General features: G+C 42.7%; 3 protein-coding genes across 5 annotated transcripts; 2 read left to right on the forward strand and 1 right to left on the reverse strand.

Moving 5' to 3' along the window:
• Positions 1–11,016: 11,016 nt before the first annotated feature.
• CCDC88C (coiled-coil domain containing 88C) lies at positions 11,017–169,220 on the forward strand. 3 transcript variants are annotated; one of them, XM_060263332.1, is made up of 30 exons: positions 11,017–11,349; positions 13,124–13,224; positions 29,786–29,894; positions 80,808–80,877; positions 97,712–97,770; positions 103,181–103,264; positions 105,841–105,981; positions 106,649–106,833; positions 107,402–107,483; positions 110,331–110,489; positions 115,265–115,411; positions 118,450–118,594; positions 121,054–121,235; positions 130,605–130,742; positions 132,455–133,525; positions 136,523–136,650; positions 138,154–138,295; positions 139,316–139,501; positions 141,651–141,812; positions 143,248–143,525; positions 144,640–144,783; positions 146,468–146,654; positions 152,821–152,966; positions 153,690–153,779; positions 154,567–154,805; positions 159,947–160,111; positions 160,909–160,974; positions 164,734–164,802; positions 165,141–165,415; positions 166,833–169,220. In XM_060263332.1, exons 1-30 carry the CDS (start codon positions 11,290–11,292, stop codon positions 167,856–167,858), a joined length of 6,036 nt encoding a protein of 2,011 aa, XP_060119315.1. In that variant the 5' UTR covers positions 11,017–11,289; the 3' UTR covers positions 167,859–169,220. The 3 variants fall into 3 exon arrangements, 2 of the variants coding, with proteins under 2 accessions (XP_060119315.1, XP_060119316.1); XM_060263333.1 differs by lacking the exon at positions 164,734–164,802; XR_009556660.1 differs by lacking the exons at positions 160,909–160,974; positions 164,734–164,802; positions 165,141–165,415; positions 166,833–169,220 and adding an exon at positions 157,495–157,956 and having other exon boundaries at positions 159,947–160,059.
• Positions 169,221–191,327: 22,107 nt separating this feature from the next.
• On the forward strand, positions 191,328–212,436 carry GPR68 (G protein-coupled receptor 68). Its single transcript, XM_060262005.1, has 2 exons — positions 191,328–191,588; positions 211,138–212,436. The coding sequence occupies exon 2, from the start codon at positions 211,242–211,244 to the stop codon at positions 212,331–212,333; it is 1,092 nt and encodes a 363-aa protein (XP_060117988.1). The 5' UTR covers positions 191,328–191,588; positions 211,138–211,241; the 3' UTR covers positions 212,334–212,436.
• A 1,822-nt stretch (positions 212,437–214,258) lies between these two features.
• On the reverse strand, positions 214,259–248,041 carry LOC132588802 (D-glutamate cyclase, mitochondrial-like). The gene is made up of 13 exons (XM_060261243.1): positions 247,968–248,041; positions 247,397–247,505; positions 237,861–238,014; positions 236,371–236,569; positions 234,132–234,282; positions 232,459–232,581; positions 229,019–229,216; positions 226,779–227,039; positions 226,541–226,640; positions 225,850–225,998; positions 224,757–224,876; positions 223,094–223,245; positions 214,259–214,957 (listed from the first exon to the last, which is right to left on the reverse strand). The coding sequence occupies exons 1-13, from the start codon at positions 247,998–248,000 to the stop codon at positions 214,814–214,816; spliced, it is 1,893 nt and encodes a 630-aa protein (XP_060117226.1). The 5' UTR covers positions 248,001–248,041; the 3' UTR covers positions 214,259–214,813.
• Between the last annotated feature and the right edge of the window lie 21,914 nt (positions 248,042–269,955).

Below are 269,955 nucleotides of genomic sequence, written 5' to 3' on the forward strand. Positions count from 1 at the left end.
GGTGTGCCCACATTATTTTCCTCCTTTTTTCAAATCCCAAAAGAGAAGAATTTTGAGAGTCACAAATGTCAGTGAGTGTATTCCATTACTTCCTGATGACTGTTGCTTCAGTGACCATTTCAGATGTGAGACTGAGCAGCTGGAATCCCAGGATGAAATGTCCTTCATGTGAAAGGTAATAGTTCTGAAATATGAAACCGTTACTAAAGTATTCTTTCAAGTAACTTAATCATGATCCGTATGAAGTTTGGTGATATAAGTACCAGAGCACATATAAGTACAAGAGAACATACATATCACCATATTGGTTTTTGTTTGATGAGCAAAGTAAGTAATAAGTAAGGCTTGGATTCTATGAATGAATTCCATGTGTTCCAGATCACTGTTTTTACTGGGCCCTTGCACAAACAAGTTTAAGCAAGAGGAAACATTACATAGCAGACTATTTAGCCTGTATAGCCATTTTTTGTGAAGATTTTGTCCCCTGACTCAGGTCTACCATTTTTATTTTTAAAATTTATATCCAACTTTTCCACCAAATTGGGACCAAAGCAGCCTATCATATCATTCTCCCCTCCTTTATTTTTATCACAACAACCCTGTGAGGTAGGTCACACAGATTTTAACAGGCCTAAAGCCACCTGACAAATCTCCATGGGATAGGAGACGAGGATTTAAATCTGGTTGTCCCACGTCTTCATCTGATGTTCTAAAAAACACTATGCCATGCCACCCCACATTCCACAACAAATCAGTGGAATCTCATCCAGGTATTAAGGAATAATTTGTTCCACCTGTGATATTTTTGCTATATTCTTTGTTCATCTCAGATCCCGGGCAACTTAGATGCTAGTTTAGATATAATTTGCAGAATGTCAGAAAAACCCATTTGTCAGTCTTCTGCAAAGAGCTTTAGAATGAGCACTGATTCCTAGGTTTGTTTATTTTGCTTCATTGATAATTCACCATTCTCCCCAGTTGAGATCCAAAATGGCTTATATTGTTCTCCTGTCCATTTTATTCTCACAACAGTGCTGTGAAGCAGGTTAGGCTGAGACTGAATGATTGGTCTGAAGTTACCTAATCAGCTTCCAGTGCAGCATGGGAATTTGAACTTGGGCCTTCTAGATCTGGCTCTTGTGAAAACCACTGCCTGCACATTTATCATTGTAAGATTTTACTAGGTTTTAAGTAGCTGTTAATGTAGCCAGATTTATGCATTAATCACTAATATTTTTTTATTTGTTTTTTGTGTGTGCGCACCTGGAAGTCATGGTGACTTCTGGTGACTGATCCCTACTGGAGGCATGGAGGATATTCAGAGAGTGACTGAAAAAAGCCTGCCCCTTCCTCCAGCTCCGGCATTCCAAGGAGATCTCCCATCCAAGTACTTGCCAGAGTAGGTCCTGCTTAGCTTCCAAGAGCTGATAAGATTGGACTTGCCTGGGCTATCCAGGTCAAGGTGACAGAAGGGATTTTCTGAGGAACACTGAAAGAAACTGTGATGAGTCCTTTATTAAATATTTTGGCTTTCACAAAGGATGATTTCTTCATCAGTTACAGACCTGTTTCCAATCTCCCATTTTTAGGCAAAACAATTGGATGCATGCAGTGTAACTTCAGAGCTTGATAAATAATTTGCCGCTGGACCTTCTAAATCTGGTTTGTGGGCTGGTTTTGAAACCAAACCAGCTTTAGTTGCTCTGGAAGGGTGGCCAAACTGCGGCTTGGGAGCCACATATGGCTCTTTCACATATATTGTGTGGCTCTTGAAGCCTCCACTATCCCATTGGCTGACTTGGAAAAGGAATTTCTCTTTAAATAACTTCTCCAAGCCAAGCCATCTGGTGGCTTGGAGAATGCATTTAAAGTTGCCTTCTCACTATCTCTTCTTCCTTCCTTCCTTCCTTCCTTCCTTCCTTCCTTCCTTCCTTCCTTCCTTCCTTCCTTCCTTCCTTCCTTCCTTCCTTCCTTCCAGCTCTCAAACATCTGATGTTTATTCTGTGCGGCTCCTACGTTAAGAAAGTTTGGCCACCCCTGCTCTAGAAGATTATGTGCTTGCAAATATATATATAAGGTAATGCTTCTCTGTTAATCTTTTTAGATCTATCTCCAACATTTTATACTATTGACCATTGTATTGTTGAACCATCTGACGAATGGAGATTACAGGGACAGCCCTCCAATGATTTGTTGCTTTTTAAAGAACACTTTGCATTTTTTTTTAAAGTTTGCTTCAGAGAAATGGTTCATTGTTTTGGGATTTGAATTATGGGGTTCATAATGGGGTTCTTCAGTCCTTCCTGCAGTCAGAGGTGATACAATCTATTCTTCCACCTCATTCAGCTGCACATCTACACCAGGGCATCTGTATGGATACACCTGCTGGTGCTTCAGAGTATAATGTTCCAGAAAGCCAGAAAATCTCCATCTCTACTGTTTGAACTGATATATTTTATTTACCCATGTAGCATTTGTTTGTGGCTTTTGTTTGCTGTTTTTCCTCTCTAAATAGACCCAAAGTAACAAAAACCCACAAAAAAGTTCCCAAATAACACAAACTACCTGCCTGGCTAGCCTAATATCAGATCTCAGAAGTGAAGGGTCAGCCCTAGCTAGTATTTGGATGGGAGACCTCCAAGAACAGCGCCTATGATATGGAAGCAGGCAACAAACTTCTGAACATCTCTTGCCTTGAAAACGCTGTGAAGTCACCATAAGTCAGCTGTGACTTGATGGCACTTTCCACCACCACACAAAAACAAAAGAAACGGATGCGGGCTGGTCCTGATCAATTAAGCAGCTTAATGCAGGTCCCAGGCTATGAACAAAAAGGCCAAGAATTCTTTGGCTCCTACCTTTTGGTCAGGGCCAAAGCTAGGAGGGAGCAGAGGGGGCACCAAATTGGGTATGGAGTCCATTCTATTCTATGGGCCCATAAGGAGGTGTCATTTTTTAATTTTGCCCCCCCCCTCAAAAAAATGTAGATCCAGTCTTGCTTTTGGTGTACCCAAGGACTTGTTCCTCAGCCCTGCCCAGGCATTAAGTACCTGCAAAGAGAGGAAGACAAACTCAGCTCAGCTGGAAACAAGCTACTGCTAGCTTGCTGCCAGCAAAATCTACCCACCCCCAATATTTTGCTAGATTTATGTCCATGCACAATAAGCCATATAAGCCTCCCACTGGTGTCTAAATAAGTGTCAGTGAAGTTAGAACAGCAAATATCTCTGATTGTAGGACACAACTTTTCTGTCTTTAGTGCCCCGCCCCGCACAGCTGCTCCTGAGGGCTGGGGGGGAACAAGAGGTAGCTTGAGTGGGAAATCCATAAAAATTGTGGGGGACTCCCACCCCCCCCAGCAATATGAACAGAATTGCTTTCTAGTTACGCTAAAGCTACTTTGGATCCCACACATAATCTGGTGTGTATAGATAGAATTACATTTTGTTTAGTGTTGTGAATAAACAGCTCCAGCTGGCATGTAAACAGCTGAGTAACAAAACTAAAAGTTTTCTTGTGACTGAATATTGAGAAATTGGGGAGGGGATGTTGAATTTGATCTAGTATTCTACTTTCTGTTGTATCATATAACCTTGTAAAGTCTGTCCTTCAGGAACTGAGGTTTTCAGACAACTCATGAATGAGAGAGCTTTGTTGATGCTTTGGGCTGTTGCTAGGAGACAGCTGGAGACGGGCAAAGCATGCCCTTTACAGATGGTGTAAAGTATATTTGAAGCTGCCTTCACTTAGGAAATCTCAACTCCCACTTATATTTCAGATTGCGGAGGGGACATGCCTGAGAAAACTGGAAGATCAGTGCTTGTATCTATTATACTTTCAAATTGTCCTTTGAGCTGAAACAACTGCTGAATGTTAAACAGAGGTTCTCTTAATTGTTTTTTTGAACAAAGTGAATTCATTAGGTTGATTGCAGTTCCAGAAATGTGCAGGAGGAGTCTATGGTATTGATTTTGTCCAAAGAGAAACATGTATGTGGCTTGGGGCTGCAATCTGCAACCTTTGGTATGCTTACTCCCAAGTAAATATGGTGGGACTTGCTTCTCAGTAAACATACTATTATTGGGCTTTCCGCAAACCAAAAATAAATACAATCCAACCACCACAACGGTATTCAAAGGTAAGAACCTGCTATATTTACAGTGTAGTTCTTGCTAAGCATCGAACATTGGAACATCCCACTGGAATTCTGTGACTGGAACTCCAGACGTAATTTAGCTACAAAAAGAGCTGGGAATTCTGATGCCAAGAAAGGGAAAGCCCATGTCACTTTCCCTGTTGAAAATATGGCTCCCCTCCTCTGTTGCTTTTTAAACTCTGGTAGGGAAGAAAGATGAGTAGCCAGAGATGGGGCTGCAGCTCAGTGAAAGAGGCTCTGCTTTGCATGTGGAAGGTCCCAGGTTCAATCCTGGCATCTCCACTTTAAAAAGACCAGGCAGTAGGTGAAGTGACAGACCTGAGCCCGACTCTGAGCACGCTCGCTGCCACGCCCCCCCGACTTCGCCGAGGCTTCCTGAGCCTTGGTGAAGGCAGTGGGCATGAGGAGAGAGGGTGCCTCATGACACCCCTAGGCCAGGCGGTGCCCTAGGCAGCTGCCTACTTGCCCTACTCCCATGCGCCAGCCCTGCCTCCTACGTAAAAAGCTTTATAGTCTCCCAACATGGCTCTGCACAGGAGACTGAAGATTAAAACAGTGTTGCACTTACCTGTCACTGTTGTTCATTGAGGTATCTTCTGTGCAGGCACAATCCCTCCCTCCTACCCCACTGTGAGTTTCATAGGATACAATGATATTCATGACACTTGCAATGACTCAGGAGAACTGAGGGAAAGGAGGGAGGTACACCTTGAAGCATGTGACCAGCCTCTAAAGAGCTCTGCAGGGGAGGGGCTCCTCCAATGGAAAATTCTAAAGTAGCTGTAAGAGAGCCTCTGGAGGCTGGCCTGCACAAGCTCAGACCCAACATGTGCCTGCACAGAAGATCCCTCGATGAACAACAGTTACAGTTTAAGTGCAACACTGTTATCATCATTAAGGCTGCAAACAGTTGTGTGGTTCTGAATACAAGATAGGGAGATAGTATATAATCTCACACCTCTGAGATTTCAGTATGAATAGGCTTAAATAATGTGTTGTTTCAAGAGAATCTATCCCATATACCTTCTGAGAAGGAATGGGTTTCCTTGTAGGATTATTTATTTACCAAGCAATGTACCCTATGTAAAAAAACCCAAGCCTATCTATTTTCCCTCTGTAATGTGTGAGAAGTTAAGCCTATAAAATGCATGTGTCTACTGCTGAAAACAGCAGGTGGAGAAAATTATCGAAACTTGGCCACAGTATGTCCTAGACTTTTTTGTAGCAACTTTAATAGTTGCCAGTCTCCCTCAATCCATCAATTAACATGTCTTTGGAAGCAGGGAAGGGGAGAAGACATTAGATGCTTAACACTTCAAAGTCAATGTTCTAGAATAAAAGCCTTCTTTGTGTATGGGTCACTGTTTCAGCAAGAGGTGTTTTTCAGTGCTTCCACTGCAGTGATTTGTGCTGCTTGTGAGATCTTCACAGGCATTTGTTCTGTTTTAGAGCTCCAGTTCGCCATGGTCACTAGACTGTGTTTTCTACTATATGTGAATTGCCTTTGGAAAGCCACTAGATGGCGTGCACATCCATAATCTGAATTGTAGCATCACTAGAGTGAGGGTGACTTTTTTCAGACTTTCACCTGACTTGAGGTACAAATAACTGTATTCAGAGCCCAGCAGGCCTGTATGAGTGCCACACATTGAACAGTACTTAAAATAATGCTCAACAACAGTTGCTCATAGCTGTCCAAATCCTTCCAATCATAAGGAGAATCTGTACCTGAACATAGATCTGGATTTCTGTCCTGATTCAAAAGAACTTCTAATTGAAGACTTTATTGCTCCTTCAAGGGCACCAAAACTCTGGAGAAAATTGCAAACCAAAGTGCAAAATAAAGCTGTTACAGACATTCAGTACTTAAAATGGGGCTGCAGTGATTTGAAGATGATTTATGCACTTCTTATAATCCTCATGTATCAACTCTTCTCAAAACATACAGATATGCAGGCCCAAATTGCATATGACAGAGTTTATTGTGATGTTTAACCCTGAAAAGCAACTACAAGGGGGGGGGGGGTTGACCAGGACTCTTCTTACAGGGCCTACTGTAAGCTCCAGGAGGATTGGCTACATCAGGGGTGTGAGGCCTAATATGCAAAGGAGTTCCTGCTACAAAAAAAAAGTTCTGAGGGTGACCAAGACTGGGACTATGATTCTGGACAAAAGAGGAAGGATTAATCCTTTTCCTCAATTGGAAATGGAAAAACAGTTCATGTGAATTTTGTGGTTGTTTTGTTCCTTTTTCCTTGGGCTAAAAGCCACTTGGGGGGTTACAGGGGGAAGCACAGGTGACAGAGGCCTCCTCCAGAGCCCCATTTCAAATGTTGCTCCCCCTTCCCATGCAGTGCTTTTTAGAACCAAAGTGAATATCTGGAGTTTCAGTCATGTTAACTCCAGCATTTCATGTAGGTCAGGGTGGGAGATAGTGAGCTGACTTCATTCTAGATTGTAAGAAAACACTCAACAATAGAGACCAGTGAAGAATCATAGCAGTGTTTACACGATGAGGTGTGTACCAAGCTAGAGCTATATAAACAGGAAGTGTTTTCCTGCTTGGTTGACCTAGTCTTTTAAGATTCTGTTGGAAAAGGGTTTTTTTTTTTTGTCTCAGTAACAAATCTTCTACACCAGGCCTAACTTCTTGAAAGAAGATAATATATTTGGTATTGATCAACCTATCCATTCAAGATCAGCTGGTGTTTAAGAACTACAGGAATGTTAGCAGTGCCCTAAAAAGTTTTAACCATTATGGATCAAGTTGGCCTCCCTTATTTCCTGAAGTATTTCATTATTTATAGGATGAAAGGGGGTGGGAGGTTTGGGTGGGAAGGTTGAGAAAGAAGTACTTTTCTCCATTTCTTACAATACGAGAACTCGTGGGCATTCAATGAAATTGCTGAGCAGTCAGGTTAAAATGGATAAAAGGAAGTACTTCTTCACCCAAAGGGTGGTTAACATGTGGAATTCACTGCCACAGGAGGTGGCGACTACAAACATGGACAGTTTCAAGAGGAGAACGGATAAGCATATGGAGCAGAGGTCCATCAGTGGCTATTAGCCACAGTTTATCGTTGGAACTCTGTCTGGGGCAGTGATGCTCTGTATTCTGGTGCTTGTGGGGGGGGGGAGCACAGTGAAAGGGCTTCTAGCCCCACTGGTGGACCTCTTGACGGCACTTGGTTTTTTTGGCCACTGTGTGACACAGAGTGTTGGACTGGATGGGCCATTGGTCTGATTCAACATGGCTTCTATTATGTTCTTACGGAATGCTGTAAACTACTCTGAGCATCTGAGATTGAGAGGGATATAAATTTAATAAACAATACAATAACAAAACCTGTATCTACTGTCTGCTAATAAATTTGTAGCGACCAAAACAACCAATTTCAGATCCATTTGAAGTAATTTGCTCATAAGAATGGAAACAATGAAATAGTTGCAAATTTAGAGACCATGCAAATCCATAAGAGAAAAACAGTAGGGGCAGAAAGATAACAGGGATTCTACAAGTAATAGTTTATGAAAAGTACCAACATGGCCAAACTAGGATCCTAATCCTAAAGCCCCTTATTTTGGATCAGCCTTGCTTGAACTTTGCGGGGAAAAGACTGAGAATAGCAGGTTATCTCCCCTGAAGGATCAGTCCTGCTTTGTAAAATCAGGCAAGCAATAGGTTGTTGTTGGTGGAAAGTGCCTTCAAGTTGCAGCTGGGTTTTCAAGGCAAGAGATGGTTTGCTACTTCCTGCCTCTGTGTTGTGACCCTGGAGTTCCGAGGTGGTCTCTCTAAATACTAACCAGGGTCAACCTTGTTTAGACTTTGAGACCTGAAATTTGAGACGATCAAGCTAGCCTGGGTCATCTAGGTCAGGCAATAGATTAGACATACGTTAATTTAGAAGAGACTAATCACCCCAGGCTTATTATCTGCCCCCCTCCACTTGGTCACCTGTATCATTTTCTCAGCTATCAAGGAGAATAAAATCCAGTGAAAGGACATGATGGTAAAGTTATCTGAAACTACCCCAAGTTAAAAATCGTATTTACTTTATTGGGATTATATCCCCAGTAAATTCAGTGGAGATTTAAATAGGCACATTTAGAATTTGGCTAAAAGTCACAATGACTAGTGAGGCTTTTGCTATGTAGAGCTGCAGTTTTCTAGATAAGACCCCACCTGAAGTTGTCTGTCACCTTATCTGGGTGGGAAAGGGATGTCTGTGAATTAGTTCAAGATAGAGCTGGAAGTCATACCAAGATGGTCTTTGCTGGAGGACAGAGTGGCAATTATGGACCTCAAAGGAGAGATAACAAAATAAATCAGGAATACGATGCTTAGCAGAACTGTTTTCCAAATTAAGACAAAGAAGAAGAGATTGGATTTATACCCTGTCCTCCATTCAGAATCTTAGAGCAGTTTAGTCTCATTTCCCTTCCCCTTCCCACAACAGACACCCTGTGAGGTAGGGGGGGGGCTGAGAGAGTTCTCTGAGAACTGCTTTTGAGCAGAACAGCTCTGAGAGAGTTATGACTGACCCAAGGTAATTCCAGCAGGTGCATGTGGAGATGTGGGGAATCAAATCCAGTTTTCTCACTACACCAAAATCGTGAGATTACCTTGGTAAGTCTGTACAGGCTGAACATTTCTTTAACTGGGCATGAAGTACTTCCCACCTGTTCTGGTACCTGGAGAAGTAGTAGGGATGCAGCTGCTCTGCTTCTCAGCTAGGAAATCTGCCTCTCAGACTAGTTAGGAGCTATGAGATAGAATTCTCTTAGGTTACATCTCAGCTTTATCAACAGTGGTTGCAATAGGAATGCAGTTGTTCGTCCAAGTGCTTTCCCTGGCTTGATCTGATATTCACAAGTCAATGCATATATGATCCATATACAGTGTACACTTGCATGCATTTTATACGTGCATGGAATAATTCTCATGTTATATTCAACGTACGTACAGATGAACATAGGTTTGAAACCCCTCAATTAGCCAGGTATGATTCCCTGGTTTCATTTGCAAGCAAACACTTATTGTCTCTTTTTTGCAAACAGAAGTCACCATGTACATGCAGGTTGTATGAGCGTAGCGTAATAGTGTAAGCCAGGGGTGGCCAACGGTAGCTCTTTAGATGCTTTTTTTGCCTACAACTCCCATCAGCCCCAGCCATTGGCCATGTTGGCTGGGGCTGATGGGAGTTGTAGGCAAAAAACATCTGGAGAGCTACCGTTGGCCACCCCTGGTGTAAGCTTGTAGCACTGGTTTAATCAATTAATTAATTATTTGGGGCCGCCTCCACCTAATACTAACTCTTCTCAGGAACAAAGGTGGGATGTGGATCTTGATAGCCTGCTGCATGGAGAATTCACTCCTTGAGCCTGATACCCTTGCACTAAAGCAGGGATGGCCAAACTGCGGCTTGGGAGCCACATGTGGCTCTTGAAGCCCTCATCACCCCACTGGCCAGCTTGAAGAAGACATCTGACTCTTTAAATCACTTCTCCAAGCCAAGCCAGCCAGTAGCTTGGAGAATGCATTTAAAGTTGCTTACTTACTACCTCTCCCTTCCTCCCCCATCTATTTGCTTGCCTGCCTGCCTGCTCTCAAATATATATCTGACATTTATTCTATGTGGCTGTTATGTTAAGCAAGTTTGGCCACCCCTGCACTAAAGCATGACAGAGATATTTCTGTATTGCTTTTTAGTATTTACATTTGTCTTTTATCCTGAGGAAAAGAAAGATCTTGATTGCAGAAGAGCGCATCCTCCATGGTAAGAACAAAGCTTTTGAAAACTGGACAAAAATACAAAAAAAACTGCAAACAGGAGTTGCCATGCGGTGTGTTGTTGGTCTTCATCCTCAAGCCTCTCCTTGCTAAATTATGTCCAGGACTCTGGAGTTAAATCGTGTATGGGGTCGTTTGCCCAGTCCTCTTTGTGCTTTTGGAAGTTTTTTTGGCATGAGTTCATGTTTAAACACAATGGGAAGCCTAACGTTCGAGTCATGTTAGCAAAGGCTATTAGCACACAAGAAAAACATCCTGTGGCTCAAAAGAGGGGGAATCGAGCGCCCTCCCCCCCCCCTTGAGGGGGCCCTTCATTGGCCACCATTGTTTTCTGCTGAAGGCGAGAATCCGCGGTTTCCCACCAAGCTGCCATATTAAGCACCCTGCCAGCCATAAGCCTCTGCTGTGTCCCTGACATCAGTCAGCTGGGGAGCGAGCCCCCGTCTTTCCTGGAACTAGGCCTCTAGGGGCTGAGGCAGCCCAGTGGCTAAAGCCACTAGCAGGCCGCACCCCAGGCACAGTCAGCGACCCTTCGCGACTAATCTTTCCGGGGTAACGAGGCCCACTGATTTTATGGGCACCGCTGCGGTGTCTTCGGGAGAAGGGCAAGAGCTTCCCTGCCAAGCTTACAAGCAACTTCTATTGGCCAGTTTCGATCAATCTGCCCCCCCCTTCATTTGCCTTCCCCAACCTCGTTCATGTAAAAACAAAACTCCCCCCCCCCACGCGATGTCCGCGCTGCTTGGGTTCCTTTCGCCTCGCGCGTAAAAATAGCCCTCGTTTTTGCCCCAGGTACTAATTACCCCGCTGAGGACCTAACAGCCTCGGGGGGGGGGGGGGGGGCGTCGGTCCGTTCTTCTTCAGGGCCTGGAGCGCCCCAAGCGGAGCTCCCTTTTGGCCCGCTTGCGTTGCCTTTCTAAACCACAGCAAACTTTTCCTCCTCACGTTGGTGCAGGAGGCGGCCCTGGCTGCCAGCGAGCTGAGAGTGGCGGCGGCGGCGACTCTTCCGTCCGCGTCCTGCTTTGGCCAGCAGCAGGTTGCTGGCGAGCCGCGTGAACCTCGAGGAGGGGCCTGGCGCTGGCTTTGCCAGTCGAGGCGCGGCGGGCGGGAGAGAGCGAGAGCGAGAGAGAGGCAGGCAGGCAGGCGAGCGCGACCCGTGTCCCTTCCCACCCCGGCCTAGGGGGAGGGGACGGAGAGGAGATGAGCCTCGCATTGTTCCCGTCCTAGGCGACTCCTCCCGGGCCATGGGCTCCGCGCCTTTGTTCCCCGCCTGAGCCGGCTAGCCCTTTCGTGAGTCCCCTTTTGTGAGCCAAGACAAACGCTGGCCCTTCTTGGGAAAGCCATGGATGTGACCATTTCCGAACTCCTGGAGCTCTTTCTGCAGAGCCCCTTGGTGACCTGGGTGAGTTTGCAACGCCGCTGCGCGTGGCTGGGACTGCTTGCAGAGAAGCCGGGGCGGGGGGGGGGGAGAGAGGTGGCCCGCTCTCTCTCTCGCCCCTCTTTCCCTCGCTGGGGGGCACCTGGGTGGCCATCCACCCAGGAAAAGATTTTTTTTGGGGGGGGGAGAGGAAGAGAGGGGGTCGGTAGGGAATCCAGGGGCTCGACGCTTGAAAAGTCTCTTGCGCACCTGGCTGGCGCTGGCTTCCGAAGGAGATTTAGTTAATGGAGCGTAATGGTGTGTTTGGAGTTCAGAGAGGGGGGAATTTCGGAGGAAGGACTTTTTCTTTCTGTTTTCTCGACGTTATCTTGTAGCGAGGCTGGCTGTCCCGCCGGGTTGCTTGCTAGAGCCACCGGTAGAAAGAACCGAACTGTGTGTGCTGTTGGAAACGGGACTTCGATTGTGCTCTTGTGGAGACATCCATGACGATCAGGCTCGCTCGCCTGCTGCAGTAAGGGCTGCCTTAGGAATTTAGAGAGGATGCCTCGTGCATCAGTCGGCTGTTCTGCCTTAAAACTCACACAAGCACACAGGAAACTTGTTTTAAAAAAACAACAACAAGCAAGCGCCAGAACTTTTTTCAGATATGACAACTGCACCGTAGGTGACGCTTTTTGTAAAGAGGAAGTATGCACCCTGAATACATTTGAAAGCCTGGCTAAAGCTTTGCACCTCTTATGTAGTATATGTGCAGGTGGTGATGTGGTTGGAATTGCTGCACGTGTGCAGTTGTTTTGCATGCTAGTTTTCACATGTGTCTTGCTTGGAAAGGAAATCCATTGTATTTATTCTCTTGCTCTGCAGGAGTATAATTTGACTGTGGAACTTCTTAACCCAAAGGCTACATCTGGTTAGTTACCATATGGCATTGTGTGTAGAATAGTCAGGAGATCTGAAGATTGTCTGGCAGCTGCAAGTTCTAGCTCTTATGCTAGTGGCGAACTTGATTTGTTTGAAGGGGCTGAGGGAGCTCTGAAAGAATTATGACAGGCCCAAGCTTACCCAGCTGGCTTCATATAGAAGAGGAGTCAGGAATCAAACCTGGTTCTCCAGTTTACAGTCTGCTGCTCTTAACCACTACAACAAACTTGGAAAGCAAACAGCATCACAGTGCCCTGATATTTCAATTAATCAATGATGTGGTGAACCACAGGGGCAGTGCCTTTTCTGCTGTGGCACTGAGATTCAGGAATTCCCTCCCCTCAGAGTTTATCTGGTGCCAAATGTGTTGTTTTTCAGGTGCCAAGCAAGAACATTTTTATTTTTGAATAAATTGTCTCCCCATGCCTTGAAATATTCTGCTGTTTCAGATTTTAAGTGTTCTGTGAGTTTTTAGATTCTATATTATTGTCTACAGCTTAGCTACTTCTGAACAGTTTCATTTTTGGTCCATTATACTTAGATTTTTGGTTTTCTGTTATTGTGTGTGTTCTATTGGACAAATATAATATTCTGAGAATATTTTTGACATATTTTTAAAAATGTTTTTGTTAATGGAAGGAGATCTGACAGTTTTATAGTGCTGTAAGCCTTTTTCAAACAAGGTTTATTAACAAGCCTGCAAGCAGAAATTATGTAGTTTGGGAGACTCTGAGACTTGGCTCACTGCTATGATGTTAGAAATGATGGATATTCCTTCTTTGAAAGTCAGTGGCCACCTTCCAGGTTTTCATCCAGTTTTGCTCTTGTAGCATTTTTGATGAATATATCTGTCTAAACTAAATTTTCTTTCTGACAGGTGAAAACGTTTGGACCATTAGGAAATGAAAATGGAGAGAAACTCGCAATGTACATGGATCTTGTAGATGGCGTCTTCCTGAACAAAATAATGTTGCAAGTGTGAGTTACAATGAAAAGGGAGCAAAGAAACTGTTCATTTTATTGGGGCTATTTATTTGCTTTGTTTATAATCTTCCTTTCTCACTGAGATTCAAGGTGGATTACAAAATATAAAAATCAGTTCAAACAGCCATGATCTCCAATAAGCAGTGCAATAGGACTAAGAATACAGAACTGGGAAACAGTGTAAACAAACAAAACCTCTTAAGCCTAAGGCACGACATACCATAATGCAGAAAGTGAATTACAAAGGTAGAAGACAACACAGTAAAAGCAGGGTAATATATACAGTAAGCATTGCCAATAGGCTGTGTTGTATTCTCTTATTAAAAGCATCCTCTTGAGGTGTTCCATTATATAGCAGTTTTTGAGTTATGTTATGGTTTAATGGAAACACTTCATGGAAGAAAAACTTTCTCCAGTAGAACACGGCACTTGAGCCCGAAAGATTCTACAAACCCTAATGATGTTACCAGCTATGAAAACACTTCTTTTGGAAATCAATGCAGTTGACCAGATCCTTTTTTGTTTTGTTTTGTTTTCTTCTTGGAAAATTGTGTTTTGCCTTTAATTTGTGGCTGACAATTAAGGGTACATTTGTCTGTGCTTTCAGTGAATGATGTTCCCAGCATATTGTATATGTATTTTGGGGGGAAAAAATACAACATTGACTTGCTAAGATACTGCATTTTTAAGGGTCTAAAGGGGCTGCACCAAAAAAAAGAACCTTGCAGACAGGGCTTTTTTGTAGCAAAAGCTCAGCAGGAATTTATTTGCATATTAAGCCATACACCCTGATGCCAAGCCAGCTGGAACTCCTTTCCTGTCCCTGCTTGCAGATAAGAGTCTTGTGAAAAAGGGGTGAAATATCCCTGCCTAAGGCCTTGGAGTGCTGTTGCTGATAGCATGCTAAGTACTAGGCTAGATGGGACAGTATAAGACAGCATCGAAGAGATGCTTAGGTTCTGCAGTGTGTATGTGTGGTAGGATTTCTCTCTGCATGGCACTTTTTTTTACAGGCTTTTTAGGGGGAATAAAAAATGAAATCTGTGTCTGTAGGCCTATTAGAAAAAAGGGGAACAGAGCAACTTAAATTTGGCAACCTTATTGGTGAATAGTCACATATAAGGTTGCAATGTGATTACAGGCACAGATCTCCCTACAAGTTAACCCCAAATAGCCATGGAGAGGGGAGGGAGGAAAGGTGGAGACTAGGGAAATGCTAGTTTATGTTGAGCTGTCTTCCACCTCCCCTTGGTTGAATCTAACCTGACCACATCCTTTCCTGTTGCTGAGAGTTTGACATGATGAAAGGACCTGTTTTATATGATTGGTTGAAATGAAAATGCCTTCTGAAGAGGACACTTGTGGAATCTGTGGTGGTCTTCTGTTGTTTAAAACCTGGGCTTGGTTGGTGGGTTGATTTTTAAAAAAGGCTTATTGTCATCTTACATCCGATGTACATTTTCACAGCTTTCTTGGAGGCGCGGAGTTAGCCAAATGTGAAACTTGCCTGAAGCTGCTGGGGCACCTTGATAGAGTTGGTTTTCTTTTTCCTTTTAGGGACTGTCTTCTTCCTTTATAGGCAGTGTTGGCAGTGTGCCTAGCTGTGCCTCCGGATCAATGAAATTAAAACCTCCTCTCCAGAAGGGCTGAGTCTGTTTAGCAAGGAATCCAAACTGTGGCATTTGTGTCTGTTCAGCCTAGCCTTGCTGCAAAGGTGGCCTGTGACCTTCCCTCTTTTTGGACTGATTCTTTTAGGCGGCTACTGCCTGTAAATTGGAGAAGGATTATTCTTTTCCTCCTCCCCTACCCCGTTTGGTTTTTTTCCTGTCTTGTGGAACTTTCAAAAGACAAGAATGAAATGCAGCCTTTTTGGCTCTCAGGCCTGGGGAAAGAACTGTCCTTTTAAAGTATTTGGTTCAGTGACTTCTTGTGCTGAACCTTTGCCAAATTTGATAGCCTATTTTGTGGTTTGTTGAGGTTCAGGGTGGTGTACGACTGCACCCTTTTCTTTCTCTTTTTTATTTAGTTACTGTTTATTTAGTTACTGTTGTTTAAGTATCAGCATATCATCTCTTCAGAACACGTGCCTGAGGAGATTCACAGAATAATTTTTTTAAAATGAAAATTATAAAACCAGCTCAGACTCAATTAAGCAGCAATTAAGTAGCAATTAAGTATAAAACCATATAAAGACTACATGTATCAGCATAAGTAACTACAAACAACAGCAGGATCTTAGAATGAACAGCAGTCATAAAGTGACAGGGAAGACAACAGATTGGGGGCACCAGAAGGACTCCAGTCACTGAAAATTTAAAAGTCTTGACTCTTAGTGATTGTGAAATCTGCAGAACAGACTTTGAATCCAGTGGAACCTTTAAGACCAATGAAGTTTTATTCTGGATATATATATAAGCTTTCATGTGTGTGCATTTAGAAATCTGAGCATTCAGCTGTAGATCCACCCCTGAACTTGTTTCTTCAGAGGGAGTCACCATCCTCAGTAGCCTATACCCTGGTCCTATAGTCAGCACCTCTACCAGATCCAGAGTACTTCAGTCTTATCTGAATTGAGCTTCAGTTTAGTGGCCTTCATCCAGCCCTTACTTTGTCTAATTGAATACATCCATAGCCTCACATTATTTAGATGGAAAGGAAAGAGGCAGTTACATGCCGTCTGCATATTTATTACCTCAGTCTCTAGATGACCAGTGGATATGTTTTCATGGAGATGCTAAACAGAATGGGGGAGGGGGGTATTGGGACTGCTCATTCACTGCAAGTGTGAACCACCTTAATAAAACTAGTTAAGGAAAGGTCCCCTGTGCAAGCATCAGTCGTTTCCGACTCTGGGGTGATGCTGCTTTCACGTTTTCACGGCAGACCTTTTTACAGGTGGTTTGCCATTGCCTTCCCCGGTCATTGCACTTTCCCCCCAGCAAGCTGGGTACTCATTTTACCGACCTGAGAAGGATGGAAGGCTGAGTCAGCCTGAAGCCGGCTACCTGAACCAGCTTCTGCTGGAATCGAACTCAGGTCGTGAGCAGAGGGCAGCTTTACCACTCTGCACCCCGGGGCTCTTAGCAAAACTAGAGGGATTGTCAATTATGGCCATTGTCTCTGTACTTCCCTGCATTTTACATCCCACATTTCATAGCCCTCTGACCATGACCCTTCTATTTTTTCTCCTGTATAAATATCTGCCTAGTGACCACGCAGCACTCAGGCTGAAAGATCTGAACAAGGCTGATAACTGTAGGATTTTTTTTGGGGGGGGGGGGGCGGGGGAGGTCATTCATAGAGTTGCAGTAAGTTGGAAGCAATCTGGCAACACTTTACACCAGTACTCGGTGACTCCACACATCTGATGAAGTCAGCTGTGGTCCTTGAAAGCTCATGATGGAGTACAATTTTGTTATTCTCTAGAGTGTCACTTGATTCTGATTTATTTTTGTGGAAATGGGTCATCAACATGGAAAAGAGCAGAAAGCATATGTGTTATATTCTCCAAATACCTTTATAGGTTTTTCAAAAACCAATCTTAAATTGGTCTTTGTCCTGTTCAATAGCCCCTGGTGGAATGCAGTTTCATGGTCACATGGTTTCACACCTCACTGATGACTTTGAGGGATGGGCTTAGATTTTTATGGTTCCCTGGAATGCTGCTGATATTAAGATGTGGCTTAACTGTGTGCTCAGCTGTTATATGGGGAAAGCAATATTATTTTTATTGATTTTCTGATATAATTTCAAGCAGGATGCAAATCTTCCCCATTCATCCTTCCTCAACTTCCTTTCCCTGTCTGTAAAGTGGAAATAACCTAATACACCCCACAGGACTGTTTTGAGGGTATTTATTTTTATTTTATTAGGTTATTTGTAGTTTGCCTTTCTCACTTGGACTCAAGGAGGATTGCACAGAGTGAGTCAATACAATTAACAAGATGGGACATTCAGTAATCAATAAAATAGGAATTGTGGAACCATCCAGAAGTCTAAAAACAGAACAGAAGTAAAACATAAGTGTCAACATGACACATTAAATGATGAAGAATTATACAATAGGATCTAACCCACATCAAACTACACACAGTAGTACAGACCATAGTCCCCAGTAATTTATCAGGATAACTTTGTGATGCTTTTTGTACAGTGCTACCCTACTGTTTCCATAGAAGAGTCCTCTTGAATGTTTCAGTTTTGCATAGTTTGTGGAAAGCCAGGAGTGCAGGAGCCTTCCTGACCTCAGACAGGTTGGGTGCCACAGTAGAGAAGGCAGTGTTGTGTTCAGTAATATGCTATGGAAACTGTTAGTAATCTTAGGAGTAGGCCAAAAAAAGGCTACAATCTGCAGTGTTTTCTTTAACTTTTACTTTTGTTCATCCATATAACAGCACTGTGAGCAGCTGTTCGTTCTCATTTTACAGATGTGGGTGGGTAGAAAGGCCCTGATGGTCAGAGTATGACTACCTTTGGTAAGGTCTGCAATTGTCTAGGGCTGTGGTGCTGAGTATGATTAAAGTTTGTACTTTCTCACCTTGAAAGATAGTTGAATTTTAAAGCATGCATTAATCTTTTAAGTTTACAATCATTGCTCAATAAATTGCCTGTGATATAGTTTTTATTTGCCATGGCTGTGGCCTAACTGTTACACCTCAACTAACTTTTTATTGGGGAATATTAATATTTCGTAGCTCAAAATGGTGAGTCTACGAGAGGTGAGATGAGCGAGGATCTCTGTCAATGTTTACGGAGATAGACCACTGAAAATCCTTTAGTTAATAGTGGATTTTATTATAGGTATAGGTTTTCAAATAGTTACATCCCAATCAAACAATTCCAAGCATACAAGAGGAATACAGGGGTTAGCTTAATAAGTATGGATGGGGTAGGTGATACAATACCTAAATCTTGCAGAGTAGGCTCAGTCAGAGGAAACACAAGGCCTCTGGAGGGAGATTTCTCTTGAGAAGAAGGGGGGTGAGGGTAGGAAGGGATGGAGGGAGGAGAGGATGGAGGAATCCCCTCTCTTTCCTTCTTTTTTTCCCCCCTAATCCTGACAGGTGGGATTGCCTGTTTTCTAGGGTAAATTACGTCACATCAAGCAATTCAACTACCCAATGAGGAAGCAGAGTGTCACACCAATGGAAAATCAGAGTGTCATATGTGGAATATCCAATCAGAGATCATTGTGTCATAAATCCATACCACCAATAGAGGAATTTTAATTACACTGGCCAAATGACGTTTTATGTCCCTGTTTTTCCAAACTGATTCCTTTGACGCTTCCCAAAAGTGATAGATTTCTCCCTTAGTGTCAAACATGGATAGGCATCCATCAAGTGTTCAGGAGATTGGTTGACTTTGATAGCCTTAGCAATAATTAAAGAAAAATAGAAACTTTGTTCCCTGGCAGAAAAGTGAGACCAATTTACAGGTATACCACACATTCACAACAAGATGGCCACTTAAACTTTAACCTTTGTGTTTCTCCTGTCTTGCCCTGAAGAATAACAGAACATATATATATACAAGCCATTTATTTGTGTTGCAGGAATCCTGGTAACCCTTATTTTTTATGTTTTGATAACAGGACTTAAAGGTTGGCAAAAGAAGTGAAGGAACTTTTACAGCTCTGCCCACCATGTGTCCCTCTCTGGGCCTGGAATTCTTCATTTCCAGGAGCAGAAAGATGGATGCTCCTTAGCCGTTCAGTATTGGCCACCATGTCTGTCCAGTCTGTGAACCAGACTTGACATCATTCCAGCCTGCCTGGGGCCTAGAAGGAATTGGATTTTTCTCCCTTATGCTCAAGAAAGACCATTCCAATTCAAATGGGCATTGCTGTGTCATATTAATATTCTAGGGTTACATTGCAGTATCACATTCCAGGGGTGCATGGCTTGGGAATCAGTACAAGGCTGTCTTTCTGGATATCATAAAGGTAAAAAAAAATTGCTTTCTCAAATTTTTGTGAGTTGCCTTGAGATGGTTCATTAACTGCATAGTTATTTACAGTTCTTGTGTCTGTAAAAAGCTAAAGGTAAAATCCAACATGGTGTAGTGGTTAGAGCAGGGGTGTCAAACTCATTTGTTATCAGGGCCAGATCTGACATAAATGAGACCTTGTCACGCTGGGCTATGTGTGTTATAAAATGTAATGCCAGGTAGTGGAGATAAAAACTTTATAAAGATTGCAGACAAACACAATTAAAGATGTTAAAAAAATATAAAATAAAACATGCTTAAAACATTAGCACTTGTTGGTCTTAACAGTGCTTTCTTTGTATCTCTCCCGTGCAATCCAGGGAACTAGTCAAAGGAATGTCTGGCTCTTTCCCTTCCTTGCTGGAGGACGAGGAAGGGAAGGAGCCATAGCCAATAGAAGGAAGAGAGGCTTGGCAGTAGCTCTGCTGTGTGATTGAAAGAGCCTGGCAAAGCAAGCTATCCTTCCCCCCTTTCTCTCCAAGGGAGGAGCCTCAGCCAATGGAGAAAATAGAGGCTTTGCTCTCTAGCATGCCTGGCAAAGCAAGCTGTGATGCAGATGACAGCCAGTTGCTTGGGAGCCTAACAAGAGCCCTCTGGGGGCCTGATTTGGCCCCCGAGTCACATGTTTGACACCCCTGGGTTAGAGTATCTGACAGGAGAATTGGGTTTAAATTCCCACTCAGCCAGGAAGCTGGCTGGGTGACCTTGAGGCCAGTCATACTCTCTTAGCGTGGCCTACCTCACAGGGTTATTGAGAGGATAAAATGGAGGAGAGGAGAACAATGTGTACTGCCCTGTTCACCTTGGATTAAAGCTGGATAAAATGTATTAAATAGTAAAGTAACTAATCTATTTGAAAGGGAATTCTAGAGCAGGTAGACAGAGGACTGTCTTGTCTAGGCTCATGATACTATATCAGCTGAAGTCCAGAAGTTCTGTTGGCATTGGGCAGACTTCCCCCCTCCCCCCAACATAATAACAAATTTTGCATTAGTATGATGTAACGGATGAGGATTGAATAAGTTTATTATTTGTTAAGCCTTGATGACTGGGAAGGAGTCATAAGTTTGGCAGGATCCCTCATGGTGGAAGAGATACAGCTCAGTTGTGATAATTGCTGGTAGCTGCAAGGTTCTTTTATCTGAAGGGAGTTAGCACCTCCTACCAACCTTGCAGGATGGATGACAATCAAGCAATGCTCCCTCTAAGCTGTGGAGTCTTGTGAGCAAAAAATGCTACTTCATGAGCTACTGGTGTTAAAGTTGAGAATGAGCGATTTGGCTATTGCATAAATTAGTTTGCTCTGGGGCCACCCTTCCTGAGTTAAGACAAAAATGTGTGAGCTGGAGGCTAAAAAGCTTTGAGCTAGCTCATGCTAACTCAGCTTAGAGGTAACACTGGTGGCAAGCCACCCAGGAAGATGGAAGTGACTCCTGCTTTATTGCGACTTTGCCACGGGCTTATTCCAAGGACTTTTCTGTAAGGAGCTGCAGCTTCACTTTTGAGATTTGTAGCCTGTTTCAGTATTTAAACGTTTGTTGCCGTTGCTTGATACTGGATGTTTTCTGCTATGCATGCATCCTGTATGGTTGCAAGTTTTTGTTTAATTACGGTAAATGTGAAAACTTTTTTAAAATTTGTGCTGTGTGCTGAAAGTTTTTTCCTGCTAATAAGTGTGAATTGACCTGTTGAAGCAAATCCCAAGGTCAGTTGGACTTGATATATGGTTTTTAAAATGTTGGGCAGCATTTCTTTCCCCTCCTGAGTTAAGAAACATGTTTGATTATCTTTATCATCTCCTACAGTCCATTTGGAGAACTATTTTCATTTGGATGATCTAACCTGCTAAAATCACGTTTCCTGTTCAAGAGCTATTTTTGCCCAGTTCACTTTTGATAGCTGGGTGAGGGCAGAACAGATAGTCTTGTGGGCTGTTTGGGCAGTGTTGCAGATTGCAATTAGGCATGACTATGAAGAGCCTAGTGGTAGCTTTGTACACAAGACAAGACATTCTTGTAGGTTGCCCAGCTGTGGTGATAGTTATGAGCTTGCTCATCTGGTGATAGAAAGTGCTGTGATCTATAGCGACTCTGTGGGGTTTTCACGGCAAGGGATGTTCAGAGGTGGTTTGCCATTGCCAGCCTCTGTTTAGCAACCCTGGGGCTTCATTGGTGGCCTCCTATTCAAATACTAGGTGACCCTGCTTAGCTTCTGAGATCTGACAAGATCCGGTTAGCCTAGGCCATCCAGGTCAGGACAAGCTTATCCGTTAACCCTATGTTTTTCGTTGTTAATGGTTATGTTCTGCGCTTTAACAGACTAGGTGGATATCCCACAGGGGGGTTGATTGTCATGGCTTGCCACATATGTTTGAGCTTAAGGGAGGGAAGTAATCAACAAATTTTATAAATAAATGCTTAAGTGTAATTTATCTAGTAAATAAGACTTCTGAGCTTATAGTGAATTCAGAGCTGGAAGTATACCTTTCATTTCTGGTATACCATCAAGTATACCATCAATTTCTGAAATGGTAAAAGGCTTACAGCCCATGCAGCAGCCCTGTCTCAGTAAAGTGTACCTGTTTCTTTCCATGTATGGCCCTGCTAACTGATTCATGAGACCAAAGTTTGCTGTTTAATCTTTTGTCAGTACTTTCTTCACCCTCAGTTGACAATTCACACCAATGCTATAAAGACTAAAACTCTCCTCTTCCCACTCCCACATGTAATTTGATAAACAAGGTTCTCAATTTACTGGTGACCAACCTCTTTGCTTTTAAGCCTTGGAATTTCAAAAGAACAGCGGGAGATCCTGGAAAAAAATGCACCAAGACAGATAGGAATAGTGTCTATTTTCTTAAACAATTTATTATCATATGTTAAGATGAAGCAATGTCGCAGCAGTTATTGTGGGTGGTGTAATGCTTTTAAAAAAAGATTTAAATTTTATTTTAATAAAATAAATACATTCTCCAAAACAAATAGACATGATAAAGGTACTAATAACAATACCAAATACAGAATTGTAAGATAAGTGATTTAAGATAATAATCTGATTACAATTGCAGCAGATCTATGGGATATACATGACTTGAAACTTTATCCATTAAAACCATATAATTTAACAAGGGTAACCAGATCACTGGAAAATCAGAATTACACTGGTATAATGCTTAAAGTAAAAAAGAGCCCCATGGCGCAGAGTGGTAAAGCCGCAGTATTGCAGTCTAAGCTCTCTGCTCACGACCTGAGTTCGATCCCAGTGGAAGCTGGGTTCAGGTAGCTGGCTCAAGGTTGACACAGCCTTCCATCTTTCCAAGGTTGGTAAAATGAGTACCCAGCTTGCTGTGGGGTGGGAAGCGTAGATGGGGAGGGACGGTGGCTCAGTGGTAGAGCATCTGCTTGGGAAGCAGAAGGTCCCAGGTTCAATCCCTGGCATCTCCAAAAAAGGGTCCAGGCAAATAGGTGTGAAAAACCTCAGCTTGAGACCTTGGAGAGCCGCTGCCAGTCTGAGAAGACAATACTGACTTTGATGGACCAAGGGTCTGATTCAGTATAAGGCAGCTTCATATGTTCATATGACTGTGGAAGGCAATGGCCAACCACCCCATAAAAAAGTCTGCCATGAAAATATCGTGATGCAACACCACCCCAGAGTCGGAAATCTGGTGCTTGCACAGGGAACTATCTTTACCTTAAAAAAATGCTTAAAGTATTGGATTAGGACTGGGGAAGGCATGGGATCAAATCCATATTTGAATGATATCGAGTGGAAAATGAGGGAAATAAAACATACAGCCAACACAGCCTCAGTCACCCCCCAACCAAAGTTGACAGGATATGTATCAATACAAACCGTCTGTTTTAAAATAAATCCACTGTTTCAATTCCACAGGTTATAGTTGTTTTAGGCAGTCGGTTTTTCTCAGCCTAAGGTACATCACAGAGTTGTTGTGATCATAAATGCTACCTTAAGCTCTTTGAAGAGCAGAATAAAAATGTAGTCCATGGTAATGTGGAGTGCATGAGTATGGAGAAGCCATTCCCCTGGTCATCCCCAGACTGTTTACCGGCTGAGTCAAGACAGCAATGCTGTGTAATTCATCTTCAATTGATGGTCATAATGAGAATGGCCCACTGGCTTAGTTGACTTGAAGAAGCCATTTAAATCTTTGGAATTCCTTTCCATGTAGTTGTATGCCTGACTGCTCTCTTTTGTTTCAGATACTAGGCTAAGACCTTTCTGAAACTCTCAGTGAATTCTCATATATGCCTCTCTGTGCACTCCGGTTTTAACAGTGTTTCTGGCTTAGTGTTTATTTGATGACATGCCGCTTTAATGAGTGGTTTTAAGTTTTTATTATTAAGTATTTTTTATTAGATGTGACCTTGGAGGCCTACAGCTGAGGCTGGGTGAGAAATTTTTTAAATAAAGGATTATCTGGATTCATGGAAGATTGGGCATATCATTAAAAAAATATGTCCAGGGACAGAATGTCTTTCCTACAAGGGGATGGCTGTCACTATTAGAGATGTTGGGGGGGGGGGGGAGCGGTCAGTGTCGTCGAAGGATCTTTGATCTGAGCCAGTAAGGCTATCCTTATATAGTGCTTTTCAAAGAGTACTTGGGCACACATTCACCCAATTAAGACTGAGCAGAGGAACAGCTGGCAAACTGGTGCCTGTAAGACAATCTACTATTCTTCCCATGTGTCTGTCAGTATCTGTATTTAATATTTTATAAGCAGCCTCTCAGATGTCAAGCTTGAAAAGCTGCATTTTTTTTTAACGATTCCCTCCTCCTCCTCCTCCTCCATACGCTGGTCCTATTGAACAACAATAACAACGAAAGGACATGATTGGTTAAATTGTTTACATTTAGTTTCAGATGTTTAGAAGTATTATCTACTTTAAATTTGTTTTAGCTTCTGGTGTGGTGGAATGAGATTTGGAGCTGTCCCTTGGGGACTGCTGGTTCTTTGGACCTGAGCGGAAACCTTCCTTTATCTGAATCATGGTCACTGAAACAGTCTTGCTCTCTTCCATTGTGCAGACACAGAAGCGAATTGGGTTTGTTCCAGGTCAAACTATCTGTTCATCTGATCTGGGCGGACAGGATGGCCAGGGATCCTGCTGGGTTGTGCCTCTTAAATATGCCCCAGAATATGCTGCATTCCATGGCAGACCTGCAGGGGATTCCTTAGCATCTGAGTGTCAAGTTGTTACTCTTAGGTTGCATCTTTCTTCCATCATGGGGCTCAAGTGCCTTTGAACTCTGCCCTGGGTAGTTGTCGAAAGGGTTCCCTGCAGTACACGGTTTGAAAATTATTCTAATAAAAGAGTGTACACACCTGTTTGAAAGTTTATCTGAGCCTGTGTAGAGGCTGCTGCAAATAAAAACTATTATCTTACCTGTTTGGTATTTCAGTTAATCCTGACATTTTTAGCACAAAGGTTAGACATGAGGCTGTTTTTCCATCACGTCCCTCCCAGAGCATTACAATGATGTGATTATGTGCCATAGAAAATCAGCGATCGGAAGTCACTTATCTTTCATTGCTGTAGTACAACAGCAGGTGCCAGATATCCTAAACCTTTTTGTTTCTTTTTTTTCCTGACTTGAAATTCTAAGCTAACAGGCACTGGTTCTGCTTAATAACCAGTGTAGTTCCTTGGTGCAGAAGCAATTATATTTCCAAATTGTTCCTCAGAAAACATGTTCTCTGCCTGTTTGCGTATTTCATCAAGTTTAGGCTCTAAATTTTAGCTTAATTGTGTACCATGAAGTTGCAAGTGACTTGTTACAGTCCTAGGACCCATGAGGTTTTCAAGGCAAGAAACATTCAGTGATGGTTTCCATGGCCTGCCTCTGTGTAGTGACCCTGGACTTCCTTGGTGGTCTCCCATCCAAGCACTAACCAGGGTCAACCCTGCTTAGCTTCCAAGTCCTGATGAGATCAGGCTAGGCTGAGCTATCAAGGTGCCCATCTTAACATACATAACCTCAAAAGTTCAACTTGATATGCTTCGAAATAGAAAGGTGTTTGACTGGGGTCATATACTTTTTCTTGAGTGGTTTACTTCTCCATTGAGGAATGCATTCTTCCAGTGCTATGTGCTTTCTGCCCATGCAGACCACTGTGTTCTGCTTGAGTAGATTCCTCATGCCAGAAGAATGCACACTAAAGCCGAGGACTATACTTCACAAGTGGAAAGAAAATCTAAGTCCAGGATTTGAAGTGAGTTCCAATTATTTCCTTTCACAAAGCAAGGGGTCTCCTCTGTTGGAGGAAGGCTGCTCTCTTAGGCAAAGGGACATTATGAATCCAGTCCTGGAAAAGGAGGTCCAAATGTTTCAGCTACTTGAAAATTGGCATAGAATAAATTTGCAGAGCATGTAGCTGGATGTTCAATCTTCTAGAGGCTATGTTCCTATGTGCTTTTGAGTTCAATTTCTATTTTGTACTTCAGGGTGTTGGGTAACAGGCAACTGAAAGGCAAGAAGGTTTTGTGTTGCCCAGGACATGCTTTTTGTCCATAGAGCTTCTGAAGAAGGCATAACTTTCCTAGACACAGTTTATCCCACCAAGATGTTGCTGAGACTGATATTTATTTAAGACATTTTAGTTAAAAACAGGCAATTAAAAAATGAAAACAGACAATATTTTCTTTTTGGTTGGGTCAAGTAACAGGAATACAGGAAGTTGCCTTTTAGTGAATCAGAGCATGGTCCATCAAGCACTGTCTAACCTGACTGGCAGCTGGTCTGTAAGTTCTCAGTCTAGGGACTCTGGAGTTTTACCATAGAGTTTTAGAGGATGACCAGAGTGTTGTCCAATGCAGTTTTGTTAAATCTGGGTTTGGTCCATATGTTTTGTCATGTGTCACGCAATGTCATTTCTGCCCCTGGATCTTTTCCCCACCAGTCCAGGGAGCAAAGGCGGGAGGGGGGCCACCAGCAGGAGCCCTCTCACCATAAGCAAGCAAATGATGAGTCTGTCTTTCACATCAACTGTTATTTGATCCTTTTGACTGGAGTTGCTGAGGATTAGACCTGGGGCCTTCTGCATGTCAAGTACATTCTCTACTGCTGAGCCATAGCCACTCTCCTAAGTAATAGGTTTATTTATTTGAAATATTTTTATGCCAGATTTCCTCTGGTCAGGATCCCCAAGTCAACAAACAAGAACATTTTAAACATTTGAACATTAAATTGGGGGTGGGGGGGTGTATGCCAAATGAAACAAAAAAGACACGAGTCTTGAAAGAAAGACAGATCTTGAAGTTCTGGTGCCATGACCAAGAAAGAAGCAAGGCCTCCAAAGATGAGGGAAGTGAGTTGGTAGGTTCTTAGGAAATGAGGCAGTCCTTGAGGTATGTCGGCCTCAAACTATGTAGAGCTTTAAAGATCAATTGAATTGAGCATAGAAAGTAATTGGAAACCAGTGTAGATGGAACAGGACTGGAATGATATGTGGCATTGGGTATATGTAGCTCACACTTTGTTGAATAGTTGCCTGAAAAGGTCAGAAAGGCTCCCACACTTCTGTCATTCCATCAAATATGTGAAACAGATTGTTCAGGATTGCTTTTTTTTTTTTTTAATGAAATTGTTCAGGCGGGTGCTCTTGCAAAGGCTCTTGATGTTAAAACAATTCTTGGTTTGCCTGCTCTCAGGCTTAGTGTTAATAGGACACCTTTTCTGGATCCTACAATCTACCTTGGTATTCCTTTCTCATGCTACTGATGTCTGCGCTTTTAAGCATGGCCTGGTGGTGATTGTTACAGGGTAACTTCACTTTCTAACACTGTTTTCATGCCACCCAAGAAGGAAGTTAGCAGGAGCATATCCCATGGCTGGCTTGATGATAGAACTCATATGTCATTCAGTCTGAAGCAAGGCTTCTTTCTCTTCACTGTGCAAGGGTTGATGAACAGTAAATGGGTACCACTGTAATGACCTGAGGGTTGGACTCAGAGCTGGGAGACCAAGGTTCAGATCCCTACTGTACCATGAAATTTGCTGAGTGGCCTTGGGCCAGCCACACACTCACAGCCTAACCTACTTCACAGGGTTGTTGTGAGACTAAGATGGGAGGGAGAAGGACTGTGGCTTATATTCGGAGCTTGTTGATGGAAGGGCAGGATAAAAATGTTCTATATAGATAATGTAGATCTGATATTGTCTCCATCACCTTGATAGGATAAACAGCACTTACAAAACTTAGTTGTCCCCAAAGTTAGTCTGTCTGCAGATTTGGGGGAGGAGCTGGGCAAGAGGTCCTTCATTGCCCCCCTTCACTACCATGACTTATCTGTCTTCTTCCCCTCATGAATGTGCATCCATCCACTACCTACATATCTCTCTGGGATTGCTGAGGCAAGGCCGGTCCATGGCCCGGGGGTTGGGAACCCCTGCTTTGTTGGATCAAAGACAGTCATGCTCCCCTGGTGCCCCCCATGAACTTTTAGACATTTTTTGAGAATTTTGTTTCCATGAAGAGGTTCCAGAACTCTGTTCCAGTGTGTTCCCCCAGGGGGGAAAAAAGCCCTGCTCCTACTACAAGTGATGCTGGCATGAGTTTCTGGGGTGATTCCCATTCTGTAGTGGGATAAGTGATTGAAAGACAGCAGTATGTGGATCTTTTGTGTAAACACTCTAGTTGCTTCCCACTTCAACATTTCCTGTTTCCTGGGTTTGGATGCACCTGGAAGGAAGTAGAACCCACCTCCTGCCTGAGAGAGCCATGTTGTATTATCTCCCCAGGTGCTCTTTGCATCAGGAACAGGGTAACTCACCCCAGAAGCCTTTGAGACATGAAAGGGCCACTCAGATCATCTCTCATTCCTTGAGGGAACAGATGGCCAGCAGCTCTGGTGGTAAGGCCTCTGTTGAACCATGATTTCAGCTGAGGCCCCACCAAGCTGACCCTTGACATTGCCCAGAGTCTCTGAAAGGAATATAGCCATGTTTCTAATGGAATATGGCAATTCTAGCATTCCTGGAAGCTCTGCAGAGCTTGTACTTGGGCAAATGTTTTGTTCTGGCCTGTGCTGTAAACTAGCTCTGTCTTTGTTCATTGTTCGTTTGCTTTCTGCAGCCTCTGCGCATCTAGATTTTAACTGTGCAATGCAAGTTTGCTAGACTAAAGATTCTACAAGAGCAGACAGTAGGGGGGTATTTTTTGGGGTGTGTGTGTCTAAATTCCCTCTATATTTGACAACCCGCAAAATATGTAACTCTTGCTGTGGATAGAAACACATGCATTTTCTAAGGAACAAAGGAAGCATCACAACCACCTATGAAAAAATCTGTCATTCAACCTCCACTAGTGAGAAAGCTGGAGGTAAACAATGCCTCTCTTGCATTCTGTCCCATAGGTTGTGCTTGATTTGGGAGAAACGGGATCACATTTGTGAAATATGTCTGGCCCTTACCCCCTCTTCTGTCCCTGACGAATAGCTTTTCTGTCTCTCCCCCCTTTTCCTCCCCAGTCCAATTTGACTTCTCTTTGACTGCTCTTTTATGCTATGTTTAATAAAGCGGAAGGCCTATAGACAGACCTGAATGAAAAGGGGAGTACAGACTTAGTAGTATATGTCTTCATATACTTTGAGTCTGAACCCTGTTGCTTCAAAGCTAGTTCTTTCCTTATGTTGATGCTTTAATAGTCTTGACTCCGTAGTCCTTGTGGGTGGTAATCTTTTCCCCAGGTATCCTTGAAAGAGCGTCAGAAGCTGTTTGCTTCTGTTTGTTTGTTTACAACTGCATCTCTTGCTCGGTGTTTGCACACTGAACAATTAACGTCAAGGAAAGTGGGCTTAAACCAAGGAGTGGGCAAGTCCTACCAGTTGGAAGATCTGAACTGGTGCTCCATGCCACCTCTGATGGGGAATGCAAATGGGGCCATATTCAAGAAGTTTTGCTCTAAAAGGTGGAATCTTAAAAAAAAAGTCCTCTACTTGCTGTCTGACACAGTGCAAACCAGTTCAGAATTCTATAACTGCGTTCTATTGCTCTTTATGGGCAGTGCATGTAGAACAAGCCAACAGGCTTGGAGAAGAGCAGAAGCAAAGCTGCCAGCTCCACCCATGACAGAGTGAACTGTCCTACCTGCATCTTCCCTAAACATGGGCATGTTGATCAGCCCTATGTTCAGGAGCATTAGATTGGGAAAGTCCTTGGGATGGAGCCTTTGCATATATGGTGTGTGCATGCACAGGTGCTATGTCCATGTCTGGCATAAGCAACAAGGAAGAGGGGACTGGGCCAATAAGCTTGCTTCTATTCCTCTGCAATACATATATCTTGGGGTGGATCCAACCATCCCCCAAAGAGGCTTCCTTCAACTTGTGGGTCTTCCTCCCAGTTGGAGGAAACCTCCTTAAACTGGAAGAAAACTTGTTTGGTGGAGAGATGGATTAGGATACACTCCACTGTGAGTACAGCGCTCCTGGTAGTGGGGATTTACAGGGGGGAGTAGATGGCAGTGATGGTAAGAGTCATGTGGTTCTGGAAAATTCTTTTGATTCCTGCTCTTTCTAAATCCTTGGTCTTCCTTTCATAGAGATCCACGGCCAACAAACCAACGTGTCAACAAGCATGTCAACAATGACGTCAACCTCAGGATTCAAAACCTTACCATCTTGGTCCGAAACATCAAGACCTATTATCAGGTTTGTCTTCTCTGCTTTTGTAGCACAGATACTGAAGGTCTAGCAGCCCACAGCTGCTGTGAGAGAATTACCACAGGAAATAAAGAGGAAACTGTGTTTGAGGCATAAACATTTTCAGTTAGCATTCGGGTCCTTATAGCCTATCAGCTGCATGTGTATTTAAGGTGAGGATGTCTTTATAGGATTGAGTGGATTGTGTAAATAGTCTTGGTTGTAGACAACAATGGCAATAAGTACAGTGAAGTGGCTGAAGTTGGCTAACTTCATGTTGTGGGTCGCTATGTACAAAGCTGTTGCTAGTAACGATGTCTTCCAGAAGAATTTATATTCCCATTACACCTTCTTTGAGTTGGTCAATAAATAATTATTTCCTGTGACAGTTTTCTTAATTGGTTTAGAAGACAAATGTGCCATCGTGTTGCAACTGGCTCATGGTGACCCCATCAGTAGGTTTTTCCAGGAAAGAGACAAGCGGAGGCAGTTTGCCTTTGCTTTCCTCTGCAAAGTAACACCATCTTTTTTTGGTCTCCCATCCAACTGCTGGCCATGGTCAACCCTGCTTAATTCCCAAGCCCTGATTAATTCAGGGTTTACTAAACTCCTGTAATTTGTGTTCAGCTTCAAATGTGTGCAAAACTCTAGGAGGACATGGGGAAAAAATAACTCCCAGTGGGATAATCTGTGTGCAAAGATCCTTTGAAGCCTTTTGTTCTGTACAGTTGGATTACTAGTCAGCTTCTAACATTTTTTTCTTGGGAGAGGGCGTTGCCCAATTCCCTTGTCTTGCTGCAGCCTGTGTCTATGCTATATGACATGTCTTCAAGAGTCCCTGACCCTCAGGAACAGCTATGCAGGTTGTACTCTGCTGCCACAAACCCCTTCTGTTTGTCAGAGCTTGGCTCTAACCCTTTACTTTTCTCAGAATTGATTTGTATTCAACTCAGGAATGTTGATTGATAAGAGAATTGGAGATGGAACTTGTCAGAATGGTGAATATTTTCAAAACCTGTCCTTTGACACATGACAACTTGTTAATGTTTATAATAAATTATTACCAAGAGAGAATGATATTGTAGGTGACCAGTTGCATGTGGTACTTAAAGGGTGATTGGTTTCTTCATTGTTACAATGGTTCAGTAAGCATCTAAAATGTGCAATTATTGAACAATCAGATTTTTAATGATCTATAACAAAAGGCTTGTTGAAGGGTTAATTTCTGACCATTGTCGGTAGCAATGCTTAAAAGTTCTATCAATGCAGTAATTAGAACAGCTTCCCTTATGAACCACTCCCATTGTATACCATCTGGGAACTAGCCTTCATTGTTCATCTTCAGTTTGGCTCTATTGTAGATGCAGGGGCATAGCTAGGACTTTGGGGGCCTGGGGCCCAAGATTTATGTGGGCCCCCCAGACCCCCCACAGGACACTTTGGGGCTTTCGGCCCCCCACAGCTACCTGGAAGAACCAGCGTGGGCTTCGCTTCCGAGCCAGGCGCCCCCTCGGGTCAGCCCTTCCCGCGGCGCGCACCTGCCTTCGCCGTCCCTCACCTGTTCCGAGGAGGTGCCGCCTGCGCCAGCGGAGGGCTCTTCGAGTGCTGCGCACCCGGGCCGCCTACAGCTGCTGCGCCGAAGGCGCCATGGGGCACTCCCAAGTCAGCGGCCGCCTTCGCTCCGGCGCCCGAGACGCCTCGGCTTTGGTCGAACGCGAGGAGAGGGGAAGGCGAGGCGCTTCGAGCGGGACGAGGGGCAAAAAGCACCAGCCGCTGCCTCCCGCCGCCTCAGAGACCCGCTCCTCCGCTGCCAGTCAGCGCTTGCTCAGCCGGGCCAATGGGGAGTGGAGGGGCCGGCTGCAGCCAACTTCAGAGTTCGCGAGCAGAAAGGCGGGCCCGCCGAGGAGCAAGGAATGCCGCCTGGGGCTCCCGCTTGCTTGGGAAACAGGTGCCCACCGCCCAAGGTCACGGAGCCAAGGGGAAATTTCCTGCTCCGCACCAGACACGCTCAGCTTGTCACACGCGCTCGCGCACACCCAGGAAGGGGGGCCTTGGGGACTCCCCGCTGCAACACGCCCTCAGCCTGCGCACGAAGAAACTCTGTGAGAGTTAGCAGCTTTCTGCAGGGAGAGAAGGGGAGGCAGGCGCTGGTTTTGTACATCCCAGGCAGCCGGCTTCTGAGGGGCCCCTTGGCATTGCCAAGGGGCCCTCCATACCCCCCAGACCTGGGGCGACCCGCCCCCCCGCCCCCCCTCCCTACGCCACTGTGTAGATGTTCTTGTAGAACTCTAGAGGTTGGCCAGTAGAGAGTGGGCTTTGCATTCTATTGCCTATAAATTCTGAGTATTCATTCTGGAACAGGGGTGTCATATGTACAGCCCACAGGCCTAATACATCCCCCAGACCTGCCAGCAACTTGCCATCATCCGCTTCCTTTTTCTTCACCTGCTTCCTTCAGTCACCATTTTTAATTTCTCCCCTGTGATGAGGCAGCTGAGCCAAACAGCCTCTCACTCTTTCCCTCTTCCCCTTCCTTCTTCCCAACAGAGGAGGAGCCAGTGGAGGAGCTTGGCTCTATAGCTCTGCTGTGTGATTGCGAGAGCCTGGGTTGCCAAGCCTCTCCTCCTTCTGTTGCCTAAGGCTCCTCCCCCTCCTCGTACCTTTGGGAGGGAGAGAAAGAGGGAGAGTTTGCAAAGAGGGACATGTTTTGACAGTCTCTGAATTATTGTATCAAAATAAAACTGGAGACAATGCCTGTGCTATAGCAATCTTGAGTATGCTGTTCAGGTGTTGTTCAGGTATGCATCTGTAAGTTGCAAACCTACTTTGATTTATTAAAATTCATTACAGGGATCACACAAAAGCTTATATCTAGTGCTTTTTTGTAGCAGAACCTCCTTTGCATATTAGACCAGACATGACCTTCAGCTTGCAAGGCTGTCAATGATTAGACATTTTGGAGAATATAAATTCATAGGGATCCCACAAGCAGGGAGTGACTTTACAGCAGTTAACACATGCACACTGTGCTACATGAAGATGGCCTAAGATGTCAATCCATGAATCACAAAAAAATCCCAATATTGCCTCTACTTTTGAGAATAATGAGCTCTCTTAAATTGCAGAAGAGCTTAAAGTCAATGCAGGGAGGAGAAATAACTCTGAACCAGGCAGCTAACCTGTTCCAGCATTTTACCTGTTCCAGGCTGCTGAATTTACTTTTAAAGCATAAATCTAGTCACTATAGTAATATGAACAATACAAATCTGTATTTTATAATGCCAAGTGGTGCTGGTAGGAGCTGTAATAGTAACCAAGCATGTCTCTTTATGCTCCATGCTTTGAAATGGCTAACTGTGCCATTGGTGTGTCTAGCAAGTATATTTTCTTATTGGAGGTATAGGACATAAGACTCTGCTAATATTCAGATACATGTCTATGAAGAACTCAGGCCTCATTTACTCTTGGTTTTCCCCGCTTCCCCTTTATTTCTAGTCTCCCCTACCTCCAGGATTAAAGCATCACGGGCTTTGGGAAATCTGGGGTTGGTATAAGAGAGAGCTGATAAATACCAAGTTGGTATAAGAGAGAGCTGATAAATATTCCAAATCTTGCATCCTGTTTGTTACATACAATTTTACACTATATGTGTAAAAAAGTTTTGGCATCTGGTAATTCTCAGTGTAATTATTTTGAAACCTCCTGTTTGGCGCCTTGCATTTCCAGCAAAAAGCTTGGGGGGTGGTTTATATACATTTAAGCAATATCTCTTAATAGCAGGAGGCAAACTGGGATAGCAAGAGAAAACGTGATTGATTTAAACAGGAGGCTGGAAGTGGGAGGGGAGGTTCCTTGAGAAACAATAGAAATGGAGACCTGCTGCTTCCTTGAGGGAAGTGTGAACTTCTGGATGCCCAGAGCTAATGATGATGGTGATCCTTTGTTCAGCTTATTGCTCAGTGATTGTTTCTTGTAGGATTGAGCTCTGTGGGAGTGAAATGTGGTATATTAACATTATTCTTTAGCATATGAAGTTGCAGAGTAATCATTCTTTTTCCATTCCCATTCCTTCCTGCTGGAAGTATGTTACAGTAAAGCTTGTATTTCCAAAAGGAATAGTAGCTGTAATTATAATAACTGTGATTCTCCTCCCTGTCAGCCCAAAAATCAAGTATTGAATAAATTCCCTGTGTACTTAAAATGTTCCTAGTTGTTTCATTAAAAAGCTGAGTCTTTAATCAACACCTTTTGGTTAAAGACACTGACAACTGACCTTCAGGACCTGAAGGATGAAAAAATGGAAGCATTCTGAAATTCTAGAGGTTAGGAACTGGATCAGCAAAGTCTGACATCGTTACAATTTTAAGTCTTAAATAGTAGACAACATAAACTGTTATTTTTGTTATCTTGGAAATCTCTTCTTGATTTTTGGCAATAAAGATGGTATCTAAGCTGGAATGTATTGTTATACCTTGCCCTGTTTTGAGTTGCTTATGTATGCTATTTTTTCAGGGAGGTATTTGTATCTGTAAATTTATAAAAAAAATATTATAAACGTTTATATTTATAAAAATAAATTTATAAAAATATAAATTTAAAAAAGAATTTGTGGATGTAGTACTTCTATACAGAATCCTCAATTTGGAAATCACATTTATGGGATCCGGCTCCTTCAGCAGTAAAGCCTGTGTTTGTTACGATTATTTCACTAGGACTGAATGGCTGGTAACATTCACTCTGTCCACTGATTGATAGCTATATAAACAGGGAATGGATTCTTTATGATTAGGGACTATGTTGAAGGCCACAAGGGAAGCCTGAGAAGTGAACTCAGAAAAACAGGCATACTCCATGCTGGGGATTATTAGGAAAGTAATTGAGAATAAAATATCCAATATTGTAATGCCCTTGTTTCAAAGCCATGGTGTGGGCTCATTTGTAGAGTTACCAACCTCCAGGTGGTAGCTGAAGATCTCCTAAAATTACAGTTGGTATCCAGGCAACAGAGATCAGTTCCCCTCTAAAAAATGGCTGCCTTGGAAGATGGCATTATAACCGTCTGAGGTCCCTCCGCAAACGTTCCTCTCCAAGGTTTCATACCCAAGATCTCAAGGAATTCCCCAACCAAGAGCTGGTAACCCTAGTCATTTGGAATACTATGTACAGTTCTGGTTGGGATAATCTCAGGGAAAATATTACAGAGTTGGAAAAAGTACAGAAGGGTTATTAATTGATTAAGATTCTGGAGCATCTCTCCCATGAGGAAAGTTGTCTGAGGCATTTTAGTTTAGAAAAAAGAAATGCCTAGAAAGGGGACATGATAGAGCATCGGAGGCCAAACTGCAGCTCAGAGGCCACACGTGGCTCTTTCACATTGTGTGGCTCTTGAAGCCCCCACAACCCTGTTGGCCAGCTTGGAGGAGGCATTTGTCTTTTTAAAATTACTTCTCCAAGCCAAGCCAGCCAGCAGCCTAGAGAATGTATTTAAAGTTGCTTTCTTTTCACCTCTCCCACCCTATCTATTTTCCTTCCTTCCCTCCCTCCCTCCCGACATTTGTTCTATGTGGCTTTTATGTTAAGCAATTTTGGCCATCCCTGTGATAGAGGTTTATAAAATTGTGCATGGGATGGAGAAAGTGCAGAGGAGCTTTTTCTTTCTCCCCTATTTTACTAGAACTTGGAGGCACTCAATGAAGTTGATGGGCAATAGGTTCAGCACAGCCAAAAGTTAAGATTTTTTTACTACATGGGTAATTAAATGTCAGAACTGGCTGATAGGAATGTAATGATGGCCATCACCATGAGTGGCTTTAACAGGTGTGTTAAACAGATGCATGGATACATTAGTGGCTACTAGCCATGGTCACTAAAGAGAGCTTCCTTATTCAGGAAAACCAAACCTCTGAGAACCAGTGCTAATAATAATAATAATTAGTAATTATCACATGGTGTTGTGTGTGGTGTAGCCAGGAGATCCTAAGATTTTCTGGCTGCCTGAAGTACTCTTTTTAGCATTATGCATCTCTAGGTGGTGAGCTAGACTTATTTTGGGGGGCTGAGAGAGAGCTGTGACTGAACCAAGGTCACCTAGCTGGCTTCATATGGAGAAGTGCAGAACTGAACCTGGTTCTCCAGATTACAGTCTGCCACTCTTAACCACTACACCATGCTGGCTTTCAATACCAGTGCTAGGAGGCAACATCAGGGAAAGGCCTTAGCCTTCCACTGCAACTAGCTGGCTATTGTATGGGATGGGATGCTGGACTGGTTGCATTTCTAGTTTGGTCCATCAGGGTTCTTCTTATGTTCAGTTACCAATCTCTGACATGCAGGATGTTTTACCTTTGTACCTCTTGCTTCCATGAAAAGGGCAGGCACCAGTCTGAGGCGGCTTGTGTCTTAGATTTCAGCAGTGGTTGAGATAACTTGGGAAAGAGAAAGTAAGGTGGAGGAGGAAACGAAGGGTAACCAGGTTTTCCACTTTCTGACATAGCAAGTTAATTAGAACGAAAGCCTTCTGTGCCAAAGCAAACTGTGTTTCCACAAGATAGTTTATTGAGCCCGTTTATCAACTTTGGTTGAAGTTCAACTTCTATCAACCATGATAAAGCTGCAGATTCAGTGAAGTCATTTCAGCTCATTCTCCTATGCAAAGACCATGATGACCATTATTGCAAAAGGAAATACAAATGTGTCATTGTTGCATAATATAAGTACAATCACAAGGAAATAGAAATGGAGCACTGGTGTAAAGTAGTGGAAAAAACACATTTTACTTTTGTGTTTCTTTGTCAGTCATGCCTTTTTCTAAGCTCCTGAAAAGGAAGTGACATAATAGAGGTTTACAAGATTATGTATGGGATGGAGAGGGTAGAGAGAGAAGTACTTTTCTCCCTTTCTCACAATACAAGAACTCGTGGGCATTCAATGAAATTGCTGAGCAGTCAGGTAAATGGAATTCACTGCCACAGGAGGTGGTGGCAGCTACAAGCATAGCCAGCTTCAAGAGGGGATTGGATAAAAATATGGAGCAGAGGTCCATCAGTAGCTATTAGCCACAGTGTGTGTGTGTGTGTGTGTGTGTGTGTTGGCCACTGTGTGACACAGAGTGTTGGACTGGATGGGCCGTTGACCTGATCCAACATGGCTTCTCTTATGTTCTTATGAAGTCGATGAAGAGCCTTCGTGTCTTTTGCATAGGCTGTACCCACATGTCCCATTGAGCTATGTAACTTGTTGATTGGCTTGTGTGTACGCCTGGCTTCTCTTCCTTCCCTTCTTGCCTGGCAATAGATGAAGGAATGTTGGTTTAAAAGCAGCTGTGGTTACTTGTAACATATAAATGTCAGGTTATCCTGTGCTGTCTTCTGCCCCTCAAAGTTAAGATTCTAAGCTATCCAGGAGGAGGAAGAAAGCCCTTGTTAATCCACGTGCTTGCATTTTTGCAAGCAATCTTATGTAGCTGGACTTCAACCAGTTCAGGAGTTCTCGAGTGTGGTGACGGTGGAATAATATGTTATCTATTGAGGCCCAAGTTGGTTACAGCAATTTTAGAAAATGTATTACTGAAAATGAAATACACGGCACAGATAAATTGTGTCATGAGCTCAAACAGGAAAGAGGCATAGAGTGCATCAAATGAATGGCTTAGGCATTGTGGTCTCCTGGTAACTATTATCTCATTAAAAACTGCTGATCCAGTAACACTCAAGTGTGTGGTTTACAAGCAGTGCTGCTGCAAAGAATTGGGGAGGGGGATGGAGATGTTCCCTAGATTTCTTAAATTTAAAACATAGCTTAGAGCTAGGAGAAAATTGCAGTAAGCGCTTATTCTCTTAAGGTACATTTTTGGTTTTTGCTGTAAATGATTTTGACAGCCACTATATGACAAAGCAGTATATACATTTAAATAGAACACTTGTATTAACACCAAGCAGTATAATCTGGATAACACTTGTGTTAACATCAAGCAGTATTATCTGGATAACACAAGGGCTGTAGGCCAGGGACATTAAGTTATTAGATTCCTAGCTCAAGTTAATCTATGTGCCTGCAGGCTCTGATTTACTCTGGCCCTGTAAGAAAGGGCAGCTGAGGAAGTATCACTACCACCGCCTCTCATCTGAATGAAGCCGCATATTAGCCTAGCATTCACCATGGTGGCAAATCTGGGTCTGAAGTATACCATTTCAGACTACAGATGGGACTGCACATGACTGAATACACATCTCTTCAAAAGTATCCGTTGCATTATATGAAAATAGTATGTTAGGAGAAAGATTAGAACCTTTCTCTCTAAAACTTGTTAATTATGATTCTCAGTACATGTGTGGAGTTTTGGAAGTTAAAGGAGTTACCTTAATAGAGATGTCCAGTTTCACTGGTGTGCCCTGGCTTGCTTTGCCAATTTAATTTAAAAGCACTTATCTCCTGCACTATTTATATATATTTAGTTGAGCCAGTATTAAAGGAACAAAATTAAAACTCTCCATAAAAGAACACAACAGAATGTTGAAATGGGTACATAAAAACTATTGTAGCATCAGTGGCTTAAAAAAATCGCAACAGTGATTCTTAGAGGTAAAATTGCCCTTAAAAATTGAAATAAAGTAGGACAAACTGTAGAATTCCTCACAGAGAGGACAAGTTACCAAAAAGCTTGGGAAACATATAAATATAATATATTTGATGCCAAGCAAGCTTTGGTAGAGGACATTTGGCACTCCTGGTGCCCCCACAGAAAAGGTCCTGTTTCTAGTGCACATGAATCCTGCCTCCGTCATGGTATAGCAGGGATTCGAACAATTTCCTTAACTGGCGGGGCATGTTCCTATGGCAGAAGGTGATCTTCAGTCTGGTTAGAGTTGAACAAACTGAATGCTTGTGTGGCTTCAGAAATCAAACTTTCCTTCAACAAATGATTCCGTTTACAGATATTAAATAATGAAGGTGGTTCACTGACACTCAATTTTTGTTTTAGAACAGGGGTGGGGAACCTTTTTTCTGCCAAGGGCCATATGGATATTTATGACATCATTCGCGGGCCATAAAAAATCATCAACTTAAAAAACAGTGTTCTGCCGAGGGAGAATGCTTCAGGCCAGCAAAATTAATGCAAATAATTGTTTTTCTATTTGAAGGCATGTAGGGAGAGCCTAATCTGGCACACACGCACATATACACACACGCACACACACAGCCCGCCACCCTAGGCAAATACATAGGTTCAGGGCTTTTTTGTAGAAAAAGCCCAGCAGGACTCAGTAGCATATTAGACCACATCCCCTAATATTAGCATATTAGGTCACACTCATTAGCATATTAGGCCACACCATCTGGGATAATCAAGTGCAAACTGAACTGTGACAGTAATTTTTCCAGGCCCTGCAGCAATTCTGGCCAGCCAGCCAGGCCCCAGGGAGGCTGCCGCACAGTACATCTGGGCCTTATGATCCCTGCCTGGCCCTGGGGAGGCTGTTGCACAGCGCAGCTGGGCTCCACGATCTTCGCTGGCCAGCCAGGCCCCAGGGAGGCTTCCACATGGCAATCTATGTATCTGTCCAACAATCCCTGAGGGCCACACCAATTGACCTCAATGGCTGTATACGGCCATCGGGACGGAAGTTCCCCACCCCTGTTTTAGAAGCTGTTGGAAAAGACACTGAGTAATGAGAGGCTTACTGATGGCAAATCCACTTACTTGTTAATCTAAATGTAATATGTTTCTAATATGAATCTGAATTGTATGAGACTCTTAAGTCTGCATTGGTAACAATTGATTTTCTTAAAACAGTAACTAATTCTAATACAGCTTTGTGGTTTGGGTAGGTAAAACAGGTCTGTCTTGCAAAGCTGTTGGTGAGTGAGGCATTTGAACCCTCTGCAATATGTGCTGTCTGTCGTGTATGAAAATGTATTTTCTTGAACCCAGCATGCAGCTTGATATTGGGGCTTTGGAAGTAAAGTTATTAACTCTCTTATGCTTTCATCTGGCCAAAAGGAATCCCTAGATATGACATTATTCAGCAAACTGATGTGGTCTCTGTGAAGCCATCATTGTCAGCTGATTTAATTAATATGAGGTATAACACCATTTTAATTACCATGAAACACAGAAGTAAGATGGAAAATAAACAGCCTTCAGGCTTCCATGGTTGAAACAAATAATGCAGACATGGTTGCTAGGGTGGCATCGGGGAGGGGCTTCGAGGAACAGCCTTTATTCTGTAGTTGCCAAGAGACCTGCTGTTCTGAGACCCTTTGGCAGTCATTGGGTTAAAGGAAGGAAAGGGTCAGGCTGGGATTAATGCTGGGTTTATTTGGAACAGCTGTCTTACCGTGAGGCTTAAAAGGCTGAGCTCTCCTGGGAACCCAAGAATTATAACTAGAAAATGGAAGCAGGTGAATCTCTCTAGTAGGAATCCATTGCATTTGAGAGGCAAAACATATTATGGAAAATTAAGTGATATTAACATGTCTGTGTATGTCAGACTTCTTAAATTTAATGCCTTTTAAAAGAGTGCCATGCCATTTTAGCACAGTTCAGTAGTTTAAAGTTATTTGATTAAGAAGCCAACAGTTCTGTAGCATTGAAATGTGGACTATCTGGTCAGATGTTGGTTTACACCTGGAACTCAACCTGGGATGAAGCTGGAGCACAAGTTTGGCCAGTTTGGTGTAGTGGTTAAGTGCGTTGACTCTTATCTGGGAGAACCGGGTTTGATTCCCCACTCCTCCACTTGCAGCTGCTGGAATGGCCTTGGGTCAGCCAGAGCTTTTGCAGGAGTTGACTTTGAAAGGGCAGCTGCTGTGAGAGTCCTCTCAGCCCCACCCACCTTACAGGGTGTCTGTTGTGGGGGAGGAAGATAAAGGAGATTGTGAACCACTCTGAGACTGAAATTTGGAGTGGAGGGTGGGATATAAATCCAATATCATCATCTTCTTCATACGTGTTTAGATCAAGGGTGGCTAAATTTGCTTAATTTAAGAGCCACACAGAATAAACATCAGATGTTTTGAGAACTACAAGACATGAATGAATATTTACACACACGTCTTTATTAAAACTCTTAATACGTTCTTTGCAGAAAGATAAGATACATATGTATGCACTTTACAACATGATTTTGCTAGAAGGAGGTTTTTTTTTAAAGCTGGGAATAATAGTCCCCATAAAACAGCATAGGGAAAGGTTAGGGAATTATTTTTTTGTACCATATAAATCATTGACCACTGTTTGCATCATTATGCATCTCTCTTTGCCCTGACCCCAAAGTTAGTAAATACAGCTCCTACAAGGGCTATGAATCTAAGGGGGAACCCTGTGCCACCCTCTTTAATTTTGTCCATCCTTCCAGTGGCTCCCTCAGCTCTTGTACTCTGTTTCTCCATGGTAGGTATCTGTGGTGGAGAAGAGCTTGCAAGCCCACCTATTTTCCCCTCCTTCCCCATTTCACACAAGGTGGAAATAGCCACCTACCTATAGGTCAGCGATCAGAGGCTGACTGAGGTCCCAATGCTAAGCATGCTTACTTGAGAGTAAGCCTGCATTGAGTTCCTCCTTGACCTCCGAGAGCCACACAATATGTGTGAAAGAGCCACAAGTGGCTCTCAAGCCGCAGTTTGGCCACCCCTGGTTTAGATTTATTTACTTCATTTATACCCCACTTTTCTGCCCAGTGGAGATCCCAAAGTGGCTCACAGCATTCTCTTATGCTCCATTTTATTCACACAACACTGTGAGATAGAATAGGCTGAGAGTGGGTGACTAGTCCTTAGTCACTAAGTGGGCTTCCATGACATGAGTGTGGATTCAGACCTGGGTCTCGCAGATCCTAGTTCGGCACTTTAACCACTGCACTATTCTAGTTTTCCTGTCCTGCCAGCCCTCAGTGCACTTGAAAGGTAATAGTTACTGTGGAAATCCTACATTCATATGGATGCCAAGATCTCCCTGTTTCTGAAGAAATGTGAATTACTAGAAGAGAATGTGAATTACCAGAGTCCAGCAGTGATGTACGTTATAAAGAGATGATCCTGAGATATACATACCTAGAATCTGAATGCAGTGTGGTGGATGTTTTCCATAATCTTCTAGGTAATACAAGAAAACTACTTTTTTCTAGCAAACACACTCTGCCTTCACATGTTATCTGTTTAATTAGAAAATGTTCATGCTTCCCGCTCAAGGAGGATCACAAGGTACAAGCACTGCAATAAAATCATATGAATGACAACATAAGAATTAACACAATTAAGCCATAGAGGTAACATTCAGGAGCTTAAAATAATATCCATAAAACCAATTCTCAGATCAGCAGCAATTATTTAAAACAGCCAAAAAAAAGTTGGAATCCCTCAGTGAGAAACCTTGTTAGAAATAAATGTTTTTGCCTGGCGACTAAAAGTAAAGCAGGCAATAGGCAAGCCCTGATGGGGGAGGGCATTCTAAAGTGAAGATGTCACTGAAAGAGCCGTGGCTCTGTTTGCCATTGTCCTCACTTCTGCGGGCTATGGCATGGAGAGCAGGACTTGGAAAGAGGATCTTAACAGGCAGCTATGAGAGTAGTTTGTTGCCTTGATCAAACCAATGCTGCTGAAGAAGAATGTGGAGGAAAATGCTGTTGTGTGTACAGACTGGTGGTATGCTCATGGCCTTGACATGCAGCCTAGGGTTTCCATCACTTTGTTATGCCATGCACCCATCCTGGATCTTGGAGATGGGGAAGAGCCTGGTTCTCATAAAGCACAGGACGCCCTGAATTTCAGCATTATTCTTTATAATAGGCAAAATTAGGCATAGGCAGGGTTTTTTATGTAGAAAAAGCACAGCAGGAACTCATTTGCATATCATGCCACATGCCTGACATCACTATTGTTTTGCACAGGACTTTTGTGTAGATAAAAAACCAGCAGGAACTCATTTGCATATTAGGACACACACCTTGACACCAAGCCAGCCAGAACTGTGTTCCTGTGCATTCCTGCTCGAAAAAAGCCCTGGGCATAGGCAATATTTGACGAGAAAATAGGGATGCTTCTGGTAGGTGGTACGATAGAGAAAAGAGCCACTCCTTTCCTGAGGCTTCCCAGCTCACTGCAGAGGGAGCTGACTTGAATGTCAATCTAAGGGTGTGATCACGCAAGAGATTTGGCCCAACCTAGCCATGCCTCCCATCTGAATTTAATCTGCACAATCACACATGCACATCTCCCCCCCCCCCCCCGAGTCCCACCTGTATTTGCCTCATCTTAGGATGGGCTGGGACCGGATTAGTTCCTGGTAGCAAACCGCTAAAACATATGTAGGCTGCTTTTCTCGGCTGTCTGAACGCCCAGCTGCGCAATGCACCTGTTCTAAATGAACAGTCTGAATGCTTCTCTTGCTTGTGTGCAGCCTGTGCCTCTCCTGGCAGCAGGGTGGGGACTGTGTGAATGCCGTGACACGGATCAAAGAGAACTCGCTTTTTCAAAGCCAGGATACTGCCGTGCCAAATCTCTTGTGTTATCCCACCCTAAGCAGGGAGGGGCAAGGGTATAGAATATGGTGGGCCTCAGAAGGATTCAGCATTGTCTCTACACTTGCAAAGAAATGTTTGCTTTCTCAAAGCACAGGATCCTAGCTCTCAGGCTTTTGTTTGAAATGTCATGATTTGTAGCTAAGATTTATCTGAATGGTGCATGCATGGGGCTCTGGATCTGTGAAACATAAGGCAAAGCTGATAGGAGTCTGCAACAAAGGGCTCTCCCTTCTTGATACATTGTTTTGTGTCAGATTGTTAATTTTTGCCTTGTTATTGTCATGACTGTGGGCAATGATATTCTAGAATGGTGGTGGCTTCCTGTTTCAACTGATGAGCTGGTGTGTGTTTTATAATGATCACTGTCAGGACTTTTTTGAGCAGGAATGCACAGGAATACAGTTCAGGCTGGCTTGGCATCAGGGTGTGTAACCTATATGCAAATGAGTTCCTGCTGGGCTTTTTTGGACAAAAAGCTCTGTGTGAAACAATGATGGCATTAGGGGGTGTGGCCTAGTATGCAAATGAGTCCCTACTGGGCTTTTTCTTTAAAAAGCCCTTTGTGGACCGATGGTGATGTAAGGGTGTGTGGTCTAATATGCAAATGAGTTCCTGCTGGACTTTTTCTACAAAAAAAGCCCTGTTATCAGCTGTAAGGAATCCATTGCCATTTAGAGGATGTAAAACTCTTTATGAATGCTGAAATTCTTGACATAAAGCTGCTGGAGAAACCACTTCCAGGCTCCAAGTCAACTTCTGCCCCCTGCTGAAATGTTGACATAAGTCAAAATGCAGCTAGAAAAAAACACATGAAGAAACTCCTATATTCATTTAATGATTTTTGATCCAAATGTAGAAATGTTTGAACTATATAGATAAGAAAAACGGTCCTTAAGCAAAAGAGCCACAATCAAGGACAGTGTTGGGGGCAGGGCAAGGTTGGAGGCCAGACCTTCTTCTCTATGTCAATCAGCTTCTATTTTTAAAGAATAAACCATTGTATTTTCACTTATAGAGAGGTGAGGCAAAATAATTTTGCATTCTATCCATTGGATTGTATTCCTCATTGGATGTACAGGAATGGAAGGGATTTCTGTGCTTGGAGTGTGACCTTCTCACCTCTCTCTCCCACTGCGGCCCCAAATGCCTTCCATATGCTGCTCGTGGGAGAAAGGCAACCCCTAGGAACAGCATCAGGGAGAACTGGGGATAGGCATCAGATGGAGAAGAATCCATGGAGAACTTCCTCCCACAGAAATCCAAGCTATTGAGAATGATATTTTCTCCAAATCTCTGAGCACTTATTTTTAATAAAGTTAAAAAAACGGATTTGTATTTGAATAATCTGAGTTGTCGTATGATGTCCCTCCTCCCTGTGCATCTTTAGAACCCATAATGGCAATGTCATTTCTGACCACAGCCCTTAAAGAAGTAGGAAACTTTTAAAAAAATGACTTAGAGCTTGATTTTGCATTCATAATAGACTAATTCCTAGTAGACTAATTTCATAATAGACTAATTCCTAGCCCAGTTTTGGCACTATAAATTCCTTTTTCTTAGGGATGCTTTTGTTTTGACCTGGATAGCCAAGGTTAGCCTGATCTCATCAGATCTCAGAAGCTACATAGGGCTGGCCCTGGTTTGTACTTGGATAGGAGATCACCAAGAAAGTCCAAGGTCTCTGCCTAGAGGCCAGTAATGGCAAATCACCTCTGAATGTCTCTTTCCTTCAAAATTCTCTGTGGGGTCTCCATGGAGAGCCAGTTTGGTGTGGCGGTTAAGTGTGTGGACTCTTATCTGGGAGAACCGGGTTTGATTCCCCACTCCTCCACTTGCACCTGCTGGAATGGCCTTGGGTCAGCCATAGCTATCACAGAGGTTGTCCTTGAAAGGGCAGCTGCTGTGAGAGCCCACTCACCTCACAGGGTGTCCGTTGTGGGGGAGGAAGGTAAAGGAGATTGTGAGCCGCTCTGAGACTCTTCGGAGTGGAGGGCGGGATATAAATCCAATATCTTCTTCTTCTTCTTCTTAAGTCGGCTGCATTGTGATGGTACTTTCCAGTACTAGGGTTACTTACATCATACTAAAAATAGCAGATGAATCATGTATATCCTGTGGTAATCAAATAACACCTGATAAACTTTCTTTAAAAAATTCTTGCAGTTGGCCACCAGGTTGGCATAAACATGATTGGGGGTAGGGGGGGAAAGAGAGGTTTTTCTGTGGTTTTTATGACTGTGCATGATAGACTGCTTATTTTACAACAGGTGGAACTTGTCCTAAGACACACAAACAGCATCTTGCATTCTGCCGTCCTGACTTTATCTTGGTTACCTGATGGCCTGGTCATGTGAGGTGCTGGTCAAACTTGGCACCTTCTGTTGCTTCACTGCCAAGAGGAGCCAAAGCTCTAAGCATTGTTTCTGAGGCCTTTACATAATTGAGACGTTGTGTACTGTGTGTCTTCAGTGAGTAATTTTGGCTTTCCCCTTTACCGTTTGCTTTGGCTCTTTCCCTTGACAACCTCTTTGAAGATTTCAACATCATCAAAGTAACCATTGTGAATGATCAGAACGTTTGTTTTTAGCAACCAGTTTGAAACTGTCCTTGCAGACGTATCCCACTATAGTGGTCAAGTGCGTTCCTTTCGTTCAGTTATTATACTTGGTAATTCACTCTGTCACTGAGGAAAAGAAGAAAAATATTTGGCAATTCTAAAAAAAGTTACCTGTTCCCTGCAAAATTTAGTGATCGTTCCAAAGTCCCTTCTAGGCAGAACTGCCGTCTGGTTTTTATACTGAGGTTAAGCCAGGCATGTTTCAGATGTAGCAAGAAATCCCAGTTTGTTGTTATGAGAATGAGTTTAGGAATACTTGGGTTTGTGTATTCCCTCCCTTCATGTGCAGCTAGAAAATTAACTGCTTTTGTGACAAACCATAGTAGGTTGTTTCAAATGAATCACAAACTGTAGATTATTCCCTACCTTCCAAAGCAGTGTTAAACTGTAGTTTGATCTTAAGCTACAATTTATTTTCTGTTCTTCAAATTGTAAACTGTACTTTGCTGCAGAAACACTTGTTACCTACTTGTGCAGGAGAGGAGGAAGCCTGTAAACCAGATGATTATCTACACTTATCCTGCAGCTACAAACCATTATTTGTAATTACATGCAAATCTAGCCTTCCTGACTGTTCTAGATCCACTCATTCTCCCCCCCCCCCCCCCAGTTCTTCACCTGGTCTGGAGGTAAGAGGCCATATAAAGCTTTTCACAGCCTAGAGATGTTTCTGTGCTTTCCTAGGATTCTTTTAAGTGAGCAAGCTGGTCTTCATCTTGGTGTCAAATAGATGGCAACAATAACCTACAGTGGGGCATTTGGCACTCTTCTGCCCAGTAAACTCTGTCATCTGTGCAGATTTTTTTTTAAACATTGCTTTGGCAGCAGCTGCCACCAATGCACAAGAATCTTCACTATGTGGCTGAAGATTAACTGAACTTTTCGTAGCTGGTTCCCTCTCCTTTAGCAGCCATTTTGTGGCTGTGCCCATCTTGCTACATCAGAATTCCAAAAATGCCCGTAGGCTCCAAAAGGTTGGGGACCTTGGCTCTAGCCACTACAGCACACTGGCTTTTGTGTGTGTGTGTGGGGGGGGGTATTTTTGTACTTATATATGTTTAAGTTTAATATGCATATGTGTGTCTGCACCTGGAAGTCATGGTGACCTCTAGTGACTGGCCCCTACTGGGGACCTGGAGGATATTCAGGGAGGTGGCTGAATGAAGCCTGCCCTTGCTTCCCGACACTTGGTATTCCAAGGAGGTCTCCCATCCAAGCACTTGCCAAAGTATTTGCCAAAGTTTGCCCTGCTTAGCTTCTGAAATCTGATGAGATTGAGTTTGCCTGAGCACAATGGACTTTTCATTCTTAATCTGTTTTGGATTTTCTGAGGGTGGATCAGTGGGTTTTGCTTCAGACGAGAACTGGGAAGTTCTGCACTTCCCCTTCTTCTATAAGCCAGCCTTATAGACCAATTTTCAAAGGACACTTAAAAGCACACTGCTTGTATAAAAGATGACAGAACAAACGAATGCTGTTCATCACATGGCTGTCATCCTCCACCTTGCATTTCAGCATAAATTGGCCAATTCAAAAGAACAGCTGTAGTGATGATAGACACATAATAGCCACATAAAATATTCAGTAGTGGTAGAGTAGCCAAACTACTACTCATTCATTTGGTTTTTGCAACACCTCATTTAAGCAGAAAATTGTTATTTCCCACTTTATAATAGCCTCTCAGAAGGCTTCTATAAGACTATAACAGCAGGTTTTCATCTCTGTGTTCCTGTTTCAAGGGCTAATCTTTTTCAGAGGCTCATTCAAGGCAGGTCTGTTTACGTTGTCATCACAAAATGTTTGGCTCTTGCACCAAAGACAAATAGCTGGAAGTATGGGAGGCATTGTATCTACCTTGAATAAACAACCTGCTGTTTGCATGATGCCACTCATTGAGAAGAACTTTTCTTTGTGCATTGCATGAATGTGGGAGACATCTAGCTTGTGGTTAAAAAGAGGATCCCCCCTTGCCAAACAGACATCTCTCCTGTTCCCTGTCATTGCCTTTCATGCACTGATATTTGGCCCTTGACAACTCTTCAGTTGAGAGAGCCAGTTTGGTATAGTGGTTAAGTGTGTGGACTCTTATCTGGGAGAACTGGGTTTGATTCCCCACTCCTCCACTTGCACCTGCTGGAATGGCCTTGGATCAGCCATAGTTCTGGCAGAGGTTGTCCTTGAAAGGGCAGCTGCTATGAGAGTCCTCTCAGCCCCACCCACCTCACAGGGTGTCTGTTGTGGGGGAGGAAGGTAAAGGAGATTGTGAGCTGCTCTGAGACTCTGAGATTCAGAGTGGAGGGTGGGTTATAAATCCAATATCATCATCATCTTATTCTTCTTCAGACACAAGCTTCTGCTGAGTCAAAATGTCTAGGCATAGTTTGCTTGTAGTAAATTCATAGGCTTCATCTGTGGTTCAAAAGTCCTGCTTCCTAGGTGGGTGGTTGCATTGTGGCACATTTTGTTTGGTGTACACTGTTGCATCAGGGTTGGATCCAGAGTTTGGTTTGGATCAGCCACTTCCGGCAGCAGAACAGAACTTTCCTGCCAGTCTTCTCCTACTGCAGCCTACTGATCTCCCAAATGCTGCTCCTAGGGTTGAGGTATGTGTCTTCAGGACTACACTGGCTCTCTAGCAACAAATGTTGTTCTCTCTCTTAGTGACAGAACAAATATTAGACAGGCAGACCAAACCTTGGCAAGAGATAACTGAATACAAAGCAGTCTAAAGTTTCTGGTCATAGTAAGGCCTGTCCATTTCAAAAGTCATACGGAGTGTTCTGTAGCTCAATCACCATGACAACCACATTGATGGATTTTAAGAAGTTAATTAAAGCAAGCTTCCTGATCATTGTATGTGCGTATAAAGTGCCGTCAAGTCACAGCTGTCTTATGGCGACCCCATACAGTTTTCAAGGCAAGAGATATTCAGAGTTGATTGCTGTTGTCTTCCTCTGCACAACAGCCCTGAAATTCCTTGGTGGTCTCCCATTCCAATATTAACCAGGGCCAACCCTGCTTAGCTTCTGAGATCTGACACTTGGCTAGTGTGCACCATCTAGGTCATTACAAGCACTGGATTCTGACTCCTTTCCCTTGCTGCCTATACAAACTCTGTGATGTCTCTTATGTTTTAAGAAGTTGTTTCTATACTTGGTCCATCTCTGATTCACTTAGGTGTAGGGAGAGCGGAACTGAATGCTTGACCTGTTGAGTTCTGGCGTCGTCATCCTCTGTGGTCTGGTTGGAAACCTGAGATGCCTGTTTCCTTGCAGAAGCTGGTTCTGCAATGGACTGAGCTAATTCCTGTAGTTCTCCAATTTCCCATCAGCCATTCATTGGCACCAACTAGTTCATGGCCTTCTCCATGAAGGAACAGGTTTGACAAGGTAAACTGACACCTTGGCATGAATATGCTTAAACAATGATGCAGACAAGCTTTTATTAAAGTGGCAAGGACAATCTGGTCAAATGCTCTTTTAAAATCAGAGTAGCAGCTTAATTTTGTATGGTTCTTGGATATGTTTTCTTTTTTAGCTTACAAGATGTAGTAGTGGCAGTTTCCGAACCTCTCCTCTTGGCATGTTTACCTCAGGTACTCCAAATGAACATTTTTAATGCAAAAAAGGGCTTGGGATACTCAAATGTTAATGCCTGTTGAACATTGTTTGTCCCTTTTCACTACCATCACCATAAGGCTGCTGTACCCTCACATCATGATATAGCCAGTCAGGGATCCTATGTGTGTGGCTTGGCTCTGAAAAGCGACAACTCTTAAGAGCACATCAGAAGCATTCATACCTTTCCAGTAATGTCAGCATTAGGGTTCCTTTCCTTCAGTGTTTCGCTGGTCTACCCTAAATACTTTGCACTCATTATTCAGGATCCGAGGAAGGTAATTCAGATGCAGCTTAGATATAAGCATGAGATAGTATAGGGGAGAAGCATTGATGAGTCACAGGTACTTTTCCTCCTTTGCTCCAGTTTATCTTTTGCTTCCCTGTATAATCCCACTGGTTTATATGTGAAGTAGGCACAGTCAAGGGAGGAACCATGGCTAAATAGCAGAGCACAGGATTTACTTGAAGAAAGCCCTGGGTTCAGTCCTTGGCACCTAAAGGAAAAGCTTGATCTCCAGGAAAGCTGCTGCCAGCCAGCATAGACCATACTAATTGAAATCAACCAGTGGCCTGACATTGTGTATTGCTTTAAGCAAGGCATTTGCTTTAAGTATAATTTCTTACAATTTGATGGTATTTTTAAAATTCAGTTCCATGTCAGAGTCAGCTGGTTATTATTAATATATAATCTTTGGTTTTTGTTTCTTTATAGACTGTATGATGGAATCTAGTAAGATTTACTTCATTTACACCACATTTTCCTGTGGGAATCCATATTGGTTCATGACATGCTCTTCTTCATAATTTTATCCTCACAACAACCCTGTGAAATAGGCTAAGCTGGATGTGTTTGACTGGCCCAAGGTCACCCAGCATTCTTCCGCGGTTGAGTGGACATTCAAATATGGGGGTCTCAGATATTAGTCTGACATTCTATTTAGTCTGTTTGTGGTCTGCCTTTCTTGCAGAGACTCAAGGCAGATTGCAAAAGTAGTAAACAGTGCAATAAAAATGTGTTTGATTCACCATAAACAATGCAAAAACCAGATTATAAAAATTAGAAGACAGTTTAGTAGGAAAAAAATATGTGCAGTAAACACAACCCTTCCCTTTATAAAACATTTTATGCATTCTGTGGAATGCAAGGAAGTAACCTTTGGGTGTATTTGCTAGAGTTCTTTCTTTACCTCTTTTATAAGGATTTTCAGTATGAACAGGTACTACTAAATAGTTGTGTTTTATATGCTCTCTTTAAGTATGTTAAATGGATTCTAAATTCATTTTTTATCTGTTGGCTTGAAGAAGAAGACTTCAGATTTATACTCCGCCCTTCTCTCTGAATCAGAGACTCAGAGCGGTTTACAATCTCCTATATCTTCTCCCCCCGCAACAGACACCCTGTGAGGTAGTTGGGGCTGAGAGAGCTCTCCCAGAAGCTGCCCTTTCAAAGACAAACCCTGTGAGAGCTATGACTAACCCAAGGCCATTCCAGCAGCTGTAAGTGGAGGAGTGGGGAATCAAACCCGGTTCTCCCAGATAAGAATCCGTGCACTTAACCTCTACAGCAGACTGGCTCTCAAAGCTTGAAAGTATAATTGGCTACTGAAAATACTTGGCTGTATCTTTGGGAAGTCAGATCTTAGATTCTTGGGTCAGCTGCCTGCATGAGTTCCTTAGGTGAACACTGAAAATAACAACTTTGTAAAGTGGCCAAGTTTGCAGATGACACTAAATTGTTCAGGGTGGTGAAAACCAGAGAGGATTGTGTGTGAGAGAGAGATCTTGGGGTCGTGGTAGATAACTCACTGAAAATGTTGAGACAGTGTGCAGTTGCAATAAAAAAGGCCAACACCATGCTGGGAATTATTAGGAAGGGAATTGAAAATAAATCAGCCAGTATCATAATGCCCCTGTATAAATCGATAGTGCGGTCTCATTTGGAATACTGTGTACAATTCTGGTCACCGCGCCTCAAAAAGAATATTATAGTATTGGAAAAAGTGCAGAAAAGGGCAAGTAGGATGATTAAAGGTTTGGAACACTTTTCCTATGAAGAAAGGTTAAAACGCTTGTGGCTCTTTAGCTTGGAGAAACGTCGACTGCGGGGTGACATGATAGAAGTTTACAAGATTATGCATGGGATGGAGAAATTAGAGAAAGAAGCATTTTTCTCCCTTTCTCACAATACAAGAACTCATGGGCATTCAATGAAATTGCTGAGCAGTCAGGTTAAAACGGATAAAAGGAAGTACTTCTTCATCCAAAGGGTGATTAACATGTGAAATTCACTGCCACAGGAGGTGGTGGCGGCTACAAGCATAGCCAGCTCCAAGGGGGGATTGGATAAACATATGGAGCAGAGGTCCATCAGTGGCTATTAGCCACAGTGTGTGTATATATATGTGTGTGTGTGTGTTTGTGTAATTGTATGTATGGGTGTGTTTGTGTGTATATATACATATGCACACATATATTGGCCACTGTGTGACACAGAGTGTTGGACTGGATGGGCCATTGGCCTAATCCAACATGGCTTCTCTTATGTTCTTAAATGTTTTTGAGAGAGTGCCTTTTGAAATGAGATAATGACATGTATCCAGCAACCTGCAGTGGGGCATTTCTGCTTCAGCCTGCTGAGTTCCTGAAGCCAGGGAGGAGGTGAATGGGAGGCCCTCAGGAACCCCATTGAGGCAAAAATGGGGTTCTGCAATGGATAGGGAGGGGAGACTGATGGAAATCACTGTCCTGCCATAAGCCTTAAGTGTCCGTATGTCTTTGGAACTGAGTGGTTGGATATAGGAAAGGAAAGGTCCTCTGTGCAAGTACCAGTCATTTCCAACTCTGGGGTGACATTGCTTTTACAATGTTTTCATGGCAGACTTTTTACGGGGTGGTTTGCCATTGCCTTCTCCAGTCATCTACGCTTTCCACCCAGCAAGCTGGGTACTCATTTTACCGACCTCAGAAGGTCGAGTCGGCTACCTGAAAATGCAGCATCCACCGGGGATCGAACTCAGGTCGTGAGCAGAGTTTAGGACTGCAGTACTGCAGCTTTAACACTCTGCGCCACGGGGCTCTAAGGTTGGATATAGGCCTTTCATCAAATATCTTTTGAGTATCCATGACTGTTGTTTGTTCCTTGAATATGTTGTATTTATAGTATTCTTACAAGGGTCTGGTTAGTAAAAATAACATCTAGTCTTTGCTGATGTTTTTCTGGCCTGTGTGATATTTAACTATATTTTATTGCTAGTAATTGTGCTAGTCATTGCAGATGTTTTACATATTTTATTGCTGGTAACTCTATCAAAGATTTCAGGTTTTCACGGCTGGCAACATCATTAGGGTTTGTAGAATCTTTCGGGCTCAAGTGCCATGTTCTACTGGAGAAAGTTTTTCTTTCAGACGTTTCATTCTCAGCTGCGGAGAACATCCTCAATGGCGTTGCAGCCAGAGCAGGTGCTCTGACCTTTTTGGCTGCTGTGCATTGAGTGAGGCCAGGGCTGCTGGAGAGCTGCTATTTCTAGGCTGGAGGGGGGGGTGTTGAGAGGGCAATTGGTTTGTGGATGTGCCCATTGTTTGGTGGGGCTTCCTGGAAGGGAAGTGATAAGGAAACTGGCTGTTGAATGTAACCATTGTTCTGTGTTAATTGCTGGGAGGGTTGGAAGGGGTGTGAAGATAAGGAAGATGGTTGTTGACTGTGCTGATTGTTCTGTGGAATGTGCTGGTTGTTCTGTGACTTTCTGCAATTTATAGTCTGTAGGGCGTTTTGCAGAGCTGGAAACCAAGATTGGTGGATGGAAATGCCTTCTTCCTTTCTGTTAAAGTTGTGTTGGTATTTATAAATCTCAATAGCTTCTCTGTTCAGGCGGGTATGATAATGTGAGACCGTAGAAAGGACTTCAGTTCTTTCAAAGTGGAAGACGTGGTCTTCTTCTTGAAGTGCATGTTCAGCTACATCTGAACAATGGGCACAAACAATGGGCACATCCACAAACCAATTGCCCTCTCAACACACCCCCTCCAGCCTAGAAATAGCAGCTCTCCAGCAGCCCTGGCCTCACTCAATGCACAGCAGCCAAGAAGGTCAGAGCGCCTGCTCCAGCTGCAACGCCACTGAGGATGTTCGCAGCTGAGAACGAAACGTCTGGAAGAAAAACTTTCTCCAGTAGAACACAGCACTTGAGCCCGAAAGATTCTACAAACCCTAATGCTGGTAACTCTGCCAGTAGTTTCAGATGTTTCCACATGTTTCTTGCTGATGCCATGGAAGGCAGCTTAATTCTCCTATACATCCCAAGCTAACCATTTAAAAAATAATAATAAATCCACCTTTTTGTGTGTTTATTACATCTGTACGATTCTTCATCATTTGATTTGCTTATAATGACATACATTTTGAAGTGTCACGTGAAAGACCTAGAAACACTTAAATTACATTTTTGTTGTTGTTGTTAGCAAACCCCAAGCAAGTTGCTAACATTACAAACATAATACTTTGAAACCTCAGAAGCTGGCTTAACCAGGCGTATTGTGTAGTTAATCTTTTGTGAATGTTAATGATTATATAGAGCAGGTCTCCCTCTGCATCTCTGACAGGCAGTGGGATAAAAGGATCTTGCCGGTCTGAACTGCACCTGCTGTTTTTTTGCCTTGCATCTTTCATGGACACTCCCAGGAGAGCTATTATATATTTTATGTCTTCTAAAGTCTGTGAATGAGAGGGAGATCCAAAGAAGGAAGAGCAATGAGGTCCTCCCCAATACCATTGCCACCTCAATTCATAATGGCTTTCCTTGGTGCCAGAAATGTTTGGCAGGTAGCCCACTGGGTCATTTGGCCCTGAGAAACTCTTTACATCAACACATGTTTCAGTCTTGAACCACAGGGGAGGAAAGTCTGAAGTGCAGCAACTTAGTTAATGTTAATAGTTTTAATCACATGTTAGATGCAGTTTAGATTATACAGATTACTTTAAATGGGGACGATGGGTTGTGCTTTCTGATCTCAAATGCTGACTTCATCCTGGCTAGTAATGGCAAACATGAAACATTCTAGTCCTTTCACAGTGTATGCATGTATACATGCTGACTTTTGCTTTGTTAGGCATGTGTGTGTTAGCAGAATGAGCAAATCTAAATTTTTTTGGAAGTAAATCTTTTAACTTTATGGTCTTAGTGCAATAAAAGATGTACAGTATGCGTTTTTGTATTTGGAGATGTGACCTGGTGGTTAGATTATTTTATTTATCTACTTCACTTGTATCCTATCTTTCTCCACAATGGGTACCCAAAATGGCTTACAACAGGTATGTCCAACAGGTAGATCGCGGAGGGGTCAGAGGTAGATCACCAGCCCCACTTGGTCTCATGGTTTGCTGGACAGGTGTTTGGGGGTTTTTGATGATTGTTTGGTGTGGTGGTATTTGATTATTGATGCCAGTATGATGAATTCTTATTTTTACTTTTAGAACTGCATGTGTGGTTTTGGCGTCACCCAGAGGTCTTCAGTTCCTCTTGATCTTTAATACTTTGGGATAGTGACAGCTTTGGACCAGATTCAGCCAGTGTTAACTTAGCACCACAGCCACCCCAGTATAACAAAGATGAGTGTTCCAAGGAAGAGCAAAACCTACCACTTTCATGATGAATGGGAAATGGACTACTTCATCATGGTGAAAGACAAGTGTTGTTGTCTACTTTGTAACACTGCTGTATCCTTGCCCAAAAAGGGTAATCTGGAGCATCATTATAAGGCTCTGCATAGCAATGTTTGATGCTGATTTTCCACCCAAAAGTGAAATTCGTAAACTGAAGCTCAAAGAACTTGGCTGCAAAGCAACAGTTGATCTAAATTGGCTGCAAAGCAACAGTTGATGGCGAAGCCAAGGTCACATTCGGTCAATGCAAGCATGGCATTCTTCAAGGTCGCAAAGAAATGCAAACCTTTCAATGAAGGAGAATTTGTAAAAGATTGTTTTCTTGAAGCAGCAGACAATCTTTTTGAAGGCTTTAAGAATAAGAAAGAGATCATAGCCGCTGTTCAAGATGTACAATTGTCAAGAAACACCGTTGTGCAGCGAATAGAAAAGATGTGTGAACAGTTGTTGGAGGATGTTTCAGTTTGTGTTGCTTTCTCACTCCAACTGGATGAATCTACAGACATAAAGACTAGTAACTGGGCTATGTCTCTTATCAGGATGGTTTTTGAAGACTTCAGTGTTAAGGAAGAACTACTTGGAATGATTTCTTTATAAGGGAGAACTACCGGTCAGGAAATATTCAGCTCTTTCCATTCTTTTGTGACAAAGTGTAATTTTCCATTGCATAAACTTGTTTCCATCACTACTGATGGAGCAGGAGCAATGACAGGTGAGGTTAACAGTTTCATAGGCCTCTGTAGACAGCATGACGACTTTCCAGATTTCCTTTCTTTCCACTGCATCATTCACCAGCAAGTTTTGGCAAGCAAGAGACTCAATACAAAGACTGTCATGGACATCACTTTAAAAATTGTAAATTCAGTTTGTGGAAGATCAACGGCTTTTCAATCTTACTCTTGATGAAGGGGCAGCAGAAATCATTTTGTACACAGATGTAAGGTGGCTAAGTAGGCACAAATTTCTGCAAAGATTTCGTGATTTGCTGAATGAAATAAGAAGGTTTTTGAAGGAGAGGGGAGATGACAAAGCAGAGTTGGAAGATGAGGAGTGGTTATGTGATCTGGCATTTCTCACTGACTTTACAGGCGAACTAAGTGATATGAACATTGAACTCCAAGGTAAAAAACAAATTCATTGGCAAGATGATGAATACAGTTTCATCCTACAAGAGCAAATTTGAGCTAGTGATGACTGACCTCACAAACAACACTTTTGATCATTTGTCTAATATGCAGGACCATCTGTGACAATATCCAAATTTTGTTTTTCAGAACGAGAAGTATGTGACAGAAATCTGCTCTGTTATCCAGGTATTTGAAAAAAGATTCTGTGACTTCCAAAGAATTGAAAAAGTGTGGAGAACTTGTCATGCCCATTCAAAGCAGATATGGACAATAAGGAAACTGCAGCTGCTATCAGTAAAAATTACTCATTGAACAAGGCATCTCTTGAAAACGAAATAGTAACCCTTAAAAATGACATTTTTCTCAAGACTCGTGCTGAGCAAGAATCGTTTTGGAAGCTAGTGCCTAGAGACAAATTTCCCAATTTGAGAAGATGCAGTGAAGCTGTACACTCCTGTTTTGGTTCAACTTTTTTGTGTGAATCTGCATTTTCCCATCTGAAAATGACAAAGAGTACTAGGGGTCCCAACCTTCCCGCCCTGGCGGGGGACCCCAGGATTTCCACCCTCTTCCCCCGCTCCCCCCCAAAACGGAAGCGGGGGGAGGGGGGGAAATGGCGAGCCGCTGCCGCCCTCTCCCCGCCCAGTGAAGCCGTAGGCGGGCGGGCCCGCCGGCACCCAGCAGCAGGAGGAGGCGGTGGTGGAGGAGCTGTCGGCCGAGGGCCTCGCTGGCGGCGTTGGCGCAGCAGAGGGGCAGCAGGAGCCCGGCGAGGAGATCGGGCGCGCCGGAGCAGCGGAGGCGGCGGAGCCAGGCGCGGCCCAGGGCGGTGAGGGAGCTCTTGGAGGGGTGCAGCCCAGACCCCGCCAGCACCAGCGCGGCAGTGCCGGAGGCCGAGGAGGAGGGCCCGAGCCCCCGGCCCTGCTCTCCATGCCCGCGCCACCGCCCTGCTTCACCCAGGCCTCCAGCCTCAGGCGGCCGCGGAGGGGCGGGGAGGACGAGCGGGAGGAGGAGGGAGGGACAGCTGCTAGTGCAGCTGCGGCGCGGGAACCTGTGGCTGCGGCGCTTGTCACAGCCTTGATATTGGCTCCACCCCTAACATCTCCTGGCTCCACCCCCAAAGTCTCCTGGCTCCACCCCCAAAGTCCCCAGCTATTTCTTCAATTGGACTTGGCAACCCTAAAGAGTACACAGCGTTCCAACATGACAGATGAACATCTCCAGGATTCCCTGAGATTGACCCTCACAAAATATTCACCCAACTTCAATCAATCAATCAATCAACCTTTAATGGCATATAAAAACAGGTTAAGAAACAGTAAATAGGTTAAGATACTGTACATCAGAATTAAAACACAATGATGTAATTGTGTTTTAATTCTGATTCACCCAACTTCAAAAAGCTGGTGGATGAAATGCAGGCTCAGATGTCTCGCTAATTAGCAAGAGCGAAGTTTTAAAAATTGTGCAAGATCAGCCTGGATCAATACTTGACCTACATTTAACACAAATTACTCAATAAAAGTTAAAGTTATAACAATAAAAATTTAAGAAAAACTGTTTGCAGTTCTTTCTGGATCTTTGTCTGTTTTGTTTTTGCTTATTGTGCTTACCAGTAAATGACAGAAGGTGCATTGTTAATGGGGGGGGCGGTGAAACTCAGCTTTGGTGGGTTAAAATCTAATTCGAAACTAATTTGAAACTTAATTTTCATGGTGGTAGATCACCAGCACTTTTTTTCGGAAAAAATAGATCATGACGTGTTCGAAGTTGGACATGCCTGGCTTACAACATTCTCTTCCCCTCCAGTTTATCATCACAACAACCCTGTCAGGTAGGTTAGGCTGAGTGTGTGTAATAGCCTTCAGTCACCTAGTAAGCTTCCATGGCAGAGTGGAGACTTGAATCTTCCATCTCCAAGATCCTAGTCCAACACACTAATAGTCTTTCAATTTGCCTGTTTTTTTGAAAATTAAGTGGGTTGGACTGAGATGCATCATTAACCGAATAGTTGTCTGATGAGAAATTTTCATTAAAAGGTGTCCTGGGGTGGGTAGGGAAATTAGTGCCTAGTTCTGTAATAAATATTACAGATTTTGATGTAGTCCTACGTATTTTTTTGTTTGATTTTTGTGTGTTTGTGTGAATATGAGACCAATAAGAGGGAGATCTTACATTTCAGCTATATCCAGTTCCCACTGCAATATAATAGTTTAATATCATGTATGCTTCTCACCCAGAGAACAATTGTGGATAAGGGTTAGAACGCTCTCTGGTTTGGAAGAGCAGAACCTTTGCTTTGTGTCTACTATTATGCTCAAAAAGAAGGCACTTTATGTCAGTAGTAATTTGGAACATCTTATCTGGACTTTCAAAGAAAGTCAGGAAAGTCAGGAAAGCTTTCACAGGAGTTTAATATCATTTTTTATTTTATTACCTATGTCGCTACCTGGGATTTTTTCCTGGGTGTTCACTCAATGAAAGACACTTTGGAACTTTTATGGAGGGAAAAGATGGATGAAAACATTAAAGTAAAAATACTGTTTGTATGTTGTATTTCATAATGAGCCAGACCTATAAGGGTTCCTGTATTCAAGCTCACAACATGAATTATTTATTGCTTTACATGTTTCATCTATTACGTAATGTTTTTTTATCAGCATGGTTAAAAATGTTAATTCTTTCTTCGTTTTAACACCTTTTATGCATGGAGATCTTAAATGTGTGAGTGCACAGTAGGGGATTAGTAAAGCAAAAATGGGAGAATGAGATCACACTGTGGTTGTGCTGTTTTGAAGACCCAGCAGAATTAGCTCTGAACATCTGCTACTCTCAGGGCTGGCCCTGCCACTAGGCAAACTAGGCAATTGCCTAGGGCGCTGGCCTTCTGGGGCTGATGAATTGGGTGCCCCCAATGTTACTTTGTGGCATTATCAGTTATGATGGGGGGTGGGGGCGGCACCAGAAGTTAGCCTTACCTAGGGTGCCAGTCTTGGCTGGCCTTGGCTACTGCTTCTGCAGTATCTTGCAATAGTGTAGAGCACAGCAGGGAAATGGAGACTCCCACTGGTCCAATTCTGCTTTCTTCAGAAGAGGGCACCAAAAGATGTAAAGACCTTTGTTCAGAGGTTTCTAGTTTGTTGTTGAGACAGCAGTTTTGCAGATTTCCATAAACAAAAAATAGGCCAATCTCTACATAAAAATATTTCCACTCTGTGTTGAGCAGAGTTTTTATAAAACGTGGAACATTTGTTTTTGCCAGTGGTAATAATGTGATTTTGCTGGCTTGTTTGGGTCCCCCCCCCCCTTATTTCTGTGCTTTCCCCTCCTAAGATTTAAAATATTAATATTGGTTTATATTTTATGTGGGCTGTATTCTGTTTTGTGGATAGCAGAGTTTTCCTCTGGCAAAAGATTTCTGTCAGCGGAAGAGACTTAAGCCCATGGAGAGCTTCTGTACATCAGCAGATGGAAGCTATATATGTATGTATATAAACAGCCTCCTTGCTGGATATAAAAAAATCCTTATTTCTTATTGTATGAAAAAATAAATTGTACAACAATGGACACTCTGTGTGTGTGTGTGTGTATAAGTGCTGTCAAATCACTTCCAACTTATGGTGACCTTATAAATTAATGACCTCCAAAACAGATCCCCCACGTGCTGGTTGAGTGCTATCTGACCTGGGGGTTCCGTCTTCCATCACTATCACTTTTTTTCATTTTGGATTGTGTCATCATAGGGTTTTCAAGGCAAGAAATGATCAGAAGTGGTTTACCTTCTTCTGCACAGCACTAACCAGGTTTAACTAAAGTGGCGTTGCTATGGTCTATGAGGGAACCTCTCCCAGTGTCATCTGCCACTACTGCTGCTGCCACCCAGTAGCAACACTTCCAAGGATTCTGTTGCCCCTCTCACCATTGGAGTTGTCCGTTCTCTTCTGCTGACGTGGCTGTTCATTCCTGAAGGAGGTGGATACATCTTAGTCTGGAGTCTTAGCTGTGACTATTTTGCATTGAGTGAATCTGCTAGGAGTTTAGCCTATTGAGAGAGTTTAAACTCCTTACGGTGTTGTTCTCACCTTTGCTGACACACACAAACCCCCTTACCACATTACGGTGTGCATTTAGGAGGGGGAATGTATGGTACTTAACAAAAGATTGACATGGTAGGTATCAGTCCTAAAACATGTTAGCTTGGATTGTATGAACGAGTTCCATGTCTTTGCCAAGGAGCAAGATTCTCATCAGCTAAAACTTGTTTGCTGAAGAGTCCATCAAAAACCACTGATCCTATACAAATGAAAGTTTTATTTATTTATAATTTATTTATAATTTGTTTACCATCCTTCTCTGAGTTCACAGAGCTCAGAGCAGTTAACATCAGAAGACTATACAAAATAAAAGCTCAGAGCGGTTAACAGCAGAAGACAATACAAATTAAAAGCCAAAAAAGTTAAAATAGCTACACCAGATGATGCCAAACCAAATTTACAATTTCTATTATTGTCTCATAGTAAGTGAGAAAAAGCCGGGTGGGTGAGGGGAAAGAAGTGCTAGATAAGGTGGAACCCATTGCTTTCCTCAACCAAAAGCCTAGCAGAACATCTCTGGCTTACATACCCTGCAGAACTGCACAAGGTCTCACAGGGTGCAGATGTTATTTGGCAGAGAGTTCCACCAGGTGGGAGCCAGGGATGGAAGAAGCACGCTGTTGCAGAGACTTTCTAGCATATCTGGAACTTATTCATAGGATCCCAGCTGTTATTATCAGAGGAAACAACAGCGTCATGGTCATTACTATGAATCATTCTAAAGCAGGGGTCCTCATCCTTTTTGAACCTGCAAGCACCTTTGGAATCTGACACAGGGTGGTGGGTGCAACCATAAAATGGCTGCCACCAGAGGTGGAACCGACCACTAAAAGTTAGGGAGTGAGGTGCTCTAAGGCCAACAACAGCCAGCCAGCTAGGGGTGGAATCAAGCCACCCTGGAAGTAAGCAGGCCAGAAAAGGATGTTGGCGGGCACCGCATTGGGTGACTCCTGCTCTGAACATTGGGCAAGTTTTGTGTGGCTGGATACAGGCAGATGTTTCTCCATGAGTGTATTTTCTTTCCAGAGGGGGAGCGCTGCTTCTTCCCTCATACTGTAGGTGCAGAGTTCCAGCATCAGCACCCTGCCCTGATTCCACCCTTAGCTGCTGTTCATTTGTATTAAATGCCTTTTTGTTTCTTACATTTCTTTAAAACTGTGGATGAAATTGGGGGGGGGGGAGAGGTCAAGGCTTGAATATATAGGTCTAAAAAGTCATGACTGCAGCTATCCAGCAGACAAAACTACTCAAGGAGAGTACATCTTCCCACAGTAGCCATACAAATATCCCTAGGCTTTTGTTGAAAAGCTAAAATAATTCAGTCACAAACTTTAACGTACAATTGCAGTATACTTTACATTGAAGAACAGTGGTATTTGCAAGAGCAATTATTGTATAAGCAGTCTACAGTTTCTAAATGGGAATGAACTTTGTTGAAACAAGGAGACATGTAATGCTAGCTTTTAATGAATTTAGTGGTGCTTTGCTTCAGTGTTTGAGACATTCCCCTCCTTCCCTTCTGTGCAATGATTCGGTCTGTGTGGATCTTTGCGAGTGCTGCAGAAGATCTCAATGTGTGTTGAACAGATGGACTGAATTTTTAGTTGTCTGTAATTTTAACTGACAGCTCTTTAAAACACCACATTTTATTATCCTCAGCTTCTGCAGAGAAACCCCACCGGACAATTTGGAAGTGGAATCAAATAAAAATCTAGGGTAATTTGTCTGGAGAGTAATATAAAAATGTAGAGATACTTGTACATGCTTTAAAGGGAGAGACTGAGAATAAATCAATTTGCTTTTCCTTTCCAGCTGGGGACTACATTAGTAAACTCTGCTGCTGGCAATAAAAAGCTGGGCAGTTTATGCTTCTATATTTAGATTGAGTACAAGTCAATAATCCCCACCACCCAGTTTGCATGGAACATGCCAATAAGATCTGGGGAGTTATTAAAGAGAAATTCTGGATTTGTAGAAGCTTTTAACTCATAAGTGTGCAAGGGGAAAATGTGCATGTTAAATTTTAATAGGGGATATCTTAATAGGGGATACCTTAAAGACATTAATATTTTCACTGCAAAGAAACATTACATGGTTGACCTCTTAACATCTGGATGCCGATAAATGTAGTAGAGCTTTGTACCTTGCAAAATAAATACTGCGATATTTCTTTAGTTTTTTGCCTTGAGTTGAGTCTCCTGAGCTGTTTGCCTTCAGAGTTCACTTTTGTTTCCGTGATCTCTACTTGATGTTTTGGCCACAACTAGAATAGATAAAGGATTCCATCAGAAATCCATACATCTTGTTGATTTTCTCAAGTTTTTAAAGTGTGTAATGACTGTTGTTGATAGTTTTAGTTGATACGCCATTCTTATACATGCCATTTTAGAGTAATATAAGCAGAAAATATTGTTCCCGGTTCTGAGGAGTTTACAATTAGCAATGGGGGAGAAAATGAATGGAAGGGCAAATGGGAGAAGCAAGAGTTATCTTAAGAACATGAGAGGCACCATGTTGAATCAGATCAGTGGCCCATCTAGTCCAGCATCCTGTTTCACACAGGTTCCAACAAAATGTCCTGGAATGCCAACGAACAAGCCACAGGGTCAAGGCGTTCCCTGATGCTTCATCCTAGGAGCTCTGTTGCAGTTATGTTTTTATTACTAAACCTATTTATTCATGTTATGCCCTCCCTGATTGATCATCAAGTAAAACATGAGAGCTGTTTCATTTGATTTTGGGTTCTAAAAACATTTCATTTGATTTTGGGTTCTAAAAACATAGGCGCTCACAGTTATCCACATGCTTGGCTGTGTGATTACTGCCATTTGACACCATCTTCAGTTTTAATAGTTTGCACCCCCAGAAATATTTATTGTATTCCTTTCTGCCCCCATATAGTTAGTATTGATATATACGCATGCTCAGTGGTTTAGTGTCTCCTAACTTCCTGTCCTGTATCATTGCAATGATGAAATGGGATTATATCTTTGGAATGGTATAGATAATTGAACATGGCTTTACTATGTTAAAAAAACACACCTTTTTTGTATTTACCACTATTCTTTCTTTACACACACACACACACACACACACCTTATACATGGTCTACTCCTGCCATTTTATTCTGTCTGGTATATAACATAATGCTCCTACTCAGCAAGATGTTGAGGGTGTTGGGAACACTTGGATAGTGATGCAAGAAAATCACTTAAATGTTTTGAGGGTGGGGCTCATGCCTTGTTTTTGATGAGCCATAGCTAAGTGCTAATTAAAGACAGAATTGTTAGGGACATAGAGAGTTGGTTTGCTGAGGGAAAATCAGCATGGCTTCTTCAAAGGGAAGTCCTGCCTTACCAACCTTTGGGAATTCTTTGACAGAGTGAGCAAGCATGTAGACAGCTGTGACCCAGTAGGCATTATATTATCTGGACTTTCAAAAGGTTTTTAACAGGGTGCCTTAGCAAAGACTTTTGAGTAAACTTAGCAGTCATGGGATAAGAGGATGGGTTCTCTTATGGATTAAAAACTGGTTAAATAACAGAAAGGAAAGAGTAGGAATCAACAGACAGCTCACAATGGAGGGAAGTAAGCAGTAGGGTCTCACAAGAATGTGTATTGGGGGCTGGTGCTATTTAATAAATCGATGATCTTGGACTGGGAATGAGTAGTGTAGTGGCCAGGTTTGCGACTGACACCAAATTATTCAGGATGGTGAAACCGTGGCTGACTGGAGAGCTCCAAGAGGACCTCCACAAACTGGGTGACTGGGTGCCAATGTGGCAAATGAAATTCAGTATTGGTAAGTGTAAAGTGATGGATGTTGGGACAAACAATTACAACTTCAAATATAGGCTAATGGGGTCAGAACTTGTGAGACTGAAGGGGGAAAAGATCTTGGGATCATAGTGGATAGCTCTGTGAAAGTGTCAACCCAGTGTGCTACAGCAGTGTGAAAAAGGCAAACCCTGTTAGGAATTATTAGGAAAGAGACTAAAAATAAAACAGCCAATATTGTAACGCCCCTGTATATGCTGCTGCCTCATTTTAGTACCTATTGTTTTCTGTAATTTTAGATTTTATATATTTTAAATTGGTTTTTTACTGTTGATTGTTTTTATGATGTAACCCGCCCTGAACCTGTTCTATGGGAAGAGTGGGCTAAAAGTCGAAATAAATAAATTTGAAATACTGTGTACAGTTCTGGTCCTTGTATCTGAAAAAGGACATCGCAGAGCTGGAAAAAGTACTGAGCAGGGCAACCATGATGATTAGAGCACCTTTCCTTTGAGGATAGACTGAAGAGTCTAGGAATTTTCAGTTTAGAAAAGAGATGACAAGAACATAAGAGAAGCTATGTTGGATCAGGCCAATGGCCCATTCAGTCCAACACTCTGTCACACAGTGGTCACAAAAAAAACCCCAAGTGCCATCAGGAGGGCCACCAGTGGGACTAGAAGCCCTTCCGCTGTGCCCCCCCACCACAAGCACCAAGAATACAGAACATCACTGTCCCAGACAGAGAGTTCCAACAATACGCTGTGGCTAATAGCCACTGGTGGACCGCTGCTCCATATATTTATCCAGTCCCCTTTTAAAGCTGGCTATGCTTGTAGCTGCCACCACCTCCTGTGGCAGAATTCCACATGTTAATCACCCTTTGGGTGAAGAAGTACTTCCTTTTATCCGTTCTAACCCGACTGCTCAGCAATTTCATTGAATGCCCACAAGTTCTTGTATTGTGAGAAAGGGAGAAAAGGACACCTTTCTCCACCTTCTCCATCCCATGCATAATCTCTATCATGTCACCCCGCAGTTGACGTTTTTCCAAGCTAAAGAGCCCCAAGCATTTTAACCTTTCTTTGTAGGGAAAGTGTTCCAACCTTTTAGTCATTCTAGTTGCCCTTTTCTGTACTTTTTCCTATGCTATAATATCTTTTTTGAGGTGCAGTGATCAGAATTGTACGCAGTATTCCAAATGAGATCGCACCATCGATTTATACAAGGGCATTGTGATACTGGCTGATTTATTTTCCTTCCTAATTGTTCCCTTCCTAATAATTCCCAGCATGGCATTGGTTTTTTTATTGCAATCGTACACTGTCTTGACATTTTCGGTGAGTTACCCACCACAACCCCAAGATCTTTCTCTTGGTCAGTCTCTGCCAGTTCACACCCCATCAACTTGCATTTATAGCTAGAATTTTTGGCCCAATGTGCATTGCTTTGCACTTGACCACATTGAACCTCCTCTGCCACATTGACACCCACTCACCCAGCCTCAGCAGATCCCTTTGGAGTGCCTCACAATCCTCTCTGATTCTCACCACCCTGAACAATTTAGTGTCATCTGCAAACTTGGCCACTTCACTGCTTACTCCCAACTCCAAATCATTTATGAACAAGTTAAAGAGCATGGGACCCAGTACTGAGCCCTGCGGCACCCCACTGCTTACCATCTTCCACTGTGAAAAGTGCCCATTTATATTCACTCTCTGTTTCCTATTAACTAGCCAGTTTTTGATCCACAAGAGGACTTGTCCTTTTACTCCATGACTCTCAAGCTTACTAATGAGCCTATGATGAGGAACTTTATCAAAGCCTTTTTGGAAGTCAAAGTAAACAATATCTATTGGGTCCCCTTTGTCCACATGTTTGTTCACCCCCTCAAAAAACTGTAACAGGTTATTGAGACAAGATCTTCCCTTACAGAACCCTTGTGTTCATCAATGTGCCTACTCATTCTGTCTTTGATAATAGTTTCTACCAACTTTCCCGGTATCGAAGTCAGACTCAGTGTCCTGTAGTTTTCCAGATCTCCTCTGGAACCCTTTTTAAAGATGGGGGTGACATTTGCTACCTTCCAGTCCTCAGGAACGGAGGCAGATTTCAATGAAAGATTACATATTTTTGTCAGGAGATCCACAAGTTCACCTTTGAGTTCTTTCAGAACTCTTGAATGTATACCATCCGGGCCTGGTGACATTAGTTTTTAATTTGTCTTATCAGTTGTAGGACCTCCTATCTTGTCACCTCAATCTGACTCAGGTCCTTCAACACCCCTTCCAAAATTATCGGTTCTGGAGTGGGTAAATACTTCTCATCTTCCACAGTGAAGACACAGGCAAAAAATGCATCCAGCTTCTCATTCATTTCCTTATCCTCCTTCAGTAATCCTTTTACCCCTTGGTCATCCAAGGGCCCCACTGCCTCCCTGGCTGGTTTCCTGCTTCTAATATATTTGAAGAAATTTTATGTTTTTTGCAATATGCTCCTCATAGTCCCTCTTTGCCTGCCTGATCACAGTCTTGCATTTGATTTGCCACAGCCTGTGTTCCCTTTTATTAACCTCACTTGGACTAGCTTTCCACCGCTTAAAGGAATCCTTCTTATCATTACTTTGTTAACCATGCAGGCTTTTTCTTATACCTATTTGTGCCTTTCCTAACTTGTGGTACATATTTTATCTGAGCTTCTGTAGTTTTAAATAGCCTCCAAGCTTCCCCAAGGGTTTTGACTCTATTTACCTTTCTTTTCAGTTTCCTCATCACATGCCTCCTCATCTCAGAGAATATACCCCTTTTAAAGTTAAAAGTGGTTGTGCTGGTCTTTTGGGGCAACTCCTTATTTTATACAAATGGTGAAATCAATAACGTTATGGTCACTGCTCCCAAGCGGTGCGATCACTTTTACATCTCTCACCAGGTTTTGGGCATTACTTAGGACCAAATACAGGATCTCCCCACCCCTGGTAATTCTTAGTGCTTAATTCTCATTGCCCTTTCTTGCATGTCCAGGGAAATGCTGATTGCCACTCTGAGGTCAGGCAGCAATTTTTCTCCAAGCCATTTTGGCCAGAGATCCTGGAGGTTTCTTGCCACCTTCTAGGCATGGAGCAGGGGTCAGTGAAGCTGTCGGGGCGGGGGAAGGTATTTGTAAATTTCCTGTGGGAGGTTGGATTAGATTACCCTGGTCCCTTCCAATTCTGATTCTGTGACTAAGGATGGACATGACAGAGGTCTATAAACTTATGCATGGAATGGAGAGAGTTAATAAAGATAAATTTTTCTCCCTCTCCCAAACTGCTAGAACTTGAGGGCATCCAATGAAACTGATGAGCAGTAGAAGAACAAAATAGGAGTCAAATTGCATGTTTAAGACCAACTTAGTTTTATTCAGAATGTATGCTTTCGTGTGCTCTCTTAGCACACTTCATCAGACAAGGAATCTGGTACAGTGAGCAAAGCCACACATAGCTGGTAGTCAGTGGCCCAGAATGCAAACAGGTACAAATTTAAGATCCAATCGCAGTATAGTAAAATTATCTGAGCAATAGAGTACATTCAGGACTGACAAAAGAAAATACTACTTTACACAAAGAGTGATTAAAATGTAGAATTCACTGCCAGAGGATGGCTACTAACCATTGTGACTGAGGGGAACCTCCACTTAAGAGGCACTAATCCTCTGAATCACAGAACCAGGCAGCAACATCAGGAGAAGACCTCAGACTCAATGTGCTGTTGTTGGCCATCCAGAGGAACAAGCTGGCCACTGTGTGAGACAGGATGCTGGACTTGATGGACCATTGGTCTGATCTAGCTGAGCTCATCTTATGTTCTTAGTAATTCATGTGCTTTCTGTTTAGAAATTTATATTTGTTCCTTAGTGTGTTGAAAGTTCTCAGGTAGCGTGGGTAGGAAAGGCCTCTCTACCTGAGATAGTAGATAGCTGCCACTACGTAAGAATGGACAGTACTAAGATAGTTGGACCAATAGTCCAACTGTATATAAACTAGCTCCCTTGAACCTGGCACATGCAATTTAACTTAAGTGGATTTATTTTTTCTTTGTTCATTGTACATGACATATGAACATATAGGAACATATGAAGCTGCCTTATACTGAATCAGACCCTCAGTCCATCAAAGTCAATATTATCTACTCAGACTGGCAGCGGCTCTCCAGGTTATCAAGCGGAAGTTTTTCACGCCTACTTGCCTGCATCCTTTTTAGTTGGAGATGCCGGGGATTGAACCTGGGACCTTCTGCTTACCAAGCAGATGCTCTACCACTGAGCCACCATCCCTCCTCAAAAGATTGCCATGTCATCTGGATAATTTAACAAATGGAATTACGGTAACTTGCCATGGTAGTATTGGTTTACATTAGTCTGTGGTAAATTCTGTCTGTATTATTTATTTATTATCTGTCAACTGACATAACGTTGCAGTTTTTTTAGTTGTGTTTTACATTTTTCAAAAAGATAGCTTTTTAAATCCAGCACAAGATATTTGAATCTGGTGTAGTGCAGGATGAGACTGAATATCTGAATTAAGCAAGGTTTAATCTATCAGATCCTGAAGTTGTGGTTAAAGCCTGGAGCTAAATTACGAAAGCATACTTTTGGGTCTAAGTCACTGTTGCTTTTCCAAGCCTGACTTGCACCGACTCAGCTGCTTGTGAACCCCTAAAACAGGCCTGAAAATTTAGAGGGAGCTTTTCTGCAAGAGGTGTCCATTTCATACATGCTTGAGGTTTGGCTGGATATTCTTAGACTGGTTTCTAGTGTGCTCTGAAGCTACCATCTCTATGGCTATTTTCTTTTTTGATGTGCAGGCAAATTCTACTGCATGCCCAACAACTTGCGATCTGGACCCCTCCTGGCTAATTAAAGCTTGCCAGGAGGAGCTGAGGTGCCCTATACGGGGCATCATAAATAGATCTCTTTCGGAGGGTTCTTTTCCAACCCCTCTGAAAGAGGCAGTGGTCCGCCCCCTCCTGAAAAAAGCTACATCAGACCCGGCCGAATTGGCTCATTACTGGCCGGTCTCAAACTTGCCCTTTCTGGGCAAAGTTATAGAGAGGGCTGTGGCATTGCAGCTACAGAGTTTCCTGGATGACGCTTCCGCTTTAGATCCATTCCAGTCCGGCTTCCGCCCGGGCCATGGGACAGAGACAGTATTGGTCGCCCTCTTGGATGATCTCCGGCGACATCTGGACCGAGGTGGTGCGGTGGTATTGCTGTTGTTAGACCTTTCGGCTGTGTTCGATATGGTCGACCACCGACTGCTGACCCGCCGCCTCGCCGATGCTGGGATTCAGGGACTAGCCTTTCCTCTTTCCTGGAGGGTCGGGGACAAAGGGTGGCAATTGGGGAAGAGCTGTCCCAGAGACACCTACTTAACGGTGGGGTGCCTCAGGGGACAGTTCTCTCCCCGATGTTATTTAACATCTACATGCTCCCCCTTGCCCAGATTGCCCAGAGGTACGGGCTGGGTTGTCACCAGTATGCGGATGACACCCAGCTCTATCTACTGATGGGCAGCCGGGCTGCCGATGTCCCTATAAACTTGGACTGGGCATTGCAAGCTGTGGCAGATTGGATTAGGTCGAGTGGGCTGAAATTGAATCCAGCGAAGAAAGAGGTCCTTTGCCTAGGGCGCAGTGGTCCGAAGGGAGGGATCTCCCTTCCAGCTTTTGACGGTGCGTCACTGGTACCAGTGCGCAGGGTCAGGAGCTTGGGAGTGCTACTGGAGTCTTCCTTGACAATGGAGGCCCAGATAGCAGCCACTGCCAAATCCGCCTTCTTTCATCTTAGGCGGGCGAGGCAGTTGGCTCCCTTCCTGGAACGCAATGACCTGGCAACAGTGATCCATGCAACGGTCACCTCGAGGCTAGATTACTGTAATGCCCTCCACGTGGGGCTGCCCCTGTGCCGAACTCGGAAACTGCAGCTAGTGCAGAATGCAGCAGCCAGACTGCTATTGGGCCTACCTTCGGTGGGAACATGTGCAGCCTAGGCTGCAGGAGCTGCATTGGCTGCCAATTGTTTACCGAGTTCGTTACAATGTGCTGGTTATTACTTTTAAAGCCCTATATGGCCGAGGACCTGCCTACCTTAGGGACCGCCTCTCTCCATATGTTCCCCAGAGAGCACTACGATCCAGTTCACAAAACCTTCTGGAAGTACCTGGGCCAAAAGAGGCCAGACTAAAAACAACTAGAGAACAGGCCTTCTCTATAAAAGCACCCCAATGGTGGAACCAGCTGCCGGAAGAGGTGCGGGCCCTGCGGGATCTTGGCCAATTCCGCCCTCTTCCGGCAAGCCTTCTAAGATGGAGCTTGGAATAAACATCACGCCATCATTAACACTAACATAACTGAGATAGTAGCACTATTAGATTATATTTTTAGACTGTTTTTAGATTATTTAAATATTTAATTGTTAACTTATTGAACTGTATAATCTTGTTTTATTGTTTTAATATGGCTTTTGCCATGTTCTGTAAGCCGCCCTGAGCCTGCCTCGGCGGGGAGGGCGGGGTATAAATAAAATTTTTTATTATTATTATTATTATTATTACAGGAAAAGGTAGATGTTGGCCTGTAGAGGTAAAGGGAAAAAAGGATGCCGGAGTTTTCAGAAGGAATTGGTTGCTTTGGTGTGAGCTTTTTTTAGGCACCAGCTGTGGAGTGGGCTGAGAAGGGGTGTATGTGTGAAAAATACAGACATATGAGTTGAGGAGCATCGACATCAGTGTAATGTTCATTCAGATGGGACACCATTTACTCTTTGAATCCATCTAACAGTCCCTCAGGCCTTGAGAAATACAATTGAACTTGCTAATTAATTCCAATTCTGTACCCATATGCTGTATTTGTTTTTAGAAGCTCCTTTTGCATGTCAAGATCCCTTGAGGCAGAGATGATGTTATGTTTTTAATCCCACACAACTTTTGCTGACAGGTTCCTTAAATGTGAGCGGGTTGAGTAATCGTCCCATCTAAAACTGTGCAAAGAGAGGCAACACAGGAATAGAACGGGTTAAAATGAGATTATACGTAGGTTATTTTTCTGGTATTTTAGGGGGAAATAGAAGAAGAAGAAGAATTGCAAATTTATACCCCGCCCTTCTCCCTGAATCAGAGACTCAGAGTGGCTTACAATCTCCTATTTCTTCTCCCCCCACAACAGACACCTTGTGAGGTGGGTGGGGCTGAGAGGGTTCTCACAGCTGCTGCCCTTTCAAGGACAAGTCTGTGATAGCTATGGCTAACCCAAGGCCACCCCAGTAGGTGCAAGTGGAGGAGTGGGGAATCAAACCTGGTTCTCCCAGATAAGAGTCCGCACACTTAACTACTAGACCAAATATGGAGGAATTGTAATTTTCTTTTTGTGCTGTCGTGAGATTATGCTTGTACTTGCCCTTGTTTGTGGTCTGTAGTTGTTGATTCATTTTAAGATAAATAATTTAAGATGTTGATATTAACAACTTCTTTAATGAAATTGTAAAGTTAGTGTTAACATGATTATTTGAATAGCTTAAGGATAATTATGCCATGTGTAGCTTCTCCCACACATACTGTTGTAATCCATCTCCCCCCCCCCCCCCGTTGATTTTTATTGCATCTGTTCTGTGAATGGATATGTGGTAAGAAAATGTTTTATGTAAATCCTTAGTTACTATATTAGTGTCATGAACAGCATTACTAGATTTTCCCCATGTTCCGTCTTCTCAGAGCCAATGTAAACTGCCTTGCACAGTTTGGTAGATGTGGAGAAAGCCAACTGTTTCTTTTTCTGAAACCTCTTATCATTGTTACATGCAGGCAAGGTTTTAAAGTAAAAACTGACATTTTGATGTTGCATTCTGGAGTGCCTTAGATTCTCAGTACTGGAAAGCTAAATTTTCTACATGGTCTGTCCTGTACAAAATTGGCTGTACCCCATATAAATTAGTAAATTTTCTCATTGACAGCACACAAATAATTTTTGGTAGTTTGATGATTTATTTGCCAATTATATGATACTCCTTCATTTCTATGTATATTTCTGTCAGGAACAATATTGCTAGCAAATGTCAGGATTCTAATATAGCACAACACCTGTGGCACAAATTCCTTGGAGCTTTCAAACAGAGAAAGCAGCCTAAAATATTTTAAATAAATAAAATAGTAAACCTTCAGTATTTCAACAACTGAACTTGCATTCTGTATTTTTCCTTATATTAATGTAGTGAGTCATCTCTGCTTTGGATTTCTTGGCCCTGGCTACATTTTTTGGTTGTTGTTTACTCATAAAATATAAAATTGACCTTGACCTTTTGAATTCTGCTGATTTTCTGTTAAGCTTTATATATCTATTTTCCCTCTTCTGTTTTACCATTTAAGGTCTCTCTGCTTGTGTATTCTTTACCTTTTGACTTAAGTTATCAAAGTAGCTTACACTACCATGTGTATGTATGTGTGAATTTTTTCATGAAGACAGTAAGACCAGAAAAAAAATAGTGGCAGTTATTATGATCTCTATCATATACTACAGAGGTTCCCAAACTTATTTGGCCTAATGCCCCCTTTTCAGAAAAAAAGTTACGCAGCAGCCCCCTGGAAATCTACCTTTAAGAAGTGGACTAAAAGATGCAGTGACATATTTGCAGAGTAAACAAAGATGTAAAGAAGACACTTTGAAGCTTGAAATTCTAAAATTATTTTATAAAATCAAGCATAGTAACATTCCCATACACGGAATTTTTGAAATTTCTTTATAATTATTATCCACCCTTCCCTTGTCAACTCCAACTAATGCGATCGAAAGGTGCCCTGCCCAGCCACTTTCAACTTGAAAGCAGCAGGCAGTGGTAAAATGAAGCGCTCTTTGGAGGCTTCCTTGGAGCCTCCGACAAGTGCAGGCAATGTTTGCCCTGTGAAGAAAAATGCCTGGAGCTCTTGGCTTGCCTGCTGGCTGGCACAATCGTGCCACAAGGGAAGGGGGAGTAAAGGGGTGCCCAGCAGTGCCCCCTGGCAGGGTGGCACCCTAGGCGGTTGCCTACCCACCTACTCCCATGTGCTGGCCCTGCAGAAGACACTCTGACCGATTTTGCACTCGTCTTACACCGCTCTCAAGCTCCTCTTCTCATCAGGGCTTCCCTCCGATTTCACACTATCTGCCCTAGGGCTGCAACTAGCTTTGGCTTTTTTGCGCTGCAAACAGAAATCTCTAAAACCCAGTTTCTGTTTGTGGTGCAGAAAAGTAGACACTAGCTGCAACCCCAGGGCAGATAGTGTGGAATCAGAGGGAAGCCTCGATGAGAAGAGGAGCTTGAGAGTGGTGTAAGGCGAGTGGGAAATTGGTCTCTGTGTCTGGGGCATTGTGGTTGGCTGAAATCCGATACAACCACCTGGTAACCAGAGAACTGTAAGAAGACTCTCTGCATAAAACCTTGTGAGGAGCAAGCTACAGGTTGAAACTCTTCAGAGAAGTTTGTGTAATTGCCTCAGTGCTTCCACTGTCCTGACTTGAACTGTATTGCTGAGAGAGAAACTACAAGCAACCTTGAGATGCTACTAGCTATGGCAAGTATTGGTTAGGATAGACTAGTAAGGTTTTTTCATTTCTGTCTGTCTTGTTTGTCTATTTTTTTATTCTGTCTTGTAAATAAACTGTATCCTTCTTATATTTTAATTGGAAGGAATTCTGGTCCTCATTACTAGTCTAATTGGGTGAATTTGCACTAAGTAGCAGATAAAAAGGAACCCTCTATTTTTGTTAATTGAAATTTTTCTCTAAATTAGAAAATCTGGACCCCTCCCAGAAACATGATGTTTTGACACCTCCCACCCACCCTCTCCTCTCCTCCTTTTATGCTTCCATTGCCTCCTTATTTTTATTCACCTCCCCCAAATTGCACCCAAGGCTATTACCACCCCGCTGGATCATTCCAGTGCCCCCCAGGGGCAATATCGCCCGCTTTGGGAAACACTGATATACCATTTAAAACCTGGCCAAATAAAGCTGTTTGATGCCTAAAAGTCATTAAAACACATCAGGTAGACAGAGGAGGGAGCTTCACAGATGGGGAACAGATTCGATGATGAGGGAAACTATCTCTGGTGGCCCTCTGACTTCAGCAGAGCAGGGCCCCTGCTGAATACCCTGGTCACTGGACAGATTTGCATGGGAACAGGCAGTTTTACTTAGGTCTTTATTGGTCAAAGCCAGTACTTTGAATTGTGTGTGGGAAACAAATAACATGCGATGTTATTTAATAACCTGGTGAGTGAGGTTCACTCCTTTTCAAACCGGTTAGCAACCCTGTAAATTGCCTTTTCCCCCATTTCTGCTTATATGTGGAATTCATTGTTAGTTGATATTTAGTTAACAGATGCTCTTCACTTTAAAAAAAAGTTGAGAAATTATTCTGTTCATACCAGCCTGTGATTGAGCCTCTGCTTTCTTTATTTCAGCATTCACATTCCTCTTTCTAATTATATTGTATTTTGACTTCATTTTTATTAGCCTGCTGTAGCCAAGCTTGCTTGTTATATGCATTTTGTCCAATATTAGGGGGGGGGGAGGGGAAGCGGTTTGTCTGTGTTGTTATTATTTATAATACCCCAATGAGCTAATCTTTTGAGTGGATTCAGGTTGCCTGTTAACAAGCCGGTCATGCAGTGATAATCATGCAGCGATAATCCCATTGCGTGAAATTTTTTTTCTATTGACAGAAGTTGCTCCCAAGAAGTCCCTTGGGCTGGCTGGCCATGAGAGGAAAGCTTTTTTTTCTTGGAAGTATCACCCCTCCCTCTTCAAATTGTTAAACTATAAATCTCTCTTAAAAAGCAGGCTTATTGTCCACCCTTAGTTAGAGGTTTTTTTCCATTGTATTGCATGGGTTGCACAGTTTAAGTAATGGCAAGTCAGCCATTTCTCAGAGAGAGAGAGAGAGAATTATCACTTCAAACCCTTAAAATCTCACCACTCATTGTAGTGTTTTTGTGTTTATTTTTGCAACACTGTTGAGAATACCATTTTTGAAGGTTGGACTAGTTGACCCTGGAAATTACTTCCAACTCTATGATTCTGAGATGCTGTTTTTAAAATGTCATTTCATGCACTAGTTTATTTCCTTTGAATTAATTGTTGACAGAATTTTAGTTCATACTGCATGTAAATGTTTTCATTTTGCTGTCCGGTGGTGGTGAAATAGTTACCACCTGGTATCTTGCATGTTATACTGAATATGATACAAGTACCAGAGTGTTCGGAGTGGGCAACATCCTCCCTGCACTTACCTGCAGTTCTGGGGGCTGGCCAAGAGGCTGTGGCAATGTCTGGGCTAGAGGAGCCCCTCCACCATGCCCACTGTTAATGCCAGGACTAGGTCAGGTGGCTGCAGCAATGTTAGCAGGACAAGAAAAATCATCCCCACTTCCATATGACCCAGCAGAACAGTGCTGGAGGCTGCAGCGGCAGCAAAGCAGTGGAAGCAGCTAGAGCAGGGGTGGCCAAACTGCGGCTCAGGAGCCACATGTGGCTCTTTCACACATATTGTGTGGCTCCTAAAGCCCCCAGCACCCTGTCAGTCAGCTTGGAGAAGGCATTTCTCTTTTTAAATCACTTCTCTATGCCAAGCCAGCCAAGCTTGAAAAATGCAATGCTTTCTTCCCACCTCTCTCTCACACATCTATTAGCCTGTCTTCCTGCTCTCAAACATCTGACGTTCATGTCTTGTGGCTCTCAAGCATCTGACTTTATTCTATGTGTCTCTCACGTTAAGCAAGATTGGCCACCCCCAAGCTAAAGAATGTGGTCAGGGTGAGACCAGGCAAACTCACCTGCCATGAACAGCCTGGTGGGGACGTAGGGAGAAAGCCTTGCCAGCAGATCCAGGAACAGCTGGTTTGACACAGCCATCAAAGGCCTTGGAAGATGGAGTAGACCAGAGGCAAAAGCCACAGGAGGGGCCTGAAGACAGGCAGGGGCAGGGTGTGGTGAATTCCTGGGAGTGGCACCAGCTGGCAGGAGGTTATGTCGGAGCTTCAGGTCAGGCAGGGCTGATGAGGGAGGAGAACACAGAGGGAAGCCCATTGGCTCAGAAACTGGGAATGAGCCATTGCATCCCTCATTGGAGGGCTTTGGGGTGACCCTGCCTCCTGGCAGGCCTTTATTAGGCAGAACTCCAAGGCAGTTTTGGGGGACAGTCCCACCCATACCTAAGCAGCCAGGGGGGTGGTAGGCTGAGAGCTGGGGAGAGAGGGCTAAGGGACACATTTTTGTCTTTCCATTTCTTTCCAGAAATAAGTATCCGTTTTAAGAGATAAGTAAGAGGCAAGAGATGAATGACAGGCAGCTGATCCATTGGTGGAGGGGGAGTGTAAAAGGTTATTTTTAAAAGTGTCAATCTAATAAAGCAATGATTAACACAATGTCTGCTCAGACTTCTTGTAGTAAAATCTAATGTGTTGCACCTGCTGGAAATTAAACACAGTTGTCTTTGCGTAGCAGACATCTGGAAAACATTTGTTCCCACACTGAGTGACTCAGCACAGTGTGGGCCATTGTTTTTTTAAACTCAGTATAAATATGGCTTGCACCAACACAGAAGGAAATTTTTACAGTAAAGAAAACAGCTGAATGTTATCATTTGTAATATTGCATAAATGAAAACTAATTCTCCATCTCCCTAAATGGAAATATAGCTTATTTAGAAATGCAATGAAAAACATAAAATTAATGGTTTAGGTGTTGTTTTCTGCCCTAGTTCTTTTCTATTGAGTAAAAAAACTGGAAGTGGCTGGGGACATTGTTTACTCATGTTCAGCTGATAATATCCTAAATTTAAAAGAGCAGCATAAAAGGACCACTGCTTTCAGCATTCTGGTAAAAACAGGGCAGTCTGGATGGTAATTTTTCCCTTTTTCAAAAAAAGTTTTGTATATCGCCTTCCTATTTGGGGATGGGTGGAACAATCCCCATCATTACTGGGACCTAAAATCTTTGTGCAACAAGACAGGGTGAAACAGGGTCTACAGGCCAGAGCAGAACTTTTCCGCCTCAGTTCCAAGGTAGGACCAGTCGTTACTGTTGCAGGTCTAAGAGCTGGAAACTAAATTGCTGCAGGTGAGAAAAGAATAGAGAGACCCTGTTATTGCATATGCAACACAGTCCCACTCAAATGAGGATCAGCCTTGACATGGGAAGCAGCACTCTGGAATGGGAGAGACCTGTGGGCCTGACTATGTTACAGTCTGGTCTGTACTCTTGCCTGACACTCTGTGCTGCAGTCCTGCCTGGTCCCTGTAATATAGTGGATTCTATGGATCAATGAGGCTAGGTGGTAGTGAAACATCAGCTCTTTATTGATTTCAGCATAGCAAATGCTAAGCATACCACTGGAGACTGGGCCAACTGGCCAACTATATATACATGTCAGGGTTCCCACGCAAGCACTCTATTGGTCGATTCAAACCAGCAGGGGGCCCGTGATTGGAACAGGGCAGCAGCAGGGATTAGGATCCTGCAGCCCATTGTTCCCAAGTCGTCTGGCTCCAGTGAGCCAGGCAGGAACACCCAATTCAGTTCTCCCTTGAGTCCACATACATAACAGTCCCAAAGGAGGCAAAACCATCCCAAGGCAGTGGGAGGTGTAGGGGCACTGTAAGTAATGCACAGGATTGGGGGCTGGTGGTATTTCTGATGGCTGTAGGCTCCTCAAGAACAACCTTCAGTAAATTATCCAACATCCTTTTTACTTGCCCCCATGATATTCATGGGCTGCTCTTGGCATATTTGTAGTACACATTCTCAGTGAATAACATAGGGATAAGTGAGGGATAAGTGTTCCAAGCAACTGGGAAATGTCCTTACATGTTTCATTGTTTTAAAATGAGGTATTTTTGATTTAATGCTGTCTTTTTCTTTTTAATGTTCTGCTGTTATATTGTTATGCTGATTAATTTAATTGTTTAAAAAGAAAGCAATGGTGTCATGTTACTGATCAGTGTCAGAAACAATATGTCAGAAGTTAACTTGGATGGTGGAGCATTTGACTGATCTTACAGTTTACCATTAACTAAGCATACTTTCACCATTTAGTACTTCCCTCCTAAAATCTTTAGTAGGACCAGCATGTGCCAGCTTTAATGGCAGGTCTGACATTTGCTATAAAAAGTGAATTAACACCAGGAACCTTTGCTATGAGGACCGAAGTATTCATTTTACACCCGTGCGAGGGTTGTTAATGTCACACTTGTTATACTGAAATCCATGGATATGTTTCTGCAACTGAAACTTGGACTGTTGCCTGTTTTCCTCCCAGTTATGTTATGTTTTCTTGGCTTGCTAAACAACCTGCCCTCAGGTCATTTGATCCATTTTCCCAGCACTTATTCAAGGCTGACTTGAAGCCGGTCTGCTAAACAAATACTGCTTCCTTAACCCCCTGACCCTAACTGACCTTGACAAGTCACTTTTAAAGTGGGGGGAGTTCTCTGCTGGCTCACTTCATTTCCGCAGTGTCAGGTTTGAGTTTATCAGTTGGAATAAGTTATGTCCTTACTCCTTGATATATGTACTACATACTTATGGAGCCCCATTTAAAGGCTTGTAGTTATTAGCCCGAGTCATAGACTTAAAAAAATCACATCATCATTTTTGTGTGGGACAGCCGTAGACGTTCCAGAGTTGGCAGGGCTCATATGTTACTTCCTTCTATCAGCTGCAGCCTTGTCCCCCCATGAAAGGTTCAGATGTTCAATATTTAATCAAATAAGACTCCTTTTTTTGTCAGTCTCTTGCTCTGAATTTTGGCACAATGTGGCTCTCTAATTATAAAAAGGTTGCTGACCTCTTATCTCGATGGAAAGTATAATTCATGGAGATGTACAGCACTAGAGTCCATTTGTCACATTCACTTGTACAACCACCATGTACATTCTGTGCGCAGTTTAATGCCTTACATCCCAAAATTTACACCAAGGTAGGGAATAGTTGGGTGGGTCTGCACTGTGCATGGGCTCAGAGGCTACCAAGTACCTCTTTTAAAAAGGTAAAGGTAGTCCCCTGTGCAAGCACCAGTCGTTTCCGACTCTGGGGTGATGTCGCATCACGACATTTTCATGGCAGACTTTTTATGGGGTGGTTTGCCATTGCATTCTCCAGTCATCTTATGACTAATCTCTCAGCACAAGCCATCCATCTTCATAGGTATGCAGGTGGTGCTAGCCTGAGAAGGACAAAAAAAATAAATAGTTAAACCTTGGATATGTGGTTACCACTCTTAGCTATCTTGCTTCTTATGGGGAACTATCTCACACCAGAACTCAATCACAACAGCAGCCATGATTACATGTTGCTGGACCAAGGATAGAATCTCTACACTATGAAACAAAGAAAAGGGGTGTTTTATTTATTTATTTATTTATTTAGTGGACTTATATCCCGCCCTTCTCACCGAAGTGTCTCAGGGCGGTTTTCTGAAATGTGGAGTTTTAAGAATATATAACCTGTTGTTATTCTAACCATCTTTAGGGGTAGGTCTAGAATCAGAGGCCTGCAGTTATAGTCTCTTTTGATCTTTGCTCATTTCATTGTGATTTCAAAATTTTGAATCTCAGTGGACTATGGGGAGAGGCCATGGCTCAGTGGTAGAGCATTTGATGTTCAATACCACAGTTTCTCTAGGTAAAAAGATCAGGTAGTAGATAATGTAAAAGACCTCCATCATAGACCTTGGAGAGCTGCCGCCTGTCTGAGTAGACTGACTTTGATGGATTGATGGTCTGATTCAGTATAAGGTACTTTCGTATGTGACAAATTTCGTTGTCCATAATGAACTCATTTGGTCCTGCTTATCAAGGAGAAGAACAAAGGAGTGAGCAGCAGTGGTTCCCTTTGTCCCCATAGTGCACAAGTGTATTTGTTCATCCCCATATTAATTGGTATGTACAAAACAGAAGACATAAAACTGAGGGAGCCAATAAGCAGCAATGTAACTAGTCCATCAGGAGATATATACTCTTAATGATTAGCTGGTAGCAGCCCATGGGAAGTATGTTACAGCAGAAGTATGAAGCGAAGGGCCTACCTGGGTGGGGACCTGGAACAGCCTTGAAACATCCAAGCCTCCCACAGAAGCAGGGTTTGAGAGATCATTTCCCCACAGTGTTTAATCCTATCTTCCACTTCAGGCTTGGTTCTGTAGTGCACTCCCAGAAGTACAGGAAGAGCCCCAGTACAGGCAGGCACCTTTACTCTCATCTTCATGTTAGTGCCCCCCCACACCTATAGATTATGGGCCTCCAGTTGCCAAAGTTAAAAATGTGCAGATGGTCTCTTAAGAGCTAATTGATGAGACTCATGTCCGAGTCTTAAGGCTGACTTCCCATGTATGGATTTTTCTTCTCCGAGACTGTGGCTTGTTCACCTAGGCAGGCCGACAATCTGTTGGCCAGTAGAACGGAGCATTTTCAAAGGCTGATCATAGTCTGTCTGTTTCTCTTTTTTTAGGAGGTCCTCCAGCAGCTGATCATTATGAATTTGCCGAACGTTTTAACAATTGGCAAAGATCCTCTGTCTGGTGAGTTACCCTGTGATGTTTTTCTCCTCACCCTTTCCAAGTTTAACATAGAAAGTTTATAATATGGAATGGCATTTGCAGCTCCTAGTGGAAATGAGTTGGTACTGAGGAAAAGAAGCAGCAGCAGAAGATAGATGACATCTGACAACTTTGCTGGTTAACCAAACCATGAAGGGCACAGACAAAGGAAAGACATTTCCGATGTATATAAGTGCACTGCTTCCATTGAAATACAGCTCCAAAAATCTTTGGCACAGAGCCATGTGGTTGGGGGTAGAGGGAGAGGTTTCCAGCAAATCAGCATTGTGTCATTGCAGTCATCTGAAAGGTGAAAGAGGCAACAGAGAGTTGTGATTCCAGCTTGAGCGCCTCTTCCCTCTGCAGCATGGAGCGCTAAACCATGTCCTGAAAAGCTGAAATTCTTGGCTACTTTGCCAGCTGAAAGCAAGTGCCCGTGACAAGTTTTTGGACCACCTTTTTATTTCACAAATGGTAAATTAGACTTACCAGAAACATGCAGAAAGGTGGGAGCACTTCCCCCCACCTTACTGTGCTTTGAAAACAGGAACTTGGTTTTACAGGGTTGCACAAGTGCTAACATCTGGCTGATGCCCCTGTGAACAGAACGTAGACCTGAACAGAGACAGTATCATCTCCATGGGTGTGCACTACATAGCTACTGAAAAGCATTTCCATAGTTCATAGAGGTCTTAGCTCCGGGTATGCACCACAGTCATAATTATTTATTTCAAGCATTTTAATTTCTGCGTTCACAGCTGGGAAACTCGTGAGGTAGTGAACAGTTTGGTACATTAAAAACACACAGCACAGTGAGATAAAGCAATAAAACTTGCACTATAAAACTGAAGGATCTAACAGCAATATCGATTGAAACTAAAGCAGAATGGTAAAGCGCTAAAATGACAGCAGTAATAAATAAAATGATACAAGCAGCAAAATGAAGACACAGTAGAGGAGAGAATGTAGCCATTCAGTATTAATATACCAAGATGAAAAATGAAGAACTCACAGTGAGAGGGAAAATGGCCATCTGCAGAATTTTGGTTAAATGCCTGGGCAATAATGGTAATAATAAGTTTGCAGCTGGCATGAAAAGCTCAAATGATCTGATTCAAGTCAAATGGATGTTGTGAGTGTGTCACTGGTAATCCATGAATCAGGGTTTAATTTGAGCTGGAAGATGATAGTTTCAGTGCTGTACCAGCCAAAATAGTGTGGAGTTGAGTGGATTTGGAGGAGCATTTAAGTTCTGTGTTCACAGCTGGCAAACTTGAGGTAGTGAACAGTTTGGTACATTAAAAACACATAGCACAGCGAGATAAAGCAATAAAACTTGCACTATAAAACTGAAGGATCTAACAGCTGTATCAGTTGAAACTAAAGCAGGTTGAAACTAAAGCAAAAGCTATTTGCTAGGTGAGGGTTTTCCAGCAGGGATTGAGGAGGATATTTTATATGGTGAAGTGGAATTGATGATGTTAAATTGATGGTAGGTACCAGGGCCTACACTACCCCTTTTTCTCAGGCCTTTGTGCTTCTCTCTCCCAGCTGCTTCTGGCATCTGTATTTCCTGTTCTTTCAAGGCATTCGTGTTGTAGGACTGCACACCTGGTCATAAACTACACAGAGTTCTTTTTTCACTGACAGTTGCTTTGAGGATTCTGCTCCTCAGGGCTTCCCTTTGGCTTTTCTTTTAATTGGATTCTGGCCAGGAGCCAACTGAACTTTTAAACTTTCAACTTAATTTCTTTTATCCCTTTCCTTACTTTTGAACTTCTCAAGTTTTCTTTGGGCGTAGTACATATTTTGCATTGAGAATAAGCTCTTGTTCCTTTTAAAAGGACTGCGTAGTTAAGGAAAAATTAACCAGACTTTCCTCCCCTAAGTCATATAGATTGTGGTTTCTTTTTAGGTCCAATCTTCTCTTTGCCAAAGCAGTATGACCTTTACCTTACATTGTTTATCTGGAAAATGTATATACCGCATCTTTTGGAGATTTGTACATCTGTATACAACCTGACAAATTTAAGAAGCAATTAATACAGACTAGGATACTAAAACATGTGCAGAGTGCTTTTCCATCACTAAATCCAATACCTATATATATGGAATGTGTGACTTTCAGGCAAGAATTTACTAGCATGTCATCTGAGGTAGAAACAGCTCTTGTTTTTTTTGCCTTTGCAGCTTTTCTTCCATCAGCTAGGCCCTGTTCACACGTTATCATGATTCCATGTACAGCCTGTATGTTATGTGCATACACCTGTTTGTAAGAAAGACCAAATGTGCATTCACTTTACAAATGAACCAATACCTGGATTCGTGTGGGGTTTCAATCACACACACATGCATTGAACGTAACATGAGAATTTTCAGTTCATGTCTAAAGAAATATCAAAAGTACATGGATTGTACATGCATCCATTGTAATTTATGAAAAAAGCTCTAGTACCTCAAAGCTCATTTGCTGCTAGTTAGGCAGCATGTTAAAGAGCATCTGCCACAAGTTGGGAATGGAGAGGAAGGGAAAAAGAAAGCTAAATGCCTGTATAGGGAAGAAAGGAAGAAGACTGGAGTGAGGAGAATAAGGAAGAGGGAGACAATAAATTAGTCACTATGCGTGGATCTTTTACTAAGACAACATGTAATTCAGAACTGGGTCTGTGTATCTATTAAGGTTGCAGGCCCATTGTGCGATATTCATTGAGTTAATGCCTGAGCTCCAAGATCATTGTTGGACTACTGCCAAGGCAATGTAACCCATCTCTCCCAGCATTCATGTCTCTAAAAAGTCTAAAGGGGTTTTTATAATTATTTTGTTGCTTGTTTGCATATTTTGTACAAATTGTTCGTATTCCCTCCCCCTTCTCCTTGCAAAATTGTAGACAGTTGCATCCATTTTTACTTTGGGCAAACAATGTTAAAAATTGATAATGTTTAACATGCTGCTGAAAGAGGAATAAACAGCTGGCCAGGAATGAAACAAATACCAGGGCCTCCAAACTGAGGTTTATGTGTAGTGGCAGAACTTGGTTATCTTATACAGGTCAGGAAATCTGATGACTAACCTGCTGGAACTCAGCTGGATCCTCTGGCTTTTATGTGACAAAATCTATTCATGCTTTTAAAAAAAAGAAAAACAAAACCCTTGCACTTGCTGAAGAAAGGTATGGGGAGATGCAGTAAACTGAACTCTTTTCTTCAGAGAGCCAGTTTGGTGTAGTGGTTAAGTAGTGGTTTATCTGGGAGAACCGGGTTTGATTCCCCACTCCTCCACTTGCAGCTGCTGGAATGGCCTTGGGTCAGCCATAGCTCTGGCAGAGGTTGTCCTTGAAAAGGCAGCTGCTGTGAGAGCCCTCTCAGCCCCACTCACCTCACAGAGCATCTGTTGTGGGGGAGGAAGATAAAGGAGATTGTGAGCCACTCTGAGATTTGGAGTAGAGGGTGGGATATAAATTCAATGTTGTCATCTTCTTCTTCAGTGAAATGGCAAAGAGGATGGTGCAGATCTGGTGACAAGTGCTGCTGGTGACATGTTATTACAGGGGTTACTGCTCTAAGCTAGATAGCCCATACTAACCTAGGCTCATCAGACCTTGGAAGCTAAGCAAAGTCAGTCTTGCATGGGAGACCACCAAGGAAGCCAAAGGTTGTCATGCAGAGGTGGGCAGTGGCAAACCAGCTCTGTACAGCTCTTGCCTTGAAGCCTTCATGAGGGGTCACCACAAGCTGGTTGGGACTTGACTGCACTTTCTACCACCTCATAAGTTATTGCATTTTTCTTGTGAGGAAATTGCACAGCATGTGGCATCTTCAGTGCTATTCCAGATCAACTTTTTAATATGTTTATCACACATTCGCCCTGTCTTTAAATAGTAGAGCTCATGAATTCTTCTGGCTTCGATTTTTTGCGGTAGGATAAAATATTCTAGTGTGGACATTCCATATATGAAAAAAACCCTTCTGTAGCCACATCTGATATTTGCCTTGACTAGTCATGGTGGCAAGGAAATAGGGCAATGTATGCTTGGATTAGGTTTAGGAGTGTAACTAAAAGAGGCTCCATAGAATCTTTGGCTTGGCCTCTTGCCAGTATTCCGGCATTGTCTTCTTCCCAACCTATTTTAATTTTATTTTTTTACATTTATTTAAAACATTTGAATCCCATTTTCCACAGATATAGGGTCCCCAAGGCTGGGACCATGAATTGACTTTTTTAAGAAAAAAAAGTTTTCAAACTTAGTTCAAGTTTATTGTTACAGTCAATGACCAGCTCATGCAATCAATTTGCATAAAGCATTTGAAAACATAAAGTTAGTCCAATAGTACCATTCAGAAAGGGTATCTGAGACTATAACAAAAAAGGATAAAGCAGCACTAAAATTCATATAAAATTTAGTTAAAATAAAGCTTTAAAACTTAGTCTATTTGCCACATATATTATGTTCCTTGAGAGCCTGGGCACAATATCTAGCCACCTGCCTTGTTAACTGATGGTTCCTGTTAAAAAGGAAAATTTTAAAAAAGTTTTGTGTTTATGTCCTTTATAAAGTTTATATCTCCGCTACCTGGTATTACATTTTATGACACACATGGCCCAGCCTGACAAGGTCTCATTTATGTCTAATCTGGCTCTCATAACAAATTAGTTTGACGCCACTGCTCTAATCACTACACTATATGTGTACACATACACACAAGATTGCTGTCTGTTCCCCAAGCGTAAATATGTTCAGACACTTCTCATTCTTGGGGGCCCATGCACTAACACAATGGAAATGGCACCCTGTTGTCAGCTGTACTGGTCATATTGTTCAGGGGGAGAGAGGAGGCAAAGGCATGCAGATTTAAATTTCTCTGCACTTAGCCCTTAAGTGTACAATCTGTAGTTGCCACCACTGAATTATCAGTAAATAACCAGAGTTATAATTTCCAGGTTATCTGTCCAAATTTCATCCGGGTGTAGTAAAAATATTCGGACAGATCTCTGCAGAATTGTGACTCACTGAACTATGTTTCTCCTTGATAATACCTCCATCTCCCTAAATTTGTATTGTCCTGGTCAAGCAGCAGTGACCAAAGGTTTTATTTAGCCTCTTGTAGGGCAGCAGGATCCATGGCTGGTCGTTCTGCTTGATGGGTCACAAGTTATGCTATCTGTTTAGGATTTTAGTGGTGAAACTTGTTTGGACATGGTGTGCATGTTACTGATCACTTAGAGAGTTTTGAAAGCCCATTTAATACCCCTGTTAGAAGAAAAATCAGTTTCTTCCTCTTGAAAACAGTCCAAGAAAATAAAAAGTCCTTGACACAGATGAGGAAATCAAGAAGCATTCTTCTCACAATCACTAATAAATGCCTGGAGAAGTTTTTTTTTCCCTTATTATGAATGTTCAGAATTAAACTTCCACTTGTGTATTTACTTTTCAGGGCCTGTTTCCTTCCTCGTTTTGTTTCATAACTCTGTGGGGTGACAAAATGTAGTATAGTGCAGAGTATGATCTTCCTCCTTTGAATTGAAAAGTCAGGGTGGGCTAAATCGATTGCTGCTCATTTTGGAAATTTATTGCCAACACAGTTGCAAAAGGATCCAGCCTTGAACTCCACTTTTCCTGACTGTATACAGTTTGTAGCCTCTCTTCCACCTATGATATTTCTGTGAATTCCAAGTCAGTTTGGGCTAATCTCCTAGGGGCTATTACCAAGCCTGGAGAAAGATGAGTTAAGATTAAAAACATGAAATATGGAAAATTACACACACATACACACACAAAATCAGAAGTCTTCCTAGTTTGCCCGCAGATTGAAAAAATAATTGGTTTTCTTTTGGGGAGGGGAGGGGGGCGGTCCAGACTGAATACAGATTGTAGACTTTGAAGCTTCTACTTCTTTTGGTTTTATGACTTCTGTATGCTGAATTCCCCGCTCTGCCATGAAGCCAGCTTGACGACCGTGGGCCTAGCATCCTCTCTCCACCTAGAGTTGGTTGCAATGATAAAATGTGAAGGAAAGAACCACGTATACTGCCTTGAGCTTCTCAAAGGAAGGGCGGGGATTGAAATGAAACCTTGGAGGCACTAAACTCAGCTGCTGTGGGGCTATGGAATGTTTATGAGCGCTCCAACTGTTCAGACATTACTGATAACACAGAAGGTCTTGGGGACTGCTTTAGATTTATTGGGAAGCAGCATTCAGAATAATAGAATCAATCCTATCACAGTGTTAGACAACTGATAAAAGTATATGCAGTGATGGGAGAACGAGGAGGCATTTAGAAGGTTAATTGTGGTTGTGTGTGAGTGAATGGGAATGGTGCCAGAATATTGCAAACAAGCAAAAATTTCTAGAAATTTATTCATAGGCATTAGCAATTGCCTTGTGAAGAAATGACAGCAATATGGATAAATTAAATGGCTTGTCTTTGAACCTTTATAGTTTTCATTTCCCACCAGGCTCGTCTTTTCCCCACCTCCTTATTTTATTTCTTCGCAGGGAGGGTGCTATAATCTCTTTCTCTGCCTCCTTCAGCAATCCCACCATCTGCTTCTCACCATCCCTTTCCTGTGTGAGTGTGGGGGGTCTGCAGCCCAGTACTGTAGAGAGGCTTCCAGAATCCAGGTTTTATTCACTTGAGGCATAAAGGCTCTGTAGGGAGCAGATGGCTTCTGTGCAAATCCTGGGTTTAATGGCTCAGTGACCTGGTGGGACAGTGGCTGCCTTGGAATTCTCAGGAAAGAAGGAAAATGCTGTTGTGTTAACTTTTACAGATTGACCATCCCCTTTAAGAACCTTGTGGTGCTTTAAGGACTAAGTTTTGTAGGCAAGTGAGGTTCATCAGAGTCATGAGGAAGATGGAGAACTGGAGGGGGAGGTACGTGCTTGAGTTACCATGAAGGGGGGGGGGGGGGAAGCCCTGACAGATGATGCAAGTGCCTAAAATGCTGCATCATGAAACATTCATGCACTACCTGATCTAAACATGGTTTACCTATTCTGAAGCTTCAAAGTACGAATACTGATTGATCATTCTAATTCTAATGAAAGGGCTATTGTTTCCTCTAGCAGTGCTGCTGGATAAAATTCTTAAGGATCCTAGAAAAGAATTTCAGGGAGATTCTGTTTATTTGCAATTTTCCATTTTTATCTAAAATGAGACGTGACATATAGAAATACACAGAATAAGTGGATATGTAATTCTTGCATTTTGTGTTCCATATAAATAATTATTTAAGGGTTCTTGCTCATCCCACTTCACGTCACTATTTAAAGTGTGGCTATTTTTTTTTTCTGCAGTAGGTTTATGGTATCAGTTTTTCCTCAGTTATGTGCATCACATTCAGTTCTCACTAGAAAAGAACAAAGCTTCCCCTCAGAATTGATATATTTTGGTGGGAGGTGGCAAATGTATGTTTTCCCCATCTGAAGGGAAAAGTGTGACTCTTTAGGAAACATGCTCCACCACCTGCTTGTTCTGCTGATTTTCCTCTGAGGATGGTTCTTTTGTCTCCAGGGGGTCTTCTTGTCTGATGGATCTTGCTCTTAATATGAGCAATTACCATTTAATTACCAGAACGATGTCACCATCCCAGACCGCAGGGCAAGCATCTCAACAGTGGAAATCACAACAATGGGCACTATTCATTGCACTAGTGCTGGTCTCAAAAAGTAAAAGATGAAGTAGTATACACAAGATATTAACCAAATGATGTGCGTTTCAAAGTATGCAGCCAAGTTCTAGACAAGCATACAAAGTCGTAAACTGGATTTGATTTATTATGATTAAAAGGATGCATTTGTAATCCATTTAATCTGGATATTTGCTTTTGAGGGGTAATAAATCAAGCACTGCAGCATTCTCCTGTTATAAACATATACAAAACCTTTAAGAGACTTTAATTAAGTAGACTATATGGGTATGTTAATATGGGGACTGATTATTGCTGCTAGTGCAAAATAGATATGCCTAATGTGGATACTACCATGGTATTCTAATATAACTTTATACTGAAATATAGCCTGATTATTTTATTTTGCATGTATATCAAGGAACTGAACTAGTGCCTGATAATGCAATAACCATCTGTTGGGATTGTGGCCCTTCAGGTTAGCTCCCTTCAGTCTTTGGGCCACATTTAGTTTGGAATCTTGCTTAACACAGCTGCTGACAGAAGAAGTGTTGGTTTTGCGTATCCCCTCCCTCACACTTTTTCTGAGGGTCCTCCCTCCCTCAGGAACATCATTTCAGTGGACATTTTGTGCTGCAACATGAGGGGATGGTGAGAAAGTCATACAGACATATGGAAGTCCTTCAGATAGTAGTAATTTTCAAGGGACACCAAGCCTTGGGCTACTACACAATTGTGACCTATCAAGCCAAAACCACAAAACTGTATAATTAGCCTGCCAGTACCTCCCTGGGATTGATTCATAAAACAAGAAGCTGTGAAGCACCTGATAAATCACAATGCAGGTATGGCAGACTGCATTTGGCTTCATGGGTTACAAGTTTTGCATTCCCTATAAGGTGCTTAGGCTTGGTTAAAAGGTTTAGAATGATGGACCGAGATACATCAGACTGCAGATAAAGTCACTGGAGTATCATCTATTGAAACGTTCCTGTATTCAAAACTCCCTGCATGTAGAAAACCAGCACCTTCTTTCCTCTTGTACTAGTTTTTTTTTAAAAAAATTGATGGATTTTACCCCAGAAAACAAGCATTCAGGAGGCAGAATATCTACCACCTATTCTGTCTATTCTGTCTAGTCTATTCTGCATCTCTGGAGTAACAGCTACAGAGAGTGGTACCTCAATATCACCCCATTCTCCTGCATGTGTGAACTGGCACTCAGTCTTACCAAAGCAGAACAGTTGGTAGATGAAATACATAGTCACACAAAGAATATATCAAAGGAGACTGCAAGGAGTCAGCCGTACTTGCTGAGTAAGTTCCACAGTGTTCTATGTAGACTATGAACACACAGTGCTCAATGTATTCATTACAGGTAAAGTTTGGTCTACCTCCCACCCCTACCATCAGGGGAGGGCGGGATACAAATATAATAAAATAAATAATAAACAAGTGAATGAATAAATAAATAAAATTCTTAATTTTTGCATATATGTGTGCCTCTTAAATCTTGTGTTTGCTACAGAACCAGGGCTGGCCCTAGACTTTTTACAAGGTGGTTTGCCATTGCCTTCCCCAGTCATCTGCGCTTTCCCCCCAGCAAGCTGGGTACTCATTTTACAGACCTCGGAAGGATGGAAGGCTGAGTCAACCTCAAGCCAGCTACCTGAAACCCAACTGCAGTACTGCAGCTTTAACACTCTGCGCCACGGGACTCTTCTTGAAAACGTTGTGAAAGCAACGTCACCCCAGAGTCGGAAATGACTGGTGCTTGCACAGGGGACCTTTCCTTTCCTAAAATCTTGTGCTTGCTACAGAACCAGGGCTGGCCTTAGACTGACACCCTAGGCAAGGATAACCTCTGGCACACACACCCCTGCACTGATACTGTCACCAAGTCACATGGGGGGGCACCCAATTTGACGGCCCCAGAAGACCAGCACCCAAGGCAGTTGCTGAGTTTGCCTAGTGGCAGGGCTGGCCCTGTAAAGAACCATGCATCAGAAAAGGGGATCTAGTTTCCTGATCTGATTCTGCAGTGTGAATTTAAAGTACTATGCTGCTATGCTTTAGATTACATGAGTATAATGTCTGTGTAGTCCTCTTAATGTAGAAAAACACCTAGCTCAGCTTTGGGATAAAGTAATGGAGAACCACACTTAATATACCTTCCAGCTTCCACACCATTTGGCAGGAGCAGAAGATGTCTTTTAAAGAGCTGCCAACAACTTAATCACACATTTGCTGAATTTGTTTTTGCTTGTCTCCTATTATCCCTGACAGTGTCTAATAATAATTCCATTGTGCAGTCTCACTTGTGCATCTGTCATTCAGATGGAAGTGAGGAAGAGCATAGGATTTTTGTGAAAATTAAAGCCATGATCATACAGTAATCAAAGCTTGATGTGGTTCTCTGCTGTGAGATCACTCAGTGCTTGTTTTTGTATACAAGAGAACTTGATTTGAAGTTATTTGTAATACAGGTCATCAATTAAATTATGGTTTGCCTTTTTGTGTGTTACAAGGAGCACAAGTGTACCTTTTTGGATAACTTCTTTAAAAGTAAACATTAAGAAATACAGGGAGGAAGATAATGCCACTGTATGGAGGGTTATAATGTCTTGTTTTCTTAAAATGAAAATGGGGTGAGGAGGTAACAGAACTAATTCATAGTGCAATTCTATGCAAATTTACTCAAGTTGAAGATTGGAGTAATTCTGCACAAAAGTGTGCTGGAAATTGAATTATTGGAGCCTTAGATATAAATAATTGTGCAAATTATTGCACCAAGGAAAGGAAAGGTCCCCTGTGCAAGCACCGTCGTTTCCGACTCTGGGGTGATGTTGCTTTCACAACGTTTTCAAAGCAGACTTTTTATGGGGTGGTTTGCCATTGCCTTCCCCAGTCACCTTCGCTTTCCCCCCAGCAAGCTGAGTTTTTACCAACCTCGGAAGAATGGAAGGCTGAGTCAACCTTGAGCCAGCTTCCACTGGGGATTGAACTCAGGTCATGAGCAGAGGGCTCTGACTGCAGTACTGCAGCTTTAACACTCTGCCACTAAAATGCCAGCATTCTTTGGGGTCCCTTCATTTTAGTTTGGATTTGGAAATTCTCTTTAAGGGGGACTTGTTTATGGAGACTTTCTCTTACTTTTATGCTTTAAAGGAGCATAGGATGAATGCTGAGAATAGAATGCAGGCTAATAAAGGTAATAAAAACAGCTCTTTCCCAGCTCCCTTACCAGCTTCTGCTACAGTGATTATTTTTTCAACGCTGAATTTCATCCTGAGTCAATTAGTAATTAGGCCACTTTGCCATTTGGAAATCTAAATGTCTGCACCAATCAATTTTCATTTGTGTTTCCTGAGGATAGCATTATAGCAGGGGTGGCCAACAGTAGCTCTCCAGATGTTTTTTTGCCTACAACTCCCATCAGCCCCAGCCAGCATGGCCAATGGCTGGGGCTGATGGGAGTTGTAGGCAAAAAACATCTGGAGATCTACCGTTGGCCACCCCTGCATTATAACCTTGCATTGCAAAACATAATGTATTTCGTGCAAAGGGTTCACTCAGGTATTGATTTACTCCTTTACCCTCTCCTCATGCATTTTAGGACAGAGGAGTGAGATCCTTGCCATCTCTGGGGTTTTGTGTGTAAAGTGCCATCAAGTTACAGCTGATTTATGATGACCCTATAGGGTTTTCAAGGCAAGAGACAAACAGCTAGTTTGGTATTGCCTTCCTCTGTATAGTGACCCTAGAATTCCTTGGTGGTCTCCCATCCAAATACTAACAAAGGTTGGTCTCTGGGTTTTAGAATATGTTCAAAAATATGTTCACACTCTGTAAGCTGCCCTGAGCCTGCCTCAGTGGGGAGGGCGGGGTATAAATAAAATATTATTATTATTATTATTATTATTATTATTATTATTATTATTATTATTATTATTATAATAAAAATGTTTCCAGTTTCCCCCAGATTTTCAGTGTGCTATATTTCATTTTTACAAAGAACATGCAAATACCCCTGATTTCTTTCCAAACATCTGTAACCATGTGGTTGGTTAATCTACATTCTGCTTGGACAGAATGAAGGTGGTGATTTCTCTCTTATTTAGCATAAAAGGAAGTCTGTCTGGGTGGTTGCTGTAGCAGGTATGCTCGCAGCCTGTATTATTAAGTGCGTATTATTTACGTGTCCACCACCCAGGCTCCAGTGGTTCCGGGGTATAAGGCAGCTTGTGTGTGGTCTTTGCTTTTCTTCCTCAACACGAATGGGGAATTGTTCAAATATTAACAAATAAAGCCAGGAATTTTGTTTTTGTTGAGGCTGCCAAAGCAGGAGGCTTTTACGCTGCAGGGGCATTATAAGCTTTTAATGCATAGCAGTAAAAATTAAATACAAGCAGTAAAGCAGGTAAAGTTCCAAGTGCCTGTCAATTATTTCCATTGCACATATTGACCCAGAAGGCAGGAAGAAGTTTTCTTACAAACACACCACGCTGCCTTATATTGGGTTAGGCCAGTGATCCATTTGGGTCAGAATTGTCTGCACATCATTTCCTATGCCAGTTTGGTGTAGTGGTTAAGTGCTTGGACTCTGAGAGAACCAGGTTTGATTCCCCACTCCTCCAGTTGCAGCTGCTGGAATGGCCTTGGGTCAGCCATAGCTATCACAGAGCTTGTCCTTGAAAGGGCAGCTTCTGTGAGAGCTCTCTCAGCCCCACCGACCTCACAGAGTGTTTGTTGTGGGGGAGGAAGATAAAGGAGATTGTGAGCGGCTCTGAGTGGAGCGTGGAATATGAATCCAATGTCGTCGTCATCTTCTTCAAGTAAATGGGCTAGAGTTCTGGTAGAATATCTGTTTCAGCCTAAGCAGAGTTTCTGGTGCATGTGTTGAAGATCAGCCTCATGTTAGCCGCAGTACCCGGGTGTAAGTTCTTTGAGCTTGTCTTTCATTTCATCTTCAGACATGTTGTTGGCAAACTTAGAAATGTTTTAATACAGACGCTAGGCAATCTTTTAAGGGACAGGAGTGGGGGGAATGACGATTGTGACAGGAATAAGGCCAGGGAACTGTTTCTGTGAAAGGCAGACTTGATGATGTTCTCAGTATTTTGGCCCTGATCCAGGAAAGCACTTAAGCAGATTAGCTGTCTTGTTCACAGTTAGATGACTACTTTTGTGCATGAATTAAGCAGTAGCTTAAAATTCATTGTGAGACCCAGAGAACTTCAGAAGTGGAAGTTGCTTTCATATGCTAAAATGTGAGATTTGGGGCATTTTGAAATGCTGACTGTGTTTAAATTTTGTGGTTTTTGGCTTAATCTTGAATATGCATCATTTACACAAATCATGTTCTGATGCTGCTGGTAGCTGAGTTGGTGCTGCAAAGTGCAGAACCCAAGGGTGGAATTGATAAAAATCATAGAACCATAAAGCTGGAAGGAGCTATACCAGTGTGCCCTCTAAGAATTAGTGTGAGTTAGCTCATAGCTTTTTAGCCTCCGGCTCATGCATTTTTCTCTTAGCTCAGGAAAAATGGCCTCAAAACAAATCAATTTATGCAGTAGCTCATGACTTTAATGCCAGTTGCTCACATGACTCCATAGCATAGAGGGAGTATTGCACTATACAGGCCATCTAGTCCAATGTAGGATCACCCTAAATAATCCTAGACAAGTGTTCGTCCAGCCACTTTTTGAAGATTGCCAGTGGGAGTGGGGTGGGGATAACTCATCACCTCCCTAGTCAGCTGATTCCACTGCTGACTAGTCAGCTGATTCCACTTACTAGTTTCTTATTTTCAGCTCCTCTTCTGTGTCTCGTCCTGCAGCTGTCCTCTTGTTTCAGAATGGATATAAACCAATGCTGGTAATGTACAAGAGCCTGGCAGCTGTGGCCAAGGAGCAGAAAGGAGGAATTGTAGGACAGGGATGAAGAAGACCAGGATTCAGTTCACTGCTCAGTCCTGAAGCTTACCGGGTGGAGATGGATCAGCCACTATTGCTTCAGTCAAACCCGCTCTTGACCTTTTCCCACTTTACTATACACAGAACATCTGAAGTTCAGATCCCCAGCATCTCTGTTTAAAGATTCTTTTGTAGCAGGTGCTGAGAAAGTTCTTTCTCTGCCCACGACCTTGAGAACTGGTGCCAGAGTGGACAGTGCAGAGTTCAGTGGGCCAATTCAGTTTGTGGCAGTTCATATATGGTGGTGAGAAGTGCTGTAAATTCATAGCTGACTTATTGCAACCCTGTAAGGTTTTCGAGGCAAGTTCATATATAAAGGTAAAGGTAGTCCCCTGTGCAAGCACCAGTCGTTTCCGACTCTGGGGTGATATTGCATCACGAAATTTACACGGCAGACTTTTTACAGGCTTAATCTATTGGGTTTGCCATTGCCTTCCCCAGTCATCTACACTTCCCCCCCCCCACCCCCAGCAAGCTGGGTACTCATTTTACTGACCTCGGAAGGATGGAAGGCTGAGTCAACCTTGAGTCAGCTACCTGAATCCAGCTTCCACCGGGATCGAACTCAGGTCGTGAGCAGAGAGTTCGAATTGCAGTTCTGCAGCTGTATCACTCTGAGCCACAGGTCTGTAGTTCATATATACACAGTCATATGATATTATAATGAACACTTGGAGCTCTGAGGTTGGAGTTGCATGCACAGACACAACGAAGGGATGACCTCCATGCCTTTGGTTCTCTCCAAAACCAGAAAGCCTGTCCTGATCACTTATATGTGCAGATTTTTAAAAGTATATAGCTCCCTGCTTGAGTTCAGCTGAACTTGGAGGCAGTGCACACAGTGTTGCTTTCCTCTCCCCCATGCGTTCATTGTAATGCCTGCACAGGGCTACTTTTGCAAGGTCCGGTCACTGAGTGAAGATCAGTAGTTCTTAACCTTTAATCCCCTACTGACCATGAAGTACACATTATCACCAGTGCTTCCTAAGTTAAGGAACATACTAGGATACAAAAAGCATGCCAAACAAGTTGCAGCCGAGTTATGGTGACCCCATAGAGTTTCAAGGCAAGAGATGTACAGAGGTGGCTTCCCATTGCCACCCTCTGTGTAGTGACCCTGGTATCCTTTTATGGCCTCCCATCGATATACTAACTAGGGCCAACCCTGTTTATCTTCCACAATCTGAAAAGATTGAGCTAGCTTGGGTTTATTCATGTCAGAGCAAGGCAACAGTACTAAGTAATATTTATATACAGATTTCAGGTGTACTTTCTATGTCCTGGAAGAGTGTCAGCTAACTCCTGAATGTTAGACTTGGTATCTCTTTTCTGTGGCTTTTAAGGCCAACAATGTTAACAGAAAGAGACTCTTGTTCTGAAAAGTATTACTAAAGGCCTCTGAGGGAGAACTCACAGGGGCCAGTCCTGACTAGGGCTGCCAGTTCCTGGTTGGTGGGAACTTCTTGGATACTCTGTGGTGGAGTTTGAGGAGGGCATAGGAGTTAGGGCTTCAGAGCAGGGTCTGCCTTTCTCACAATACAAGAACTCATGCGCATTCAATGAAATTGCTGAGCAGACAGGTTAAAACGGATAAAAGGAAGTACTTCACCCAAAGGGTGATTAACATGTGGAATTCACTGCCACAGGAGGTGGTGGCGGCCACAAGCAGAGCCACCTTCAAGAGGGGTTTAGATAAAAATATGGAGCAGAGGTCCATCAGTGGCTGTTAGCCACAGTGTGTGTGTGTGTGTATATATTTTTGGCCTCTGTGTGACACAGAATGTTGGACTGGATGGACCATTGGCCTGATCTAACATGGCTTCTCTTATGTTCTTATGCCTGACACAGGTTCTTGCAGTGGAAGCTGACTGGGTGATTTCAGATAGGTCACAGACTTCCACCCTAACTTACCTTGCAGGGTTCTGGTGTAGACTGAATAGGGGAAGAGGAGAATGATGTAAACTTATTTGGTCCCCCACCCAATGTGGAAAGGGACGGGGGAGGTGATGGAAAGGTGAAATCGGAGGGGCAGATGCAGGGAAGGAGATAGGGTTGCCAACTCTAGGTTAGGATCTGGGATTTTATCCTCATGGTGGAGTGAGCAGTATCAAACAAGTATCCTTGGCTGGCTGTCAAAAACCATTTCAAATGGGAAAAAGGAACTGCTTAATATCTGGAACACCATTTGCCTAAAAAGTCTGAATGTTTCCAAGATTTGTAGATTGATTCTTGAAGGGTATGCAGACCCTATTAAGAATTAGGCTGCATTTAAATCATTGGGTATTGCATCATCGTTGTAATCATTTGCACTGGAACTGGTTCGGCAACAGTGGAAAATCCAGTTATGAGTTATTGTTACTGTGTTGTATCCAGTGATGCATGAATGCAGCCTCTCAATTGAGATGTCTTTGTGGGTTTTTTACCCTTCAAGCAGACAAGCCTTGATTTTAATTGCTCCTGGAGAGGCTGTGTGGGAGCTAAAGCACTGTTGGAAAGCTGGAATAAACTGCAGTGTTTTAACAAGTAGATAAGAATGCATGATGATGCCCCATAGCAGCTATTCATTGGTACCAAGAAACTATGCTAATTTACCTCAACCATATAAAAATCATAAACTTCCCCTCCTTTCTCAAGTGCACGTTATGGCAAGTTATGAGATGTAACAGAAGAGGATGGATTGCTGTTATGTGAATGAGCCTAAGGCTCACATGTACCTTTCTCCCATCAAATGCAGCAAACCAGTTTATGTCCATATTGCCTCTGCATCCAAACCATGAAAACTCTGTTTTGCGCTAGTCCTGCAAATCTAGATTCAGCACTGTAGCTTAATCCTGGTTTGCAGGGGAAAAAATACAAACTGAAGTTTGCTATTTCACATATCACAGCAAATGATGACTTATCACCAAAGCAGAAGCACCTCCTCAGAATCATGGTGGTGTCTACAGATTTTTGCCATTTGGTTTGCTAGGTTTTTAAACACACTCAGTTTACTTTTAGGGGAGGTTTCTTAGCAAATATAAGAGCTGAAAAGTTTAACCATACAAGCAGAAAATTTCAAAAATGTAAGCTTCAAATTACACTGTAAGTCCTCTGAAAAACTTAAGGGATATGCCACTTCTTGAGAAGTGCTTTGCTTCTCAGTTCTAGTTCATAAATTGTTGCTCTTAAAATATCTTTATATCTTTTGTATTTGGACTCATTTTTGTCTCTTAGGTAAAAGTATGGATGAAATTAAAAAGCTGCTGTTGCTGGTGTTGGGTTGTGCTGTGCAGGTGAGTCTATTACCACTTTACTATTTTAAAAGCTACAATTAAGACAGATGTTCATAGAACTGATAAACTAAGATATACTAATTGCCTAAAGACCTTAATCTATCTTTGTCCCAGGCACTTTGCAGTAGTACACTTAGCTCTTACACATTTCCGGTAAGTAAAATGCACCCAACACAGCCAATGTTCAGACAAATTGGCTGATGGTAATTATTACTGATATAATCCCTTCAGTAACTGAGAATAAGGTTTTGTGCATCTAACTTCAGAAGGTAGCTATGTTGGTCTGCAGTAGAACAGCTAGACTTGTCCTGTAGCACCTCATATTTGATGAGGGGGGGCTTTAATTCTCGAAAGCATATACTCTGCACTCCATGGAACAAGATCCCCGACCCAAAGGACACCCACCTAGCCTCAACCAGAGCCAGGGCTTTTTCTGCCATGGCCCCAATCTGGTGGAACATGGTCCCACCAGAATCAGGGCCCTGCAGGATCTGTTGCCATTCCACAGGGCCTGTAAAACAGAACTGTTCTGCCAGGTCTTTGGCTGAGGCAGCCGGGCGTCCAGGAGGACCTTAGCCCACCCCACTTCCACTGCTGGCACTGTAGATATTGCTGAAGTACCATCTGCCAGTTTATGTAGTCCAGTTTATGAAGGTGGAAGCCAGCGCTTCCAGCTGGAAACCCTGTATTTTATAGAAATTGTATAGTTTTATTGATGTTAAACTGTTACACTGATTCGATAATAAATAAATAAATAAATAAAGGTATATTGTTGGCCTCTAAAGTGCTACTGGACTCAAATCTAGGTCTTTCGTTGTGCATCTGACATTCTAGCTCACAAAAGCTTATGGCAGAATACATTTGTCTTCAAGGTACCACTAAGCTCATTCTATCATTTTTGCTGTAATAGACTAACATGACTACTACTCTGAAATGAATAAATCAGAAAGCTAATTAACAGTGTAATGGTGATATGCTGTCAGTAGAACTAGCTGAACTCCCTGTCAAGAGAAAGTATGAGGTTTAAATGGTGCATATTTGTCCAGGCTTGGGATAACTACTGGTCTGCCACATCAATTCTTTGAATAGTTTGAATAGTCTATCCCTTGTCAGTCATGCTGATGTAAGAGTTATAATGGATCATTGGTCAGCCTCCTGTATCTATGGAGTAGGGAGCAATGTAGAGATTCTTCACCCTTTATCCTCAAATGTCCTCAACTCCAGACTCAGGAAACTGGAGAACATCCAAGGGTGCGGTAGATGTATCGAAATTCAGAGTCGGCTCTTGGCAGTGTCTGTGTAACAGTGTACATCTTCCTCTCCCTTGGCAGTGTCTGTGTAACAGTGTACATCTTCCTCTCCCAAACATTTACTCTCATGTGCTCAGGTTATCAAAAAAGGTGCCAAAGGGGAGAAAGTACCAGAGGTCTCTGTATACCATTGTATTGCAGAGGTCATGTGTGCAGAGGACTTCTCCACTCTCCCTTTGTTGCATAATCATCTGAACAAAGTGAGGTGTAGCTGATGAACATTTTTTGTGCCACATCAATTTACTAGAGCAGGGGTGGCCAAACTGTGGCTCTTTCATACATATTGTGTGGCTCTTGAAGACCCTACCACCCCATTGGCTGGCTTGAGGAAGGCATTTCTCTCTTTAAATCACTGTGCCAAGGCAACTTGGGGAATGCATTTAAAATAGCTTTCTTTACACCTCTCCCTCCCCTCATATATCTTCCTTCCCTCCTTCTTCCCTCCCTTGTGACTCTCAAACATCTGATGTGTATTCTATGTTAAGCAAGTTTGGCCACCTCTGTATTAGACTGTAAGAAGACTTGGTTATTGTTTTTTGAGAGACTTGTTGCTTCAATGTTTGAACTTTGTAAGAGGAACATCAAAGGGAGATAGTAGTTTGTACATTTATACAGCAACCATATGGCTAACGTCTTCAACAAAAATGTGTGTGTGAAGGGAAGGACCTTGCAGAAGATGATGGTCATGAAAAGCCTAACAAGGCTGGTATTTTTTTTCCTCTGTTGTTCCTTGTTGACATGTGGGAACCTGTGCACAAAGTATGTGGAACAAGATAGATTAAGAGAAGGAACGGATTTGTTCCATAAAGGATTGCCTTAACTTGTCCCCCTGCTTCAATACCATTTTGAACTAGTGAGCATGATGAATATATTCACAGTAAAGCGATCTGAAGAGCATATTGTAGTAATCTTCCAGGATTATTTTGCATTCTTAAAATGCTTAATGCTTAAAACATATTGTTCGGGGGTTTTTTAAAAGGGAGTTTTCTTTTGTGAAACTGATGATGGATAGAATTTGATGTAGAATCATCTGCTAGACTTCAATAAATATTTCATCAGTGGATTGCAGATTCACATAGTACAAACTCTCAAAATATGTGACAATTAACTAAAGAAAAGAACCAGTGTTCTGTGCACCAGAGCTTTGTGTCTGGAATGCCACTTAGGGGTGGCTTAGTAAACAACAAAAGCATCACCAGCCAGCCTGTGCTTATTATTTGACCTTCTTTCTATGATGCCTGACAAATGTTCTTGTCATGCTTTAGGACACTCAATCCTGCTTGGCTGTGTCAAGTCAATTATGTCAGGAACACTCTCCCTTTATATGGCTGTGCCAGTCTTGGTACTTTCTAATTGTTATGTTTCTAACAGAAGATTGGTCTTTGTGATATGCCTGTTATAGTTCCACTTCAACAACATTGAAGTCAGTGTCATACTTCTGGTTGTTTCAGAGAATAGCTGTGCTGGACTGCAGTAGAATAGCTAGATTTGAGTCAGATCCAATGAGGGGAGCTTTGATTCTCAAACGTTTATACCACAAATCTTGGTCTCCAAGATACTGTTAAGTTTGACTCTGATATTTCTGGTTGTAATGTGCAAACTAGTTAAGCTGGCAGTTCATTATAAACCTATTATCTTTAATGAAATTAAATAATTTAAAGTGCAAATGTATTTACTGAACTGCTTTGAATGTTTCACAACTTGAATTGGACATGGTGGACATTTTAGGAGGGAAAGCCCTTCAGTAGATTAAAGGTCTGGAACTGGTGTGTTTAAAGGGTCACTGGTATCTACTTCAACCTGCCTGCCAAATTAGGTCTCCCTTCAAAGCCCTTTTATGTGTGCCCATATCTTCACAGGCAAGGTGAGTGCTAACAAAGGTAACAAAGGTAAAGGTAATCCCCTCTGCAAGCACTAGTCATTTCCGACTCTGGGGTGATGTTGCTTTCATAGTGTTTTCATGGCAAACTTTTTACGAGGTGGTTTGCGATTGCCTTCTCCAGTCATTTACACTTTACCCCCAGCAAGCTGGGTACTCATTTTACTGACCTCGGAAGGATGGAAGGCTGAGTCAACCATGAGCCAGCTATTTGAATCCAGCTTCCGCCAGGATCGAACTCAGTCGTGAGCAGAGCTTGGACTGCAGCAGTAGTGCAACTTACCACTCTGCGCCACGGGTACTGTAGCACTCTCTCCACATGTCTGTTTTCCAGATGCTTACTTAACCAACTTACTTTTAGGTACCAGGTTAAGACCCAGGTTTGTTCACCCTGGTTTAGATTTATTCATCCATGTTTTGATAAAGTTCCTCATCAAAGGCTCCTTAGAAAGCTTGAGAATCATGGAGTAAAAGGACAGGTCCTCTTGTGGATCAAAAACTGGCTGAGTAATAGGAAGCAGAGAGTGAGTATAAATGGGCAGTCTTCGCAGTGGAGGACGGTAAGCAGTGGGGTGCCGCAGGGCTCGGTACTGGGTCCCATGCTTTTTAACTTGTTCATAAATGATTTAGAGTTCGGAGTGAGCAGTGAAGTGGCCAAGTTTGCGGATGACACTAAATTGTTCAGGGTGGTGAGAACCAGAGAGGATTGTGAGGAACTCCAAAGGGATCTGTTGAGGCTGGGTGAGTGGGCGTCAACGTGGCAGATGCGGTTCAATGTGGCCAAGTGCAAAGTAATGCACATTGGGGCTAAGAATCCCAGCTACAAATACAAGTTGATGGGGTGTGAACTGGCAGAGACTGATCAAGAGAGAGATCTTGGGGTCATGATAGATAACTCACTGAAAGTGTCAAGACAGTGTGCGTTTGCAATAAAAAAGGCCAATGCCATGCTGGGAATTATTAGGAAGGGAATTGAAAACAAATCAGCCAGTATCATAATGCCCCTGTATAAATCGATGGTGCGGTCTCATTTGGAGTACTGTGTGCAGTTCTGGTCGCCGCACCTCAAAAAGGATATTATAGCTTTAGAGAAGGTGCAGAGAAGGGCAACTAGAATGATTAAAGGGCTGGAGCACTTTCCCTATGAAGAAAGGTTGAAACGCTTGGGACTCTTTAGCTTGGAGAAACGTCGACTGCGGGGTGACATGATAGAGGTTTACAAGATAATGCATGGAATGGAGAAAGTAGAGAAAGAAGTACTTTTCTCCCTTTCTCACAATACAAGAACTCGTGGGCATTCGATGAAATTGCTGAGCAGACAGGTTAAGACGGATAAAAGGAAGTACTTCTTCACCCAAAGGGTGATTAACATGTGGAATTCACTGCCACAGGAGGTGGTGGCGGCCACAAGTATAGCCACCTTCAAGAGGGGTTTAGATAAAAATATGGAGCACAGGTCCATCAGTGGCTATTAGCCACAGTGTATGGAGCACAGGTCCACCAGTGGCTATTAGCCACAGTGTATGTGTGTATATAACATTTTTTGCCACTGTGTGACACAGAGTGTTGGACTTGATGGGCCGTTGGCCTGATCCAACATGGCTTCTCTTATGTTCTTATGTTTCTGGTTGATTTTGTTTACTGTATATGTGTTTGCAAGAGAGAGAGAGTGAATGGGAAGGCACTGCTGTGCAGGAGCATGTGGTCCCTGTGTGTGAACAAGCTTCTAGCTCTGGCTTGTGGCACCCCTGGAGGTTTCTAGCTGTAAAGACCTATTCAATGGCAGACCTGCTCATGCACAGTCTTCATATGTGCCTGCCTGCACAGAAGATACTCGATGAACAGTAGTTATAGGGAAGTGCAACTTTGTTTTCTGTGTGGACAGAAGCAAGGACAAAGTTTGTGTGATGAAACCCTTGCAATAAACTGCAGCTCCATTAAAAATCAGTAGTTTTTCATTCATAACATCTAGAATGAATGAATGAATGACTTGCAGAAGGCCATGCAGAAACATGGTGACTGAAAAGTTTTCAAACCCTGTGCCTGTCTTACCATACCAGTTCCTGCCACTTAAGGATGAGATGAGGGACTTCTAGGTCTCAGTATCAAACCAATGTTCAGGAGTTAACATTCATAAAGTACAGTTTTAGGGCAGGGTTCTTTAATTTGAGAAAATGTTTTAATTATAGTGATGGTGATAATTTTTTCTTCTTGCTTTTAGTGTGAAAGAAAAGAAGAATTCATTGAGAGGATAAAGCAGTTGGATATTGAAACTCAGGCTGCGATTGTTTCACATATTCAAGAGGTAGGGTAATTAACTCCTCAGACATTTTCTTTCATGCTCTTGTGGAATATTTAGTGGTGGGTTTATTAATTGCGTCTTGATGTGTTTATAATGGTAGGGATACTTGAAACAAATGTTTATTTGCTTCCTTTATAGCCCGCCTTTCTCACTGAGACTTCATGAGGATTACATGGTATAAAATAGTGCAATCTGGATTCAGAAATTGCTAGTTGCATCTATGTTAAAGAGAAAAAGTGTTCACGAACAAGAACAATTGTTTTATCGCTGCTTTTTTTTGTGTGAGATCAGGGCCCTGCAGGATTTGCTTCAGTTCTACAGGGCTTGTAAAATGGAGATGTTCCACTGGGCCTTTGGTTGAGATGGCAGGTTCTCATTTGTTCTGACCTCCTCTGCTCTACCCCAACCTGGTATGTTCAGTGACTATTAGTTGTGATAGCCCACTGCCCAGTTTAATCTTGGGCACTTCTATAGACTTATAGGAGCATGATCCTAGGTTTATGGGCCATTTTGGTGTATCTAATGCACAACAAATTTTTAGAACTGTAAAAATTTTTATTGTATTATCTGTGTTTTTAATTGTTGTGAGCTGCCCTGAGCTCTGCATTCAGGGAAGGGCAGGATAAAAATCTAACTAACGAACAAATAAATAAATAATGGCTCCATGTCTACTGTACTTCTAAATTCCAGTCTTTTGTGTAGTCTTTTTATTTTTTTATTTCCAGCCCTTTATCCGTTGTAGCAGCAGCAGCCACATAGACCTGGTCTCTGTTGTGTCATAGTACAGTAGGGTGACCAGGTCATGGCTGGCACTCAGTGGGATGAGGCAATCCCATTTTCACAACAGTGTGACATCACTTCCAGGAAAAATGTGGAAGTGATGCCTTACTGCTCTAGGAATTGCTGGAAAACTGTAGAGTTTCCAGATATTCCTAGGTAAGTATCCCATAACTTCTGGGTTTTCCTGTCATGCTGTCATGCCAACTACAAATTTTATTTATTGTTAAAACATTTGTTACACCCACACCCCCATTCCTTTTGGTTCAGGGCAGCTGTACAATACTAGTTAAAACATCCCCAGCTAAAACCAAAGATAAAATAGCAACACCCTCCCCCCCTCCCCCAAGATGTATGCTAGTCAAACTCCTTAAAAGCTCTGGGAAACAGGCAGGCCTTGTAGTGCCTCCTGAAAGTCTCCAAGAAGATCTGCGGTTTTTAAATTAATTTTTCTTCTGCTGGCCAATGGTAACAGTGGGAAATGTGGGTTGCTGTCAGGACATCTCTTACCATATCAGATCTGCCAACATTGTACTATACTTCCCAAGATTCTTGGGGCTTTGTTCCTCTTTGCCCATATTAGTATTATCCTGCACCTGTCCTGGAGGGGAGGATCCCTTGAAGAAGGCACATATCCCATGAAGGTCCAGTTCAGTAGAGGTTCTGGAAGATTTTTGACAAAAATGAGGGCTCACCTAGGCCCCGTGATCCTGGAAATCAGATTGAAGTAGGTAGAATAAGAGGCACCAGGCCTCAAGAACAGTAAGAAAAATTGCTGTTAACACAGTTTAAGTTTATTCCCTGTTTTTTATTTTGTACAGTGTTGTCAATATTATGTGAGGACATTATGACACCCAACAATGATGTACTTTTTGAGCAACGATTTTGTGAAGGGTCCCCATTAATAATGCAACAGTAAGCACAAACAGAGCCTTCAACAGAAAACTTTTTTGTCACTGATGGCAAATCCTAGTCACCAGAATTATGGGGGGGAAGACTGCTCAGTTATATTTTCTATGAAGAGAATCTCAGTATTCAAATGTAGTTTAAGGGGAAAAGATAATCTCATCTGCAAATAATTTCGGAGGAAGTGTTCCCCACTTCCCCATTCTTTTAAAGGTACTTCTATTTTTCTTGACTCATTTCCATCTTTTCATTATTTTCCCTGCCTTTTCAAAAGATGTGGGATAGAATCTCTCTTACTAGTTCATTGGAGTTTTGTGTTTCTGTAGTGTAATGGTTATAGAGTCAGACTGGGAACTGGGAGACAGGTTCAAATCCACAGGCTTTCTGTTAGACCTTGACCAGTTACACTGTCTCATCCTAACATACGGTACCTCACAGAGTAGTTAAGAGAATAGGAAGAAGACTCTTGGAGGAAGGGTGGGATATAATAAACATGGATGGTAGAAATTTTTTTTAAGTGTAAATAACAGGGCATCCACCAGAGTTAAAATTTTGCTTATATAAAAACAATTTTCAAGTACAGCTAAAACTGCCTGGTAAAGGAAGATAAACATGCAAAGCACTCAAAAGCATGAACCCTTATATTAGATAATATAATTTTCTTGTTATGTAGTTAATTTAGCCTACAGTATTAAGGATATTCGTCAGGATGTAACTCATGTTAAACTTGGTGAGGTATCTCTATCAGCTAATGGACTACAGGAATGGTGTAAGCACTGTTGCAGAACTCAGTTTCAAATAAACTCAATGCACAGGCCCCCCCAAAAAGCTTTTTTTTTTGTCATTTCCAAGTAACATCTGTTTACACTTCTAGGGTTTTTTGTTCTTAATTTCAGGTGACACATAATCAGGAGAATGTATTTGACTTGCAATGGCTGGAACTGCCAGATATGGCACCAGAAGAGCTAGAATCTCTCTCCAGAAATATGGTTTTCCATCTTAAGAGGCTGATTGATGAGAGGGATGAATGCACTGAGGTATGTATAAAACTGCAGTTTCTGTTGGAGCAGTGTGCAGGGGAGGATCTCTCTTTTGTGCATAAGTTGTCTGTTAAAAGAAACACATGTACCCTGCCAACTACAGTTGTTCCTTCTCAGTCTAAATGAGTGTTTGGCCAGTGGTCAAAAGTTACTTCCACCCAGATTTGTGCCACAGATCTTCTTTTAGAGATGAGTGACTGGCTCCAAATACTAGAACAGAAGGAAGGTTTGCAATGATTATGCCATTTACTTCCCATCAAAAAGCTTAGTGTATAAACCCTTGAAAGCATATTTCTCTATTAATCGTCCTTTTCCTGTAGCAAAATGTTAGATTTCAAGCTCCTTTGAGAGCAGGGACCTCTCTTCTTATTGTTACTCTATAAAAATTCATTCACATTAATGGGAGGGCATAAATATTTATGACAAAATCTGGTGAAAGTGTAAGCAATGAGATAATAAACTATAGGTTCTTCAAGGTGCAACTGAGCTTTTTGTTACTGTGCTACAGACTTGATTTACATGGTTGTGTCATTAAACTTTATGTCCCTAAGTCTTCTGTACATGTTTTTTGTTTGTAAAGCAACTCAGGATCTGTTTGCAAATAAGTGAGAAATATCCTTCACTTATGTCACTTGGGTGGGTGGTTTTCTTGGTGTGTTTCCAGCTAATTGTAGATCTCACTCAGGAGAGAGATTATCTGCAGTCCCAACAGCCTCCAAGTCCACTAAAAACATCCAGCCCAGCTTCTCCCCCGAACCCAGTCAGCCGCCTCTCCAACGAGGACAAACAACATCTGTCTGTGGAGCTTGCAGACACAAAAGCTAAACTAAGAAGGGTCAGGCAGGAGCTGTAAGTATGGATATCAATCCCATAGTACTACTAGAGAACTATTATTTCTTCATGTTCTTTGATGCTGTAGTTCATACATGAAATGTAGCTCTCTTTTTTTTTTCAGTACACCGATGCTAACAAATGACCCTATTCAGATATGTTTCAAAACTGGGTTACTTAAAAAAATGATAATCAAAATAGTGAGATTGACTTGCCAGGTACCTCACCCTGAGAAAAAGTAGAGTAAAAATGTTACAGGAGAGGTAAAAGGAAGATGCCTCTTTCCCCAACAGACTTGATACGTTTCTAACTTCATGGTGTTTACTGATCTTGATAAATGAGCAACAAGGAGATGAGTACCCTGCTGTGATTCTCATGTAGGTCTAGATCAAGACAGGTAACCGTGTTTGTCTGTAGTGGTAGAAAAGAGCAAGAGTCCAGTAGCACTTAATGACTAACAAAGTTTGTGGCAGGATGTGAGTTCATGAGGTCTAGATATGTATCTGCCTGTTATGCATGTGAAGCAATGGTGGCTTCAGGGTCTAGCAGTGTCATTTCTAACTAACTTTCTTTATGATGTCCTCAGGGAGGAGAAAACAGAGCAGCTTGTTGACACAAGACATGAAGTAGATCATCTAGTCCTGGAACTTCAGAAAATAAAGCAGGAGGTGAGATCTGGGTAGCTGTTTTTTTAATTTTTTAAATTTTATTCTTAATTCTATTGATATGTGAATGTGCAAGCATTTAGGTTAATCGAGGGGAACCCTGATAAAACCTGCTGAAGAATTTTGTGTGATTCAGAAGCTTGCATAGTATTATGCCAACAGCTACTGGTGATTTTAAAATGCCAAAATTATGACATGCCAGCTCACTGAAAACTTACAAACATTCTGAATAGCATAAAGATATGTCAGTATAGTTTTTTTTACCGTCGTCTAAAAGACCCTGTTCCCCCTGTCCTCCAAGGTTTTCTCAACACTTGGAGAGACTTTTCTCTCTCTCTCCAGAAAATTGCCATCACCACCTGACCTTTGAAGGAATTGCCTGCTGGGAGGGTCAGGACTCAGTTTCCCTTCCAAGTTCTGAGGCCTTGCCTCTGTGTCTCCCACTGTCCAGCAGTTTGTCACCGTTTGCTGCCTTGTGTGCCCCTGGAGAAATAGCCGCATGCCAACTGACTGCCTCCCCCCAGCACTCCTTTTAAAATAGTGTGTCTGAGATGGTGGAGGTCTCTGTGGTACAGAGAACCACTACTAGCATCCAAGTTATAAAGTATTTATTAAAGGAAAAATGCTCACAAGCATACTTTTAGCATAGCACCAAATGGAGCAAGGGATTCAGAAGAAATGGGTAAAATGAAATTCCTCTGTCCCTCTCTTTATACATGCCCTATCAAATGTTAAAATATAGGACAGGCTCCTTAACTTAGGAAGTTACAGATCTCTACACAGTTGTCATTACCTTGAAGCTACCTGCAGCTCTCCAGGCCAGCACATGGTTAATGGCTCCTCCTGCAGACATCATGTAAAAGTTCTGTCTGCTCTGGTGGACTCAGAACCAAAATAGCCCTTCCCCCCTACTTCCAGGAGTTTTATCGCCTCTTCTTTCCCCCACCCACTGACCAGGTCTAGCCAGATCGGAGAAGCTTTTCTGGACATCTCCAGAATTTCCTTCCTGAAGTTTCTTTAGTATTTAACACCTCCAAATCCATTTCCTGCTTGAGGCAGCCATGAGGAAGCTCAGGCATCCTATTGTCTAGATCTATTAGCATTTTTATGGTGAGCTGAGGTATGTCTGGAAAGCACCCTTCCTGCCTGTTCTCTGCCCAGAGAGTGGGGGAAAGCTTTTAAAATTCAAAGTGAAAGTTTTGCTCATTTCAAACCTCCAATTAAAAAATGCATTTTTTTCACACCCATATTATTCTAGTTACCAGGAAGGGAGGAGGAATTATTCCATTTTCCTCAAATCATTAATTGGTCAAATGTATAACCGCCTCAAGCCATATTTTGTCACTGTTTCTATTGTTCCCAGGGTTATAAAGGTGTTCTGACAGTGAAGAAATGGAATGGAAAATCTTGCTAAATTATTAATAAATTTTAAAAAGCACAGTACCTGTTAAGAATCAAACCAACTCCACCTACAAACTTCATGGATTTAGTTCCTTTATTTTCCTCTGTTGTGAATATAGGAAAGCCCTTTATATAGAATTTAGACTGTTGGTCCCTCTAACTCAATAATGTCTAATCTAAATAGAAGTGGCTCTCTAGTTTTCAGGCAGACAAAGATCTTTGCCGGCACCTACTACTTGAGTGAGGCGGTGTTAGATATAGCAGTGGCTATATACAGCAGAGACTGCTGGGAGATGTAGTATTGTAAGACAGGAAGAAGAAGGGTAGAATCCAGGTCTGGGCCCAGACTGCCTTACTGAATCATACAAAAGTTGTTGTGCTTGTTAAAGATTTACAATAAACCCTGTTTAGAATTTAGAATCTAAATTGTACTCAGTTGCTTGATACAACACTAAGATCCCTTTAAATGAAGATGTCCGGAATTAAACCTTGGACTTTATTAATGCAAAGCATTTGCCCTCCCAACTCCTCCCCTACACTAGTCAGTTATCAGTTGAGGGCCTTGAGTCTGTCAATCCTTGTTGACTGGAGCTCCAAAATTTGAACAGAGGTGTCTTGAGTTTATTACTTCTCTGTTGTTGTTAAGTAGCTGTTAGCAGCAAATTAACTTGGTGTGGCAGGGCTTGTCATACATTTAGCATGAACTGGGGAAAATGGTGGTTCATTTAATTTCGTGATTCATTTGATTTCTGACCTGGTTTGTGTTTCATTGGTTCATTTGGTTTGGGAAGTGTCAAACTTACGGAGCCGACAGTAGGCTCTCTTCCACCTGTCTTCCAAGTTTGGCAGAGATTGGATTTGGAATGTCCGAGTTATGCCCCCCCCCCCAAGCAGGTGCCCCCCCAAAAGCTCAGCTCTCATGACACCTCTTCATTCTGCAGAAGGGGAGCTCCATGATTGGCTCCTGGAGCTGCCAATCAAGCAACTCTCTATGTTTCTAGGGTTCCCAGAAGTCCACCTTCAGTGTTGCTTGGAAATGATTTACTCAGCTTTAGACTGTCTGCGAAAATGAACTGCAATACCAGGCCAAACAAAGCACCAACATCTGGACTGGTTCAGAATGATTCCCACAATTTTGGCAGTTACCCACTGACCAACAAGCAAAAACAAGGCAGTCAAACCAGGGGTGTGGAGTACTAGTTACCAATTCATACACGAATTGCAATTCATGGTTCAGTTTGTGCCCATGTCTATTTAGCACTGATTGCTGAATCATTCTCCAGAGCTGAATGATTGTTCAGCCCAACAATGACTTTTCCACCTCACTGGTGTGTGTCTCCACATTTTGTGACAGGATTGTTTGTCATACATGCCCTTGTTTCCATCTGTGAGTGTCCTTCATCAGTGGACCATGTTAAAATTTTTGCTGTGCTGCTTTATTTTACTCAGAACATTAACCTCATGGGAGATGCCCGTTCTGCTCGGGCTTACAGAGATGAACTGGATTCCTTAAGAGAAAAATCGAACAGAGTTGAGCGGCTTGAAATGGAACTGGTCCGGTGTAAAGAGAAACTGCATGATGTGGATTTCTACAAAGCACGGATGGAGGCAAGTTGAAGTTTTACGAGGGCTGCCCATTTGTCTCTCAATGGCATATTTGACCTAATATATTGTGAAGCAAGAATGACCTTGTGTGGATTGTGGATGTGGTTGCCCAGGAGATGGGAAGAGGAAGGTACTAGCTGCAGGGGACAATGATGTTTGTCGCTATGCAATCACATCACTTCCATCATGACTACATGGAAACCATATAGTTTTGGCTTCAGCACTTCCTTGTTGTGTCGGAAATGACATCATTGAACAGAGATAATTAGCACCCTCCACCCCTGGTTTGACTGCCTTGTTTTTGCTTGTTGATCAGTGGGTAGCAGCCAAATTTGTGGGAATTTGTCTGCTGTAAGCAAGGACCTGGCAAGCCTTAATAACAAACTATTTTTGTAATGACATTATTTTGCCATTTTGAAAGTAAAGGTACAGATGGGGTTTCTTATGTGTCCTAGAGGTGTCTGGATATATGCATAGGTATATAAACATGCACATTTCCTTTAAGACTCACATTTTTTGGTTATTTCAAGTTGAACATGAATCAGCAGCGTGATGCAAATGCAAAAAAGTCTAATGCAATTTTAAGTTGAATTATGTTTATTCATATATACACATGTCTGTGTGAGCCACCCTGAGCCCGCCTTGGTGGGGAGAATGGGATATAAATGGAACAAAATAAAATAAAATTAATAGTATAATTTGCAAGTCATGAGAATTTTTAGTAACATTCTGAAATATGTAGAAAATTGGGATTAGTCCTGTAAAACAAGCTTACATTTCCACCAAAAAACTGTATGATGTGCAAGTTCTACTTTTCCTCATTTATATATTTCCTCATTTATATATTTAACAATGTTGGGAATTGCAAGGAACTTCTCTTGTCCACATTGAGTGAGTGGTCCCCACTCCTCAGTGTAGGATACGTAGTACTGAGCAATTTGTCTTGAAATAGTAGCATGCCGTAAAAAATGAGTATTGTTTTTAATTTGGCCAGCTTTCATGGGACAATAAGTTGTGCGTGTGGATTGGCCTACTGTATAATCCCAGTGTGTTTAACACAGCCTTCTTATTGTATTTCCTCTTAAGAGGCGATATCAGCCAGTGTAAATCTTCTACAGCGTTCCTCTCCATTGAGCCTTGTGCTGCTCTTGGAGACCAGATTCTTTCAGAAACTTGGGAGCTTTTATCCGAGTCCCCTTTTCCAAACATGTCAACATTCCCAGAGGAGAATGAGGATGGGGTGAAATCAAAATGAACCCAGATGCACAGCTTTAAAGAAAAATAGTTCAACACTAAAGTACAGTGTTCTTTAGATGAAAAGTTTCATGACTCTATTACTTAACCCCAAGCTGTAAAAGGTGTATGTATGCACAAGCTTTTTTAGTTAGTTACAAAAGGAGTGATTGATTAATGGCTTTTTTGTTAATTAAGTGAGAGAATAAATCTTCCATGCTCACATTGTTTGTTATGTTGCTTATCTAACACAAAGATGATTTGCAGCCAAAATGTCCCTTGAGTTCAATGCTGTTGGGAATTCCCCCCTCCCCTTACAGCTTCAGAGTTACTGTGGAGTAATTATTTCAATTAAATTGTTGCTTTAAGTGGGGAAGAAAACCTTGAATGCTGTAAGACAGGTGACCACCTTCAGCAGAACATTTATTTGGTTGTGAGAGTTTAACAGATCAAGTCTCTCCATGGATTATGCCTGCTGAACAGAGTATGAATTAAACCCCACTGTGCAGGTGGAAAAGAGTTGCATTGGTGTATCAGTAAGACTCAATTCCAGGGACGGGAGGTTGGAAATATAGAAGAGATTGCAGAGCGGGGATCCTGGATCCCACTGACTGTGTCTGGGATAAAGGACTTCATTTCTTCCACCCCACACTCTGTTGGACAGCGACATTCTCTGGAAGTTTTACCACCACCAATTTCTGTCGATATGTGGGAACTCATGAAGTTGTCCACAGTTCATCTTGAGTGCACATGTGCGTACAGGCTTTTTCCTCATGGCAGCTCTTTCCTGTGGAAACTACAGTGTTTTTATAGGTAGCAAGATCCAGGTGGGCAGCCATGTTGGTCTGAAGCAATAGAACAGTTGGGGTTCAGTGGCACCTTTAAGACGAAATTTCATTTAGAATATAAGCTACATTTACAGGACATTCTAAATAAAACTTTGCTGGTCTTAAAGATGCCACTGGACTCCAGCTTTGCTTTAGGTAGCAGAACAACACAGCAACAACAGTGCTTCCAGATGGCATCTTTCTCCACATTTTCCTGCCTCAGTCCCTGCAGAAATCCCCCCCCAAGCTTACCACCAGGGGGCTTTTTCTATTTTTTGTTTTTTAACCAGCAATGGACATACCAATATGCTTTTATATCAGTATGCAAATTGCTGATGAAAACAAAGAAATCCGATAAACCCCCTGATGGCATGAGGAGAAAGTGAATGGCTGCCGCATGGACAGGAACAGGGGAAATGGCTGTTGTGTGGACATGTTTGGGAAAACTGATATTTTCCTATCCACTTGGCAGCTTGCCTGGCTTTGTTGTGGCCTGTCCTAAAACATCACAACAAAACAAGTTAGGGTAGGATATCAAATAGAAAAAAATGTGGTTGGTACAAAGAAGCACCATGATGCTTTGTGGGAAGGGGGGAAACCCCTTCCCAACAGCATTGAACTGATTGCAAATCACCCATGTGGAAATGGCCAGATGTTGGAGGAACTTCCATGTCTCCATGGGGCAAGGTTTTTCTTCTTCTTTTGGGACCGTGTATGTCAAGAAGAAGGAGAACAAGAGTTTGTTTTATACCCCGCTTTTCTCTACCCTAAGGAGTCCCAAAGCAGCTTACAATCACTTTGCCTTCCTTTCCCCAACAACAGTCACCTTGGAAGGTGAAGTTGAGAGAGCACTGAAAGAACTGTGACTGGCCCATGATCACCCAGGTGGCTTCATGTGGAAGAGTGGGAAATCAAACCCAACTCTCCAGATTTAGGGTCCACCACTTTTCACCACAACACTATGCTGGCTCTCGAATAGTAAGTTATGGGAGGAACACAACCTAGTTCAGTCTTTCAAAAATAAGGTTTTATAAGGTTTATTTATCTAAGTGTCCCCCAAAGAATAAGTGAGTAGGATCTTGTGTTTGCAGACAGCACTGACTGCTTGTGGAGTTCCGAATCAGGTTCAGAGTCCTGGTTTTAATCTTCAAGGCCCTGAACAGCCCGGGGCCAGCATTCCTGTGGGACCGCCTTCCCTCAAAGGGCCTTAAGATCAGCTTAATGTCAACTGGTAATCCCCATCCCTAAAGAGGTCTGCTTACCATCAGCCATGGTCAGGGCCTTTTCAGCTCTGGCTCCAACCTGATGAAATGAGCTCCCTTTGGAGATCAGGACCTATTGCAGTTCCACAGCGCCTGTAAGACAGAGTTCTTCCGCCAGGCTTTCCTATGAGGCTGCAAACATCTGATAGGATTTGTCCCTCCTGCTGTATATTGCCTCAGACCTGTTTTTTGGCTGTTTGTATGTGTCAAAAGCCCATGACTTGAAGCTGATTATTAGAATGCATTGTGCAGAGCCAAGAACTATTGCCATCTTGTGTTTTAATTAATTGTTGTTGTTTTAGTTATTGTATATTGCTAATTGCTAATGTTATGATTTTACTGTATATGTATTTATGTTGTGACCTGCCCTGAGCCTGCCTTGGTGGGATGGGCAGGGTAGAAATCCCAGAAATAAAGTAAATAAATAAAATACAAAACAGAAATTAAAAAGTCCACTTTCTTGCTAGCTAAGCACAACTTTTCCTCTAAGGGCTAGGAAAGACAATCCGGGCATATGTGCAGGCTCTGACAGCTGGTGCTGATAAGTAGACCTTGAGCTCATGGAGCAGATGAGAGAATGCTTGACAAAGGGTTCCTTCCCATTACATATTTCCAGCAGTCTCTAGGAAGGGCTTTTTGCTTGTCCGGTAGCACTTTGAGGTTCTAATTAAAAATTCCCACCCACAGGAGTTTGGCTAATGAACTGTTCCACAAGATCAGGTGCAGCTTTGCACCTGGGACTTACTTTTGGAAACTGGATGCAAAGCTTACAGGTTGTATGCAAGGAAGGATGCGATGTAATTGACAGGAGAATGTTCTCCCCTGGGTTGAAACTTACCAGGCCAGGTGTAACTATCCTGCCCTTACAGGCAAGGTATAATCACCTCTAGGGTAACCATCCCACACTGTCTACCTACCTCTCAGCAGAATGTAGTGGAGGGCTCAGGTAAGATCCATGCACAAAACTGGCTTTGTTGCATATGTATTGCCCCTCAGTCAGTGTGTGAGCACCCAGTTGACATTAAAAACATAAGTCTGGAACCGGGTAAGGGGAGCAGGGGATAACTGCTCTTTTTGCTGCAAAACATCTTTTCCCTCCTCAGTCTTGCTTTCCTGAGAGCAGTTGAAATGAAGAAGGGTCTTTTGGGCAAACACTACATATGTGATATGTAGTTTGCTGCTGTGTTATTGCAGCTGCTTTAATTTCAGTCAGCTCATAGGCACAAGCCAGGGATGAGAAGTTTTATTTCTATGGAACATGCAGAGAACATTAACTTTTCCTGTCTACTTTTTTTGCAAATCTGAATCAATTCCCTGCTATGTGTTGTTTCTATATACAATGTCTGTTTTGAAAAAGGCCATGTATTTCCGTTATTGTCATATTAAAATTCCTGATTTTGAAAAGGTTAAGGAAACTCAACTACACACATTTGTTAGATTTTTTTGTTATTTGCAGGAGCTTAGAGAAGACAACATCATATTAATTGAAACTAAGGCAATGCTAGAAGAGCAGTTGATGGTGGCAAGAGCTCGTGGTGACAAACTGCATGAAGTTGAAAAGGAAAACCTACAGCTGAAATCCAAACTTCATGACATTGAACTGGTACGGTGTGATGTCCTTAGTTATCAATGGGGATTTCTTAGTTTAAGCTGCTTTTGTTGTTTTGGCTGACTGGACTATATATGATTATTCCTGTAGAAGGTAAACTATTTTAGAAACAGACTGAGAAATATGAAAATACAAAGAGCCAATTTGACAACAGTGGTCAACCATAGGCATGAAAAAGGAAAAAAACTAGTGTTCAAATTCTGTATGTCTCATGGTGAAAGATGCTTACTTTAGCTAAGATTTCTTTAATTTTTTTTTAAACCCTCTGATGTTCCTGATTGTATATTGGCTTGCTGGAGAGCATTTCTTTTTCTTTAATTGCACAAAGTTTAAATTAAAGTGTCTTGTTTTCTAAACAGTCTAGTTCAGCATACAATGTATACTTTCGTTTTGAAGTTCTGGTATTGGGCAAAGCATATTCCTGTAGAGATGGTGCTGTCTCTGTCTCCTGCTCATGTTTTCTCTCTGCACAAAATTCAAACATTCCTTTAACTTTTTAATTTATTAAATATTTATACCCTGCCTTTCCCTTTTGCTTAAGGCAGCTCAAATACACAATTATAAAAAATTAATAAAAACTGAAATTCTGCTCCAAACCAAAGAAAACCTAGTAATGCCTAAATAACATGCAGTAAAATGCCTGAAAGCTACTATCCATCAAAAGCCTCCTAAAAGTTCTTCACCTTATTGAGGAGCCCATTTCATAAAGTGGGGACAACCACAGCAAAAGCACAACCCCTCATTGATACCAGACAGGTTAAGTTTAACAATGAAATAACCAGAAGGTGGCGATCTGAAGATGATAGCTGGCATATGAGGACACACAAGGAGAAATAGTCCTTTAATATGTGTGTTCTAGGCCTTGAAGGCCTTCAAAAGTCACTTGCAGGATGCGTTCTGATGGCCAGCCCCTCAGAATTGGTGTGCTGCCATATTCAAAACCACTTGTAAATTCTAGGTTGTCTTTATGTGTGTTACCGTAATACAACCAAGAGGTTACACAAACATGAATCTGCTTGGCCAGGTTGGCTGTACATTCTTTTAGTGTAACTTATTTTCCCAGTATATCAAAAATGTGGATTTGATGTCTCGTGGTTAAAGTATTGGACTAGGATTTGGGAGACCCAGAGTTGAATCTCCATTCATGCCATGGAAGCTTGCTGAGTGAACTTGGGCCAGTCACACACTCTCCTCACAGGGTTGTTGTAAGGATTGAACAGAGGAGAGGAGAATGATGTAAGCTACACTGAATCCCCATTGGGGAGGAAGGCAGGGTATAAATAAAGTAAATAAAGTTTAAAAATGAATTGATTTATTGGAAAAAAACCAGTGACAATCCACTTTCCTGCTGCAACAGAACAAGCAGTGATACCCTTCAGCGACTGTTATTCTTAAAAGTTCAAAGCAGTTTACAACTCCTGCATTGATTATGTTTTATTAAGACTTCAGAGAATTAAATGTGAATTATGAAGTTGAGCATGTTATGGCAGGTTTGCATATAAACATGCTGCATGAGGAGGGGATTGGAATTTGAGTAGTTTAATACTCACATGGCCAAGACAGAGATGTGGTGCAATACAAGCACAAGACCAATGGAAATTTAACCTCTTTGAAGGAAGAAGAAGATGACCACGACATTGGATTTATATTCCGCCCTCCACTCAGAGTCTCAGAATGGCTCACAATCTTCTTTATCTTCCTCCTAAAAGCCTCCTGGTAGTAGGTGGGGCTGGGAGAGTTTTCCCAGAAGCTGCCTTTTCAAGGACAACTTCTGTGAAAGCTATGGCTGAACCAAGGCCATTCCAGCAGCTGCAAGTGGAGGAGTGGGGAATCAAACCTGGTTCTCCCAGATAGGAGTCCACGTACTTAGCCACTGCACCAAACTGGCTCTTTAATTTTGAAGGTTTACTGCAACCCTTTGTATCCCTGTTTGAACTCTAGTTCAGACACAAGGGGCTGTGAAATTGGTGACAATAACAGCATTTCCCCCTTGTTGCTGCAGGGATTTAAAGGCACGGTAGTTGTTATTCTAAGAGCCCCGTGGTGCAGAGTGGTAAAGCTGCAGTACTGCAGTCGGAGCCCTCTGCTCACGACCTGAGTTTTATTCCAGCGGAAGCTGGTTCAGGTAGCCGGCTTGAGGTTGACTCAGCCTTCCATCCTTCCAAGGTCGGTAAAATGATTACCCACCTTGCTGAAGGGAAAGTGTAATGACCGGGGAAGGCAATGGCAAACCACCCCGTAAAAAGGTCTGCCGTAAAAACGTTGTGAAAACAGCCCCACCCCAGAGTCGGAAACGACTGGTGCTTGCACAGGGGACCTTTCCTTTCCCAGTTGTTATCCTGGCCTAAGCAAATGCAACTCTTTTTTTAAGTTTTCCACCTTTAGTTTCCTTCCACAATTTGTTGCACTAAACTGTGAGAGCTGTACACTGTGGCAGAACATTTTGCATTTGAAAATAAACAGTCACCCAGAGCCTCTGCATCCTTGTAGACCCTTTTTCCACAGGAGTAAAGGTGTTTGCCAGGCTGGTCAATTCTGAAGGGCCAGATGTTTCCCCACCAAGCTTCTGAAGGACTATGAGATCATGAACAAGGAGATGGTTAATACTGTGAACTGTTTGGCTGGAGAACCCACAGCTCCCTGCAAACATCTGGTTAAGGAACTGACCATCATTAACTTAGTACATAATGAAGGGATCTGAACCACCTCAAGCACAGGTCTGATCCTAGGATTTTTTACGGACTATCTGGTTGTAACAGCTGACAATGAAATCAGACACAGAATAAATACACATTTATTATTGCAAGACTGTTATAGCACTAGTAATGTTTTTAATGTACTATGTCTGTATCTGTTTTAATTGGTTTTATGTAACATTTTATAGATACGTAAGCCACCCTGATCCTGCTTCGGCGGGGAGGGTGGGATATAAGTCAAACAAATAAAATACTCTTAACTGTTAAACATGCAGGCTAGAATCATGAGGTAATAATAAACTAGGTATGTCTGTTTCTGTGTGTCATCTCCATTAGGACAGGGATACGGACAAAAAGAGAATTGAAGAGCTGCTAGAAGAGAATATGGTGTTGGAGATTGCACAGAAGCAGAGCATGAATGAGTCTGTCCATCTAGGCAGAGAACTGGAGCAGCTGTCAAAGAGCACAGATCTGTCAGACAGTAAGAGACATGGAATGGTTTACCTCTTGTTAAACATTGCTGCCTCTCTTTTGGAAGATTACTTTAAGGTTGATATTCCCAAATAAAAGTACACAGGGGAAGCATGAATATCATAATGGGCAGTACCCAAAAGTGAGAACTTCCATGCTTTCATAGGGACTTTGGGACTCCCCATTAAACCTCTTAAAAGGCTTTGTGAGACCCTCCAGTGCCAGCCCTGTTACAAGGTTTTGCTCATGTTTGCTTCCACACCTTGCTCAGAATCATGCATCCCCTTGCTCACTTTCTCTAACATGTTGTGAGATTCTGGAGTTTTATGCCAAGAGTGCTTTAAAGGTACTCGTGTGTCTCTTTTACCCACATGTATCTGTGTTGAGCAGCTGCTATCAATCACAGTGCATGTACACATGGTAAATAAATACACATGCATCTTCATGCATGGTGGTGTACATGGCTGTGCATGTTTTCTACACTTACGGAGGAAAAATTGCTTTGTGAACCACAGTGAGATCACATTCTGGGATTGCAGTGTTTTCGTATTCAATATATATGTATGGAATTTGCCATGGAAATCATATTTAATGCATAAAGAGGGAAGTTTCTCAAAAATGGAAGGATAGGTTCAAAGGAAGCTGAAAGAGAGAGTCACAAAGGACATATCTCTTCCAGATGTTTGGAGGTATCTTAAAATTGCTGTTATAGAAAATCCAATAAAATGTGTGCCACATGCTAGAAAAGGGGGAAACTGCCCAGGAGGATACCAGTGGCATTAACCAGTGGAGTCAGAGAAGTTCTAAAAGACAAGATGTCTTCCTTTAAAAAGAGGATGTCCTGCCCAAATGAGGAACACACTCTGGCAAGCACACTAGCACTTAATATTTATTTAAATACTTTCAAAAGCACAAAACCAGTCAAAGGTCAAAAATTATGTAAAGGGACTGTGGAAGAGGGCAGAAGGATATTTCAGAGAAACTGAAAGAATTCTCTGCATTAATCTTCTGTGTTTCTCTAATATGCCTGTGATGGATGCCTCCGACAATATCATGCTGCCAGCAAGGATATGCTCCCTCTTGACTGAAAGGGCCCATTGACTTCATAGTGCTGGTTTCGGAGCACAGACTGAAAGAGGTTCCTGTAATTAATATGAAATCTTTCACATTCACAGGCCCATTTGTGTGTAGAGTTTGTTCTCAGATGCATCTCTACTTCGTCCCGCTTTAAAACTGTAAAAATCAGGGCAACCCTATAATCAGGTGGGGCAAGGCAGCTCACAGGCAGCAGGTTTAGGTACTGTTAATTAAAGAGTAGCAAGGGTCAAGTTGTTTTAATTATTTGTTACTTTTACCATCCAGGGACTGGGGCATCATTTGGATCTCCAGCCTCCAGCACCCAAATGTATCCGTCTGTGCCTGCATAAATGAGCAACCAGCTATTAAAATTTATGGGAAGCTTATCTTGCAGTGACTTGCCAGATCTTCCAACAATCTGCAATGACACATCTCATCGCTGGCATAAACAGTGATTATTTAATTAACAGCCACACATTTTTGAATTACAGATCTCCATTGAATAATGGTTTAAAAACATACACACAACTCTGCTTCTGTAGATAATTGTCAAACTGCAATTCTAGTTCAAGCTTCCCCTTTAGAAGGATGTACCTCTGCTTAGATTTGTGCTGTACATGATGGAAGGATCCCACTTTGAGCCCCCAGATTCCTTAATGACTTTATGTGATGGTAGTTGCAGAGTGTAGCCATGTTGGTCTGCAGTAGAAGAGCTAGATTCGAGTCCAGTAACATCTTAGAGACCCACAAGATTTTGGAGCTAAAAGCTTTCAAGAGTCAAAGCTGCTTTTGTCAGATACCCCCTGTGATCCACTAGACTAGTGAAGATGTAACACTTTCTCCCTATGATAACTACAGCTGGCAAATCAGGAACTATTCTAGGGAACATATTTTTCCTACCCCCCTGAAAGATTTGTCAGCGCTGATGTTAAATCCCCTGACCTAGGCAGGCTCTGAAAACCATCTAAAGCTGTGGTGTCAGATCCAATTTTGAAGGAAATTCTGGTTGCCCTAAACTGGTCATCATTAACTGTGGTTTTTGTCAGAACTGGAGAACTGCCCTGATCTAAGGAGAAGAGTAGCTGTGAGGGGCAAGTCCTGTTCCCAGTTTGGTAATCAGGGTCACAGGTCACTAGCATGATGTATTTCCTACTTTCACTCTGATTTGACTTCATATGTAGATGCTTACACTTGTGGTGGAAGATTGGAGGGGGAAACAACAGTTGAGTATAAACAAGTAGCAGTGGCAGTATGAAGGAATGGTGTTCTCATCTTGTTCTAAAGGGGACTGTGTTCACCTGATATGCATAGGATGGAGAAATAAACTATAATCCTAGTATCAGATTTTGTGATATTCAATAGCCGGTTATTCTGAATGTTGTGTTTCAACAGCAAGGAAATCTTTTGTATATGAATTGAATGAATGTGCATCAAGTCGTATCTTGAAGCTTGAAAAAGACAATCAGAGCTTACAAAATATCATCCAAGAGCTCCGAGATGCATCTGTTAGCACAGAAGAGAGTAACCTTAAGTTTGTGGAGCTGCAAAAGGAGAACCAACAGCTTGGCCAAAAGGTAACACAAAGATAGCTGCATATATGCGGGCTGGTTGGCATCTTGAGGTTGATCTTTTCAAGAGTTTTCCCATTTTGTGTTTTACTTCTGGTTGGGACTGTCAGCTCAAATGATGTTTTTAAGCCCAGGCTACCCTCAAGTGTTCTGTCACTTTTTTAAAAAGCCACATCTACATATCTTCACTTTTCTGTTCCTTTCACTGCATCAGTAATTTTTAATGTTTTTGTGTAAATCAGGGGTGGCCAACGGTAGCTCTCCAGATGTTTTTTGCCTACAACTCCCATCAGCCCCAGCCAGCATGGCCAATGGTTGAGGCTGATGGGAGTTGTAGGCAAAAAAACATCTGGAGAGTTACCGTTGGCCACCCCTGGTGTGCATTGGTTTGGATCCAGGGCTCCCAGGGCTTTTTTTGTAGGAAAAAAACCCCAGCAGGAATGCATTTGCATATTAGGTCACACACCCCTGACATCACCATTGTTTCACACAGGGCTTTTTTGTAGAAAAAGTGCAGCAGGAACTCATTTGCATATTAGGCCTCACCCCCTGATGCCTAACCAGCTGGAACTGCATTCCTGCTAAAAAAAAAAAAAAGCCCTGCTCACTCCCTCAAAGACTCCATTTGCAGGAAAAACTCATGGATCCTAGCCATACTTCATATTGAAAATCTTGCCAATTGTATTTAGATTAATTTAATACAGCTTTGCATTGAATTTTTTAAAATGTGTTTTAAAATTTTAATATTTTTATGTGTTTGGCATATTTACAGGATATTTTGTTACATACATACATGCACACACAGAGACACTTTTTTTTACATGGTAGCCAGAGCCAGTGGCTTAAAAACAAAGATTGGTTGACATAATGAGATTAAACAGTGAACATTTTTGAGTTTATTTTAAAGCAAAAGCCTACTAGAAGAAAGAAATGAGCCTGATAACTACTGTCCAGAAGCCTTTCTTTGCTCTTTATCACTGTTTTTTTTCTATTGGCATTCCCTGTCTCATAATGCCAGATGTTTTTCCCCCCGTTTCTTTGTATGACTGCCAACATATCAAAGAGTTCAACAAAAGAATATTTTGGGTATTGTGTGCTGCCAAAGTCCTGTCTTATCAGGAAGGGTGGCCAATTTGTTTATTTTGGGCAACTCCACCTGTTTTTTTAAAGCAGGGTTTGCTTACCATGTTACATTCTGCCCTCAAACTGGCAGATAAGAATGAATTTGTCCTTGAGTAAGTATATTGGGATGTCTCACTTCTCTGCACTTGTTCTGGGTAAACTTTGGGCTGTTTGTATGATCTCTCTATTTCTATGTATGCACTTACGTGATTTATAGTCAGCCATTCTTGCAGAGAACCAGTAATAGCAGTCTGTTGTTCATAGTCAAGTCCTGCCACTGAACCACAGCTCTTCCCTGGGTCGTGGCTGGCCAAGCACTGCCAAGCCAGAGCCCAAAAATATGTAAAACATGAAAGAGGTGACCAGAAATGGCAACTGTGCTTTGTAAGTGCAAGAGCAGCTGAAAGGCAGATATTAATAAATGTTTGTGGTCAACTGTGTTTCTCCCTGTTAACCAAGAGTGAGTCAATATGAAAGCTGCTTCACTGTGGCAGCTGTTAATTCAGTATAGAAATTAGTCAGATTTCTTTTTGCTTAGATCCCTTCTTGCTCGTGCAGTTGCAGACAGACAGTGTGGATTGCTCATCATTTTCTTTTTCTTTTCTTTTTTAAAAACCCTGTTTCCTGGATAGAACAAGAAAGGTTTTTGATTGTTTGAAGGGAATCTTCTTATACATTATCTAGACAGCTATTGGTCAAAGAGTATCTTGCTGGATTTATATCCAGAAATAGCCATGCAACTTTCCAAGGATTCTGAATATTTCATCACAGGACAAAAGCAGAGGCAGATGTGTTGTTAGATGTAGATTCTATGAGTTAACATGTACAAATTGATCTAGTCCTGTTTGTGCTGCAAGGATTGTGCTTGTGTCCTGGTATAGCTGAATACAATCAGCCTTTAGGCATATTCATGTGGATTCTCACCATCAGGGCCCTAATTTTTGCAGAGTCCCAGGTCGTTTGGAGGAGCCATCTTGCATACCCTTGATGAAATGAGTGAGAGAGAAACTGATCCTGCCCTAATTTTTAGTTCTCTAAAATGGGAATGCCAGTAGGGTTGCCAGGTCTGTGTTGGGAAATTCCTGGCGATTTAGAGGGTGGAGCCTGGGGAGTGTGGGTGAGAAGGGGAGGGACCTAAGCAGGGCATGATGTCATTGAGTTTACCTTTCAGGGCAGCCATTTTTTTCCAGGGAAACTGATCTTTCTACATTGTAGATCAGTTGGAATTCTGGGAGATCTCAGGCCACCATCTGGAAGTTGGCAGTACTGAATATCAGTGACCTTGTAAGTCATACACAGTGTGAACTTGTAAATTAAGGTTTGGTTGAGGTCAAGAAGGCCATATTCTCCCTCCTGAACCCCAAGAACTGCCTCTCTCATATGGCCTAGTGGTACAACTTCATTCATCAGAACAAAGAGAAAAGTTTGACTGTTAGGCCAAAACTTGAAGGCCTAAAGAATGCACTTTTATACTTCTCACTTTTTAGCCATTAGCATTTTTTTTAATAATTGACTGTAACATATCCTGCATATGATAAATTATTTAGAGGACAAAAAAAATCCCAAACTAACTGCAGTTTACCAAACTGAGACTTTAATTTACAGTTTATACAGTTTTATTCTATTAACATTAAACTGTAATTTGCACCTTATTCAATTATTAGTGAGTTCTCAATTTTACAAAAGAATTGTCAGTCATTAGAGGTACATGTAAGGAAAAAGCTGCTTAATCCTCAAACAAGCATCAATATTAGTCCTTTTTTCTGTTGAAAACTGCCTGTAAGCAACAGTTTTGCCCCTCTAGCTAAAAAACCCCACTTGAACAATCAGATTCGTTCGAACCAACAAGTGTTCCCTTAATTTAATTAAGTGGTTGTTTGCCCTCTGTTCTGTCCCCACCCCCAGTTACTTCTTCACTGGTCTCAGTGTTTCTCTTCTACTCCCATTACTACTTGCTACTGTCTCTCCCGCACCTCCCTGACACTATGGTTCATCTTTCTAGAGAAGGAAACTCAGAGCTTGTGAGCTGGAGAATTCCCTGTCTGAGGCCTTAGGGAACTGCTGTGAATCACAGTAAGCAGCGCTGGGCAAAGATTGATCAGTAGCCTGTGGCAGTGCCATCTATTCAGATAGTGACACAGAACTCTGTTAGGTCATTATTAATTGTTCCAGAAATCAATGTTTTTAGGGTGCCTTCTGAAAATAATGATGTGTCCATGACAGATTCCAGCAAATAGCTCTTGATAATTTTAATTTCTGTTAATCTGCTCAAGAAAAGTTTGAACAAATCACATGTTTTGAGCTAAGTTGCTTTCATTTTCCATTCTGGATATCTTTGAGAGAAAATGAACACTTTCAAATAGGCATTTCCATTTGATGAAGTTCCCCTGGGATACCTTTGTGAATAGCAGTTATCACTGAGCTCAGCAAACATCCCCTAAGGGACTAATGAAGTGTATTGCTTTTACATTTGTAATTGCTAAATTTTCTTATCTACAGAATGGTCAGCACCTTCTTATCTAGACACTTCCTGTAACAGTGGCTAATAAATACTTGCAATCTGCTAATCTGCATCCATTTCTTCCTGTGAGTCAGCCATATGTGTCTCAGTAACAGTCTTGCCAACCGGGTGTTTTGTCTGTTCATTCAAGAGCAAGGACCAAACTGAACAACTAATTTTCTTAAATGTGTGCACAGATAATAATTTGAATGTGCTTATTCGGATACTAGGCAGTACTTGGAATCCTTCATGCAGTTTCAGGCATGACACCAAAAATGCTGTTTTTCTCTCTTGTTTTTCCCAACTCCATGACTTTTTTCCTGGTTATAATATACCAGCTGAAAACCTGCTGGTCATTTCCTCCACTCCCAGTTTTGGGACCATTGCAGGCTTGAGTCCTGATGCTTTATGCAGAGGTGTCAAACATGCAGTTTGGGGGCCGAATCAGGGACCTGGAGGGCTCCTATCAGGCCCCCAAGCAACTGACTGTCATCTGCTTCCTTCTCCCGATATTTATATCTCCCTATATCTTGCTTCCTCCTTTTACATAGTGGGGGAGGAAGAGCTTGCTTTGCCAGGCTCTCTCAATCGCACAGCAGAGCTACTGAGCCAAGCGTCTCTTTCTTCTATTGGCTGAGGCTCCCCCCAGTCCCCTGGGGAAGGAAGGAAAGAACCAGAGCTTCCTTTACCCAGTTCCCTGGATCTCATGGGAGAAATACAAAGAAAGCATCTTTAAGACCAATGAGTGCTTACATTTTAAGCATGTTTTCTTTTTTAAAAATATATATGTTTGTATTTGTCTGTGTTCTTTATAAAAATGTTATCTCTGCTACCCAATCTTAAATAGGTACACACATGGCCCAACCCAACATGACCCAGCCCAACAAGGTCTCATTTATGTCATAACAAATGAGTTCGCCCCTGCTTTATAGTAATCTTCGTTACATTAAAACAAGTACTGACAACACAGCATATCTGAAAGGCCACCTTTGACTTGTATGACCCTCTTCTGGGTGTCTTTCTGCATTTATTACTGTGATAGCACTGATTTTCCTGCTTCATTGTGGCTTTAATAATGTTTTCAGTTTTATTTTTTCCTAAATATTTTTCATCTTGCTCTAAAATTACTTATTTCTTTTTCAATATTTGTATTCTTCTCTCAGCTATTCAGTTTTGAGATGACTTTTAAAAGCTCCAGATATGTAACTTCCTCTCCCTGATATTTACATAAATAGTTATTAAAATATTATTCTTTACTAAACTATCAGAACAGCCTGGTAGCAGTTAAAATAGTCTAACAGCAATGAAGAGTAATCATATATATAAAAGCCCAAGTATATTGGCACTTTTTCACCCTCCCATTGTCTGTGCTACTCACGGCATCAGCCATTGGACCATCAGCCGCCACTCAAGTGTATTCACGCTCCATTGAATTGGGTCTGCTCCTCTCCCCCGCTGTCAGCCGAGCCATGTCTGAATACTACCAAAACAGATGTCTGACTTGAGTAAAACACTTCTACTGCTGCTCCTTTGCTTCTTTGCAGCTGGCTGCCTACTGAACCACCTGTTTCTGCTAAGGAAGAGCCCTCTATTGCTTGGCTCCTCCACATCTGTCTGCCTACTGAGGTGAGCCACTGGCCCTCAAACTGTTTATTTTCCCAGAAGATAGACAGTGCAAGGTCTGGCGGCCACCGCTTTGCCCTCCCTCACTATTTAAAAAAAACCAGTAATAACATAGGTAGGGCAGCAGAAAGCCTGGGCAAAAATAGAGGCCTTTACCTGGCACAGAAAATTCATTGGTCTTAGCACTACATATATAGCTGTGGGGTGAGGAAACCAGATTTCTAGAAGTGCAGCAAGGAAGTTTTGGTCTGTCCTTGCTGGTTGGCAACTTTATTGCTGCATCTGGCAAAACACAGAGCCGCTCTTCTGTTGTCAGGCCAACACATACAGGATTAGGTGGCCCTTTAAGTGCCATAGTTCCAGGTTGTTTAAAATTATTAAAAGTGCTTCAGATTGCTCCTCAAAGTGAATCAACAGCCCCTGAAATTCTGTCATGATCTGTGTTCACAGTAGCTAGCACCCTTCAGCAGTCTCGCTGTGTTTAACTGATGGTTTTTAATTGTATTTATCTTCTTCTTTTTAGTTGCCTTGGGGAAGCTAGTCTGAATTGCAGGGGTAGATATTACTAAGTAAAATATAAACAGTGGCATACACCTAGCCTTATTTTATTTGTAGACTGTCACAGTCTCAATAGAATCAGTTTCCCTGCTCGATAGGCTACCTAGGCACAAACAAAAAATATCCAGATTTCACAGCAAGCAGAAGTTTGTCTGTGACAGGCACAAGCAACACTTATAGTGTCACATGCGCTCCATGCCCTCTTCTTCTCTTAATCCGCCCTGTACCTCTGCTGAACTGAAAACTTCCAGGTTTGGGAAGCCTAGAATCCAGCATCAGCTCTATATCCTGGTTTGGTGGTAGAAACAATCTCTGTTTCAAAGATTTCAGGTTTTCACGGCTGGTAACATCATTAGGGTTTGTAGAATCCTTTGGGATCAAGTGCCGTGTTCTACTGGAGAAAGTTTTCCTTCCAGACGTTTCGTTCTCAGCTGCGGAGAACATCCTCAGTGGCGTTGCAGCCGGAGCAGGCGCTCAGACCTTCTTGGCTGCTGTGCATTGAGTGGGGCCAGAGCTGCTGGAGAGCTGCTATTTGTAGACTGGAGGGGGTGTGATGAAAGGGCAATTGGTTTGTGGATGTGCCCATTGTTTGGTGGGGCTTCCTGGAAGGGTAGTGATAAGGAAACTGGCTGTTGAGTGTGACCATTGCTCTGTGTTAATTGCTGGGAAGGTTGGAAGGGGTTTGAAGATAAGGAAGATGGTTGTTGACTGTGCTGATTGTTCTGTGGAATTTGCTAGTTGTTCTGAGGAAACCCACACACACTGATCGCTATCTAAATAAGAATTCCAATCATCATCCTCGCCAAAAACGTACAGTTGTAAAAACCCTCATTCACCGTGCATCACGCATCTGTGAACCAAGCCAACTCCAACAGGAACTACACCACCTCAAACAGTCACTGCAGGCCAATGGATACTCCCAACAAGAAATTAGAAGAGCCCTCCATCCCAGGAGACCATCCACACCAAATCCCGAGCCACACACAAATGTGGGTACAACCTTCCTGCCCTACATAAAATCTGTCACCGACCGCATTGGCAAAATTCTCAAACGCCATAATGTTGACACAGTCTTCAAGCCCACACAACAGATCCGCCACATGCTGCGCTCGGCCAAAGATATGAGAGATCCACTTTCAACCCCTGGAGTCTACAAAATACCCTGCTCCTGTAGTGCAGTCTACATTGGCACTACCCAATGCAGTATCAACACCCGTCTCACCGAACACAAGAGACACTGTCGCTTGTTTCAGCCAGAAAAATCAGCTGTAGCTGAACATGCACTTCAAGAAGGAGACCACGTCATCCACTTTGAAAGAACTGAAGTCCTTTCTACGGTCTCACATTATCATACCCGCCTGAACAGAGAAGCTATTGAGATTTACAAACACCAGCAGAATTTTAACAGAAAGGAAGAAGGCATTTTCATCCACCAATCTTGGTACCCAGCTCTGCAAAACACCCTACAGACTATAAATTGCAGAAAGTCTCAGAACAACCAGCAAATTCCACAGAACAATCAGCACAGTCAACAACCATCTTCCTTATCTTCAAACCCCTTCCAACCTTCCCAGCAATTAACACAGAACAATGGTCACATTCAACAGCCAGTTTCCTTATCACTACCCTTCCAGGAAGCCCCACCAAACAATGGGCACATCCACAAACCAATTGCCCTTTCATCACACCCCCTCCAGCCTGCAAATAGCAGCTCTCCAGCAGCCCTGGCCCCACTCAATGCACAGCAGCCAAGAAGGTCTGAGCACCTGCTCCGGCTGCAACGCCACTGAGGATGTTCTCCGCAGCTGAGAACGAAACATCTGGAAGGAAAACTTTCTCCAGTAGAACACGGCACTTGAGCCCGAAAGATTCTACAAACCCTAATCTGTGTTTCAACAAGCAGCCTGTGTTTGGACATTGTGGCAAATTAGAAGCCTTCAGTTTCTGTCTACTTTAGCAGTAATCATTGGGAGGAACAGAGAGAAGGGCTTGCTGCCCTTTGCATTTATAAAGATCACCGAAGTTATCCAGATAGTTGGCCATTTGGACCAGATGGCAGCAGCTGTTCCAGCTTTCTCATATAGCATTCTACAGCCGCAGGTAATTTCCATAAAGATTTCTGCCAAGCATTTTTAGATTCCCAAGGAAAAAAGAAATTACTTAATTACCAAATCTCAAGGGCTCCCATTCTGAAGTTGGCAAATATAATAATGTTCGAGTGAGTGACTCAACATTACTGGGCATTAGGGGGTGCTAGATCACTAAGTGTGCATAGGTGTTCTCTTCTTGAATGGGATGCCTTTCTTTGTCTTAACCTGGGATCTGCCTTCTGACTCCCCCCCTCCATCCACATGGCCTTTCCTGGAGAGGCGTGTCTCTGCGGGTCTTTCCTGTAGATACGGTGCACTCATACTCTCACACACATGATGCCAGACAAGCTGGCCATTTGTGATAGGGAAAGTACTCTTTAGATTAGGCTTCTTTCTTTTGTTTTGGCTGCAACCTGAAAGTGAACTACTTGGATAGATGTTAAGTTTACCTTTGTTGCAATATATTCTTGGGAGATTTCTTTACTGCCCCCAGTATCATGCTTCTGTGACTGGGCAAACGCTGCACTATTAAACATGTATCCCGATATATGAGACCCAATCAGGCTGTTGGGTTATATATAAACTATAGCTCTGTTGCATAGAGCTGTATTTTGAAATGGAAGTAGATTATAATATACTCCATGAGTAGGGACTGACTTGCTGTTTTGCCCAGTCAAACAGGGGGCAATATAGCATGCTAGAGTGGAGTGAGTTGGTAATTGTCAGCAAAGGACTTGGAGATTGACATCAAAGCTTTGTGACTCCGTCTCCGATATCTTTCTAGTGGTGGAAAGTGCTGTCAAGTCGCAGCCAACTTATGGCAACCACTGCAGGGTTTCCAAGGCAAGAGACATTCAGAGATGGTTTGGTACTGCCTGCCTCTGTGTAAAGACCTTGGGGTTTCTTGGTGGTCTCCCATCCAACCCTGATTAGCTTCTGAAATCTGTCAAGATCAAGCTAGCCTGGGCTATATAATATATATAAATGTGCTTATGTTGTCAAAATATTTAATTTTCTTCTCTTGCACTGAGGAGTAGGTATTCTAGTGCCCCATGTCTTGGTGCTGTACCATACTTCATAGGCTCTTTCTCCTCTCCATTCATCTGCATGGCAGAGGATGAGGAAGAGCTGCAGATGTGGCAAGAGTGTGTATGTGTGGTGGGGGCAGTGGATAGAGAACATGCTTCTGGGGGGCCCAAAATCTGGAGCCAGTTCTAGGGCAGTGATCTGCTGCAAACTGAGGTTCTGCTGTTATTTAAATATTTTGCAATCTTGTGCCAGGTTTTCAAATACTGCTTGCTGACTTCAGCAAAAAAAAAAAAAAAAAAAGCTTCTTGGTCCAAACTCATTGCTTTGGCATAAGGATCAATGAATGGGAAAGAAAAGTTCAAAGTGTTTTTCCTTATTCAAATGTCCTTATATGAGAACAGTGTTTGTTCAGGCTTGTATGCATGATGTATTATGATTATTTTCTCCATGCAGATTGAGAAATTACAAAACCAGATTGAAAGAGAAAAGCAAAGCAATCAAGACTTGGAGACATTGAGCGAAGAGCTCCTAAAAGAGAAGGAGGAGCTTCAGGGCATGATGGAGACCTTAAAGGCTGACAAAGAGAGACAGGTATAAAGAAAGGCGGGCCTCAGATTTTCCATCCAGAGGCTTACTCTCTTGGCTGTGTAGAAAACTTTGTTGGATTCCCAATGTAAAAGCCACCAAAGATTTTCCCCTATTGGCAGGTTTTGTTCAATTAAAAAAAGTTCATCCAGTTCACCTCTACCGCTTTAATAATCATTGGGCATTTCCTGACTTTGCGTTCGTTTGGAACTAGTGCCAGGAGGATATAGCTCAACTTCCATATTCGTAAAGGAAGAATCACAATTCCTTTGACACATGCTGTTTTTAATAGCTTCAGCTACACATATTTTAAGTTGACAAGTGAGTTTATTTCAAGCTTAGTATGGCATCATTCACTTATTTTAAATTTTAAGAATTAAACATGCATTTTGTCTTTAAAGTTAATCTACCAAATGTGATTTGTAGATAGCTTTGTATGACACACATACACAGAAAGCTGTTCTTTCCCAAGAACCTGAAAGTGTTAAGTTTTATTCTACGCAGTGCTAACAGAAGGAACATGTATCTTGCTATGTTTCCCTTTTCTCCTGTGTATGTATGCTATGTAGTCCCTTCCTTCCTCCCCCCCACCCCAGAAAATAGATTTATAGGATTGTGGTATCCACATGGATTAATAGCCACATTGGTAGAAGGTTGCACTTTAGGTGGAGAAAGGGACACAATCACATTTCCTGCCTCTTCTGTCAGTGGAGTAATCTAGCCTGGAAGGTACTGTGAGATCATGCCAAGGTCAGATGACTCCAAATATGGCCCAGTTTCCATGCTAGATAGAAATAGGAAAAAGCATGCTGTTATCCATTCCATCAGACAAGTATGGTCCAGCATATGCTCCTTGTGGAGAAAGATAGTTTTGCTCCATCAAGAACAGAAAGTACTACACCCTTTAGGGTCTCAGCCTTACCAGCCAGCATCATCTTTGGCTTGCCTAGATCATTATTATTTCCTGTGTTGTAGTGAGGTAAAGAAAGTGGAATAAGTGACACTAGCTCACCTTTTGTGCTTCTGTCCTAACTACACATACATGCACACTCACATACAGAGACACTACAAATCTAGAAAAGCATTTGTGAGGGGTTGTTTTGCAAGTCCTGGGTTTCTCAATTTAATTTAGTTAATTTGAGTGTGGTTTCTGTAGTGACTCAGCTGGATTGGGTTGGGGGTTATTTAAATCTGTGATATCAATTGCAAACCAATGGGTAAGTCAGAACTGGAAATAAAAAAAAAAAACAACCACAGGAAAATAAACATAACCCAAACCAGGGCTTTTTTTGTAGCAGGAACTCCTTTGCAAATTAGGCCACACACCCCTGATGTAGCCAATCCTCCTGAAGCTTACAGTAGGCCCTGTAAGAAGAGCCCTGTAAGCTCTTGGAGGATTGGCTACATCAGGGGTGTGTGGCCTAATAGGCAAAGGAGTTCCTGCTACAAAAAAGCCCTGACCCAAACCAAATTGAATGACATACCTAAATGTTAAGAATACTTCTAGCCTTCTTGTGTTGGCTATGGCCTTATCATGTCATAGTGCCATGGAGGTGGCACTATCCCTGACCAATACAAAATTTCATTTAATTGATATGAGAGCACGTAACAGCTTGCTAGAATGCAGTTTATGATAGACCACATCCATCCCATCCAATCTGGATCCTCATGTGAGCTTTCTGGTACTCAGTTTTCCACCTCATTTATTTTAAATATAGATAAAAGACCTAGAAAAAGAAACGCATCATCTCAATCAAGTGGTTTTATCATTAAGGCAGAGATCACAAGTCAGCAGTGAGGCCAGAGTGAGAGACATTGAAATGGAAAACAAAATACTCCATGAAACGGTGACTGAGACTAGTAGCAAGCTCAGCAAGCTGGAATTTGAGAAGAAGCAACTCCGGAAAGACTTTGAGCAGGTGAAAGAGAAAGTGGAAAGAGTAGAAGAAATGGACAAGGAGCTTCATCAGCTGGAAAGGGAGAATGAGCAGCTCACCAAGAAAGTTGCGGCCATGAAGATCACTACAGACAAAATGGAGGTTCTTGAGCGAGAGAACAGGGATCTGGAAATGGAGAACAGGAAGCTGAAGAAATCACTAGATACTTTGCACAATGTTACAGTTAGACTGGAGAGCTTGGAAAAAGACAACAAGGAATTAGATGAAGAGAACTTGGAACTCAGGAGGATGGTGGAGACGATGAGGTTCACCAGCACAAAAATGGCTGAGATAGAGGCAGAAAACAAAGAGCTAGAAAGGGAAAAAGAGGAACTTGGAAAAAATGTGGAAATGCTAAAGATGCTAGTCAAGAAATCTGAAAGGCTAGAAATGAGTTACCAGAGCATCAGTGCTGAGAACCAAAGACTCCAGCAGATCCTGGAGAACAGCAGCAAGAAAATCCAAGAGTTGGAGAAGGAACTTCAGGGCACCGAAGGTGAAAAACAGACTCTCAGTAGAAGATTAGAAGAGCTAAAGGTTTCAAATAAGCGTCTGGAGTGGTTGGAAAATGAAAAGAAACAGCTTGAGCAAGAAGTGTCCCAGTTGGACAAGGACAAGAAGATGCTGGAGAAGGAGACAAAAAGGCTTTGGCAGCAGGTAGAACTAAAAGATGCCAGTTTAGATGACAACACTGCAAGGTTGGCAGCTCTGGAGAAGGAAAACAGAACACTAGAAAAAGACCTTGCTAGGTTCAGAGACTCATCCAATAAGATGAAAGAATTTGAGAAAGACAATAAAGACCTCCTAAAGCAAGTTACCATTGATAAGAGAACACTGGCTACATTGAGAGAGGTAAGCAAAGTAGCCTTTGTCTGAAAAGAGCACGTGTGTCTAAATCGAAGAATGAGGGAGACATTGTGTGGCAGCTTGGAGCATTACATTTTGTCATGGCCATAAAGAGAGAAAATATATTCTCATGACACTGTCTGCAGGTGATAGGCACAGAGTACAGTAACACAAAAGATACTGACTTGCCTGTGTGAATCATAATTTGATGGAAACTGATGCTAATTAAACAAACAGCATTTAAAGAGGACAGTATATTTATTTATATATATATATATATATGTGTGTGTGTGTGTGTGTGTGTGTGTGTGTGTATCATGAAGATATATATATCATGAAGATAGAATGCCAGCAGGGGGTTGGGGGCTTTCCAGTGTTTTGCACTGAGTGTCACATGTATGACTATCTGCCCAAAGGACAGAAGTCTTGGGTGTGTGCTCGCTGCAAGGAGCTCCTGGTCCTCAGGGAACAAGTTCGTACCCTTGAGGCCGAGGTGACTGTCCTGGAGAAGCAGAGACGGTCAGTTAGGCAATTGGGGAAGACTCTCGGGGGCGTATTAGATGAGCCCCGCTCTGAACGTGGCAGCCCCGTTGCTGCCAGAGAGTGTGAGGGTCGAGAGGGAACAGGGCACCGTGCTGATGATAAGGGGAATGCGCCCTCAGAAGGGACCTCTTCTTCGGTTGGTGAGCGGGAATCCTTTCGCGCCAAGGAACCATCCCTGAGCAGGGGGGGGGGGGGTTGGTAGTTGGTGATTCGATCCTTAGGCAAGTAGACAGCTGGGTGGTGAAACCGCGTACTGACCATATGGTGACTTGCCTGCCTGGTGCGAAGGTAGCGGACATTACGCGTGTAGTAGATAGGCTGATAGACAGTGCTGGGGAGGAGCCTGTGGTCGTGGTGCATGTTGGCACCAACAATGTGGGGAAATGCAGTCGTGAGGTCCTGGAGGAAAAATTTAGGCTGCTAGGCGGGAGAATTAAGGCCAGGACCTCCAAGGTAGCCTTTTCGGAAGTGCTACCTGTTCCACGTGCAGGGCAAGAGAGACAGGCACAAATTAGAAGTCTCAATGTGTGGATGAGACGATGGTGTAAGGAGGAAGGGTTTAAGTTTGTTAGGCACTGGGATGCTTTCTGGAACAAGCGGGAGCTGTACAAAAGAGACGGTCTCCACTTGTCCCCGGATGGAACCAGGCTGCTGGCGCTTAAAATCAAAAAGGTGGCAGAGCAGTTTTTAAACTAAATCTTGGGGGAAAGCCGACAGGAGATGAAATGTCTCTGGTTCGGGAGGACTCGTCTCAAAGAGATGAAGGGTTGGCTGCTGTTGATCTACCAGGTAACGGACCAGAGTTGTCCACTGTGAAGGTGACAAACAGTATGGACTGTCTGCCAGAGTCTCGAGGCGGCAGGAGGAAGGTGGCGGGCCTAGCTTGCCTGGGAAATTATAGATGTTTGTATGCAAATGCAAGAAGTGTTCGAAGTAAAATTGGTGAATTGGAATGTTTAGTGTTGGGAGAAAACATAGACATTGTGGGAATTTCAGAAACTTGGTGGAATGAGGAGAATCAGTGGGACACGGTGATTCCTGGATATAAATTATATCGGAAGGATAGGGAGGGAAGGGTTGGAGGTGGGGTGGCTCTGTATGTCAGAGAGGATATACGGTCCAGTAAGACTGAGGTCAGAGAATTAGATTCACTTTTAGAAATGCTTTGGGTTGAAATAGAGGGCCCAAAAGGAAATTTAACTATGGGAGTTTGTTATCGCCCACCAAATCAAAAGAGAGAGGACGATTATAATATGATGGAAGGCTTAAAGATAGCGGCTAAACGTAAAAACTGTGTCGTAATAGGTGATTTTAACTATCCGCAGATTGATTGGGTCAATATGTGTTCTGGTAGAGAGAAAGAGATTGAGTTTCTAGATGCTCTCAATGACTGTGCTATGGAGCAGATGGTCTCAGAACCTACCAGGGGTGGGGCGATCCTGGATTTGGTCCTAAGTAATGCCCAAGACTTGGTGAGAGATGTAAAAGTGATTGCGCCACTTGGGAGCAGTGACCATAATGTTATTGATTTCACCGTTTGTATAAATAGGGAGTTGTCCAAAAAGACCGCCACAACCACGTTTAACTTTAAAAGGGGTAAATACAATGAGATGAGGAGGCATGTGAGGAGGAAACTGAAAGGAAAGGTACATACGGTCAAAACCCTTGGGGAAGCTTGGACACTATTTAAAACTATAATCCTAGAAGCTCAGATAAAATACATACCACAAGTTAGGAAAGGCACACCGTTTTAAAAAGTTATCTTCTAAAAATGATGAGTTAGCACCTGCCTAACTTCCTTGGTCAAAGCTGCAATTAATAGAGCTTGAGCAAAAATCTATATTGCTCTTTAATATTGTAACTGGAGAAAATATCCTGTAGCAAATGTTGAATGGGTTGTTTCCAAAACAACTTCATATTTGTCTACAGAAAATTCAGTGGGAATGCAGCCAGAGCTGCAGATTGATCCAGGGTCAAGTGACGATAAAAGTGGTCTTGGAAATTATTAGTTCAGCTCAGGCAGCTGAAGTGGACAAAATTTATGTAAAACTCTGGCAAAATAGGTCAGACAAAAACTGTGCACTCTTCATGTTATGGCCATCATAAACCAAGATTCCTAGAGCTTTTGCTTCATTTACCGTGTCATTTGGTCTATGAAACCAAGAGCTGTTCACGCATGAAATGTCCTGCACAAACATTGCTCTTGTGCTGGCAGGAAAAAATAACCACCACAGATATGTGCAACAACTGCACATACCTGTTTACAGAAAACAAGTGATTTGTCTCTTGTTAACAGCATGTATATGGTGGTCTGATGTTTTCTTCTGAGATAGCTGTATCTATGCAGAAACAGTCTTGGGTGAAGCAATTCAGAAGGCCACCTCCCAGATCTATGCTGTTGAAATGCACTTGTGTTTTTTTTTAGCTATGCCTGCTAATCAAGTTTGCTGCTGTTTTCAGGATTTGGTTCTTGAGAAATTAAAGAGCCAGAGATTGTCCAGTGAGCTGGACAAACTTGGCCAGGAACTAGAGAAGATTGGATTGAACAAGGAGTTGCTGCTACAGGATGACAATGGCAACAATGACAAGTGAGGCCTTTTTTTGGTGGTTCTGTGGAAGGTTTTTCTGCATGTGATTTTTTATCTCTTAGGTTCTAGATCAAGTCTCCAACAGGGTAGCTCTTGAGCTACCAGTAGCTTTGCAGAATAGATTGTGAATCCCCTAGAACACTCAGGAAAAATATCACCCCAAAAAAATCTGTTCTAGGCACTTTTAAAATAAAGCTTATAACTCTTACAATTTGTCTATGTGGAGTTTAACTGATAGCTTCATTTATATTCTTAATACTCCATGTTTTATTTCTAGGATAGATTAAAACTTCTTGACATGTCAGGGTGGGGAGAGTAGCTAGGAATATGTTTTGTTATTCAGAAGCAGCTGTCATTAAGGAATAGATTGGCAACCCCCATTCTGGATGTTTTTTCTCCTCCAAAGCAGTCTGTAGGCCTGATCTACCTTGCAGCACAGGAACCAGTATTTGGGTCTTCTTCATGAATTATCCCCTTAGGAGGTCCGTGTAGAGTAGAAGTAAGTCTTTTCCATCAGACCTAGAGGAGCATAGAGAGAAACTAAAAGATGCTTTTCCAGTGAAGTCTAGATCCTGTTACTGTTCAGTTGTAACAACATCCATCCCACATAATTGAATCTACTTTCATGTCAGTTTGGATGTACCAGTTGAGTAAAACTCACTATAGGATATTAGAAGACTATGCATACATGAGATTCTTCCCCTTCCCCACTGATCTGCTCTTAGCATTGAGCAACTAATCAGTGTCCCTCCAATCAATAGTGCCAATCATTATAGAGGGAAAGGTCACCCATAATTGATCATCACTCCGAGTAGATGCTACTACTTTCTTTAGAAGAAGAAGAAGACTGCAGATTTATACCCCGCCCTTCTCTCTGAATCAGAGACTCAGAGCGGCTGACTTACAATCGCCTATATCTTCTCCCACAACAGACACCCTGTGTGGTGGGTGGGGTTGAGAGGGCTCTCACAGCACCTGCCCTTTCAAGGACAATTCCTGCAATAGCTATGGCTGACCCAAGGCCATTCCAACAGCTGCAAATGGAGGAGTAGGGAATCAAACCCAGTTCTCCCAGATAAGAGTCCACACAACCACTACACCAAAGTGCTGTTATAACTACATATACCTGTGGTAGCTGGTTTTTCTTTTCTTTGTTTTAACTCCTAATTTTATTTATATATTACATTCCTCTCTTGCCCTTTTCCATTGTGGAAATGAAGGTGACATCCAGAGGATTCCCAGGAGGGCTACCACTCAGGCACACTGGCCAGATCCAAACAAGCTTAGGTTCAGCAAGGTTGCCATATCATACACCTTCCAACTATGCCTATCTGATTTTTTCTAACCAACTAAACTGATATTTGCTGATGGGAAATGTGCCACTGATAGAAAACAAACGTTGTTGCAGGTATATAGCTAATGTTTTGGAGGAATGGTCAAAGTCTCTCAAGTGGAGATGTCTGCATGCTGTCTAGTATTGAAATGTTTTTCTGTTACCCACAGGAAGTACAAGATCCTAGAAATAAAGACTGAATGTGCAATAAAGACAACACTAGCCAATAAAGAAGAGAAAATTGCTTTGTTGGAGGCCCAAGTGCAAGAGTTTCTTAACTTGAATCAGCACCTACAGAATGAACTAAATATGGTAAAAGGGAAAATCTTGTTTTATGTTGTGAGGTCTAGGGGTTTCATATTGTCTGTTAGGAATGTATGTTCTTCAGTAGATGTTTTAGTTATTCATCCACATGCATCACTAATAATGGAAACAGGCAGATTAGTTCTTCGAACATGGGCATTATTCAGCTTTTTGTTTCCAAGTGTGCCACACCAACTCTATGGGGGTGGAGTTATTTGTGAATTTCCTGCATTGTGCAAGGGGTTGGACTGGAGGGTCCTTCCAACTCTGTGATTCTATGAATTACCAAACTGCTAAGTCTAAAGCAAGAATTCCCCAAATTTTGCATAGGGTGCACAAGGTCCATTCAGAACAGGAACTCCAACCAACAGCATGTGAGGCTATATCTTATTGTACATTCCAAACTAAACTTTGGGGAATGCAGTATCCTTCCCATTTCAAGTCGTTAGAGGAGGAAACAGCCACTAATGCTGTTCTTCAAACACTTGAACATGAATTCATACAGTACTGCAACTAGGTTCTTTAGCTGCTCTGCTGCTCTTGTGACATGCTGTCACTCAAGTGGAAGAACAACTTTGGACTTGGTTTTCTTTTCTTGCCACAGTACTAAAGCAGGCAGTATAAAATGCCCCCTCTGCATGTAGGACAGGGGGTGCCAGTCAGTCAATCATGATGAGAAGTCTGACAGCAATGCTGCTCCTGTGAATTTCCTGCATTGTGTAGGGGGTTAGACTAGATGACCCTGGGGTGTCCCTTCCAACTTTGTAATTCTATGAGTGACTGGTAGCTCCCTGTCAGGTCACTATTGGTCATGGTGGAGTTTGCCCTTCTATGCGCTGTAGGTGCCCAGCATGGCAATAATCCAGTCATGGGTGAAGTAATAGTGAGTGGTACTCAGTGATGCTCACACCGCCCCCCTCAGGAGTAGGTTTTGGCCTCTGCATCCCCTTAAGCATCCCCTAAACGTTAATTTAGTTCTGCCTACCTTCAGTTGTAGGTTTGACAAGGCTTTGACTATGTGTTTTACAGGTAAGGAGGGACTTTGAAGATCTCAAACAGAATAAAAAGGATGAAATGCATGTGCTGAATTCATTGAAACCACCCTCAGAGAACGTTTCTAGCCATCAGGCAAAAGAAAAGTGGGAAATGCTTCACAAGGACGCGACTTTGGAACTTCTAAAAGTGAAGGACCGAGCGATAGAGCTGGAAAGAAGTGTAAGTTTTGCTCTTTCACAGGAGATCGCTGAATTACAATCTTTACACTCATTACAAAACTCAGGGCAATGGAACTCCTGCAGTCTCTTTTTGCAGTCTGTTTCTGAAATGATGTTGCAGTAAAACAGGTTGCTCAGCTTCGTGAATCTTGATTTCAGATTTGTGTCCATTCATCTTTTGGTATATCCAGGCCATAAGGGCACTGGGTTCAGCTGCTGTGCAGTAGTTGGTAGGGTTGTGCCATTGAGCTGGTCACTACTAGGTTGGCACAGGACTCTGCTGCTTAGCACCAGTGCCATCATTGCACTGTTTCTATGCTGTGGTCCTTGCAAAAAGCACCCCCCTAGATTTGTAATTCAGAAAACTTCTCAGATTTGAACTAAGGTCCTGTGTGTGGCACTGGCACTGCCGCAGTGGCACTTGTTATGCTAGGTACATGGCACTGTTATGCTCCTTGCAAACCATTCTCATCACAGTTGACTTTCCACTGCAGAGATTCTAGGAGAATCTGACTGCTGCCTGTGTTTTTCTCATCATAGGAAACAATGAGGAATGGGGGCAACCACTTTGGAGTCCCATAGAATGGGAACCCCTGGTCTAATCTTTTTCGAATTTGGGAGGGGGGTTCCTCTGGGGTTGAGGCTCCTGCAGCTACACTGCAAATTTGGTGCCTCTCCCTCAAACCCCCAGCCCCCATACATTTTACCCTATGTTTTGCCATTATCTTCAGTGACCCATAGGGAATGATGGTGGGATGGGGGCATCCTAGAATTGGACCCCCTGGTCCAATCTTTTTGAAACTTGGGGTTTCCCTGGGGGAGATGCTCCTGCAGATGCCCTGCAAATTTGATGCCTCTCCCTCAACCTCCCCCCACCCAACATAATACCCTATGTTTTGCCATTGACTTCAGTGGCCCATAGGGTATAATGGAGCTGTATATTCAGGAATAACCAAACATCTCCCAAATCATATTTGGCTACCAAATCTGATATTCAGGAACATTCAACCCTCTGAATATTTTTGCCCCTAAATACCCTGAATCTGAATTTTACCAATTTTTTTTTGTTTGCACATCTCTAATGGCAGCTTCCATGTGCGACTTGCCTGTCAAAGAACCCCCTAATCTTTGCAAAGAATTTTTGGCATGCTTCCTGGTGCTTCCTGGTTCACATTTGGGTAATTGGGTATAGTGTCTCACAGTTACTTAATTCGGATAGAGGGAGAATATAGTCTAGACCAGTGTGGTTCAGAAAATTCTTAAGTAAGTTGTGGAGTCCCCCGTGCTGCATCACAAGTCCCTAAAGGGCTGCCAGATGTTTGGGTTTTTGGCTGTTTTGCAGGAGGACTTGCTGTTGGTGCACATATATAGAAAGCAAAAAAGAAAGCCATATAGACACTGATAGAAGCAGCAAGAAGTTGAGGTGAGGTCATTCATTGGAGAAGATTCACTTTGCCGCTGACTAATTCAGACATACAAACACACACCCCATGCTAACCTTCTTTCACATACTATGGCCAGGCCACTGCCCACTCTGCCCACTTGGTCCCACAGTGTTGTGTGTATGCTTGCAGCACAGAATAGCATGTAACACCAGTGTGGTAATATATTTGGCTTCTCTCCTTCCTGTCTCGTGACTTTGTATTTGCAGCTCACATTACTGCCTGGAAGTGAAAGGTGGGTCATTCTGGAAAGATTGGAAGACCACTGCTCTGGAGTGTATGTGCCACTCCCCTAGACACCAGGAGGAAACTTTTGTAACTGTGGTCATGTTATCTTGCATGAACACGGTCTGCATTCTTTAGCTTCTCACCTGCAGAATTTCTGATAGGTTCCCAGGGGCCTCCAGAGTATAGCTTGAACACCAGTGATACTGGAGAAGGAACTGAAGTCTCACTTCTGTCCCTCTTGTGTTACTGATACAATAGATAGATGGGAAAGGGACCATTGTATCCATTAGTTCTGTCTTCCATCTGTGATATACCATTGCCCAGTTTGAAGCCATTAAATGGAAAGGTACTTACAGAGTAGCTGCATTTGAAATAATAGAGGCAGGTTGTGCTGTCCTCTTATGCATCACAACTGATCTCAGAATTCTTTGCTCACTGTTTCTTATGCTTGCTTTAGAAAAAAATCTCTCTTTTTTTCAGAATGCAGCCTTGCACACAGAGAAGCAGCTTCTCAAGGAACAATTGAGACATTTGGAAACCCAGAATACCTCTTTCAGCAATCAGATCCTAACACTACAGAAGCAAAATGTCTTTCTTCAAGAGCATAACACTGCAATGCAAACACAAACTGCCAAACTCCAGGTCAGCAAAGTCCCCAGGAGCTTCTGCTGGAAATGTTCCTAGCTAGCTTGTTTTAGAGAGCAGTAGAGGACGTGCCAGTTACCTAGTTTTGGTCTTTTCATTTCAGGTGTTAATTTGGTTGAAACTAAATATGATTCCTCAGGCAGTGAAACTATTACCTTAAAAAATAAGAATATTTGGTTGTTCTGTTCTGCGTTTGGTGCTATTAACAATTAAGAGGGACATTTCAGAAATGTACTAATATAAGTGCAATAGTACAACTTCTTATGTACAGTAGTACAACTTTGTAAACATTATTAATATACTTGCTTTGTGCATTACGAAGAATATCTGTCTGATATTTTTGAGCATAGTGGTTAGAGAGCTGGACTAGAACCGGTGAGTTTCACATTCTGCTCACTGAGTGACTTGGGCCCTCTCTGTCACTCTCCAGTCTACCTCAGAGGCTGATGATGAAAATAAAACGGAGGAGGGCAGAATTGCATTTATTTGCTTGAGCTCTTTGGAAAAGGAAGACTAGGATGAAAATGACCGATGTAGACAGTTAACATTGTTCATGAAAACCAATTTGAATTCTTAAGTATTGTGGCAATGCCAAATAATAGTTACTGCTCCACAGTGTTGTTACTTAAGCTGTTCTTCAACATGATTTCCTTTGAACCTCGACAGCTTTAGAGCTTTAATGGTTCTTAAAGTTTTCTACCTAGTGGCATTGGCATTGGGGCTTTTGGATAAGGAATTACTGAAATTCCTGTTTGATTAGTTACTCCGTTTGACTGCATTTTGTCAGAGAGAATGAAAGTGAGTCTGCAGTGTAACACTTTTTGGTTTTTGAATCAACTGGCACAGCCAAACCATGCCATAATGGAAGATTTTGCAGTAAAAGGGGTGTAAGATCAAGGGGAAATTATTTCCATTCAGTATAATCCTATATCTTATCCCTTAAATGTTCTAGGTGGTATTATTTTTCACACTCACAAAACCAGGCTAAGATGTTTTTGAAAAACTGAAAATTGCTTGCTGATTTGGAGTTTGTAGAAATAGGTACAAATAATCAATTTCAAAAAAATATATAATCCTTTTTTATTAGGACCAGCCAAAATAACAAAGCACATTTTGCCCATTTTCCAGGAATGTTTGCCAGGCTGGATGGAAAAAAAAACAAAAAGGGAGACTGGGAGAAGAACACGCATGTAAGACCAGTTGTCTTCATGCTGTGTTATCTGGTTAACTGACTTAATCTTCTTTGTGAATAATTCATATGAAGCTGAAATGTAGAGTAGTATCAACCTTTCACCAAAGGGACAGGGTGTCCCCTGTTGACTGTGAGATCTTTGGCAGCATTTTGCTATAACTTCCAGGAGATAATTGTGGCTTAACTGTTTAACCTCTCCTATGTGCTAATATGGTTTTGTACTGCCTTGATAAAATTTAGGTAGAGAACTCAACGCTAAATTCCCAGAGTGCCTCCTTGATGTCCCAGAACACTCTCCTCCAAAACCAGCAGCTGTCCAAAGAGAACGAATGTGACAGCCTGCTGAAGCAGAAAGAGCAGCTCAAAGCAGAGTATGAGTCTCTGCTTCAGGACCACGAGCACCTGGCCTCGCTTCACGAGCGGCAATCAACAGAATACGAAATGCTGATCAACCAGCACAGCTGCCTCAAAACTCTCCACAAAAATCTTGACCTGGAGCACAAAGACCTGGCTGAAAGGTAAGGGCCTCGTGTAGCCACTGGAGAGAAATGGGTTGCTCACCCTTAGGATTACAAACTTAATTAGTGGCCCTGTGCCTTTTAGTAGTGCCTTGCTTTGGTGATACCTCCGTGCTGTGAAAAGCTTCACCTTTTGATTTCTGCGACTTGATGCTGCAGCAGGGCTAGTCCTGGGTGTGAGGTTGGGGGTGGGGAGCTCTTAGCAAGATGCTGACCATTTCGTCTACTCCAAATCAGGGCTGTGACACAGAGAGGAAGTTGGTGCAAGCAACTGATGGTGATCGCTGTTTTGCTCCTTGCTCAGCTGCCTAAGCAAATGAGCAGCCATCTCCTCTAGTAGCTGCATTCACCACTCACAAGAACATAACAGAAGCCATGTTGGATCAGGCCAGTGGCCCATCCAGTCCAACATTCTGTCACACAGTGGCCAAAAAAACCAGGTGCATGATCTTGTAAACTTCTATCATATCACCCCTCAGTCGACGATCATGTAATTCATGCAACTACCCCCTCCTTCTGCTTGGAGAGTCCAGCTGCTGCTCCTAGTAGTCAATAAACAGAGGCTAGTGGAGATTGGAGAGCTTCTGCCACCTGCCTGTCACTATCTAGCACAGATGAAAGGAGAAGGGGCCCTGTTTCCACCTTTGGTGGCTGTTTGCATGCTAAATGAGAAAGTAGGATAGGCAGGCCCTACCCTTCCAGGGGCTCTTCTGCCACAGCCAAAGAAAGAGAGCAGGCTATGATTGCTGCTGCCACACAGTAGTTTACTCTTCCACAGGGCTTTTTTGTAGAAAAGGCCCAGCAGAACTCATTTGCATATTAGGCCACACCCCCTGACACCAATCCAGCCGGAACTGCATTCCTGTGCGTTCCTGCTCAAAAAAAGCCTTGCTCTTCCATGACTATAGGGTCCGGTGAGGTGTCCAGTGTTGCTGATCTCCAAGGTAGGCCCTAGAACTTCGGTCAAATTCTCCTCCACCCTCTATATATATCAGAATGTGTTAGCAATGCTTAGTCTTCACAAATGTAAATAAAGAAAATACCTCATAAACCAGGAAACGCAGATTTATTTTGTTTTTATGAAGCAGGAACTGTTTTTACTCGTTTCCACTAGGTACAATAGTTTAATGCAATACAAAGCTGAATTGGAGGAGCTGGAAGCTGTGTTAAAATCAGAAAAGGAGGCTCTACAGCAAGAAAAGAGTTCGAACACAGTAGCAGCTTCAGAGAACCAGAAGCTGAGAGAGGAGCTAGAGAGGTAACTGTACTTGGAAATAGCATAGAACCTTTTCTTGTACACATCTGAGTCAGTGCATTTGATCCTGTCTCATTTCCAATAGCATGTACAAAATTCTGCCCAAGTTGTTGGACATAGGGATAGGCACAAACTGGCTGATGAACCAAAGTTTGTAATGAATCTTGGGCAGTTCGGAGTTCAGGTTCATGAACTGAGGAACTACAACTGCTTTCTCCAAAATTGGGGGGGGGCAGTTTGTGGTGATTTATGACCCCTCATGAAGTGATCTGTCTCCCTGGCTGCTAAAAGATGGGTCTCTTCCAGGGTGATCCCCTCCCTGTTTCTCCCAGCTGTGGTGAGCCATATGAGGAGAAAGGGGGAAGGGAAGTCATTTCCAGGGCAATCTCCACCCACTTATGATCTGCAGTCATGAGTAACGGGGAACCAAACTTCCTGGACTGGTTTAGTTCAAGTGAGACCTATTTGGCTTGGTTCAGGGTTTGGTTTGTAGGCCAACCTGAAACAAACTGCCTTTTTAAAGGTTTATGTACATCCCTAGTTGAACATTCTAAGATGTTTATGTGGCACCAGCACATAGGGGCTAGCCTTGGGGTTCTTTGTATACAGAAGGACCCAAGTTCAGTCTCCATTTGAATCAGTTAGCAGGAGAGGTAATAGACCTCAGCCTGAGATCCTGGAGAGCCACTGACCTTGACAGACCAATGTTCTGACTCAGTGTAAAGCAGCTTAATATGTTCATAATGTACAAGCAAAGTCCCCCTCCTTCAGAAATTGGTCAACACAGGCTGCATCCTTATGGGTCCTTCAACTTTAGCTGTCTCAGTCTTTCATGACTGAATCACACTTTGTTACTTGGGTGAACACATGAAGCTGAAGCTGAATCAGACCCCTGGCGCATCAAAGTCAGTATTGTCTACTTAGACTCACTGTGGTTCTCCAATATCTCAGGCAGAAGTCTTTCACATATTACCAGCTGCTAGATCTTTTAACTGGGGATGCTGGGGGATTGAATGAGGGACCTTTGCATGCTAAGCAGATCTCTGCTCTTTTCCATGGCTCCTTCTGTCTAACCCTTTGATACTCTCTGTTCTTTCAACCTTGCAGTGTGTTTGGAATTTCTAAGTGTTTCTCTGTCCTTTTAATAGCATTGAATGTCCTGTGGAGAACAGAGATGACATACCAACTTAACATGAATTTAATGTTTTCCCCCTATAACTTCTGGTGGTTTGTTGTTTTTCTTAACCAAAGCAGAGGGGGACTGGGAGTCAGTCATAGTTAGAAACACAGAAATCTGCTGCAAAATATTAGACTCTAAAAGACAAGAGAATAACAGAAAATTATGACTGGTATAAAACACTCAAGAGAATTTAACAAAAACCAGAGCACAAGTTCTCTGCCAGAAATGGTTTTGTGAAGGGTAATCCCTCTCAAATATTTTAATATTAATAAATCTAAATCAGGACTATTTCAATGGAGAAAAGAATATCTTTGAATACCTTTGCTAATACCAGCTCAAAATCCTAGGTTGTTTTTTTTCAAAAATATAGCATTTCTTTTCTTCAGCAGGGCCAAAGTTCCATCTGTTGCTTTTGTTGCAAATCTAATCTCAAAAAAGGCATTGATTGCATTGCTCTTGGGGATTTGATTGGGGATGTAGTTAAACCGTTTGGCTTTCCTCATTTAGGGTGAATTTCTTACACAATCAACTCAAGACAGAGTATGAAGGGCTTCATCTCCACACTAAAGAGCTGAAAACTTCCTTGAATAATTCCCACCTAGAACTGAATCGCTGGCAAGCTCGCTATGATGAGTTGAAGGAACAACACCAGACCATGGACATCTCCTTGACCAAACTGGACAGCCATTGTGAGGTGAGATCCATGAGTGCATGTATTTAGGTATTTATATCTTGTTTTTCTCCCTGCTGGGGACTCAACTTGCAAAAATCAGAAAATTAAGACCAAGAAAAACTAATATGTTCAGCAACAACTGTAGCTCCTGGGCTGGTTCTAGATCTACTGGAGCTGTTGAGAGCCTGTGTGGTATAATGGTTAAGAGTGGCAGACTCTAATCAGGAGGACCAGGTTTGATTCCCCACTCCTCCACCTTGGGTCAATCACAGTTCTCTCAGAGCTCTCTCAGCCCCTAGGAAAAAAAATAAGTCTAGCTGACCACTAGCATTACAGTAAGAGCTAGACAGTCTGCCAGACAATCTTAGGACTGCTATTCCACACACAGTGCCATATGATGATTAATTAATTACTGAAACTGCTAACTCGGGACCACAACCTGCTAGCCGAGGACCATGAGACTTTTGGTTTGCCTGTTAGCGCCTTTGGTCACACTCAGGCTTGTATACTTGCAAGAAAGGAAAAACAGAAGCTCACCTCAGAATTCTTACCACTGGCACAAAAATGTACCCAGAATCTTCCTTCCCTGCCCATGAGTCATGCAAATAAATAAAGACTCTGCTGCTCCATAAACATAATTCAGTGAAAGGCATGATAAAGCACCAGTGACTTCAGGGCCAGAGCAGAATCGTGTGTCCAGATTGTGTTGCCATCAGATTCTAAAGGAGCTGAACCTCTTTTCCTGTCTGCACTTCCGTTTCTTACCCATGGTTTCTCCAATGTTGGCCCTGCACTGGCCCTATCCCTGAGTGACATCTCCTGTCCCTTTTCTCCTAGTGTAGGCTGCAGTATCTTTAAAATTGGGTTGGGGGAGGGATAAACACAGTAGACGACCAGAGAGGTGGAGTGGTTATAGTGCTGACCTAGGATCTCTGAGATCAAGGTTAGAAGGCCCACTGGTGTCATGGAAGTATGGTGGGTAACCTTGGACCAGTCACACATTATCAGCCTAGCCTACCTCACAGGGTTGTCGTGAGAATAAACCGGAGGAGAGAAGAACAATGTAAGCTTTTTTGAGTCCCCACCGGAGAGAAAGGCAGGGTATACATTAAGCAAATAAACAATTGAAAAACACAAAGGAAAAAGCTCATTATATATTCACGTCCTAGCACTTGGTGAAAGTGAGAATGGTTGATCTTCATCATGGTCTCTGTGCAGTCCCACACATGGGTCTTGCCTTTGGCAACGGATCCATACCTCGGAGACTCCAATAGCTCGCTAGAAGCGTCTTTCTTGGTGCAACTTCCGTTTCGTTCTGTGCATGCCTGGAGCAACCGGAAGACACACCTCTCACTCAGTTTCTTACTAACTGCCCCCCAGACACCTACCTCGCTGCGTTCCTCTCCTTGGCTCGTCTTTTGTCCTTTGTTTCGTGTGGTATCGTATTTTGTTGTTTTTTTCTCTGCATCTGTCTTTATTCCCTTTTCATCTTCCTTCGTCCATATAAAAAAAAGAGAGGCCCTGTTATTGCGCTTTCTGTCCCCTCTTAACACCCCCCCTTCCTCCCCTCCCTTGTCTGGAGCGTATGGAAGGGAAAACAACCTTCAAATGTGCTGGAGGTGCGGGACTAAAATCCCCACGACCAACGGACATTCCCACTGCTTGTTCTGCCTGGGAGAAGCCCATAGAGTTGAATCCTGCCCTCATTGTGCAAACTTCGAGAAACAGGCGTGAAAAAACTGAGCAACAAGACTGAAGAGCTTTTTCCTTGAAAAATCCCTCAGGGCGATGCCTACATCTGCCACCTCCCCCAGAAAGAGTGGGAGATTCGGCTGTGTCAGCCGCTGTTCAGTCACTGAGAAAGCATAAGCCCGACAAGGGAGCTTCCCGCCATCTGAGACCGGACATAAGTCCTCTAAAAAGTATCGACACCACTCCGAGTCATTGGCTCCGGCTCCCAAAAAAGCGTGGGAACCATCCGCCTCGGCATCCAAAACGACAACCATCTCGACTCCGCCTCCCAGATTGGCTCCAACAACCTCCACAACCAAGTCTACTCCGACGACTGCTGAATCAAAGTCGACTCTGATGGTGACTGTTACCTTATCTCTGACCTCGACCCAGCCCTCGAACCCATCCCAAATGTTGGCTTTGACTTTGTCAACATAGCTCTTCCGACCATCTGAGCTCTCGGCTCTGACTGACGTCATCACCGACATCCACTGTTCCACTGGATATAAGAACATAAGAGAAGCTGTGTTGGATCAGGCCAATGGCCCATCCAGTCCAACATTCTGTGTCACACAGTGGCCAAACACACACACACACATACATACATATACACACACACACACTGTGGCTAATAGCCACTGATGGACCTCTGCTCCATATTTTTATCTAACCCCCTCTTGAAGCTGTCTATGCTTGTAGCCGCCACCACCTCCTGTGGCAGTGAATTCCGCATGTAAATCACCCTTTGGGTGAAGAAGTAATTCCTTTTATCCATTTTATCCTGATACCTTCCAGATCGCCTTCGGTCCACAGCACTGTTTCTTTGGACATCCTCGAACCCGAACCTCAGGCCTGACCTTGCAGCCTGCTCCGCTCTGAGGCGTTCAAGGACATCGGGGTTTCTCCCTTGTACAGGGAGTCGTCGACACAGGTCTCCTCTCAGCACTACAGACGTGACCGGGACATGTCCCGCTCCCGCTCACTGTTTGACCAAGAGCGGTACCAAGACTATAGGGAGTACTATCACCACGGGCGACGAGGCGACTATTCCTCTGCATCCCGATCGCCATCCCATAGAACTTTCAGACTTTACTCATGATCGCCCCTCAGATGTCGGATATAGATGTCCTTGGTATTGTGCCTGTCCCACCTCAACATCAAGTGACAGGTTTCTACTCACAGTATTTCCTAGTCTCGAAACGGGACGGAGGCAAGCGCCCTATTCTAGATTTGAGAAGATTAAACAAACAGATAATCTATAAAAATTTCAGAATGATCTCCATTCAGTCGATCCTCCCCCTATTCCCCAAGGGCACTTGGATGGCATCCCTGAACCTTCAGGATGCCTACTTCCACCTAACTATCAGGCCTCAGCATCGACACTTCCTGTGCTTCGCCATAGGTCACCTGCATTTCCAATATCAGGCCCTCCCCTTTGGCCTATCAACAGCTCCACGAGTATTCTCGAAATGCATGGCAGTGGTGGCAGTGGCACATTGTCTCCGCAACATCTCTGTTTTTCCATACATAGACGATTGGCTCATAATCGCCACATCCCCCAACCAAATGGAGACCTCCGCACTACCCATGCCTTGCTGGACTCTCTAGGCCTATGTGTGAACCTCACCAAGTCCCACCTTACTTCTACACAGGACATTCAATTTATAGGCGCTCACATGTGCATGAGCTCCCACTTGGTCTACCTCCCTCAGGACTGCTCTCTGACAATTCAATCCCTGGCGATCTCACTCTTATGCAATCCAACACAACCTGCATTCATATTTCAGCACCTTCTCGGCCTCATGGCTGCAACCACCGCCGTGCTCCACTTTGCTAGGCTTCGAATGCAACCACTTCAACTCTGGTTCGTACGTGCCTTTCATCCTCACGTACAACCACAATCCACCATGTTGACTGCACCCCAAGGAGTTCTCCCATCCCTCCGGTGGTTGACGAACATGATCAATCTGCTGCAGGGGACACCCTTCATACTGCTGCCTCCCTCAGCGGTGGTGACGACGGATGCCTCGATGTGGGGTTGGGGAGCCTAGCTCGAGAACAAAACCATCAGGGGCCTGTGGACCCCAGCAGAGAAATGTTTCCACATCAGCTGCCTAGAACTCATTGCTGTGCACAGATCTCTCCAGTTCTTCCTTCCTGCGCTCACTGGCAGGCATGTACAGATCACCACGGACAACATGGCCACGATCTTCTACGTGAACAAACAGGGAGGGACCAGATCCGCCAGACTCTGCCATCTGGCCATGACCCTCTGGGAATGGTGCATCAAGCACAATATCCACGTGACGGCCATTCACCTCCCCAGGGTGGAGAACACCCTGGCAGACTCTCAGCAGACTGCACTTGGATGACCACGAATGGTCTTTCAATCCGCTCTACCTCCAGCGCATCTTCAATGTCTTCGGGACGCCTCAAGTAGATGTCTTTGTTTCCCAGACCAATGCGAAATGCGGCCGCTTTTACTCCAGGGGCACCAACGATGTGTTCCTTCACACATGGGCGGGACCCCTTCATTACATCTTCCCCCCAATCCCTCTAATATCTTGAACTATTCTCAAGCTCATTCGAGATGGGACAGACTGCATCCTGATAACGCCCTGATGGCCCCGTCAACCATGGTTCACGAGTCTCCTTCAGCTATCGCATCACACTTACTGACGCTTACCTCTAGCAGCCGACCTCCTAACGCAACATCAGGCTCAGGTGTGGCACCACAATCCTCAACTTCTACGGCTCACACCATGGAGGATTCACCCTTAAACCTGCCACCTGAAGTCGAGTACATTATCTTAAATGCAAGGAAACCCTCAGCTAGACGTTCTTACTCCCTTAAATGGAATTGTACTGTACTTATGCAAGGTCCCTCCACCTTGACCCTAAAACTGCACCACTGCTGATGGTCCTACAGAACCTGTTATCTTTACAGGCCTCGGGCCTCAGCTAGTCTTCCCTAAAGGTTCATATGTCGGCTATCTCTGCCTTCCATGTGCCTGTTGAGAGACAGACTGTTTTCTCACACGGCTATTGAAATCCTTCCTTAAGGGGATACTTCATCTACACCCCCCAGTAAAACCTCTCATACCAGCATGGAGTCTATCATTGGTTCGAGAATATCTACCCAGAGACTATCCAAGTGGGTAGCTAGCGCCATTCGCTTGTGTTACAAGACTGCCAAACAACCCTTACCTGCAGGTCTTAGAGCTCACTCAACCAGAGCTGTCTCAACTTTGTCAGTATTCCTTGAGGGCATCCCCCTGGAGGACATCTGCGCGACTGCATCCTGGTCCTCCCTGTCTACGTTTGTCTCCCACTGCACCTGGGACGTTCGTGCTGGGCAGGATGCCTCCTTTGGCCAAGCTGTCCTCAAATCCATCTTCCGCTGATACAGCCTCAGGTAAGTGTCTGCCGAAACTGTGAGTATGCAAATGTGCCAGCACCCACCGCCTTTCTTCTTCTTTTCTGCTTGCTAATCACCCATGTGTGGAACTGCACAGAGACCACAATGAAGATAAACAGGTTGCTTACCTGTAACTGATGATCTTCAAGTGGTCATCTGTGCAGTCACACACGCCCACCCAGCCTTCCCCTCTGCTTGCTGTTCCTGGTCACATACTTTTTGTTTTTGTCCAGTAGCAGCTGGAAGAAACTGAGTGGGAGGTGCAGCTTCCAGTCGCTACAGGCATGCGCAGTCAATGCCTGCTCCCCAGAGCGAAACAGAAGTCGCACCAAGAAAGATGCTCCTAGCGAGCTATTGGAGTCTCCGAGGTATGGATCCGTTGCCGAAGGCAAGACCCATGTTTGTGACTGCACAGATGACCACTCGAAGATCATCAGTTTATATTTGTGGTTAAATGTTCAGTGCACCAATGTAGCTGTCAGCTGAGCTGAACATTAAACAATGGTCCTGGACTACTTAATTATTACTTCCATGATAAAAGTCATAAACAGTGAGGGGTCCCTTTTAGTTTGGTACCTTTTAGCTTAGTATCTTCCATGGCTTAGGCCAGCTGAAGGGGAGAATTTGTGTGTGTTGTGGGGACCTGATGGTGGAAGTTCCTTGAAAGCCAGTTTGGTGCAATGGTTAGAAGCGTGGACTCTTATCTGGGAGAACCATGGTTGATTCCCTGCTCTTCAGCGTGCAACTGTTAGAGTGACCTTGAGTCAATCACAAGTTCTCACAGAGCTGTTCCTCTCAAGAGGAGTTTCTGTCAGAGCTCTCTCAGCTCCACCTACTTCACAGGAGGGTGTTTTTTGTGGGGAGGGGAAGGGAAAGGAGATTGTAAGCCACTCTGAGACTCCTTCTGGTAGTGAAGGGAAGGGTATAAATCCAATCTCCTTCTCTTCTTCCTTCTGCAAGCAGAAAACTTAACATTCCAGTGGTTGTTTTAGCAAGTGCAGAGGAAAGACACTAATCTGCAATTTGTCTGTTGTGTAGCTGCTTGCTCGACTGAAAGGAAACTTAGAAGAAGAGAATCATCATCTCTTGAGTCAGATCCAGATGCTGAGTCAGCAGAACCAAATGTTGTTGGAGCAGAACATAGAGAACAAGGAACAGTATCATGAGGAACAGAAGCAATATATGTAAGAGCCTCATTGCATTTTCTTATTTATCTTGTTGTCAAGAGTGGTGAATATTGAAACATGGTGAAAAGGAAGGAGAAAAATCATTTGCCCATTGAATCAGATTAGGGAGACCCAGCACTTATTTAGCAAAAATTCTGACCACTTATTGTCACTTAAGCACTAGACAATCTAGTCCACAGGACTAGGCAAGTTAAATAGATTGCTGATTCTCTTAAGTCTGCCTTGCCGATGCTGGCTAGATTCTAGCAGTGTGGATATTTTAGATTCAGATCTCTTCTTCTCCATTAAACACACCCCCTCCATATATTCTTAGGATATTATTTATTTTTATTTATTTAAAACATTTCTATGCCACCTTTCAATGCTAACAGGGTCCCATAGGTGGTAAACATTAAAACAGCATTTAAAATAAAACATTAAACAATTAAATAAAAACATGAACACACATTAGTGTTTTAGAATTCCTATTTACACCTTTTGTCTGCAGAGGAAACTCCTCTTGATAGTTTCCATCCCAGCTTAATCCATAATGTTAATTATTTCTGCTTTGTGACAGGAGAGGGCTTTTTAATCACTCCAGATCTGGCCACCAAGATGTTGCCCTTTGTCTCCCGGAAACTTGTGATGGGTCAGTTTTTATTATACCTGGTTCCCAGCAAATAGGACCCTTGAAGTGCTAATGTGTTTTCTCTACCCCATTCTCTTTTTGGTTTTCAACAGTGATAAACTAAATGCCTTAAGGAGAAACAAAGAAAAACTGGAAGAGAAAATCATGGATCAATATAAGTTTTATGACCCAGCTCCTAAAAAGTAAGTGCTTTAAGATTAAAATGGCACTGAAGCAAGCTGGGGTTATGAAGAAAGTTATCTCTTCGTTATTATCCATATTATTATCCATCTGCAAGTAGAAAGGTGGTGATTGGAAGTACACTGTTTTCCACATTGTAGAAATTGCATTAACAGTTGCCTAAGCTTCATATAAGATTTGGGGAATGTGTTGCAATGTCATCTGGTTATAATTTGTAACTGCACAATTAGTGTGAGGTTTAGATTCTAATCTATAACTTGATTATGTTCAGTGAACCCAGTCCCTTTCTCCAGTAGAATTTTTAAAGCAATGGCTGCATTCTGATTAAAATGCTTATCAGAAAGCCCAGATAAAGCATAACAAATGTTAAAATCGTGAGTTGTCTGTTTACTCAAAAGGAAGACTAGGGTTTTTCTCCAGGTGTGCCAGCAATAAAAAGAGGGAAAGGGGTGTCATCCTACATTCCCATACAAGTTACCAGTATGTATGGTAATAATATTTTTCCTGTATAACATTTTTAGAAGTGTCTTTCTTTTGACTAAATACAGTATACCATAGCCCCATTATATACTTCATTCTGCGCATTTGAACAATACCAGATGTGTAGTTTTAACTTTAGCTGCATCATGAAATCCCTGATCATCTTGCCTACTTCTTGACTGTAAAGCCAGTTTGCCCTTTTTTAAAATGGTAGGGATTAAGAAAAGTAAGCAAGGTGATGCACTTTGGTAAAAATATAAAGAGCATAGCTGACTCAAGCTCTTGTTCAATATCTTCTGCTACTAATAGGAAGAACCACTGGATAGGAGCTAAAGCCTTGGTTAAATTCATAAAGCCAAAGAAAGAAGTGACAAGAGAACGGTTGAAATCTTCAGAAGAGAACCCCCCATGGCATTTGGAAAGTGCAGAGACCGCAGGATCTCCACCACCTTCCCAGCGACCCAAGCAACAGGAGAGTCTGGATAACACGTCTGTAGGTTCAAACTCTGCAGAAGGCAGAGATCAGAATAATGGGTCTGCAGGCAAAGGTAGGTGTGATTTTACCTAACAGGTAGTTTAGTTATGATGACTTTGTGCTGGTGTGGATTGCTAACAGATAAAATAAAAAGATTAAATGGTGCAATCCATTTCAATATCAGCGCTTGAACCCTGACCTGGATAGCCCAGGCAAGCCCAGTATTGTCAGATCTCGGAAGCTAAGCTGGGCTGACCCTGATAAGTACTTGGATGGGAGACCTTCTTGGAATACCAGGAGGCAGAGGCAGGCAATAGAGCCACCTCTCTGACTGTCCTCTGTGCCCAATAGGGGTCACCAGAAGTTGCCATGACTTCCAGGCATGCATTCACACAATTACAAAAAAAAATACTGCTGCCACCCCAAAAAAACAGTACTTGAAAGACTCAATATTGATGGAAAAGGTAAGCACACAACTTCTTATGAGCAGGATAAAATTAATACTCATGTGCATTTCAGCAAAACGAGGTTAACAGCCTAGAGAATGACAGTAGCCTGCCTTGCAGAGGAAAAGGTGGAGGTTGAGATAATATTGGGGGGGAGGTTGTTTGGGTGTGCGTTGTTCCCACACCTTCTTTGCATGGTCTTCAGTGGGATCCCCTTAAGCAGAAAAAGAGGCAGAACTTACAAACTGAGGACTCTTGTGCATCTGATAAATTTGGTGCCTCCATACAAAGTTGAGTAGCTGTGTTGGAGTTTTTAATAAAAGCCCATCACATTCAGATAGTACTGAAAAATTAATGAATTCTTATTTACACTGATGTCAGAATCTAGCTTTTTTGCAGTGTTGGATCTTTGGGTAGGGCTCAGCTAAGCACAAAATATGCTGAGATCACATCCATTACTCATTAGTCTACTAAGAATGGGTTAGTATAGTGCTGGCAGCTATGTATTTATAAAATCCTTTTGCATTTCTGTTTTTGATCTACTTCTAAGACCGATTCCCCACTAGGCTTGTTTCGGTGTCGGAGCTCTTTTCCCCCCAATGTTTCCATCCAATTTTGCACAAGCTGCCTCGGGGCTGCAGCTTGCCTTGCCTCTTTCCTGTGGCAAGCAGAAACCAGTTTTCAGAGGATCTTGCTTGCTGCAGAAAAGAGGCGTAGCAAGTCATAGCCCTGGGGCAGCTTGTGCAAAGTCAGATGGAAGCACTGGGGAGGAAAGAACTCCAACACCGGAACAAACCTAGTGGGGAATTGGTCTGTATCTAAACCTAAGCAGAGTTACTCCAGTCTAAGCCATTCAAATAACTGAACTCAGACTAAAGGAACTCCTCATAAGGTCATACTATTTCTAAATGGAGGAGAATTATCCATTTTATGGGACTTTAGTACTACTCCCCCACCTGCTGCCCCATCTGAGGTTAAACTGTAAAACCAGACAACTGGACGCTTGTCACAATTGAAGGTGTGGCATGACTTGATTACAGCAGCGGGAGCAATCAGAAAATAACAAGTAGCATGTTATTGAGAGCATGATAAATGGGAGAAGTTGTGTTACTGATACTGGGACGGTATCTGTATGCTGGCTGGTGGTGTTGTCACTGTTATCAGCTGTTTCTTAGCACAAAATTGCAGTGAGGTGCTGTACTAAACTGCAACGAACAACTGGATTCTGAAGGTCAAGTTTGATGAAGAGGTGCAGAAGCACAGATATGAATAGTTTCTGTCGCGAGTCTTCTGTGCTACACAAACATTGCCAGAAGACATTGTTCGTGTAGCACCACAGTGTTTGTGGTGACATATCAGATATGGGAGAAGTAGAGCATGCTTTATCACCAAAGATGTCTGAAGACTCAACCAGGGCTTTTTTTGAGCAGGAATGCAGTTCCGGCTGGCTTGGTGTCAGGCAGTTTGGCCTAATATACAAATGAGTTCCTGCTGGGCTTTTTCTACCAAAAAGCCATGTGCAAAACAGTGGTGATATCACAGAGTATGGCCTATATACAAATGAGTTCCTGCTGGACTTTTTCTACACAAAAAAGCCCTAGACTCAACTAATTGGAGTTGCATTTGAAATTTATGGTGAACGGGTGCTTAACAGTGTACTGAACATTTCCATTGAGCTCAAGGATACTAAAGCACTTTTCAGTAGAAAAGAAATTCCCAGGTAGAAATTTATGTGATGCCTGCATATAAATTATCATGTATGGCTATATTACTCAGAAGTTTTGGGGACAGGTTGGTGCATGTATGCATATTGTATATATTTTACAGTGCCTTACGTAGTTGCAACTTTCTAGCATGTGACCGGGGTGGGGAACCATGCCTGGCTGATACCTGCTATGACTCTCCTCTGCTTAAGATTAATTCCTACTCAAAAGTATGCTCTTCAGACACTTAGTTTTAGATATACGACATAAAGTAAAACCATGTGCATCTGGGAATTTGTTCCAATGTTGCTTTCATCCCATGCGTATAATAAATAATATGTTGATGAAGAAATTCAGGTTTGGTTTGCAATTAATGTGGTACTGCTTTGTAAATGAGAGTAAAGAAAATAACAGAGGTGACTATTATGTGTATGAAGTTACAATGTATGTTTATTCCTAGAGATTGTGCACTGTTAGAAGTAGTTGCTATAGAAGTAATTCAGTCCTGTTTTTGATGTTTGACTGGTCTCTTAAGTTGTGTGAAGTGTATTTTAGTTATTCCTTATCTTTTTTTCCCTCCTCCTTTTTGGGATCTCTGGGTGATAACATTTAGCTGGTCCACGCAAAAAGATTCCCTTTTTGAGAAGCACAAGCAAGCCCAAAGAGAAGACTCCTAAGTCTCCATCAACTCATTCATCTCTTTCTAATCGCCTCTGGTTCTGGTCGTCTTCTGACAGTCCATCTTCTCCTAACGAGCCACTTTCTTTCTCGGACATGGGAGCTCTCTAACACCTTCTCTTATTGTTTATTTTCAATATATTTCTATTTTTTTTAAGTAAAACCTGTAACTTCTTTCAAACACACACCCCATCCTACCTATTCAGTAATCACTGGCACAAATTAAAGCCAAGATCAGATCAAGTTGACATGGACTGCATTTTTTGTTTCCCAAATAAGATGAAGAATATTTATTGCACAGTCCGGACCATTTCTTCAGTGCAGTACACTTTAAAGAGATCCATGACATACAGTGCCCATATGTTTACAGTGGCACTGACGATGGTGCACATCTTAAGTAAGTGAACTTGCTGTGTGCTTTGGTGATGTTTTGCTATCACAGATGTGCCTCATGTCCTGTCCAGATGTGGAAATGGCCTGCTGTTGTTGCTTTGTCGCAGACACTTGCATCCTCCTTTATAAAATCTGCATAGTCAACATTAAGGGCCCCTTATATTGTACGGAACTTCTGCAATACCCCCTCTCCCAGTGCCCAGTCCCATATATGCTGTTTGTCTATTCTCTGCTCCTGTGCAGTATACACATAGAGACGGAGTGATCTCTGCTATGACTTGCCAAGAGAGACTGACAATGAGTTAGATCAGTGAGTGTCCTTCTGCTATTGGAAGAAGTCATTCTATGAGTGCTAGGGCTCCCTAGGATTTGAAGCCATCCCCACTGTAAGCCTCCAGTTATCCTAACCTGACTGTACTTTTGTTTTTTTAAAAAAGAAAATGCTAGGGGACCTCTGTTGTCAAAATGTGCAGAACAGCTGTAATGAACAAACAAATACCACTGCAGTGGATCCCTGTCATGCGCCTTACTTGTGCAAAGTCTGTGGTTGATACTAAGCAGCGGCTCCTTATAATATACCAGAAATTGTCTCTGCTTGTTAATATAAGCAACTGATCTTTGCCAATCTGCCACACAGCATATGCATGTGACCTTCTTTCTGTAACTCATAAGACCTTAGCTAGGTACTTTTGGAAGCAATTCAAAGCTGGTTTACTCAGAACTAAGTTCCATGTTTATTCCGTGAGGCTTATTCTCAGGAAAGGGTCCTTAGGATTTCAACCTCCCTTTAGGATGCTGTGTCTGCTTGCTCCCTCCGAATCTTTATCTGTAACTAGAGCATTCATAGTTTGTTCCACTACCCTGGAAGTGGTGGTGGTTCTTCTTTTCCCTTTTGGATTAATAAAAAGTGTTACGCTCCAGTCTTTTGGCTTGGCCTCAGTTGGCCTTGGCTTGTTGCATCCCATAAATATTTGTAAGGATGATGCTGCAAGCTCTTGAAATGTGGGACCTGTTAGATAAGGCATTTGCTGGCCATTCCACCATACATAACACATTGCGAAACAACACAGCTTCAAAACACTTCTTACTAACTTTCTTTAATGCACTTTAACTAATCTGTGTCTTTGGTGCTTACTACTCTTTTCTGTCATCTGTGCCAGCGATTTGTTACTTGTCTTATTTATTGCCAGGAATCCAGTGCCTTTGTTGACATAGAGTTGCTGTGAAGGACAATTGGAAAACAGGCACTTGCTTCCCATCTGAGCTCTTTTTGAATGTGTTGGTTTTGTACGTTGCTCATTTTTTTAACCTAAAAGTTTTGCAAATTATTATTTTATTTGAATTCTACCTTGTTCCTGCTGTAAAAAAAAATGGCATTGGCACAAGAGACAATTTAAATCGTAGGTAAAACTCCTGGCCTCACTAATACCACCCTGAAAAAACTTTCCATTGGAAAACTATTCAGTGGGAAACACGATCTCTTGCAGGAACAACATGCTATATAAACCATTACAGATTCCAAGCCTGTTCTATTGTCATCAGGCATGCATCACTCCCACTGCTTAAATTCAAAGAAAGTAGCATTTGAACAACTTGATCCTATGTATATTTACTTGGCAGTAAGTCCTACTGAGTTTGTTTACATAAGTCTCTCTGAGTTCAAGAGTGCTTATTCCCAAGTAAGTGCATGAAGTTGCAGCCTTAGAGGATCTTCATCCCTTCTCCCCCCTACTCCCACATTTGTGTTTTGGCTCCCCTTTTTCCATAATATGTGTAAACATTCCTCCTTTCGCTCATCAGTCCTTCATTGAGCTGGCATCTGTTTGCAGGAGTGGATGCAAACGTATGAGCTCTTATTGATGGAGTTTACATAATCACTGTCTGTTTTGTGCCTCTTGTCTTGTTCCTGCTTGCTGCATTTATGAGATGGTTAGACACACATTTTGTGCTGGTGTGCATTACTTTGTGTCTCCTTTCCCCCTGCTCGACACCAGTGGATTCAAAGCAGAAGAGAGTTTCTCATTACGGAGGCTGCAACGACTACACTGAAAACACTTCCAAGCACTGCTATGTGGAGCCAAGTTCCAGGACTCACTCTGCATCAACCACCTTCTTGGTCACTTCTACTCCTACCTCTAGACAACAAAGCAGACCCAAAGGTATGTGTCACATCCTATCACTCTGCTCATCAGTACCTCTACTTCAGTAAACTCGAACCTCGCATTTTGAAAAGCTGTCCTTATTCAAAGGATAATGATATACAGGCATTGCTTCAGCTCTGATTTTCCTGATTTGGAGGAAGATGGCAGTGACTTGACTGTGCAGCTGAGTAGACTACACATGGAAGGAGAAGGAAACGATGTGACACATGGCTTGACTTGCAGATTGGCAGAGCCTTTCAAAGGACTTCTCAAATTGCAAATAGGTGTTATAGAAGAGGGTGCATTTAAGAGTATGTTGTAAGTACTTGGGTTGCTGTACTTTTGACCCCAGTGTTCCAAACAGGCATGCCATGGGATAGGAAACCCTAGTGTGGCCCAGCTTCTTTACTCTCCAGTGGATCACCTTCTGTGTTAGTACTGAGGAACAGAGACAAAATTGTTTGGGAGAATGTATAGGAAAATGCTTCTGGTTTAGTGTTAAGAGTTCTGCACAGTTTCTCTTGTGTTCCATGCTATTATCTTCTAATGGATATGTGTTGTCTTCTAATCAGTATGTGTTAGAGCTGATATCTGAGCTGGACCTTGGGCTGACCTCTGCGGTCCCATCTAGTCTCCACATAAACCTTCTTTAAACAGGTAGTTAGTTATGCAAAACAGCTTCAGTCCTGCCTGTATTGGCCCATGTCATTTCTGTGGTTGCCATCTTGGCTAGTCGGGTCTTCTGTTCTTACTCAATTATATTGAATATTGCCATCTGCCATTGTGCTTTTCCTTTTCTTTTGTTTTTTTGGCAGGCTACAATTCAGATGGTGATCTATGTAAAAACTTCCCAGAGGCAGAGTTTTCAAACAAGCAGCACAGTAAGTTTTGCACCCAGAGAAGTTTCTCCTATTTGTCTTTGGCTGTACCTCTCACTGCTGATGAGACAAGGGATGGAGCACTCAGTCACTCAGGGTGGGCATGGCCCCCAGGTTTGGCCATAGCCAGACTGTTTTAGATAATGACCCTGTGGAAGATTGACCCCCCCACACACACACACACACCTTTAAATTTGGCGGGGTGTGATTGCACACGTTCTGTACACTCTTTGCCAAATAACTATTGTTACAGGGAGAGGCCATAGATCAGCAGGAGAGAACATGCATGAGGGGAGTCCCAGTTTCAATCGATGGCACTTAAATTTTAAAGAATATCTGGTCAGCAAGGCTAAGAAAGAGTTCCTGAAACCGTGGAGAGCTGCTGCCTAGGGGTGTGCAAAGAAAAAAAAAACAATATTTTTCAGGTTCAGATTTATTGAACCTGGAAAACATTGGTATTTCCTTGGTATTCCTAAATCTCAATATTGTTATGGTATTGGGATTCAGGAACTAATCAGGAAACCCAAATTTATTCAGCTCCTTTATAGCCTATGAGGACAATTTCCCATAGGCTATAATGGAGAATCAATCCGAGGGGGCTGGTTTTTTAGATAGAGGCTCCAAAATTTCAGCATAGTTTCTGGTGCCTCTACGCAAAACACAACTACCCCCCAAGTTTCAAAAAGATTTGACCAGAGGGACCAATTCTGTAGGCCTCGGAAGAAGGTGCCCCCATCCTCCATTGTTTCCATTGGAGGGAGAAAGGGGTGTGTGGTCCCTTTAAATACCTTCTTCGAGTGAACTGGAAAGACTGAGTGCAAAATATTAGTGGCTGAGGAAACTGCTGAGAAATCGCTCCATTATAGTCTATGGAGACAATTCCCTATATGCTATAATGGAGAATCAATCCAAGGGTATCTGGGGCTCTGGGGAAGCTGCTTTCTCCTCAACCCCCCCCCCCCCAGTTTTAAAAGATTGAACTACAGGGTCCAATTCTGTGGGCCCCCAAAGAAGGTGCCCCCTTCCTCCATTGTTTCCAATGGAGGGGGAGGCATGTAAAGGGACACAGTCCCTTTAAATTACTGAGTTTGTGGCAGCAGCGCAGTCCAGCTTGGAGAAGCAATTTACAGAGATCTTTTGAAATCCCCTCTCCAGGCTGGCCCATTCTGCCCCATGATGACTCAGCTTCTCCAAGTTGAACCTGAATACAGACCAATATTATCAGCTTTTATTTGGACTCAGTTATAGTAGTAGCCAGATCAGATTAGAGAATCTGTATTTGGCTGAATAAATAGCCTGAAAATACTAGTAAGGTATTTTTCACGTATGTATTTGGTTTGGTTTATACTGAACACACACCCCTACTGCTGCCCATTAAATAAGAGGGAGGGATGATCTGATTAAATTCAAGGCAGCTTTTAGTTTGCTTGCACACTGAGTTCTCAGAATGCTTCACATGTGCTTCAAATGTATTACTTCAGCAGTCTTCAAAACAGCCCAATAAAATAGGTTACACCCATGTTACAGAGTGGATCTTGAGGGTAAGAAGATGAACACTTGCCTAAGAGCATCTACTTAGTTCTTGGATGAACTGGAATGTTGCCATATGGGAGGTATCTGTACCACAACAGCATTCCAGTAGGTGGCAGCATGCACCCAGAAATGTTGCTCCAGAACCAGTTCAGTAGATTTTGATTAGGGGTGTATGTGAAGTGTAAACCAAGCTGGAAAAAAATCTGATAAATACCTTATCAGCATATTACCAGCAATACCTTATCAGCAAATCTGATAAATACCTTATCAGCATATTTGGCTCAAATATAAATTGAGCCAAATACAGATCAAAGGATCTGATTCGGCTACCAATATAGCTGAGCCCAAATAAAAGTCAGTTGTTGCTGATTTGGCTTTTAATCAAGTTAGCTATACCAAGGAGAGGATCAACTGAGGTGATGGGAGCAGAGAATACCATGTCTCCTCGGCTGATCGGCAGCTCTTGCAGCTCAGTTCTCCATCATATCCTATGGGGGCCATTTCCTCCTCTTGTCTGGGAGAGCATTTCCTTGATGACAAGTCAGCAGCTCTGGAACTGGATAATCACATGAAAACATAGTTAAGACTGACTCCAGATCCTGGTTCAATAGATTCTAACTAACTCTTGATTGATGCAAATGCCCTCTCCTTAAGACAGTCACCCTAACCGTAGTTTGTTTACTTAAATTATGGTTTAGCACAGTGTCTGCATTTAGTGCACAGGTATGAGGTGCGTGTGTTTAAAGCAGTGGCGCCAGGGACCGGTTTTGTGGAAGACAATTTTTCCATGGACTGGTTTGGGGGGTAGCACTGGGGGTTTTGCCGCCCTAGAATGCTGCGCCTCCCCCCACCCCCCGTGCCCAGTTCCTGTCCCTCATGGGGGACTTTAATGGGGGGGAGACCGGGGCTGTTTCTGCTGTCTCCCCACTAGTTGGCCAGGCAGCAGAAGACCAATCTGCCTCCCCCTCCCATTTAAAGCTCTATAAATGTTGGATAGGCTAAGGTTGCCGACTCAGAAAGAGGCAATGTGGCTTTGCTTCAACTCTGCCTCCCTGAGGGGAGGCAGCTTCGGAGCAAGGCTGCACTGCCTCTTTCCTCTGCCTGGGTCCCAGATGGGCGGGGGTGATGTGGCACCTCTGCCTTGCTCTGCGACCCAGTTGCTAGCAGGCCACAGACCGGTCCCAGTCCATGGACCGGTGGTTGAGGACCCCTCGTTTAAAGGACTAACAGTCACCTTGAATCATTGGGATAGATCTATTTTGCTATTTAACAGGTGACTTATCAAGCCACAGAAAATTTGTTGTTTGTTCCCCACCACAATTCATGCAGGGAAAACACAGGAAGGCGTCTCATGCTACCTACTAACTGCTTTACAGGGTCATCCTTGTTTGGGACTAAGCACCACTGAATAGACATGATGAAGATTCCAAATAGACCTGCTTAGGTTCATTATACCATATTCTCCACTCCCCCTCCTCATGAAGCCTGCTGGGTGACCTTGGGCCAGTCACAGTTCTCTTAGCCCCACCTACCTCACAGGGTGTCTGTTGTGGGGAGAGGAAGGGAATGCGATTATAAAGTTCTCCAAGACTCCTTTGAGGGGTAAACCAACTCTTCTTGTGTGGGGACCATTGGTCCCCATAGGGTATAATGGAGAACTGAGATGCAGTTGGCTATGCCATTTTAGTATTTAATTACTATAGCAAAAAGGCATCATTTCAGGTTCACATCCTACCTATTTGTTTGGTGCCATAACCTTACACCCCAATATTCCTTGGAAAACCCTGGGTCTCATTTGGGGCTCTTCATGGGACCATGGTTCAATATTACAGCATCTGCTTTTCCTGCAGAGGGTTCCAGGTTCAATCTCTGGTACTTCTAGTTAAAAATCAGGTTAGCCAGTGATGTGGAAGACCTCTCACTGAGACCCTGGAGAAGTGCTGCCAGTCAGATTAAAAAATAAGGCTTGATATAGAGACACTTCATGTGTTCATCAAGGTTCTAATCTAGTCCACAGCTGTGTATGTGTCATCAGGGTTTCCAGCCTCAGGAGTTCCCAGTGACTATAACTAGAAAGAAATAAAGATTTTACAATTGGTAAAGATATTTCTTTGAGGATCATTTTAAAAACTATTCAGCTAACATTCACCTCACTCCCTTCTGATTTGATTTCAATATTATAGGCCTCACTTTCATTTTCTTATGTTCCTCTCCCCCCACCCTCCACAGCATCCAAGCCAAATAGCTTAGAGAACAGTGAGAATGCATCCACTAGCAGCTCCCCTCTAAACCTGAAAGGTGAGGTATTCTGATAAATTTGGTGTATTCGTTTTTATAGCACGTAACTGTTACCTATGAGTCATGGCTATTCATCAAGCCAGCCTCTTATGGTCATATGGTTTGCAGAAAGCTATTTAGCTATTTTTAAAACTTTAATCTCTCTGGGCAAAGCCCACATCACTTCCTGTTCTATATAGCATTTGCATGTGATTGAGCTTAAATAAACACATAAAGATTTCACCAGTGTTTTTTACCTGGTTCTCCAGACAAATTTGATCAAGCTGAAAGACAACTTTGCCATGTCTGTGTGGGGAGGCAAGGAGGTAACTTTGGTGTGTTGGAATCCCCTTGTGCAGGTTCTTTTGACCGTATTCGTGGAAGATCAGAGAGCCTCAGCAGCGAAGACATGGTGCGGAGTAAGGACATGACCAATTTGTGTAGAGATGGAGTTTTTAGTCCTAACTCTTCAGCTTTTGCTGCATCTAAGCACAGGGGTGGCTTGTTCTGCAGTGATGGACCTCAGAAAAATGTCCACACGCAGCCTGTTAGGCACCGATCTGCCTCTCCGGGGAGTGAGATGGTAACTCTGGAAGAATTCCTAGAAGAAAGCAACCAGCTGTCACCACTAAATGTAAGCAAACTGAAGCCTCTATACTGGGAGATCCAGGCTGACTTGATTACTAGTCAGTCTACTGAGTTGATCAAGAATTTTATAAAGAGAGGACCTACAATATGTCACAGAAGTGAGTACACTCCCTCACATTTTGTAAATATTTAAGTATATCTTTCAATGTGACAACACTGAAGAAATGACACTTGGCTACAATGTAAAGTAGTGAGTCTACAGCTTGTATAACAGTGTAAATATGCTGTCCCTTCAAAATTATGCAACACACAGCCATTAATGTCTAAACTGCTGGCAACAAAAGTTAGTACACCCCTGCCGGCACTGGGGAGGTACAGTTCATTGAGGGAACCATGAATGCCAACATGTACTGTGACATACTGAAGCAGAGCATGATCCCCTCCCTTCGAAGACTGGGCCACAGGGCAGTATTCCAACATGATAACGACCCAAACACACTTCTAAAATGACCACTGCCTTGCTAAAGAAGCTGAGGGTAAAGGTGATGGACTGGGCAAGCATGTCTCCAGACCTAACCCTATTGAGCATCTGTGGGGCATCCTGAAACGGAAGGTGGAGGTGCGCAAGGTCTCTAACATCCACCAGCTATGTGACGTTGTCATGGAGGAGTGGAAGAGGACTCCAGTGGCAACGTGTGAAGCTCTGGTGAACTCTATGCCCAAGAGGGTTAAGGCAGTGCTGGAAAATAATGGTGTCCACACAAAATATTGACACTTTGGGCCCCATTTGGACATTATCACTTAGGGGCGTACTAACTTTTGTTGCCAGCAGTTTAGACATTAATGGCTGTGTGTTGCGTAATTTTGAGGGGACAGCACATTTACACTGTTATACAAGCTGTAGACTCACTACTTTACATTGTAGCCAAGTGTCATTTCTTCACTGTTGTCACATGAAAAGATATACTTAAATATTTACAAAATGTGAGGGGGTGTACTCACTTCTGTGACATACTGTAAGTGGTCAGTGGTGCAGAAAAGTGAGGATTTCTGAGCCAGGCAATGAGATTGACCAGTGGAACTCTCTGCTGAGTAACATCCGTGCCTTGCAGGACTCAATGCAGTTCCACCAGGCCTGTAAGGCAGAAATGTTCCACCAAGCATTTGGTTGAGGACAAATATGGCATCCATCCAACTGGCACTCTGCCCCCCCACCCCCCCATAAGTCAGTGGCACAACTGGAATTTTCTGATCGTCATCTAATTAAGTTGACCATTGTAATTTTAATCTTATTTTGTTTTAATTTTATATTAGTGCAAATATGGTTGTTTATAGGTAAGGGCAGTATCAAAGTTGAAACTAATAAATAATAATAAATTGCTGGGTGACTATCTTGAAAAAGCTAAATTGGTGTATTCAGATGATGTTAGCATTTGCTTCACAGTCCTTGCATTTCTTCTTAGGAGGTGTCAAGCAGAGACGACTTGCTGAGCGACTATTTCAGAAAAGCAAATGAACCTCCTCCTATTGGCAATCAGCTCTCTCAGGCAAAGAGGAAGGAGACTACCAAAATGCCAACCAGCTACGTCACTCCCACTGTAAAGACGCCGGTCACTAATGAAGATGGGAGGCCCACTAAACCAGGGCATTACGTCAAACCAAGCCCTAGACCAGCTGAAACAGAGTATCTGGCCAACTCGACAGGTTCCCACAAAGTGGCTCATGCATCTCAAAATCAACCTGGCAAGGGGATAAGGCAGATGGCACAGCCACTGCAACCCAGTACCATGAGCAGCCAGAGCACATCACTGAACCGAGCTTTCAGCCTAGCCTCAGCAGACCTCCTCAAAGCCACTGGTCCAGAGACGTACAGACGCTACGAGAGCCTTCCAAAGCCTGTGACTGCGGATGCCCGAACAGGCAAGGATGTAAACAGCCAGACTCTGCCACTCCCTTCCCCTGCCAGCTCTCAGGTCCCGCTTAGAGAGAGACCACAGTCTGCAAAGCTGGGGGGCTCTTTGCAGGGTGTCGATGCACGCTGTCGACAGCTTGATGTTCGGCGCCTTTCACTAGCACCTCCAAAAGATGAAAGGCCGCTCTCATTGCCTCCATTTTCTGGCTCTCCTGCTACTTCTAATGACAATCTAAACTGTCAGCCACTTGAGCAAACCAACACAGCATTGGAGCAGCATCGTCTTTCCCCTCACGCGATTTCGAAAATCAAACCCAAATCGACTGCACGGTCTGGGGAAGTAGCAACCGTGACTCCTGTCAGAGTTGTCTCCAGTAGTGCTGAGGGGAACGTCTCCCCAGCACTAAGCTCAAGTGACACCTCCATTATCAAATGCCAGAGTCAGTCTCCAGAAAATAAAACTCTGTCAGGAAGTACTGAAGAAGCGAGCAGAGCAGCTGCCTCCAAGAACCCATCGGCATCACCAGATCCCCACAGTGACCAGCAGACTGTTTGGTATGAATACGGCTGTGTCTGAGGCCCCTCTCTTCTTCCCCTGACCCAGATGCAATGCCCTGAAAGGGGTATAATATTTGCATTACTACTGAAAACTGGGTGGCTGTTGTTGCCTTAGCTGCCTTGGATTTGCTAAAGTTTGTGTTCAAAAAATACATTGGCACGCCTGAGGTGAAAGACTGAATTGCCAAATATGGTTGCTCTTAAGCTCAGAAGGTCCCGTGAACAGCTAGAATACGCACACTTCTCCCACCTCGCCTTTGAAAGCCAGGCAGTTAAGCCAAATCCCCAAAACATTGTGAACTGCATGCCACATATCTTCCTTGTATCGCCTTCCCCATTGTCAATAAATCACACTTCTGCTGGTATGTCAGTCTACTGACCTCAGTCCTTACTGAAGATATTATTTAGTACAGATATAATCTCCCCACCCCAACCCCCAAGGTAAAGAACACAGTGTTCCTTTGCACACTTTAAAAGAATCTCTGAGTCACTTTTTGCTAGTGTTGCCGATTTAAACAGGATTCTGTTTCAGCCTTTTGCTCTGGTGGCCTTCGCAGTTATATTACAGAGACCTATTTGACCCCCTGGCTTTCACTGCATCTGCCTTGGAATGCTGGAGAGGTGCTGCCTTTTGGATCTCTGTTAAATGTTTTATGTAAAACACTGGAACTGATTTATTCCATGGGTGTGTGTGAGAGAGAGAGAGAGAGAGAGAGAATGTCTTCTTTAAATGGCACATGCAGCTCTCCCTGCACTAGGCCGACACATTCATCACTGTGTACATGAAACATTAAGTCCTTACGTGGCACTGCTTGCGTATCTATGGGGTGCGTGCCGTCAGTCTGTTTGCCTCCTATTAATGTGTCCAACTGCTTGTCTCTCCAGTGATGTGCGGCAGATTGTTTGAATGGATTTCACAGCTGCTGCAGTCTTCCAACAAGCTTGTGCCATTGGGCCCATCGCGTTCTGCAGTCATGGAATTTTTTTTTTTTAAGCCTAGCTTCTGTCTCAGTCAACTTGATCTGTGTAGAAACCAAAATGAATTTTATATGCACATTGAAAGAAATACTTTTTATTATATTTATGCCCAGATTAAGCTTTTTACATTTCAGGAGTTTCGTTGGCTGCTTGGGTATATGTTGTGCGTGTGTGTTTGCATTTACTGTTTTGCTTGTAAAGATGCTTCTTTTGCAGCAGGCAAAATTCTTGCAATTGTAAAACTTCTCTTTGCTTTTGATTTCACTGTGGCAGCGAGAGGGCATGCAGTCTGTAACAAATGACACACAACCAGTGACTAGTGTGTGTATTGTATTGTAGTCCGTAGCAATCTCTTGTGAAAAGAGCAAGATTGTTTATAATAAAGCCTTTAAAAACTTACAAAGTTCTGTCTGTGTGTTTATCAAGACTAATGCAAGAGGGCTTCTACAGCAGGGGTCCTCGGCGTGATGCTGTGGGCACCGTGGTGCTTGCCAGGGCTTTTTTTTGTAGCTGAAACTCCTTTGCATATTAGGCTACGCCCCCTGATGTAGCCAATCCTCCAGGAGCTTACAGTAGGCCCTGTAAGAAGAGCCTTGTAAGCTCTTGGAGAATTGGCTACATCAGGGTTATGTGTGGCCTAATATGCAAAGGAGTTCCTGCTACAGAAAAAGCCCTGGTGCTCACCAAAACCCTTTTATGGGCCCCACCAAGCATTTTTAGGAGGTGGATGGGGCCAGGTAGAGCTTTTGCCCAGCAAGGCTTCTGACCGACTATTAGAGATTTGTTTGGATGTGCGGATTTTTTTAAAATGCCACTTTTGCAGCTGTTGCCAGCACAGAACAAACATCTGCACCATGTTTCTAAAGTTAATGTGTGACAATCATTTTGGGGCTGCAATGCCTCCTGTGGCAGGCGTTTTGTGTCTGCATCCACCATGCCGTGTCAGAATTCCAAATGTGGCTGCAGGCTCAAAAAGAGTTGGGGACTCCTGCTCTATGGGAAATATAATCTTCCGGCCAGAAACAGGTCTTGAAACCATAGTGCTAAGGATTCCCCTTGGTTTTGCTTTTAGTTGACACTGGATCACTCTGAAAAGGCAAGATAAAAATGGTTAAAAAAAAAAAAGTCCACTAACACAGTGTTACATAGAGACAGCTAGTTCTAACTGCAGTATCTGGCGGGGGGGGGGTGTAGAAAAAGCCCAGCAGGAACTCATTTGCATATCAGGCCACACCCCTGATGCCAAGCCAGCTGGAACTGCGTTCCTCTGTTTTCCTGCTCAAAAAAAGGCCAGATATCTGGTATGATCAATAAGAATCCCATTACAAAATTCTTCAAAGCATATTATATCATCTCCTCTGGTAGGTCCCCAGGAGAGTGTAACACTCCTTGGATAACAATCTGCTGGTGATCCCTGGCCCTAAAGGCATCCATCTGTCCTCGATCAGCCTTTTTTGCCTTTTTCAGTCCTGGCCCCAACCTGGTGGAACTCTCTGAGAAACATCATCTCTGCAAAAACCCTGCAGGATCTTTTGTGATTCCATAGGGCCTGTAAGGCAGAGATGTACTGCCAGGCTTTTGGTAGAGGGGAGCAATGGTTTATATTCTGGCTGGCAGCCTCCCCTACTCTCCTTCCCCTCAGACCATCCTACTTCCTCTCCTGCACACCCGCAAGGTGATCACAATCTAGGAATGGGAGGAAACTGTAATTCGCCGCTTGATCCTTTTAGACTGATGTACTAATGCTATTATGTATTTCAGTTTTTAATGTTTTTATTGTGTTGTATATCACCCAGAGCCCTATAATAGTAGGGATTGGGCAATTCCCAAATTTAATATAATAAATAAAATAACAATGCTGCAACAATATTTATCATCCCACTGTTCATCCAGGAACTCAGTGTGGCATATTTGATCCTCCCCCTCTTCTATTTTATCTTCACAAGAACCCCATAAGTTGAAAGTCCAGGTCCATCACAGTGAGCGTTGGGGCTAAAGCCAGATGTGAACCAGAGTTCTAATGCCATGCTGCAGCTCTGTATCTTTCTTGTTTGTTTAGCTGAAACTAGATCTGGCCACTGGGAGGTTTTGCACTTTGTACATGGGCTGAAACCACTTAGCGAGTCTACCCTCAAGAGTAAAGTAAGAGTTAATTTTTGTCTATCATTTTTTTTTCTATTGCTAGTTTGGACCAATATTTAGCAGAGGCCTGAGGCTTGAGTGAAATTCAGTCCCTGTTCCCTGGGTTTTGAGAAGAAAATCTGGGTTTGGTAGAAGGTATAGAGGTCCTATTTCATCTTCTCTAGTTTTGGGATATCCAAGACTCTCTTCTTTCCCTCAGTTTGGTGGATGGAACCCCTTTTCTCCCATCCATAAGAACATAAGCCATGCTGGATCAGGCCAATGGCCCATCCAGTTCAATACTCTGTGTCACACAGTGGACAAAACCCAGGTGCTGTCAAGAGATCCACTAGAGGGCCAAAACTCCAGAAGCCCACCCCAGCACCAAGAACATAGAGCATCAGTGCCCCAGGCATAGTGTTTCATCTATACCTTGTGGCTAATAGCCACTGATAGATCTCTGCTCCATATGTTTATCCAATCCCCTCTTGAAGCTGTCTATGCCTGTAGCCGCTGCCACCTCCTGCAACACTAAATTCAACATGTCATGTACTTCTGTTTATCTTTGGGTGAAGAAGTACTTTCACTGAGTGCCCACACGTTTTTGTATTTTTTTTTTCATAATACAAAAACTTGTGGGCACTCAATGAAATGAATGAGCAGTAGAGTTAGAACAGATAAACAAAAAATTCTGGGCATTCCAAAATGCGTCCCATATGCAGTTATCTGCTTAGAAACTGGCATGTCTTAAATGGTTACTAGTGCATGGCTCATGACCTTCAAATTCTGGCTACACTTGCACTACAACTCTGAACCGGGGAGCTATATTTCTCAAATGCTCTCTGAATTTAATTTGTCAAATTGGTCAGCACATATTGAGAGAAAAATCAAAGTAATGGGTTTATCCCTAGAACTATTGTCCATGCTGTCCTTCACCACTGCAGTCCAACAAATTAAAGACAGGTTGCTAGACATTGAGTGCCAAGTCCTATACAGTCTGGCTAAGAAAACTTGTTCCCCGCTGAGTTTTGAGAACTCTCTTAGTACTGGGGAAATGGCCTCATATCTATCTGTCTTGCAGGTGCCACAGCAGCGTAGAGCTTTATCCCTTGCCAGATGTAACGCCATGCCCTCTGCCATTCTTTATGGCAGATTTAACAAGACAGCCTACTCAGTCAGATACTGTCTCTGTAAGCAAAAATGTGTGGAGTCAGTTATGCATACTCTTCTTTATTGTAATTTGTATACAGATCTTCCTCACAAGTATTTACATCCTCTTTTAGTTAGCATGGTTGATTGTTCTGATGCACTTAAGGTCTATAGTTTTTTGAACGATACTTCATGTAGTATCACTGAGAAAGTGGCTAAGTTTCTTTATTCTGTTTTAAAGGCACATCAGAAATATTCAAATCTTTATTTAGAATGGAGGCTGAAGAGAAACACTGTGGTGTTTAGCTATGCCTAGTAACAGCTACCAGATTTCAGAGAAATCTGCAGGACTGTCTTTTGCGTGAAGAGGTACTACAACATTAAGATTTTCTGCTTACGTAATTATTTTAAGATAACCATTTGGAGGGTTGAGAAGACTGCTTTATTGACAGATGTATCTGATAAGCCTTCAATTGTGTTTGACTATTGCAGCCCTTCTCATTTGATCTTTGAATTGTAGTATTTCAAGACAGCTTCTTTGTACCAACCTATCCATTATCCTTGTCATAGCAATATTTAGACGAATGAAAGAAAGTGGTCAGGATTTTAAAAAGTATAAGAATTCTGGTAACAAAGCTAGCTTTATATAGTGGCTATACATCTTAAGAGGACCAAATTGTAGGTTTCTCAGGGTTTTGAGCCTTCTTGAATTTGCTGGAACTAAAGGAGTATAATTTGCACACAAGATTATAGTGATTCCAAAGTACTTCAACTCTGTACCTGCCTAGGAAATAGGATTAAAAGTTGTGAATAATTGACAAATGTGTAGTTTTGTTTGTTTAATAACAGATGTATTCCACCCTTTGTCTAAGAAGCTTGGAGTAACATTTTAGCTTCACAGTAGCTGTGTGAAGAAGATTAGGTTGAGAATGTGATTTAGTGTAAAGCCATCCAGTGAACATGGTGACAAATGTCTATCCAAGCCTGTCCCTCTGGTCCCTTGGCCACACCAGGAAAAGTTGAATTTTTTTATAATATTTTTAATAATTTATGACGAGCCTAGTTTGTCTCTCTTAGTATGCACACCACTAGTAATTTGGAACCCTCCCAAGAGTACAGGTCTCTGCATTCAGCAGATCTACCGGTTAGGGGAAGAAAGGTCAGCATTAGAGGTCAGAAGGGGAAAATGTAGTAGCAGACCAAATTGTTCCCATAAGTGTGCAAGTTATAAAATGGATGTCAAGATGTACCAGCCCAGGATCCAAAGTGAGGGTGGGGCAGGGCTGTAGATCAATCAAGAGCATCTACTTGACATGAAGAAGGCCCCAGGTTCAATCCCAGGCATCTCTAGTTAAAGGGATTAGTGAGTAGGTGATGTTGAAAGATCTCTGTGACTCTGGAGAGCTGCAACTCCAAATACACAATACAAATCACAGTAAACCAGTGGTTTCACTTGGTATAAGGCAGCTTCAGGTGTCTTGATCATAATGTTGCAGGCAGTATCATCATAATATCATAATAAGATACTAAAGAATTGCTAGCAAGGGATCAGTTGCTTCCAATATTATGTTCCTCTGCTATTATTTCAGTAAAAAGGGGGTGGATTAATTTAATTTTTAGATTTATATCCCACCCTTTCCCGCAAGCAGGCTCAGGGCAGCTTGTAACAGGAATTTAGACCTCTATTACAGATTTTAAAACATCATAAAACATAACACTATAAAAACAAAGGCAATACAGCATCATAAACACAGATGGCAAGCCAACAAAAGCATATAGGCTGATATCTATCAACACAGTCACCATGATGGTAAGGTGATGGGGAGACCAGAATACCAAAGGCATGCCCACTGGATCAATTAAAAGCCTGGCAGAAAAACTTCACTTATAGGCCCTGCAAAACCTCTAAGTCCCTCAGGACCCAGATCTCCAGCGGGAGCTCATTCCCCCAGGTAGGGGCCCAGGCGTAAAAGGCTCTGGTCCTTGTTGAAGCCAGTCAGGCTTCCTTAGGACCAGGGACCACAAGAAGGCGTTGTGCAGCAGGTCTCAAAACCTTGGGGGGGAGGCTCATATGGGGAGAGGCGATCCTGAAGATATGCCAGCCCCTGGCTATATAGTGCCTTAAAGGTAAGGACCAACACCTTGAAACAGATCTGGAACTCAAGGGGTAGCCAGTGCAGCTCGTGCAGCACAGAGTGCACCTGCACAGGCCTCTATGTCAACAACCGTGCTACTGCATTCCTCACCCGCTGGATCAAGGGTAGCCCCACACAGAGAGAGTTACAATAGTCTAATTTGGAAGTGACCGTTGCACGAATCAGATCAGCATGAAGCAAGATAAGGGACCAGCTGCCAAGCTCACCTCAGATGGGAAAAGGCAGCTTTTATTTGAATATTTATACCCTGTATTTCCCTTGTGGCTCAGGGCAGTTTATAATTCCAGTTTAAAAACATGCAAAGCTCAATAAAATCCTTTTCCTCCTCTCCAAGGAAATGCCCATCACATTTTAAAACGCTATCAAATGAAACAGCATTGGAGTGTCCTCAAAACATACAGTGATTGTGCTCTCCTAACTATCTCAGGGAGCTCATTTTTTAGCTTTGGGAGAGAGACTACTATATAAAAAAGCACAAAAGCAGAGGAATGTCCTACTTTTGATTGATTAATTAGCTTAATTATAACTATTTTCATCTGTTCTATATTTTTATCCTGCTCTTCATCCTAGGAGCTTGGGGCAGCATACCTAGTTCTCCACAGAATTGTCATAACTACCCTGTGAGGTAAGTTTGAATAAGTATGTGTGACCTACCTACGGGTCGCCCAATCCTCCAAGAGCTTATAGTAGAGCTTACAGTTCATCACTGCTGAACTGAAATTTCAATTTGGGCCTCCTGAGTTCTAGTCGATCACTTGAATCACTACATGATGCTTGACTTTTTATAGGTAGAACTGAGGCATCATGGTTAGTCTTGATGGAAAGGAATCTGGAAATCAAGTGATGTGATTGCTGTGTCAAAGTAAAAGTGGAGTTTCCCCAAAATTAATATAAAATTGGAAAATGGTGTCAGTTCCATAGGCTTCTATTGGTCTGAAAACTGCTGGAATAGACCAGCTTAGCCTGAGCTTATCACAGCTGGGAAGCTAAGCAGGGTTGGCCCTGGTTAGTTATTGGATGAGAGACCACCCCCCAGTTCTGGGGTTGTTATGCTGAGGAAGGCAATAGCAAACCACCTCTGGTCATCTCTTGCCTTGAAAACCCCATGATCCTGGGGTCACCTCACTGTGAGTCAGTTGTTCCATGATGGCACACGGTTATTACTTATTGATAGGTAAGGGATGTATACTCATAGCTGAATTTTTCACTTTCTGTGACTGGAAGCATTTTGGACAAACTCTCAATTTTGTAAAGGAAACTTGCTTTTCCACTGCTTTCCACCCTTGTTTATATGAACTGATTTATTGGTGCTCACAGCAGCTGGTCAAGCATTTTCTTCTTAAAATGAGTTCAGATGTAGTCTTTGCAAATCAAGCCTAAAGCTGTCGTTGTAGTGCATATTTCCAATATTATAGGATGATTCTTACAAATTATAATAACCAGTGCTTGTGCTGCAAAGATCATCATAGTACATTATCCTGCCCCTGGAAGGCCAAATAGTTAGAACCTTCCTTCTAAAATCAGGAGGACTGTTCAAGCAAAACCACAGAGATGCATGCTTTTCTGCTTTCATAATAACTATATTTTTCTATGTGCTGTTTTTCCCAAGTCCTGCAGAAGGATGTGTGTATACAGGGCTTTTTTGTAACAGCAACTCTTTTGCATATTAGACCACACCCTTATGTAGCCAATCCTCCAAGAGCTTACAGGGCTCTTAGTACAGGGCCTACTGTAAACTCTTGGAGGATTGGCTACATTAGGGGTGTGTGGCCTAATATGCAAAGGAGTTCATGCTACAAAAAAAAAAAAGCCCTGTGTGTATGTAGTATGCAAAGCATGTAATACTTCTTGGAAAACTTTCAGTGCAATGAGACCACACTCTTCCCAGAATTTCCAGTCTTCTTTCTCTGGGCATACTGAACAGTTTTCTCTCTGGTTTCTTTCAGGTATCTGCCTTAACTATAGATTTATTTTATTCATAGTTCGCCTTTCTTCCTCAAGGCGGACTATGCAGAGTGAGTCAATACAATCAACAGGATGGGATGGGACGTCCAATACAATTGCACGAATATGAAAACATCTGAAAGCGGCTGAAACAAAGCATAAGCATTTTAAAATGACACGATTAAGTGATGCAGAAATTACACAGGAGAATGCACATTACCTGCCAATATATACTATAGTATAGGCCATAGCAGTATAGTATATACATAGTAGTATACCCCCCAACCTTTTAGTAGTAGTATACCCCCATAGTAGTATACCCCCCAACCTTTTAGTAGTAGTATACCCCCATAGTAGTATACCCCCCAACCTTTTTGGTCCCAGGGCTGGCTGGCCCACCGCAGCCCCAGGGCCTGCAGGGTGGGGGCAACAAATTTGGCCTACCCCGTGGTACTGCAAAGCCTTGCCCCCTCCCCCTTGCCTCCTCCTCTTCCCTCTATTTTTACAATATTAAGACTGGGGAAGGAGCCATGAAGTGCCTTTCAGGCTCTGTAAAGGTTGACCCCCCCTCACCAGTCAGTTGATTGGCGAGGAAACCGTGCAAAACCACGGCAGCAGCAGCTGCACTGCCCTTGCTTCCTTCCCACTTCCTTCCTCAGCAGGGGAAGGAAGCAAGGATAACATAGTTTTTTCAGTGGCCGCTGGCTGCTGCCACTACCATAGTTTCGCACAGTTTCCCCGCTGATCAGCTGGTTGGTGGGGGGGGGGGGGTGTCAGCATTTACAGAGCCTAGAAAGCACTTCACGGCCCCTTCCCCAGCCTTAATATTGTAAAAACAGAGAGTGGTGGAGGAGGAGGCGCCGTGGGGGGGGGGGGGGAGGCGCCACGGGCGGGGAGTGGCGAGGCTGCATGGGGCTGAGGGGGGGGGGGCACCGCCAAGGCTGGGCAGCCCAGTTAAGGATAGGCCACAGCCCAGTACTGGTCCATGGCCCAGGGGTTGAGGACCCCTGGGATGGATGGATGAAGACGAAGAAGATATTGGATTTATATCCTGCCCTCCACTCCAAAGAGTCTCAGAGTAGCTCACAATCTCCTTTACCTTCCTCCCCCACAACAGACACCCTGTGAGGTGGGTGGGGCTGGAGAGGGCTCTCACAGCAGCTGCCCTTTCAAGGACAACCTCTGCCAGAGCTATGGCTGACCCAAGGCCATGCTAGCAGGTGCAAGTGGAGGAGTGGGGAATCAAACCCGGTTCTCCCAGATAAGAGTCCACACACTTAACCACTACACCAAACTGGATGGATGGATGGATGGATGGATGGATGGATGGATGGATGGATGGATGGATAGATAGATAGATAGATAGATAGATAGATAGATAGATAGATAGATAGATAGATAGATAGATAGATAGATAGATAGACAGACAGATATCCCCTGCTGCTTGATATGTTTTTTAAGTGAAGTTTCTGATTTTTGGGTTCTCTCTGCCACTGACATAACCTCATTCCTAATGCAAGTTCAAAATCCCAGTTAATGAGAGCAAAGCTAACTGGAGTTAACAATCACACACATGTCTTTTAGGAGTAGTGATGAGTTCATGTTTAACTGCAGTTCTTAGTGCAAGGAAGAATGAGTCACTCAGCAAACAAGCTGGGTTTTTCCTTAACAGTAAAATATAAGATCTGAATACCACTCCCCCGCCCCATCTTTTCAGTCACACACACTCATTTAAAGTAGTCAGTAGTTTTTCATTTCCCCTTTAACCGTCTATAAATACTGCAGAATACTCTTTCATGCCGCTGGTTCATGCACCTGTGCAATGGTATGCTTTGTGTATCCCAAGAACTTCTGCAAAGAGAGCCACTTTAAAAGGTACATAGTAGACTGACATAGAATGATTCTTAATTGAGCATTGATTATCCCAGATCTTAGGCTTGTTTTATTTCAGCTTGCGTTGTTCTCCTCTCCTCACAGCAACCCTGCAAGGTAGGTGAGGCCGAGAGTGTCTGACTGCCCCAAGGTTGCCCAGCAATCTTCCGCGGAAGAGTGGGGAGATGAACCTGAGTCTCCCAGATCCTAATCCAAAATTCTCACCACTATGCCATGCTGCCACATTCAGGTGTCGGGTGATGGAACTGGAAATCTGAAGGAATGTTGAGGACACTGTCACTGTTTCCTAAGCTTAGTGATGAATGTGAGTGAAACAAATCCTGGAACTCCATTTCAAAATTTTATATTATAAAAGCAAAAAAAAAGAGTTCCTCTGCTTGTGTCCAATGTATTGTCATTACTGCTGAGTTTAGGGAGGGTACCTTGGAGTTCAAGGAGTACATCCCATATATTCCCCAGAGGGTACCCAGATCAGGGGCACAGAACCTGTTATCGATCCCTGGGCTGAGGGAGGCAAGATAGAAGACCACTCAGGAGAGAGCCTTCTCTATATTGGTGGAACCAACTTCCGGAAGAAGTAAGAGCCTTGTGGGACCTTGTCCAGTTCCACAAGGCTAGCAAGACAGCTTTATTTCAACTTGCTTTTAATTGATAGCTACATATGAGGATACTCAAGAAGACTGAAGTTATTGGAATCTACCATTAGCACCAAATTGTTTTAATATGTTTTAATTGTTATACTATTTTATAATAGGTTTTAATTAGTTAATGCTCAATATTTGTAAAAGTTTTTATTGTTGTAAGCCACCCTGAGCCTGCTTCGGCAGGGAGGGTGGGATATAAATCCCATAAAATAAAGTAAATAAATAAGTCTGGCTTTTAAAATGTGGCACCACTGACATGCTCCTTAATATTACTGATAACATGAACAGCAGCAAAGTAAGTGTAGCATTTTCTGCTCCTCCTCCTCTTTCTCCGTCTCACTGACAGCTTTGCTCAGAGCTGGGAGGAGGTTAGTCAGCCAAGAGGCTCAGTCGGGAGCAAGAGGGTCAGACACACTTGGTGGCTTTGCAGACAGTGAATGTCTCCCAGACTCCTCATGCGCACAAAAGGTGGTGCCTCCTACAGGTGAGCCTTTGCCTCCTTTTGCTGTAATAATTTGATATGAACTTTAATTGGCTGTAAATCTAGAAGGTCATGTATATTTGATGAAAGAGCTATATTGTGTTTCTGATTGCCTTCAGTTGTTGAAATCGTAAAAATCTTTTTCTGAGAAGTTTTCAAAGCAGGAGGTGGGTTATACGCAGCATCTGAGCTATTGATTTTGAAAGGCTAGAGTTCGATCACGCAGGGAGGGGGCAATTACTATGGTTTAGGAATTCTTTGGAAGAACTTGGTGGGCTTGCATTACAAGATACTGAACAGCTTTATGCCCTTCTGAATATCCCATCTTATGATTTCTTATTTCCAGATGGATCAAATGAGTAACAGGTAGAGATGGTGCTTGTAAATTATTTACTGTGGTTCTTTGATCAGGAAGTAAAAAACACCTCAAAACGCAGTAGCTGCCTGGCCACTTGTTTTACATTCTGAGGAAAACATAGAATGTATTAATTCCAAGTGGGACCAGTGAAGCAGTGCAGACCAGTGCCTGGGGTATTAGGATTCAAGAGGTACCAATCTATGCTGGGACAACCTAAAGGAAGAGGGAGCAGAAATGCTCCCCCCTCCACACCGCCGAACTATGAGATAACAGTGGAGGGCAGATAGGTTCATTCTATGCAACATTTCCAACTGCTGTCTGTTACCTAATTCCACTCATATAGGAAAGAAGTTGTAGCCGGCTGGGAGGCAAAAAACTTTTAAAAGGAGCACAGCTCTGGTGTAGAGCCAGTTTGGTGTAGTGGTTAAGTGTGTGGACTCTTATCTGGGAGAACCGGGTTTGATTCCCCACTCCTTCACTTGCAGCTGCTGGAATGGCCTTGGGTCAGCCATAGCTCTCGTAGGAGTTGTCCTTGAAAGGGCAGCTGCTGTGAGAGTCCTCTCAGCCCCACCCACCTCATAGGGTGTCTGTTGTGGGGGAGGAAGGTAAAGGAGATTGTGAGCCGCTCTGAGACTCTGCAATTCGGAGTGGAGGGCGGGATATAAATCCAACATCTTCTTCTTCTTCTTCTTCTCTCTCCTACCCACCTGCACACAACACAAGGAGATTTTTTTTCAAGGGCTACAAAGGGCACTTTTGTCCCAACCTTCAGGGGTTCTTTGACCAACAAAGTTGTGTTCATCTGCGTGACAGGCTGATCCTGAACATCACCCTTTCCCCTTTTATAAGACATATTTTTGTTATGGATGAGAATCTCAAGAAGTTTGAATCAGCTTTATTTAAAACACAAACAGTCATGGGATTTGTTTTTTGTGTATGAAATATTGGCAGCTGGTTTTTAAATCCTGAATGAGAGAACAGAGGGCAACAGCAATCTCTCCTTTAAGCTGGGCATCTCCAATCCAAGGTGTGCATGTCCAAACTTTGCCTGAACAATTGTTCTGGTGACCTTTTACCACAGTCTGTTCTCAGGAAACACCCTTCCCCAGCCAGTTTACCAGAAGTCTTTCCTCTCTTCCGTCAGACTCTTCCAGAAGTCCAATTTCCACCACAATGAGCGACTCAGAGGTTTATTTATCTGTAAATTGTTCCATTCAACCAGGAACAAACCTTTGCCAGTTGAATCCCTTAAATCCTGTTCTATTCTTGTATGAACACTTATTGTGTTCATCTCCCTTTGGGCCTGCCTTAAGCACTGGCCCAAATGAGGAAGGAAATCACAGAGGAAAAAGCACCTATGGGTAGCAAATACAGAAATACCACTTGTTTCTTTACATGCCATAACCACATGCCTGTTTTACAATTTTTGCTGTGCAGCAGACAAACAGCAACTTCGCAACAACTTGGGTACACATACATGTGATTGTCATATATAGGATCTATGCCAGGGGTGTCAAACTCATTTGTTATGAGGGCTGGATCTGACATAAATGAGACCTTGTGGGACTGGGCCATGTGTGTATCTATTTAAGATTAGACAGCAGAGATATAAACTTTATAAACGACACAGACAAACACAATTAAAGTTGTTTTTTTTTAAAATAGAAACTTAAAACATTAGCACTCACTGGACTTAAAGGTGCTTCCTTTGTATTTCTCCCATGGGATCCACAGAACTGGGCAAAGGAAGCTCTGGCTCCTTCCTTCCTTTCCCAGGGGACCAGGATGGGGAGGAGCCTCAGTCAGTAGAAGGAAGAGAGGCTTGGTTCAGTAGCTCTGCTGTGTGATTGAGAGAGCCTGGCAAAGAAACCTATTCCTCTCCTCCCTTTCTCCCCAATGAAGCAGCCTCAGCCAGTGGAGGAAATGAAGGCTTTGCTCTGTAGCCCCTGTGCGATTGAGCAAGCCTTGCAAAGCAAGCTGTTATGCAGAAGGAAGCAAGAGAGAGGGAGAAGGAAGCAGATGACAGCCAGTTGTTCAGGGGCCTGATAGGAGCCCTCCAGGGGCCTGATTCGGCGCCCAGGTCGCATGTTTGACACCCCTGACCTATGCATTGTTTGCAAACCATTTCCTACATTCTTCTGTGTAGGATGTAAATATTTAAAGCTCCTTATCAATTTTTGGCATACGGACAGCAGGATAAGCCAGGTTAGTACCTGTGGCATATATTTCGTGATTGCCTTTCTTTGTCCTCCTGAAGAGGCTTGTTTCACTGGAGAACTAAATCTTGGGGGCACTTAACAAAAGGTACAAATAAAGAAGATGCTAAACATCAGGGACCAAAGTGTTAAATAAATTCCATCTCAAGAGCTGAAGCTGGAGTCATAAAATCTCTTGCACAATGTTGGTTATACAGAAGAATACTCTGCATCTGGGAAGAGAGACTAGCCAAACTTGTGAATTACAGTACGTGGCACTAGAAGAGTGAATGATGTTAGGATTACTGAAATGGTGAGAGTGTGTGTGTGTGTAATAGCTATGTGCGGTTCCATTGCCCCACTGTGGGGATCCAAAAATACTGCACAACATGACTACAGAAAGCTAAGATATGGGCTTCTGAAAGCCAAGGTTTGCTGAAAAATGCATGGGAGGGTGTCCAAATCCAGAATGGAATGGTAAACACAGACATTGCATGGGAAGTAGGCAATATACAAAGTTGCCAGAGCAAATCAAGATGCTACATGAAAACACAGGTAATGGCTGCCAGTAGAAAGTGTGAAGGGGAAGGAAGAGATGGTTCTGATTTACTCCCCCTGCATGTCTGCTTCTCTTGACATCTCACCAGTGAATAGACAAACGGTAGGGGGTGATAAAGATGGACACGTAGGAAGATTCTGAGGGTGAGCTGAGCATGGCAAGCTGAGACAGATTAGTCAGGAGAACGGACTGAGGAAAAGTGTGGTGTGGTAGTTAAGCATGTTGGACTAATATCTAGAAGACCCAAGTTTGAATCCCCACTAATGCCACAGAAGCTCATGGGGTGCCCTTGGGCCAATCACATTCTTTCAGCCTAACCCAGGGGTGGCCAAACTTGCTTAATGTAAGAGCCACATAGAATAAATGTCAGATGTTTGAGAGCCACAAGATATGAATATCAGATGTTTGAGAAGGGAGGGAAGGAGGTAAATAGATGGGGAGAGATGTAAAGAAAGCAACTTTAACTTTAAATGCATTCTCTGAGCTTTCAGCTGGCTTGACTTGGAGATGTTATTTAAAGCCTTCTCCAAGCTGGCCAATGGGGTGATGAGGGCTTCGAGAGCCACACAATATGTGTGAAAGAGCCACATGTGGCTTCTGAGCCACAGTTTGGCCACCCCTGGCCTACCCTATCTCATAGGGTTGCTGTGAGAATAACATGGAGGAAAGGAGAATGATGTGAGCTACTTCAGATCCCCACTGAGGAGAGAGGCAGGGTATAAATGAATTAAAATAAATAAAAATAAAGTGGAGTAAGAGCAAGAGAAGGAATGCTGTAGGAGGAGAAATAGGATTTCCTCTCCCCCATGAGTCCTCACAATTCCTCTTATGGTGAACCATTTCTCATATTTATATCCCTCTATTCCTCCCAGGAGCTTAAGGCAGCTAACATGGGATATTTTATTCTCACAGTAGCCTGAGGCTGAGAGTGTGTGAGAGACAGACCCACCAATGATCTGGATGGCTGAACAGGGATTTAAGCCAAGCTCTGGGCTGTCCAGGACTCTAGCAACTACATTGTCTCGTGAGCATAATTCTACCACTTGTGGCTATCTGCGTAAGGAAGAAGGGGCCAGTTTCCTTTCAAGGTATTGCCTCTTTTTCTTAAGATTAATTTGAGTGTGCCTGGAAAGCTGAACACAAGATCTTGCTTACTTCCCTAACACAAAAACTGTGTCAAACAGCAAATGCTGCACAGACTGCTTGTTACTTCAGCACTGACAGCTGGTCTATACTTCCGTTCTTGGCTGTGTCTCAGTCCAGCTCAGCTCCCTGTCATCATCTCAGATGGACTCTTTCAGTTCTGCAGATATGTTTCCAATCAGTGATTCAAATGTTTTACCACAATGGGTACAAACTTGTACATTTGCAGCAGAGTAAATGGGCTAGAAGTACAAGTGGTATTCATCCACCAAACACTGAGTTAAGTTAACAACTGAATTTTAAACACTGGGAGAAGGAAAGGATTAGATCCCACTAACCTTTGCACTCCATTTCTCCCCCTTTTTACAGCCTCCATCCTTACATGCCTTTTGTCTATGGGGGTCCCCAGCATTGCGATTTTATTGGTCAATGGTGGCTCCCTCCTACCTTTTCACCAGTGGAGAGGCTGTTCAGATCTAATCCAATATCATAATGCCAGCATCATAATGCCCCTGTATAAATCGATGGTGTGGTCTCATTTGGAATACTGTGTACAATTCTGGTCACCGCACCACAAAAAGGATATTATAGCATTGGAAAAATTCCAGAAAAGGGCAACTGGAATGATTAAAGGATTGGAACACTTTCCCTATGAAGAAAGGTTGAAACGCTTTGGGCTCTTTAGCTTGCAGAAATGTCGACTGCGGGATGACATGATAGAGGTTTACAAGATTATGCATGGGATAGAGAAGGTAGAGAAAGAAGTACTTTTCTCCCTTTCTCACAATACAAGAATTCGTGGGCATTCGATTAAATTGCTGAGCAGTCGGGTTAAAATGGATAAAAGGAAGTACTTCTTCACCCAAAGGGTGATTAACATATGGAATTCACTGCCACAGGAGGTGGCGGCAGCTACAAGCATAGCCAGCTTCAAGAGGGGGTTAGATAAAAATATGGAGCAGAGGTCCATCAGTGGCTATTAGCCACAGTGTCTGTGTGTATATATATAATTTTTTTGGCCACTGTGTGACACAGAGTGTTGGACTGGATGGGCCATTGGCCTGATCCAACATGGCTTCTCTTATGTTCTTAATGTATTACCGCGTCTTAAAGTTTACTGCAAGTGTGAGCTTTTGTAGTCATGACAGAAGCAGAGAAGATGGCTGTGTATGGCAGAGAAGCAGAGAAGATGGCTATGTAGTGGGGACAAGGCAAGAGGAAAGGTTAAGAGAATGTTGTTATTCAGTCATGATGAACAAACAATGATTTGTTTGTGCCTCAAATCCTCCTCAGACATGTGACCCCCTTCTTCCTCTGATGCTAGCACCAAAACTGAAGACTCACTGATTTATGGGGTCTAGCCATTTGAGTTGTGGCATCCAAATGAAGGCACCTGAACAAACTGAGGTTTGTTTCTTGCATGCAGACTAAGATTAAACAATAGTATCAAAAACTGGCTTGTGGGCAGAAGTAAATCTCAATATATTAAAACACCTCAATTCTGGTGTGAATACATGAAACTGCCTCATACTGAGTCAGAACACTGGTCTATCAAGATTAGCATTGTCCACCCTGGCAGGCAGCAGCTCTCCAGGGTCTCAGAATCTGATTCTTTTAAGGTAGAGATAACAGGGATAGAACTAGTGACCTTCTTCATGAAAAAAAAAAGATGCTCAACCCTAAGCCATAGCCCCTCCACATTAATATGATTAAGTCTGAAGATTTCTTAAACCTATCTCGGCACAGTACAGGAGAGGAAATGGAAAAGAAGGCAGCCCACAAGCCTCATTCTTTCATATTCATTAATGATGATGAAGAAGAAAACTGTAGATTTATACCCCGCCCTTCTCCCTGAATCAGAGACTCAGAGCGGCTTACAATCTCCTGTATCTTCTCCCCCACAGCAGATACCCTGTGAGGTGGGTGGGGCTGAGAGGGGCTCTCATAGCAGCTGCCCTTTCAAAGACAACCTCTACCAGAGCTATGGCTATCCCAAGGCCATTCCATCAACTGCAAGTGGACGAGTGGGGAATCAAAATCGGTTCTTCCAGATAAGTAGGGTTGCCAAGTCCAATTAAAGAAAAATCTGGGGACTTTGGGGGCGGAGCCAGGAGACTTTGGGGGTAGAGCCAGGAGACATTGGGCGTGGAGCCAGGAACAAGAGTGTGACAAGCATAATTGAACTCCAAGGGAGTTCTGGCCATCACATTTAAATGGACAGCACACCTTTTTAAATGCCTTTCTTCCATAGGAAATAATTAAGGATAGGGGCACCATCTTTTGGGGCTCATAGAATTGGACCCTCTGGTCCAATCGTTTTGAAACTTGGGGGGTATTTTGGGGAGAGGCACTAGATGCTATACTAAAAATTTGGTGCCTCTACCTCAAAAGATAGCCCCCCGAAGCCCCCAATACCCACGGATCAATTCCCTATGGGAATCGTTCTCCATAGGGAATAATAGAGTGCCCAGTAGACATTTCCCTCCCCACCACGCTTTCTAAAGGGGGGGGAGGGCCTCCAAACCAGGGAATCCCCTTCCCCCTCCCCCTCTCACACACAAAATACTTACTAGATCTTCTTCCTGCAGAACTTTACTTGCTGTGAAAACGAAAGCAAAAGAAAGAGAGGGGCTGTTCTCCATGGAAACTATTACTGACCCTTTCCAATGAAGCCCTTTCTGTTTCCTGTTTCCTGTGCAGCCTTAAAGGCACACATTTTACAAACGGATCAGTTTGCAGGTTTCTAAAGCTGCAGGAGCTCTACAACGACATGATGACTGTGTGGGTGGGGCTTCCCCCACTGGCCAGCTGGCTGGGGGTGGGGAGAAGCCTGTAAAAACGGGGGATCCCCGGCTGGGACCTGGGGATTGGGAAGCCTACACGCATGTTCTTTTCTCTCACTGGCCCAGAGTGAGTGGCACCAAAATTTGTGCCGTTTCTCCCCCCACCCCCCGCTTCCAGATTTTTGGAGAGCAGGGGAGGAGGCTGCAAATCTGAGGGTCCCCCGCCAGGGGCGGGATTGGGAAGCCTACAGATAAGAGTCCATGCACTTAACCACTACACCAAAGTGGCTCTAAAAATTATGTTTCTTGTGACATCTTCATGTAGCCTTTGATAGCACAGGTACTACATGCAATTGATTAGCCATGCTCAATCACTTAACTGGCTTGGCTCACATCCTGCTCATCAGTTGTGAGCCGGGAGCCAATTGTTTGGCAAGCAGTTAGGATATGTCTGGTTGAACAATTATGCTGCTCACTGGCAACAGCAGACTCCCTGGCCACCACCACCACCTCCAGTTTTTAAAAAAGCACAAAGCCACTGATCCCAGCTTCTCTTGACATCATTTGTTGTGATTAGTTCTCAAACAGGTGCTGCTTGACTGCACAGGTCCAAACAGCAGCAAACGCAATTGGCACAAAGTCTGACATTTAAAAGATGGATCAACCTGGCCGTGTGCAATAATGAGGATGAACTGTAAGTGATTCTACATCTTAATGCAAGTCAATCAGTTTGACCTAAGCATGATCCTGGGGGATACTGCCTGTCTTTCTCCAGTATATAATATTATTTCATTCTCAGCAGTGACAAGTGGCTTTTGTGCAGGTGTGAAACTGTTCAGCATGGTGCTAGACTTTCTTGACAGTAACTTGGCCAGGGAACATTGAAGCAATCCTCTCAGGAGTTCACCTTGTATGCATTGGAGGGAATTCAAGTAAGGTATGTTCATGTCATGTTCCTGCCAAAGTTCCCTTTAAGCCTATATAATGATTCAGTTAAGGAATACAAAGTGGGATTAAAGCCCCAGTTAATATAACAAATAAGTGAAACATTTGGTCATCCTTTGACTACTCCCCTCCTTCTGGATTGTGATCATAGCTCAGTGATAGAGCATCTGTTTGGTATGCAGAAGGTCCCAAATTCAATCCCAACCATCTCCAGTTAAAGGAGCTGGTGGCAGTAGGTGATATGAAAGACCTCTACTTAAGACACATATGGGCCACTGCCAAGCTAAGTAGACAGTACTGACGAACTAATTATCTGATTCAGTATAAGGCAGCTTCATGTATGTACTAGGTATGGGCATATACTAGGTCTCCCTGAGCCCGCCTTGGTGGGGAGGGCGGGATATAAATTGAATAAATAAATAAATAATGGAATGTGAAAATGGCGGTTCATTTCATTTCATTGTTCATTGGGTGGTTCGGTTTGTGTGTTTTTCCAATTTCCCGAATTATTCATGGTTAATTGGTTTGTTCAGTTCGGGAAGGTATAGAATGGCTCCCCAGTGGGCTAGAAATGCCAAACTCTTCAATGGACTCTCCTCTACCTGCTCTCCAAGTTTGGTGTTAATTGGATTGGGGGGGGGGTGAGCTACAGCTCCCCAAAGGCAGGTGTCCCATCTAGTCAGTTTAACTGGAAACCAACCAAAAGCACAGGGGACTGGGGAGAGGGAGCTGCTACTTCTAGTCAGTTTCACTGGAAACTGACTGGAAGCACAGGGGGCTGGGGAATCATGCCAGGCTGTCTGGAAAAAATGAACCAAACACAAACCAAATGACATGCCAATAAAAAAAGTCTGGTTCGTTTTCATGTTCAGGTGCTGCAGGATCAGATGAACCAATTCAGAACAAGCAATGAATCATGATTAGCATGAATTATGATTTGTGGTTCGGTTCATGCCCACCCTTAGTACATACCTTTGAAATAACACCAATACTTTACAGAACGTCCAATATTCTGTGCTTTCCTTCATGAATGTTTACTGTTATTTAGTAGCAGATGTGGTTGCTATTAACAGAAGCCATGATCAAATCATTCTGGCAGGATTTTATAATTAGTTTTTGAGGCTGTATTTCCTGTCGTTCCATATTACACTGGTGGTCTCACGATGCACCTTAGATTTTTCCACTGGCCTTTACATGAACTTTGCTGAATGTCACGTCCTAGTGAATTTTTAAGACTGATTCAGCTACACTCGGGCTAAGTCATAAAATCTTTTAGTCATCCACTTTTGTATTATTAAGGAACAAAATGATGTAAGGCCCAGCATTCTGTTTGAAGATCATATCTGCACTTGAAGAGTAGACCTATCTTCTCAAAAATATCGAATAACATCATGAAATTGTGGGACTCCCTTTGCCATTTGATGCATCCTAGAACTGTGTTGTTTGTTTTCACAGAGAGATAAAATGAAAAGAACATTGAGAAAGGGATCATTGCTCACAAATTCCAGAAGTTTGATGTAGCACAGTCAGAGATCTTTGAGACACCCCATCTGGTTTCAGTGGAACTGCCAGCCCATCAGTTGGGTGACAGTGACTTGGAACCAATAATGCAGCTCTCCTTCTAGCTCTCTCTGACCACTGGAGGTTTTCCTTTACCCCTAGCACTTCTGCTTTGCATTAAGGCTCCTCAAAAAATATTGACCTTGTACATATGAAAGTCTTAGCAGCAGAGAAAGTGAGCACTGTAGCAGGAGAAGCATCTGCAGCAGTGAGGGAGAAGTACAGAGGGAACCATTTTATAGGATCCAAGTCATGGGAGGAAAGAGTAGCTTGAAATAAGAAATTTCATGAGCTACTCATGGTAGCCACAGCCAGCAACCTATAGGTATGAATGTTCTCCAGTTCTCACCATGGTGGATTGGTTTATGAGTCCAGTCTTCCTAATGCACTTTAGTGGGTCATCAGGGGGAGGGTCTAAAGGGAGCATCCTGGGAGCTTGAGAAATACTCAACAGCAGAATCAACCCCACTTCAACAAGAGTTCACAAAAGTCTGCATAATTTTGGTGAATTTCTGCCCACCATTGTTGTCCTGCAATTCCAATAAACCTTCCTTCTCTTGTATTGCCTCAACAGCTTAGTCCAAATGACCTAGTCTTTGGAGAACTGTTGTTGACCTCAGACTAAATCACCACAATCAATGCAGGTGAGAATGTGGCCCTTTATTTTGTGGGAATTCTTCACCCCTAATGTATAATGGTGATGGATGGGGGACTGCCTGTTACCTGCACCTACCAAAGCATATTTCTTTGTGTGAATCAACTTGGAAAACTGTTCCAGTTACCTGTGCTGCATGATGATGATGAAGAAGAAGAAACTGGATTTATGCCCCACCCTTCACTACTCAGAGACTCAGAGCAACTTACAATCTCCTTTCCTTTCCTCTCCCCACAACAGACACCCTGTGAGGTGGGTGGGGCTAAGACAGAAACTGCTTTTTCCAGAACAGATTTATGACTGACCCAAGGAGTGTGGAATAAAGCTCGGTTTTCCCATATAAGAGTCTGCACACTTAACCACTACACCAAACTGGCTCCCACTCAATGGGTTGGACCCAGTAGGCTTTTTTGGTGTAACCTTACCACATTACCATTTGCATTACAGCCTCACTCACATATGGCTTTTGATCATGCAGGTTCCATGATCCCCACCAAAGGAATGGGGAGTGCAAAGCTGGCTGGATCCAATCCAGTGGACACAGATCCACATTAACTTTGCCTTTGAGGCTGACACTAAGCACAGTGAGAACCAGGCTGGCACACTGGTTAGAATGCTGGAACATGGAGACCCAGGTACCATAGGGTTGTGAAGTTCACTGCCTGCAAACTACATCCTTGCCCTTCCTCACTGAGGAAATTTTGCTGGGATAAAGATCCCACTGGCTGGAATTGTTAGCATGTCTCTGATAGGACAGAACTTTCAAAGAATTCTGAAGGCAACTAAGGGGGGGGGAGCTGCTTCTTAAAATGGCTTCTCTGATAAATTAGGACATAAAAGATGAAATAGTTGTAAAAATTGTTAGTGAGTGGGCAGCACTGTTTGATTCTCCCCTTGGCTAATTTTAATCTTTCTGGTTTGGGACAATGTGATGGGGCAAATGGGGGCAAAACAATTCCAGGCATACCTGAACGGCACGTCTGCCCTTGACTCGGCCTGGTTTGGGGCCCAAAATAGCTTTGGTTGCTCTGGTGCTTGCACATGGCTCAAGATCATGATCCCTGATGTTCTTTCTTGATCTTTCTGTGAACTTTGACCCTGTTGATCATTCTATTTCACAGAAGCATTTGGATATAATATGGGCCATACAGATGGCTTCTTAGTCTTTTTTCTGTCTGATTAGGCTTTGAGAGTTTGCATTGGGGATGTTGCATCTCTCTCCTAGTGACTGGATTTTTAGAATTCCTTGTTTGTAATCTGGTTTATTGCAGTGTGAACTGGTTTTGCTGTACTGCTGCTGCTGTTGTAATTTTTAAAAATGTAGTATTTTTGTGCGATGGTGCATTGTACCTGTTGATGTTTAGTCTTTGTTGGTTTTAAATGATCCTTTTAGAAGGATTACCTTCCCTTAGCTTAATGAAAAGGCCAGATATAAAAATAAATAAGCCACCACTGAGCTATGACACTTCCTACAACAGAGCCACAACAGTTGCAAATTCTGCCTCCTTTCTATTTTCCTCCCTAAACTTTCCCCCTTTTGAGTTCTCTCCTATAAGCTCCGAGCCAGTGATGGTCAGCACTCTATTACACAAAGGCTAATACTCAGTTGCCTCTAGCAGGTTGCCACTAATACTTAATTCCCTGTAGTAGGTTTCCTACTCTATTGCTCTCCTTTCCAATGTCCTGTGCTGTGTCTTCACCCGTTACCCAGCTACTGGCTTGATGAACTGATTGCTACTTGGTTAAATTAGTGCAATAGTCACCCCTGGTTGCTTAACAGCTGGCTTGCTTGTTGTGTGTACACACCCCATGTTTGATTGGACCCTAGCAACATCTACTCCCTCTCCCATGACCTAAGCAATTGTTAGCACCTGCCATTTGTTCCCAGCCCAAGTCTATTTGATACCATCACCAGCAACAGTTGGATAGACTGCTAGGGAAACTAACCAGGTGAACCTCAGGAGGAGACACAAAGGTTGTTCACCAACCCCTCCACCACAAATAAGAGCACTCTAGTGATCAAGAGAAATGGCAAGTCTCCTTAGGTCCCATCCCAAAAAAGATATTCAAATATAGCTATTGTTTTTAAAAAGGACCAGAGTCTAGGAGAAGAATGTCGCAAGGTGTTTATGCTTGGGGAGAAGGAACAGACTGGAACCCAAGCCATGGGAATGTGAAGACAGAGGTAGGCATCAGCAGGGGCTTTTCTGTAGAAAAAGCCTAGCTGAAACTCATTTGCATATTAGGCCACACACCCCTGACACCAAGCCAACCAGAACTGCGTTACTGTGTGTTCCTGCTCATCCTGCCCTGGGCATTAGGCTGGTTCTCCTCCTATGAGCATAGTTTCACATGGGAACAGAACACAGTTCGAGTAGGTAGTACCTTAGAGACCAAAAACATTTTTCAAGGTATCAGCTTTCACGGATCAAAGCTCACCTGGGAAATTTGGTTGGTCTCTGAGAAGCTACTGGACTCAAATTTTGTCCTGTTTGTTTGAGAGTTGAGAGGAGGAATTGTACACTGGACCATCACCTGTTTAGACTTCTGTTTTGTATCCCAGCTGCAGTTCAAAGGGACAAAAACCAGCTACCTTGAAGCTTACTGGTTGGATGCACAGGCATCCTTAGCTGGCGGTGTATCTGGCAAACAGGCCTTAAGCCATGGGCACCGGCAATGCCACCCTGTCATTTTCACCTTTTCCCTCTCCACAAATTGTATTTTAGTATGCAAAGCCTCATGGTGCAGAATGGTAAAGCTGCAGTACTGCAGTCCGAGCTCTCTGCTCACAACCTGAGTTTTATCCCGGCGGAAGCTGGGTTCAGGTAGCCGGCTCGAGATTGACTCAGCCTTCCATCCTTCTGAGGTCGATAAAATGAGTACCCAGCTTGCTGGGGGGAAAGTGTAGATGACTGGGGATGGCAATGGCAAGCCACCCTGTTAAAAGACTGCTGTGAAAATGTCGTGGTGCGATGTCATCCTAGAGTCGGAAACGACTGGTGCTTGCACAGGGGATTACCTTTACCTTTCTTTAATGCAAAGGTGGCTTCCACTGCAAAGCAGGAACATAGTCTTGACACTGTAGATCAATTACTGTGTTCTTCTGTGGCATTTTCCTCCATGGTTATCACCACTTGTGGTGATATAGTTAAGCAGATGAAGTAAATGTCTGTCTTGCTGTCTCTCCCCTGCTCACCTATGACCATCCAAAATACCTTTCCATAGTCCAGTTAGTGTTAGTTTGATACACTTTGAATACTGTAAACTAATTTGCAATGCAGCATATGGTTTTTGTAGGTTACAGCTTACTTCTTCAAGACTATTAATTATGAAAATATGAGGCTTTTATCTGGAGGGAAAGGATGTTCCCAGTTGGATATTTGCTTATAAACACAGTCTCTTTGCTCTGGACAAGTTACATGCAGAGCACCAGCAGGCTAGCCGAGCCAACTTCTGATAACCGAGAAAGACACGCTGTCCCAGAGGAGGAAAGAGCAAATTGATGGCACTGTTGAAACTCCCTAATGATGTGCTGCTTGTGTTTTTATTTGATGAGAAGCACGTCTTCAACGCATTAATTCTAAAGCTTGCAGCAGATTGCATGTGTTTGTGTATTTTTGCTTTGCAAATACTATCCTAATAAGAGTTACGGCACTCTCTGGAAAAGTATACATCTGCTTTTGACTGCTTTCGGGTAGGTTAATAGAAGCAGCAACAACAATAATACTCTCTGCAAGTAATAAACATGATGTGGTTCAGTGCATAGGCAGATTATGGCATTTGTAACCCTTTCTCTTCCTAAATAAATAAATATAGTATGAACTCCATGGATTTGGGGGGAGGGGCAAATCCAAGAGCAATAATCTAGTTCCCTCATTTTGCCTCAAAATGTGTTTGGAATTTGTATTTTCTCCACATGAATTGCTCCATATAATTTTATCCACATGAATTTCTCCACAGAAGAAAAATGTAGTATCTGGAACAGCCCTATATGAAATAGTGGGGGTATTATGTGAACAGAGCCAGTTTGGTGTAGTGGCTAAGTGTGCGGACTCTTATCTGGGAGAACCAGGTTTGATTCCCCGCTCCTCCACTTGCAGCTGCTGGAATGGCCTCGGGTTAGCCATGGTTCTTGCAAGAGTTGTCCTTGAAAGGGCAGCTTCTGTGAGAGCTCTCTCAGCCCCACCCACCTCACAGGGTGTCTGTTGTGGTGGAGGAAGATAAAGGAGATTGTGAGCCACTCTGAGATTTGGAGTGGAGGGAGGGATATAAATCTAATATCATCTTCTTCTTCTGGTAACTCAAAATGAGTCCTTGAAATTTGGACTTGGGTTTGTAGGCTGCTGCTCCATTTATGCTGACTTAATCCCATACCACTCCAGAACTGCTGGAATGGGTGCAGCGGGTTGATTTCATGGGTATATCCCAGTCTAGAATTACAACCCCTTGTGTTGTAATGAGAAAGCAAAAGGGTGATGGTGGCTCTGGGAGTGGTTTTGAGCAGGGATCTCTGCCTGATGGTAGCACCAGTCAAAACCAGCACTCACTACAGTCAGCTGGAGGCTTCAGACCACACGGAAGCTCTTCTAAAGCTTCCTGTAGGCCTAAATGCCATTGATTCTAAAAGATTCCAAGTGTGCCTAAAACTGCTTTCAAAGTTATTTCAATGATGCAGTAGTGGGGCTTTTATTCCTGATCAGCCCTCAAATTAGAGGGCTCTGAAGTACATTGAGCAAAAGAATTTTCTGTGCAAAAGTTCCCAGTATACAAGCTTCAAGACTGCATATCTGACTTGATCTAAGATTTTGCACATGGTATACAATTTCTTTCACTCCTCCTTCCTAAAATTAATTAAGTTCAAAAGATTTCTATGGTGAAATAACATAAGAAGAGGCCTGCTGGATCTGCCCAATAGCCCATCTAACCCAACATCCTGTCTCACACAATGGCCAACCAGTTCCTCTGGACATCCACCAAAAGGGCATAGAGGCCTGATGTCGCCTCCTGGCTCTGGGATTCAGAGGTTTAGTGCCTCTGAACATGGAGGTTTCCCTCAGTCATCATGGCTATTAGCCAGTGATAGACCTATCCTCCATGAATCTATCTAATCCCCTTTTAAAGTTGTTTATTCCTGTGACCAGCACTACATCCTTTGGGAGCAAATTCCATTTTAATCACTCTCTGTGTATAATATTTCCTTTTGTCTGTCTTGAACATGCTGTAAAGATGTCACTACTGTACACTAGCCTCAACAACTGAGGCTGAAATTTTCGATGGGTTATTCAGAAAGTCCAAGAAGGCACTGGCCATTTTTACCGTTCTACTGACAAGAATGAGAATGCAACAGAAGCAGGCCCCTAATATGATCTCACCATATCACTCTGGTTTTAAACTATGAACAAGCTTCATCTCCTCTACTGCTGCCACACACTTCTCAGTACTGTTACTATTAAAGTTACTACCCATGTATGTTTGCCACAATACTGCCACCGTACTTTCCTTGTTGGTGACACAGGTATCAGCACAAGGTCTGATGTCACCACCAGAGTATTTCTGTGGGTCTGGATCACTCTGGAGACCTGGTAGACTGGATGGAAGTAGAATCCATCAGAGCCATTAGTGGTCTGGAGAAGTTCTGTCCCCTTTCCACTTCTTCTTCACTGGGTAACCCTCTGTCCTGTGTCTACCCCACCTTGGATGTTTTCTCTCCCCTTGAAAAATTTCTCACTACCACTTATATCTCTTTCCCACTCCCTTCACTTTGTTTTAACCATCCAAGACCCAAACTGTCTAAGGAGTTGTCCAGCATCGTTGCTGAAGACTGGCTTGTCCTTTCCTTTTCCAGGTACCTTATGAAGTGTGGCCAGGGGTGTGGACTGAAGGGCAGGACTTGCAGTTTGAGACTTCAGACAAGCCAGCCAGTGTCTGGGACCAGCCCAGGATGTAACCGTGGCTTTTTTGTGGCTTACTGCTCTGATATAGTCTTTTCCCTTGTTGTGTAAGCCCTTTTGATTTGATTTTATATATTCAATTTTCAGCCTGCCCTTCCCACAAACAGGCTCAGGAATGGCTCTCTTCAGGGGGAAAGGTAAAGATAGTCCCCTATACAAGCATCAGTCGTTGATTGCTGATTTATGTATTTACACCTTGCTTTTCAGGGGGGAAAGCAAGGTGTAAATATATAAATCAGCGATCAAGGGGGTGATGGGAACAGGTATGCTTTATCAGGAACCAAGTATCAGGAGTGCAGTTCAAACTGTAAGTTCATTTCTGCAATATGTTTATGTAATTGGTAAAGCCATATATATATTTTTAAATGTCTTGACTCATGAAATAATATGTATGGGAAGGAAGTGTGTGTGTGTGGGGGGGGGGGTGGTAGAGGCTTGTGCCAGACCAAAGAAATTGTGCTTAGGTCCTGGTATCACCCCTCTTTCATGAACTAGGATATACAATCTCTCCTTTTAATTGTTTTCCCTTGAGGTTCAGTGCTAGTTTCATATTATTAGAAGCTGTGCCATTTTCTCCAGCAGACCCCAGTATTTGGTCTTAGGGAAATTACTGGAACAGCTTTCATTTCTAATCTGTAAAATGGGTACAGCAGCAGCAGCATCCTTTAGAGTTGCTGAGAGGTCAAACACAGTTGAGACTTTCATAAGCTAAACTAACAAACTTCTCAGGCAGCTGCAATCCTGCCCTGTTTGTTTAGACAAAGTTGGCATGCAACATGCACTTTAAGAGCTAGCTATATTTGGACTTCATCCATTGTTCGTGTTACAAATGGCTGACATTGGTAGAACTGCAGGAGTAGAACTGAACTGAAAGTCAATTACGTTGGTTGAGCTCAATAGAAAGAGAGTAAGCATACTGAAGGAAACTATGTATTTCTTTTTCACCTAATAGCACTTAAATGACTGCCAACACTCATGAAGTGCAATACTATGTCCTTCTTTCCACTTATCTGAAAAGTGAGAATTCACAGAGCGTGTGCTTCACACAAACAACACACTATAGCACAAAGTTTCCTGTGCACAGAAGCTTATACCCAGAATTAAACTTGTTGGTCTTAAAGGTATCACTGGACTCAAACTTTGTTCTGAAGAAACAGAACAATGCAGCTACCCACCTGAACAACACAGCTACCCACCTGAACACACTATGCCACCAGCCTATTCCTCCGGTCTGCAGCCTCACCCTACCAGGAAGCAGGAATAACCTCAAAGTTAAACTGTTATATTGTGATTTATGAGATTTGAATGTTATTTTAAAACCCTTTTAAACCTTGTACATCTGTACATGCACCTTAGTTTAGAACTATCATAAATAGGTGAGTCCCTTGAGTGCAAGTCCAAACCAGCCATTAGTTGTTGGCTTTCTGAAGTCTGTGCATCTAAGAGATTTACTGGAGTCATGATTCTGTCATACTTCCCTCCACCACATCATATAGTTTGTATAGGATGGCTGTCCTTTACTTATAATTTTTATATTTCTTAGAAGTATAAATATCTCTCCCATTCTAAAGCAAGAAGTGCTTAAGGATCGATTACATCTTTTTTAAAAAAAAAAAAAAGCATTAAGCATTACCGTTAGGGATGCTCAAAACTTTGTGGTGAGCAGGGGTGGAATTCTAGCAGGAGCTCCTTTGCATATTAGGCCACACACCCCTGATACAGCCAATCCTCCAAGAGCTTACAAGGCTCATTTTTGTAAGCTCTTGGAGGATTGGCTACATCAGGTGTGGCCTAATATGCAAATGAGCGCCTGCTAGAATTTCACCCCTGGTGGTGAGTATGTTTGGCAGGTGAACATACCATCAACGTACATGATCACTTCTCTGTTGTCCAGCTTGAGCAGCAGGGTCTAGGATATGGTATTCCATCTCCAAGTGCAAAGACCCCAGGAAGGGCACTTACAAATGGCATTTGCTTGACAGTGAGCCCTACTGAGCCCTACGGGGAATGGGCGGAATAGAAATATACTAAAATAAAATAACAGCGAAATCTGGTTGGTGCCCAATAAATCCAGTGTTACTACTTTACTTCATATTTTGTGCCTATTCTTTGCTGAAAGAAAAAAAACTGTATGTGCATGATTATATTGTGCTGAAGCCTGTTGACTTCCTTGCATTTGCTGTACTTTGGAGATGGTGATGGTTCGAGTGGGGAAAAGCTCCAAGAGCTAACTGGCTGAGTGCTTATTACAAGAGCTGGTGGCTGGATGGCCATAAACAACAGGTTGTAAGTTGCAACATGTCCCAGGGAGACCTCATTTGGTGGGTACCAAAGTAAAGGTGTGTGTGATTCTTCAGAACAATCCATTTTAAGAAAGTGTTTCAAAGAAACTTTTCCAAGGACAGAAAGAACATAACTAGAAAAGAACTGCTGTGGTATAACGGGCTGAAGTTGGCTGATCCACTTTTCCTGGGTCTGTCCCCAGGCAGGGTTGAAAGAGACAATCTGGGAGTTCTGTGCTTCCTAGATCTGTGTGGGTGTAATTCAGACTGAGACCTTGCACACAAGGAGAGAGCTTAAGCCTCTCCCCTACCCTACCCTGCTTACATTTTCCCACCTGAAACAGCCCCATGCTTTCTGATAGGCTACATGTTAAGTGTTCCTGAAGAAGAGGGAAGCAGCAGCTCTCTGGGGCTGTTTCAAGTTAGGAAAATAGAGGGTTTACACCTCCTCTCCCTGCATGCTGTGTGATCCCATTTCAAAGCAGGTTTGTGCACACTTTCACCACTCAGAAACTGCAATTGGTATGGAATCCAAAAGGTTACTTCTGTTTGCAGACTCTCCATTGGTTAGTGATCACTTACTAGATTCAGTTCAAGATGCTACAAAACCCTTAATCCACAGTTCATATATACTTGCAGGACAGCCTCTCCTGCTATGTTCTGCTGGACAGTTCTGATCATCTGAGCAAAGCCTTCTGAAATGCCTGTTCACATACATTTTTCTGTAGTGGCTCCTGCATTTTGAAATGATCCCCCTGAGGGTATGAGGAAGGCTCCCATTCTTCTGTTGTTTGGCAAAATGTGCAAAACAGAATTCTTCAGGAGGGCTTTCTTATAGAAGCAGCAACGCTGGAATGTAAATGTTTGACTTAGGAAGTCACTTTTATTAGGGATAAAGTATTTATCACGCTGGTCTTATTTCTTTAAACTGATATGTTGGCAATTAGGCATAATTTGTTCAGGCTTTCTCCCTCTGCTCTACAATTTTATCATACTTATAACCCAGCTTGGGTCCCACTGAGAAAGGTGAATTTTAATGAAAATAATAAAAGATTCCCATTGTTTGTTGAGCAGATCCGGCGAAAGCATATCAGGTAGCTAAGCCCTATAGGCTTAAAAGTCCACTGAGGGCAAATGTTTCATGTAGATCTGTGATCATTTCAGACTTTTATTTTAAATGATAGATTGTGGCCACTGGAGCTGTAATTTCTATACAGAAACAAGTTTTTAAGTCCCTGTAAGTTGTTTCTCCCCTCTATAACCCCAAACTGTTGGAGAAAAAAATATGGGGTACTCTTAACTCCACCCCCCTTGTAATAACAGTAACTTGGAGTTAGTGGTTTTGGCATGGAAAGGAGTACAAGGGACAAGGTCCTGACAGCCAGTTTGGTGTAGTGGTAAGGAGTTCAGACTTTAATCTGGGAGAACCACATTTGATTCCCCAATCCTCCACATGCAGCTGCTGGGTGACCTTGGGTCAGTCACAGTTTTCTCAAAGCTCTTCTTTCAAGAACAGTTATTGAAAGAGCTCTCTCAGTGCCACCTACCTCACAGAGTGTCTGTTGTGGGGAGGGGAAGGGAAAGGAGATTGTATGCCACTCTGAGACTCCAAGTGAAGGGCAGGGTATAAATCCAATCTCTTCCTCCTCCCCCTTCATAAACTGCCATCCTCCAAAAGTGGTTCTGAAGTCAGCATCTATGGGTAAAGTTATAATTGTCTAACTCCTCCTCCAGCACTCCACCATTCCTGGTTAGTGTCCCCTTGGAAATGCAGCCCCAGCAGCTGCAGCCTATAAAAGAAAAAAGTTATTTTAAGGTGATCAAAGGATATAATGTGCTCCCCAAAATAGGGGTATTTCTAGAGAATGACCAGTCAGGTCTCATTTTTATATTACCCTCATGGTTAACAGGTCATTTAGTGGTAAAAATTGTAAAACAAGCTGCCTGTTCAGCAAAAACAACTATTCAGTAATACAGCTGTGTATCCTACAGCTCTGCTCTGCAAAGTTTCGAGTATTCCTTCAGCACAAGCAGCTGTCCTCCAAAATAAAGTGGTTCTGAAGCCACCATCTATGGATAAAGCCATAATTGTCTAACTCTGGCAACCCAGGTTAATCATTCTTTGTTTTTTTTTAAACCATTTTAAAAGCACTTTTAAAATTTGTGATTTGGGGATGTGATGATTGTGTGATTTCTACCATTCTACTCTAGGACTTAGGATGACCCATATACCATGTATTTGTATTGTTTGGCAATAATGTTTTTTTTTTCTTCTGCTGCCTTTAAATGCATAAAGACTCTTCTCCTTTTGCAAGAACCATTTACGAAAACTTGCAACTGTTTTACTATTCAAGTTGCTTCTACTAAAAGGAGTTTGCTGTGAGGTAACTTGTTGTCCATATTCTCCTCGCTGAGGTTGTTCAGCTGTTGCTGGCTTGTGCCCAGTTCTCTTTTTAGTAGGCTTCCTGTTTAACATTGGGTACTTAATTGCATGTTGTGAATGCTGGATTCAGCCTTTGAGCCTCTGCCTAGCTAGGTTTTGTTTTGTTTTGAAGGAAACTTGTTTTCCAAGGGTCTACATCCCTTTAGAAGATTCACTGTCGGTAGGAGGGAAATCAGCAACTGATCCACACAGGAAGAATGAATAATTTATTTTACAATGTATGCAATATAACATGATTTAATATCAGACACTAGGTTTTTACTAGGATTTATTGAATATATTCTGTCCTCTATTTTAAACATTCACTTTGAAAAGCAGCACATTTGGTGCAGCCAAAGATAGTCTCCTTTGGCTGTGGCTGCTTCCTTGGTGTTGTTTTTCTCCTCCCTCACAGCCCTTGGTTTCCTTTCTCCATGGAAAGACTTGATCCACTTACTAGTGAGTACATATTATTTGGTTTGTAAGAGGTTATAGCAGGGTTGTCAAACATGCAGCCAGGGGGCTGAATCAGGCCCTTAAAGGGCTCCTATCGGGCTCCCGAGCAACTGGCTGTCATCTGCTTCCTTCTACATAACACCTTGTTTTGCAGGGCTTGCTCAATTGCATAGGAGCCACAGAGCAAAGCCTTTGTTTTCTCCATTGGCTGAGGCTCCTCCCTTGGGGAGGAAGGGGGAAGGGAGAGCTTGCTTTGCTGGGCTCTCTCAATTGCACAGCAGAGCTACTGAGCCAAGCCTCTCTTCCTTAAATTGGCTGAGGCTGCTCCCTCTCCTGCCCCCCTGGGAAAGGATGGAAAGAGCCAGAGCTTCTTTTGCCCAGCTTCCTGGATCTCATGGGAGAGATACAAAGAAAGCACTTTAAGACCAAGGAGTGCTAATGTGTTAAGCATTTTTATTTTTAAAATGATGTTTTTATTTTAAAAATAAAATCTTTAATTGTGTTTGTCTGTGTCCTTAATAAAGTTTTTATCTCTGCTACCTAATCTTAAATAGGTACACACATGGCCTGGCCTGACATGGGTCAGCCCAACAAGGTCTAATTTATGTCAGATCCGGCTCTTGTAACAAATGAGTCTGACAACCCTGGGTTATAGCATCATTATCTAAGGCAGATTTCAAGATGCTGAAAAATTATTATCTATACAGTCTTGGGTTGTGCTCCTAACTAAATTAAAACCACTAAGAATGTTTCCAAAGAATCACAGAGTTGGAAGGGGCCATACAGGTAATCTAGTTCAACTCTGCTCAATGCGGGATCAGCCTAGAGCAGGGTTTCCCAACCCCACCCCCCTGGTGGCCCAGTTATTTTGGCACTTCTTCGTGGCCCACTAAAATTTGGGGGTGGAGCCAGGAGACTTTGGGGGTGGAGCCAGGATATAAGAAATGATGTACAAACATGCTTAAAACTCTTGCAATATTTTGTTTAGGAAAGGTAGGAGAATAAGGGGATTTTGCAATGCAATTTTAAAAATAAAAATCAAGAAAAAGCACAAGAGTCACAGGGGAAGAAAAACGGGGGGTGGGGGGAGAAGAATGACAGGGAGGGAGAGAGAGAGAAGGAAGGAAGACAGGGAAAAGACTGCCTGACAGAAAACGAGAGAAAGAGAGAGAGAAAGAAAGAGAGAGGAGGAAGGAAGATGGGGAAAAGACTGCCTGACAGACAGAGAGAGAGCAGGAGGAAAGAAAGGAATGAAGGAAGTCGGGGAAAAGACTGCCTGACAGAGAGAGAGAGAGAGAGAAGAAAGGAAGATGGGGAAAAGACTGCCTGACAGAGAGAGAGAAAGAGAGAGAAGGAAGGAAGGAAGGAAGGAAGGAAGGAAGGAAGGAAGGAAGGAAGGAAGGAAGGAAGGAAGGAAGGAAGGAAGGAAGGAAGACAGGGTAAAGACTGCCTGACAGAGAGAGAGAAAGAAAGAGAGAGAAGAAAGGAAGGAAGATGGGGAAAAGACTGCCTGACAGAGAAAGAGAGAGAAAGAAAGAGAGAGAAGGAAGGAAGGAAGACAGAGGAAAAGACTGTCTGACAGAGAGAGAAAGAAAGAAGGAAGGAAGACGGGAAAAGACTGCCTGACTGAAAGGGGGCGTAATAAAAAAATAGGGTTGTTTTCTGGCACCCTTCTGGACATTGAAATTGACCTGGGGTGGGGAAAGAAACTAGGTGTTTGGGAGGAAACTCCCATATTTGGGAGGAAATCCACGGTGTCCTGCCTAGCTTGCCCCCCTTCTCCTTCCTCCCTTCCCTACCCCAGGTCATTTTTAATGTCTGGAAGGGCTCCACTCTGAGCTGTGTAAAGGCAAACAACCCCCCCCCCCCCCCGTCGATCACCTGATCGGGGAGGAAAGCAGCGTTGAGTTCACTCAGCACCCAGGCAGGCCAGTGGCAGCAGGAACCAACCCCATCCCAAAACAGCACTGCTGCTGCAGAGGGTAGAGCCGAGCTCCAAAGCCAGTCTCTCCCCGCCACCAGGAACAGGCTGATTCTAGCACGCTGAAGGAGGCTTGTTAAATTTAAAGTTTATATGGTTAAATTTAAAGTTTTTATATTTATTATTGTATGTTTATGAAATGTTGTTAGCCGCCCTGAGCCTGCCTAGGCGGGGAGGGCAGGATACAAATAAAATTTTACTTACTTACTTACTTCTCCCCCTCCCCTTCCAGAAGGGAGAGAGGGGCGAAGCTCCTCCTCCTCCAGCCTGCTTTTCCAAGAACATTGAATCAGGCTGGTCCCTGATGAAGTGGGTAGGGCCTCCCAGCTTCCTCTGATTGCGTGGGTGGGGGGGGGGCGGAGCACGACTTGGGTGCTGGGGAAAGGAAGGGAGGGGACAGGCCCTGGCGATGGTGGCAAACCGAAGCTCGTCGTGCGGGGGAGGCAAAGGTGACTGAGTAGTGGCGCTGCTCAATAGGGTGGGGGGGTGGCACCAGCGAGGGGGGGGTGTTGGAGGGCAGGGAGTGGAGGCCCGGCTGCTTACAGGCCATGGACCGGTCCCGGTACGGGACCCGGGGTTTGGGAACCTCTGGCCTAGAAAATCCCTGACGTGTTTGTCCAGCTGCTGCTTAAGGACTGCCAGTGAGGGGGAGCTCCCCATCTCCATTGGTAGTTGATTCCACTGTTGAACAACTCTTTTTACTGTAAAAAAGTTTTCCCTAATATCCAGCCAGTACCTTCCCACCCATAATTTAAACCCATTATTCTGAGTCCTCTCCTCGGCTGCCAACAGAAAGAGCTCCCTGCCCTCCTCAAAGTGACAGCCCTTCAAATACTTAAAGAGAGCAATCATGTCCTCCCTCAGCCTTCTCTTCTCTAGATTGAACACTCCCAAGTTCCTCAGAACCTTCCTCATGGGACTTAGTCAATGATCCTCCTCCTTGCTCTCCTTTGCACCCTCTCCAATCTGTCCACATCCTTTTGGAAGGATATTTTTGAATATTTTCATTCACTTCTACTAGATATTAACAGAGACCTTAGATTAAATGTGGAGAATGTACATAAGATTTTTCCATTCAAAATAGTTTACATCAGATTGAAGAAAAGCAGAGGAGGAGGGAGGCAGGGGTGTAAATTCCCTACAAAGATGTGATCCAAATCTGTTGTGTAAGTTCTTTTACAAAGTTGATTTCTCCTGAGCTGGCAAAAAGACTGGTTTACAATTTATAGTCAGAACCGTTATTTGAAAAATAAAATATCTTACAAAGTTCTGGCTACAAGGCGAAAGGAAGCTGAAGAGACAGGAAATTCCAAGTTCAGAACAGTTCATTCCTTTAGGTGATGCAATGAGCAATAACCTGTCTTTATTTGTACAATGAAAAATGTACATTGATGACTAATTACACTATTGCTTGTGTTTCATTTAAATATTGTTAGTTATATTAGAAAAGCGTTTACATTAGAAATATCTGAAATTTCCAGAATACTTTAGTGGTTTCCTCCTACTAAAGGAGAGCTGTAAATTTTTGGTGGGCTGGATATACTCCTGGAAATGGACTTAATGGAAGTAGATCTTTCTCACCATCCTCTCCTTCCACCATGAGCCCCTAACTCCTCCGATAAAACTGCTGGAATAGTCAGGGGCAAAGTAGGCCGCAGCAAGAAGGGAGAATTGGATAACATTTTCCCCACTCTGTAATATTTATGGGTCTACAGGTAAAGACCACAAGAATGAGGAAAGGTATCAAATAAGTTTAATATGATTAGTAGCTAAAAAGCACAGCAATCTCAAAGTCTTCTAAAAGTAAGGTCATTTGACCTTAGTGCAAATATAGAAAGTACAATTTCGGTAACACTGTAAAATGTAAGGGAATGTAAGTTGTCACTACAACTACAGCTGGTGCAGAATGTGGCAGCTAGGCTGTTATTGGGGTTCTCCATAGGGTTGCCAAGTCCAATTCAAGAAATATCTGGGGGCTTTGGGGGTGGAGCCAGGAGACATTAGGGGTGGAGCCAAGATCAAGGTTGTGTCAAGCATAATAGAACTCCAAAGGGAGTTCTGGCCATCACATTTAAAGGGATGGCACACCTTTTCAATTCCTTCCTTACATAAGAGATAATGAAGGATAGGGGCACCTTCTTTTGGGGCTCATAGAATTGGACCCCCTGGTCCAATCTTTTTGAAACTTGGGGGGTATTTTGGGGAGAGGCACTAGATGCTATACTGAACATTTGGTGCCTCTATCCCAAAAAACAGCCCCCCCCCCAGAGCCTCAGATACTCTTGGATCAATTCTCCATGATTTTCTATGGGAATAAATCTCCATAGGAAATAATAGAGCTCCCAGCAGACATTTCCCTCCCCTCCCCCCGCTTTCTGACAACCCTGAAGCGGGGGGAGGGCCTCCAAACCGGGGGATCCCCTGCCCCCACCTAGGGATTGGCAACCCTAGTTCTCCATGTGGGAGCACATTCACTACAAGGTGCTGGTTATTACCTTTAAAGCCCTATATGGCCCTGTCTACCTTAGGGATCGTTTCTCCCCACATGTACTTAGATCTGGAATGCAAAATGTACTATGGATCCCCGGACCAAGGGAGGCAAGACTGAAAACAACTAGGGAAATATCCTTCTCAATCGCTGCTCCCCATTGGTGCAACCAACTGCCTGAGGAGGGTAGAGCCTTGCGGGACCTTGCCCAGTTCCACAAGGCCTGCAAGGCAATATTATTTCAGTTAGCTTTCAACTGAAATTGCTGATGTACTAGCTGTAAAGGATGCCTAAGAATACTGAACGCCATCTGTAACTAAATGGTAATTAGCACCAAATTGTTTATATTGTTTTAACTGTTTAATTGATGTTTGATTTAAATTGTTTTATTGTTACTCTACTGCATGTTGTGAGTTGCCCTGAGCCTGCTTCGGTGGGGATACAAATTGAATAAACTAAACTAAACTTTGAAGCAAATTCAGTTCATGCTCATGGATAGGATTGCCAGGTCTGTGTTGGAAAATAACTGTAGACTTTGGGGGTGGATCTGGGAGAGCGGGGGGTTTGGGGAGGGGCCTAGGCATGGTACAATGCCATAGAGTTCACCCTTCCAAGCAGCCATTTACTCCAGAGGAGCTGATCTCTGCCTGCTGGAGATCAGTTGTAAAAGTGGGAGATCTCCAGGCCCCAACCCTATGAACTTTCTCCAGTCCAGCAAGAGTGAGTAGGGTCAGATTTCCAGGATCTCTCAGAGTTATATCTGTTTTGGTCCTAAATCCCACAAAAAATTAGTCAGACAAGTTAAGGCTTTCTACCGGAACAAATCATAACTGTGATTTGCTGGACTGGGCCATTGTTTCTTTATCTTAGCTCTGGAGGGGCAGCCTTTGCAAGTCATTCTATAACCAACAATTTGATGAGAGAAGTTCTGTCTCTATATAATTACTCAGAATCAGTTTAGACTAGTCCTCAAAGATCTAGAGTAGCATCTGGGAAATTGGGGGGGGAGGGGGAGTTTCAAGTGTCATTTTTGCCATGGATTTATTCTGTGACTGAGAAGACAAAATTTCTTAGGCTAAGTTTCTACCTGAAAATTGGGCATAATTGCATTCCAATTTACAAAGCACTTGTCAAAACAGAATATAATAAAGTTTATAATTGATGCTTTAAGTTAAAAGTAGTATATGAATAGGAAAGTAGGAATAGGATAGTGGGAAACTATTATCTTATGCAGTAGTAGCCAGGTAGAATTTATGAAGGCATAGACAGAATACAGTACATTCTTATAGGATGTGGTAATGGCCAATAGTTTACTTGGCTTTAAAGGGGGGGGGGGAGTGATTGGACAGAGGTAGGTCAACCAATGGCTTTCTGCCATGATTCATGTTCAAATGGTGTAACTATTATTGTGAAATACAATTTTTATTGTAGCAGGTGGTTTGGATTTCATACAAATTTTAAGCTGCATGGTAAATTATCCTCCAACAAGAAATCACAACACGGAAGATCACTTGTTTGCTCCTAATTACTTTCATTTAATTGGGATTTTAAATAATTAGTTTATCTTCCTAAGATTCCTTGCCTTGAAGTTGTTTCTTCGTATCCTTTGATCGCTTAACAATAGAGGCAACTACCCTTGAAATAAAGGATTTGCTTTCAGCAGGGCTGCTGAAAGCCGCCATGGGCCTTTGGACAAAAATTCCATGTTAGCCCTCTCCCATGACCCTGATCCAAAACAAAGCAAATTACTTGGCTGTTACCATAAATAGAATAACAATTGTTACCTGGCTATAAGCCCCATTGAATTAAATGAGACACCAGTCTCTCTCAAGCAGTACTTAACTGCAAAAACACTTTCAAAACATTTCTACTAAATGAAATGGTGGGGGAGCAGACTCACAAGATGCTTAGTAGATCTAACTAAACAGATACCTTAGAAGTAAGCAGGGCTTTTTTTGAGCAGGAACTCATAGGAACACAGTTCCAGATGGCTTGGTATCAGGGTGTGTGGCCTAATATGCAAATGAGTTCCTGCTGGGCTTTTTCCGACCGAATTGGCACATTACCGGCCGGGCAAAATTATTGAGAGGGCAGTAGTGTTACAGTACCGTTACAGTTACAGGGTTTTCTGGATGATGCTTCCGTCCCACCAGTCCTGGGTCATGGGACGGAGACAGTGCTGGTCGCCTTGGTGGATGACCTCCAGCGGCATCTGGATCAAGGCGGCTCGGCGGTACTGATGTTGTTGGACCTATCGGCTGCGTTCAATACAGTAGACCATCAGCTGCTGTCCCGCCGCCTCGCCGACATAGGGATTCAGGGGTTGGCCTTGCAATGGCTTTCCTCTTTCCTTGATGGTCAGGGACAAAGAGTGGCGATCGGAGGTGAACTGTCCCAGAGGCACCCACTTAATTGTGTGGTGCCACAGGGGGCAGTGCTCTCCCCGATGCTATTTAACATCTATATGCGCCCACTTGCCCAGATTGCCTGGAGGTATGGGTTGGGCTGCCACCAGTATGCTGATGACACCCAACTTCATCTACTGATGAACAGATGACCTGACTCTGTCCCAGAAAATTTGGACCTGGCACTGCAAGCGGTGGCAGGGTGGCTCAGGCTGAGTAGGTTGAAGTTGAATCCAGCAAAGACAGAGGTCCTTCACCTGAGCCATGGTGGTCTGGGAAGGGAAATCCCCCTATAAGCCTTTGACAGTGCGCCATTGAAAATGGCGCGCAAGGTCAATAGCTTGGGGGTGCTACTGGAGCCTGCCTTGTCAATGGAGGCCCAGATAGCAGCCACTGCTAAATCCACCTTTTATCATCTTAGGTGGACGAGGCAGTTGGCTCCCTTCCTGGAGTGCGACAACCTGGCAACAGTGATCCATGCAACGGTCACATCAAGGTTGGAGTATTGTAATGCACTCTACATGGGGCTGCCCCTGTGCCGAACCCAGAAACTGCAGCTAGTGCAGAACGTGGCAGCCAAGCTGCTGTTGGGGCTCCCTAAGTGGGAGCACATCCAGCCGAGGCTGTGGGAACTGCACTGGCTGCCAATAGTGTACCGAATTAATTACAAAGTGCTGGTTATCACCTTTAAAGCCCTATATGGCTGAGAATCTGCCTACCTTAGGGACCGTCTCTTCCCATACATTCCCCAGAGGGTACTGCTATCTGGCTCTCAAAATCTTTTGGCAGTCCCCAAGCCAAGGGAGGCCAAATTGAAAGGGCCTTCTCGTTTACAGCTCCCCACTAGTGGAACCAGCTGCCGGAGGAGGTGTGAGCCTTGTGGAGCCTTGGGCGGGATACAAATTAAAGATTATTATTATTATTATTTCTACAAAAAAAGCCCTAGAAGTAAGTCCCATTTTATTCAATGGGGATTAGCACACTGAAAAATGCCAAGGAAACAGCAGGATCACTGAAAAAAAGTTTAACTCCTCTGTAAAAATGATAGGGTTACCATATTTTGAAAAGCAAACAAAGGACGTAGTTCTACTAAATAGGAATATTCCTGACCTTCCAACTGCAGAAGAGGGTATTTTCATCAGTTTTTTTAAAAAAAGCCCAAAAGAGGACGGACACCCAAAAAGAGTACATGTCCTCTAAAAAAAGGACATCTGGTAATCCTAGGACAGGATAACAACATGCTCTGGCTTTTTCATAAGAATAAATAAGAAGCTTCCTTGATCATACCAGAGTAGAGCTGCCAAGCTCCCGGTCCGGGCAGGAGGTTCTGAACCTGCCGGCCCAACTTCCCCCTGCGATGACGTCACCCGGAAGTGATGTCATCAAAATGACAGCGCCCATGTGGGACCACTCTAGGCGTTTCTGGGGAAACTCTAGCCATTTGAGAGGTTAAAACTCTATGGTACAAAAGCCATTGGGAGGTTAAAACTCTATGGTAAAACTCCCAAATGGCTAGTGTCTGGGGAAAATCATAGAGTTTTCCCAGAAATGCTTAGAGCGGCCCCGCACGGGCGGCAGGATTTTGATGATGTAATTTCTGGGTGACATCATTCGTCCCACATGTGCGCGTCGTGTGTGCGAATGTCCCCTGCCTGGGTATGAAGAGGACTTGGCAACCCTATACCAGAGGTTTATTTAGCATACTGTCCTATTTCTCCAACTAGCCAGAGAAATGCTTCTGGGAATCCCTTGCTCCTCCCCAAGGTTGTATTCAAGAGTATACTGTCCCTGAACGTGGAGGTTCTGTTTGGTAACCATAGGCACTCATGGACCTTTCCATGTCCATAAATTTATCTAATCCTCTTTAAAAGTTTTCTAAACCAGCAGATGTCACCTCATAGTAGTTTACCCAGTGAATTATGCAGCATGTATATAAACTGAAACTAAATTGGCTCTTATAACTTGGGGAACCCACTGATCAGACCGTACCTGTCAACATCAGAACAGACCCAGGGCAACATGATTTTACGATGACATCTTAATGTTGTTATTGTGATTTTGAGGCAAATTAGATTTTTAGGCATGAGTTGTATAACTTATGTTGTGACCCCCCACCCCCACCCCGAGCCCACTTTGGCAGAGGTGAGATAGAAATGGAATAAATAAATGAATAAATAAATAACATAAAGACATTCCTGTAAGGCATCCACTATTCTTGATTTATTACCTCTAATACAGTGGGAGGGAAACATCCTTTTTTTTTTTTTTTGCTTTAATTGATTCTTGGAAAGACTGACATAGACGTTTTCTGTTTTACTAGTTGAGTATGTTTTAACTCCCCAGACAGGGAAGGGATGAGAAGGAGGAGGCTGGAAAGGAGGCAGCAACACAGAAGAATTAGGTGTTGGATTGGGAGAGAAATTAAGTCACTCCAGGTTACTTAAGCTTGTGATCCTTCAGGTGAGGCCTAGAGATCTCCTGCTTTTATAACTGATATCCAGCTGGCAGAGATCTGCTCCCCTGGAGAAAATGGCTGCTTTGGAGGGTGGACTGTATGGTATTGTACCATGCTGAGGCCCCTCCCTCCCCAACCTCCCCTTCCAGATACACCCCCAAAGTTGCCAAGTATTTTTCAACACAGAACTGGCAACCCTAAGGTTACCTGATGGGCTTAGGAACATCTTGTAATTGCTCCGTAAATACTTGCTTCAGCCTCGTGGTTTAGAAAGTCTGCAGCCATGGAGAACTTTTTTACAAAATGGCTGCTAAAAAGGGTGGCAACTAGCAAACAGCTACAAAAAGGAAGAGGCTCTGTTTCATCTGTGCCCCAAGTGGCTGCAGTGAAGAACTGCACTAAGAGGAAAATAAATACATTAGTTAAATACAGGATGGTTCTAACTTCTCTGGGCCCTCAAACTGACTTTGAGCCCTGTGAATTTTGTACCCCCAGTTCCCTCCCCACTTGGTGGCCCTGGATTCCAGATAAGGTTTTTCTATAAAACTAAGTATGCTACAAACTGCATTCACTTGATCCTGGATGGATGTCCAAAGGTCATCAAGAGCTATAATCTGGGCTTCATCTTTGTAAGGATTTTTTTTTTTAATTTAAGAAGATAAAATCTGGGTTTGATGCTTGTGCAATTAATATTACGTCCATCTGCCTACCTTTTAACAGTCAAGTATCTGGCTAAAAATCAATGTTTACTGCTATTTCTTTATTTTGTACTAATCTGTTTTTACTAAGTGAATCAGTGTTTTAATGAGGAATTATTCTCATAGACTTCTAACACCATAATTAAGCATAATTTGCTAAAACTACTGGGTGAATTCTATTGGTGGTTGGAAGGAACTAAAAGAAACCCAAGTAATCTAGACACAGATCTTTAATCCATAGCAATTACTAGCAGTTGGTAATCACAATGTCCTGTTGCTCTGAATTGTAAGTGTAATATAGGAGGGCTGGTAATTACCAGCTGCCAATTAACTATAGTTTGTAGTGGGTTTAGTGACAGTGGTAAATAATTATTATAAACTCTAATTTTAATCATGTCAAAGAATTACAAACTGAAGACCACAGATCTACAATTATTATGTATATATTATTGTTGTTATAGATCACTAATTTAAAAATGTGTCCATGCTTGCAATAAATGTTTATCTTTTAAAAAAAAAAATCAGTGAGATAGAATTGCAGATGGCTATGAAAATATCATCAGATTTCATTTCCTTTGTGATTTTTCCCCTCTCAGGTGTCTACATGTAGCAACATTCCTATAAAGAAAAGACAAGACATAATGAAATGGTAGATAAATGCCTTCCCTGCTAAGTTTATTGTGGTCACTGATTACAGAAAATGGAGAATCTTCTAGAGGATGTGATACAAAATAATACTGTGAATTGCACCATCAATCACAGAATACATCAGACATTATCACCTGTGATATACATACTTGTCTTGGTGGTAGGCCTCCCAGCCAACTGTCTTTCACTGTACTATGCCTACTTGCAGGTTAAGGTCAAGAATGAACTGGGAATCTACCTTTGTAATTTGACTGTAGCAGATCTGTTCTACATATTTTCTCTGCCATTTTGGGTCCAGTATGTTCTACAGCATGACAACTGGACCTATGATGAACTTCTATGCAAAATTTGTGGAATCCTCTTGTATGAGAATATTTACATCAGTGTGGGTTTCCTCTGCTGCATTTCAATTGACCGTTACCTGGCTGTGGTGCACCCTTTCCGCTTCTACTGGTGTCGCACAATGAAGGCTGCTATCGTGGTAAGCGCTACCATCTGGACCAAGGAAATTCTGACATGCTGGTTTGTTTTTAAGCACGGCGAAGTGAGTAAGGACTTGGAAAGCCACATAGTGTGCTTTGAGCATTATCCCATCAAAAACTGGGAGCACAACATCAATTATTACCGTTTTGCTGCTGGCTTCATGTTCCCATTTTTTCTGCTACTTTTTTCTTATTGTGGCATTTTGAGAGTTGTACGCAAGAGTCATGGCACTCAGAAGAAGAAAAAGATCCAAATCAAACGTCTGGTTTCCAGCACAATTGTTATTTTCTTGGTTTGCTTTGGGCCATATCATGTTCTACTGTTGGTGCGTAGTCTCTTTGAGAAAAATTGTGACTTTGCTGCTGCAATTTTTAACAGCTACCATTTCTCTCTTTTGCTAACCACTTTCAACTGTGTTGCTGACCCAGTTTTGTACTGCTTTTCCAGTGAGAGCACCTACCAGGACTTTGTCAAAATAGGAGACACCTGTCTAAGGTACCTAAGATGTGTGCAGATAAAAACCGCGGAATCCTACCAGCTGAGCACTCCAGAAACCGTCAGAAAAATCAGAGAAGCTGAGCTGGGTTCAGAGTTGTTAGACGTTGTTCATGAAATGGAGGAAACATCAATCAACACTTTTCCAAAAGGAAAAGCTATCTAATACCTCCATGCATGTATTTGTTCACTTCACTTCTCCTCATTCATTATACCCATAAAGAGATCTACAGTTTAAAAATACAATAAACTATGCTAAGATCTTTCCACATGGGGAATTCCTTAGTTCCTTCAGAGTCATCTAGAGCTTTATCACAGGACTGGGTAATTATACAAATAAGTCATCCTTTGCAGTTCAGTTTAATCTAGGGTTGCCAGCCTCCAGGTGGGGCTGGAGATCTTCCACTTTTACAACTGATCTCCAGCCGGCAGAGATCAACTCCCCTGGAGAAAATGGCTGCTTTGAAAGGTGGATTCTATGGCATTGTACCATGTGGAGGCTCCTCCCCTCCTCAAACCCCACCCTATCCTACATCCACCCTCAAGGTCTCCAGGTATTTTCCAACACAGACCTGGCAACCCTAGTGTAATCCTATGCATATGGTTAACACAGTTCATCTCTTGTCATGGAAAGGATGCGAGGAACTAATAATAATAACTACTGTAGATTTAAGAATGCAAGTGTCCAGGTGAGTAAAGGTCTACCTAGTCTGACATCCTGTTTCCTGCAATGCTTAGGTATCCCCAGAAGGCCTAGAAGAGCTCAGAGCTGCCTCTTGTTATTGTCATCCAGCAACTGATATTCAGAGATGCACTGCCTTTGAACACATTTAGCAATCATGGCTAAAACCAAGAATTTGTGCAACACTGACCCTATGTCCTTTCAAACACATTTCAAAAACAAGTTAAAATTAGAATACTTAGTACTGTTCGATAATAGAGGCCTAATTGGGAGAATTCAGATCATTCATTCTTTGCCATAAAGCTTGCATCTATCTTCAGGTCTGTTTGTGAATAACTGAACATAAAATAACTGAATAACTGGACATAAGCTGTAGAATTGTTTATACACTTACATTAAATTTTAAATGCTGCAGCTCTGAATTATGTTTACATGATTATAAAAAGGGACTTGTAAAGAGCTGCAGGGAAAGGGGAAACTGCACCCCCTCACACACTGCCAGGTTAATTTCCACTTCCCCCACACTCACCTCTACTTCCTGCACCTACTGGCCACTGCTCCCAGATTCTGGGTTGCCAAGGCAACTCTTCAGAACACTGAGCCCTCAGCTCATGTTGTGCTTTGGGAAATCAGTGCCCACTGTGGGAATTAGTGACATTAGTGAGCACTTGTCAGGGGTGCTCTAATCCTGGTTGGACTAGATGGCCTGTTTGACCCCTTCCAGCTCTGTGATTCCATGGTTCTATCAAACATCTTCTAAATACTTGGTAACCTGTCTGGCATCTGAGGATTGGAAGAAAGCACTAAAACCTACAGCTGATTCACCAAAGCACAATTTGTTGACAAGGCCTTTGCAGTCTGAGGAAATACACTGCCAGCCCAAAATGGAACCAGAGTTGTTGTAAGGCCATTTCTGTTCCAAGGAAATAAAATACAGATTTTATATTAAATATATCCTAACCTTTGAGGATTTGTTTTAAGTTACCATTCAGTTTATTCAGCCGTTTTGTGCAACTATGTTCTACTCTGGGCCAGGCAGTGCATTTAGAGACATAGGTTTGCCTGGCTTGTTTTCTTTGTGCTCACTTCTGCAATCTGCTCTACTTTCACTGTGTGTCTCAACCAGCCAACACTGTCTGCATACAAAAGAATTGAATAGGGGTAAATACAACACAGTTTTATCATCAACTAGTGACATGGAAATGACCACAGCAAAGATGATATAACGCATATAACTTAAATAAAGAGGTCTGAAGTCATCTGTTGATCTGATCAGTAGTTTACAAAGATCTGCTGTTGAATGCATGAGGACACCACATGCTAAACTGCAAAAGATTGCTGTTAACAGCAGTAACCACGTTTTCATAAAAAGCACTATAACTACAAAAAGTACAAATCAGCAGCAGTGAAAACAATGCTTTATTTGTGATCTATGATCATTACAATGATTATTGGAATTTTTGCTATACTCATAATTTTTGTGCTGCTCATAAATTGGTTAAATCATGCCTACTGCCTATCAGAATGTGCTTTCAGACCTCAGTTAGTATGTAAAAGTTCCTTATTTCCTCCATCTTCAGGTTATTGCAGATTACAAGGCAGACCTTCTTTATCAACGCTGAAGCATCTCCCCATCCATTTATTTCTTTTGCTAAACATTAAGGCTGAAACTATGATGATTCTAGATCTTGCTTGCTACTTTGGAACATTTCAGTTGGTCCTAGTAAAAATGGTATGCTATCACTCTTTGAATTTTATCTAAAGTTACATTGTAGGATTGCACTGATTCAGTAGGTTCCATTGCAAATGAAATACATTTAAGATGCCATACAGTTAAATTGTTTTTAGTCCATTCTACTTCATTTAAGATCAAGATAACAAGGGACAGTAGCTGCTGCTTACATAGCAGTGTAATCACCACTTTACCAAAGCACACCAACAGATCACCACTTGTTAGAGGAAAGTTATTTCAAAGTTTCCTGCAGAAGCTTCTCAATTATAAGTGAATGAGTGTCATAGAATGGCAGACCATCCACTTCCATTGCCAGACTGGCAGTTTTTCCACTACGGACTTTGTGCTGCCGTAATATGTTCAGCAACTTTTCTTCCTAAAAAAAGAGAGAGAAAGAGACAGCATTGTCAATACATCTATCATTCAGGGACCACTGAGCACAACTGTCATATTTATGGGCACTTTCACACATACTAAACAAACTTTCAATCCACTTTACAATGGGATTTTACCATGTTAAATGGCAAAATCATCTTGATGGATTGAAACTGTGTTAGTATGTGTGAACATGCTGTATGACTCTAGTCATTCATTTTTGATTTTGTTAACAATGCTAAAATACTGCAATTAATTTGATCTCCCATTAAATAATCTTTCCTAATCTGTTTTTATTTGCTCCAGTGGGCATCTTGTGTATCTAGAATATATATACATATATATAGAAGAAGACGATATTGGACTTATATCCCACCCTATACTCTGAATCTCAGAGTCTCAGAGCGGTCACAATCTCCTTTACCTTCCCCCCATACACAGCAGACACCCTGTGAGGTAGGTGGGGCTGAGAGAGCTCTTACAGCAGCTGCCCTTTCAAGGACAACTCCTGCAAGAGCTATGGCTGGCCCAAGGCCATTCCAGCAGCTGCAAGTGGAGGAGTGGGGAATCAAACCCAGTTCTCCCAGATAAGAGTCCACGCACTTAACCACTACACCAAACTGGCTCTCTTTATATAGGAAAAAAGATATTTTCCTCTATTTTCTGTGATGAGACTTTTAGGGGGGGAAATAAATAAAATCTAAATAATTATAAGAATCTTTACAGGAGGAGCCTGCATATTCTACTTTAAAACAATCAGAACATTTTAAAAAATGGTATCCTATGACATGGGCTGGGGAGATTGACATGACATCAGTGATTGAAATATGGAGAAAAGATACCAAAGCCTTTAATTAAATCCCCATATGTAACCTCTCAAATTTTCTCAATTTATCCCCTTCCTATCAGTAATTAGACTAGCTATACCCCCAGCTGTGTTCCTTCAATGTTCAGTACAAATTATTCATAAAATGCATACATCAGAATTCACCAAGACTCTTGTAGTTGTCTGACTGAGCCATTTTAGTCCCATATTTACTACACCTTTAAAAAGTGCAGTTTCAACAGTAAAACAGAATAATCTCACAACATGACAAACTGAGGAACTATAAGAGCTGATGAAAGATGTCCTTTTGCCACAGTGGTGAAGAAAGGACTGAGGTAATCACCTGCTGGTCTGGGTGGGGACATTCTGACTCATGTCAGAGCAGGGGGGGAAGCAATCCACAGCCTGGAGTTTTAGAATTTTCTCTGTGGCTGGCTGGCCCATGCGTGGTTCTCTGTGAGACTGCACAGAAGCCACAAAGATGAACGGAGGGATGGTGGCTCAGTGGTAGAGCATCTGCTTGGGAAGCAGAAGGTCCCAGGTTCAATCCCTGGCATCTCCAAAAAAGGGTCCAGGCAAATAGGTGTGAAAAACCTCAGCTTGAGACCCTGGAGAGCTGCTGCCAGTCTGAGAAGACAATACTGACTTTGATGGACCAAAGGTCTGATTCAGTATAAGGCAGCTTTATATGTTCATATGTGTCCAATCCAAAAAAACCCCTCGTTCCTTTTGTTTGCATTGTGCTTTTGAGAGATAGGAGTCCAGAAAAGGAAATATGCCACAATTCAGAGATTGCTCCAAGGAAGAGGTATCAACTGAGATACAGTGTGGATGGCACAAGATGGTGATGATACACAGGTAGAGGTACTGGATCCTACTTGGGAAATATCTGGAGATTTTGGGGGTGGTTCTTAGCAAGGATATGATGTCACTTACTGATATGTCCTATGATGTTACTTCTAGGTCAAAGGTCAAGTGACAGCACATTGTGAGGTAACTTACAGATGACTTTCTTAAACCTGCTCCTTCCTCCAGGCCACTCTCCCCAAACCAACCTCTTCCTGTAAGGTCACTGCCTCTTTCGCAAGTCAATGGCAAAAGTTCTTTGCTTTGGATTTCAGCCTATTATGGAACTGATTGCCTTAGAGGAAGATCAGAAAAAAGTAAGACAAGCAGGTATTCAAGTCTGCCCACCGTTCCACAAGGCCAATACATATAGTTCATTGCAGCTTACGGAACTGGTGATAAATCTGCTATTTTTACTCTCTCTGTGTGTAACAATGTTGAAAATAAGCTTGAGCAATTTTAAGGATATAAGAAAGAGATATTTTGTAAATATTATCCAGACAAGTTGTCATAGGTTTAACAATATCTCTTTGGCCACAGGGCAGACGCTGAGTGATGCAGCAGGCCATGTTTGTTTGGGCAGCAGCTGTGGCTCAGTGGTAGGGCATCTGCTTGGCATACAGAAGGTCCTTGTCAAGCATCGATATTTCTCAATAATCAGTCTTTTGTTGTTAAATCAAAAGTTGCTTTATTGTAGAAGCTCTGAAGCTTTACCAAGGACAGAATCCTTGGAAGTTATGATGTATACTTGATTACACTGTTACTATACAGGATTAGTTCAAAGGATAACATACAGATGCATTTTGAGTCACGGGTTCAAAGGTTAGTACATAGTATCCAGTTTACTACTAAGGAATTTAAGTTATTAAAAACATCTCCATTTCTCACACTTCTTCCAGACCTGATAAGAACTGTCTGTGTGAATGTGGAGAAGAGGCACCTCACAGCCAGGCTGCAGCGTAAACATCCTTGGGCTACATGGATTTACTATTTGCCCAACCTTTGGGAAAAGGGAGGGAGGCGGTGGATACTAACAGCCTCCTTTCTGTCTAAGAATCCACCATTGTACTTAGAAATATGCATGCTTGACAGTCCTAAGATCAATTTCCAGTACCTCTCATCAGATATGTATTGTCAAAGACCTCTGCCTGAACCCTGGACAGTGTAGGAATATAAGAAAAGCCTGCTGGATCAGATGAGTAGTTTATCAAGTCCAGTATTCTGTTTCACACACCAGCCAAACAGTTATCCTGGAGGGCAAATAGGGCACCAAGGCACTTCTCTGCTGCTGCCTCCAAAACTGATATTCAGAGGTTTGCTGCCTGTGGCTTTGGAGACTTTGGATATAGAGCAACTGCTCCCAGCTAGTTATGCCAATGAGCAAGCACATGTTCTAAAGGTGGAGAGGACTTGAGAAGAATCAGTAAAGTACTCAGGATAGCTGATGGAGAAACAGGCAGTGTGCTGAGCCTCGGTGGCCCTGCTACTGAGAACACCACTTGGTGGTCCCTAGGAAGGGCTGACAGGGCAGAGTCAGAGCCATGGTGCTAAGCATTCAAGGCAGGCAATAGAGCCACTGTTGAAGGCTGCCTGGCTTGAGCATGCTTAGAGCTACTGCCCACAGAATAGTCCACTCTCTGGCTCTTGGGCACCAAGGGGGCATGCCCCAGTAAGCTTGCTATTAACTGAACAAAAAATTGCACTGGGATAATTTTTAAAAACTCTCATAATACTCAGCCAATTTTCACCAAGCACTACCTGGGGATTGATCTTGAATTATTATTCCTATTTAAACAACAAATAAAATGTTTCCATTATATTTTTCTCTGGGCAATCACAATTATTTTGCAAAACCTTCATTAGCCTTCTTAGAAGAGATTCGGCCAGAATGTATTTCCTCCATTATCTGAGTTGCCATCTTCTTCTCTTTCTCCAGCATTGCAATATCTTCCTCGAGAGACATTGACCAAAACTGTACACAGTATGCCAAATGAAGCTGTATGTAGATAATTAAGCTGTTGGAGAAACTTTCCTATGAGGAAAGACTAAAGAGTCTGCGGCTTCTCACTTTTGAAAAAAGACAACTAACATGGGCTTATAAAATTATTCATGGGGTAGAGAAAATGGATAGAGAGAACTTTTTTTCTTATTTGATAATGGTAGAGCACATATTAAGTTGATGGGCAGTAGATTTGAGATAGACTAAGGGAAGAACTACACAGTGAGTAATTATATTGTGGAATTTATAGCCAATGAACACAGTGCTGATCACGTAGCATAGATAGCTTTAAAACTGGATTAGAGAAATTCAAGGAAGAGAGATCCCTTAATGGCTACTACTTTCAGAGGCAACAAACCTCTGAATATTGAAGCTGAGAGAGAACATCAGGGGAAGGCCTTGGCCTCTATGCCCTGTTTGATGAATTGCTGTGGCAAGTGGTTGGCCACTGTGTGCAGCATGATGCTGAATTAGATGGACCGCTGGTCTGATTCTGCAGGGCTTCTCTTATGTTAACAGGATACATGGAACAGGGCTACTTTACCTTAAATGGCCACTTAGCTAGAGTAGGAAATACACCTGCATTTGTGCATAAGCTTTTTGTAAATTCTACAAACTTGAATGGAGTTTTTGTTCCTTTAAAAAACTGTCTTTAATGGATGGTGGTGTTGAATTTCAAGAAAAATTATTCAGCTTTTATTGCTGGCGTTTACAGTAAAAGCTATCCCATCATGGAAATTTTAATTTTCTTTTTCTCTAGAGAGTTGTGCTCATTAACTTTAAGATTTTTCGGCTGAAACTTTGAAGTGTCTTTCCATTATCTAATTACTAAGAAAGCTTGACAGACATATAAAAGGCAACTGAGGATTCCATCTGTAAGAAACCATTGTTCTTTGCAACCTCTCATTAAATAAATATTAAACAAGAATATCTTTCATACTAATTATTTCAATGTCAGGTGTTCCAATGCCACAACAACTGACTTTCTTCCACAAATGCTTCTAGTGTTTCCTAACAGTGTGGAAACAGTCATGGAGGTCTGCTGTATGTAAGGGAAATGGAAGGTTGAATAGGAGTGCAGAGATAACATCAAAAGTAAGGGAAGAAGTGATAGACCCTATGTTAAACACAGCAGAGTTTGAAATTAAGGGGGGGGGGATGGGAATGATGAAATAATAATGGAAACAGGAAGACAGACTCAAAACAAACTGGAGTGCAGAGAACTCAGATTGAGAAGGCAGAACAATATGGATTGCTTGACCCACAGTATAAAAGGGGGTTGTAGTGTCAAGAATAATTGGGAAGGAAACATTTTAGCTGTCCAAGCAATTTCTTCCAACTGATTTTCATGAAATATTGGTATTGTGATTCGGCAGTGTTACATGGTACAACTTCAGGACAATCGGATTGAATGTTGCTAGTTTTCTGCTCTCCTCTTTAGCCTTAGGAAATCCTCAATTTAATCACAATTTATCAAGATGCTAGAACTAGGTAGGTTCCCTAAATTAGCAAGTGTTCAGTCTTGAAGCAGTAGCTAAGAGGAGGGGGAAGGGAGGAGTGCACAAGTCAAGGGCTTCTGGCTTCTTCTCATCAGGAACAAGCTAAAGTTTGTGACAGCTGAGAGCAGCTATCGTGTGTGGTTCATGTGCACTTCACTTAAGACATCTCTCTACCATTTTACTAAATATATATTTTTAAATTATTCAGGTAAAACACCTCAGACTTCAGGATTTGTTATCCTTCCTTAAATTTGGAAACATCAGAAACAAAAGGAGCTTTGACTCAAAGTTTTAAACCCCAAAAATGTTGTAGGTCTATAAGGAGCTACTGGGCTAGTTTCAAGTTTATTTCAATTTATATCCCGCCCTTCCCACCGAAGTGGCTCAGGGCAGCTCACAGCACATAAAATCTAACATAAAATTATTGAATTTAAAACATCTTACACAGTTAAAACAGTAAAATAAAACATATAACAGCGGTCTATTAAAACTACACTCAGTTTCCAATGCCAGTTAGTTATAAGCCAGCCGGAAGAGGGCTGTCTTACAGGCCCTGCGGAATTGGCCAAGGTCCCGCAGGGCCCTCACCTCTTCCGGCAGCTGGTTCCACCAGAAAGGAGCCATTACAGAGAAAGCCCTGTCCCTGGTAGATTTCAGGCAGGCTTCCTTTGGCCCGGGGATAACGAGCAGATTTTGAGATCCCGATCTCAGTACTCTCTGGGGAACATGTGGGGAGAGACGGCTAGACTCCCAACTGTTCTACTGCAGACCAACTACCAGAATCCTTTTACCATACCTGACAAAATATATACTAGCAGTTTAACTATACACACACACACACACACACACACACACACACTAGCAGAGTCAGCGTCTACCAATATAGTGGAAAGGGGTGAGTAGATCTGTTCAAAGGAGGCCAGGTCCACCAATATAGTGCAAAGGGTAGAGTAGAACTGTTCTCCAGAGGCCAGGTCCACCAATATAGTGGAAAGAGGAGGCTAGACCTGTTCTCTGGAGGTCTGGTCTACCCCAATAGAGGACATTTTCTGCAATGAAATTTGACTTGATTCTGTTTTTTCTTATAACGTTTAAATTATTCTAAAATATAGTTTAAGTATGGTTTAAAAGAATTAATTCTGAGATTTTTACAAGGTTACAGAAACAATTTTCTAAAAAAAACTAATTTATGTGACAGCCAATGTAGACTCACTCACAACTTTAATGCTACTAGCTTTTTTCGCTCATGAGGTAAAATCTTTGCTGACAATGCTGTGGAGCTTAGAGGGAACACTGCTCAGTAATCTTTTTTCATAAAGTGGAACTCAAGTACTGCTGTAAAATGTGTTTTTTAAACAGTTGTGTGTTATTTTATTGGTTTTTTTAAAGAAGGATTTTTCTCAAGGTAGTGGTGAGCCACCTTCAAAAAAAGCATCCAGTTTTGATCACCACAGACAAAGGAAGATGAATTCCAACCCTGAGCAGAACTAGAGAGTAATGGAGAACGTATGGGCAGAGATTAAAAGAGCAAGGCCAGCTTTGCTAGGAGAAAGAAGAGAGAAAACAACAGACTCTTCCAATACAACAGAAATACAAAAACAACAAAAATAACGAGTCAAACTAAAGAATTTAGAAGCATCAATATATCAGATTTAGGCTGGAATGAGATTACATTTCTTAATTAGAAGTGTAAAAGTCTCTACAGAATCCTGGAACAGAGATGTAAAAGTCTGTCAGATGCAAGTTAGATGGACAAAGTTATATCATTATTTCCATTCTCTTGTAAGTAGCAATAAGGAATGGTTTGCTGCTCATATATAAATCTGAATTATCCCCTATCCCCAGTGTTCTTCTGGAATATCTCCAGAGAAAGGCTTGTTGGTGACATCTGGTGTAGACACCCAATTAGCTTCCTAAGATTGGCTTACTTGATGGCTGTCTTTACATTTGACGAAAGATTCTCTCTCAGTGTGCATTTAAAATGTTCATCTACATTGCATACCGCCATCACTTCTGTCTTGCTTTGCATTATCTTAAGTCGTTTTACACTCATTTTCTTGAATTGGCACCAAAAGCGGTTTTACTCCGGAATTGCTCCTCACTTTACAAGAGTACTTTTGAACAGGAGTTTTCTGCAGGCGGATTCAATGCTCAGAAAATCAGAATCAACCCTGAGTGTAGAAACAGCCGATTGAGAGCTTGCTCTTACCTTTAAAAAAGTAGATTCTTTCTCTTGGTGGCTCACTGACTGCAAATTGCACAGGCAGATTGCAAAGTGTTGTGCTCAGTTTGCTGAAAGTGTACCAATGATTTTTTGTTCATTTCAACTTTGTTTTGCTCCTATATCATCTACAGAGGTGTGCTGTGGCATAACAGACATCCCCTTAAAGCAAGGGGTGTCCTTTAAAATCAGAATATCTAAATGCAAGATCCAATTTGCTTCTATGTTGAATATAAGAACAAAACTAGAGATGTTTCTAATCTATCATAAACCTCTGACTCTTTGGAGAGAAAGAAATTACAGGTGGCCAGGCTACACTGTGATGGAGTTGTATTTGTATTACTGGTGGTTTTTATTGTATTTATTTACTATGGCTAAAACTGTATCTTTGCTCAAGTAGCCTTATGTACAACCTTTTTTTTTTAACCTACCACAGTTTAACCTAATCAAGTGCACATAACACTTTCTCCCCCCCCCCCTTTTTTTTTTTTACATCCAGCCTGAAGAAAAGTTCTGGTCCCTTTCAACACTTGCTCTCCCCCTTGTGATGTTTTATTTGGAGAGAATGTATAATATCACTCTCTACTTTCATTAGTTCTTGCTCTTGAAGCAGTTATCAAATGGTACTTCCCATGGCTATCCCACAATCACAAAAGCCTGAGGACTCTGAAAATGTCTAAAACTGCAATCTAGATGAGGAAAGTTTCAATATCCTATGACCCCATAATCCTCTTCAAAGGGAATACCTTAACCACAGATGGAAGTGCTGATGCCCAACTCCCTTTCTCAGACAATCTGGAGACTCCAATGGCTTTCCTCAAATAGCTGTCATGGACTTCACAGGTATTGAGGATATAAAGTGCACAAGCAACAGCATAGCCTCCCCAGTTGGAAACCCCTAAAAGAGAAAAATGTGATGAAATGAAATATTAAAGCTTTAAATTTCTCTATGGTTTGAACAATTCATCAATCAAACACTGCATGAAAAAGAGGATTGCCAATTCTTTCAACATTTTTCTAGCAGAGGTTCAATGTCTAATCATTGCAAAAGAAGAAGGAATTTAAAAGCCCTGACCTGGATAGCCCAGACAAGCCCAATATTGTCAGATCTCAGAAGCTAAGCAGGGTCAACTCTGGCAAGTACTTGGATGGGAGACCTCCTTGGAATATCAGAGCTGGGAGGGCAGGGGCAGGTTTTATTCAGTCACCTCCCTGAATATCCTCCATGCCCCCAGTAGGGGTCATACAACAGAGAGCACCATGACTTCCAGGTGCACATGCACACACCCACACACAAATACAAAAATACAAAAAAAGGAACTTTAAAAGATGCATCTTTCCCCATCTTTTTGTCACTATGCCCAAAGGTTTCTAGTCTTAACAAAGAAACAAGAAAAACCTTTGGCAAGTTATTTTTCAGAAAAGAAATCTGACATTAAACCATTGCATGTTATTGAAATTTCTGATCTAAAGTGATAATCTGAATATTCAGCTGAACTGAATTTACTTTGAGTCCAGAGATCTGTGCAGCTTTTCTGACCTGAGAGATTAGTTCCTAAGCAAAGACATAATCTTAACAAAAGATCAAAAATTAAGCAATCAGAAATTGTTTTCCCATGCTTGTGCTGTATTTTAAAAAGATAACCAAGTACTTGTAGCATAAGGCTTAATTTTGTCATAGCGCAAGAAAATCTGCCAAACTTCACTTGCTTTGCAAATGGTACTATACTCAGGAATGCTAGGTGGTACATTCTTTCCATTTTCCCATTCCCAGTAAAGTGAACTAAGTGGCAAATTATGGAGGAAGATAACACAGAAAACCTCTCAAAGCTGAAGATACAGTTTGAAAAAATTTACAAGGATTCCCTAGTAGTCATGCCACCCTTCCAAACAGCAGTTTGTACCCCCTTACAGCTGAAAGCTGATCAAGCAAACAATGGCCCCCTTCTTCATAATCTATATTTCAGGGATTCCATGGGTAAGAAAGAATTCATCTTTGATTAAACAAAAAAAGGGGGGGGGGCTATGCAAATAATTCTTCCAAAAAGTTCAAGATTAGTGAACTAATTCCCCAGAAACATGTGGGTTTTTGCACCCAGCACTTTTTGGGTTATACATAAAGCTAAGAGATTCTTAGACATGAGGAAACTCCACTGTCGTTTTGTCCTGCAATACCTGACAGGTTGGTGTTAAATTCTGGATGCCCATGTGACCTTCCCATCTTGAATGAATGAAGTTCCTGGTCCTGTAGCATAACCAACTGTGAGAATGAAAACATTCTCATCTGATGTGTATCTACCAATGTAATGTTTGGGATATGAAGTGACTGGAGGATTTTTAAGACGTGTCTCTCAACCATCATATTATGTCTGCTCCAAGTGTTCCATTTTGGTTTGTTCCATGACTTACCTGCTGTAACTGCAAAATCTGCTTCAACATCACAAGCAATAATGTCTCCATTCTGAATATACTTCTTCACAGCTTCTTTGACTTTTCCCATTCCTAATTCGTTCCCTCCATCCCCAATGCCTAAATTAAAATGGGGAAAGTATAGTGATTCTTATACAAGTTTACAAACATGTATACAAACAGCCTCATCTGTTTTTGTTAATAAACAGTAGTTTATTAGTAGTTCAATTAATGAACCAATTAAAATTGAAGCCACTTTGGTTTATTACTATTTGGAAGTGCTAGCAGAAAACTATTGTCTTTCCTATAAGAAAAAAAGGGAAATGAAGGGAAGGATCTCACTGTTTCATTTCTCTTTGAAGCAGAGAACAATTTTGTATGAAATGCCTCAAAGAAAGATTGTCTGCAATGCTTGGAGTAAGAAAGGAAAATGTGCCAGAAAGTTACAGGACTTTTAAAATAAATTATACAGGACATTTATACTTCAATTTTGTGTTTATATGGAACTATATTTTTCCATATGAATATAAATATGAATAAAATGAAAACTATAAATAAAATCTAATTAACTGTGGTAAAACATATATGTAGTACTAAGTGTGGCATAATGTTTGGGAATGTTTATAATTTGTTCATATTTTTATTTACATTATTTATACTCTGCCTTTCTCCTCTGGAATCAAGACGGATTATACAGAACCAGTACAATCAACAAAATGGGACATTCAATGACCAATGCAATAGGAATTAAGGTTGTAGAACCAACCAGAAGTCTAAAAACAGAACTGAAGCAAAGTATTAATGTGACATATTAAGTGATCCTAGTTTCAGCAAGCTATGCACAGAAATATAGATCACAGTCCCTCTGCCACGACTCAATAGAGTCATACTCCCTCTGTCCATCTGCTGGCAAAAGTAATTTGGACATCTTGGATATCTATGATCTGTTTTGGGAGGGGGGATGCAGGAAAGTTCCATCCTACCATTGGAAAATTTAGACCAGATTCAACTCATTGTGTAATAATAAAATAAGTACATTTCACAAATACTGGTAGTAGTCTGATAGGTACTGAACAAATTGCATCATGTTTACCTGTTGTAGTAATTCCTGGGATACTGCGCGCTGCTACAAAGAGCTCATCAATGGGATCCACTAAATGCTTAATATTAATTTTCCGTACATTATAATAATTGCCATCAGCAGCCATCCCAGCACGTTCTATTGCTATCAGGTGACTAAACCTAGTTTGAGGGAAAAGAATTTTTAATTATGAGAAGTGCCTCCAGTATTCATGTTTGATGTTGTTAATAGACCCAGTGGCACTTCATTGAACACTATTTTTGAGAACTACTAAGTGGATAAATTAGTGTACATTCATTTTTAAATCAGTTACATTTCAGGCTTCTCATCCATTGTGAGGGACTCTTCTGTTTGACAAATTAAAATGCAACTTGTCATAATACCGTAAGTTCTAACAAGTATGCACAGGGAGAGGTCAAAAAGTTTATTATTATTAAAATATTACTGTCTGCCATTAAAACTTTCAAAATATTCAGTAGCCATCATTCCCCTTCTTAGACTTCCTGCGTTCCCCATCCCTGACTTTCACTTCCTGTGCCTCACCAGCACTCTCCCCTCTTCTCAAACCTTCAGCAGTGCAGATTATGGGCAAAGTCATTTCCTAGCTCACCGCCTTCATTCTTTGTACTTTCCAGTCCTTCTTCCCCTCAACTGTCTCCTCTCTCTATCCATCCTGCCATTGCTTTGCTTTCTGATAACATACTTGGGCTTTTCTGGATTTCCATCTTCACACAAAAAGTGCAAAGCTGAGTCTGCAGCTTTGCCATGATAGCTAAGTACAGGAACTGCAGTCTTCAGAATCCCTGTATGTTAAGGAAATAGACTACCTTAAGTCAAGAAAAAATCCACAGTGATAACTTAAGCAGCATTTTAAACAAACAACACATAACCCAGTAATAAAAATTAAGTTACTTTTGTTATCGCAAAAGAGAATGTTTTACCTTCTTTTACAGCTTCTTTAATAATATTCTCAATCAAATTTATAGCTCTTTGATCAGTTACTATAGCAACGTGCTTTCCCAAGGCTTTCAAAATGGCTGCCATTGCAATGGCTCCTGGAGGCCCATCATTCTCTTCAGGGGGCTCGTAACTGAAGTGGGTAGGAAATCCAGTGGTAATCAACACTGAATGAGCATGTGAAATGGATAGACATCCTCTGAGAAGTTCATCCTGACAGCATAAGTGTTTCACACCTCTGTCTCCTAAACACAGACAGAACAATGGAATATAGGTTGAAAGCATTCATCAGAACATTGCCTTACCAAAAAAACAAAGTGGGTGCTTGCCTGCACTGCACCTCATAGAATCATAGAGTTGGAAGGTACCTGAATGGCAGCTTTTGGTAGGGGTACAAGAGCATACCTTCAATGTTGCTGTACTAATTCTTTCTTCCAGTCCAGCCAAGGATATAAGTAGGTAATTGCTACAACAGGATTAGTTTGGGCTTTCTTCAGCTTATTATATTGCACATTGTACATTCCTCTTTTACTCACTTCTGCATTAGATTAAGGGAAAACTGGGGCAGTGGAGAGCACAACCATGCATTAGACAAGAACAAATGGGGGTCTGTGAGACTCATGGAGGAATCTCATTTCCCCCACACTTTCTCATCAGACCTCCCATTTCCTCCCACACTTTCTCACAAGACCTCTACAGCCCCCTGACTCCCCTACAGCCACCGCTGAGCTCGTTGATTCCCTCCCCACCACCGCTGTTCTCTGTGGCTTTCATGGAGCAGTTCTGGGTGAGCCTGTCAAAGCTTCCTCCCCCTGTGGCTCACTCACAGCTGCTCCAAGTGGGCCTGCTGCCTTTTCTCCCCCACAGCGCTTTCTGCAGCTATCTGGGAGTAGCTCAGGGAAAGCCAGCCAAGGCTTGCTTTTCCTCTTCCCTGCTCTCAGCAGCCTGGAGGTGCTCTGAATGATCTTGCCAAGGCTTCCTTCTCCCCTTTCTGCTCCCAGTGGCTCTCCCAGAGCTCTTCCAAATGGGCCACCATCACCTTCCCTCCCCCCTCTCTGCAGCTTGCCCAGAGCAGCTCCAGGTAAGCCAGCCAAAGCTTCATCCCCCACATCCCCAATCTTGGTGGCTCACCTGGAGATGCTCCAAGCAGGCCTACTGAGGCTTCCTTCCCCCCTCTCTGTGGCTTGCCTAGAGTATCTCCAGGTAGGACACAAAGACTTACCTGCCCCTGCCTGCTAGTAGACCTAAGGCTCTGTTGCCACAACAATCAGCAGGCCCCTTTCCAGCTGCTCTCTATGGTAAGTGCATTGCCTGCACATGTGCAAACAATGCTTTTTTTTGCCATCAAGTCAGGCTGACTTCTGGCAACCCCTAATGGGGCTTGAAAGCAAGATATGTTCTAAGGTGGTTTGCTATCGCCTGTCTCTGTGTCATGACTCTGACATTCCTTGGAGGTCTCCCATCCAAATACTAGCCAGGGGCGGCCCTGCAAACAATGTTTTGAGTTTTTTTGTGGCAGGGGTGGATTTAAACCCCTTAGTGTATTTTTTTTTAAACTTTTCCAGACCTCCAAGTTTGCAGAAAAGCCTGTTTGGAGCAAGTGTGCCCCTATCTGTGGCTTTAGATATCTGCAGATAAGGAACACATGGAAATTAGATATATAAATTTTGGCTCCAGGTGACTGAACTAATTTATTCGTACTGCCTTCATATGAAAAACTCCCATAAATGCAAATTTGGTATCTTGGTATTTTTCAGCTCTTTAAGCAGTAGTTAGATTTTGTACAAATCTCCAGAACTTAAGTTATTTATAGTTCTAACTACATAATTTGTTACTACATAACTATATAATTTGTAAACCCAACATGGTGTAGTGGTTAAAATGTCAGACTAGGATCCAGGAGACTTTAGTTCAAAACTCTGTTCTGCCATGAAAGCGTACTTGGATGATCTTGGACCAGCCACATATGCTCAGCCTAACCTAAGTTGTTATGAAGATAAAACAAAGGAAAATTATGCAAGCTGCTTTGGGCCCTCACTGGAGAGAAAGGGATGCATACAGTGAATGAATAAATGTAGACTAGAAGGTTAATATAATAGTACTTTTAATGTTTTAATTTTTTCTTTGGTAGTATATTATTTTGCAGCAATTCTATAGTTAACATTTTAAATAAAAATTTCAGACATGAGAACAATATTTCTTTTTACTCTCTTTTTGCTATTACCTGGGTCCACTCCAATAATCTCTTCTAATCTTCTAATTTTTTGTACAGCTGTTGCAGAGGCGATGCTATAATGTAAAGGATTCTGACAAATACAATAAACTTCAGGGATTTCTTTGCCACAATCAACTGCAGCATCTACATCCTTCAAATCAGTGATAAACATACAGCCAGGGGAATGGGTAAAAGCCAGCGGAGACTCTGAAACAAAAAGTTTTTAGAGACCATACAGGGGAAAAAAATCTAGACTTTTTTCATAGGAAGGAGATACTCCCATCTATCCCAGATAAAATCAATTAAAAACAAAACCTTCATCCAAAACATGGAGACAGATTAAACACTGAGAGGATAAAGCAGGAAGAAGGAATGTTGTATAGAAATAACACTTATTTTCTGTGCATGCCCATTCATTCTCTCTGTTTGCCCAGGTACAACTACCTGCAGAAGGCCCTGAACTGGATAGCCCAGGCTAGGCCAATATTTGATGCTAAGAAGGGTTGCCCATGGTTAGTATTTGGATGGACGACCACCAAGATAAACCAGGATCCCAATACAGAGGCAAGCAATGGCAAACCACCTCTGAACATCTCTTGCCTTGAAAAATCTACAGGAATGCCATAAATTGGCTACGGCTTGATGGCACTTTCCATCACCACCTGCAGAAGATATCAGTTTGCTTTTCCTCTGTTCTCATACCTATTTGTACTAACCAGATCAAACAAATACGTGTAGGCCAATAGATCAGCCAAAAAGATCTTTAAATGTTGTTAGCTGCCCTGAGCCCATAAGGGGAGGGCAGGATACAAATCTAATGAAATAAATAAATAAATATTGGTCAGGGTCCATTTCTTTATGAAGAAAACAATTACCGTAATGTAGTGGCAATTTAAAATATGGCAACATTCCTTTACATAGAATTGCTCTTAGTGGTATTAAAAAGAACGGTAATTTGATAACAAACTCTTGACGTTTAAAAGAAGTTATCAGAAAAGAAGCCCAGGAACGACTATAAAATTCGTTTGGCCATCCCCTAGATTAAGGGTGTGTTTTATTGTAATCTTCATTCCTTGTATACTTTGAGAATAATTTGGGGAGTACCTGTGTTAGTCCGCTGCAGCAAAAATAAATAGGAATCTTGTCACACACAAAATTCTATTCTAGGATATAAGACTTTGTGGAGTACAGCTCCCTTCTTCAGACACAATGAATGGATCCTTGCTATGTAGTCAATTTATGTGGAGTTATATAAAACAAAAGGAACAGGGAGTCATGAATGCAGGAAGTACACAGTGATACATAATTGTGTAAAATTCAAATTAATTTAAAAAATACAGTGACCATTCTTAAGTTATGAAATGCTAGTTAACAGCTGTCATGAGCAGGGAGTTTCACATTTTCTTAAGAAGAAGAAGAAGATATTGGATTTATATCCCGCCCTTCACTCCGAAGAGTCTCAGAGCGGCTCACAATCTCCTTTACCTTCCTCCCCCACAACAGTCACCCTGTGAGGTGGGTGGGGCTGGAGAGGGCTCTCACAGCAGCTGCCCTTTCAAGGACAACCTCTGCCAGAGCTATGGCTGACCCAAGGCCATTCCAGCAGGTGCAAGTGGAGGAGTGGGGAATCAAACCCGGTTCTCCCAGATAAGAGTCCGCACACTTAACCACTACACCAAACCGGTGTCCAAAGAGATTGGAGTGTTTTCCCACTGGTTTCTGACTACTGTAATTTTTAATGTCAGATTTGTGTCCATTGCTGTAGGAACTAACCTGTTTTGTTTTATGAAGAAAGTAGAAGGGTGCTGTTGACATATATAATAATGGAGCATGAGCAAATAAAGGAGCCCAAGATGGTAGAGCAGACAATATTAGGTCCTATGATAATATTGCCTAAGTATATATGGGGCAAAGTTGGCATCTTGGTTTGTTGTAGAATCTGGTCCCTGAGTTTGTATCTCTGTTTTAAATTAGGGGGCTGTCTCAGCAGGACAGGTGCAGTTGCTAATTTTGTATCTTGAAGGTCCCTAATGTTTATGCTTCAGAAAGGATGCTAAGGATCTAATTTTCCAAGGCATAGTATCTAAGGAATCAATCAACACAAAGGAACAAACTGAAGCTCAGAACAAGGTGAAACAAGTTAGACCCACAACACTAAACTACTTCAGTTCCACAGGGCCTGAAAAACAGAGCTCTTTTGCCAGGCTTTCAGCTAAGGCAGTGGGCATCACTTGTTATTGGCCTCCCCCCTTTCATTCCATCCCAGTGCTGTAGGACCTGCTGGACCTGGACAATAGGCCATGTTTGTGAGGCAAATTTTGCCATTTTAGTCTCACTCTGTAACTTTAGATTTTATATATTTTAACTGGTTTTTAACTGTTGTCTTTTATGATGTAACGTGACCTGATCCTGTTCTGTGGGAAGGGTGTGCTAGAAATCAAAACAAACAAACATGTAGCCAGCTGGCCAATACTAAATGGATGGATACACTTCACATAAGCCTATCTCTTGTCTCTCAGAAAGTAATTTGTTGTGTTTTCGATCATTTAAGATGGAAACAATGGAAAATGCTGCAGCTAAGTTTCAGGTACAATTTGTCTTGCTTGAGACTTCTGCTATAATTTATAGAAATTAAAACTAAGGGTACAATACAACTATTTTGATTTTCCATTCCACTTAGTACTTGTATTCCACTAGTATGTTAACCAGGGTGTTTTTTTTTTTGAAGAAGAAATTGGATTTATATCCTGCCCTCCACTCCGAATCTCAGAGTGGCTCACAATCTCCTTTATCTTCCTCCCCCACAACAGACACCCTGTGAGGTGAGTGGGGCTGAGAGGGCTCTCAGAGCAGCTGCCCTTTCAAGGACAACTCCTATGAGACCTATGGCTGACTCAAGGCCATTTCAGGCAGGTGCAAGTGGAGGAGTGGGGAATCAAACCCAGTTCTCCCAGATAAGAGTCCGCACACTTAACCACTACACCAAACTGGCTCTTTTGAGCAGGAATGCAGGGGCATGTGGTGTCAGGGGCATGTGGCCTAATATGCAAATGAGTACCTGCTGGACTCTTTCTACAAAAAAGCCCTGATGTTAACAAAAACAGAGATTTGAGTTATGTGATCTTGTATGAGAATGGACCACACTTTTGTTTTCACATGTCAATGACAATGAGCCTAAATTACACTTTACAGAAAGCTAGTGCAGTTAGAAGGAAAGGCCTTTTGCCAGCCAACAGGTGTTTCCATTCTCTGTGGCAACATTCTATCCTGTTTGTGGAAAGCCTTTTTAAATGGCTTTCTCTCAACAGGCATCAGACGTATCACATAACTGGAATAACAGATGGTCCTTCAGAGGAGAGTAAATTTAGTTCACTAGGGCTTCAGAAACTCAATTTCTTTTGAATTTGTATGAAAAAAGAACAATTATAATAATCTTATTAGATACATACTGCAGTTACTGATGGCTTCCACTCCTGTTACCCCACATGCCCAAAAGACTGGAACATCCTCTGGATGAGCTTGTACCTCATCACCATAGTCTACCTTGGAAAGATCTTTGATACCTAATAAACCTGAAATTAACAAATAATGAAAGCACATTAATATTGCAGCAGTAGTGATGACAAAGTTAAGGCATACACAATGACTCTGCATTGCTACATTACTACAATAACACCTAAAATAGCAATTAAACTCCACATGGGGACATATGTATATGTGGCCCTATTATTTGACCTAATGCTACCGTCCTTCTTCTACTTTTAACATTTGATTTTACTGCATATATTCCTTAAATTCATTAATGCAGTAAATGTATTAAAATTAAGTATATTCCTTGTTTTGTATTCCTTGTGTAGCTTTTCTACTAGAAAAAACTCAGCTTGGCTAATAAGCTTAAATCAATATGTGAAATTCATCCTCCCCCACGTTTACTTTTAGGCTTTCACTGCCTCCTTATTGCTGCCAATTTGCAATCTGCGTTAATGGAATCATGTCCAGCACAATTATTTAAGGAAGTTCAATCCTCTCACTGGTAATGATATGGCAACTGGTAGTGATGATTTTTCTAGATCAGGGGTGGCCCAACTTGCTTAACATAGCCACACAGAATAAATGCCAGATGTTTGAGAGCTGCAAGACACGAACATTAGAAGTTTGAGAGAAGGAAGACAGGAAGGCAGGCAAACAGATGGGGGGAGGTGGAAAGAAAGCAACTTTAACTTTAAATGCATTCTCCAAGCTGCCAACTGGCTTGGCTTGGAGAAATGATTGTAAAAGAGAAATGCCTTTTTCTCAGCCAATGGGGTGGTGAGGGGCTTCGAGAGCCACACAATATGTGTGGAAGAGCCACATGTGGCTCCTGAGCTGCATTTTGGCCGCCCCTGCTCTAGATTCATTGCTGAAAAACCTCTGTTTTCTGCAGTCAGACCTGATAACTAGGCTGAAGAATCTGTTCCAGAGGTGTCAGCTGCATCTGCTTGGCTGAGCTGTATAAATACTTGGTGATGGAAATTACCATCACATCACAACTCACTACGACGTGGCTCTCAGGTCTGATCTCCACTGATGGCGACGATGCTGAAGGGGAATTGGAAGAACATTGGGCCTGGCCTCCTCCACATCTGGTCTGGATAACAGCAAATTACTTGCAGCTGGAGGAGGGGGCAGATCGGCTACAGCTGGTGTGTAGTCAAAGCTGGCAAATCCTGTCCTTGAAGACTGATGGGTTCTATCTCAGCTGGGTGTTCTTCCTGCTCTCTGGAGGAGGTTTCATTTCAGGCTGGTCATTAATCCAGTCAGGCTGGCTATCAGGATGACATATGACACCCTGGTTCAAATCTTGGCATACTCACTAGGTGACTTTAGCCAAGCCATCTTCATCACCTCCATCCTACCATACCAGAATAAAAATACTGGGCTACATTACAGGGATGCTGTAACTATTAGAATATAATGTGTGATGGATTTTGAACCCTGAAAGTGCTATACAAATGGTAAGTCACCACAGAATGTAGGAAGCATGCTGCCCAGCTTCCTTAGATAAAGCTGCCACTTAAAATATCGTACAAAATATATAGAAATTATACGTGTATATGTATGTATGTATATTAAAGATACTGACCAGGATTACCAATGTGAACTGGTGCTCCATGTGATTTTTTCATTGGGTAGGTAGTTTGCACAACCATTTCCAATTTGTCCTTAGGAATCGGTCTCATTGATACCACTAGATTACAGTGAAAATGCTCAGAATCACAGCAAGGCACAGCTGTCTGGTAAAGATATTTTTAAAATTATCAAGACCTTTGAAGTCTCTTTCATTTTAATATTATAAAGACTTAAAGAATTGAAATAAGAAGCTTAACATATTCATAACATTCATTAGAAATATGAAAGAATCCTCATAGTTTACATAAATCAACAATCTAGAACAAAGGCAGGCGGTGTATGGTGAACAGGATGCAACCAGTTGATCTAAATCTAGCCCTTCCCTTTATTCCTTCTTCTTCCAGAGGCTACAGCATGTCTAGAAGTAAACCATGTAGAAACCATGTAATCTGCTGTGTGACACAGCACAAAGCCTCACATAACTAGGATTGCTTACACCTGAGCTAAATAATTTTTGTATTGTGTGCTGATTCCATATTTTTAGTATTAGAACATAAGAGAAGCCATGTTGGATCAGGCCAATGGCCCATCCAGTCCAACACTCTGTGTCACACAGTGGCCAAAAAAACCAAGTGCCATCAGGAGGTCCACCAGTGGGGCTAGAAGCATTCCCATTGTGCATACACAAGCACCAAGAATACAGAGCATCACTGCCCCAGACAGAGAGTTCCAACAATGCGCTGTGGTTCATAGCCACTGATGGCTATGATCCTCTAATCCATATGCTTATCCAATCCCCTCTTGAAGCTGTCTATGCTTGTAGCTGCCACCATCTCCTGTGGCAGTGAATTCCATGTGTTAATCACCCTTTGGGTGAAGGACTTCCTTTTTATCAGTTCTAACCTGACTGCTCAGCAATTTCATTGAATGTCCACAAATTCTCATATTGTGAGAAAGGGAGAAAAGTACTTTCTCTACCTTCTCTATCCCATGCATAATCTTGTAAACCTCTATCATGTCACCCCGCAATCGACGTTTCTCCAAGCTAAAGAGCCCCAAGTGTTTTAACCTTTCTTCATAGGGAAAGTGTTCCAACCCTTTAATCATTCTAGTTGCCCTTTTCTGCTATAATATCTTTTTTGAGGTGCGGTGACCAGAATTGTACACAGCACTCCAAATGAAGTCACACCATCGATTTATACAGGGGCATTATGATACTGGCTGATTTGTTTTCAATCCCCTTCATAATAATTCCCATCATGGTGTTGGCCTTTTTTATTGCTATCGCACACTGTCTTGACATTTTCAGTGAGTTATCTACCACGACCCCAAGATCTCTCTCTTGGTCAGTCTCTGCCAGTTCACACCCCATCAACTTGTATTTATAGGTAGGATTTTTGGCCCCAATGTGCATTACTTTGCACTTGGCCACATTGAACCTCATCTGCCATGTTGACACCCACTCACTCAGCCTCAACAGATCCCTTTGGAATGCCTCACAATCCTCTCTGATTCTCACCACCCTGAACAATTTAGTGTCATCTGCAAACTTAGCCACTTCACTGCTTACTCCCAACTCCAAATCATTAATGAACAAGTTAAAAAGCATGGAACCCAATACTGAGCCACTGCTTACCGTCCTTCACTGTGAAAACTGCCCATTTATACTCATTCTCTGTTTCCTATTAATTAGCCAGTTTTTGATCCACAAGAGGACTTGTCCTTTTACTCCATGACTCTCGAGCTTACTGAGCCTTTGATGAGGAACTTTATCAAAAGCTTTCTGGAAGTCAAGGTAAACAACATCTATTGGGTCCCCTTTGTCCACATGTTTGTTCACCCCCTCAAAGAACTCTAACAGGTTAGTGAGACAAGACCTTCCCTTACAGAACCCATGCTGAATCTTCCTCAATAATTTTTGTTCATCAATGTGCCTACTAATTCTCTCTTTGAGAGAAAGTTTCCACCAACTTTCCCAGTATTGAAGTCAGACTGACTGGCCTATAATTTCCCGGATCTCCTCTGGAACCCTTTTTAAAGATGGGAGTGACATTTGCCACCTTCCAGTCTTCAGGAACTTCTTGGAAATCTTTTCATAACACCACAAGCAATACCACTACAAAATAGCCAACTTTTGAAATTACACTGTTTGACCTAAATCCAGCAAAAGGTAGTTGCAGCAACTCCAGCAAAAGGTAGCTGGTTTCATTGGCTTTAATGATCATGAAATGCATTTAATTCTCTGTTCTTACCTTGTACATGCTTACGTTACATTTCTGTTCAACATTTCTTACAGGGATGCCAACCTTCTGGACTGCCTTTTCAAACGTGAAACTACAGCCCAGATAGAAAGTCACCATGTCTTTCAACTGTTCAGAATATTCCTTCAAGCTTGTCAGAATTCCTGTACATAATCCATTCTCATATTTCCTGTACTGCAGACAGTCAGTTCTATTAAACGAAATGAACATTATCAACACACTAAGAAGTCAGTTACTTAAAATTTCATGCATCAATTCTTTCACCCCCTATGCTGCAGCATGTGTGTATTTAAGTGAACCTCCTGAGCTCAAGTCTTGAGGTTGCATTTATCATACTTAGAATTATCCACAAAGCCTCAAACCCAACAAAAAGGTGCTCCCAACAGGTGATCAGTGTTCTCAGAGCTGCTAGTTGCCTTCATACATCAAAATGGGAGATGAGAAAGGCATTGTAAGTGTAGCTGCATTCATACTTCTGTGTTAATCAAGACAATAATGTTCCTTCCAGGAATATTATTGGCCTTGATTTAGGGCTTCTAGAAAAATAAGGACAATATGGTTGACCGCATCCATTCTAAGGAGTACTGGAAATGGCAAATGTATTAACAAATCTTGGGATTTAGGTTTATTCAATGTGCTCCTGAAAGTCTTTCCAGATTTTTAAAAAATTAAAATGTAATTTCATATGAAAAGTTAGCAATGTTTCACATTAGTTTAAAATTTTGTTTCAGGTCTTGATTACTTATCAGGGGTCATTTTGTAGAAAAACAGGCGGTGGAGCTCATCCATGGATTGTTATGCTGCAGTTGAACCTACTATTCAATGGACAAGGTAGGTAGGTGGGGAGGAAGAGGGAGAATCCTCATAAAGGTTCAGGAGCTGTACTCCTGAGAGCTCCTGCTGAATTCAAGCCCTCCTTATCTGAACTTTATGGTGCTTAACAAAGATCTTTACAGTTATAATACTCAAATGGCTATAACATGCAGGCAGTTGTACTACAAGTTTAAGGCTACATTAATTTGTAAAGCTGTGGGGAGCCAAACCATTTTGTACCTTACTTCCTTCCAATTTCCCCAGTTTTGCTGTTTCTTGTGCATAGATATTCTGTATGGAACAGCAACATCAGTCAAGTAACTTCCCCACAACATGGGAAAATAGCTCAGGTTGGGGGGAAGAACCATTTCCCTCAGCTACTGTGTACTCTCTCTCGCGCGCGCTTTCATCAGCGCTGCCTTCGCACCATCCTCAACTGTGTACTATGGGGAACACAACTCTTTAAAAACAGTAATGTTTAGCTTAGTCCTGTTAATTTTGGCAATCCCAAACCTGGTTTCAAAAACAAACAAACAAACGCTTTCATATACTCTTTATTTAGTAGCAAGAGCTGTAGCTGTAAACTGCAGACAAGACTCTTAGTGTGCTAAATTGACATTTTTGCATTCATGTCAGACCTGTGTTCGATCATCTGACTTCATGCTTACCTGATATCGGAATCAGTGCTCATAGTGGGGCATTTCCATTCTCCTGGTTTACTTCTGTAAAGCAGTGGAACAGGCCCTTCATTTGCATGGCAAAATTTTTCAAAGTCATCCGCAAGAGATTTGTGCAGAATTATAACATTTGCCTGTTTAAATCCTGTAAGCATGTTTTTAAAATGAAAATTAACTTTTTATATATACTGCACATACATTCCTCTGTTTATTTGGGCATAGCTGCTAGTTACTAAAATGAAGAAACAAGCTTTTAACAATCTCTCTTTTGCAACATCACCTTATAGTCACTTTGAACCAGATACATTGCCACATTCTTTGTTCAGACATTTCTGGAAATTGTCCTCTTTTTCCTACCTCAAGTTCAAACTTATCTAAACATGAGAAAGCCGGGAATAATTTGCTACCCTACATTGATTTCTGCTTTTGATCCTAAAGCTGTAATTTTGGCTAAGGTTTAGCTTCATTTGGCCTTCAGAACTCTCTTTCTCAGGGCTTTTTTTTTAAGGAAAAGTCCAGCAGGAACTCATTTGCATATTAGGCAACACCTCCTGATGTCAAGCCAGTCGGAACTGTGTTCCTGTGTGTTTCTCCTAAAAAAAAAAAAAAGCTCTCTCCCTTCTGCTGCGAACAGTATAGTTTCATACCAGGTGATAGTGGCACCAATTTTGAGGAATATACTGTACAATAACCGCAGCCTCTCTAAGTCATGTCACTTAGCAGTTTTGATTTTCTTGGTGACTGTGCATGATACAGATATCAAGAGTTATATTTTGTAGCAGGGCCACCCCTACTCCCTTCACTCACCAACTCCACAGCTTGCTGCACTCACAATATTATTTTATATAGACTCTGCCCTTGCATGCTTCTTGAACTAACTCTAAAAGATGCATCTGGCCGTATTTTTCTCTTATAGCAATCAGTATTTCCAAGATATTTTGTTAGGAAAAAAAGAGTTATTCTGTAAAAGAAATACATTAGAACACGAGAACATTCAAACATACAGCATTTGGCTTCTAATTAGTTTTATGAAACAACTTAAATAGCATATATTTTGATTAGGGCTGCCAAGTCCAATTCAAGAAATATCTGGGGACTTTCAGGGTACAGCCAGGAGACATTGGGGGTGGAGACAGGAACAAGAGTGTGACAAGCATAATTGAACTCCAAGGGAGTTCTGGCCATCACATTTAAAGGAACAGCACACCTTTTAAAATGCCTTCCTTCCATAGGAAATAATGGATAGGGGCGCTTTCTTTTGGGGCTCATAAAATTGGACCCCCTGGTCCAATCGATTTTGAAACTTGGGGGGGGGGCGGTATTTTGGGGAGAGGCACTAGATGCTATACTAAAAATTTGGTGCCGGTGCCTCTACCTCAAAAAACAGCCCCCCCAGAGCCCCCAAGACCTGCGGATCAATTCCCCATTATTCCCTATGGGAATCGTTCTTCACAGGGAATAACAGAGTGCCCCGTAGACATTTCCCTCCCGCCCCTGCTTTCTAAAACAGGGGGAGGACCTCCAAACCAAGGAATCCCCTGCCCCCTCCCTCCCTCTCTCACACACACAAACACTTACTGGGTCTGGTTCCTGCACAACTTTACTTGCTCTGAAACAAAACAAAGGGAGGGGCTGTTCTCTGACAAAATTGTTACTGACCCTTTCCCATGAAGCGCTTCCTGTTTCCAGCTTCCGGCTCAGCTTTAAAGGCGCACATTTTTAAAACGGACCTATTTGCAGGTTTCTAAACCTGCCGGAGCTCTAAAGGTACATGATGACTGTGGGGGCGAGGCTTCCCCTGCCGGCCAGTTGGCTGGGGGCGGGGGGAAGCCTGTAAAAATGGGGGACCTGAGGATTGGGAAGCCTATTTTTGATACATAATTTAATGGGTTGGAGCCAGACTAAATTTTCTACTCATGCAAGGCTCTTCAGTAAGTGGAACAAAAATTTCCAACCTACTTCCTCCTGCTGCATCCCACTCATTTACCAAAAATGCTGCTTTTGGGGTACAGGAAACTCTCAAGAACAGCACGAGAGGCAAACCAGGAGTCTGTAGCAGGAAGAGGGAACTGGTGGAAATTCCACCCTCACCCCCATTAGCAGAAAATTTAATCTGAATCCAACCCAATATAACAATTCAGTTTATCAACAACATATTAATTTATGTAACAATTATAGTCAATGGTTCGATATCTATGCATATATGGTAAAGAGTTATAATAACTAATAGCTAAATTACAACTATTGATTAACAAATAATTATGGAAATAAAAGAGCAAAGAGCTTTCTTCTAATCTTGAGCATTTTGCATAAAATTACTTGTGTGCAAAGCAACACAATGCTTGTGCTTTTTATGCTTGTCTTTGAGCTTTTACTGTTGTTCACTGCAAGATAAATCTGCATGAAACTGTGTTTTCCAGGTTCAAATGGAAGTAAACTGCTACAGTGGGGGTAAACTCTGCCTTGGATATTAAATTAAGGGTATTTTATAATTTTTGTACAACCAAATGATATCATTTGAAAATATGTTTATTTGACAATATTGTTTTGAAACTATATTGCATTTGAGTTACTTCTTAGTAAAGTCAAAAAGGGCTCATGAAGATTATTTATTTGATTCAACTGCAATCTTCCATTGTTATAGCTAGGGTTGCCAGGTCTGACACAAGAGATATCTGGGGACTTTGGGGGTAAAGCCAAGAACAAGGTTGTGAAGAGCATGATTGAACTCTGAAGGGAGTTCTGGCCATCACATTTAAAGGGACCACACTCCTTTTAAATGTCTTCCCACAATTGGAAATAATGGAGGATGGGAGCACCATTTGGGGGGCTCATAGAACCGGACCCCCTGATCCAATCTTTTTGAAATGGGGGGGGGGGGGTGTTGAGGAGAGGCACCAGACGCTATGCTGAAAATCTTGTGCCTCTACTTAAAATAGCCCCTCCACAGAGCCCCAGATATCCATGAATTGATTCTCCACTATACCCTATGGGGATGGGTATACTTGAAGCCTCCAATCCCAACATCCAAATTCAATCACAGAAAAGATGTGCAATCCTCATTCCTAATTCCCATGAAATAATGCTGCAATAGGGATGCTGACTTCTCTCCTGTTTCCAGAATCCTTCCTTAGGCAAGGGATTAATTATAAATCTAAGGAAAGCAAAGGTCTTCTGTGCAAGCACCAGTCGTTTCTGACTCTGGGGTGATGTTGCTTTCACAATGTTTTGGGGTGGTTTGCCATTGCCTTCCCCAGTCATCTACGCTTTCCCCCCAGCAAGCTGGGTACACATTTTACCGACCTCGGAAGAGTGGAAGGCTGAGTCAACCTCGAGCCGGCTACCTGAAAACCCAGCTTCCACCAAGGATCGAACTCAAATCATGACCAGAGCTTAGGAATGCAGTCCTGCAGCTTTAACACTCTGTGCCATGGAGCAGTACAAATTCACATGGGAATTTGCTACTACATCGCAAAGATCTTTACTGTATGACTGAAGTTAAGCTGTAGCAATCATTCTCTGCCTAGTTCCAACTGCAGTGGCAGCCATCTTAAGGGAGCCATTTTGTGGCTATGCCCACCACAGTGTGTCAGGATTCCAGAGGTGCCCACAGGTTCAAAAAGATTGGGAAGCCTTCCTTCACAAACCATCCAAACAACCCAGTATCTTCTAGCTGAGACTTTGCTTCCCCTTGCAGGAAGACTTTGACCCTGACTGAAGTCTGCAAAAACAGATGCCTCAAAGAGTTTCAGTGGTTGCCAGGACAACTTTTGTAGGAGGGCATATACAGTCACAGAGAAAGGAGTGGTGTTTGAAATGCTGCTCAGATAGATTGTTCGCTTTTCAAAGGATGGGAATATTTCCCTATTATCTGAACCAGTGCTCCCTCCACCTTCCTGACTTCTAGTGAGTAAACCATTACTTCCACTGCAAATAGCACAGGGATATTCTAGAGGTTATTTGAGCAATATGGGCAAGGATTTCAGATTCCTTCATTTTTGACACTGCCACTCCCACAATCATTCTGAAGCTAGTGGCCAATTTTGAAACACCTAGTTTTATTTCCAATGAATTAATTTAATTTTAATTTAATTTTTCGATTTATACCCTGCCCTATCCCGCAAGTGGACCCAGGGCAGCTTACAGCATTAGAACAACATTAAAATTAATCACATCAAAATTACTACAGATATATCAAATCAGATCCAAGAACAGTAATCCGTACAACTGGCAACAGACCACACAACAGCATGTAGGCTGAAAGCTTTCAGCACAGCTTGAATTTGCCACAGACAAACCAATCCTTTTATTATTGTAGATGCTACTATGAATTTTAGTTTGCTTGTGATAACACGAAGCTAAAACTCATATGTACTTTAAGCTCTCTCTTCTAATTTTAGTTTAGTATTCAGCTACTGGCAATAAATACTAGGCTAACAAGAATCCAGGGTTATGTTTCAGAACTGAACTTTCTATTTCAATGCCAGTTTTCTGATTATTTTTTAATTTCCAAAGGAAGGAGATGGGTATGCTACAGGTTCATGACTGTTTCTTCACTAATGGCTAGTTTTAATACAAGGCACTTTAGCAAGCTCTCTTTCAATGGCAGGGACTTGACAGTCTGTTATTTTAAAACTTATGACAAAAAAGCAAAAACAAATGAAAAAGGACAAACAACTTTAAATAGCAGTGATTAGTAGGTCTGCTATATTAAACCAATGAGTCAAGTTTTATTTTATGCATTTCTGTAAACACCCACAAGCCACAAAGAGTGATGTCTGTAAATGAGAAGTTAGAATTTGTGGCATAAATAGTACAAAGAGTATGGCTATGGTGATAAGTAAATCTTAATGTCCAAAGTTACTCTCTCGGCAAAGCAGTTACAAATGAGGTTGTTTTGTGGAGTGTCTCACACTTTTCTTAGTTACTAAGTTACTTAGTGTCTCACACTTTTCTTAGTTACTATACAATCAACATAATTTTGGCTGAATGTTATATTGTAACAATACCTTTCATAAATGAAACAGCAACAGGAATGGGATTTTTTTTTTTTTTTGCCACTCTACGGCTACAATTACGTAGAGGCAAGGGGGCGTTGCTACAAAATAATCTGGTTTAAACCTGGAAGTCTTGCAATGGAACTACTACAACTCAGAATTCACAAACTGGGTTGTAACTCTAGTATATAATCCTGGTTTGTGGCTGTCCTGTTTACCCAATGTTAATGGAATGACCACCACTGAGGTGCTACTAGTACCGGTATTGCTAACATTTAAACCGGTCCCTTTAAAATCAGCTTGATATGCAGCAATACTAGGTGATATTATTTATATCCATGTTATGAAAAGCTTCAACTGCCCAGTTTAACATACCATGCCTCTATTAAATGGCCAGAGCATTTTTCTCCTAGTTAACCAGAAGCCTAGATGTCACAGTCACATGAATCATGTAAAGCTGCTTTATACTGAATTCTACCATTCGCCTATCAAGGTCCGTATCATCTACTTAGACTGGCAGAAGCTCTCCATGGTCTCTGGTGGAGGTCTTCCATAGCACCTCCTTCCTGACCCTTTTAACTGTAGAAGCTGGGGACTCAACCTGGGACTCTCTATATCCAAAGGAAATACTCTACCACTGAGCCACGGCCCTTCCCCTCACCCCAGAGTGGCTTAGTGTGATGTCCCAGTGTAATTGTAGCATGTGTGTTGTTTTTTAAAAGCCAGGCTACTCAGACAAAGATTTCTAATTCAAAAATCTTGATAGTACAGCAATGTAATAACTAGAAAATAGCAAAAAAGTGGCATTATATCGTGATAGAACTCAGTTGCCATGGAAGTAGGGTTGCCAAGTTTAACTCAAAAAAATCTGACTGGGAGTGGAGCCAGGAGACTTTGGGAGTGGAGTCAGTACTTTCACATTCCCTAAAACAAATAAAGAAAAACACAGCAGTGCAGTTCCCCTGAATACAGTCTTCATTTCCTCTTCCCCCAGCTACAGGTCCTCTCTCATAAGAACATAAGAGAAGCCATGTTGGATCAGGGCAGTGGCCCATCCAGTCCAACACTCTGTGGCCAATATATGTGTGTGTGTATACACACACACACAAACATATATATAGACTGTGGCTAATAGCCACTGATGGACCTCTGCTCCATTTTTTTATCCAGTCCCCTCTTAAAGCTGGCTATGCTTGTAGCCGCCACCACCTTCTGTGGCAGTGAATTCCACATGTTAATCACCTTTGTGTGAAGAAGTACTTCCTTTTATCCATTTTAACCTGACTGCTCAGCAATTTCATTGAATGCCCATGAATTCTTGTATTGTGAGAAAGGGAGAAAAGCACTTCTTTCTCTGCTTTCTCCATCCCATGCATAATCTTGTAAACCTCTATCATGTCACCCCACAGTCGACGTTTCTCCAGGCTAAAGAGCCCCAAGCGTTTTAACCTTTCTTCATAGGGAGAGTGTTCCAAACCTTTAATCATTTTAGTTGCCCTTTTCTGCACTTTTTCCAATGCTATAATATCCTTTTTGAGGTGCGGTGACCAGAATTGTACAGTATTCCAAATGAGACCGCACCATCGATTTATACAGGGGCATTATGATACTGGCTGATTTGTTTTCAATTCCCTTCCTAATAATTCCCAGCATGGCGTTGGCCTTGTTTATTGCAATCGCACACTGTCTTGACATTTTCAAGGAGTTATCTACCACGACCCCAAGATCTCTCTCTTGGTCAGTCTCTGCCAGTTCACACCCCATCAACTTGTATTTATAGCTGGGATTTTTGGCCCCAATGTCCATTACTTTGCACTTGGCCACATTGAACCTCATCTGCCACGTTGACGCCCACTCACCCAGCCTCAACAGATCCCTTTGTGGTGCCTCACAATCTTCTCTGGTTCTCATCACCCTGAACAAATTAGTGTCATCTGCAAACTTGGCCACTTCACTGCTTACTCCCAACTCCAGATCATTAATAAACAAGTTAAAGAGCATGGGACCCAGTACTGAGCCCTGAGGCACCCCACTGCTTACTGTCCTCCCCTGTGCAGACTGCCCATTTATACTTACTCTCTGCTTCCTATTAATTAGCCAGTTTTTGATCTTCAAGAGGAACTGTCCTTTTACTCCATGACTCTCAAGCTTACTAAGGAGCCTTTGATGAGGAACTTTATCAAAAGCTTTCTGGAAGTCAAGGTAAACAACATCTATTGGGTCTCCTTTGTCCACATGTTTGTTCACCCCCTCAAAGAACTGTAACAGGTTAGTGAGGCAAGATCTTCCCTTACAGAACCCATGCTGAGTCTTCCTCAATAACTTGTATTCATCAATGTGCCTACTCATTCTGTGCTTGAAAATGCTTTCTACCAACTTTCCTGTTATTGAAGTCAGACTGACTGGCCTATAATTTCCTGGATCTCCTCTGGAACCCTTTTGAAAGATGGGGGTGACATTTGCTACCTTCCAGTCCTCAGGAACGGAGGCAGATTTCAATGAAAGATTACATATTTTTGTCAGGTGATCCACAAGTTCACCTTTGAGTTCTTTCAGAACTCTTGGATGTATGCCATCTGGACCTGGTGACTTATTAGTTTTTAATTCATCAATCAGTTGTAGGACCTCCTCTCTTGTCACCTCAATTTGATTCAGGTCTTTCAACACGCCTTCCAAAACAAGTGGTTCTGGACCAGGCAAACATAAGAACATAAGAACATAAGAGAAGCCATGTTGGATCAGGCCAATGGCCCATCAAGTCCAACACTCTGTGTCACACAGTGGCAAAAAATTTTTATATACACACATACACTGTGGCTAATAGCCACTGATGGACCTGTGCTCCATATTTTTATCTAAACCACTCTTGAAGGTGGCTATACTTGTGGCCGCCACCACCTCCTGTGGCAGTGAATTCTACATGTTAATCACCCTTTGGGTGAAGAACGCTTCTCATCTTCCACAATGAAGACTGAGGCAAAAAATGCATTCAGCTTATCAGCCATTTCCCTATCCTCCTTCAGTAATCCTTTTACCCCTTGGTCATCCAAGGGCCCCACTGCCTCCCTGGCTGGTTTCCTGCTTCTAATATATTTGAAGAAAATTTTATTGTTGGTCTTTTATGTTTTTTGCAATATGCTCCTCATAGTCTCTTTTTGCCTGGCTAATCACAATCTTGCATTTGATTTGCCACAGCCTGTGTTCCTTTTTATTAATCTCACTTGGACTAGCTTTCCACTGCTTAAAGAAGCCCTTCTTACCTTTTACAGCTTCCATTACTTTGTTTGTTAACCATGCAGGCCTTTTCTTATACCTGTTTGTGCCTTTCCTAACTTGTGGTTTATATTTTATCTGAGCTTCTAGGACTGTAGTTTTAAATAGTCTCCAAGCTTCCCCAAGGTTTTTGACTGTGTTTACCTTTCCTTTCAGTTTCCTCTTCACATGCCTCCTCATCTCAGAGAATTTACCCCTTTTAAAGTTAAATGTGGTTGTGCTGGTCTTTTGGGGCAACTCCCTATTTATACAAATGGTGAAATCAATAACGTTATGGTCACTGCTCCCAAGCGATGCGATCACTTTTACATCTCTCACCAAGTCTTGGGCATTACTTAGGACCAAATCCAGGATCACCCAACCCCTGGTAGGTTCTGTGACCATCTGCTCCATAGCACAGTCATTGAGAGCATCTAGAAACTCAATCTCTTTCTCTCAACCTGAACACATACTGACCCAATCAATCTGCGGGTAGTTAAAATCACCTATTACGACAGTTTTTACGTAACCTTCCATCATATTATAACCATTCTCTATCTTTTGATTTGGTGGGCAATAACAAACTCACATAGTTAAATTTCTTTTTGGGCCCTCTATTTCGACCCAAAGCATTTCTAGAAGGGAATCTAATTCTTTGACCTCTCTCTCTCTCTCACACACACACACACACACACACACAAAGCAGCAAAACAAACAGTTTTGTGATCCTTTTGTGATCTTACTGGAGCAATTTGCTCACAGAGTTGTTGAATGTAATATTCAACCAAGTTCCTCATACCAAAGTTTCTAGTTTACTCTTTATTCTATATTTTACTGTGCAAGCGACTTCTGAAAGGAAGGCAAAACAAACCCTCATTTTGTTATGCTGGTTTCCCTTCCTTTGTAGCAGTTCACTGGGAGCAGCCGTGTTCTTCTGCTGCTCGCCCTGTCCCCATTCAGCCTGGATCCTATGGATTTAAAGGCACACACACCTTCTAAAAAGCAAGCTGTATCCAAGCTTCTTCTAGCCTTAACGTGGAAAGGCACATGGTGGCTGTTGGGGCAGGGCTTCCCCCTGCTGGCCAGCAGACTGGGGGCAGGAAGGAGCCTGCAAAATTGGCAGAAGCCTATGTGGAAGAAGATTTTAATTCAAAATGCTTTAGGTTATAACGTTTCTTTATCTAGCTGTTTCTCATTCCTTTTCAAGGTCTTCCCCTGTTGTTCTTTAATAGACAAGGAATAACATAGTGTCTTTCTTGCATTTAAAAGTTCACTCACCTTCTGACATTCCAGATGTATTACTAATGCTAAGTTTATCTGATCGAATTAGTTTTCTGACTACAGATGGAAGAAGTGTTCTCAGATGTCTTATGATCATGCCTTCTTCCTGGAAAAGGATAAAACATAATTTTTATGAAGCGCAGATCAAGGGGAACATCTAGTGATTTTAAAACCAATGGTGTTATTTTGTTGATTTAACTTAAGTTTTACAGTTAATTTTAATTTAGAATACAAATGATGTGTCCTCTTATCTATAGACTATTTAATAAAATTATTTTTTAAATTAATCACAGACTTATTTGCCAGATTAATTAGAAAAGGAAGTAACGTTTCTCAGCCTAAGCTCCAGATACTTTCTGTAGTGCAGTGTTGTTGTTTTTTTAAATATATGTTAAGTTTACAACGTGTATATGTTAAAATTATTACAGGAATTACAAAAGCACGAACAAACTGGTCTACAAAAAAAGATAGAAACAATTTAAATAACTTTCCCAACATTATGCTGATACTAGATCCAACATCCCTCTATAAGTAACAATTATTACAACCACATCACAAACTGCCTCACCTCTAGATTCTGTTTTAATTCTGATGAAGCCATGGATAGTAAAGAAAGTAGTTCCTATACAAAGGTGGTTTTCAACATGGAAAATTACTGGTTTAAATTCTTTTTAAATGAATGAGTTAATAGTCAACCTGTAGTTGGTTATACATTTATTTTAAAAGCTCAAGTTACAATGCCTGGTATTTTAATTATCCTACAAAGCAGCTGTACATTTTGTCTTTGATATTAAGACAAAATTATGTACATTTTCAGCAATTTTTAATGACATTTAGGGAGATCATGAGAGGGAGGGGGGCACTAAGTGATGAGCCAGTGCTTGGTTTTTGTGGCCTGTTCTTATATGCCCTACGTAATGCTGATTGCCACTTTGGTGTCAGAAAGGAATTTTCTTCCAAGACAGATAGCCCAGGGATCCTGGAAGTTTTATGCCTTCATCTGGGCAAAGAGCAGGGGTCACTGGGGAAGAGGGGGAAGGAGGTAGCTATGAATTGTGTTGTGCAGGGGAGTTGGACTAGATGACCCCTGGGTCCCTTCCAGCTCTATGGTTCTAGAAAACTGTCGCTCCTGAAAATGATATCCCTGCTTTAAATGTAAATTATTAAGTTTCTCTCCAATTATTAAGTTCTTCAGCAGCATCTGTATTTTGTTCTTATTAGTAATCTAGAGCCAAAGAAAATGTGTTAAGGCCTAGAGCTGCCAGCTTCCAGGTGGGGCCAGGAACTTCTAGAATTACATCTGATCTCCAAACTACAGAGATGAGTTCCCCTAGAGAAAATAGCTGCTTTGGAAGGTGGTCTCTATGTCATTATACCCCACTGAGCCCCCTGTCCCTCCCCTTGTCCCCATACCCTGCCCTTATCCGGTTCCAGAATCTCCAGGAATTTCATACTCTAGAATTGGTAACCCTATAAATTAGGCCTCTATAAAGAATCAATGAGATTTAAACAATGTAATGCAGTCTTCCTTTCAAGGTACACTCTTAAAAGTATTGTTTGTAAGATTTTTAAAAATATGTGGTAGCTTTATTTGCTTATATCAACATTACACATAAACTTTGGTATTTCTGAGCTGCAGTACTATAATCTAACTGTAGGTGGCATTTTTAAACTCAGAAACTTTTGTCCATAAACAATTCTCTCTAGACCAGATCATTTTATCTTCCTCTGTATTACAGATCAGTCCATTAAAATTGGGTCCTAAAAATGGTTGCTATACTATCATGTAAAATACTCAGTTTTTACTCTGTAAAGAAAGAGTAGTTGTGAAGCTGTTAAAAGTGGAGGACTGTAATCTGAAGATCCAGGTTTGATTCCCCACTTCTCATGAAATGACCTTTGGCCCATCACAGTTCTCTCAGAGCTCTCTCAGCTCCACCTAACTCACAAAGAGCCTGTTGTGGGGAGAAGAAGGGAATGAGATTGTAAACTGCTTTGAGAATCCTTAAGGTAGAAAAAAATGGGAAATAAACGCCAGGCCCAACTCACTTTTGTGCTATTTTATTTTCACAGTCCACTGACTTGAATTCCATCACTTTGCTGAGCAAAGTCCCAGTGGAGGAACAGCCATTTCTACAGGAGGAAGGCTTCAAATCTGGCTGAGTGGAGTATGAGAATACTAGTCAGTATGTGTAGATGTACAATCATTACAAGTTAATACGAAACAAACACAGAAAAGAAGTTGACACAATTGTGGCCTGATGTCGCTCTCATTGAGCATGTCAAAAGGTTGTCCCCAGTAGCTACTGTTCTGCTCACCCATCAGTAGAACATAGCCTTGGTTACAGTTAGGTGTGTTCTATCAGGAAGCTCAACATATTATAGAAAGGCCCCCAATTGTCCTTTCAGCACTTTATGAAAGCTCCTTCTCCTTCCTTTTCTAACCATCCTAGCCCCTTCTCTTACCTGTAATAGCAGCTGCAAAATAGGGTCCTGCAGTAATTCCTATATTTTGTCATATAGCAATTTCCAGAATTTTTAGAGCTGTTCCTATTTGCCAGTAACAGTTTTGCTCTTCAGCTATCTTGGAGAACCAACCATTGAAGAAGACTCAGTCCCATGACTGAACTGAACGGTTCAGTTCAACACTTGTTCTGTGAGGGTTACATACCAGGCCCTGTATGGAGATGAGGCCTCAGCTGGGCATAACAGATGGTAAGACTTTTTAGAACTAGGTGAACATCAGAGGCACAAATCCTCCAAACTGAAAGACAGCCAGAGGTATTGATGGACAGCCAGAGCTATTGATATAGTATTAATACTGGGCCCTGGGCCCTTATACATGAGTTCCTTACAACAGTGCAAATCTGGAGAAGCCATTTTATATGAAGAGCTTTTATTAACCACTAGTTATGGTAAACAGAACCTTCAACAGATTTTACAGGATAATAACTCTTTTGTCACACAGGGAAAATCCTAGTAATCAGAATTATTATGGAGAGAGGTCAAACACTCATATTTTATGCTTCTTTTGTGTGAGAATGGAGTCGTACTTTCCAAATATAGACTAGAAAAGGGACATAAGCTCATTGCCAACTAACCTTGCTTTCCTCATTGTTTTCATAACATCTCAATTTGTTTTTGTCCCCTTTTTCATTTCCCCAAACTTTTGCCTTCTTTTATTTTGCCTTCCTTCCTGTCTCTCTTTCTTACTCTTTTTAACTTACAATAATTCAGGAGCAGGTAATGTGCCAGCTGCCAGTATAGGAGAGAATAAGCCCTGAGCTTCCACAATGCGTATTAACAACAATTTTCAAGTGACACACAATATAAGCTGGAAATTCTAGATTTCTTATCACATGGAAACCGGATAGCTTGATACTGATGCTTCTGAATATGAGGCATGTTTTTTTCCAGAAATGCCTCAGAATCACTTTTGATTCTCTTGGCAGCTTTTAGTATCATCTACTACAGTATCCTTCCAGATTTGTTCACTGAGATCAGTACTGACTGTACTAAGCTTTGCCAGTTCTCCACTTTCAGAAGGTGGTGCTAGGGAACTACAAATTGACATTATGTTGTGAAGTCCTGTTCTATTCTGACCTCCTCATCCCAAAACTCCAGGTGACTGCTGTTTTAATATCAGTTTTCTGATGACACCCAACTCTATTTCACTTTTTTTTAATGGGTTCGTGGATACAAGGAATGAATGTGTGAGGGTAATCATGGGCTAGATAAGAGCCAGTAAACTGATGCTGAGTCCACAGACGACTGAGATTATGTTGGTCAGTAATAAGTAGAGATGCTGATGCTCATACCCCTTTGGCTCAGAGTACAAGTTTTAGCAGTTTCAGAGTGGAAGGAGTTTCCCATCCGCCGAATTTCTTTCCGGCTTAGATAATAAATCAAAGGTAGATGATAAATACCTAAATAAACAAAGAAAATTTAAAAAACAGATGAGCAAGAAGACCTGGTGAACATTTTGAGGCATCTCCTAATGCAAGGAGTTTGCCTCAGTCAGCAGTTTATCCACTGTAAGGACAGGGGGAGCATAGGGAGCATAGTTTATCCGCTGTAAGGACAGGGGGAGCATAGTAATTGAACTCTAGCAGCGATATCATGCTGGAGGATATTGGTGGGACTCAGCATCTCTTGGCAAGAAAAAACAAAGAAAAAGAATCACCTTTCCTCTCACAGTGCTGCTTCTCCATTTTTATTCACTGCTGATTATTTTATGAGGTTTTAGCAAGATCTGTGCATTATTCTGAAGAATTGCTAAGGGACTGCCTGTTTGATTAGGTTGTGTGCTGCCAATGATTTCTGATGCGATGAGGGTTTCCTGATGCAATTGATAACATGTTGCATTTTAATTTGTTTTCAGAGTTGCTTCATGGACTTTTACAGGGGAAAGATGAAATACAAATGTTCTGAATAAAATGAGTTTGATACTGGTTAATAAAGTATTCATGCAGGAATCTAGGAATGTGAGGGTTTTTTCCCAGTTCTGTCCACAGTCAATATTTCTGAAACCAACAGACAAGTAATATTACCATCAGTGTTCCCTCTAAGCTGAGTCACAGATTTTTAGCCTTCAGCTCACATTTTTGTCTTAGCTCAGGAAGGATGACCCCAGAGCACACTAATTTATGCAAAAGCTCACAATTTTAATGACAGTAGCTCACAACTTTAATGTCAGTAGCTCAAAAAGTAGAATTTTTGCTCACAAGACTTCTGCCATGGCACTAAAATTGTGGAACCCTCCCCAGAGAAGACCACCTGGTGCCAAACTTGATTACTTTTAGGCTCCAGATGGACACATTCTTATTTTCTCTGTGTACATCGCAGAAGAGAAAGTTGTGCAATAATGGGTGACTTTACTGTCATGTTTCTCATGATCTGCATACAAAGTAGCCTCTGAAATGTGAGAGTAGCTGTAGTTATTACACAACTTTCTCTTCTCCTTGCCTTCTTTATTTCCTTCTCCATCTGAGTGTTGAGTTGGCAGACAATTAAATGTCCCAATGTGTTACTGATTTGAAACATTTTAAAGCCGCCTTTCCATTCGGGGTCCCTGAGGCTGTTTAAAATGCATACAACATGTACCTAGAACAAATAAAACAAAACACACATATACATGAAGTTACTTTTGGGGTTTTGTATTTCCATCTTAGCAATTCTGGGTAAAAGTTTACTCCTCTTACGTTTTCTGGCTTAATGGGCATAGATGGCAACCCTCCACCTCTTATACATCCTTCCCTTTCCATCGTATATTGCTAATATCCAGGGACAGCACATATCCCATTAATTTCCAGAATTCCATCAGGTATCTGAAGTGTAAACTGTGAAATGGGTGCAATAGGGTTGCAGGACCTGTATTGAGTAATAGTCACACAAGACAATAGTTTCCCTCACTTCTTGTGCAATTGGAGAAGGCAGGAGTGATTTGGCCCCCTTCTTCACTGCAACCTCTTGATCTATCTGACTGATACGCCACACGGGTCCTGCTTAGGGCTGTCAGGTCCACCAGCAGGTGATGGGGAGCAGGGTTGTCAGATACAGGTTGGGAAACTCCTGGAGATTTGGGGGTGGAGCCTGCGGAGGACAGGGTACAATGGCATAGAGCCCACCCTTCAAAACAGCCATTTTCTCCAGGGGAACTGATCTCTAGAGTCTGGAGATGAACTGTAATTCTGGGGAATCAGGTCCCACCTGGAGGCTGGCAGAAGAAATTCTCATAGAACTGGAAATGGCTGCTAGGGGATAAGAAAGCTGAGAGCTCATGGTTTCAGGGCTTTCGCAGATGGATGGCGGAATACAACCCTATATGAATACTGGCATTTAACTGCAAGTGCTCTCTCTTCTCTCCCTCCACTTAGCTTAAAGGTTTCTGTTACGGTCTTCCTGGGGCTACATGTCACCTTGAAGTTTTTTTTCCAGTCACATTTTCTATGTACCTCATTGTACTGCGGTTTCCACTGGAAATTTTAAAAGGTCTGATGGGATTAGAATCTGGGCCTGTGTTTAAATCCCCTGCAGTCTGTACTAGAAGTTGAGGGATGACAAGATAAACTGGCAGAAACAAAAAGGTTAACTTTTAAAAAGTGAACAAGAACAAAGTTTATTCAGGGGCAGGGGAAACACAACTGAGGCATCTATTAACTATCAACCATGTTAAATTTTACACAGTGCATTCACACAACAGCAAACCATTATCTCAGGCAGGTTTTAAACATACAAAACACAGCATCTGCTGCAGTTTAGAAGAATTGCAGATTTATATCCCGCCCTTCTCTCTGAATCAGAGACTCAGAGTGGCTTACAATCTCCTATATCTTCTCCCCCCACAACAGACACCCTGTGAGGAGGGCTCTCACAGCAGCTGCCCTTTCAAGGACAACCTCTGCCAGAGCTATGGCTAACCCAAGGCCATACCAGCCGGTGCAAGTGAAGGAGTGGGGAATCAAACCCGGTTCTCCCAGATAAGAGTACACGCACTTAACCACTACACCAAACTGACTAATTTCACACTAGACTCGGCCCACCCTGCTAGAATACTATAATGCTGTTATAGTATTCCCTTTAAACATTCCCTTTAAATGATTTTTGCAAGCGGGCGCTGCATGCATGTGAGTCCAAACAGCGAGTTCACCACTTCCAGGTAAACTTGCCACTTCAACTTCACTTGGCTGTGGTGCCTGCTTGCAAAAGTCATTTAAAGGGAATGTTCCCTTCTTTGGGGGTAAATTTTTTGTTTGGGTAGATCCAAATGCACACCCTTAGTCACTGCAGTTACGTCCTCTTTGGGCTGGGGTACCCACTCCATGGTCATCTCTGCTTATGGTACATGGTCCACTTCTGAATCCAACCTGCTCATTAACTTGAGATAAATTCATTTTGCACTTACCTCTTTTGCAGGAAAAAGGAAAAAAGAAAAACAATTATTGGACATTCAAAATGAAATAAAGAAAAAAGAAGGGGAGCTGAGGAAAAGACCAGGGAAAAAGAAAATTCTAAGGGAAATTTCAATATTACAAACGCAATTAAGTCATTTGTTAATGGAACCTGAAAAGGCTTCAGCAGAAATCGTTTGAGGGGCAAATAAGACGGGAAAGTATTTGGCGTGGCAACTGAAGAAAAAGAGAGAAAATAAAATAAAATAATTAGTAGAATTGTGATAGATGGAAGAGAAGTAGTTACTCAAGAGGGAATAAAAAGAGAATTTTTTAAATACTATGCCAAGCTGTTTAAAGGTGCTGAAGTAAAGAGAGAAAAGATAGATGAATATCTACAAAAATTAAAAATTGAGCCCCTAACTGAAAATATGAGAAAAGTTTTGAATGATCCAATTGAAAAAATAGAAATTGAAGCAGCAATCAACGCGATGAAAAATGACAAAGCTCCCGGGCCAGATGGATATACAGCTAAATACTTTAAATTTTTTAAGGATGAATTAATACCAAAATTGCAGAAGCTGATGAATGTAATAAGAATCAAAGGGAATGTACCAAATACTTGGAAAGAAGCCGTTATTTCCTTGATACCTAAAGAAGATAGAGATGCCACAAATGTGAAAAATTACAGACCAATTTCGCTTTTGAATAATGATTACAAAATATTTACAAGAATTCTGGCAGAACAACTTAAACAACATTTGATAAATTTTATAAAGGAAGATCAAGCTGGTTTTCTTCCCAAAAGACAAATAAGAGACAATATTAGAACTGTTGTAAATATTGTAGAATATTATGAAAGACATCCAGAAAAAGAAGTAGCATTATTCCTTGCGGATGCAGAGAAAGCATTTGATAATTTAAACTGGGACTTTATGTTTGCAGTGATGGATAAGATGCAGCTTGGAGAAAGTTTTATAAGAATGATAAAAGCAATATATTCTGAACAAAGGGCAAGGTTGTGTGTTAATGCAGATCTTACAGATGAAATGAAAATCAGCAAAGGTACTAGACAAGGCTGCCCGCTTTCACCATTGTTGTTTATAATGACTCTTGAAATTTTATTGATGCAGATTCAAGAAGAAAAAGATTTAGAAGGGTTACAAATAAAAGGATATACCTATAAGTACAGAGCATTTGCTGATGATATAATGTTTATAAATGAAAATCCCATACAAGTGACACCTTTGTTATTAATGAGAATACAATAATAATAATAATAATAATAATAATAATAATAATAATAATAATAATAATAATAATAATAATAATAATAATAATAATAATAATAATAATAATTTTTTATCTCTATCCCGCCCTCCCCGCCAAAGCAGGCTCAGGGCGGCTCACAACATAAAATACACTGTACATCAATTATACTTATAAAAACATGGTTAAAACAAAATTATAGATTATTAAAATTAACATTTAACAATGTGGCGTTATAAACATTAGATCTTCAGTGGAATTCAGTAACTAAAAGCATTTTCAGCAGCATTTCCTAGCTTTGTCATTAGTTGAAGGCCATCTTGAAAAGGTGGGTCTTACAGGCCCTACGGAATTGATCTAAGCATCGTAGGGCCCGCACCTCCTCAGGGAGTTGATTCCACAGCAGTGGAGCTGCGACAAAGAAAGCCCGATCCCGGGTGGCCTTCAATCTGGCCTCCCTTGGCCCAGGGACATTCAGCTGGTTTTTTCCAGCTGAACTCAGCGCTCTCTGGGGCTCATATGGGGAGAGACGGTCCCTCAGGTAGGTAGGTCCTCGGCCATATAGGGCTTTAAAGGTGATAACCAGCACTTTGTAGCGAACTCGGTATACCACCGGCAGCCAGTGCAGTCCGCGTAGCCCCGGCTGTATGTGCTCCCACCTTGGGAGCCCCAGCAACAGCCTAGCCGCCGCATTCTGCACCAGCTGCAGCCGCCAAGTTCGGCACAAGGGCAGCCCCATGTAGAGGGCGTTGCAGTAATCCAGTCTCGAGGTGACCGTAGCATGGATCACCATTGCTAGGTCATGGCGCTCCAGGAAGAGGGCCAACTGCTTCGCCCGTCGAAGATGAAAGAACGCGGACTTGGCAGCGGCCGCTATCTGTGCCTCCATTGATAATGAAGGCAATCTGGGCAAGGGGGCGCATATAGATGTTAAACAGCATCGGGGAGAGAACTGCCCCTTGTGGCACCCCACACACTAGTGGATGCCTCCGGGACCGCTCTCCCCCAATAGCCACCCTTTGTCCCCGTCCATCAAGGAAGGAGGAAAGCCACTGTAAGGCCAACCCCCTAATCCCTGCGTCGGCGAGCCAGCGGGCCAGTAGCTGATGATCGACCGTGTCAAATGCGGCCGACAGGTCTAACAGCATCAGCACCGCCACGCTGCCTCGATCCAGATGCCGCTGCAGGTCATCCACCAAGGCGACCAGCACTGTCTCCGTCCCATAACCCGGACGAAAGCCGGACTGGTGGGGGTCTAAGGCGGAAGTGTCATCCAAAAAACTCTGCAACTGTGACGCCACTGCCCTCTCTATAACCTTACCTAAGAATGGTAGGTTCGAGACCGGTCAGTAGTTCGCCAATTCGGCCGGATCTGCTGTACTCTTTTTTAGGAGAGGGCGGACCATGGCCTCTTTAAAAGATGTTGGAAATTGCCCTTCCAAGAGGGATCTATTTATGATATCCCGTACAGGATATCTAAGCTCCCTCTGGCAAGATTTAATTAGCCAGGAGGGGCATGGGTCAAGGTCGCAAGTTGTAGGGCGTACAGTTGAGAGGATTTCGTCGACTTCCCCAAGACTAAGCGCATCGAAGTGATCCAAGATAACATCAGAAGACAGGCACGGAGCCCCGTGTTCTTGTACTGCATCCAAAGTGGCATGAAAGTCCTGGTGGAGCGACGAGATTTTATCTGCAAAAAATTTCGCAAAAGCCTCACAGCCTATTTCCAATTCTCTCATGTTTGGTCTGCCTTGAAGCAGAGTGGTCAAATTCTCAATTATCTTAAATAATTGTGCCGGGCGCGAATTTGCAGATGCAATCCTAACCGCAAAGTAATCCTTCTTTGCGGCTTTGACTGCCATCTCATAAGACTTCATAAACGTTCTATAGGATGTTCTCGTCGCTTCGTCACGAGTATGCTGCCACCGCCTCTCTAGTCGTCTGAGTCCCTGTTTCAGTTGGCGTAGCTCCGAGGTGTACCAAGGAGCCAGCCTACTTCGGGGGGCAGAGGACGCCGGGGTGCAATCTCGTTGATGGCCCTGGATAGCCTGTCATGCCAGGTATCTACCAGGTCATCAAGGGAATTGCTAGGGGGCCAGGGGTCCCGCAGAGCCCTTTGGAACCGCTCAGGGTCCATCTGACTCTGTGGGCGAGCCAAAATAGGCTCGCCGCCCGTACAGGGTTGAGGAGGCGCACCCACACGAGCCTTGAGGGCTAGGTGGTCCGACCATGGCCAGTTTGGTGTAGTGGTTAAGTGTGCGGACTCTTATCTGGGAGAACTGGGTTTGATTCCCCACTCCTCCACTTGCACCTGCTAGCATGGCCTTGGGTCAGCCATAGCTCTGGCAGAGGTTGTCCTTGAAAGGGCAGCTGCTGTGAGAGCCCTCTCCAGCCCCACCCACCTCACAGGGTGTCTGTTGTGGGGGAGGAAGGTAAAGGAGATTGTGAGCCGCTCTGAGACTCTTCGGAGTGGAGGGCGGGATATAAATCCAATATCTTCTTCTATCTTCTTCTTCTGCTGCGATACCGTCCACCAAAATCCCGGACGCAAAGGTCAAGTCTAACATGTGCCCGGCCTGATGCGTGGGGGTGGTAACAAATTGGGAGAGTCCCAGTGTCGCCATGGAAGACACTAGGTCCAGCGCCTGATTGGAGGCCATGTCGTCCGCATGGACGTTGAAGTCACCCAAGACCATAAGCCTTGGGAACTCCAACGCCCAGCCCGCCACCGCCTCCATCAGGGCTGGTAAGGCGCTGGCTGGTGCGTTAGGCGGACGGTACACCAGCCAAATCGCCAACCCCTCCCCCACTTCCCACGCCAGACCGGCACATTCCAAGCCATCCATCGTTGGGGCCGGGAGAGCACTAAAGGAATAACCCTCCCGTACAAATAGCGCCACCCCTCCCCCCCGGCCAGTTGTCCGTGATTGGTGAAAGACCGAGTAACCTGGGGACGCCATCTGGGAGAGAGCCACCGTCTCTCCATCCCGCACCCAGGTCTCGGTCACGCAAGCAAGGTCCATATCCTGCTTAAGCAGGTAATCCCTGAGGATTGAGGTCTTATTATTTATGGACCTGGCATTACATAACACCAATGACGGAGACTGGCTTTCCCTCTTAGCCCCGCTACCTGCCACCCTCGGGATGGGACGCAGACCAGAAGAGGGCCGAGCACTGTTTTCTCTCTGCCTCCTTCCCATATACTTCCGTCTGCTCCCACCGTCATACCTTCCCCTTCCCATGAGCACTGGGATCCCTAGCCCAGACATCCACTCTGTACCCGATCCTTCACTAGTGTCAGTTAGCTTGCTACCCAGTTGTCTTATCCAGAATTTCACCCCCCTCACCCTCCTCTATTTCACAATTCCGAATTGCCTGGTCCTCTATTAATTTAGTCTGTAGTTACTTAAATTAACCCCAACCCTATCTCCTTAATTTGATTAGCTAAAAACTTTGATCATCTATGGCATATTAATAAATAAATGAATATATCCCCCCCATTAAACCTCTCAATTAATCTGCCAATAATAATAAATATACAATCAATCAAGCTAAGCAATTAGTAAAATCACCAATTAAATAACTAATTAACAATCTAATCTTTTAAATTACCGGCAATATAAAATTTAACTCAGTGGGGAGTGGTAAGCAAAGCTACTAGTTTGGGTAGTGAACTTACAGGTCTTAAAGTGCTAGTGCCTTTAAATGTCCACAGCTTCCGACTGGAGTTTCTGTTGGCACAGTCTGTCTGTTGTCCAGGGTCCAGTATTCTCCAGCGGCTAGGGGGCCCAGGAGAGCTAAAACTCCCCCTGTATCCCCCCAGTAGCCCGGGTTGAGCCCTAGTGGGCCGAATCAGAAGGGGTTCTGGCTCCGCTGTCGCTGCCTCGGGGTGTAGTCTGGTCCCTTGCGCTCGGCTCACCAGGTCTCCATGCACCATTCGCCCCGTACAGGGCCTCCTGGTTGCGGGCGTCTGGCTGTCCGCTTCGTTCGCACCCCGGCAGCGATCACAGTCGCATCGCCCCCACAGCTTCCGTTGGCTCTGGTTGGAACGAGCCAGTCGAGCTGCGTCTCACCTTCGTCGCTGTTTACCTCTCGACGCCATGCACGGTGCCTCTCGTTCTTATCGGCTACTCCGTACACTCCAGCCCACAGCTCCGCATTTTCTCGGGTCGTTCTACGACTCCAGCCCGCGGCCACGTCTCACCTCCGCGTCGGCCCGGCGCGGTCGGTGCAACGCCCCAGCTCCCAGCTTGTTTCACCCGCGACAGAAAGCCACCGCTACTTCGATGTAAGTTGGTTTCTTCTTTCTAGTCGCTCCAGTCGTTCCGATGTTCTTACTGCTGATGTTTCCTGTTATATTTCCATAGCTTATTGATATTAAATACTGAATTCGTCGGAGCCTAACGCCTATGCTCTGCTCTCGCCGCCATTTAATATGGGCTGTTTTCAGGCTACAAGAGTTTGGGGAGTTGGCGGGACTTTATATAAATAAAGAAAAATCAAAAATTTTGTGCAAGAATATGCAGGTAAATAGACAACAAGAATTACAAAGACTAACGGGCTGTGAAGTTACCTCTAAGGTAAAATACCTAGGGGTAGAGATAACAATGAAAAATATTGATTTGTTCAAGAATAATTATGAGAAGCTATGGCGTAGAATAGAGGAAGATATGCTAAAGTGGAACAAGCTCAATTTGTCATTGTTGGGCAGAATAGCTGCAATAAAAATGAATATTCTACCAAGGATAATGTATCTGTTTCGAACTATTCCTATTGTGAAAGATGCTAAACAGTTTGATAAATGGCGAAGGAAAATTTCAGAATTTGTGTGGGCTGGGAAGAAACCAAGGATTAAAATGAAAATCTTGACAGATGCAAAAGAGAGAGGTGGATTCCAATTACCAGATTTGAAATTGTATCATGAAGCAGTTTGTTTTGTATGGATGAAAGAATGGATAACGTTGTTAAATAAAAAACTTTTAGTGCTGGAAGGCCATGGAAAAAAATTCGGCTGGCATGCATACTTATATTACGGAAAAAAGAAGATGGATGGCCTTTTCTCTCACCATTATATAAGAAGTAATCTACTAAATGTATGGACAAAGTATAAGAAATATGGTGATGAGAGGAGACCTTTGTGGATAGTGCCAGCTGAAGTGATAAAGATAACGGCTAAAACAGCCAAAGAAAAACGGCTATCATACAACCAGTTACTAAAAATACAAAGTGGAAAAATAGAACTGAAAACTGCAGAAGAACTGAGTTACAAATATGATTGGTTTCAAATGCAACAAATAAAAAGTTTGGTGGAGAATGATATTAAAACCGAAGGAATAAGGAAGGAGCAAACAGAAATGGAAAGAGTTCTGCTTGGAGATAGTGAGAAATTAATTTCAAAAGTATACAAATTACTTTTACAATGGTCTACAGAAGATGAAGTAGTGAAATCTCAAATGATAAAATGGGCAATTAATGTAAATAAAGAAATAAAGATGGAATCTTGGGAATATCTGTGGAAGAATTCTATGAAACTCGCAACATGTCATAGTATTAAAGAAAACTGTTTTAAGATGATATATAGATGGTATATGACTCCAAAAAAATTACGATTTGTATAAGAATTCTCCATTTTTTTTCTTTTTTTGTTAAGGCAGAAGACAGCCAGAGGATAAGCTGTGCCAATGGCGAGCAGATTGTTCCTGCAGGTTTGGCTTGGGGTATTGGCTTCTCATGCAGAAGGACACAGCCCCAGGATCTGATGTACCACAGGGAGCTGATTGCTCCCTGCAGGCTGGGCTTTGTACTGAATCTTTAGCAGCTCGGTTTAAACTGGACTGCAGGAGAACAAGCCCAGCCAGAATCTCCTGTGCTGCACCCTTCTATTAAAAAGCTTGCACAGCATATAGTAGGGGTTCAGGAGATGATGTCACAGAAGTACAGGAAGGTCTTTTAGCTAAGTCAGTCTTATAACCATGCCACACCACTAAGAGTACCCAAGAGTCTGTAGTGATGGAGGCCCACTCCTCAAAGAAGGGTGCCAGTCTATCACAAAAGAAGGGTGTGGCAGCAGGTTCATCTGTCACATCTAGGCAAAACAACTTTTACCCCTGCTGATGATCCTTTGGAGATTAGGATTTAGCTTGCCTAGACTCAGTCCTGGAAACTTTGTGCCTGGATTTATACTGGGATTAGAAGGACCTGTGAGGTGAGCAGTATAAGAGTGTACCACTGGGATGAATTAACAAAGCGTCGCTCTTGTGAGGGTGCTGGGGTGAAGTTTCTGTTAGTCCTTTGTATACTATCCTGGGTCCTTTGTGAATACTGGATTATAGAAAGGGGATTTTCCTTTGTGTTTAATGCTTTAAGACAAGTGGAAGTGCCTGGCCCCAGCTTGTTTTGCATAGAGTATGGCTAGGGTGGCCATAATGTCTGAAGGCCAGCCAGGGACACTTTTGGGGGGGGGAGGTAGGGGTGCGCGCGCGCGAAGCGCGCGCGCGCCGCCGGAAACAGGAAGTGACGTCACTTCCGGTGACGTCACTTCCGGTGACATCATGCCACCTGCCGGAAGCAGGAAGTGACATCACTTCCTGTGACATCATTTCCCCCGCGCCACCTGCCGGAAGCAGGAAGTGACGTCACTTCCTGTGACATCATTTCCCCTGCGCCACCTGCCGGAAGCAGGAAGTGACATCACTTCCTGTGACATCATTTCCCCCGCGCCACCTGCCGGAAGCAGGAAGTGACGTCACTTCCTGTGACATCATTTCCCCCGCGCCACCTGCCGGAAGCAGGAAGTGACATCACTTCCTGTGACATCATTCCCCCCCCCCGCCACCTGCCGGAAGCAGGAAGTGACATCACTTCCTTTGACAGCACTTCCTGTGATGTCATTTCCCCCAAATATTACCACCCCCAAAATATACAACTTTAAAAAAGAAGAGAAACTTCACGATGTTCCCTGCTAAAGAAAAAAAGGCTCCAACAGCAATCCCTCTTGAGTCAGATTCACAGGAAAACAATCCACTATCCTTGATACCTTCTTGTGCTCACAAACATTTCAACAAGACTGTCCACAATATCAAAGGGTCTTGATCAGCCTAGTAAAAGCAACAAAGCAACCCTTATGTACAATCAAACTGAGATCAGAACTAAAACCACCACTGCCAGTCTGTGCCCCGTAGCCCAGCCTGAAGGCAGGCGGATACAGGTCTAGAAAAGCAGGTCCTCCCCAAGCAGCACACAAAAAGAAAAAGGTGTCACCAAAATACTAAAAATTGCAAAAGAGAAAGGAAACCAAGTTCTCTTCATATTATTAAAGTGATGGAACGAGCTGTCAAGTCACAGCCAATTTGTTCCTTACCTTCTGTTGTGTGATGGAAGTGATCTACTGTTGTCTGTGGTTGTTAGTTTCCTGAATGGAGCTTATCTGGAAAAAAAAGAAACACACTGTCAGCAGTTTAAAATTACTTTGCATCTTGGCAGCTCTTCCAACACACCCAGGAGGTGGCTGCCTAGTGTCGTTTTTTTTTTTTGGGGTATCGCCATTAGCCCTAATCCCCAGTTTTGTTTTGTATTCCTTTTATAATTACTATTAAATTCTGGTCTTACATTAACATACGCCCGCACAGTGGAGCTTCTTGGACCTCGACTTCTCCCTGGACAAAGAACACGGCTGGTAGGATGGGACTTGCGTGCTGTGGGCCCAGGCGGTGGGCCCGCAGGTGTGGGCCATCCCGACTCCCACGCTGGACGAAGGGCTGTGGTGTGGAAGGAGTGACACAGGTTTCAGTCTTTCGCTTTTTTACTGAATTTATACTTCTCTGATTTCCCTGAAGCCTTGAGGATATCTTTCTTCTCCTTAATAAAGTGATAAAATTGATCACAATCCATATTAAAATTCAATCTGACTTGCAGCTCTGCTTTCACCAGGTCTATGCTACAACGATTCCTGGTGTCCGTCCAGTGAGCTGACATGAGGCTGAATACCCTCTCCACAAAAGCGTTTGAGCATGGGATACTCAGGATCTTGCTTACAAGAAGCAAGAGGTTTTCGCACTTCTGAGACCGAGTTCCCATCTCAGAGAATATGGCCACCCACTTTTTATCCACAGTGATTTCTGGGTCAACACAGGCCACTTGCTCATCCAGCAGGCTCTTGGCATCAGTGTATTCACTGTATAGGTGATCCAGGTTTATTATTTTCTCCATTTTCAGCTGCTCAGCAGCACACCGCAGGTGGTCATAAGTCACACTTTTTTTAAGAGAAAATGGTGTCAAAGCACACAGGTGATTTTTCTCAGAGAAATCAAACTTTTCTTCCAGATAGGTGGTGGTTCTTTCAAAGAACTTGAGGAAGTCCTGCTTCGCTTTCCTTGCCTTCGAAGGTGGCATTTTGCGCAGCGCCTTATCTGTCTCCGTTCCAAAAAAGGAGTCAGCTTCGCGTTGCTTAAGGCTGTTTAGCAACCTGAGCATGGTCTCAAACAATTCAGGTGCTGTCAGTGCATCCCGCTCCAGAATCAGTACAGTCTCCTCAATAGGCGTCAGAGTGGTCTGGAGAAACATCATGTAAGTTTGCGATGTACTGTAGTCCTTTTCTCCAGACTCATCGTCAATGTGGCGCCATATCAGAGTAGGACAGTGATCTTCTCCCAGCTTTTGAAAGTATGCTTTAACGGCTGGCCAACACTTCAACATCTTGTTTATGGCAGGCAAGAAAGATAGCCATCTTGTGCGTACATGTCGAAGCAGGTGATCACCCTCCATCTCCAAAAAATCAAACATCTCCTGAAGTTCCTCTGAGCGTTTGGCAGAAACAGAAAAATGACCAAAAGCCTTCAGTATGAGAGACTCGATGTCGCAGGTGAGCATATCACATCCTTTTTTGGCAGCATTGTGCACAATGTGTGCAGGGCACCTGGCGGGCACGATGTCTTCACGGCCTCTACTCAGAAGTGTGTACACAGAATGGTATTTTCCAAAGTTTACATTCGCGCTGTCTGCTGAGTATGCAGACAGACGAGCTAAGTCCAGCTGGTATTTTGCCAAGACATCCAAAATCCTTCGTGTGACATTCTCAGCCGTTTCATTGGCATCTTCATAGAAATCAAGAAGACGATTTGAAATGCCGTCCTTCAAAGTGAAGTATTTAAGGCATAGGGGGAACATTTTCCTGTTGCCATGATTTGATGCGTCGCTGGAAACGCTGTAGAAACAATGTGCTGTGTCAAGATCTAACAGAATCAGTTCTACAGAGTAAGGTGCCAAGACATCGCTTATCAAAGCTGCACCCTTTGTTTTCCCAAGGGTCATCTTGGTCACAGTCTCGGAATCGGAAAATGCGGCTTTGCACAATTTGACACCACAATCAAGAGACCGGTATGATAACGCATGCCTGTTATTGTGGTATGCCAAGGCTAGTTCAGCAGCCGAAATTCTGGCCTGAGCAGCGGTGTCTTTTTGGTAGGCGAAAAAAGTTGTGATGGATTTTGAAGTTCCAGCTTGGCTTGCCGCACTCCTGTGAGAGTCGGTGTCCTTATGAGCTTTCACATCATTCACTCCACCGTGACCAATTCCTATCTCCTTAGAACACATCGTGCAGAATGCTTTGTTCTTGTCCTTTGTCTCTTTTAGCCAGGGGTAGGTGTTTTTCCATTCAGGATTGAACACAACCAAACGTTTGGGCTTCTTTTTTGGTGGTTCCTGGGGCTGGTGACCTTTGCCACCTCCAGCGCCTGATGTTGAAGCCATGGTCTGCTGTAAGGGCCTAGATGAAGAGGGCAGAAGAATCATAATTAAGTCCTCGCCACTTCTGGAAGACGTGGGCCTTGGACTCCAAGCTGGGGAGAGAGGGCTTGTTTAGCCGGGGGCAGGATTAAACCCGTAGAGGCCCATAGGCAACTGAAATCTTGGGGTCTCCTCTCGCAAATTATCTCCAGTCCTAATGCATGGAGGCTGGGAGGGCAGCAAGCGGGGGGGGGGAATGGGGGGTGAGGCAGCCTGGGGCATCTAAAGGCGTGGGGGCCCATGGGACGGTGCCTACTTGGCCTATGTGTTAATCCAGCCCTGCATGCAAGACTGCAATGAAGGGTATTGATGCAATAGGCATACACACACGTGTAATGGCAGTGTTTGTGCAATGGAAGAGGTAAAGGGGGGGGGGGGCGGCTGCCCAATGGGAGCCCCGTTCACACGTTCACATGGAACCTGGTGCTGCTGCCGGCGCGTGGAAGCAGGCCTGGGATTCAGGGTCAGGTCAGATGCCACTGCACCTCGGCAAATGGGGGGAAGGGGGGAAGGCCACTTACTGTAGTCTGTAGGGGAATCCTTTTCTCTTCTTCTCCCCTCTCTCTTCTCCCCTCTCTCTTCTTCTCTCTCTCTCTCTCTCTCTCTCTCTGCAATGGGCAAGCAAAGCAGATCGAGTCCCGCTTAGGCCATCCCTCCACTGGAAATAATGAAGGATAGGGACACCTCCTTTTGGGGTGCATAGAATTAGACCTCCTCTACCTCAAAAAACAGGCGCCCTCCCCAGAGACCTGCATATCAGCTCTTCATTATAGCGTATAGGAATCGGTCACCATAGGGAATAATGGAGAGCCCAGCAGACCTTTGCCTCCCCCGCTTTCTGATGACCCTGAAGCGGGGGAGAGGGCCTCCAAAACGGGGGATCCCCTGCCCCCACCTGGGGATTGGCAACCCTATCTCATGAGCTTTGGATAACACAGAAAGAGCCAGAAGTGCACAGTCAATGGCAGGGGGCGATTCCACAGTGCTGCAAGAAACAAAGCCAAATAAAAGATGTTGTTGCTAAAGAAAAACTGGTGCATGTTTGTTTGTCAAAGACTTAGGATATAACATACTGTTTGTCATACTGATGTCATGATATAACTTCCCTTTTTCAGAGGAAGCGACATTGTACACTGGTGCACATGTTTGCACTCCCCCAACTCCCTGCCCCCCCACACACTGGTTTTTGTAGCAGGGGGAAACAGGGTAAATTGCTATCAGCCTAACATTTGTACAATTCAGCATCAAAAACCCATTAAGTATAAAATTACAAATATAAAAAGCAGCACAAAGTATATTGATCCTCCTTGTTTCGCAATGCATGTACTTGTGACAAAACTAGTAGTTCTACCACAAAAAAGCACAGTATGTACGTGTTTTGCACAACCAGAGGTAAACCTGCCGTGGGTCCTAAATGAAGGCCATTAGGAATATTGCTTTCTTCATATTCTGCTGTTTGTTTCTGCTAATCCCCACACTCTTCCACAATTTCCCCCAACCCATCCTCATAAAGAAATATCAGTGAAACATCCTTCATTCAAATACAAAGCTTAAAGACTAACGTTCAGCGGCCACAATCATCCCAGGGCCACTTCACTTTAAAAGATGCCTGCATGGATGGCACTGTCACATATTTCTTTATGTTGCTGCTTGTATTAAAGATTATTATATGCTTCTTATGTAAAGCATTTGCAGTTGCTTTATGTCTATGTAGAATGATTCAAAATGTTTCTTTGAAAGATGGGGCATTAACTAGAAGTAGGCTCTATAACAGGGGTGGCCAAATTTGCTTGTCACATAGAAGAAATGTCAGATGTTTGAGAGCCGCAAGACATGAACATGAGGAAGAGAAAGTGATAGAGCAAGAGGGAGGGGATGAGGATTTTTTAAGCAACCATCAATCCTTGTAACTTAGGAGTGCGCTGATAGTCATTAATGCAGAACCAGTGGACTAATGAAAACAGATTTCAGAGCTGAGTTGCCAGCTCGTCCCTTAGCCAAAGAGGTCATATAGATATATTTGGGCAAACTTTACTGCTTTCCCAAGAAGTCATTAGTTGACCTACACAAGCAGAAGATGCAGTCATGATTTCATCCCCTCTGGAACTGAGATCACATCAGTCCTACATGCAGAATTGCCTTTTTAGCCTCCAACAACTTGGGAGCAATAGACTTAAAGGAATGTGAATGGATGGTCTCTTATTCACCCCACCCCACCCCTACCCCACGAACCCATCTAACACGTTATAAACAGATGACAGCCCAGCTGGCATGACTACAAGAACAACCATAATATCACAGGCACTCGGTGGCCAATTTGTTTTATGAAGGTATTTCAGCTAAATAAATTTAAAAAAACAACAGGCATGCAGGGTTTGCCAAGAGTTCATGGCTGCCTGAGGTCAAAATATACCACAGTTTTAGAGACCAGCAGACAGATTGATTTGTATTCAAAATTCTGACTGGGTATGTTAACTGAGGTCAGTTTGAGGAAGAAATAGCTGGCTTTGCCCTGGGTCACCACCGATTAAGACATACTGAGGCCAGTGGTGGGATTCAAATAAATTAACAACAGGTTCCATGTCCTAATGACCATTTTAACTATACCAAAAGAATCTACCTTCCCAAGCAGCCATATTTGCCAGGGGCACTGATCTTGGTCAACTGGAGATCAATTATAATAGCAGAAGATCTCCAGGTCCCATCTGGAGGTTAGCAACCCTATGACACTCTAACCACTATATCATATTGACTCTCCTCGTGACTTATCCACAAAGTTGCTAGAAATACAGGCAATTCTGAAATGTCAGGCTCTTAAATCACTTGAAAGAAAACTGCATTTCCTCACTAGTCTTTTTTTCTCCCTCCCCTTTTTTCATACTTAATATTCATCTCAAGGAAGAATTCTGGAGACGCTGAAAGCTTGCACTCATTATTTTGTGATATTTTGACTGGTAATAATAATAATGATTGTGATGATGATGGTGATGGGATTTATACCCCACCCTTCACTTGCGGTCTCAGAGTGGCTTACAAGCTCCTTTCCTTTTCCTCCCCACAACAGAAACTCTGCGAGGTTAGTGGGGCTGAGAGAACTCTTTCAAGAACTGCTCTTGAGAGAACAACTCTGAGAGAACTGTAACTGATCCAAGGGCACAACAGCAGCTGCATGTGGAAGAGGTGGGAATCAAACCTGGTTCTCCCAGATTAAAGTCCACGCTCTTAACCACTATACCAAACTGACACTTGCAGTCCTGTCATTTTGGGATTCTTCTCATGGATCAAAATGTCTGCCTCCTACGTTTATTTATAAAACATCAGCAACTTGCTTTAATCCTTTAAAGCAACATCTTGCTAGACAGATACACTGGAGATAAAGAAAAAAGACCTTTGTGTTTAGACAACAAAGAAAGACTCAGTTTAGCCACTATCCAGGGGAGAGCACGTTATTTACAAACAAAGAGACATTTCTTCTTTTGGTTAAAGGTAGTAATGGAGCATAATGCATTATCTTAACAGTATGAAATACAAGGCACCAACTGCAATATGTCAAACTGCAAGACAGGGCGTTACACGGTGCTTTAGCATTGATACACGTGCATTAACATGCATATGCACTAGATCGCAGAATGATGCACACGCCTATCCCAATTCAGTGATTTAGCATCTACAGCAGGGGTCAGCAACTTTTCAGACGTAATGAACCAAACTACATCAAAGTTCAGAGCAAGAAATCAACGAAGAGCTAGCATAAGAAGGTCTATCTGCATAAATGAGAATATGTATTTTAATGTGGTTGATCACTGACGTGTTGATTAATAATCTGCAGAATTTCTGCAGCTCACATATTGGTTGTTGAGAAGTCCTTTATTAGGAAGTAGCACATTCAAGGGCCCACAATAAGTATTATATAGAGGAGCACACTGGGTGATTGTTTTAGTGCATAAATCTGTGCATGGATTCCTGGCAACTAGCATAGAAATTTTTAAAATAAATAATAAATGCAAACTCCTAACCTGTTTTTTTGTGTGTGCAAAGCATCTCTTATAAAGTCCTTGAGTCCCATCAAAATCTTAGCCTGCCAGTTCCTTCACATACTGGTTATTCCAGCATCCCAGTATGCCTTCAGTAAAAGATGTCATGTTCTTTTTAAGAGCCATACTTCAGTCACTGAGTGAGATCAGAAGCTAAGCAGGGTCAGCCCTAGTATTTGGATGGGAGGCCTCCAAGGAATACCAGGGTTGTGATGCAGAGGCAGGCAATGGCAAACCACTTCTGAACAAACCTAAGTCAACTGTGACTTGACAGCAAAACCTAAGTCAACTGTGACTTGATAGCAAAAAATAAGAGGAGGGGGGGGGGTCTGCTCAGCATATTAACTGCCATGTCTGTTCTCTGAACGGTCTGAACATAAGAACATAAGAGAAGCCCTGTTGCATCAGGCCAGTGGCCCATCCAGTCCAACACTCTGCGTCACATAAGAACATAAGAGAAGCCCTGTTGGATCAGGCCAGTGGCCCATCCAGTCCAACACTCTGCATCACATAAGAACATAAGAGAAGCCCTGTTGGATCAGGCCAGTGGCCCATCCAGTCCAACACTCTGCGTCACATA

Source organism: Heteronotia binoei, chromosome 21, assembly GCF_032191835.1.
Source record: "Heteronotia binoei isolate CCM8104 ecotype False Entrance Well chromosome 21, APGP_CSIRO_Hbin_v1, whole genome shotgun sequence".
Classification (NCBI taxonomy): Eukaryota; Metazoa; Chordata; class Lepidosauria; order Squamata; family Gekkonidae; genus Heteronotia; species Heteronotia binoei.

Coding starts and splice junctions, on each gene's coding strand:
- GPR68 (XM_060262005.1), top strand. CDS start 211,242: ATGGAGAATCTTCTAGAGGATGTGATACAAAATAATACTGTGAATTGC.
- LOC132588802 (XM_060261243.1), bottom strand. CDS start 248,000: ATGGCTTCATCAGAATTAAAACAGAATCTAGAG. Junction 227,040..229,018: donor GATTATTGGAGTGGACCCAG/GTAATAGCAAAA, acceptor GTCTGTGTTTAG/GAGACAGAGGTGTGAAACAC. Junction 224,877..225,849: donor CCCAGGAATTACTACAACAG/GTAAACATGATG, acceptor ATTTTAATTTAG/GCATTGGGGATGGAGGGAAC.
- CCDC88C (XM_060263332.1), top strand. CDS start 11,290: ATGGATGTGACCATTTCCGAACTCCTGGAGCTCTTTCTGCAGAGCCCC. Junction 103,265..105,840: donor TTGTTTCACATATTCAAGAG/GTAGGGTAATTA, acceptor TCTTAATTTCAG/GTGACACATAATCAGGAGAA. Junction 152,967..153,689: donor GAGGAACAGAAGCAATATAT/GTAAGAGCCTCA, acceptor GGTTTTCAACAG/TGATAAACTAAATGCCTTAA.